Here is a 243,135-nt window from a genome sequence, read left to right on the forward strand (position 1 = left end):
CATAGATCTTGTTCCTAGAAAGCCCAATGTAGAAAGTCCAGAACTGGGCTAGAAATGAGCTCTCTTTTCGAGCTCCAACATCCTACCATTGAAATAGGTGTTTAGTCTGAAACTTGTCGTCAAAAAGCAAACTAAACAGATCCCAATCAATATTCCTTACCATGGGCTCTGTCAACAATGCAATCTATTAAGGTCTTGCTGTAGTCAACCTTTTTTAGGGGGAGGGGAGGTGTTGAAATGCTTGCTACACAGGTCTGCCTGGCCTCAAACTCAACACAAACTTCTTTTTTTTTTTTTTAAAGACTTATTTATTTATTTATTATGTATACAGAAGAGGGCGCCAGATCTCATTATAGATGGTTGTGAGCCACCATGTGGGTGCTGGGAATTGAACTCAGGACCTCTGGAAGTGCAGCCGGTGTTCTTAACCTCTGAGCCATCTCTCCAGCCCAACACAAACTTCTTATCTCAGCTTCTCAAGTGATTCTCAAGCTTCTCAAGTGGGATTCCAGGTGTGCACCGACACACCCACTTTTTAAAAACACTTTATATGCTTTCGAAGTTCTCAAGGTCACGGTGAAAATCTATTACTTGAAATGGTTAAAGGACTGGAGGGAAGCAGGGGAGGACGCAATTGTGGCAGCTGAGTTCCAGTTTAACACTGAGCTCCCAACAACTAATACAAAAAGTTAGGAGACCAAGCAAACCATTCGACTGAGATTTCCAAACACCAGACATTGAAGCAGTCCCAAACTGGCTTGAAACGCTCCCTGGTTCTCTTACAAACCTGGAGGCCAAAATGAAGATTTTTACTATTATTATATTTATTTTTGTTTGTTTGTTTTGTTTTTCGAGACAGGGTTTTTCTGTGTAGCTGACTGTCCTGGAACTCAGATCTGCCTGCCTCTGCCTCCCGAATGCTGGGATTGAAGGAGTGTTTCATCACCACCCGGCAAAAAAAATAATTTTTAAAACTAGATTATTGGCCCGCCAGTGGTGGCACACCTTTAATCCCAGCACTTGGGAGGCAGAGGCAGGCGGATCTCTGTGAGTTCGAGGCCAGCCTGGTCTACAGAGTAAGTTCCAGGAAAGGCACCAAAATAACCCAGAGAAACCCTGTCTCGGAGGAAAAAAAAAAAAAAAAACCCACTAGATTATTAAGTATAGAATCCAGTAGGATGTGGTAGCTCATGCTTATAATCCTAGCACTTGGGATATGAGGCAGGAAGACTAGGAGTTCAAGGTCATTCTCAGCTACATGGCAGTTCAAAGTCAGCCTGGGCTACCTGAGACCCTGACCCAGACAACAAATAAATAGAATGAGTAAATTATTGCAATTTATTTTTTGCTTTTTTATGTTTAGCTGGCTTTTCATTAGTAAAATGCTGAGGGCTATAAAATCACCCTGGTAAAAATAAAAGGTTGTTATCTCTTAAAAAAAAAAAGCCAGGCGGGCAGTGGTGGCGCATGCCTTTAATCCCAGCACTCAGGAGGCAGAGCCAGGCGGATCTCTGTGAGTTCGAGGCCAGCTTGGTCTACAGAGTGAGATCCAGGAAAGGTGCAAAGCTACACAGAGAAACCCTGTCTCGAAAAACCAAAATAAATAAATAAATAAAATAAAATCCAATAAGGCCTGTGAGATGTCTCAGTGAGTAAAGGTGCCTTCCACCAAGACTAAATACCTGAGTTTGATTCCCAGGACCCACATACTAGAGGTAGAGAACCGACTCCCTCAAGTTGTGCTCCACATACACACACTGAATAAATTTAAATGTAATAAAAATACAATATTCAGTCTATAACCCCCCAAAATGAAGCAGGCATTACTGTAAAGAAATCCAGAGCGGTATTAAGTCTATTCTGTCTTTCTGTCATATGGCTACAGAATTTGCAGAATTGATTGAGAATAGGTATAAATGCCAGATTTAGCAACTGTTCCAAGCATCTGTCCCACACACCACATGGGGCATACCTGCACTAAAAAGAGTTCTTAGCCATTTGAAATTCAAAGTTAGCTCCATGTCACATATTTCATTAAAAGCAACCCACTTCCCTATTAACATTATTTCAGGACGGAGTTAAGTGCCAAATAAATAGCCACTGATAAACAGATGATTCATAGATAAATAAATATATACCTTGCATTTTAGAGCTAGAAGGCACTAGGTCCCATACCTAGCTGGTTCTCTCTCTCTCTCTCTCTCTCTCTCTCTCTCTCTCTCTCTCTCTCTCTCTCTCCTCCTCCTCCTCCTCCTCCTCCTCCTCCTCTCTCTCCTCCCTCTCCCTCTCTCCATCCCCTGCCCGTCCACCCCAAACCCTGAAATCAGGCCATGGCCCCCCCTGCAGCCCTCTGGAACAAAAAGCTGGTCAGAAGGCATGCTGTGGCTTGCGGAGAGGGGGGGGGAGGACTCCTCCTTGCAGCTGCAAGTTTTTGGTCCTACCTAGTACCTGGCTCCTTGGTAGGCTAGGCCAAGCTAAACCACATGTCGGGGAACTTCCTATCACCCTCTGGAAACTTAAGAGAAGTCAGAATGCCCTCAGTTCCAGAGATGTAAAGGTTTCGCTTTCACCCCATGCCCACCCTATCACGCTGTACTGTGGTAGCTATCTCTCCCTACGCAGTTCTTCACGATTTTCAAGGGAAGGCAGACTTCTCCCCGCCAAGGCTCTCTCAGAAACGATGCTGTAAATGTTCTGATTACTTTCTCGATTAAGCAGAAGTCAAGCCCCACCTCCATGGCCACCAGGCTCTCCCAGTAAAGCTCATTCTGAAGGGTGACTTCAGGGTTAGCTCCTTTCCCGAAGTTGTCATTCTGAGTCTCAGCAGAAGAGACTTTTGTTTTTAATTTATTTATTTGTATTTTATGTGCATTGGTGTTTTTGCCATGGGTGTCTGGTCCTGTGAGCTGTCATGTGGGTGCTGGGAATTGAACCCGGGTCCTCTGGAAGGGCAGTCAGTGCTCTTTTTTTTTTTTAAATAATTTATTTTTATTTTATGTTCATTGGTGTTTCACCTGCATGTATGTCTGTGTGAGGGTGTCAGAAGGCCTGGAACTGGAGGCATGACGAGGAGGTTAGAGATGGCACAGCTGCTTTTTGGACAGAGGAGAGTGCTGGAGGAGGAGTCACAGGCCATGGTTACCTTTTAAGAGCTTTATTGGGAGGGGGCGGGAGAGAGAGAGAGAGAGAGAGAGAGAACAGATGGAAAGAAGGAGCAGAAAGGAAAAAGAGAGACACACAGAGGGCCCGCCCACTTTTTAGGCTGGGATGCCGAATCCTTACAGTTACAGACAGTTGTGAGCTGCCATGTGGGTGCTGGGAATTGAACCCAGGTCTTCTGGAAGAGCAGTCACTGCTCTCAACCACTGAGCTTTTCAGCCATCATCATGCTCAACAGATCTCTCTAGCCCTGGACTTTGGTTTTGGTGTTGGGGATAGGACCCTGGGCCTTGCACACTTGCTAGGCAAATATTTAATCATTGAGCTTCCTCCTCAGTCTAGGTCACTTCTTTTGTTGTTGTTGTTATTGTTGTTTTGTTTTGTTTTTGAGATAGGGTTTTAGTGTAGCCCTGGCTGCCCTGGAACTAGCTCTGTAGACCAGGCTGGCCTTGAACTTAGAGATCTGCCTGCCTCTGCCTCCCCCTCCATTTCAGTGATAGGATTAAAGGTGTGTACCACCACCACAGCCCAGCCCCGGAGGCCACTTCTTACATAGACTCTAGTACTCTTAAATTGCCCTTATGACCTCACTTAGCTTTAAAGTCTCTTTCTAGGTTTAATCTCCAAGTACCATCATATTGAGGCCAAACCTTGGACATGTGAATTTTGAAGGGACACAAATCATCCTATAATAGCTACCTGTGTGTGTGGGACACACTCCACCCACCCACAAGGAGCCTTGTTCCAAACCTTAAAGCAGAGCATCGGATTTTCCAGCTCGTGTTTGCCAGCCCCCAGCAGCCTGACTTTGTAGAGGGCACAGCATAGTGGACTGTTAATGTAGTCTCATTGCCACCGAAGAGAGTGTTGCTTGATCCTAATGACTCCCTCAGGGAGAGGGGTGAGAAGGTGTGGAATCAATGATACAGACACCGGGAGTCAGTTGAAGGCAAACAGCAGACTCGTTTATTCAATAACAGGAAAGGCCTTTTATACCCTCTTTCCAGCACCCAGGCTATGTCCCAATCTGGTAGCTTTGCATGGTTGTCCCTCATTGGCTGGGTGTGATCAGGAACTCTGACAGCGCCTGTTGCTAGGCCCTCAGACAGATCCAGGTTGGCTCATAAGGAAGTACATTTTGTGCATGCCTTGGCAACTGGTTTGAGCTAATTTCCTCTACCCTATGGGCCTGTCCTACTACAAGAGAGAAAACGTGATTTTGTTCCAAATGAGGGTGTGGCCCACCATGTGGGTGTTGGGAATCCAATCTGGGTCCTCTGCAATAGCAGCAAGTGTTTTTAGCGAGAGTCATCCCTCCAGCCCCTGTGTTTTTGTGTGTGTGTGTGTGTGTGTGTGTGTGTGTGTGTAGGGGGTATGTGAGTTCTGGGAACTGAACTTGGATCCTCTGCAACAGCAGCATGCACTCTGAACCACTGCACCATCTCTCCAGCTCAAACATTTACTCTTGAGGGATCCATACAGGAGAAGAGGATGCAGGGGATGGGACCAATGTGCGGCCCAGTGTCATCTTTAACAATAGACTATTCTTTGGCTTCTGCCACTTCTAGTGTTGACTCTACTGTTTTTTGAATGTCAGAGGGTGATTGCTGTGGATGGTCTGTATGTCAATGCTCTAATGGTCTATACTGATTGACAGTCAGGCAGAAGTTGTCCTTGGGAAGCTTCTGCCAGCCGCGCCATGACAGCAGATGTGAGCACTCGGTGCCACTGACGTGCAAGGTATAGATTTATGGAAATGATTAATTTAACTATAGAAGTTAGTAGAAGCTGCACGGCCATACGTTGTGTGCATGTAAGTTCTGTGTTTACTTGGTTGGGTCTGACACTGTACTGGCGGGTGACAGATTTGTCCTGACTGTGGGCAAGGCAGGAAATCTAGCTACAGGTGATGTTCGAGTGCTCATTCCTCACGGATGTTGATATTTTGAGAAGCTGTGGAGGTGGGACCTGGCTGGCAGAACTGGATCACTAAGGGAGGGATTTGAAGGTTATAGGAGGCTCTTGGTGGTTCCTGTCACACTCTCTTTGCTTCCTGGCCTGCTGTGATGTGAACATCCTCTACTATATATTCTTGCCACCGTGATGAGCTGATGTGCCGAACCCTCCCCACACCCCACACCCCACTATGATGTACTGAACCCTCTGAAACTGTGATCTAAGATACGTCCTTCCTCCCTGAATTGTTCCTGCTGGGGATTGTGTTCCCCATGACATGCGCCCATTTGGCAGAATGTGGGAATCGAAACCAGGACCTCATACGTGCTAGATAAGTGCTCTACCACTGAGCTATATTCCCGGTCTTGTTATTCTCAAATCTTCATTCTGCTACCCTTATGAATGGCACTTAGCTCTCTAGTGCGTTGTTTATTTTGGAGCCAAGGTTTGTTAATTACTTTCATCATCGCTGTGACAAGATGCCTCACAAAGGTGACCTAAGGAAAGCATGGTTTATTTTGTCTCCTAGCTGAGGGTGGAGTCCACCACGGTGGGAAAGTGTGGTTGCAGGAGCTTGAGACAGCAGGTCCCGTCGCATCTGCAGCCAGGAAGCAGGGCGGTGAATTCGGATGCTCAGGCCACTTTCTCCTTTTCATTCAGTCCAGGATCAATGCCTAGAACGGCGGCGCTACCCACATTTAGGGGGAGTCTTCCCACCTCATTTCACCGAATATAGAAACTCCCTCGCAGACTTGCCCTGCGATTTGTTTCCATGGTGATCCTAAATTCCAGCAAGTTGGCAATCAAGATTAACCATCACAGAAGGAGAGGGGCATAAATTAACCAAACTCAGTCTGGTGTTTACGTGCAGAGAGCAGTGGTCCCTGCCTCTCTTGCTGGCCTTCTCCCCCTGCCCTCTGCCCCTTCTGTCCACTGTCCCTACCTTCCTCCCTCCCTTTCTTCCCTCCGTTGACTAGTGAAACACTTGCTTACTATGAAAACCAGGCACAAAAAAAAAAAAACGGCATTAATCACAAAAGGATCCGAGGACGTGTTTGTCATTCTGAGGTTTAATCCAAGTCCTTTGGGATTCTATATCCTCTCCAGGTTGTCCTGGACTCTGGGTCCCTAGAGGGCACCGGCTGTGTCTACTCCGCGTTCTTTGCAGTCTGTAATTACTAATTTCTCCCCTGTATACTCCAGGGACCTGAAAAACCTAGGAGTGGTATTACAGATACGTTTCCAGAGAATCTCTGTAATTTTTGTGTCTTGACCCTTAAGGTGAAATCAGAAGGGACCTTAGGAGGGATCCGTCTCCTCCCTTAGGGGTGAAGACACAGAAGCCCAGAGAGGTCAGCCGGGCCTGATTAACCAGGCCAGAGGCAGGTGCCTTAGCAGGGCTCTTTCTAGGACTTAATTAGATGTACAAATGGTCACTGCATGCCTTCCCTTGCCTAATGGCCTGTGTCTGGACACCTAAACGAGATTAAAGTCTCCCTGGGGAGCCTCCTGCTGGTGATGTAAATGCTGGGCTTCCCTCCCCCCACCTCCAGTGCCCTAGAACAGGGCTTGGCAGTCTTCGGGGAGGATTTTTTTTTTGACAGCCGCCTCAAGGGCACGCCACCACTCAGGCTGATCACACCAAGAGCACTGCTATGAGATGCAGGCGCAGACGCAAGGGTTTGGGGTCTGTGAGGCGGCCGCTTGCTCGTTCCTAGGGCGCTGCGGGTTGGCAAAGGCATTTGCATATCCAAAGCACAGAGGAGCCCTGGGAAGGTTTATAAGGCAAGAAATTCACCTTCCTTAGCGGTGGTTCCGTTCTGGTGGACTTAATTACCGAGGCTGGCAGGTCCGCTCCTGTTTGCCTCCCCCAGCCCCCTCCCCCCCGGAACTCGAAAGTGGAATACTGTCAGGACCTGCTGCAGGCTCTTTTGTACAGTGCTCCTTCCAGGGGCTGCTGTTCTTCATCGCTCTGGCTGTTTGGGCTTCCTAGCTGGGATTACTTCACAAGCCTCCCTCTCAAATCTGGCACTCTCCCCCCCCCCTTTTCTGGGACAACGTTACACATCGTTTGCCAAAAAGCAACCCCCTCGACACCCTGCTCCAATTTTCTTCCACTTGTAAAATGTCACTTTCTCTGTTCCTCCAATATTGCCACTTTCACTTTAAAAAAAAAAATCCATTCATTCACATCTTCACTGGAGGAAAACTCCAGGGCTACACCATGGGTGAAGCATCAGGGACCGCAGCCGTAAGAGCCAAAGGATGAGACACTCGCCTCATAAAATTCCAGGCGCACGCCTTTAATCCCAGCACTCGGGAGGCAGAGCAGAGCAGGTGGATCTCTGTGAGTGCGAGGCCAGCCTGGGCTACCAAGTGAGTTCCAGGAAGGCTCAAAGCTACACAGAGAAACCCTGTCTCGAAACACACACCACCCACACAACACAACACACAACACAACACACACCCAAAAAAAAAAAAATAAAATTCCAGGTCTTGCGGAGGGGCGGAGCAGAAAGAAAGAGGAGGAGAGGAGGAGGAAACTGAAGACTGAGAATCATGGAGGACCTGAGCAGGCCGGGGAGAGACGCCGGAGAGGACCAGTTCAGGGTGGCTGGGAAAGATGGTATGGCCCCCGAAGGAGGACAGCAGGCAAGCAATGTGGCCCAGAAGCAGAGGCAGGCTGCTGCCTTACTTCTCCGGAGGAGATGTGAACGAACCTTATCCACCTAAGACGGGGCAAAGGCCAAAGGAAAGAGGTCTACTTACAGGAATATGCGTGGTGCCTAAACACCTGCCTAACCTGAAAGCCTCGCTCCACAGTGCGTGGTTGACTTCCCCAAAAATGCAGAGATGGAGCCCTCTCCCTTCACTTAGCCTTCTACTTCCTGGCTATTGTAGCCTCCCTGGAACAGGATTATATACAGTTGGGAGCGGGATGCAGAAGGGGTGACTGAAATCTCAGGAGCAAGTCTAATGCCTCTCCCTATTCTCCCCTTCTTCTACGAGGGAGCATCAACAGACTAGAACTTGTGTGGGTCTCTCATGCGTGATCATGGCTGCTTTGGTAAAGACAGTAATGGCTGGAGAGATGGCTCAATGGTTAAGAGCACTGGCTGCTCTTCCAGAGGACCCAGGTTCAATTCCCAGCACCCACATGGCCGCTCACAACTGTCTGTAAGTTCAGATCTCCAGGATCTGACACCTTCACATCAATGCATATAATATAAAGTTTTTTTTTTTTTTTTTTTTTTAAAAAAAAAAAAAGATAGTAACAGCTGTGCTATGCTCAGAGGATGGCATTACACAGTACAAGCTCACCACTAGTGAGGGCCTTCCGGGTGACAGATTGCTGAGGTGACGGGGGGACAGGCTGTGAACAGGGGTCAGAATTCCTCCTTGGAGACAGGTAGATGTCAAGAGAAACCCAGACCAAATGGCTTTTACAGCAGATCTGCCCTCCAGGTAACCTGCTAGCCCATTAATCCCATGAATGGGTGATTCTACCCGGGAGGGGAGAGCCCTGTTCTCCTCTTGACAATCCTACCTCTTGACATCTCATAACGGGGATTGAATGAGAGACTCAATCAAGCACCATTGCTCCATCCCAGAAAGTCTGACTGTACGCCTGGATCCTAGGGCACTGGCCCTGGGCTGCAAGCTCTCCTCCAAGTATGTATATCTCTCCTGTTGACGGCAATAGATGTGAGATTGCCTTAGGAAGTTGAGGTAGCGCGCTAACTTTCTTACGGAATGTTCTTCTTCCTAACATTAGGAAAGCAGCTTCTTTACAGACATAGAAATCAGGAAAACGATGCCCTTCTCAGGGCTCTTCAGCAAAAATGAAGACAGAATGGAGGTAAGTAGCTTGCTCAAGCATAGAGAGAACAGTGGAGTCTAAACGAGATCGTAGATATCCCAGTTCCTCCTGCGGACCTAATATCCTGCTCTGTGGATGCTACAACAGAGGTGAGTCCCAGCATTTGATAGGCTCATCCCTTACTTCTGTAAGAAATTCCCTAAGAGATTTCCCAGTTTGTATCTGATGTGAACTGAAAATATAACATGACACTAGAAATCATTGGCTGATTACAACATCCCTGGAGACCACAAGGGGGCCCATGGATGCCCACCTGTGTCCTTCTGTGGTGCCCCACCCCCATCCCACCCCACACACAAAGTGCTCCTCTCAGGGTCCCTCTCTCCTTGGCCCTTTACGCTTTGCCTCTTTTTTACATGTATGGACGTTTTCTCCTTCCCCTTTTCTCTGTTCATCTACATCTCACATGCCTGTAGCGTAGACTAAAGCATATTATAAATTATTTGCTCTGTGTTGAAGTGCTCCCCATTCTGACCTCAACTCTTTCTGTTGCTATTTGAGACAAGGCATCACTGTGTATACCTGCCTGGCCTGGAACTCACCAAGTAGACCAGGCAGGTCTTGAACTCACAGAACTTTGCCTGCGTCTGCCTGCTGGGATTAAGGGCTTGTGCCACCACACCAGCTTAGAGCTCAGTTCTCAATAGCTATAAACAAGAGGCCAGTCTGTTGAGAAATTTCAAGAGCAAGGGAGGTTTTAGGACCTGCACCCTGTCTCCACTGTAACTCAGACATCGTCTAACCCCCACCCAAATGTGGGATTCTACGGATCTTGGGGGAAGGTAACTCCTTTCCTTCCTAACACCAGCATTTCATTTCTCCCTCTCAGAAGATTCTGTTTAGTGAGGGTCCACTCCGGATGCTCTGCAAGCTCAGATCTGTTCTGTCCACTGAAGAAAGATCCATGGAGGAAGCCACCAGAGGCAGCTCCAAGCGGCAGGTTCAGATGTCAGGGCGGTAATGGTCCAAGCCTGCTTTCTGCAGCAAACAGAACTGTTCACATCTGCACTTGATGGAGCCACTCAGACTAATTCGGGAAGGAATGGTTCCATTCATCATGAATGTAAATTATCCTAATAGAGCAGTGAAGAGCAGAAATGCTTTCTAGGTAGCTTACAGGAAAGGACCTCCCACTCCTGGATGCAATAATAGAAAACCACTGGCTCTCAGCTCCATTTGGGAAAGAGTGTTAGCATCCCTTCTGATCACTTCCTTGGTCCTTAGCACTGGCTTCCAGGAAATCAGCCCCCTCTTCGCAATCAGTTCGATATTATTTGAGTTTTAATTTTATTTTTTCTTCTGTAAGCTTTAGAAAAAAAAAAATGGGCTTACTCTTCCCTAACCCTATGTGAATAATGATACACATTCCAGCAAATACCCAAAGCCTTTTAGATTTCTGGCACCAGTCTCTATTTCTGGATTATGGAAGTAAACACCCACCTATCCCTACCCTGTTCCCATTTAAATAGGCAACCCCACGCTTCTCTCTCAGGGACCTCACCAACTTGCTATAGGCCCCATCCTCCTCTATTTGTATATAAGTGAAAGTGTTGTCTCAAAAAAAACCCCACAAGGAACGATGGAAAAATTGCTATGGGGATTTGAGGAGCTCTGATCATGAGTACACAGGGACCGTGGAACAAGTTTAAGCTGATGAAATACTATCTTAGCTGGACTTTGAAGCTTAAGAGGGGATTTGACACCCAAAAACAGTAGGGAGAATGGTGGTTATACAAGAATATTCAATCTGATACAAGTGCAAATGCTGAGGAAAACTTGCTTAAGTGAATGAAATAATATTTAAAACAGGGTTATTATCACTATTATTTCCTGGCTCTAAGGATGAACCCTGAGCTGCACACTAAGCAAGCACTCTGACCCCTGAGCCACACCTTTAGTTTGAGAGCATACTGTTTGTCAGAACTTGGTTGACTGGCAGGCTGTTTTCCTAGATGACAAGATCTTTGGCACCCTTTGAACAAGGCTGAGCTAGTGAAGGAGAGCCGGACAAGTCTCTCGATAAAATGTGATGGAAGCTGGGCAGTGGTGGTGCACGTCCTTAATCCCAGCTCTTGGGAGGCAGAGCCACGCTGATCTCTGTGAGTTCGAGGCCAGCCAGGTCTACAGAGAGAGAGAGAGAGAGTTCCAGGACAGCCAGGACTGTTTTGCAAAGAAACCTTGTCTCAAAAAACAAACAAACAAATACATAGATAAATAGATAAATAAAATAACACAAAATGTGATGGAATTGGGTATCTCTGTGTAACTCTCAGCTGCAGTGAAGGAGAGTCTCCATATTAACACAACCAGTCCCCCATGAGTCACCTCAAACTCTGTGTCCTCGGCTAGCACTTTGTCAATAGTGTGCCCTAATTACATCTGAGACTTTGAAAATATGCCCCAGTATGATCGTTTCTGCCAAGTAGATTTTAGTCACGGGGACTGATACATTGCAGCTGGTTCAGGAGAAATGGGCAGCTTATCAAATAGTGTCATTTGATTATAACTGCAGATATTGATAACACCATGTTTGGAGTAATGGTTCCCTAACCAAATCTCCCACTGCCTTCCCATATATCAAGTGATGTATCACACATTCAAAATGGTTCAAAGGCCATCTGAAAACTCCCAAAGGTCAATTGGGTCTTTACAGCAATTGAGTGCAAAGCCACAATAATATTGATAGCTTGATCTCGGGAATTAAAAAAAGCCAGTGACTGAGTGAGGTTTCAGACAAAGTCGGGCTCCAGAAAAGAGTCACTTTCTCAAGGATCCAACTCATCAGCTGTGCAGAGGTCCTGGCGTGCACAGGGTGGGCATGGTCTCACCATCTGATACCCCTTTATCCAGCTTCTCCCAGGCTAGATTTCCCTGGGCCTCTGGGCCTCACCCAATCAGTGTGTGCTCTTTGTGTGATCAGCAAATCATTTAAAGGAGAGCCTTTTAATTAAGAGGAGAGCGACAAATTATTACATCAGAGCCATTGATTACCCTGTCATCTGGCCAGAGCTCTTTCTGGCCCCCTTCTTTCCCAAGTCTTCACAGACATTTAAAAAAAAAAAAAAAAAAAAAAAATTGAGAACGGAAACAGGATACCTGCCTGGACTTAGAAAGGACCCTGTAGCCTTTAATAGAAGCCGAGTGGAGATTCTAGGATGATCTCTTAGTGTCTGACCTTCTCATAGACTGCTTTGACACCTGCAAGATGGAGATGCTGGGGTGCAGCCGGAAGCTCTGAAATGCCTTAAACAACCGCTGGCTTAGAGGAGGTGCTCAGGAGACAAATTGCAATGGAAAACTGCAAGTGAAAAGCTTCCCCATGGATGACAGTGGCAGCCATGACCGCCACAGTGACCCTTCTGTGAGGCCACTAGACGGTTCCTCCTAGGCCCCATTTGGCTGTGACCCACAGGGACAGTCCTCATGCTTTTTTTTCTAACTCTTTGGGCTGCCCAGGGAACCTATAGTCACCTCTTGGCCAGGATATTAAGGGACAGGCAGCTAGAGTTTGGGGTGTTTGGGCGTGATCCAACAAAGAGCTGAGAGAGGCAGAGACTAAGAAGAGGCTAGGGGATCAAACTTTGGGGGTATATTTAAATATGTAGCAACCCAGGGAGGGCCTCACTGCATGACATAACAGTCAGATACGATGTCCTACCAGTGAAATCACTATGAACAAGACAGCTACAAATAAGCACATTGGAGACTCAACTGCCGTGAGCAGCAAAGATGTCGGAAATGTGATTTTCCAGAATGGTGAACAGCTCAGACAAAGAGCTGAGCGAAAACAACTTACTAAGAACTTTCAGTTTTATACATTTGAGCATATAATAAAAATCACATTTAAAAAGCTCTGCTTACGAGGCCATGGAGACGGCTCAGTGGCTAGGTACTTTCCAAATAAGCGCAAACACCAGAGTTCGGATCCCCAGAACCCAAGTAAAAAGCCGGGCAGGCATGGTAGCTCGCCTGTAACCCCAATGCTCTCGGGGCAAAACTAGGGTGTCCTGAGGGCCAACTGGCTAAGCTAGAGTAGCAAGCTCCGCTAGCTGCTCTGTTTCAGTAACTAAAATAGACAAAAATGAAGTGGAGTGTGCGAATAGAGGACACTCGAGCCAAGCAAGGGTGCCGCACGCCTTTAATCCCAGCATTCAGGAGGCAGAGGCAGGCAGATCTCTGTGAATTTGAGGCTGGTCTATAAAGTGAGTTCTAGGACAGCCAGAGCTGTTACACAGAGAAAACCTGTCTCAGAAGGCAAAAAAAAAAAAAAAAAAAAAAAAAAAAAAAAAAAAAAGACATTCAATGTCAACCTCTAGATTTAACATGTCCAAGCAAACATGTACATGTACACACATATGCCCACATGCATATGAATATGCATACATTCACGTATATGGGTCTCAGCCAACATATATATATATATACATACATATATATACATATAAAGTCCTATTTACATACAAAATGAAGACATTATTTTTTATTTTTTTAAATTGTATTATTTTTTTTTTTTTTTTTTTTTTTTTTTTTTTTGTTTTTTGTGTAGCTTTGCATTTGGAACTATTGTAGCCAGCTGGCTCGACTCACAGAGATCCGCCTGCCTCTGCCTCCGAGTGCTAGACTAAAGGCGTGCGCCACCACCGCCCGGCTAAATTGTATTATTGTTGTGTGCATAGATGATGTATGTGTATGGGCACATGCTATGGTGGCTGTGAGAGAACAGCCTTGTGGGATCAGTAGTCTTCTTCCACCTAGATGTGGGTTCCAGGGTTGAGCTCAGGTTGTCAGACTGGTGGGTAAGGGCCTCACCCACTCAGCATTTCTGCCATCCCAGAAATGAAGAGACATCCTAAAGCTCTGAGGAAGGAGTTTTTCACCTTTGCGAGTATCGGATGGGACGTTTCAAAGCTGTGTAGAGTAAATCACCTGTAAGACTGTCTCATAGATGGCTAAAGATCCAGGTGTCTGGGGTCCCATCTTCTTGCCAAGAAGTGAGTCCCCTGCACATCATTTGAGACAAAATGCCTCCTAGGGAGTGATCTGGTGTTAGGTGAAATTGAAAATGGGAATGAAGCTAAATTAAATTAAAAATATGCTGTGACATAATCAGGAAATCTTAAATTTGAATGGATAACAAAGGATATGACGCTTTTGTTCATTTGTGTTAGGTATGATAATAAAATAGTTTTATGTAAAATTAAATACACGCACGTACATGTTAATACAAAGGGCAAAGCTATCTCATAACAAAGCTTAACAATGATCATTTAAGCACAATATGCCTGTGAGCTTTATAGAAGACATTTCTTGGCTGGCCGCTCAGGCCCCGACTCTCTTCTGTCTGGGAACTTCCTTAATATAACCCTTAAAGGAGAGTATGAGTCACCTCCTCTCCACCCATAGGTCACTGATCTAGGTCGAGTGGGGCCTCAATTACACCCTCTCACACAGAACTTTGACATTTTTGAAAGGAATGATGGATGGTATCTTAGTCTGTTGTTGCTTTCAGAAAGCACCCAAGACCAGAGATTTTATTTTTGTTTGTTAGTTTGTTTTGTTCTTCAAGACAGGGCTTCTCTGTATAGCCCTGGCTGTCCTGGAACTCATTCTGTAGACCAGGCTGGCTTTTAACTCACAGAGATCTGAGATCTACCTGCCTCTGCCTCCTGAGTGCTAGGCTTGAAGGTGTGTGGCACCACCATCTGGCTAGGGAGGTTACTAAAATAGAATACATAGAAGTTTCCTTTAAGAGCATAACACCAGTATTAGTTTCTGATGAGGGTCTCATGGTGAATGGTGTCACTAGCTTGGGCTAAGGGTGTATTAGGGACACTCTGTCTTGGAAGAGAAGGCAGGGCAGATGGTCACATTGAATCCACCATCAGAAACAGAGAGGAATGGATGCCTAAGCTCATTCGCATTTCTCCTTTTTACTAATTCCAGAACTCCAGCTCATGAAACGATATTTCCTATGTTTAGGGTGAGTTTCTGCCTCAGCTAACCTAATTTAGATAATCTCACACAGACCTGTCCAGAAATCTGTTTCTATGATGATTCTAAATCCTCTCAAGCTGCCATTCAAGATTAACTATCACGAGTGGAGAGACAGACAGACGACAGACAGACAGGAAAAGGAGGAGGGTGGTACCACGTGACAGGAGAGGAAACCAAGACAATGGAACTTTTTTTTATGGCAGTCTGTGCTCCACCACCCCCCTCCCGGAACCAATCCAGTTCTTTGAATATTAATTCCCTCCCATGATAGAAGCCTGGTCCCTTCTGAAGGTCACGCCCCCAATGACCTATTTGGTTCCCACTGGAACCTCCCCCTTCGAAGTTCTAAGTCTCAATACTATTACCTCAGGCACCATGACTCCAGCATACGAGCCTGTGGGGGACAAACCTATGTAAACCACGGCAGGAGGAAGGGTGGGTGGTAACAGAGTCCCAAGAATGGTACCTAGAGAGAGCCTCAGGATCTGAAGTCTCTAGAGACAGCCTGTTTCCTGCCTTTCTTGAGGTTGGGTAAATTCAGTCTTTCCATGGTTTCTGTGACACATCATAGACACCTTCCAGAAAATTCTATTGATTTGATCTCAGACCAACTAAAATTGGTGTGTGTTACTTATAAGATCCTCAACAAGAGTCTCTCGTTCTGGGAGCAAACCATACATCAGAAGCAGGTCTGTGTGGCCTAAAGACAACCACCATAGGTTAGGCTCCTTAGAAGTCAAAGTTGGAGAAATGCTGAGCTTCCGAAATTTGGTTGTATTTAGATAAACTCTATAAAGGGAAGCAATTGAACTCAGCGAATTCTCTCCCTTGACCTACATGAAATCTATCACCTTACCAGAATAACTGTGATGCTCATACTCCTAAGGGGCCCCTAATGACTCTGGCTGCTTGGAAGCCATATGCTTGTCTGTCTACTTATTCTGAGTAGCTCTGGCTTTGGTCACCAATCAAATATGCAAAACAGCCTGCGTCACATATGACTTCTAAGTCGAGGTCATGAAAGGTGTTGAGGCTTCCATTTTATTCTCTCTCGGATCACTCACTAAAGAGGGAACTTGGTCTGCTGGTGAAATCTCTTATATTACCTGCTGGGAGGGCCATGTGGTGAGGGCTGTCTCCTGCCAATGCCCAGCACCGGCTTGCCAGGCAGAGGAGTTGAGTGTGCCATCTTGGAAGCAGGTCCTCTGGCCCTAGCCAAGAGCTCTCAGATGAATAAAGCTCCTGCTGACATCTTGGTTACCATCTGAGAGACTCTGAACCGCCAAAGCCATGAGGTAATAAACATCCACCATGTTTTGAAATTTTTTGTTATACTCCAACAGATAAATAATCAAAAAAACCAAAGTCCTCAAAATGACCTTCAAGCCTCCAGATGATCAGCTTGTCACACTCCTCTCCCTACATCTTGCATGCTTGTTTCTTTTCTCTCATTGTGCTTAGAGTCCCCCACCACCCTGCCTTTTCTGGAATATGCTAGCCACGCTCTTGCCTCAGATGCTCTGCAGCTGTGGGCCTCTTTCCTGGACCACTCTCCTCCCACATCTTCAAATGACTTGCTGCCTTCATCTCCTCCATTTCTTAGTTCAAATTACATTCCCCCCCACTCCCCTTGACAGAGTTTCTCTGTGTAGCTTTGGTGCCTGTCTTGGATCTGGCTCTGTAGACCAGGCTGGCCTTGAACTCACAGAGTTCCACCTGGCTCTGCCTCCCAAGTGCTGGGATTAAAGGAGTGTGCCACCACCATCTGGTTCAAATTCCAACTTAACAAAGCCTTCTTGATGTCTCTCTCTTAAAAGGGAAGCTATCTCCCTGACCTGGAAATCCCATCCACCCCCTTGCTTTGGTTTTCCCATGACCTTTCACGCTAATTAACATACTTTGTAGTTTACTTGGTCTTCCTTATCATTGCCCCCGGGACAAAGTTCTTAAGCGTTTTCTTCATTGCTTTCTTAGGGTCCAGACAGCACCAAACATATAGGAAACTCTCAAAAACTATTTCTGGCACAGTGGAGACCCTGGCAGCAAAAGTAGCTACCACAGTTAGTTAATCTTTCATTCTATTGGGCATGGTAAATTTAATTCAATAGTTATATACATTTCGATTGGCTTTGAAAATTATAAATTTATAAACTCAAGTTCCATTTGCTTTTTGGATACCATCTCACAAGGACTCCAATTTGCAATAAGGCTCGTTAAGGAAGGGAATGGCTCAGTTGCCTTTAGCCTACTGGCTAGGGGTGGGATAGGACCTCTGTTGATCTTTTCTGTGTCGAACACACAGATTGCAAGCCCAGAGCCACTTTGAGATCTTTGGCAGCAGTTAACTCTGAAGCTCACACATGATTGAGCCTGTATGATAATGAGTATTCGGAGACAGGTAATACCTAGGGGGTGCTCACCAACCTAAGACAGAGCACCTGTGTGGCCTGGGCAGGCATCTCCATGACGGGTAAGGTGACCTGCTGACGTCCCCTGCAACCTAAGTCAGAAGCTCATTTTTTAGTAAAAGGGGGACCTGTAGGGCCCTGGCCCCTGTTTTGGGTAACTGTTACCTTGCTTGCTGACCTTGACCTTGATATCCTCCCCATGCTAATTCCCTCCCAGGTTCCACTCTCCTGAATGCTTAAGGGAAGTTCCTTGTCTGTGTATCCTGCATAATGGGTGTTAACAGCCCAGATGCAAGTTTGTAAAACATCTGTAGTGAACTTCTGCCCTTCAGGGTTCTCCCATTGTGCTGTAAGCTTGTATTTAAGACCTCTTCCCTCCTTCAATAAACAGCATTCGGCATTAAATTTAAAAAAAAAAAGAAAGAAAGAAAGAAAGAAAAGGAAAGAAGGAAGGAAGAAAGAAAAAACTATTTCTGAAAAAAAAAAAAAGAATATGAACTAGTCTAGTTAGCTTACTCCATTGAATGCCTCATTGGTTTCCTTGTAAGACTAGTAGAACCTAGGAAAAAGTTTAGCATGAAATAAGAACTGTTACCTGGAAAGATCCAATGTTACTTTCGCTATCTCCTTCCTCTCTGCCCTAATTAATCCTTTTTGAGTTGTAAGGCATGGAAATGACTCTGGCTGACCCAGACAAAGTGGGTGTTTATCAAAGGCTGCAGCAGACTCTAGAGAGAATTGCAAAGCACAGAGTGCCTCTGGGCATTAAGGAAGCTGAACTCCAAGAGACTGGAAGTCTAAAGCTTCTCTCTGGCTCTGGGCTGAGGATCTCCTTGCTGCAGCTGGGCTTTGGCTCTGCTCCAGCCCGCTTCCTGAAGATGTCTCCAGCTCTCTCAGTTCAGAGGGCTCATGGCTGCCTTGGGACCACCTTGATTTTTCAGTCTTGCTGGTCCAGTCTTTTCATGCCCAGTTCCAAGAAGACTGATTATACAAGGTGTGGGCCAGGCATCCTTATCTGGTGACCAAAGTCATAAATCTGTTTTAGTCTGCGGGATCTTTCCAGAAAGTGAGTGTGGCTCAAATGTCAAAAATGTATTGTTTCAGGATTTAGAGCCCAGAAATACGAGGCAGGGCTGGTTCCTTCTCAGGAACTGGAAGAAGAATGTGTTTCCTGCCTTTTCCCCAGCTTCCTACAATCTTTGTCCTTCCAATGGCATTCCTTGGTGTCTAAGTTATTTCATCCATTGCTATAATAAAAATACCCTGACAGAAGTAACTTAAAGAGTTTATTTTGCTCACAATTTAAGGTTAGTCCACCATGGTGAGGAAATCACAGTAGCAGGAACCCAAGGAAGCTAATCACACCATATCTACTCCACAGTCAAGAGACAGAGAGTGATGAATACTTGTGCTCACCTCACTTTCTCCTTTTCATACAACCCACCTAGAGGATGGTGCTACCCACAATGGGTGGATTTTCCCACTTTAATTAACTTAATCAAGATAATCCCCATGGGCATGTCCAGAGGCTCATCTCCCAGGTGATTCTAGATCTCATCAAATCAATAAATCAGAAAGAGCATCACCCTTTGCTTCTACTTCATCTGCACATCTCTGTCTTCATTTTCCTAAGACATTCCTCCTACCTCTGGTCCATTTTCCCTTTTATTAGAAGGACAATGGATTAGAACCCACCCTCATGACCCCCTTTTTCATTTAATCATCCATAAAGAGCCTGTTTCTAAATAAGTCAACATTCATAAGAAACTACAGATTGGACTCCAGCCTCTTTTGGAGGAACACAATTCAGGCAGTCACATTGAAATAATTGGCACATTTATTTATTTACATTCAAGTAGCAATGAATAAAGTTATGATATTTGTCCAGCGCCAATGTTGCTTCCTAGGTAAATCTATACTTTTTCTTGACAAATGGCATCACATTACACACTTTTCCTTTGATGATACATTGTAAAATTTTCCATGACAAGAAAGATGTTTTCCTTATTTTTAACGGCTGTATAATATTTTCTATATGAAGATTTATAACTTATTCAAGAAGTCTTTGCTTAAGTTGCTAGATTTACTTTTGGTTGTCATTAGGTTGCATAATACTAAAATAAATATCTTTATGTTTAAATATATGTGTATATCAATACCATCTCCTTGAGATAGATTTCCTCAAGTAGGATTAAAGAATATGACCTTTTGAACCGTGCATGGTGGTGTACACCTTTAATTTCAGCACTTAGGAGGCAAAGGCAGGAGGATCTCTGTAAGTTCAAGGCCAGGCTGGTCTACATAGTTAGTTCCAGGACAATCAGGGCTGTGAGGACAGATCCTTTCTCACAAGAAAAAAAGAAAAAAAGGACAAGGATATGACTTTTAAAAGGTTTGAAGTCGGACAGTGGTGGCACACGCCTTTAATCCCAGCACTCGGGAGGCAGAGGCAGGCAGATCTCTGTAAATTCGAGGCCAGCCTGGGCTACAGAGTGAGTTCCAGGAAAGGCGCCAAAACGACACAGAGAAACCCTGTCTTGGAAAAAAGAAGTTTTTGATAAACATTATCAAGCTGATTTTCTGGATGTTAATTGAGAATGCCTACCCCCCAGCACTCTGTGTCAGTATTTAGTAGAGTATTTTTTTATTAGCCTAATATGAAGGAATTGAAATGTATCTTCAGGTATTTTTAGTTTCTAGTTTTGGAGAAATTTTCAATTTTTCTACATATTTATAAGTCAGTAAATTTCTTGTTCAGGGAGTTGTTTCTTCAACTAATTTGTTGAATTTTCCTATGGAATTTTTCTTATTGATTTGTACTAATTCTCTAGTTTATGTATATATATATATATGTATATATGTATATATATATATATGTGTATATATATATATATATCACCTCTAATATGCTGTAGCTGTTTATATCCTGATGAGAGTGTCAGAAAATAATTCATCATCTTTGTCAGATCCTGACTAAACATAACCAGGAGGACAGGAAGATCTTCAAGCAAGGTTTTCTTTTCTTATTTTTATTATATTCATTTATTTTTATATCTGAGTGTTTTGCCTGCATGTATGTATGGATACCATGTCCATGCAGTACCCAAAGAGGCCAGAATAGGATGTTGTGCCCTCTAGAACTGGAGTTACAGATGGTTGTGAGTAGGTGCTGAACCCAGGTCCACGCAAGAGCAGCAGGTGCTCTTGACCTCTGAGTCATCTCTCCAGTCCTATCATACAAGACTTTCTTGACCACAGGAATGGTCCTAATATCATCCATCAAAATGCAGTTTCAGCGTGAGTCACAAGGACAGCTAGCCAGATATGTGGAAACAGTTGACTGTCTCAGCTGGGGAAATGATGTCAGCTCCTGTGATCAGCCCCTATGGGTAACTGATGTCCTCCCACTATCAAAACAAAACAAGGACCTTTGTTTTTAGAAAACTATGGCTTGCTGGGTGGTGGTAGCAGCATTGGCACAGGCCTTTGATCTCAGCCCTCCGGAGGCAGAGGCAGGTGGATCTCTATGAGTTCGAGGCCACCCTGGTCTACAGAGGGAGTTCTAGGGCCACATAGTGAAACCGTGTCATGAAAAGCCACCCCCCCCCAAAGAAAAAGAAAAGGGAAGAAAAGAAAACCATGGCTTCTCTTTATCCCCAAGGGTTCTTCTAGAAACCCCTTCTGTGGTTGTCCAAACTGCACCTTACCGTAATGTTTCTCATCAAAGGGTCTATCTCTCTGAACCTCCTTTTAAGTTGAGAGTTTTTTTTTTTTTTTTTTTTTTGGTTGCTTGTTTCTATTTTAGGAAATGGATTGAGCCCAGGATCTTGTACACAGTAGATAAGCTCACCATCACTGTTTTATTTCCATTTTTTTAACAGTAATTTTTGAAATACAAAGATTAATCTTAACATTTGCCTTTCTGGTTTCTTTCAAGAACTTATTTTTATTTGTAAGTTTTTAATAATAAGGTTTATGTGCTTATTTTTTTTAAAGATTTATTTATTTTTTTACTTTATGTGTTTTAGTGTTTTGCCAGCCTGAATGTATATGCACTACATGCATGCTTGTTTCCAGCAGATGTCAAAAGAGGGCATAAAATCCCCTGGAACAAGAGTTACAGGTGGGGCTGGAGAGATGGCTCAGAGGTTAAGAGCACTGGCTGTTCTTCCAAAGGTCCTGAGTTCAATTCCCAGCACTCACATGGTGGCTCACAACCATCTGTAACGAGATCTGGTGCCCTCTTCTGGTATGCAGGCAGAACACTGTATATATAAAATAAATAAACCTTTAAAAAAAAGAGTTGTAGATGGTTGTGAACCACTATATGGGTGCTGGGAACCGAACCCAGGTCCTCTGCAAGAACAGCAAGTGCTCTTAACTGCCAAGCCACCCTGTTAGTCAAATAAAGTTCATCTTTAAAAAAAAAAAAAAGAATTTCTGCATTTGTAAAGGATATAAACACATGAATCTTTCCTACCCCTCCACTCCCATAGTTATAGTTAAGTTACATCAAAAGTATTGGCCTGTATGTTCCTGTTACCACTGGCAGATTAACCAATAGCTTCAAATTCTTTGTTGTTCTTTGAGAGTCTCATGTTCTTTCTCTTAAAATCTGTGTGGCTTTAGTGACTTTAGTGATTGACCAGAGGCATATGGTAGGACTGATGTCCTGGATCCTGAAGCTGAGTAACACTCTTACTGCACAGGCTCATGAAGTTCCAGGTCTTCATGTAAGCAACCTGACTACCTTAAACTACCATGTTGGACATGTGTAAATACTTGATGATGCTAGCTGAGCCCTGAATCCCAGCCATTTGTACCAAGGAATTAAACATGTGAATGAAGCCACCTTGGATTCTCTCTCACAGTGTATCAACTGAAGAACACTACCTAACCTCTGTCAACAGGAAGTGGAGCAGAAGGATCAGCCAGATGAGCCCTTTACAAATCTGTGACCCATAAACTCACGAGATGGATTGTTTGCAATTGTTGGCTTAAGCTATTAGATTTTAGGGGTAATTTGTCATATGACAACAGAAAACCGGATCATCACATGTTTCCTAGAGTATCATAACAGAATCATATCACTCTTTGAGATGTGGATAAAGGCACTAGCGTTCAGAGAAATGGGAGAACCAGAACACTGACCCAGCATATTCCCATTCCTTGGTGTCTTAGTTAGGGTTCTTATTCCTGTGAAGAGACACCATGACCATGGCAACTCTTGTAAAGGAAAAAAAGTATTGGGGTGGCTCCCTTACAGTTCAGAGCTTCAGTCCATTATTATCATGGTGGGGTGCAGGCAGACATGGTGCTGGAGAAGTAGCTGAGAGTCCTACATCTTGCAGGAGACAGGAAATCAGCTGAGACACTGGGCAGTGTCCTGAACACAGGAAACCTCAAAGCCTGACCATGCTTCCTCCAACAAGGCCATACCCACTTCAACAAAGCCACACCTCCTAATAGTGCCACTTCCTATGAGATTATGAGGGCCAGTTACATTCAAACTACCACAGTTGGTGATCACGGACACTATTAAATCTTGCCATGCATGGTGCCTAATGTCTCTAATCCAAGCACTTGGAGGCTGAGACAAGTGAGTCTCTCTGAGTTTGAGGTTAACCAGCACTACAGAGAATCAATCCAACAGGGTGTGCATATACTTTGAGGCAGAAGAAGAGGCAAACCAACCCTTACTCCAAAAGTTTTGAGATAAAAAGTTTTCTTCTTCTAATGGTAATTCATGGAGCATTTTAAAGGTACCATATAGAAAGCTAAGCCTTGGACACTGACTCTCCTAATTTAATCCTGGCTCCCTGTGAACACATGCCATCAATGTCTTCATTTTAGAGACAAGTCAATAGAATTTCGAGAGGTTCGGCAATGTGCCTGTGTCCACAGGGCTAGAACCCGGGCTTGGATCTTGGTGTTTAGTATGAGTCTCAGCCACAAGATCATTTCCTTTTTCTCAGATTTTGTTGGTCATCATTCCTGTAACTGAGACAGAACACCTGAGAAAATCAGCTTAAGGAAAGGCTTTTTTCTGGCTCACAGCTTGAGAGGGCATAGTTCATGAAACTTGGCTCCATTGCCTCTGGGCTCATGAATGGTGAGGAGGAACCTCATGGAGGGGAACTCTGTGGAAGACCAAAGTGATTCACCTTGTGGCAGTCAGAAAACAGAGAAGGTGTGTATGAAAGGTCTAGAAATAAGATAAACTCTTTAAGGCACAGTCTAGTGGCCTGCTTCTTCCAACTAGGCATTGCCTCCTAAAAGCCCATTTACTATGGATTAATACACTGATAACATTAAAGTCCCCATTATTCAATAACCTCTGGAGACAAAGCCTTCAAGGTTTTATCTTGAAGCCTTCAGGGGACATTTTTAGACTCAATGTGTAATAGCCTCTGAATGTTGGTGATGCTCTGCTATCAACTTTCAGGAAGTACTCCCTTCACCAAGAGACACATCTGATCCCCCTCCTCCCCAGCAGATCCTGTCACTTAAGTATCTCGGAGTCTGTGAGATCAGAGTGTTGATCCAAATAGTCTGGAACCTTTACAAAGCACTCAGCCCTGGGCTTGGCAACACCAACAACACACAGGAAAGCAGGCAGTCCCTCTGAGCCCAAGACTCAGGGGCTCCTGGTTTCAGACCCCTGGGGGGACAGAGCCAAGTCACTCTATGAAGGGAAAGGATCGAGAATGAGGACTAATCCATCATCTTCTCACTAAGCTCAATATAATGCCAGGTTACTCCAGACATGCTTGATGTATAGGAAAGGGGAACTCCAACCACAGTGACCTAAGACCCTTGCCTCCTGAGACCTTCCTGCCATTTTCAGAGAGCTCTCTAGAGCTCTGCCTCACACTTGTCTAGGAAGAAGTTTGTGAGGTTGCTTCACTGTTTTTCCTCCCAGTCACTACCTCATCCGTCAACCCTCAGGGCTGTGCCCCTGGGCACAGCTGCCCTACAATTGCTACTGACTGTACTTCAGTGTCCTCGGGGAATGGACAACTGCTCACTGCTCTGTTACTTGATCCCAAGTAGGTCTCTTCCCTCAGCCACCTCAGTGTCACTGTGGCCCAGTTGTAGACAGCAGGGGAACTTTTCTCTAAGCCTGGGTTAATAAAAAATGATGGAAACTACAAATTGCCAAAACTACCATCCCACATCAGATCAGGCTCAACCTCGGGATCAGATTCCTTGCCTCGCTCCCAACCTGCCTTCTCTTGACAAAGGACAGCCCTCCTGGTGCCTCAACGTACTCAAGCTGGATGCATCCCAGGCCTGTCTTGGCCTTGGGGCATTAGCTGAAGAGATGACCTACATATCTCCTTTACATCCTTAGAGCCAGCATACAATTAAATTTTTGCCAGAGCAATTGACAATGAGAGCATCCATTTGCTTCAAGGGCAAGCTTTTCTCCCTCCCCTCACGACTGAGGTATGTCTGGCTCAGATAAGACAATCACAGAACTGCTTGACATTAATCAATCTCTTCAGTTGGGTTCTGCAATCTTGTCCGTGCATACCTGGCTAATAAATGAGTGGATGACTTGGTTCAAAATCAAGGTACTCACCCTGATCCCAGTCCACGGTCTTCTTGAGTATTCAGACAGGCTCCCCTTCACACCAGAGGGTACAAATCCTTAACACAATTCCCAATCCCATCAACACTATCCTCCTCTCCTCTGGCCATTGCCTGCTCTTGAAGTCTGAGATCATTAATCACTCTGCCACTCCTCAGGACTTTTTCGTCAGTGAATGCTCCCCTCTCACCCACTCTGTCCATCTCTCTCCTCCGTTCCAGCCTCTTACACAGAACTAAAGAAGCTCACGCCTGCTGGAACATGGTGGACAGAACGAATCAACAGGGTTATGATTCTTCTCTGTTACCTTCCCACATCCCCCAATATTTCATCCCTTCCGTTTTTTTTTTTTTTTCTTTCAAGACAGGGTTTCTTTGTGTTATAGCTCTGGCTGTCCTGGAACTCACTTTGTAGACCAGGCTGGCCTTGAACTCACAGAGATCCACCTGCCTCTGCCTCCCAAGTGCTGGAATTAAAGGTTTGCGCCGCCATTGCCGCCGCCACCACCATCATCATCATCACCCGGCCCCTCTACTTCTTAGTCGCATGGCAGACCCTGACAAATCTGGTTTTTGTATTTCCTTCTGGAATTTGCCAAGGGGTGAGAGGAGGAAGTGGAGAAAATCCTGGGAAAGAACAACACTTAGCATGGCCAGCCACGCTTGGGGATCACTCTGACTCCACGCTGTCCCGTGCATTGGAACAGCTCTCTCTCTCTCTCTCTCTCTCTCTCTCTCTCTCTCTCTCTCTCTCTCTCTCTCTTGCACTCAGATTCCCCCCAGGGAAGAGTCAAACCTAAACAGGACTGACTACAGAGCAGAGGCAAAATCTGGTGCTTTTCTTGTAGTCCTGCTACTTTTTCTTCGAAGTCTACTACCTAATTGCTGCAAGCCCCTGGTCACAGAAGCATGAATGAATTGAGTGACTGGTGTCTCAGTAGGAAGCAAAATTGCAAAGCAGGCCACTCCTGTTTGCTCTGAGCTTCTTGCAGAACTAGCTCTTTGTGCTAAAAGAGGCCCCACTCATGGGCCTCTTGCTCACTCCCAGGAAATCTCCTTTAATGGTGACCTGCTGGGAACTATGCCCCATTCTTTGTCCTCTGAGACCTTAGCAACTCAAATGGTAGGCACTGGAGGCCTGGTAGGAAGGGAAGGATGTCCTAGGTAGGTGGGTAGTGTGGATATTTTTAGGTTGGCAGAGCCTCAGAGAACCCATCAGACCTCAGAAGTCTTCCCCTCCACCTGGGTGTCAGCTTTAAATTTGGATTCGATTTCGGTGCCACAAAAGATACTGTGTCTCCTGCCAGTGGGAGGCCCATTCTCCTCCCATGCCATCTCTGGCTTTTCTACCCTTCTGGCATCCAAATGGCTGGACTCAGTCTAACAGAAAGCAGGCTGCTGGTCCAACCTATTGAGACTGGCCTTCTGTCCCAGAGGAGGGTTGTGGTCTTGCTTAATCCAGGGCCTCCCCAGGCTGCAGATATAGCTACTCTGGGAAGAATTCGAAGCTTGCATTCACCTCAGTGCCAGTCCTTAGTAAGATCTGAGTTCTAGAATAGTAACTTCAGGAATCTAGGACAATTTCTCAGCTTCGTTATGGCCTCTTTAGAAAACGGGATCTAGTATTATGCAGGGGATGTGAAGCATCATGGGCAAAGGCAGACTAGTTAGGAGATGTGGCTTCTGGTCCTGGATCTGTCACTCGGCAACTACAGGGCTTTAGGAATCAGTCTTTCCGGGCTTCAGTTTCCTCTGTAGAACGAGACATTTGGGAAAGATGTATTTCAATTTCTTTTTGCTCTTTACCTTTGTGGGTGCAATCTGATTCAACATGAAAACATGGTTGACTCAGGCAATCTCTACCATGGTGTAGTAGAATTTGAAATCATACTATGTGTCCAAACTCAAGGTATATATTTTATTCTAGGCAGAAGTAATTTGTTATATTTGGGGAAAGTATGGGGTGGGGAGGACTAAGGAATGCTTATTTATTTTATGTATATGAGAGCTCTGTCTGCATGTACGACTTTATGCCAGAATCAGATTCCACTAGAGATGGTTGTGAGCCACCATGTCGGTGCTGGAAATCGAACTTGAGACCTCTAGAAGAGCAGCTGGTGCTCTTAACCACTGAGCCATCTCTTCAGCCCCTAAATGTTTTTTTTTTTAAATAAGTTTCCATGGTCATAGTATTTTGTCACAGCAATAGAAAAGTCACCAAGGCAGAATTGCTAGGAGATTTCACGTTCCATATGGGATAGAATTGTATTTCACGACCATTTCTCAACCAACCATTGAAGTAAGATAACATTTTCATGGTCAGCTTAGGCTTAGACCAGCAGTGGTGTTTGGTTGTTTGGGTTTTTTGTTTGTTTAATGAGACACTGCCCCAATGGGGCTAAGAACACAAGAGACATATTTATTCTCAACTGTAGAGCTAAATGCTATTGGCATCTAGTGGACAGAGGGCAAGGCTGTTTCTCAACATCTCACAGTGTAAGACCATCTCCCCCACTCGACTCCAAAGAACTACCTTGTCAAAAGTGTCAGTGGTGCTAAGTTTGAGAAATCTTGGCTTAGACAGTTACCTAGGGAAAAAATGGCTGATGCAGAGACAATCAGTCAGAATGTCTTCCAGTTTAGAGGGAAACCAATCCCTGTACCAGCATTTCTGGTATCACAGTCTCGTGATACGTTTGTGATATAAAAATCTAACAATGTGGTTGCCTTGGTCACACATCCACCTCTGAACTCACTGTAACAGCTGATGAGATACGATGTTTGGTATAAGCCTGGCTTATATGTCGGAGCAAGGCATGAGTCAACTCGACCTACAGCACGTGAGCTATAAAGGATAGGTGAACACTGGAGGGAGAACAAGACTAGCAAGCAACATGAGGACAGGCACTGGGCAGAAAACAGCAGCAAAACCTCGGCACCTTCAGTCACAGAGCCAGTGGGAAACAGCGCTTTGCACTTGGGTTCAAAGTAGCAGGAGAAGCAGCGGAAGGGGGGTGTGTCACTCCAGGAACACCCAAGGCTGGCGGGTATGAGTTGCTTACTCCACAGGGTGAGCAGAAGTGCTATGACTTTCGCTTGCTCCATTTGGGCAGCAATTTATGTCTTCAGAGATGCTCAGTTGATCTAGGAGAAGAAAAACCAGGGAAAGAAAAGGAGGAGAGAGGGGAGGAGACAGCTGAGAAGGTCGAAGTGGGAAGCTGGGATACAAGGATATCACTTGTTCCCAACTTGGATGACCTCTTTGCCTTGGAAGTTGATCTCTGGGATCCAGAACCTCCAGAGTCCCCTGGTCTTGTAGCTTCAGCTGGGTTTGCCCCGTAGAGATAAAAAGGAGGGAGAAAAGAGATTGAATTATTTATTTCTGCTTTTCTCTGCCTGACTTGTCAGATTCTGGCAGTGGCTACATTCCACTGACTATTACTTCTGTTGGACACTTCCCCTAAGACATCACTTCCTCCTTTTGTTTCTACAGGTCTAAAGATTATCAGCTCCCTTGGACCTTTTTGGGTGACTCAAAACTTCCTATCAGTTCTCTTTTTCCTACCTACATATCTGTAAATAGTGTATTAGAAACTACTGAGTATATATGTCACCTGGCTTCTATAAGTTTCTTGAGTGATATAATAGGCAGTTAACAAAGAATCATTCATACTAAATTGTCATAAGAGGGTACCATGTGATTTGCTCATACCCAGTGCTTAATGAGTCTAAAGACTAGCCACTCATACCCAATCTTTAGGACCTAGCCCTTTGTGGATGCCTAGTAGTTAAAAGATGGATTTAAGGATGGTTCTTTTGTCTTTCCTTTCAATCCCTTATATCCTCATCTCCCTAGTTTCCAAGCAAGCAAAAAGTGTGTATATTTTGTCTTGTTTTTTTTTTTTTTTCAGAGCTGAGGACTGAACCCAGGGCCTTGTGCTTGCTAGGCAAGTAAGTGCTCTACCACTGAGGTAAATCCCCTACCCCATCATTCTGTATTTGATAATGGTACTTACTTCTTCTTGTGTGCATACAGTGTGCTAGGTACAATGCCAAGCACTCCATGTTCTTGATCTCATTTAATTTCAACTATTGTGGAGATATTACTGCTTTTCCTATCTTATAGACAGGCGCTAAGCAACTTGTCCAAGATCAAACAGCTTGTAAGTACTCATGGTAATCAAACCAGTAATCACCAATGTTTTCTATTCTCTTTCCATCTCTCTTTGGAATTAGTGTCTTGTGACTGCTTTTGTCAATGTATTGTGACGTCAAGTGATAAGGTAATTCTGGGATGACACATTTAAGAGCCGACATATGATGTTTAATGCCTGATTCTTGTGCCACAGAAAGAATGGCTGTATGTGCTACCATGGAGGTGCTGTGGGTTGAGAGCGAGTTGGATTGCTGAGCCACCACATGAGGACTTCAGCCCTGAAGTCACTGAACTTTCACTAACTCAATGTAAAGCCTAATGAATGTCATTGTGATTTTTTTTTTAAAAAGGGAAATGCAGTGCTATTTGTTACTACAGCAAAACACGACCTATCCTGACCAAAACAATGACTGAGATAAATATCAAGTCTTTCTGAATCATCAATCTGTCTTTAACCGTTGGGCATGTTGCTTTCCTTATTTGTTCATCAAGAGTTGTCTTAGAAGTGATAATCTTGGAAGAATGAGAGAAGGGTAGAAGAGAAAAGGATACTCATGAGGACATTCTCAGAGGAAGAGTTAGAAAAGGGTGAGTGGGTAATCATGCCTGTTGTTACTAGCAAGAACAGTTTTAAAAAATAAGAAAATTAAAGAGAGTAATCTTTAGAAAAATATTTATAGACAGGGCCTGAAGGGTTTTTGATCTTGGCCAGGGAATTAACTGTGGCTGCTATTGGCTGGACATAGTTTTGTAGTCTTCTCCTGGGAAGTGTAAGTGGGAATGGTGTGTGCTTTGGAAGGTAAGCACCAAGCCTCAGTCCTGGAAACAGGACACAGCTTCATCTGGGTCACCGTCTCCCCGTGTGGTTTTCCTCTTTCTTAGCTCTGCAAGGACAACCTGTTGGTTTAAGGCTGTTTATTAATCTTAGCTGCCTCCTTTCTTCCAGATCTCTACAGCCACTCTCCAATCCCAAGGATGGACAGAGCAAGCCCTAGTATCTAAGTTTCAAAATAACTAGATAATGAGGTCAATACATCATGTTAGCTCAAGGTATTTTGGGTAATAAATCACACGTTACTATGAAACTTAAGTTCAGACAGATTACATAAGAGACAGGAGAAGCTGAAATGACTTACTTTTCTCAAGTGAAAAAAACGCTACTTTCTATTTAAGAAACAAAAGTCTTGATGATGAAGATGGCCCCATTACTCACGTAAGTATTGCTCAGAACAGAACCACTCTGCATTTTGCACTAGCCCGTGCTTTTCTTTATGTACTATGCAAGGTAACTGTGATACACATGTTCTTGTGTCCATTCTCATACAACCCTCTAGCATGAGAATGAACAGTCCCACTTTTCTACATAAAGAAAGTAAGACTCTGAGAGGCCAAGAGCATGCCTGAGCATATGTTATGCATGTATGCACACCCAGGCACACATACACACACACTCCCTGTTCATACCTCAAGTTAGTTCATTGGAGAACATTGGCTAGGCTACTTTTCCCAGCATACATAAATTCAAGAGGTTATGTGAAAGGGGGTGATTTCTAAAAGGACCAGGAAGTAGGGTCTCTACAATACAAAGGGTGAGGCAGCTGGTAATGAAAAGAGGCCATAGTGTTTGCTGAGAAAGTTTGAAAACAATGCCTTGCTGGGGAGTTGAAAAACCAAAATGTAGCTGGTTGGTGGTGGTGCTCGCCTTTAATCCCAGCACCCAGGAGGCAGAGGCAGGCGGATCTCTGTGAGTTTGAGGCCAGCCTGGGCTACAGTGAGTTCCAGAAAGAAAAAAAAAAGAAAAAAGAAAAGAAAGAAAGAAAGAAAGAAAAGAAAGACCGATCAAAATGTATGGTCTGGATGTTGCAGATGAAATCGGCCAAGTTAGGACATTAAAGATTGTTAGTTAGGTCTCTGAGTATCTGTAATCATTCTGTTTTTGCAGATTTCTGGGGTGCAGAGGTTGTGACCCATAATTGATGCTGGGCATCAAGTGGTCTCTGGCTGTGTTGGTGCTTGGGGTCAGGGTCGCTGTAGTCATAATGGAAAAAGCCGACTGTGAGTGAGTGCCGTGTGCCAGACACCATGCGAAGTAATCTGCATTCATTTTCTCCTTTACTCTTTATCAAGCTCTATGGGGTTGGCTCATTTTGTTTGCAAATGAGGAAACAACACAGAGACATTAAGTACAGTGACCAAAACGAAAAATTCAGAATTACCAGAATCAGGGCTCAACTCTCCCCTCCCTGTGAACCAACAGAGTTTGGAGATGGGTCTCATACACTATGCACTCTCTACCACTCTGGACTACTTTATAAGACCATATCCTGAATTTGAATCAGCAACTTTGTTACACTGGGGTATTTACTTATATGCAGTACATGAATCCGAAGTGGATAGCTTAATGAATTTTTAACCAATATCCATGTAATAGCTTTCTATTTCAGTAATTAGCTAATCTGAACAGGTAAAATGCTAAATATACAGAACTACTGTTGCAATAAAAATTAAAAAACCTCCAAGTAATGTTATTTAGATCACAATCACAGAGCATGCATTGGTATAACACACACTCTTGTTACAAATGATAGAACCCCAAAGTCTTCATGGCCTAGATTGTGAAATCAGATGCTCAAAATATGTAAAGTGTCTAAGTTAGCATGTGATAGGTCATTATTTGTGTTTTTGTTAATTATTTCCAATCTCTTGCACAGATAAACTTTTGTGCTCTCCATATAGGGAAGACCAACACAGCCTGTGAATTTCCCACAAGGAGAGGGTATATAATTTCAAGATTTTATTATTGTTATGTAAGTATCTAACAAAAATCAATACTTCTGTCTTGCTATCGATCCACATGTGCACATTGGGTAGTCATTTAAGAAGGCTCTTTTTAAAGCAATGCTGTGTTAAGTGGGCTGTTTGTTAAAATGGGTTATATGTACATGCCTAAAGTTTATAGCATGTGGGTATGTATCACTGTTCATCTGTGAGCTGGGGCCAGGGTGGGGGAGGGGGGACTGAAGTAAATACAGAATATAGTCTGATTAAAGGCTACAAACACACACGTATATGTTCTTCTCAGACACCTGTGATTCCATGCATAGTCCACACGTGACTCAAACAAGTTGATAGGCCATTAGTGAGGTAGGGTCTGTGGAGGGCTCCTCCCCAGGCAGAACTGAAGCCCGCAGGTTCCGGGACCACTTGTGAAGTGGACAAGTCAGAAGAAGAGCCCTGAGAAGCGTCAGCCAACTTTTTCATAGGAGCCTGACTGAGCACTCAGGCAGCTATTCCCTGAGCACAGTTGGGAAGCAGGTTCCCTCTGGCATGTCCACTGGCTCATTGCAGGCTCACTGAATATTTAATGATACCATTCGCCTTCCCAGAAGGAGCTCAGGAAGGCGTGCGCTGCAGGGCTGGGGTGGATTGGAAGCAGGCTGGCCGGCGTCGTCATCCCAGAAGCACCTCCAAACTGGAAACCCTGAGAGAGAGTTCGAAGCTGGGGAGACAGCAGGGCAGGGACAAGAGACCAGGTCCCAGGGAGGAGCCTTAGAGAGGAAGAAAAAAATGCTGAGCTGGTATCAGATGGCATCAGGTGACCATGCTATGCTGTGAGATGGATACTGAACACTTATTTTCTGCTCCCATGGAAGAATTCAGCTCAGATGCAGGGCCACACAAGGCCCGTGGAATGGTGAAGCGGAGGAGAACCATATTTCTTCATTTTTTATTCTCAAATAAGTATTTTACAGACTGAGGAACTGGAGCATTGGTTACAGCCAACCTCTGGAGTCACATAGACATGTAGTGGTTATTCCCTAGTCAGCAACCCAAGTGATCTCTCAGATGGGTTCTCTACCCCTGAACTACATCCTCTAGACATCCAAGTGATCTTTGAAAGGCTCAGCTCCATTGCTTTAAAGCCTTGATGGTTTCCATGCTCCCGTGGAATGAAATGTGGATTCACTCGCCATTACTAAATGTCGTTACGTAGGGTTCTTGCATTGCACTCTCATTTCATCCTTTTCCCTCCCAAATCACCTGACCTCCAACTAACCCTCTTTCCATTGCTCTAAAGTGCCACCATTCCCACCTTTGCGTGGGGACTGCCCTATTGGAACTCTCTGACTCAGGTCTTCTTTGGAGGGTGGGGGCAGTTCGAGACAAGGTTCTCTGTGTGACCCTGGCTGTCCTGGAATTCGCTCTGTAGACCAGGCTGGCCTTGAACGCACAGAGATCCGCCTGCCTCTTCCTCCCGAGAGCTGGGACTAAAGCTGTGCACCACCGCCGTGTGGCTCAGATCATCTTTTCATTGGTTTCTTCTCCCTCTTTGCATCTAAACTCAGGGATTGTTTCTATTTCCCCCCCATCAACACACATACCACTGAATCATTCCCTCTCACATTTCTCTGTTTATATTCTTCATGGCGCTTGTCACTAGAGGAAATTAATGTATTCTACTTATTTTGCTTACTTGTCTCTTTTTCACACTGGGCTTTAAACTACATGAGGTCACAGACAGAATTCTGTCTTGCTCTCTGTTGTATTCCTATCCCTGGGAATAGCATAGACTTCCAGTTGCAAACAAGCAGATCTCTATTTAACACCTTCTGCACTTCACTACATCGCCTCTGGCTGATGATGATTTGAACATCACTCTGTCCTTGTGTCTGGAGATAATGTGAACTCATGCAGAAGAGTAGCTAGCCCTCAGCGTGGTGGTTGATAACTGGAGGGTGAGAGCTCGGCTCTGTGCTTGTCGTTCAGAGTTGTGGTTTTGAAAATTAGAGAAAGGCCACCTGTCTGAGATTTGTCCAAGGTCAGGGTAGAAAACCTGGGCACAGTGACTGATGCTGAATGTCTTTATGTATAAGTTATCACTTGTGGTATAATAAATTATTCCCACACTCAGTGCGGTCCTCTCATTTAGGGACACTTTTTCGGTTCACTAGAAATTCATCGAGAAATATGAGATAGGGTGGCATGAATGAAGAGCAGAAAAAGGACCAGGAATTAACATCCATTTCAAATTACTCCTTGTCAGTGGCTAGGGCTATTGGTTAAGATGAGGCCTGAATATAGCTGGGGACCCTTATGATCCATAAGTAAAAGAGATCCATGCTTATAGTGATGATGAATGTGGTGCTGGCGGGAGCAGGGCATTCCACAAATATTTACTGAGACCTACTGTGAGCCACCATTGACTAATGCACACGGCGGCGTCAAAATAAGGACAACCCAAACCCTGCCCTCGAAGTCTGAATCCCAAAAGGAGGTATGGAGAAAATGACACAATGTTCCCTTCTCATGAGCTCTTAGTCATTTGAGACTTAATCTCTGCCATCAGCTTCAACAAGAGATTTTCAAAACTTCCTTTTGTTCCCAGATGTTCAGTCTGGTGCCTGTTCAAAGATGGCGTCGGATGGAGAGGGAGTCCTCTGCACGTCTCCCTTCACCTGTCCTGCACCCCTTCCCTCCTTCCTGCCCCGCCTCCCATGCTATATAAGCCTTGCTGAGGAGAATAAAATTTGCAGCTTGATCAGAACCCTGTCTTGCTGTCTTCCTTCATGTCTCCCCGTCCCTTTCATTTTCTCCCACAGGTGGGTCGCCCCCATTGACACCCCGCTGGCCGGGGCAGCAGTCCTCTGTGTGTGTTGGGGATGGTGGTGGGTGGAGAGGGAGTCCTCTGTGTGTGTTGGGGGTGGTGGTAGGTGGAGAGGGAGTCCTCTGTGTGTGTTGGGGATGGTGGTGGGTGGAGAGGGAGTCCTCTGTGTGTGTTGGGGGTGGTGGTGGGTGGAGAGGGAGTCCTCTGTGTGTGTTGGGGGGGGTGGTGGGTGGAGAGGGAGTCCTCTGCGTGTGTTAGAGGTGGGCAGTGACAGAGTTCAGAGAGTTTGAAACAGTTCTGATGCTTTAAGGATATCTACAAGTTTGGGATTCAGGCTCAGCTAAGCTGGGCCCTCTGGTTCAGGCACTTACGTGAATGTTTATAAAGAGGTAAGCCAATTCCGACATCATATCAAAGCTCAGCTGAGGAAGGATCCATTTCCAAGTTCACTTACATGGTGGCTGTCTGGAGTCAGTCCATGGACTGTCAGCTGATGACCTTGGTTTCTCTGGCTGTTGAAGAGCAGATACTTTCTGTTTCTTTTTCTTTCTTTTTTGGGGGTTGGGGGTGAAGGGTTGGTTTTTCTTTTTCTTTTCTTTTCTTTTTTTTCAGAGCTGAGGACTAAATCCAGGGCCTTGCACTTGCCAGGCAAGCATTCTACCACTGAGCTAAATCCCCAACCCCAAGGGGTTGGTTTTTCAAGACAAGCTTTCTCCTATATCAGTTCTGGCTCTCCTGGTATTGCTTTGTAGACCAGGCTGGCCTTGAACTCACAGAGATCCACCTGCCTCTGCCTCCCGAGTGCTGGAATTAAAGTCATGTGTACCACCACCTGGCTTACTTTCTGTATCTTATCATGAGACTCCTCTGTAGCTCACAAGAGACAGAGAATAAGTGCAACTATAGGAATGTCTTTGCATGCTGACCTCTGAAGTAATACTCCATCTCTGTTTACATGTAGTAAAAACCAGTCACCAGGCCCATCCACACACCAGGCCATGAATCTTAGGAGGTGGGGCTCAATGGGGACGGTTAGACATTCTCTGCCCTAAGTTAGCTTGGATTTTGAACTGTCTCTTGACTTGATCAACTACAGTGTAACAGACAAATAACTATGTAAGGATTCTACATGGCACCTGGGAATTTAATTAAAAGCTGCACTCTATTGCAAGAGTCCAGGTTCAGGGTAACTCCTTGTAGGATCTCAGTTCTGTAGCTCGCCAACTGCACGAGCTTTGATTGGCTTCTTCAAGCCAAAATGTGAAAATAAAGGCTACTACCTAAGAAATAGTGAGAGTTAAAAAAAAAAAAATCAAGTCTACCAAGCTACCATGGTTCAAATCTGTCATCCCAACATTTGAAAGCTGAGGCAGGAAGATAAAGAGTTTGCAGAAGTTCTAGCTTACAATAGTGGGTTCAAGGTCAGCCTGGGCTACAGTGGAAACCCTTTCATTAAAAAAAAAAAAAATCACTTTAGAGACACTTGTCCAAATATATGTTCCTAGGTTGCTCTGCAAGAAATTCTTTTTCAGTAGATTTGGAAGTAGTCTCTATGAATTTTTTCTTCCTCACTTCCTCCCTCTCTCCTATCTCTCTTTTTCCATCCCTCCCTTTCCTCCCCACTTCCTCCCTTACTCACCTCCCCCCATTTCTTCCTGACACTATGTACTATGTAGCCCTGGATGGTCATGAACTCACAGGCCTGCCTCCGCTTTTCAGGTACTGGGATCACAAACGTGTGCCTCCATGCCCAGGGAGAGTTCATCTGTTTTTCTTTAATTTTTTTTTTTTTTAGATCCGTTTATTTTATGCACACGAGTGTTGTGCTGCACGTATATATGTGTGTATTTCATGTGCATGCATGGTGTCTGGGGAGGCCAGAAGAAGGTATTGAATCCCTTGGAACTGGAGTTATGGATGGTTGTAAGCCACCGTGTGGGTGCAGGGAACTGAGTCCAAGTCTTCTGCACGAACAAAAAGTGCTCTAAATCTCTCCCGGATCCTTTTCTCCAGCTCCAAGAGTTTCTGTGTTTTTATTTCTTAAATTATTCTTTCTCTCTCCCCTCTGTGTGCATGTGTGATGCGTGGGTACATATGTGAACGGTACATGCATGCGTATCAGACGACACCTTTACATGGATTCCAGGGATTGAACTCATGTTGTCAGGCTTATGCAGTAAACACTTTACCTCCTAGGCCATCTTGCTGGTCCCAAGAATTCCTATTTTTAAATGAGTATTCTAAGTACCTATGAAGAGGGTGTCTGGTCCTGTATAGAATAGATGTTAATAATTTGCATATTAATAGAAATTCTGCCAATTATTATGCATTTGAAGACAGTCAATGAAGATATTGCAAAATTTGGAAAACAAATTATAGGAAAGATTAGAATACAGATGAATTATGTATAATACTCATTTGCTGTGTGATCCAGTGCTCAGAGCGCTCCAATTCCTGTAAAACCTCCTCTGTCTTTGGCACACTCTGTCTAGGCAAATAAGAAACAACAGCCGGGCTGGAGGCCCTTGGAGCTTCCCTGTTCAGAAAATTAAGCACAGCAGCCTCTCAAATGAGTCATTTTGGATCTCTGGGGGTCCTAATATTTCTTCCTAGACTATTCCACGGACCTCTCATTCCTTCACTCTTCTTGAAATTCATATGACCCCAGCATCTTCGTGTGCATTGAAATATATCTGAAAACAACCTCATTTAAAAGAATAAATCCATTAAGGAGCTGAGAACTTTCTGGCGTGAAATGAAAAATATTGATTGCTTCCTACCTGTTAGCAATGAAATCCCATCCAGTTAATTAACCTGCTCAGCGATAAAGTTTATTTTTGCCCTTCACCTTCGGTTCCAAATCTTTAAAGCCATTAAAACAAGTACCTGGTCAATGAGTAAATCTTCTCACAGTGAGGCATTTAGAACCTTCTGGAATCTGGCGCCATTCACCTTTGTACCTTTACGTTTAGCTGCTTCCAGCTCAGCCGAATGAAAGGGCTGACGTAGTGTGTTCCTGTTGCCAAGAATTACTTTCTTCTTCTGAATTCCACATCTTTTAACTCAGTTTGGATGCCATTTCTTGAAAAAGGTTTTCCCAGAACTCTGACACCCATCCCCACCTCCCCCAGCCTCTTCCCACCTCTTCTAATTGCTGCTAAACTGTAGGTATTACCTCCCTATCCTGAACACTCCTGAAACTTTTTATATTTGGGTAGCACTTATTGTATGCCTTACATTATGATTATGCATGTATTTCTAGTATGGGACTCCCGGGGATGCCATTCTAACCAATTCATTTTTGTGTTCCTGTGTCTTCCAACACCATTCCTTACCTATGATTGGTGTTCAGTAAATGTTTTCTGAATGTTTAAATGGAGACCCATTGATTTAACATTTTCTTTATGGTTGTTTTTCCTCTCGAGGCTCATGATTCAGCAGTAACATAGAGGGAGTCTAATTCAGTGAGATGTTCTTCAGGATTTGTATTACATTCTAAACAGAATTCACAAGGATCTGTCTTTCTATAGACAATCCAGTTGTGTCCCCGCCCCCATCATTAGCAGCTTTCTATTTACAGATATCTTTCACGTGCAGGGGCAGGGTGGAGCAAAACAGTCTGAACATAGAGGCTCCAAATCTCCCTGAGGGGCGGCTTTTCCACCTCCCGCCGCATTTTACTACACAACACGATTGGAATGAGCATTTCATGGGGATAAAACCTTAAATTGATAAAACCTCAATTTTAGGTTCGACGGGTACTCAGTCGTGTTCACACTGACGGGGAGAAAGACGTAGCTTCACTGAAAAAGGGCCATCGATCTGCTCAGTCCTTCCCCTGGTCACCAGCTGGACTTCAGGCACTGCTGATAAAAATACAAACACTGGTCCATTCAAGGAGCTCTAAGTCAGATGAAGGGAGACAAACACGTGATGAGGTCAGTTTTATAGAGAGTGACCTCCACAGTGCCAGAGGCAGATCCAGGGTGGTATAGAGTATAGATGCTTTCAAAGAGTTCATTTCGCAGCAGCGTTCATGCACGTATCAATAATCCAAGCATTATTTTATAGTTATTAAAACAGTGGCATTCTTTTTATTACATATATTTGTTTAGTGTGTGGGGGCATGTGTGTGCCATGGTATACTTGTAAGAGCTACGTCTCTTCTTTCACTAGGGATCCCTGGGATCGAACTCAGGTAGGTCAGGCTTGGTGGTAGGAGTCAGTTCTCTCCTTCCACCAGGGATCCCAGGAATCAAACTCAGGTAGGTCAGGCTTGGTGGTGAACACTTTCACCTGCTGAACCATCTTGCTGGCCTGGCATCAATTTCAAATCCTGACTTTGAGCAGGATCTCGGCAATCACGTCAGCTGCTGGGACATGATTTAGCTAAGCAGCCACGCTTGGTTGACCAAGACCTAGATATAGGCCTTTGCTCCCTAGGGCTCAAGGGAATGAATCATTCATGGAGACACCAACAAAAGGGGCAATTTTCTTATGATTCATTGAGCTGAACTTCATGCCAATGATATTCTGGTGTGGTGATTTTACATTCTACTCTGTCTATAGCTTCGGAATTTCTAAATGCATTAGCATAATTAGCTCAGCTGTGTTGATGACTCACTGGAATGTGTTCTCTTAAGTCTGTGACCCTATAGGAGTGACGGGGGTGGGGTGGGGGGGCAAAGAGAAATTCTAAATTATAAATGTCCGAAGTCTGCAGATGTAAACACTGAGTATTTATGCAGCCTTTTTAAAATTTCCTTCTCTTTTGGGTTCTTTGCATTTAGAGATACTCTTCTGCTCATTAGAAATTCCACCAGAAGGATGGGCAGGGCAATACAAGTCAGAAGAGGAAAAGGTAGAGGAAATTCAAATCAATTTCAAAGTTCTCCTTGCTGGTGGCTCTGTGGGAGACATAGATGGGGGAAATTAGGGATATAGGTTAGCATGAGGCTATATCATTGCCCTGGTTTCTTATGACTCACAGCTGAAAGAACATGGTGGCTTGGAGTGAAGTTGATTGTGATAATGGTGGCTATAAGTCATTAACAAATATGTACCTCTCCTCAAGCCATCAGCTTAGGCATATGGGATCAAAAGGAACCCAAAACACAACAGAGAGAGAGGGAGGGGAGGGAGGGAAGAAGGGAGAGAGAGAGAGAGAGAGAGAGAGAGAGAGAGAGAGAGAGAGAGAGAGAGAGAGAGATCCTTCCCCGTTGCAGTTTAAATTCTAGGAGGTGAAGTTGCTTGCAGGTTTAAATCCCTTTTCTCATGAGGTCTGAGTCATGAGAGATTTAATCTCCAGCAGGTCCCAGCTTCGATATGGAAGTCACAAAACTTTATCTTTTCCAAAGCTTCCAACGTGGCATCTCCTTTAAGGGCTTGTAGTGAAGAGCACCACGGATTCTGGTTAAGAGGCAACTGTATCGGGTGTCTATGTGCTGAGGTTAAGTGGTGAGAAGGTACAGTGAGCAGGGAGCCTATGAATAGTACTGTCCACCCGGATCCTTTCCAGCTGAGGGAAGATGTGGGAGTTAGTACGCGCATCACTCCACCGTCCAAGTTCCCATTCCGCCTCTTTTACTCTTCACTGCCTCCTCCCTCCTCTTCTAAATCCCTCCTTCTCTTCGTTACCTCCCTTTCCCCTGGTTCCTCCCCGATCCTCTTCCATCAAACAGTTCCCTCTCCTCCTCTGGCTCGGTCTCTCCTCGTCTCTTTCGCTCTCATCTCCTTTTCCCTCCTCCATCCCTCCGCGGCGTCTGCGTCAGGCCCCCACTAGCGTGACGCGCGCGGGGTCTGGGTGGGAGCTGTCCACTCACCCAGGTGCTGAACGCAGCCGCGGCTTCCCCGGCCGCGCGGGTGGAAGTCGCCGGGTGCCTTCTCCGCTCCGAGAAGCTTGTTTGCAGTCCTCGGACCGTCAGCCTACCGCCCCGGCACCTCCCTTCCAGCACCACCCCTTTGGGAACTGAGCCAGGGGGGCAGCAGTCGCGGCGGCGGGTGCTGAGCAACGGCGGAAGACAACACCTGGCAGCAGGCTGGAATCTGATTTTTGCTTCCTTTTCGGCTTTTCTAAGAGATATATTTATATACGGTTCTGGGGAGTCTCCGGGACCAAGCTGGAGCCAAGTGCCGCCTGCCTGACCATCTCGGCCACACCGTCTCTATTCCCCCTCCCCACCTTCGGCTGACACCGCCAACCAGCCTTACCTCCGTGCATCTGCATCTGCGAGGAGAGGTAGCAACAGCAGCGAGCCCAGCCAGCCAGAGGCAGCCGGAGGAGGGAGGGGCGGCGTGGGGGTGGGAGCAGAGAGCCGGCCAAGGCCGCCCTAGGTGGGGGAGCGGGGGCAGAGCTGCCGACAGGACCTGGCAGTCGCCCTCCTCCGCCCCCACCCGCCAGAAGCACTCTTTCCTGATTATCTGAGAACTGAATTGTTCCATTAGTATTATTATTATTTTTTTAATTCTCCCCCATCACTTCCCCACCGCCCCTACCCCCACGCGCCTGCCTTGTCTCTGGTTGCATGGCAGCACTGCCCGGGAGCGGGGGCCCAGGGCCGGCCCCCCGGGAAGGAAGAGGAGGAGGATCATGAAGCCTGGAGTCGCGACCACGCTGGACCGCGGGCAGCAGCAGCCAGAGGACCAGCCGGAGCAGCCCCCGCCGGGGAGACACCAGGACGCCGATCAGCGGTCGCTTCTGCCGCCACAGCAGCAGCGCCGGTCGCGTGCAGACCCACAGCAGGAGGAGGAGGACGACGACAGCGACCCCGAAGAGGACGAGGAGGAGAAAGCGAGGCCACTTTCCAGCCCGGACCTGCCTGTCTTCCAGCCCTGGAACCTCGCCCGAAGGGACCTTTGATGGAACCAAGGGGAGGGGCCTCCAATTTACAGACTGCAGCTGGGGTGGGCTGGGGGCTGAGATCATGTAACTATTCCTTTCTCCTGTCCCCTCCCCACGCCCCTCTTCTCCACCTCCTTTCTCTGTTCCATCACCTTCCCTCTCCCAAATACACCCTCCCTCTATTCAGGACCTTAGGCTCTGGAAGGAAACAGCCCTTCGAGGGTTAAGGATCTTTTTTTCCTACATCCTTTTCTGGTCCACCGCCCTATACCCAACCTCTTCTGGGTAGCCTTTTGGCTGCATAGGCCAAGCACAAGCTCTTTGCCCAATTTCACCTGCAACCAGTCTCCCAATCCCTTTCTTAAAAGCTACTCTGGTGCTACTGGGGGTTAATTGCCCCAGTTTTCTGCCCAAGAGAATCAGAACTTCTCCTAACCTTCTCTGCCCCCTCCCCCATCTTGCCTTCCCCCAACCACTTCTTACTACCTGAGGAAGCCTATCTTTTCTCTCTCTCACGTGCAATCTTCACTGAGCTGGTTTCCCTAAGCCCAGATCTAGCTGCTCCAAATTTGCGTTATAATCTTCTCCACCCTTTTATGTAAAGGAGATTTACCACAGCCTAGAGATTTGAGAAGACTCTCTCAATCTTTTCCTTGGGAACTTTTAACAATTAGACATTGGTCAGACATCCACGCTTCTTCTATTGCTCTGCTTCTAGTAGTCCTCTGGGGTCAAAGACAGAAAAGAGACAACAGCCAGAATTAAGTCTGAGGTTGGGGTGGGGCTGCCAGGGCAAGAAAAACTTTTCTTTTTTTTTTTTAAACTTTGCATTTTCTTAGGAGCGTTCAGAATCATTGACTCACAGTTGTCAGTCGAGGAGGTAATTTATTTGCTGCGTGGAGGGGTTATAAGAAGAGCCAATAAGAAAGGAGATTCTTCCACAACACAGAAACACTGTGGACCCCAAAGCCCCACCCTATCCACCTCTTCAAAGACTCCAGCTGCCCCTCTCCAGTCCTCTGTTTCCCCATCACATGCTCATGCCCCTGGGTGGGCTGCTGTGGTGCTGCTGCTGTGGATTGTGCACCCCAGCTCCCCAGATGTTGCGCCACCAGGGTCTCCTCAAGTGCCGCTGCCGAATGCTCTTCAATGACCTGAAGGTTTTCCTGCTGAGGCGCCCCCCTCCAGCGCCCCTGCCCATGCACGGTGACCCCCAGCTCCCTGGTGTGGCGGCCAACAACAACACCCTTCCGGCTCTGGGTGCCGGGGGGTGGGCAGGCTGGAGGGGCCCTCGAGAAGCGGTGGGAAGGGAGACCCCTCCTCTGCCGCCTCCACCACCTTTGCCTCCTTCTGTGGAAGATGACTGGGATGGCCCAGCCACAGGGCCACCTGCCTGCCTGCTCAGCAGTACTTCCTCTGAGGAATTCTGTAAGGAGAAAGCTGAGGACTGCTACTCTCTAGGAAGTAGCTTGGACAGTGGTATGAGGACTCCCCTCTGCCGCATCTGTTTCCAGGGACCAGAACAGGTGAGTGCTTTCCATTTCCCCTGCTCTGGTGTGTGGTATCTCCTGGCCATGCAGATGGCCACTTAACTGTTTGCCCCAGGGAACTATTATGCTGTTTCTAGTGTCAGCGATGGTGTTTAGAGTTTCTCAGTGATGTTTCTTGTGGTGAAGCTTGACCAATAGGTGCCTGAGGGAGCTTGTTTGGTAACTAGCTCAGTTGCGCTTTGATTTTGCACCTCCCCCTCAATGCAAGTCTCTTTAATTCCATGCCCAAACTTCCAGAAGCACTCAGAACAGAAGATCCAGAAGCAATGAAGTGACTCAGAGGGACCTTCATGGTTGTTGCTAAAAAACACTTTCAGTTGGTGTCTTGCTGGTAAATCCTCACCCCAGCCCATATTCAGCTCTACCTTCAAATTTCTTCCTTTTCTGAAATTGTGCTAAGATTGTGTCCTCCCTTCCTATTCTCGTAGAGTGGAGTACAAAAGTCTTGTTTGTTTGTTTTTCTTTCTTTCTTCTTTTTTTTTTTTTTTTCTTTGCGGCTACCTCAGTTTGCCAAGACACTTCTTGGCGATCTTGCATTTTCCTGTGTTGGAAGCAGATACTCTAAGCCAGAGTGAGTTTAAGGGACATTAGGAAAGAATCTTGCCAGATCTAGTCTCCTTCCCTTCTCTTCCCTTCTACTTTCCCCATCCATGCCATGGGATGGAGAAAAAAAAATTTTTTTTTTCCAAGTCAGGCAGGTTCTCCCTTCCTTATCTATTCAGATTTCCACAGACAACCCTCTTATTACTCCACCAACTGTCTTGTGTTCACAACACTGGGTAGATGTGCTAACTCACAACAGCCCTGAATTGTGAAAACACATAAGGAACAGTCCCAGGGCTCACCTGGAAATCGGGTCTCCTTAGTGATGCGGGAGAGGGAACGTTTGATAGGGATGTGGGCGGGGTACTGTTCACCTCTGTGACCTCTTCAGCGGAGAGAGATTCTGGGTGTTCTTGAATAGGTGTCAATGAAGTAGGATGCCACGTTGGTGCTCCTGGCAAGCCCCCCCCCCTTGCTTACTCAGTGAGATGCAGGCTTAGCTGACATTTTCATTCATTTTTTCTTCTCTTGTCTCTGAATGGGCAAAGCCCTTAAGGACCGGGGATGCCTGGGGCTACAGCCTAGGCATTATGAAAGGAAGAAGTGACTAAGGATCTCTGAGAGACCGAGGGTTGGGCTCCTCCTTCATATCACTATGATTACCTGAAGCCACAAATGATATGCTGGTGGGTGAGCAGGTCCAGGTTGCCCACTCGGTGCCTTTCTTCTAGCACATTGCTCCAGTGCCAATTCTGAACTTCTGTAGAAGACATGTGGGTCTGTGGCTAAGAGCAAAGATGAGCCTGACTTTGGGTCAGGATTTGTCTCATTCAAGGACCTCAGCTTTTCCAAAACATAGAGTGATTTTGCTTATTAACTTCCTAAAGTATTTCTTCCTTCTCCCATATGGGCTGGCACATGTGTGCATATCACAGGGGCTGTTGGAAGTGTGCCTTCTGGCAAGAGCTCTCTTGTCTCTAGAAAACAGCAAGTCTTGGAACATGTGCTGAGATAATATTTCACCTGCTGTGAAATATTCTTCAAATAACTTTATGCCTCTGGGCCGCAATTCCAGTTTCCACGAGATAGCACTTGCTTTCCATATCCTTTCTTTGTAGGAGAGCCCAGAAGTGTAAAAATACCTTGTAAGGGATTAACATATTATTAACATGTTTTTCGATCATGGAAAAGCTGCATTTTATTAGAAAAGGGAAAATAGGGGGCGGGGTCATTAGTCATATTCTAAAATGCCCTCTCGTGGCACAAGATCTGCTCAAGGATTGGGAACTTTTATTGTTGTTCGTCATCTTTACTATGTGTTATAAATGGAGTGCTGAATAAAAAAAAAGCTAACATCACTAGAGGAATGGGATCTCTTATTATGTGTGAGGGGCTGTGTCTTCATTGAGATGGGACCAAATAAAACACTTCTTAAAAATGATTATCATGGGTCAGGCGGTGGTGGCCCATGCTTTTAATCCCAGCATTTGGCAGGCAGAGGCAGGCGGATCTCTGTGAGTTCAAGGCCTGCCTGGTCTACAGAGTGAGTTCCAGGACAGCCAAGGCTACACAGGGAAACTTTGTGTCGAAGAAAGGGGGAAAAAAATGATTATTGTGTTTAGAAGGGTTTCCTTGTAGGAGCCAAGGGGTTTTACTGGGATCGTGTTATCGTGGTAACAGAACTATGGGTGTTGTGCTAGATGTGGGGGCCTGGTTTCCCACTTTCTTCTCACCCTTTGTTACAGAATTTCATTGAGGAAGGGAGACAAAGGAGGGAGCTGGGGGAAGTCTGGAGAAAGAGAAAAGAGGAGAGGTGGGGATAGAGAAGGAGAGAGGGAGATGGAGAAGTGGTCAGGTGGAGATTTCTGTATTTCAGTTCTGTTGAGAGAGAGAGACAGAGAGAGCACACTGTCAATCAGTGGTCTCTCCCTGGTCTAGGAGAGCAGTGATCTGAATAGCTGAATGGCTTGGTTTTTTTTTTCCCTGTCCAGACAAAGGAACCAAAAACTTACCCTCCCACATACCATGCTCTCATTTGTCAGTACCCTAGGATCCAAAAGATTGACAAAAATAAAGATTTGGTCTCTTCTTGCAAAGTGCTTGGAGTGGCGTAGTGAAGGGTTCTGGGGGGGATTCAAACCGGTTAGGTTCACATTTGCAGGTTTCCACAAAGGACTTTCACGCATTCACTCATGCACTAATGTGACAAATGGTTAAAAGCCACAGGGTGCTATGGCTCCAGTACTAAGCATCCGTGAGTAAACAAAAGCAGGGGAGATCTCTGCTGTTTTGAAGCTGGCCTTCCAGTGGGGACACAGCAAAGGGCAAGTGAACTAGCAGATGAGCAAGGTGATTCCAGATGGAGAACCATAGTGAAGACGAGGCAGACAAGGTCCTACACAAAAATGAAAATGAGTTAACCATGAATGAAATGGAAGGGATGAGACAAGGACATCCACATCCGATTGGGTGAACAGGAAGAGCCTTCCTAAGAATGTCCCATCCAAGCTGGCACCTAAGCGATGAGGAGCGGGTACAGATCTGGGGAAAACAGTCTGGCTGCATGAAACAACTAACTTAATCATGCAAGTGTGAGCAGACAGAATGTTTGAGAAACAGAGGAGGGGTTCTGGGAGGAGAAGGAAGGGTGAGGTGTGAACAAATGCTTTGAGAACCTGTTGGCTCCATGCTAGAAAGTTCCTGAATAGCCATTCTCTTCTCTTCTCAGCCATTCCTTTATATAAGACCATGTTCAAAGACCCCTGAGAGTGTATGGCAGGGCTTTTGCATATCCCCTCACTCTCTACTTGTGGCTAATGCCGTCCAATCCTCCTAGAAGGACAGTGCACCATGGTTGGTTAAGCTGAGGCTGCCTGAAGCCAGAAGGCCCTAGTTGGAGTGATGAACTAGTTACATGACCTAACGGTGCCTCAGATTCCTCATTTGTAAAATAATGGCAGCCCCTGCTTTGTAGGATGACTCTGAACACCAAGTCGGTCAATACTACATGAGCAGCTGTGACAATTTTCTGTTATTGTTATTATCGCGCTCACTTGCTTTTGTTAAAGCGTGCTCCAGCTCATAGGCTAGCAGGAGGGCTGGGACAGTCGTGGATGGCTTCTCCTGCACACACAATGCTCTAGGCACAGAGTGCTGTTCCTCTGTTTCCAACACCAAAGTCTTTATTAAGAGCCAACTAGGCCTGCTGCTTTGCTGAGCAGGGGCTACAGACACACGTTAGATGTGGCCCTGTCTTCTGGGATGTCACAATCTAACCCAGACATCACAGGACCTGACAGAGATCAAGAACACACAGCAGATGAACCTGAGTGAATTTCGTTATTATCCGAACAAGAAAGAGGCAGATTTAAAAACAGCCAGTGGGCTGGATACCTATTCAGAAAGACAGGTATGGAGGACGGTAGGTGGGTGGGGGGTTTGCTACTTTTCCCCCAATTAGTCAGGAAGGCTTCTCTGTTGCTGCTGAAGACCAAGTGAGAGGAAACAGATTCAGGCTGAAAGGTGGAAGCTAGATAGAAAGCAGCAGAAGAGATGTGAGAAGAGTGTGCCTTCACAGAGATGCAACCACCTGCTAGGCTGGGAAGCCGCGGAATGCCTGGAGGCGGGGCTAAGGGCTAAGGATGCAGTCCGGAGCAGGGTAGGGAGGAGGTGCATGTTTTGGATTTAATGAAAAGCAGGAAACAGGTCTAGAGGAATTTAACAGACTTGGGTGCCTTTCTTGTTCTTTGGGGGCTGGCTTCCTGAGATCTTTGTTCACAGGGAGCAAGAATAACGAGGAAGGTCTTAGCCAGTGTGGTGGGTTTTTGAACCATAGAATAAAGGGTTTTACAAGGTTCAGGGGGAACCTGCAAGGTACACTGAGAACTCTGGGAAATGGAGATCCAGAAGAGCAGTTTAGGCCCAGAGGATGTATCTGCACTAGGAAGTGCAATTTGGTTTTATGTCTCTTTGTGTATTTGCTTCATTAATACCTCTTTGCACAGTGAACAAACCCACACCTATTAACTCATGGATCTTAGGCAAAGACAGTAATAGAAGCTCGAATACTGTAGGCTAGAATATTTACAAGTCATAAAGCCAGCTGACAAACTGTTAAATATAGCTCTACCCTCTCAGCCTGACTACTGTGCCTTCAACGCAAGCGAGAGCAAGAATTTGAATGTGTAACTTTCAGATTTGTCTGAATTCTGCATTAGCCGATGGAGATGTCCACAGACCACTCTGATTCTCTTGTCCAAGTTCTGTCCATACCATTCCCGGAACAGTGGCTTCTCGCCCTAGTTCTCTAGCCTGGGACTGAAGTTTATAGACCTGAAGAAAGTCTTCCAGGTCCTAGGATCAGGCTCGATTCTATCTTGGCAAGAACTCCAGGGTCCCAGGAGCACATTCCAGAAGAGGGACATGGTTCCTCAACTTTGCAGACTCCTTCTCTGTGGATGGGTGTTATTGAAGAGGGAATAGCTATAAACCTTCTAAAGCCAGAGACGACTTGCCTGGGTCCAAGGGAGGCGTTATGAAAGGACTATAAGATCCCAGGAGGAAGCAACCAGTGTGTGCTTTTTCCTCGGCACCCTGAGGCCATTAGATCTCAGCTCAGTACATGGCACTCGCTTCATGCTCAAAATTAAGTGATGAAACGTTTGCTTAAGTGGACATATCCATAGTCTAAATCATTGGGGAAAAAAAAGAGAATGTTTAGGAGGAAAAAAAATCAACACTACCACCCAATGTTGAAAGGATGTGGTACAAAAGAAGGGCCATAAAGGGCAGTGCCTTGGCCAGTGGGGGATCTCCAGGGAAGTCAGTTTGAGTTTTGACCCCTATCAAGTGCATTCTGTCAAAGCTAGGCTGCTTTAGAGAGAAAATTCATAGATGCTTGGAGCTAGAGGACTCATGATCCCTTCTCGGTTTGCGAGTTTCAGTTCGCAAATGACATTGTTTGGGAGGGTCCAGAGGGATTTCTTAAATCCAAGCAGAAATAAATGACACCCCCATCCTTCTTCAAGGCTTATCTAATGTTGGGACATCTTGTTTCAGTAAACAGAGTATAAGGAGTATTCAAACATGTCCTTGAGAAGCGAATGGACTTTGTCATGTGTTTCTAGGAACCCCAAGATGTTGGTAGTCATATGATTGGTGCGGTCGTGAATTTTCACCATGCACATACCAGGATAAGGGAGCAAACCCTTCACAGCCGATAGGCAAGGCACCACTGTGGACTGAAGACTACAGGTTCCCACCAGAAAAGCTGGCCACTACTTTCAGCGTTTCCATTGCTGCCTTTTCATTTCTACCTCCATTTGAAGTTCCTACTTAAACGGGAAGGTCCAAGGACCCTTTCTCCCTCCTAATGTTCTTCTGAGTCTTCATTACTAATGCTCTAATGATCTGTTGGGCATAAAGATGTTCAAACTCACAGCTAGGTCCCTGGACATTTTGCCAATTTGTGTATCATTGACATGTACATCCTATACTTGTGAAAATATCAGAATATGTCTCTGTCTCTTTCTCTCTATCTCTATCTGTCTCTGTCTCTTACACACACACACACACACACACACACACACACACACACACACAGGGTGGGGGGATGGGTTGGGGGAAGACAATTGGTGTCTTGACAGATGTGTAGTACAATTCTGAAATCAAATATCTGTTGATCCTCCACATCAGTGGTTCTCAACATTTCTAACGCTGTGACTCTTTAATACCATCCCTCATGTTGTGGTGACCCCCAACATAAAATTATCTTCGTTGCTATTTCGTAGCTGTAATTCTGCTGCTGTTATGAATCATAATGTCAATATGCAGGATATCTGATATGCAATCCCTGTGAAAGGGTCATTCGACCCCCAGAGGGATTGTGCCCCAGAGGTTGAGAACCGCTGCTCTGCATGATGCCCAGTAATCTTATACTTGCCAGTCAGCATCAGTTTGGGAAGGACTGGCTCATTTATTGGGTGTGGCTTCAAGCTCAGCCATTCACACAGAGAGTTACTTAATACAGCTGTGGGGGGGGGGGTGGCAGGAAGTTGTGGAATATGGATTCCAAGGGAGCCTGAGAGAAGATAAACGTAGGGAACAGCTGAGAACATGGTATGTTGGAGAAGCCCAGCTGTGTCCCATGAGTGTGGGGGAGGGAAGGAAGCCGAAGGAAGGGGGCATTCTAGAAGGACTGTGGAAATAAGCGAGCACTTCTGGTTTGATGGGAAGAAAGCCAAGTTGGAGGGGAGCCTGGATGTGAAGGGGCTGGCCAGTGACTATTGTGTGGCCCAAGCTGCACAGCACTCCCCCCCCCCACACCTACAATGAACTGTATGCAAGACAGGCTTTGTATGTGTGTATGGCGTACAGTGCACATTTGACCCCTCCTTGTTTGGATGTGCAAAGCAGAAGTGGACATAGACAGGGGAGCTAACCGTGTGACAACATGGGATTAATTACATTTTCCAGAATATCTTTTATTTATTCTTTGACGATTTCATATAGACAGAGTATATATTGATGTCATCTACCCGATAGCCCTTCCCATTCCCCCTGACTGTCCCCCAGAATACCCCCCTCCACTTCATATCTTCTCCTTTTATAGCTCACTGAGTACAATTTGTGTTGCCTGTTGGAATTCTGACTGATCCTGTTGGCTTGATCTTGGGTGGGCAACCACAGCAGCCGTGGAGTTCATGAAGGCAATGACCACATCATGTCCAGAAGGCAGCGTCTCAGAGCATGCTCCAGTTTTTACATCCTCCCCATCTCCTTTTCTGCAGGGTTCCCCGGGTCTTGAGTTGGATGGGGTGATCCAGGTGTCCCAGTGGGGACAGGCACTCACTCAGCAGTCATTTGTCCTCAGTGCTTTGATCCGTTAAGAGTTGCTGCGTTAACTGCTGCCCATTGTAGAGGGCAGCCTCTTTGGCCAAGGTTGAGAACAACGCTAGCCTACGGTATAAACGTAAACATTTAGAAGGCAATTGAACAGCATGTCCATGTAGTGAAAGACCGGCAGAGGTTTCCCACTAGAGGCCTGGGGCTCCCGGGCTGTGGGTCTTTGACCAGGGTTATAGTGCCAACCGTGACTTTCCTCATGAGGCCAAGGCCTCAAACCCAGCCAGAAAGTGGTTGATGATCCCTATAACTTGCATATCACTGTTGTACTAGTGGGCGCATCTCGCACGGCAGGTTGGTATTGTAGCATTCAGGTTCAGCACTGGGTCATAGCACTAATGACTTGTCCCTCCTCATGGCCTTCTTCTGGCTCCACCAAAGGGAGCTAACCAGAATGGAGGAAGTTTTCTGGTCAGTTCCAGCTTGGTTTTTTCTGTCCTGCAACCCACGTGTGTTATGTCTTCAGCAAAAGGTCTTACTATCAGTTATGGTAAGAGCAATAGCAATAACTTGTGTTGTTTGGGGCATCCCTGGAGTCTCCCTGACTGATAACTTGTAAGGAGATATCCCAGTCTTGGCACTGGGCATTTTCATTTGATAGCCCATGTCTTCTGGGGGAAAGTATTGCCAACCCATGCAGTGTACCTGTGTTCAAACTTTCTTAATACTTTATTCATCAATTTACTTATTTGTTTATTCATTTATCTATCTATCTATCTATTTATTTATGTATTTATGTATTTATTTATTTATTTATTTATTTATTTAGAGACATGGTCTCACTATGTAGCTTTGGCTGTCCTGAAACTCACTCTGTACACCAGGCTGGCCTCGAACTCACAGAGATTCACCTGTCTCTGCCTCCCAAGTGTTGGGATTAAAGGCATGCCCCACTACGCCTGGCTTTAATAAAATTTTTAAAGATTCATCTTTTTTTAAATCACATGTATGTGCGTGTTCATGTGTGGGTATGTGAACATGAGTGCGGACACCTGAGGAGCCCAGAGGCATTGGAACACCCTGGAGCTGGAGTTACAGATGGTTATGATCCACCTGGCACGGATCTGCATCTTCTGTGAGAACAATGCACGATCTTAACTACAGATCCATCTCTGCGGCAATTCCCCAATTGCATTTTTATAATCAGCTTAACAGACTAGTGGGGTTCCAAAAGTGTTTTTCTACATTCTTAGACTCGGTCGACCCACTCTCCACCATCTCCTCTCCCTGTCCCACTGCCCCAGTTCCCACTTAAACCTTGAATCCCCAGGATCTCTTCTCTAGTTTCACATCACGTGTGTACTATTAGACCTCACAACTGAAAGCCTCTTCCCTAACCTCCCTCACAAGCCCTTTCCAGCTTCCCGACCTCTATAGACTCCAAGTAAACATGCAAATCTAAAATTTCAAAGCTAGCATCCACATATGACAGAACATGTGGCATTTGTCTTACCTGGGTATGAATTACATTTTGAGTACCAGGTAGATGCCATCAGGAAAAAAGATGGAGGATCTAAAAATATAGTCTCTACCTAACTCTAGAATCCAAGGAGTTACCTTTTGCCCCATAAAAGGATACCCAGGTCCTAGTTTTTAACTCAACTAACTGCTCTCATGAGGATTTCTTTTCTTTCTCTTTCTTTTTTTGGGGAAGGGGGCAGGTGGAGAAATGGGTGAAGTCTCTCTACATAGCCCTGGCTGTGCTGGGACTCACTCTGTAGACCAGGCTGGCCTCAAACTCACAGAGATCCGCCTGGCTCTGCCTCCCGAGTGCTGGGGTTAAAGGCATGTGCCACGAAGCCTGGACTCATAAACATTTCTCTAGGCTGTGTGAAGTTGGCAGCTAAAGGTAACTAGGATAGATACTAAATTCCTTACTTGTTGTACCGGATTAAGAGAAATAGTAAAAACAGCAGTACTGGGTTACACGACCGGCCAAATACTCAACACTAATCTACGAAATTTCAAGTCATCTACAAAATTACTGTGGAAGACAGACCAAATTATTTTCCTCATTTATAGAGAGGTTAATTTGAATGTGATAGAAGAGAATCAACATCTACAAAACCCTCTTGAAGCTACCATCATTGTGGCTAAGACATGACTCTGCACATAGTAGGAACTTAGTGATTGCTGATTCTTTCTCCTTCTTCCTGGAGCACATTCATTCCATGTTAATAATGCTATCTGTGGTCCCTAGTACACGCCTGGTAGAAAATACATTTGTGAGTGTCTGTGTATCTGTTCACTCACATGCATAAATTAAAATTCCAAACATGGAGCTTGTAGATAATTTCTTCAGAGGCCCAACCAATTTAATTTTCTGATATTGTAAGGACAAATACTGATGATTATTGTCTTAGCAATCATAGTAATCATTACCCTGGCTGGAGGCCACATGGCCAGAAACACATTTTTCTCATTCCTTTTTTTTAACCACCCCACTAGACAGGATAGATTTTGTGTCAACCCCCACCCACGTCTCAGGGGACATTGTGACCTAGGCTGTGACATCAGAAGGACGTGAATTCATTCCCTTCAGGGCTCTCCCCAGGTTGGCTATTTATTCCTCTGCACTTGGGTGTCACTGTTTATAAGACAAAGGTGCAATGCTCAATTTGAACACTGGTAAGAAGTTGACCCTACACGCTAAAGATGTAAGCGCATGACAGCCTCTCATGAGTTGGGGTACAGCTCCCTTTCCATCAGTGGGACTCAGACAGTTAAGGCCATGTTTGGACCACAGCGAACCCCAGTGTGGACAGTACAGATGGGGAGCCTGTGCTCAGGAACTCCCATTGCTGTGTTACCTGACTCAGCTGAACTCTGTCCTCTCCCCGGGGTCGGAAATGCTCTCCCTCAGTCATCCTTCTCCATTTCCACCATCATCGTGTTGTGAGCTGATTTTATCAAGCACTGCTCTATGCTTGGCAGCACCTGTTTAAAATAAAAAATAGACGCTTTAGCTGGCCTCTGAGTCTCCAGAAGCTGGGAGCAGACTAAGTCTGCAGAGGAGTAAGCAGAGAAAGGCAGAGGAAATCCTTACCCAGCGCACATCAGCAGGGTGCTCGAATTCCAGCCATCCTGGACTAGTGTTCTGGAATATCTGGGATAGGATAGATACGCTTCTAGATAACATTGACTCATATACGAGAATACTATTCCTGTCCAGTTTGATCTTGTGCCTTAGGATTGTGTCTAGGACAGAAATTTCATTGTAGTAACAGTCCGTCTTTAATACTTCTCGAACGTTGTTCATCTCCCTTGTAAACAAAAAGAGAAGGCATCAGACTTTGGATTCACTCCAGTATCTAAATAGAACTTTTGATTATTTTCTCCCTATTTGTGTCTATTATTTTTAATAGTCTTTTCATTAGCACGATGTTAACAGTAAAATAGAGCAGGAAGTTCAGAGAGCTCCCACGCCTTCCCAGTCTTCCCACCGTCAATGTCTCCCACACAAGAGGTATGTTTGTTACAACTGATTAACCAGTGCTAACCTCATGATTACCCAGAATCCACTAGGGTTTGCTGTTAGCTCCCCACCACGCTGCCCATGTTCGTATCCACCATTATAGTATCAGGTAGGATGGTTTTACTGCCCTAAAACTCTCTGTTCCAGCTCCCAGTCATTCACCAATTCCACCCACATAGTTTGACTTTTTCCAGAACGTCAGATAGTCAGGGTTATAGAGCATATAGACCTTTTAGTTTAACTTTTCCACTTAGTAATATGCATCTCCATTTCCATCTGCATGTCCTTTTAGGTGTGTGTGTGTGTGTGTGTGTGTGTGTGTGTGTGTGTAAACAGCATTTTTTTAGTGCTCGAAAATATTTCTTTGAATGGAAGTCCCACAGTTTGTCTACTTTGTGTGTGTGTGTGTGTGTGTGTGTGTGTGTGTGTGTGTGTGTGTGTGTGTGTATGTGGCAAATGACACTAATTTTTATTTATGGTAGCAGCAAAAAAATCCCCTTTAGAGTAAATGTACTGAAATAAAGATGTGAGACAACTAAAAATAGATGATAACTTTGAAGAAAGTAGTATAGGTGGAATACATATAAAATATCCATGACTGAAGTCTGAATAATGCTTACCTGGGCTTCACACCTTACAGTCGTGACTTTTTATCATTTCTGTGACTGGACATCTGACAAGAAGCAACCTAAGAAAGAAAGATTTGGAGAGATGGCTTCTCCAGTAAGAGTGCTTGTTGCGCTTCCAGGGGACACAGGTTCGATTCCCAGCACCCACAGGGTGGCTCGCAACCGTCTGTACCTCCGGTTCTGAAGAATACAATGCCCTCTTCTGGCCTCCATGTGCACTGCATGCATATGCTGTGTTCACACACAGGCCCATGACACACCAATATGCGTCAAAAATACAAATAAGGGTTGGGGATTTAGCTCAGTGGTAGAGCGCTTGCCTAGCAAGCGCAAGGCCCTGGGTTCAATCCTCAGTTCCAGGAAAATAAGTAAATAAATAAATAAATCTTTAAAAGAGAGAGAGAGAGAGAGAGAGAGAGAGAGAGAGAGAGAGAGAGAAGGGTTTACCTTGGCTCACAATTTGAGGTTGCAACCCATCCCAAAGGGGAAGGTATGGTGGCTGAGCTTGCTTTCCCCTGTGTCAATCAGGAAGCAGGCTCTGTTGCTCGGGGGCTTTCTCTTTCCTGCCTTTCTTCCATTGCTCATGAAATGGTGATACCCACAGTTAGGGTGGTTCTTTCTTCCCCGGTTCAACCTCTCTAGACACAGCTTCATAGGTACACCCAGAGGGGTGCCTCTTGGGATCCTAAATCCAGTCAAGTTGACAATGACCATCAATCACCATACACTTTAAGAATGGTTCACAATCTTTCATGGGCATCAAAAGGACTCCAGGAAGGGGATGAAATGCAGAGCTGGAGGCCATGATCTGCATATGGTGCCATAGAGTCTGCATTTTATTATTTTATTTTATTTATTTTTTTAAAGATTTATTTATTATTATGTATACAATGTTCTGCCTGCGTGTACACCTGCAGGCCAGAAGAGGGCACCAGATCTCATTATTGATGGTTATGAGAAACCATGTGGTTGCTGGGAATTGAACTCAGGACCTCAGGAAGAACAGCCAGTGCTCTTAACCTCTGAGCCATCTCTCCAGCCCCACAGATTCTACATTTTAAACCTTAAGATTTTTGCTTTTGGTGCTTCTTTTTCTTAAGTCGTCCCCCCCCCGTTTCTATTCAATTCCAAGGTGGCTGGCTGATTGTGCTAAGAATACTGTATATTAGGAGACAGCTATATGGGAAAAAGAAACATAGCCACAGACTCAAAATTCTAGGACAGATAAGGACTAGATATTTGGACACTATATCAGGAGGATGGGACTCTTTGGGAAGACACAGGACCATGTGTCTGGAAAGGAAGTGCCATGTCACCCAGGACAAAGGCAGGAAGAAATGCCTCGTGCATTTCCCTCTTCCCTGCTTCAGGAACCGGGAAGCTTCCTGTTCCAGACAGGGAGACTGCTAGATGGAAAAGTTCGTCCATGTGGGATACTGACACAAGAGGGCGCTACTTTTTATGTGTTGCATTAAGATTTGTGGGGGTTGTTTTGTTTTTCCTGTTACTCAGTTAATGTAAGTTTCCTGAATACAATCATTGGTTCCACTCCTGGGTTGGTGTTCTGCATAGTTTTATGTCAATTAGACACAGGCTAGAGTCATCTGAGAGGAGGGAACCTCAGTTAAGAAAACTCCTCCGTGAGATCAGGCTGTAGACAAGCCTGTAGGGCATTTTCTTAATTAGTGATTGATGGGGGAGGACTCAGCCCATTGCAGGTGGTGTCATCCCTGGGCTGGTGGTGCTGGGTTCCAAAAGAAAGCAGGCTGAGCAAGCCATGGGGAACAAGGCAGTAAGTAGCACCTCTCCATGGCCTCTGCATCAGTTCCTGTCTTCAGGTTCCTGCCCTGTTTAAGTTCCTGTCCTGATAACCTTTGGCGATGAGCAGCGCTGTGGAAATGTAAGCTGAATAAACCCTTTCCTCCCCAAGTTGCTTTGGTCCTGGTGTTTCATCACAGCAAATAGACACCCTAAGACGGCTGTGTTCAGAGAGTATTTGAATGCAGTCAAATTAGGAGCTTCCCTGGGAAAGCCCAGGAATCCCAAAACAGAGCAACAGATAGTGAACAGACCCATGCCTCACAATTCATTAAGTGCTTCAGCTCAGAGTGACACATTGATTTCTTCCACAACTCAATGGCTGCATCCTGAAACATGGTTTTGTCTAACAGCAATTCTCCGGATGCCTAAGGAGAAGATGCTCAGAGGAGATGAGTGAGTTCTCGAAGCCTCTTCTGCAATAGTGGTTGTCTTGGTAGTTGTGAGTGTTGACTGATACACTCTGTGGCAAACATTGACAACACAGCCCGCCCCTCACTACACACTCTGTAAATACTAGTTAGCGTCATCATTTCCTCCTTTATAAAAGGAGGCAGAACTTGAGCATACTCAGACTGCTTCTAGTTCTGCTGCTTTTGTTTGTGACATGTTAGATCAGTGGTTCTCAACCTTCCTAATGCTGAGACCCTTTAATACAGTTCCTCATGGTGTGGTGACCCCCAATCCTAACATTATTTCATTGCTACTTCATAGCTGTAACTTTGTTACTGTTATGAATCATGATGTAAATATCTAATATGCAGGAGATCTGGTATTCAACACACCTGTTGAGAGCTACTGCATTCGAGGGAAGAAGAGTGGTACCCAGGGCTGGTAGAAACCCAGGTTCTCCTTCCACCACTAGAATGAATGGCTTTAGGAAAGGGGGATGTACAGTACTTGCTTAGCATGTGCAGCACCTGGGGTTTGATCCCCAACATGAGGAGGGTTGGAGGAGGGGAAGGGAGGATAGAAGGAGAAAGGGAAAACACCTTTAGAACTGAGCATTAAAGATCAAGTTGGTGGTCGGGTGGTGGTGGCGCATAGCTTTAATCCCAGCACTCGGAGGCAGAGGCAGGCAGATCTCTGTGAGTTCGAGGCCAGCCTGAGCTACCGAGTGAGTCCCAGGACAGGCCCCAAAGCTACACAGAGAAACCCTGTCTCGAAAAACAAAAACAAACAAACAAACAAAAAAGATCAAGATGGGGAAACAATTTAGAACACAAGCTGTGAAAACTGTCTCACAAATGAGTTCAATGGGAACACAGAGTCAAATGATGTGCTTTTGACAAAATTACCATGGTGCACGAGACCATAGGACTATGAACTTGACCTTAGACAAAGGGCTGAAAAGCTAGACCATGACGCTTTCAGAATTGGGATCATAAATCCCAATGCTACTGTGCAAAATGTGTGACATTGGCTGAGTCAGACTCCGAATCTTAATTTCCTCCACCATAGAATAAGAAAGATAATAACGGCATTGTGTGCAAAAACTCTCAGCAGAGTGCGTCATGCCAGAATACAATAAAGTTACAGGCACACAATAAACATCCTCTGGATGTTGTTATCCGACCTTGTCAGTCTCCATCGTTTCCCGCAAGATTTCCTGGAGAATTTCTGCCTTGGACGGTGTGTGACTGTGGGCTGATGACTTCAGGAAGAGGTGCATATGTATGGATGGGTGCGTGAAACCAAATTTACCCCACCTGTCAACTACATAAAAATTACCTTAGATATATAAAACATGTTTCAAATGTATAGGGAAGCCATCACGGTGAGCAAAATCAAAATTGTCCTTCCATGTAGAATCACCTCTTGTCAATAACTATCGCAATAAATATTTTCAAAGCATGGCTATGATCGTTTGAGGGTGCATGAAACTTTTTTTCTCAGCATAACACTAGTTCATTACTTTGAAAAAGCTTGTTATTGGGGGCTGGAGAGATGGCTCAGTGGTTACAAGCACCTGCCGCTGCTCTTTTAGAGGACCCGGGTTTGATTCCCACCACCCACATGGTGGTTCACCACTGTCTGTAACTCCAGACCCAGGAGATTAGATCCCTTCTTCTGACTGTCTTAGACAACCAGGTGAGCATGTGGTGCACATACATGCAGGCAAAACAACCATACATGTAAGTTGAAAAATAAACTTTTTTTTTAAAAAGCTTATTATTGCAATTTACTATAAAGGATACAAAAGAAAAGGCAGACCAAGAAGCTCATAGGGTGATTTGTGAAACTTTATGAGCACGCTATTTTTTATTTTTTACTTGAAAATTTCACACATGTATGTGGTGTAGTTTGGTCGTATCTACCCTGTTCCAACTTCTCCAACTGCCCCCCATGATCCGCCACACCTCACTCCCAAGTTCATGTCATCTTTTATTGTTTTAAATAAGTCACTAAGTCCAACTGGTGTTGCCTCACATATGTAGGGTTATGGGGTCATCCATTGGAAGATGGGCAATCTACCAGTGACCGTACCTCAAAGAAAAATGATGCTATCCACCCACCCACCCCCATTAGCCATCAGCTGCCAATAGCTCCTCAGTTAGGGGTGAAAACCTCGTGATCTCCTCTCCCATCCGTGCTAGAAATTTGACTGGCTCGGGTTGTTCAAGTCTGGTCGAGGTAGCCATGGTTACTAGGAGTGCATGAGTGTCCGGAAGACAGGCTCTCACAGCACTCCTCGTCTTCTGGGTCTCACATTCTTCCTGTCCCTACTGTCACAGTGTTCCCTGAGAGGTAGCAGGTGGTTGACGGAGCTCTCCCACTCAGGGGCTTCCTAAAACTTTTCAAATACTTAAAAAGGCCTGAACTAAATGATATTCTAAAATAAATAGCTGGCTTGTACTTTCCCAAAGTGTCAAGGTCATTAAAGATGAAGAAGGATGGGGGAATTGTCGGAGACTGACAGAATCTATGTAGGCCAGGCTGGCTTTGAACTCACAGAGATCCACCTGCCTCTGCCTCCCGAGTAATGGCTAGCACAATCTAAAGAAATATGAGAATGAAACACAGTGTGCTATCTGGTTTGGACTCTGGACAGTAGAGGTGGCTGGTAAAATTAGGATAAAGCACACAGGTTCAACAATAGCCCTATATCAAGGTTAAATTCTTGATTTTGATTATTGTAATATGTTCATTGGAGACAGCAACTTTGGAGAAGTTGGGTGAATGGTGCGTGGGAATACTTTGTTCTGCTATTGTGTTTTTACAATAATATTGATTTGTTTTTGAGACAGAGTTTCTCTGTGTAACAGCCCTAACTGTCCTAGAACTAGCTCTGTAGATCAGGCTGGACTCAAACTCACAGAGAGCTGCCTACCTCTGCCTCCAGAGTGCTGGGATTAAAGGTGTGTGCCACCACTGCCCAACTTACAATGAGATTATTTAAAAATTAAAGGTTAAAAAATAAAAATTATTTAAATAAGGGAAATGTGTCTCACATGAAAATCATGGGGATTTCCAGTGTAGAGGGACCGATTGGGTGGCTGTGACATTGACCAGCTCTGTAGCTTTTGGGGAAAAAAAAATCATCGAATTCCTCCGAATCCCAGTGTCCTGTGTCTGCAAGATGGAGCTCATGTAAATAAACAATAAAACTGTTTTTGTCAAGTTAAGGGGCTGGAGGGATGGCTCAGCTTTGACGGACACTTCCTGCTCCTCCTGAGGACCCGAATTTGGCTCCCAGCATCCATGTCTGGTGTTCACAAGTGCCTGTAACTCCAGCTCCAGGGGATCACACACCCTCTTCTGGTCTTCACAGGTACCACTCCCCTAAACCCCACACATAGTGGACACTCACACAGACCCCTACACATACATGTACATTAAAATGAATCATCAAAAGAAATGAAGTAGCCGGACCTGAGACAGTGGGAAAAGAAGGCCCACGAAAGCTGTTAGGTTTCCGTCTGGTCTGTCCTTCAGGATGACGATGTATTTCACTCACTCCTTAGGTGTAAGTACCGTGTGTTAAGTGCTTCGAGATTGACAGGATGGCATCAGAGCGAGGCAAAGTGTTGTGTGGGCAGGAGTTTCCCCACTGTGGGATCTTAAGTACATAAACAGAGCTAATAGCTCCCCGTACAAACAACACTGGCTGTTATGTGGTGTTCGTCACCAGTTTTTAGCCTGATACCCCAAAAGGAGCACTTTGGTACACAGAGTGAACGTGGGTTGTATGTTTTGATCCATCCCGTGGTGATCCCTCTAGGAGCCACAGATCTGAGCCTCTGTGGAACAATGTTCTGCTTGAGAAAGAAAAGCTTTCCAGGCCGTAGGCTCTGGTTTTCTCCAAAGTGTTTGGAAAACAACGGATGGGAGCAGAGTGTGTGGGTGGATAGAGGTGTCTCTCCTGTTATGTGCCTGCTTGTGGGAGTGGGTGCGTGTGTGTATCTGGGTGTGGGGTACAGTATCTGATGCAGAACGAAAAGGCCCTGGAGTGGGTTTGTCCATTTGGCTGCTCCTAACTCGGTGCGTCTTTGTTCTAAAGAGAGCCCAGAGGCTCTGGTCTTTGCAAGGTCAGCGCTGGCTTTGTACACAGTGCCCCGCTTCTCTCTCTGGAGGAATATATATCTTGATTTCAAAGGATTTTCATACTTCCCCCATTCCATTTATTGGGAAGTAACTCTACAAAGGGCTTTCTCAAGATTTAAAATTTTTAGACCTTGTATGAATCAAAAAGCATTTGTTCACCATGATGCCTGGAATTTGCTTCAAAATCGTCCAGCAAATGCAGGTGAAACAAGACTGGACACAGGCCGGGGCTTGGTGATGGGTATGTGAGATTTATTACAGTTTTTCTACTTTTACGTGTACTTAATTTTTTTATAATAAAAGTATATCCTATTGTTTGGTTAATAAAATGTTATAAAAAGATACACATAAAAATTTTTCTTTATAAAAATTCAGGTTGAGGTAGCAAAGGGTACGTTGGCTGCCTTTGGGCACAATAATCTTGAGGATCAGATCAAAACTAGACAAGACCCAAGCAAGTCCCACTGGTGTTTCGTCTGTTTTGTTCCACGAGTGGACTAAAGTTGATGTCCTCTTAAGGGCATTTTACCCTTAGGGTCGCTATTAAATCTGAAAATATCTTGCCACTCATTTCCTTTCTGACCACCGGGTCTGGTCGTGAAGGAAACAGGGCAAGCATCGATTCTGAAGACACAGAGTGACCACACCTGGGTGTCAGACCCTAGGCATGCCGACATGAGATGCAGGTTGAGAGTCTAGGACAAAAGGCTGGTATCCTAAGATGCAGTCACCAGACAATACAATGAGCGTCTCAGGCCAGGGAGGGTTCGATGCGTTGTGATCTGCACTAACACTGCCTACAGAGCTGGCAAGGATCCCGGAGCAGCTAACTGGTTGAAGAGCAGAGCAGGCTAACAGGTAGAAAGGCTGCTGAGGACAGTGGATGTGTGTTCCAATGTACAGGTGTGAGCGAGTGAGCCCGCCACCCCTCACCAGAAACGTAATCTCTCACAGTTGGTCAATCCTGTATGCTTCCCACTGCTTTCCCATCCCTCTGTTAGGCTTTAAGACACAGTGTAGTTTCCTCCAGAGCTGGATGATTGAATGGGCAGGGTGCAGATAAGAAAAGGTGTTAAGTCCTTGTTAGTACTAACTAGTTAATACTAAGTAGTCTTCTCAATGCCTGTTTTTGTAGGCTTGGTCCTAGTAGCCTTATAATAGGAAGGAGTGATATTTTGGGCCACCTATCTTAGAATAATAACTCCATTCAATGGTTCATTGAATGGTATTTTTAATCTAGACTTCTCCAAAGAGTCTGGAAGAACCCCCGTGAGTCCAAAAGCTCCCTTATTCCCTAACACAGGGAGAACCACCAGTTTGTATGTCTGTGGATGGGAAGGGAGAAGAAATTATTTTCTCAACTTTTACAAGCAAGAAACCAGGGTCCAGAGAAGTGAGGTGATATGCTCAGTGTGGTGGTTTGAAAGAAATGGCGCCCAAAGGGGGCGGCACTATTAGGAAGTGTGACCTTGTTGGAGTAGGTGTGGTCTTATGGGAGGAAGTGTGTCACTGTGGAGGTGAGCTTTGAGGTTTAATACATGCTCAAGCCACGCCCAGTGTCTCAGACTACTTCCTGTTGCCTGAGGGATCAAGGTGGAGCAGCTCCTTCTCTAGCACCATGTCTGCCTGCACGCCACCATGATGATAATGGACTAAACCTCTGACAATGTGTTCCTTTATAAGAGCTGCCATGGTCATGGTGTCTCTTCACAGCAATAGAAACTCTAAGACACTCAGGAAAGATGGCAAGCAGGATAGCCAGGGTTTCCTCATCCCACCCCAAGAAATGCCAGGGGACACATGTGCAGGGGGGAGATTCCTCCTGCTGCATCCTTTTTCTAGCCTCAGATCTAGTCATCCTTCATATATCACCGCAAAGCCTAGCGCATGGAATGAATGGAATACACCATGGATGTCTATAGAATCAGCAGAACATATGGTTAATTTTATTTTCTAATTAGTCTGAGGCTACCCTATAATTCTTATTAGACATTGATCAAAATTTCTTTCATTTGGAGGATTATTGATTAAACTCAATCTATGCAGTTACAGAAGACACAAGAAGTGAAATTCTCACTTTACAGGCCATAGGTATCTTGGAGATGCTGGTGGGTGGATTTTACTTAAATCACATTATCAACCTGTTTGGGCCTTTCCCTGTGTCTGTAGAGTAAGATGTTTACAGTAAGAATTTATTGAGCAGACACTTTGTGTTAGAATGACACAGAGAACTCAGGAGCTCACACTGAAGCAGAGCACAGCTCCTGTCCTCTTGGGATTTCTCCAGTCACGCGTCTGCTAGTGGGGCAGTTACAGAATGAAGGCCCGAGGACTATGTACTATGGGAGTGTGGACTATAGGACACAGGACGGCTTCTCTTTAGAAGAGATGCTTAGCATGGACCTGGTATTGGCTGAGATAGAGGATCTAGGCAGGAGGAGGCATAATGGAAGAGTCAGGGATGCCTTAGCACACCAGGTCTTGCTCATCCTCCTTTCCTGACATGCTCTGGTTGATACTGGTCCATGCACTCCTCTGAGCATCATCTGCAGCAGATGTGGCCTTTGTTCTACTTGGGAACTTCTCTGTGGCAGTGGGACACCAGGGTCCCACTGTTGGAGGTGATTGTCATGGTAACAAGAACGTTGTATCCTTGAGGAGTACAACATATTGACAGAATTGAGTCCAGAAGCTCAAGAACTCCAAATGTGCCAATGTCCCAGCAGGGCTGATAAACAGTGCTTCATTCAAGACTCAGTCATACTTCCTCTAGATCCCTTACCTACGGGCATTTTTTTTTTTTTTTTTTTTTTTAAATGAAAACCAAAAGAAACTGTGGCATCAGCTCTGTGGTTTTCCAGACTTTTTTAAAAAATCAGTTTCTCCTTATCTCTCTTGCTCATACCCATGGGGATCTGGTAGATGAAGAGCCAAAATGCCATGTTTGTCTTGATTTTTGTAACCTTTTGATACTATTGTTCCCGGCTGGCTTCAGCATGATCACTATCCACCCTGACACTCAAAGAAATCAAAGGTTTGGTGAAGAAAAGGGAGCTCACATTGAGAATGAAATCTTCCTTGATTTTCTAAAATAAAGGGATTTAAGGCCCCCAAAGGGTGAGTGACGTGTCCGTGTTACCACTCTGAACAGACACTGGGCTAGCAGGACACAGTCAGGGAGGAGCAGTTAGACTGATAACCTCAGGGAGCAGAAATGAAATTGGGCAGGATCGTATGTCCTCAGACTCCCACAGTGGTCCCAATAGAGTTCTGGTAGCATTAGGCAATGGGTGACTTTCTCCAGCTTCTTGGAGGTCTATGTAACTCTTGCCAGCTCTCTGCTGACCAACCGTCATCCTCTTGGGAAACGTGACCAGTTGACGAACATTCAACTCCACTGTGTTTCTGCTTCCAGTACTCAGAGGTGTCATTTAAATTGTGCTCGATGATGTCTGGCACACGGTGGCCTCACAATGGTGGCTGTGTCTGTTCTATCTTGTCCCTCTACAAACTTTGTGGACCCTGAATGAATAATTATGGGTGAGGTAAGTGTGCCAGGCAGAAGGGCAGCCACTATGCTCTGAGATATACTGGGGTCTTCTGGGACAAATCTATGAAATATTGTCATCCATTATCCCTATGTGGAGAAGAGGTATTTTCTGAGGAGTCAGATCATTTGTCGGTTGGTTGTAGGGTTTAGACTTGGGGCTCCTGAATCCAAGTCTAGTGCTCTTTCTACTGTCTCATTAAATAGAATTTAGTTCAACGGTTATTTTTCAACTATCTGTGATATGTCAAGCATGATATTAGCTTAAGCAATGTAGGGAAATAAATATGGTTACCTCTCTCACTGATATTTCAATCTAATAAGAGGGTCGCAATAACTCTGCCATAAAGATCATGATGGAGAGATGTCCTTGTTGAAGCATGAACAGAAAGGAAGGATGGCTTAGTCTTGAATGAGTCACAGGCAGGTGGCTTCACAGAAAAACCAGAACCTCCAGCCAATAGCCAGAAAGAGCTCACCAGAGACAGGGTGTGCTCTGGCACAAAGATGAGATAATACGTCATAGCACGGTGGTATATTAGAGCAGGTGGGTATGCCATGACTTGGTGATATGGGATAACTGAGTAGTATGGGATAACATGGTGCTTTGTTACAGCATGCTGACATGGCATGACATGATAGTAGTGTGGTGGTATCGTGGTGTGGTATGATGGTGTAACACAGCATGGTGGTATCTTATAGCATGGTGGCATGGCATGGTGTGATGTTGTGTTACAGGATGGTGATATATTGCAGTGTTGTGGTGTAACATAGCATGATGGCGAGGCAGAGCATGGTAATATTTTATGACATGGTATGATAGGATGTCACAACATGATGTGATGTCGCAGTATGAAAGTGTGTCACGGCATATATCCTGGTGCAGTATTGTGCCACGGTGTGGTGGCAGGAGGAATGCCTGAGACGTGTCGGGAGATAGTCGCATCATAACCAGAACCCACCTCCATCACATCCATTTTCTTGCATTTACTGAATACTCGGCAGTGAAGAGGCTGGAGAGAGTATCTGCTGTCCTTCTGTCCCCCATCCCAAGTGCTCTGAGCAACCCACCCTCACGCTTGTCACTGCCATGGAGGAAAATTTCACTCCCCTCCGAATAATGACAGTCAGGGACTGCTGGGATTTGGAACTGACTTCTTGGTTCGGCCTGTCATCTCAACTTCCCAGAAGACATTCCAGCAAGACTCCACTGCCTGTCACTCTCCACACGTACCCGAGGGCACCCAGCTTTTGAATTTTCATTCGAAGGCCTCTTTCTTAGTCAGTGTTTTGTTGCTGTGAAGAGACACCATGACCACGGTAACTCCTATACAGGAAAACATTTCACTGAGGCTGGCTTACAGTTTCAGAGGTTTAGTTCATCATCGTCATAGTGGGAAGAATGGAGGCATGCAGGCAGACATGGTCCTGGAGACCTCTCCAGCTGAGAGTTCTACATCCACATCCTTAGGCAGCAGGAAGAGAGAGAGAGAGAGACGCTGGGCCCAGCTTGAGCAGTTGAAACCCCAAATCCCACCCGCAATGTCACACTTCCTCCAACAAGGCCACACCTCCTCCAACAAGGCCACACCTCCTCCAACAAGGCCACACCTCCTCCAACAAGGCCACACCCCTCCCACAAGGCCACACCTCCTCCACAAGGCCACACCCCTCCCACAAGCCACACCTCCTCCCACAAGCCACCCCCTCCCACAAGGCCACACCTCCTCCAACAAGGCCACACCCCCTCCCACAAGGCCACACCTCCTCCCACAAGGCCACACCTCCCAAACCCTGTTGAGCAGTGCCACTCTCTAATGTCCAAGCACTCAAATCTATGAGCCTATGGGGACCATTCTTATGCAAACCACCACAGCCTCCTCCCTCCTGAGACTTCCTTGCCCTCTTATAGTCTAGGTCCAAATCCTAAACTCCTCCAGCCCTGCGTCAGGCATCACCTCTTCCACGAAGCCTAGTTTCCATGCTCTGCATTCTCCTCCCTGCCTGCAATGCATACCCAATGCAGGCTGCCTGCCTTGTCATCACCATGAACCTCCATTTCCTTTTTCCTGTAGGCAGGCTTCAGGGAGCATCTTCTAGATCTCCAATTTCACCTACACACTGCCCACCGCCATGCCCGGCCGTTGTAGAGATTCAAAGACCTAATGCAATGGATCCAAGCGACTTTTGTTGATCCATTTAAGGAAAGCATTCTTCTTTATTCCAACTCAAACTTCCCCCTTTCTTGCAAGGCAGAGGAAGGGGTGGTGTAGATCTTTGAAACATTCCACTTACAGCTGACTGGCCCATCAGGGTCCCCATCATTACCTTGGTACAGTGAGCTGTACAATCTGCCAGGGACCAATCCCCCAAGTCCCTGTCCTCAGGGAGCAGTTCTTCTCTGTAACCACTGTCAGAAACCGGAAAATGGCTGATAAGCCCAAATTTGAGTCCTGTTTCTCAAAAAAGCTGACCAACAGTCTCAGGACACTGAAGTCCTAAAGATAAGAAAGGCCAAGTGACTCTTGCTGAATGCTGGTAGCCGGGGGTACATAGCAGTGAAATGCTAGGTGGGATAGGTAGGATTATGAACACACACACACACATACACACACACACACACACACACACACACACACACACGCCTAATAGTGGAAAGGGGTAGGAAAGTCTAGTAATCATCACTGTACCCTGAATGTGTATAGTGGTAACCGTGGGTAGGGCATGGGCAAACAGAAGGAAACTGTACTTTTTTTTTTTTTTTTTTTTGTTTTTCGAGACAGGGTTTCTCTGTGTAGCTTTGCTCCTTTCCTGGAACTCACTTGTAGCCCAGGCTGGCCTCGAACTCACAGAGATCCGCCTGGCTCTGCCTTCCGAGTGCTGGGATTAAAGGCGTGCGCCACCACCGGCCGGCGAAACTGTACTTTCTTTGTGGACCTTTTCCATAAATCTAGAAACTGTTACAGAAAAAAAAAAAAAAAACGAAAACAAAAAACCTGTTCAGAGTCCTTTATCTTTTTCTTTGCCCCTTCCGTTGGAGGCAGTCACCAAAGAATACGCCCACCTGAGGCGTTTACTTCCCTGATTCTCCAGCCCATACATCTCATATCGAAACTGACACCAGCTCAAACCCAGCTGCCCTCATTCCCTTCTGGGACCACTGAGCCTCTCCTGACTCTCCTCTACCACTTCTGTTTTCTCCACTGTGTTCCCTACAGAACTGTGGAACGGTTCGATGACGACGCTTCTTCACTTCCTCTCCTTCCCAGGATTCCCGCTCCTCTGGGGACCCACTCACCTCCCTGACTTGTTTTCCAAAGTCCCTCCTGCATCAGCTCTTGTCTAGCCCCAGGCTCCATCTTCCATTGCTCTTTCCTCAAAGGTGTTGACCTGCCCTCAGGCTCAAAGTGGCTATGCTCTTCCGTTACAGTAGATCCCTATTCTCTGTGCTAAGAAAGTCTCTGTTTCTCATAACATGCCTGCCATTGCTCACATGGCTGACATCTTGCGTGTTTCAGAGGTTCCTGGGCCCCACGGTGTGTTGGGACCTCTGCCCGTGTCTCTTTCTACTGATCACAGAGCTTGCTCATTGCATACTACCAATTCTGTAACCCCGTCTAGACGATATCCTCCTGAAATTCCTCGGGACTGTTGCTTCCTGGCATGTCGCATGAAGGATAAGGACATTCAGTGAGTTTTTTGTTTCTTCATTTTTAGGTTTTTTTTTTTAACACTTATTCTGAATTAATTGTTTATTTTATTTTATGTGTATGAGTGTTTTACTTGCATATATGTCTGGGTACTACATGCATGCCTGGTGATCCTCTGGTAATGAAGTAAGGGCAGTAGTGAGCCACCATGTGAGTACTAGGAATTGAACCTGCGTCCTCTGCAAGAGCAACAAGTGCTCTTAAGCATTGAGCCACCTCTCCAGCCCTCAATGTGTTTTTTTTAATGAATTAACTGACATGTCTAATCATAGCATTACACAGAAAACACCAATGTTCCTAGCTATGTGTGTTCCCAAGAGGGTAGGAATACAATAAAGCAGATCTTACCTTCGATGGTGTGTGTGTGTGTGTGTGTGTGTGTGTGTGTGTGTGTGTGTATGTGTATATTGGGTAACACATAAACATAACGATTCCAAGTGTTAGTTCACGTGGTGACCACCCACCCACTCCAGTTTGCCAAGAACCAACACATATTTACTTTTCTATTTTTTTTTAAAAGATTTATTTATTTATTTTGTATACAGTATTCTGCCTGCATGCCAGAAGAGGGCACCACGTCTCATTATAGATGGTTGTGAGCCACCATGTGGTTGCTGGGAATTGAACTCAGGACCTCTGGAAAAGCAGCTCTTAACCTCTAAGCCATCTCTCCAGCCCCACTTACTTTTCTAAAAAATGGGAAAATATCAGAGAAATTTAAGCTGTTGGTCACCCTGTAAGAATGTCCCGACTCTAAGGTAGACTGTTAATCCCAAGAGTCAGCACTCAAGTGTGCAATGTCTGCTTGCCTGAAGCCAGGAAACACTTGTGGCTTGGCTTATGGGTGCCTATTTGACATTCCGCACAGCAGCTATAAGCTCTTTGCCAGGCTGCTTAGAGATCAGGAGTTGGGATCTCTCTATTTGATCATACACAGATCAGACAAGAATGCTTAAATGGTTAGACCTCCGTCACAGAGCTCCTCTGACCTTGGCATACATACAAATGGCCCGCTTTCTTTGCTTGGCTGTACATTACAACTTTTCAGGCATGATGGGAGCCTGAGATTCTGAATTCTCCAAGTACCCAGGCCAAGGTGAATGCTCCTGGTCCTGAGGACACACTTGGAGTTGCAAAGGGGCTAATAGTTCACATCCTTAGACTGTAGAGTTGTCTGGGAAATTCACTGGTAACCAGCCACAGAGCAAGATCAGTCAAGTCAATCTCTAAAGATGGGGCAAGGCATCAGGATATTTAACTTTCCTTGGACATTTCCAGTGTACAATCAGGACTGGAAGCGGAGAAAAACCTCACTTGGTAAAATCTGATTAATTGGCCCAGATGGGCTAGGCTGTGCTGTTAAGTCCTGTTGGAAGTGGAATCAGCGACCTCAACACGGGAACTTGTTTTTGAAGGCCTAGAGGCAGGATTCTAAAAACAAAAACAAAAATGACCCAGGGTAGAATGGTGTATATATATATATTGGTCATTTAGCAGAGACTCAACATTTCCTGAGTCCTTAAAGTGATGGAGCTCAATGAGAAGTCTTGGAGGACAAAACGGGCCACAGGCTGACAACAGACAACAAGAGAGAGAGAGAAAACCCCTCCGAATCAAGCCAACCTCAGCTTCTGCAGCTCGCTACCTCCAAGCTGGTGCCAGATGGTCCAGCCTTTCTTTTGTTTCCTTGTGTGCTGAGGCTTATTAACAGCCAGCTAACAAGTGATCTAAACACACACACACACACACACACACACACACACACACACACACACACACACACACTGACCTCCGTCCTGCTTCTCAGCACTCCCTCTTCACCTCTGCAAATGTCTGTCTTTACTTAGCCCTTCCCCTTCCCTATTTGAGAAGGAATACCGTGCCTCCTTCCCTAGATGACCCCATATTTGTGTTCTACCCAGTTCACCCAGTACCTTCTAGAAGTCTCCACATGAGCCTGGCTTCTTTCCGTTATCACCTACAGTCAGTCACCTCTCTCAGGCATCCTCAATTCCTTTCCCTTCCCGGGCTCTGTCTCTTCCGCAGATGCGTGTGTTCAGGTCTGTCTTCCCTCAGCTATTTTATCTTTCTATTTATCATCTTTTCTATCTTTCATCAACACACACACCTCCTTGTTCAGTCTGCTTGTCTTCACCACCGACTGAAATTATTCTTGGAAGGTCTCTGATGACCTAACTCAAATGTCTTTTGGGGACATCACCTGCCTGCTACCTCTCTGTGTCAGGTGTTTCTGATCCCCTCCCCCCTTCTCTGAAACATCGGTGACAGTGGCTAAGGGGACTGGTTGTTCCACTCACACTGCTTTTGGTTGAGGCTTGTGCAAACTACAGGCCGATGGGTGGTGGTGAATCAGCCACTGCAAACATCGGCTTCCTTCTCTATCCATCAACTTACATGAAGCAGAGTAGACCAGAACAGGGAATGAAACATAACATGTTGCATGTAAGAAGGATGAGTATAACCATGCAGCATACATGTCAGGGACACAACACAGGGGCAGTTGAGTTCCAAATTAGATTTTATTGCCTAGTAATGGCGTCACCATCTTGGTTTGTGCAAATACACTCTATGGGACCTCCCACTGGTGAATCTGTCTAGTGACATCTTACTCAGGACATGTCCCTACGGTCAGGCAATACAGGACTGTGCTGTTAAATGTATATTTTGGCAGTGAATCTTGAAAATTTTCTCTTTTAGTTTGACTGTGCTGCCATACTAGGAGGTCAAAAGGACTCTTTCTAGACCTCTGAACTAACATACTGTTCCAAAAGATCGAAGTCAAGTTATACATGGCGGCTCACATCTATAATCCCAGCACTTGGTGAATGGAAGCAAGGGGGATCAGGAGGGTAAGGTCATCCTTGGCTGACTAGCAAGTTAGAGGTCAGCCTGGGTCACATGTGGTCTCAAAATCACAAAATAGGGTGGGCGGGAGGGGGGAGAACAAGGGGATCCGTGGCTGATATGTAAAATTAAATTAAATTATAAAATAAAAAAGTCACAAAATAAATAAATAAAATAAAGGGAAGACTGTCTTCTGAAAATTGTGCCTTCTTCTAAATTCCCTATATGGCTAATGTTCCCTTAATTGCTCTGTGATCCCTCCCATTCTCGATGTCCGTCCTCCCTCTTCTGTCCACCAGCCATCCTAAAGCAGTTATCTAGAGGCCCAGTCTTTGGATCAGGCAGGCTACCTGCCTTTCTGCCTGCCTGCTTCCTTCCTGCCTGCCTGTCTGCCTGCCTGCCTATCTGCTTTCTGCCTGCTTTCTGCCTGCTTCCTGCCTGCCTTTCTGCCTGCCTGCTTCCTGCCTGCCTGCCTGCCTTCCCTTCTCCCTTCCCTCCTTCCTCTATCATTTGTCTTGTCCCACTGTAGTTCCAGACATTACTAATCTGACCCAGATAGTGCTTCTAGCTCCTTTTCTGGGTCTCTAGTTTCTTAAAGTCCCCAGGCTTCACTTAGGATCCATTTTGTCAATCACTAGCTGCTGTATGATGCCATGAATGTTGTTGGACATTTCAAAACTCAGTATCGTTGCCTGCAAAATAGAAATATCCTCACAAAGCTGTTCTCAGAACTGGAGATACGCAGAGAGATGGGAAGAATAGGTATATAAATAGATACATAAAGCTGGATAAAGGATCTACGAAGAGGCTGGAACGTGGATGTTAGCTTCCTGACTCCCAGTTCCTGAGACACTGCTATGGACTGGATGTGTGTGTGTGTCCTTTGCCAAATTCAGTCTTCAGTTGGTGGTATTACATCGGTGGGGGGGGGGTGCTGAGAGGGAGCTGGGCTTAGATGAGTTCTTGAGGGTGCAGCTCCTGTGATAGGGATGGAGGAGAGGAGGAGGAGGATGCAGCAGGAAGGCAGTCAGCTGAAAGCCAGGCAGAGAGGCCTTCCAGATCCCGACCACACTGGTACCCTGGCCTCAGAGTTCTCAGCCCTCAGAACTGTGAGAAAGAAATGACTGTGTCGAAGTCACTTAATTTATGCTCTTCTGTTAAAGCAGTCTGAACTAAAGCAGATACTTTGTTAAGAAAATTTCCATGGCTCCCTATTGTCAACTGAATAAGATGTCTCAGCTCTTGTCTTAGTCCATTATCTTAGTCCCTTAGTCTGGTGCCGTCTTTCATTTAAGCCTGCACTTTCCACTGGCCTCTGCTTTTTCAGTGAGACAATGTATCATTCCTGCGCTTTCCTGCCTCCTCAGTCACCTCTCTAGTTGTCACTAAGGAACAACCTCACAGGAGGTGATTGCAAGAGCCCGCCTACTGGTGGTGGCCCCATCAGGGACCTGGGGAACAGTCTGGTTTGGAAGGGAAATGGACTGTCACACGTGGTGATCACTTCCTGGAGCCCAGTGCAGACAAGACCCAGAGAAGAGAGCCTGTAGATGTTTCTGCAGGCGTGAGGGAAGAAACAGCCCACTCCTAATTCTCTTGAAGCAGTGGCTGGTTCTCAACCTCCCTAATGCTGCAGCCCTTTAATACAGTTCCTCATGTTGTGGTGACCCTCGCCCCAACCAAAAATTATTTCATTGCTACTTCATAACTGTAATTTTTTACTACCGTTATGAATCATAACGTAAATATCTGATTGGCAGGATATCTGATATGCAACCCCTGAGGGGTCGCAACCCATGGGTTGAGAACCACTGTCCTGAAGGGAAGTATGACTTCTCCACTACGACCCAAATTCATTTATATTTCCAGAGAGAATAAACTCCAGAGCCCCTCAGACACCCTGCCCCTTCCCTCGACTACATAGGGACCTCTTCCCGCTTCTCCACCATGCTCCTGGGCTTGTCACAAGTCACCCCCGGCAGCCTTACCAGTCCCTCTGAGGGTCTGTCCTCGTCCTGGCCCATCCATCAGCAGCAGAGATACCAAAGCGAAAGAGCATGGGGGCCCTTTTACACCAGAAAGGCCATTTCTCTTCGGAGACAGGGGGATGTAGTGTGAAAGGCTGCCCTCCCTGTGCCAGATGGGTGTCCTTGTGGGTTCCAGTTACATCCAAAGATGATCAGTCTTGGTTTTGTCATCTTTGGAGACATCGCAGGCACCTGTGGGTGAGTATGTAATTTTTTTTTTTTTTTTAGTCAGGTAACACACATACACACACATGCACACACACACACGCACGCACACACACACGAACGAACGATTCGATTCTTCTTGAACATTAGAAGATGAGAAGTAAATGGGCTTCCTTTCCCCTGAAGACAGCTGTGGGCTGATGCTGAGAAGTGGCTGTCCCTAAGACAAGCAGTTGGCTGCAGCCCTGTCCAGAATCTCCATGTATATAGTTGATATGGAAGGTCTCTGGCATTGCCATTCTGTGCTGGCTGATGAGTAGCTGTTGTCCGGAGCTCCATCATTCTAGCCCTTCAGTTCCTTCCTGGGGATGAACTCCATCAAGACCAACAACCAAAAGGTTAATGCATGCACTACAGGTGGTCTCTGGAACCTTCTTCCAGCCATGCAGCGACTGATTGATCGGTTGTCTGTTCAGGTCAAGTTGTTAAATACTTTGAATAACACCACTATGGTCATGCATTGAGGTCACCCCCCCTCCCCTGGGTTCACAGCTCTGTCACCTCTATTGAAAATGGGGTCCCCATACCGAAAGTTGAGTCCTGCTTGAACCCTCATAATACCAGCTTTTCTCCGTGTCTCTTTCACCTTTGATGCTAACAGAACACCCACTATGTCCTGCCCTTAGGATGCCCTTAGGATGCCCTGCTCTCTGTTCAGGCCCCTTGCACGCCCCAGCCGTGAACTGAGGTGGCCCCTCAGCCTAAACCCCTCAGCTACAAGCAGACACGAGGCAGGATACAGATGGCTGTCTTTTGCATGTGGGCAGTCAGAACAGAGACGACGCTCATGAGAGACCGTGGGTGTAATCAAACCCATGTCGTTTCTCAGACAATGGAAACAAACAGAAGCACCATCTCAGTCGGGGTGGAGCGCACCAGCGGGGAGCGGGCCCGCTGGAGAAGCCGCAAAATGGTATAAATTAATGAAAATGACTCCGGCTGAGCCTTACCGCCTGCCTCCTCCTCAGAATGGTTCTAGCAACTGTCTTCCTGGGGCTTTCACACCTGGGGGCCCCCGGCAGACAAAATGACTATCAGGGGAGAAAAGGAACGGGAAGGTAGAGGAAGTGACTGACACTGGGGAGCAGTACACACCTTGGACAGAAGCCAGAAACAATGAGTGTCTTGCCTGATCCCCGCACTGCCTGGGCTGTCCATGTCACCTTCAACAAGGTGTGTCACCTCTTAGGACCTCAGGGTGGATATTACTGAGTAGCTTAGGCTAATAGAGTATCCAAATTTGCGAGAGTCCCGTATTCTGCCCCGCCTCCCCCCCAAATACGTATCCGTATGTCCCCAAAGCACTGTTAATACTGTTGAAATTCTTCATCTCATCCTTTCTCCCTCCCCACCCCTTCTGCGAGCCGAGGGATGCTCAAAAGGCGTTGAGTGCTAAGGTTGGCTGCACATAGTAGCTGTGTGGGCAGACCCAGCTGAAATCACCGTCTCCCTCGGATTCCCGTGGGTCCACTGAGTCCACTATGCGACTCAAGCCTAGCAGTGTTCTTCCTCGACCTCCTCCAAGGACAGTCTAGGGGTGTGGGGGCTTCTAGAGGCAGAGCTGGAGAGAGCTGTAAGTTAACTCTTGGCAGAACAGAACTGCTACCACTTCCAAGTCATTCGGGGTTTATATTCACGTGTGGCCTTAAATCAAACTACAATCGGGTGGGAAAGTTTCCCCTCCAACTCATCCATAGGTGCCTTGTTTGGGCCAGGAGACCTAAGCAGGGCTGCAAGGTCCAGGCTGTCTCACAAGGCTGGCAGCAGCTTTGGAGGACTCTGCACTCTGGCCTTTTCCTGTTTCTTTTCTTCAGGGCCAGGATGGGTAGGAAAAAGAGAGAGAGGCCTCTGCCTGGAGATGGCTGGTTTCCCCACCCCTGTGACTTAGAGGGGCAGGGAGGAGCAGCCCAGCAGGGAAGGAGCTAGCTGCTGCTTCATTTAAGAAATTGTTTTTAAATCTCCCAGCAGGGGCCCCAAAAGATGGTGGAAATTAAGAATGTGACTCCCCTGGGGCTCTGTGGTTCGGTATTGCCCTGGCTGGGCCCTGGGTGATAATGGAGTCTCCTGGAGTGACTTGATGGGATCCTTAGTAATACTGTTTTATAGTTTAGAGACCCCAGTCAAACCCAGAACCCTAAGTCTGCCATGACCTCATAGTGGGCAAATCGATGATCATGTGAACAGACGGATGATGACCAAGAGGGTAGATGAGGAGTTTAAAAGGATCGTTGAACTACCAGGCTTCTCCTGTGAACACTACCTTCTCTCTTGCTGAAGGAAAACACTTCTCGGCTGAGCAGCTAAGAGAGAGAGAGAGAGAGAGAGAGAGAAGAGAGAGAGAGAGAGAGAGAGAGAAGCATGTTTCACAAAAGGAGGGGGAGGGCGGGTGGAGAGGAATGAGTGGATTTTGTGTTTTGACATATTTACTAAGAAATGTGGAAACTGCTTAGCACCTGCTAATTAGAGTCAGAGCAACCTGAATTCCCTGCGATGTGCAGATGCCAAGGGAGCCGGAGCCTGAAGGACGGGGTGGATTTTCTAAAGAGGATTATGGGCTTTTCCTGACTGGGGATGGAGGACCCTGGGAAGGAGAAAAGGGAAGACAGGCGCTGAGGGCTGGGAGAAGGGCAGAGTCCTTTCAGAGTGCAACCTGGATTTCTCCGAACCTTTTCTCCCACCAGAAACCAGGCGCTTCGTTCTCTCACTGATGCCCTGAACGAAGTGACTGCTGCTGGGGGCCTTTGGGAAGAACGCGTTTGGAGACCAGGTTATTGAGACCAGCTGTGATTGAAGACCTGCAGCACCGAGGACAAAGGGCTAGTCCAATGTCCTGCGGTCCCTTCTCTGTGCGTTGTCTCATTTCGAGACTCTTCCCCCATCTCCTTCCTTTCTTCGATCCAACCAGAAGACAGCCTCATGGTCCTGAGCATGGCTGGTGTCCCACTTTCCATTCCCGCCTCTTGTTATTAGGGAACATTTCTGGGCCTGGGAGATGCTAACGGCACTGGATTCATAGGGTCATTGTGAGGATGACATGTGATGACCCATCTAAAGACCGTGACCCTTGGTTAAGTGCTCAGCGACTCTTGGAAATCACCCTTGAGGATTCTCGAGTCCAAAAGCCCTGACGAGTATATCAGTACAGACAATCAATAGGTATGTGTCTAGCTGGGTCAGGGTGTGTTCCAGGAGGTTGTTAATACAGGGACCTAGTTACAAAGATGTTCATGGTTCTGTAAGTAAAAGCAGAAATGGGATACAACGCAAGAAGCTGACACCCTAAAGCTGGAGGGACAAGAGGAAGAAGCAAATGAATAGGGTCTGGGAATTCACACTTCCTGGTGAAAACTGAGATCTCCCAGTGGATGGGATACTATGGGTGCTGAAACCAAGGGGACAAGAGCCACTGCCGAAGCTGCTGCCCACAGTTGGAAGGTGTGGGCGGAGTTTTCCTGTCCTGACTGCCTGCTTCAAAATAAACACACAGAGGCTTGTATCAATTACAAATGTTCGGCCGTTAGCTCAGGCTTGTACTAGCTAACTCTTACATTTAAATTAACCCATTTCTATTAATCTATGTATTGCCACATGGCTTGTGGTTTTATCTGTCTCTAGCATGCCTTGCCTTGTGGGTGGCTGGCTGGCGTCTCTCCCTGACTCCACCCTCCTTTTTCCCATCATTCTCAGTTTGGCCTTCCTGCCTAACTTCTCGCCCACCACTCTCGACCTGTCAGCTTTTTATTAACCCACGAGAGTAATACATACTCACAGTGTGCGGAAGGATTGTTCCACAGCTGGAAGGAGCCTCTGCGATTGTCTCTAACCGCCGTCTTTCCATTTGGCAACCCCATGGAGGAACTATAGGTTGCAGGAGTCACTGTCCTGCTCTCTTCAGCAGAAAGAGTAAGACAGTGACAATCACACTCTTGCATAGACTACGTGTGCTCCTTTTGTGTTCTAAAGTTCATAAGAAAATGTGAGGAGAGGAAAACGAGGCTGGCAGGGCTGCTGGGAGGGTTGGAGGAGATAAGCCTGCAAAGCTCAAATCACAGATCTCCTGGTCCTCCGGGTGTGGGTTCCTGCTGTTCCTGCTTTCCTGTGCAACCCTGCCAATCCCTTCTCGGGAAATCTTCACTGACCTCACTGATCCGACACCGTGTGACACTGTTGGTTCTGATCCAGGAGCGGTCTCTTCCACTGGAGGGCATGCTCCTAGGGTTGCTTTTCTCCTCTTGGTATCCCTCCCTCCTTGAATGCTGGCCATACGATATTTAAGAAAACCCCCATATGGCAACCTGCAACATGTGACTGTTTGGAACAGTCTCCAGGAGATGCTGGTGTTTATGGGATATGGTTTCACTAACAGGATTTTAAAGGAGGGAAGGGAAGAGCAGGAAAGAGAAGGGAAGCTTAAGGATGATGAGAAGGATTAGCTAGTCCAGATCAGGAACTCAGGGCTGCCAGATCCTCTGGCTTCTAGAAAAGCTAATGGGCAATTAAAAATGTGTTCATTGTTGTTTGGAAAAAAAAAAAAAAAACCAGGACATACTCAATGTGGAAATTTTAGAAACACCAGGTAAATAAAAAGTATTCATAATGCCAATCCCCAAAATAACGGTAAATATTTTGGTGCCTATTCACACAGTCTTACACATATGGCATTTCTTCTTACTATAGAAGTGTCAGTCGGCTTCCCAGTCTGTTCCTTTTAACTTAATAACAATGTCTGGCATCATGTCTTCACAGCACTGATTCCAAAGCTCCACACCTGCACAGCTACCCTTTGACTCGCTGCATTCAGCAGCACCCTGTTGTTGAAAACTTAGTGCATGTTTGAGAATCCTATTCAGTAGACAATTCTGTCAAGAAATCCATGCAGCCTGATCTGTTTGCATACTGCATACTGTCCTTATTTCTTTATGATAATTTCTTCCTTCCTCCCTTTCTTTCTTTCTTTCTTTCTTTCTTTCTTTCTTTCTTTCTTTCTTTCTCTTCTTTTCTCCTCTCTCCTCTCTTCTTTCCTCTTTCCTCTCCTCCCTCCCTCCCTCCATTCCTTCTTTCCTTCCTTCCTTCGTTTTTGTTTTTCAAGGCAGGGTTTCTCTGTGTAGCCCCAGCTGTCCTGGAACTCACTCTGTAGACCAGGCTGGCCTCAAACTCACAGAGATCCGCCTGCCTCTGCCTCCCAAGTGCTGGGATTAAAGGTGTGCGCCACCACACCTGACTAGGATAATTTCTTACAAGTGGCTTGTGGGTCAGGGAACATGTATATCTTTACAGTTCAGGCTTAACAGGGATTACCAAATTGCTTTCCAGAAAGCTTTTAAAATTATCTGTGTGTGCTTTACTTGTGACAGCGGAAATGATTCTGCATAAACGTATCAACACTGAATTGATCTGAAACTATTTTCCAAAATTAACTTATCAAATGACCATAAAATAGTCAATGAGGAAAATAGATGAAAGAGATAAAACAGATGTTAGATGATTGATAGATAAATGATGTTAAATAGATAGAAGATAGGTAGACAGACAGAGGATAGGTGAGATATGATAGATTAATAGAAAGATAAATGATTGATAGATGATAGATAGTAGACAGATGATAGATAGATAGATGATAGATAGATAGATAGATAGATAGATGATAGATAGATAGATGATAGATAATAGATAGATAGATAGATAGATAGATAGATAGATGATAGATAGATAGATGATAGATAGATAGATGATAGATAGATAGATGATAGATAGATAGATAGATAGATAGATAGATAGATAGATAGATAGATGATAGATAGATAGATGATAGATAGATAGATGATAGATAGATAGATGATAGATAAATAGATGATAGATAGATAGATAGATAGATAGATAGATAGATAGATAGATGATAGATAGATAGATAGATAGATAGATGATAGATAGATAGATAGATAGATAGATAGATAGATAGATAGATAGATGATAGATATAAAACTGCTCTTTAATAACCAGTTAACAGAATAAGTACTTTAACAAATGCACTGACAAAATCAGAGCAATTTCTCCTGCGTAGGAAGACATTCGTGTGGTTTTTGGAAACTGCCATCCAGCTTGAATGGACCAGTTTTCATTTGGTTCTTATGGCAACAGTTCAAGGATTGCTCACTTTGTTGAAGTAATGGGGATGCGGGTGTGAGCATCTTCAACATCTAAAAAGTGAGTTTCCTCATTAGATTCTAGAACGATGTTATTTTAAACAGTACCATTCAGTGTTTACAGATTTCTCTTGGGTTTTTTTTTTTTTGTTTTTGCTTTTCGTTTTGTTTTGTTGTTTTGTTTGTTTGTTTGTTTTGTTTTGTTTTGTTTTTTTTGTTTTTTTCTGTGTATCATTTCCTGTCACCATACTGTTATGAGTCATCAGCTAATTTCGTAATGGCTCCTCAGTTTCTAACAGTATGGGGTGTGGGTGCTGCTGACCTTTTTGTTTTGTTTTGTTTTTGTTTTTTGTTCTTCTTTTAGCTGCTATTGTTTCTAAAGCAGGGTCCTATGGTAGCCTTGGCTAGCTTGCGACTCCCTAGTTTCAGGTTCACAGAGATTAGCTCCTCTGCCTCCCTGGTGCTGGGACAACAGGTTTGCACCACCCCACCCGGCCCTTTAGTATGTTTATTAACCCATTTGCTTGTATTCTGTCCTCAACAATACCACATTGATTACTGATGTCCACCCCGGGAGCTATTCATTAAGCCACGCCTTCTTATGTTCCCTTCCCACTGCTTTGACTGGTACCCTCTTTCATGTGGATGCTTCTCCAGGATCATGCCTCACTAGAATCCCAAACGCCAGGCTTTCCCCTTAGATGGGATTATATTATGTGATTTCTTTAGTATATGGTCAAATGTCTGGTCATTTTTCCCCATCGGATTCATGTTTAACATTCCCTTGCTAATTCCACAAGTGCACGTCAGCCTGGAGGGTTTCTTCTTTCTGAGAATCCCTGTTGGGGTACTCTCACATGGTTTCCTGGTTTCCTGTCTTTGGGTACTTGCACATGGTTTCCTGGTTTCCTGTCTTCTGTCATCTCCAGCATTCTTCCATCAGCTGCTCAACCAACAATGGCTTCAATTCTGAATTCCTGGAATCCCATGGATGCGGTTCTTTCTGCCTTTTTCTCACCTTAACTTATCACCTGAAGTTGATGATGAGTATACGAGGCCAATTAATGTTAGGCTCTGTGGTAGTTTGAATGCAATTGGCCCTATAAGCTCACAGGGAGTGTCACTATTAGGAGGTGTATGGCCTTGTTGGAGGAAGTGTGTCACTGTGGAGGTGGGCTTTGAGGTCTCATATATGCTCAAGCCACACACAGTGACACTCAGACCACTTCCTGTTGCCGGCATATCAAGATGTAGGACGCTCAGCTCTAGTATCATGTCTGCCTACACACTGCCATGTCCCCCCATGATAATGGACTAAATCTCTGAACTGTAAGCCCCCCATTAAATGTTTTCCTTTATCAGAGTTGCCGTGGCCATGGTGTCTCTTCACAGCAATAGAAACCCTAACTAAGACAGACTTCTTCCTCAATGCCCATACTTATAATGAATCCATGCCCAGCCCAGTGGTTCAGTTCTGCCCCGGGACCTTCCTTTTCATGTGTTGGCCAGTTCTAGCCCAAACTGTGAACTGCACAGATGTTATGCAAATCATTACCAGGTTGATCTTTTTTTTCTTTTTTCTTTCTTTTTTTTTGCGGGGGGGGGGATTTCAAGACAGGGTTTCTCTGTGTAGCTTTGGTGCCTGTCCTGGATCTCACTCTGTAGCCCAGGCTGGCCTCAAACTCATAGTGATCCACCTGGCTCTGCCTCCCGGGTGCTGGGATTAAAGGCGAACGCCACCACCGTCCATCCTTATTGTTGTTTTTACAGCACAGACACCATTCAGATTACCAGAACCAGCAGATAGCCGTCAGGACAGTGGGGGTCACCTCTCATGCTGTCTCCTAGCACCCCAGGGTGACAGTTCTTCCAGCTTCATGTATTTGATATGTTTCCTGACTTCTTCAACCATCTGACTACTGATTCTTCAACCGAATGACTTTCTGATTACTCAGGCTACTGTTTCGGGAACGTCCTTTGTCCTTGCCTCTCTGCTGACTGGATCAGTTTCCTCTCATGGCTGTACCAACCTGCTGTGAACAAAGCAGGGTTGAAGCCAGATGCTTATTTTCTGATAGTTCTGCAGATCCCAAGCCCGGTGTGGGCTGCGGGGGAACTAGAATCAAGACGTTGACACACTGAACTCCTTTCTGGAGGCATGGAGGTGGGAGGGCATTTATTCTTGGATCACTTGGGTTGTTGGCAGAACTCAGTTCCTTGTGAGAGAAGATATGGTCCCTGCTTCCTTGCTCTCTAGATGCTGAGGGCCATTCCATTTCCCAGCGGCCACCAGAGTCCCTGACTCCTGGATCTCCTTTTCCTTCTTCATGCCTACCAGCCCTGTCATTTCTCATACTAAGTGAGTCCCAAGTCTCTCCCTCTCTCTCCCCCTTCCTCCCTCCCTCCCTCCCAAGTGATGGGATTATAGTTGTGTGACACTGTGCCTTTTGACTCACTCTTCTGCCATTTTCCACTTTTAAGAATTTGTGAGATTAGATCCTGCCCACCTGGATAATCTAAATGATTTTATTTTCAGCTGGATGGTGGTGGTGGTGCATTCCTTTAATCCTAGCACTAGGGAGGCAGAGACAAGTGAATCTCTATGAGTTCAAGGCCAGCCTGGTTCTACAGAGCGAATTCCAGGATAGCCATGGCTACACAGAGAAACCCTGTCTCAAAAAACAAAACTAAAATTTTCTTATTTTCAGGTCAACCAGTTGGCTGCTTTATATCTCTTTTCTTATACATTCACAGGTTACATGGTTTGGGATATGGCCACATTTAAAGATCATATTCTGGGGTTGGGGATTTAGCTCAGTGGTAGAGCGCTTGCCTAGCAAGCACAAGGCCCTGGGTTCGGGCCTCAGCTCTGGAAAAAAAAAATCATATTCTATTCTGTCTATCAAGCCAGCATTAAGTATTGGCTCTAAGGGGAGGGAGATCACTTCTACAGGTCTATACAATGTCTTGATCTGAGGGGGTGATAAGAAAGCCCAACAGCTGCTTTCATGTTATGTTACAGAATTTCTCCCCCAAATCACAGGTGGGAGTGTTTGCAGCTGTGACTCCTTTCCGGGGATGTCAAAGGGATGTATCCCACAGCCAGGCATCCCTTCACGGGCTGTATCAGCTAAATATGGAAGGAAGGCTCCTGCCATGACCCTGAGGGAGAACAGGTGAGGAAAAGAACTTGGACAATCTTAAAGAAACTAGGTCAGAAGACATTATTTGAGAGCAGAGAGAAAACAAGTAAAGCAGGAGTAACCAAGGGACTGATATCATGATTCGTATGCCCAGCTAGTCCCCGGGCAGGTGTCCTGTGTGTGGACCGTCAGTAAAGACTGTCTGCAAACCAGTTTATACCAGTCATATGTGCCCGCATAGTTGCTTCAAACCATGGCATCTTTGATGGGTTTAATTTGCCCTGATCTGATGGGGTTACCTGGAAGCTCACTCTGGCTTTGTGTGTATTCTTTTAGTTACCGTTTGTGCTGAGCCTGCCTCCATAATGGTGCTGGCCTTTGGGCATCTCCTTTCATAACATGTACACTGCTGTCTCTGTGAGCTTCGTGGGCTCATTATATATTCTGAGTTTTCGTTTCTGTCACATATGTGTTTTACAAATGTCGCCTGTTCAGAAACTTGACCTTTCATCTAAATATTTGAATGATCTAAAGTCCTTAATTTTATGCACCCCAACCTGTGTGTGGTTAATGCTATTTTTATGCTATATGGAAAGTTTTACCCATCCCAAAGATCATAAAAATTCTTTTTTCCTTTATAGATTTTCTTTTCACATTTAATCAATCTAGAATTGATCATTGCGGATAGGGTGGGGGAGATTCACCCTTTTTTTTCCACATGAAATCATGAGTGTGATTTCATTAACGTTTTCCTCAGGAGACATGAACAAACGTCCATTTACCCCAAATAGAGCATTAATAACAAATCAAAGAAACCAGCCCAGCCAAGTCTAGTTTAATTGGGGTTACTTATAGGAGTGTGGGTGTGGGGTCAACTACAGGAACATGGTTCCATTATAGGGAAGAAGAGTCCCCCCTCTCTCCAGCAACTGATTATATCCCCTGCAGATTATATCCTCCTGTGGGCTTGTGGGCATCTTCGTAAGCCCCTGTGGCTCTGACTCATGGGCCCCGTGAATCCATGAAAGCCTTGTGAGCCCTCTCTCTCCTTCATGACAGAATGTTAGGGGGCCCAGTCTTGTGACAGTGGTCACGATCACTCTGATTTCAAAGCAGCAGCAAGCACGTCACACCCACGGGGCTTCACTCAGCACTGTGCAGTTGACATCACACTATTTATTCTTGCTGGCCTGCACTTTCACACTGGTCATGACCGAGTCCTCATGTGTCTGTCTGTGGACCTGCGTCTGGACACTGCTTGATTCTGGGAATCTCTCTGTCCACCCCAGTCCAGCTGTGTTAACTGTGTTAGCGTGGCTCTACGGTGTAGGTCTTGATCCGTGGCATTCCACACAGCTCACGTCTTCAAGACTGCATTGCTCACTCTCAGCCGCTGCTTTCCCTCATAGAACGGAGGCCAGTTTCCAAAGGAAAGGTGGAATTCTGATCATGATTGCCTTGAAATCCCAGATGCGCTGGGTGGAGGTGAGGGATGAGTATCTTATTAAATTTCTCTCACCAAAGTTTTGTCATTAAAATTTCTGATGCTTTTGTAAACAATTTTTTTTTAAACTTTTCCTCTGATCATATCAATTAATTTCCCTAGTGGCTTTAAACCTTTTTTTTAAAAAAATGCTAAAAATGGCTTTAAAATCATAATTTGTAGATTCTTTTTTTCCTATATACCCAACAGATTAGCTATAAAGGATATTTTGTCTCTTTTTAGTTTTGATGACACTCTATTGACATATCTCCAACTTCCAGGTGATGGTGAACATATCAGTGTCATTTCTGACCACAGGGCAGGTGAAATCTTTAATAATTTCTCAGGATCACTATTTTTTTAGGATTGTTTTATTTGTTCTTTAAGAGACATAGAAACTCTCTTTGGGTTCACTACACAATGTTTATCATAAGGATTAAATAGTTTTTTGTTGTTTTGTTTTTTGTTTTCTTCATCTATTGTGTGATCTTAGGAGCCTGGCAGTGGTGGTGCTTGCCTTTAATCCTAGCACTTGGGAGACAGAGGCAGGCCAGCCTGGTCTACAGAGCTAGTTCCAGTACAGCCAGGGCTACAAGAGAAACCCTGCCTCGGAAAAACAAAACAAAACAAAAACAGAGAGAGAGAGAGAGAGGAGAGAGAGAGAGAGAGAGAGAGAGAGATCATGTGACTTTTCTACTGTATTCTGTTTCTGACATGAACGAAGCTGATTGGTTTTCATTTGTTCATAACCTTCCTTCCACAAGAACTCACTTGGCCCTAAGTGCTGCTGATGTTATGTGTGACTGACTCAACTCACTGCATTGAGTTGTTGGCTGTGCTTAGGATTTTTGTGTCATGGAAGACAAGGGCCAGCCATTCTACTTTTGTTTAAAGTTCGTGTCGGGTCTAGCATCACAGAATGTAGTATTCCATTTGGTTTGGTTTTTTTTTTTTTTTTTTTCCAGTGTTCATAATATCAATGCCATTTGTTTCTCAAATATTTAGAGTAATTTAGTAGTGAAGCCCTGAGGTTTACAATTATCTTTCAAAATTGCAAGCAGAGATAACTGATTGTTTAGTGGATATAGAGACAGTCAGACTTTTTCTTCCTTTTATGGTGGTTGAGTAAGTTGTGCTTTTATTTTCTTAAGTTGTATTTACATGTTACCCACAAAAGCTAGAAGACATTGAATACCCTTGAGCGAGAGTTACAGGTGGTTGTGAGCTGCCCAATATGGGTGCTGGGGACAGAACTGGGGTCCTCTGGAGGAGCATTACCACTCCTAACTGCTGAGCCCTCTCTCCAGCCCTTATCAGTTAAAAAAAACTTCATTTATTTAATTATTAATTAATTATTTATTTACATAGAAAATTCATGCAGTGTTTCTGATCATGGTTTCTCCTCCCCCATCTCCTCCCAGATCCTTCCCATGTCCCCACCCATCCAACTCCACGCCTTCTTTCTTTTTAGAAAATAGGCAAATAAAAGAGCAAACCAGATTTTTTTTTAAAAAAGGCACAAGAAACACACACACACAAAAGCAAAACCCATAAAATTACAAAATCAAAACCATACTATATGAGCAAAGGACCAGTAAGATTTAAAAAAAAAAAAAAAAAAAAAAAGGCTCAAACAAACAAACAAAATCCATGAAAACACCATTGAGTTCATTTTGTGTTAGCCGTCTACTGCTGGTCATGGTGTCTGCCCCCAAGTGTGGTTAATACATCCAGTGAGACTCCATAGGAGAAAACTGATTTTCCCTTTGTAAGCAATTGTCAGTTGGAGATAGCCTCTTGGTTAGGGATGGGAGCTCATGCTCACTTCCCTCTCTCAGGGCTGGGCTCCCTTCTGGCTGGAACCTGTATATGATGCCACAGCATCTGGGAGTTCATGTTCGCATCTGTCCTGTCGTGTCTGGAAGATACTGTTTCCTTGACCCTTTTCTCTTTCTATCTTGATGAGTCTTGCTAGAGATATATCTGTTTCATTTAACATTTGTTTGTTTGTTCACTCACTGTGTAGCCTGGGCTAGCCTGGAACATGCTATTTAGCCTTTCTAGCCTCAAAACTCATGATCCACCTGCCTCTGCCCTGAACCCCAGTGAGGGGATTATAGGTATGTACGTCCACACGCAGCTCTCTCTTTCTTTGTTTTTTCAAGAAAACAGTTTTTGGCTGTGCTGTTTTTTCCTTCTGAGCATTTGTTTTCCATTTCATTCATTTCCATTCTCACTTATTTCCATTCATTCATTCATTTCCATTCTCATTCATTCCATTTCCATTCATTCATTTCTTATTTTTAGGACTCTCTTCTCTCTACTTTGGGTTTAGTTCGCCATTCTTCTTAATTATTCAGATGAATATCTAGAATTTTGGCTTTCAGCCTTTCTTCTTTCTTATGTGAATGTAAACAGAAGTAAAATTTATTGCAGCCATGTCTTTGATATGTCTTATTTTTATTTCTAATGAGTGAAATTTCCATTTTATTTCTTCTTTGACAAAGGATCATTCAGGGGCTTGTGTGTGTCATTTTCTGTTACTATAACAAAACACTTGAGATAATTGATTTAAAAACAAGGAAAGGTTTGCACTGGCTCAGGATTTCCATTTGTGGGCATTGGACCCTGTTGCTTTTGGGCCGTGGCATTGTCTTGTTCTTCTAGGGACCACCATTGCTTCCTAGGGTCTAATATATAACCTGGTATCTTTCCCATTTCTGAGATGATGGGGGTCCTTAGGTTGTAAGAGTCTGCCACCTTTGTCATAATGGATTTTAATGCCGCAAATCTTTAAAACCCGTCACTGTTACCGTCTTCTGCAGTCAATACTGCATCTGCCCACGCATCTGCTCTGACTCACCCCTTATTCCTTCACAAACACGTGGTGAGAGATGAGCAGGGGCTCTAATGACCCCATAGGATGGGATGTAGCAGGAGGCATAGTGAAACAGATCCACAAGGTGTGAGCCTGCTGTCTGCGTGGGTCACTGGGAGTGCTGAAGCCTTGGCTTTCTCCCCTCCTGAAGTCAGGATTGTGTGTTTGCTTGCCTGGCCTGTTGTGCAGGTATCCTCAACATTAAAGGAGACAGAAGCAGACAGAGACTCTGCAAACACTAAAGCAGGGATTTCAAACCCCGCATGGGCTGGGTTTAGGCAGTCAAGTATTCTTTGGGCTTACAGAACCCTTCCTTGTTTAAACCAAGCCACTGTTTAGAAATCTTATTATCTCTACCTTTCTCCTTGGGGGAAAGAAAATAACCTGAAACTCTGACAACTGCAGACGTGGCTTCTCCCCAGTTGTGGACCTGGGTAGGAGCCCTCCCCGGTCCCCATCAAGAACTTGGTATTTGGAAGGGATGATGTCAATGTGCACGGATCTCAGCGCCTACACATCTGCATTCCTGGTGCCAAGCTTCCTTTGCTGTCTCGTTATCTGAGCTGTGGCCCTGGTAACACACTGCCTCCACGTTAGTTGTTACTACTCATTTAAAGCCGGGGACACATGGGGACAGGGCTTTCTAGTGTTCAGGGTTGCTAAGCGCTGAGACAGGTGACTGAGGGAGGTTGTAGAAACACTTTCCCTGGGGACCTAAAAATAAAACAGATCCATCCCCAGTCTCTCCAGGATGCAGAGAAGGGAGGGCAAGCTGACTGCACCACATTGCTTCTAGGTTTTAAGTCTGTCTGGGGATGGGGAGGAGCTGTTTTAGAGTCTGTCTGCCGGAGGGAGGTAGAAATATAATCATAGATAGATTACATATCATAACATAATCCAGCATTTGGAAAACAAAAAATGTCTCATAATCCAGGCAACAGAAAACATGAGGACTTTATAAAAACAGGCATGGCTTAGTGAAACGTATTGAACTTCAAACCTGTGACTATCACTGTATGTAAATTATATCTCAATTTGTTGAGAGAGGGTCTTACTATGTAGCCCAGGCTGGCCTCAAACTTGTGGTTCTTCTGTCTCCCAAGTGCCAAGGTTACAGGTGTACATCACCATGTCAGCTATGTCTGAATTCTTTTTTATATCTAAAAAAATTTATGCCAAAGTATACATAAAAACTAAGGAGGAGGCAGGGGATAAATTCTGAGGGTAGGCTGTGCCAGTCACTAAGTAGACCACTGGACATTGCTTACAATAGTAGATCCTCACAATATCTTATAAGGTAGGTATAATTATTACTCTAATCTTTCAGGTGTTGAAACTGAAATTCAGGTGGTAAAATCCATAGCAGTTTTCACAGTTGGGAGAGCCACACCTTACAGTCCAGATGGAGTGATTCACCCAGGGACTCTCTCCGTCTGCTCTGTGAGCTAATCATTTGGATGGTTAGGAAAACTGAGAAAATGTACCGCTGTATGCTTGAAGAGGGAAAGATGACGCCGTTGTACCTTACTGTGGTGTCTGCTGAGACATCTACTGAAGACCTCACTTCTTCATTCAGTACTAGAAACATTCATTCACAAACTCCAGCAGCTCCAGGCGTCGGCCCGCTGTTGTTAGAGCAGGATCATCAGCCTGTGTGAGAGAGAAAGAGAGAGAGGCCTTTTGTGAGTCACTGGCCTCTCCTTCCCAAGAGACGCTATGGTTCCTCAGGCCTTTGTAGTCACTGGTTCTGGTCTAGGATAGGGTATTTCATGACAAGATGTTTCCGTCCTCACAAAACACACTCTGACCCACCCAACCAGGTCTGTGGATCTTCAGACTAGTTCTAAGACTCCTTATAAATGTTGACACCTCTCTCACAGGAAAAATGAGCGTGGATATACATGCGAACTAACATTACAATTTCAGGAGGGTGTGAGTTCTCCTAATGATTACTGAACTACCCAGCATATATGAACAGGAAGGTGGCTCCCTAGACAGGAGTTGTTGAGTTTGAAGAGCTAGTTGTTGGAGGAGGAGAAATCTAGCCTGTGCTTTCATCCTCAGCCTTCCTGGCTCAAGGATTGAATTGTTAAGACTATATGCAAATGTAGCATATGGGATTGTGACCGTCCTGCCTGATTAACATTGTCACCAAGCGGTCCAGAAGACTGACATATCAGAAGATAAAATCCAGTGTCTCTGTGCTGGTTTTGTGTCACCAATTAGTTGCCTTGTCTCTTTTCTCTTGGCAGTGAATAAAGCTTTCAATGTTTCCAGGGTTGGCTTGAAAGCTAAAAGCTGCAGGACCCACGTCTTGCGTCCACCTCATCGCTACACACTAGGATGCCGCCAGTGTCTACTGTGGCAAGATGAGAGGGATTCTGAACAGTCTTCCTCTTGTCTTCGAACACTCAGTTCCTAGTCATCACTTAGACCTTCACTTCAGTACCACGCCCTCAAGGACACACCAAGGACCTTTAGATGTCCTTATAGCACCTCGTTTTTTCTTTTGCTGGGGACTTCCCATCACTGCATGTAATATCAATTTTACATAAAATCCATCTATGTCCACATCTCAAATATCTGTCTGTCTGTCTACCTATCTATCTCAAAAAAACCATAAACTTCCTGAGAGTAGGAAGCATTCTTTCATTTTCCATGCATCCCTGTTGTCTGGCACAAAGTTGGTGTTTAATTAAATGTTTGTTTGAATGAGTGGATAGAAGAGAGGTGATGAGTCCTGGTTGCAGGAAGCCTCGGAGTTGTATCTGGAAAGCTAATACCCGCCGACGGATAGTAGGAAGCCTGTATCCTCGGCTACACGACCTCATCTCACCATGGGTTGTGTCTTATAACTCTGGCGTTTCAGGGCAGTTATCTTCATACCTACCTTACTTCATGGGAATTTATTGAAACCTTAAGTAGTTACTATTCTGCATCACATAGTAGTTCCAAATGGGTATGGAATCATAAACCTGGATTGCCTACTGGTTAGCTCTGTTACTGCTTTTTTTCTTTTGGTGAGACAGTGTCTCATTATGTAGTCCAGGCTGGCCTCAAATATGAGATCTTGCTCTGGCTTCCTGAGTGCTAGGATTCCAGATGTATGCCATGATGCCTGGGTGACTCTGTGATTTTGGGAAAATGGTATAATCACTCTGATCTTCAGTTACTTGATTCTATAAAATGAAGGTCAATTAAATCTTCTTATAGGATTAAATAAAATAATCTGTGTGAAATCAGAAAGCCTGTTCATAGCAGTTGCTTAATCAGTAAGCATTTTATTATTATCTAAATTGAATTCTTATGAAAGAGGAGGAGAATTAACCATCCTTAAGAATAGTTCCCCAAAGAGTTAATATAAAACACTTTTCTTTTTGGTTTCCCAGAAAGTCTGCCAATAAGGTGCCTTCAGAGTCGATACACTCTGCAGATTTGTTTAACATCAAATCCTTTGTGCTCCCTGAATATGGTTTTGGGTCTTAGAGTGATGTGGCAGTGAACAAGGATGTCCCCCCATAAGCTCATATGTTTGAATACTTAGTCCCCACTTGGTGGAACTGTTTGGGAAGGATTAGGAGGCGTGGCCTTGTTGGAGGAGGAGTGTCACAGAGGGTGAGCTTTGAGGTTTCAAAAGCCTCCTGCTATCTCCAGTGCACTCTCTGCCTCTTGCCTGAAGATGAAGATGCAAGCTCTGAACTGTGGCTGCTGCCATGCCTTTGCCCTACCATCGTAGACCTTTACCCTCTGGAATAGACGCCGAGTTAATTAAACGCTTTCCTTTTATAAGTTGCCTTGATCACGGTGTTTTATCACAGCCACAGAAAAGTCACTAAGACAAATGGCTCCAGGTCTCTAGCAGCTTTTACAGCCTCCTTTCAACACCACCTCGCACACTGGGGAAATGAGCAGACTTTTGTCAGAGACTGACTGATGGTGGTGGCTTTTAAACGCATAGAAGGTTCCAGACCAGAGAAGCATGTCGGCACAGGCTGGCGTAAGAAGCATGTGTTTCCACATCGCTATGGCATGGTGCTTGTCAGGTTAGGTCAAGTAGCTGAGGGTGATAGCTGCAATAAGTGAGTCTGGGAGGGGGGTGGTGTCTCTCAGCGCCCGAGGAAGGAAGCAATGTGGTGGACTGAGCCTTAAATTCCAGTATCAAGTTGTGGTGATTTGACTGAGAATGGCCCCCTAGGCTCATATATTTGAATGCCTGGTCTACAGTTGGTGGAACTGTTTGAGAAGGATTAGGAGGCGTGGCCTTTTCGGAGGAGGTGTGTCACGGGGAGTAGGCTTTGAAGTTTCAAAAGCCCATGCCTTTCCCAGTTAGCTCTCTCTCTCTCTCTCTTCTCTTCTCTCTTCTCTTCTCTCTCTCTCTCTCTCTCTCTCTCTCTCTCTCTCTCTCTAACTGTCAGATCAGATGTAAGCCCTCAGCTACTGTCACAGGACCATGCTTCACTGCCTGCTGCCATGCTCTGTACTGTGATGGTCACGGGCTCTAATGCTCTGGAACCACGATGAACTGCTTTCTTTTATACATTGCCTTGGTCATGGTGTTTCATCATGGCATTAGAAAAGTAACCAAGACGCAAGTGGAAGCCTCCTGCTCCAATCCTGTTTCTCCCATCACCCACTCTTAGCAGAAAGTCTGGTTTCTTCCACTGGTCTTTTCAGCATAAACCCTGGTATCCTGAAGTCACTCACACCGAGACTTCCTGTGCTCCTCGAGAGGTTAACAGAAGGCCGAAAGCCTCATTGCTCAGAATCATAGCGTTTCTCAAGTCATCAGATTCTCTGTAGAGCATGGATAACTTGAAAAGAGCCAAACTCTGAGGCCGAGGTAAAGAAGCTAGGATGATACCTCCTCGTTCCAGCTACAGCTTAGGCCATTTTTCATCCTTTCGCCCCAGAAAGAACACGTAACGCATCTCAACAGTCTCATTTCACTGCCCCCAAAGCAGCTACCAACACCGCACTTGCTTCAGGTACAACTCCAAGCTCTTGGAGAATAGAAACACCACCCTGACCTGTGGACAGTCGGTTTCCTTTAAAGAAAATATGTTTTATATTCTAGAAGCATTCCAACAACAAATTCATTAAAAAAAAAAAGAAAAGAAAAGAAAAGAAAAGAAACCAATTGCACAACCCCACTTCCCTAATGCAAACAACTTTCATTTTCATGTGATCCTCTTCGACCATCTTTGTTGGGAAAAGCCCCTAAAGAAGCCTTTTTTTTTTTTTAATGATTTTTTGTTGTTGTTGTCACATCATGAAAGTTTGGAGAAGAAAATCTCCCAAACCTGAAGTGCTTCCCATCAGTTAGCATGAAGTTTCTTTCATGACCAAAGGCAATGAGAGACAATCTCGTGGTGTCTCTGCCTCTCATTTCCTGCCTTCTCCTCACCCATGGCAGCCGATCCTGCTCCTGGGGGCCTGTGAATGTGCACCCCGCTGTCAGGAGCAGGAAGCTCCCCCCAACAGTCACCACCCATTCCTGTCTCTGCTCAAATTTTCTCCTTAGAGAGGCTTTCTTTGATTACCTTTTAGTATCTTCCATTGATCTCTATCTGAATTTAATTATCTTCATAGAACCTATAACCCCACACACACACATACTGCCCCAGCCCCTAGAGCAGTAGCTGGCCCAAGAGAGAGGCTCATCTGCCAGCTGAATGATGTGTCTGCCTGTTTCAGCAGAGATGGTGGGGAACCGGCTGCCTCCAGTTAGGAGAGGGGATTTAATGACCAATGGGGAAATTGGATTTGATGTTTCAGAGTCCAGTTTCTCTGCTGTACTTCCCCAATAACACATGATAAATCAACAACAACAGCAAAAAATCCCAATTTCCCCAGAAAGCCTCTATACAAATAAGAAAATATGAGGCTAGGGAGATCATTGTGTTGGTAAAGGGTTTGCCATGCATGCCCAGGATCCTGAGTTGGGATCCCCAGCACTCATGTTAAAAGCTATGTACGGCAGTACGTGTCTACAGTCCCAGTGCCAGTGAGGCAGAGGCAGGTGGATCCCTGGAACTTGCTGGATAGCTGGCCTAGTCAAATTGGTGAGCTCTAGGTTCAGTAAGAGACTGTCTCCAAAAAATATATATATATGTGTATATATAATATATATGTATATAATATATATACATATATATAGTAGAGGGACTATGAAGACGGCTCAGGATTAAGGGTGCTCACTGCTCTTGCAGAGGACTCAGACTTGGTTCCCAGCATCCATGTCAAGCGATTCACAATTGCCTTCATTTCCAGGGAATCTGATGCCCTCTAGTCTCTGAGGGCACTTGTACACATATGATACATAAACTCACACAGGCATGCACACATAAATAAAATGAACACATAAATTTAAAACATATGGTAGAAAGTAAGAAGAGGAGATATCAGATGTCAGTCTCTGGCCTCTACATGCACATATACATATGTGTTTGTGTCCCTGTGCACACGTACGTACACACATGCATCATACGCAGAAACACACACACACACACACACACACATACACACACACACACTAACATTGTCAAACAATTAATTCTCTGTAAGGTAGTTGTCCAGCTAACATATCAATGTATCACCAGAGGGCAAGTCTTCTATAAGAACATTAATTAGAGGATATGGCTTAGTATGTGATATGGTTTGATTATCGTTTGTCCTTTGAAATTCACGATGGAGTTTGATCTTCACTGTGAAGCTTAAGCTGATTGTTTAAAGAGGGAGCCTTGGGAGATGAGTTGGGTTGGGATATGGCAAGTTGGATAGAACTCTAGGGATTGGATCCCAGTGGCTTTATAAGAAGTCGGCATGGGGGTGGGGTGGCTGCCTGTTGCCTCAAGATGCCCTGTGCTACCTTGGGACTCCGCCAGAAAGGAGGCCATCAGCAAATAATGGCTCCTCCGACTTTTACCTCCAGAACTCTGAACCAAGAGAAATCTCTCTCCTTTACAAAGTAGCGGTCCTCAGATGTTTCACCACAGTAACGAAAGCGCTGAGGGACTCAGGGAGGCACCCACAGCAGGCTGGTTCTGACAGACTCCGGAGTCCTCCCCGGCTGCCCTGTAGTCCGGAAGCTCTCCTCTCTCCCCCCTCTCCTTCCACCCAGGCAAAGGTCCTCTGCTTAGATTCCTCTAATATGGCCAGGCTCTTAAACACGCCCATTCTCTACCCTTAGGGTAGGATTCTGAAATAAGATGCCCAGACCACCTGCTTCCAAGTCACACTGGGCACTTCATTTTCCGTGCTTCCTCGGCATCCCTCATCTGCAGCCTGGGAGTTTCTGGGGTGGGGCAGGGGGCGCCGCGCCTTTGAGAGACCATCTGCCTCCAGTTCTGTGTGCTCATCTTGGCGGCTTGCCTCCCCCCCGCCCCCCCCCCCCCCCATTATGTGTTCGGACCCAACTACCTCTCCCACCCCAGGAGAGTGGTCACCTTTCCTTCACAGACGTTTCCTTTTTCTGCCGCAAACACTATTCCTAGAAATAAATCCCCCTGACACTCCCGTTGTCTGAGAACTGCCTCGGTCCCCGCCCCACTTCCTGCCCCCCAAGGTTTTGTGATCTTTGGCTCCCCCCCCCCCCCTCTCTCTCCCTGGAGGATGGGTGGAAGGTGGGGCTTCCGTCATCCTAAGGAATTGAGCAGGCTGACACCCACCACGGGGAACACAATTAAGAATGTTCACAGCAGGAAGGCTGCTCTCCGGGAAGCACAGAGAGCTGTCAGGACAAGTGACCTTTCTAATCACGCCTGACATTTCACAGCCTTGAAGGCGGAAGAGCTGCCCTTATTCCGGAGGCGTGATGTCGCTCTGTGTCACCCCAGACACCTGCGTCTGAGGCTGCGGTGACTTGACCTCCAGCCGCGCAATGAACCAGAGCATGCAAAGGGCTTTGTTTCCCCCCGGGGAAAGAGAATACGCTGAGCCAGAGACTTAGGTGGATGGCAACCGCGTCTCAACCTGGGACAGAGAGGTGCTGGAGAAGAATATTCCTTCCCCGGAGTAATACCCTGCTCTCAAGGGTTCAGAAGGCCAGGCTGATCAAACAACGCCCCTGGGGAGGAAACCAAAGAGGATTACCTGCCAGCCCCAAAGTGCTGGCTGCTGTGACTCATGTTTGACCCATCTCAGAATGAAAACAGCTTTGACTTATTTTCATATATATATTTTATACATATATGTAATTTTATACATATATACATACACATATATATTTATACATACATATATATTCTGGAAAAAACACAGAACGTATATAAAATATAAAATATAAAGAAGTAAAATTACATTTAATCTTATCAGCCAGATAACCATTGTTAATATTTTGAGGACAGCTGTTGAGAGTGGTAGTGTAAGTCTGTAATCCCTGCGGGGGCCAAGGTAGCTCTCAGGTTTAAGGCCAGCCTGGACTCCTGAGCAACACTGTGTCTCAAACAAAAAGCAAGAAAGAAGAGAAAGACTGTTTTGAGGAATACACACACACACACACACACACACACACACACACACACACACACACACACGATATTTTTTAGAAGAATTTTTTATGTGCACAAATGATTTGCCTGCGGGTATGTAAGAGTTCTACATAGATGTCTGGTGCCCACAGCGGCCAGAAGAAGGTGTGAAATCCCACCCCCCATCTTAAGTGACAGAGAGTTATCAGCTGCCACGTGGGTGCTGGGAATTGAATCTGGCTCCTCTACAAGAGCAAATGGTTCAACTCTCCAGCCTTTGAGTGGGTATTTCTGTGTGTCAGAATTTAAAAGGTTTCCTGTGTTTATTGGCCATTTGAGTTGTTTGTCTTGTGAATTCTCCTGACCTTCAATCCCCTTTTGGGAATGCCAAAACTTTCTGAAATTTAGTTTTAAGTAGTTTCTGTATAGTAATGAGAACTATTCATTATTATTATTATTGTTATTAAAACATTTTATCAATAATATTATTTACTATTAATAATATTGATACTATTTATCAATAATTAATAACTGTTATTGTTAGAAAAAATTACATTTTTTCCTCCTTAGTTTACCAGTACCTTCATTTTCATGGGGGTTCAACCATGAAGACATTAAAACCTTCTGATGTTATTTATCTGAATAGCATAAGGTTTTAGCTTAAGAAAAAAGAATCACGTTTATAAATGCCTTCTTCACTCTGTGACACTCTGTCTTTTTGTTCAGTATTTGCTTCTCCAGCTAGACTGTAAACTGTATGGAGGGCAGGAAGAAATCTTGACTGTGTTTTCTTCTTGTGTGTTGTCCTTCTCTCAACTCCCGGGCTCTTTTGGCCACTCTTCCTGCTGTCTGCGATGGTCTTTGCTCCTTCTCATCTCACGAGTCGATGGCATCTCTGCAGAGAACTCTTTCCTGGTTAGCCTCTAGGGAAGCTTCCACCAAGCCCGATCTTCTCTCTTCCGGCACTCTCGTTTCCTCTGTGACCTTTGTTTTAAGAAGAAGCATGGTCTAGTTCGTCTGTTCAATATTTGCTTCCCCAGCTAGACTATAAACTCCACGGAGGGCAGAAGTCATGGCTATTTTGCATTCTAAGCGCCTAAACTAACATCTGGCATACGGCATAAACACAAAAGGAATTTGTTAAAGGTCATTGAATGTTAAGTCCGTCTAAAATTTATTTTGGTATAAGGTATGCACTAAAGATTTGGCTTAAATTTTTTTCCAGATGGTATCTTGTGATCACAGGGCACAGCAACAAAGCAGACCAGCCTTCTGCTAATCCTCACTTCATTTGACCCCCAAGAAATGAAATCCAGGATGCAGGAGGGGGATGGAGTTATTGGACCTCGCTCCCTCCAGCCCCAGCACTTCCTGTCTTGGCAATGACTTTCCCTCCTCCGTTATTGTCTTAGCCTACGCGCTTCCCCGCGGGCTTATTTCGGGGCTTAGCCTAGAGAGGATCCTTAATTAATGATATTTACTTGCTGATTCAAGTCACGGATGGGGGGGGGGGGAATCCGAGGCTCTCTGGTGTGTTTCATCACAGTAGCCTCCGGAAACCCCGAGGAACCTCTTCTCTCCCCACCACGCTGCAACACTAGATTGTTCTGGGAGCTGCAGCAGCCTGGTTTCAGTTCTCACAGTTGTGAACGTGGCGACAGACCCGGGAGGTGGTCAGAGGCAAAAGGGGGAAGATGGCCGTGCCCACACATTGTGAGATTTGGAAGTTTCAGGAGCCATATCGTGTCCCATCCATTTACTCCTTCAAAGCTCACCCGTGGGGCTCATGAGGTGGCTCAGTAGATAAGGGTGCCTACTCCCAAACCTGACCACCTGAGTTCTGTCTCCAGAAATAGTGTAAAGGTGGAAGAAGAGAACCATGTCCACAAAGTTGCCCTCTGACCTCCACACACGTTTTGTGGCACATACCCCCCCCTCCACTTCCTGCACACACACAGTAATAAAATAAAACTTACCTGTGAGATAGCTCCAGCAGCTTTACAATCAAGCCTCAGGAGGTGATAGCTTTAAAATTTTATTATCAGTAAGTTCCTTTCCCAATTTATTAAAATGCTAACACTGGATATAAAAGAGCCTGTTTCTCACCATTTAAAACTTTTTTGTTTTGTTTTGGTTTGTTTTGGTTTTTCGAGACAGGGTTTCTCTGTGTAGCCCTGGCTGTCCTGGAACTCACTCTATAGACCAGGCTGGCCTTGAACTCAGAGATCAGCCTGCCTCTGCCTCCCAAGTGCTGGGATTAAAGGCATGGACCACCGCCACTTGGTCCATTTAAAACTTTTAATGAACTCCTAGTACTCAAAGAAGTCCAACTAACTATTAATACTAATCCTTTTTAAGGAGAAAAAAAATCAAATATCATTTACCTTGAAACAAGGACCTCACAGAGAAGATTCAATTGTACACTTAAAACTTATTAAATATGGAGGCCAAAGAGACCGACCGCTCAGTGGGTGGGATGCTTGCTGCCAAGCCTGATGGCCCGAGTTCGATCCTCAGAGCACACAACAGGAGAAGGAGAGAACTGACTACTAAAAAGTTGTCCTCTGACCCCTACTTGCAAGCTGTGGTTTCTGTTCCCATACTCACGTATGAAATTAATAAGTAAAATTGTACCGCTATTTAACACTTTACCTTTAATCCTTCTAAAACCATTTAGAGTGGCTTCCTTCGTAGCAGTTGTTTTGTTTTCATTTATCTGTGGTAGAGGCAGAGAGGGCATATCCTTGCTAACCAGCAGCCATCAGGCAAAGCGCACTTACTCTTCTTCAATGCTGAGTGAGAGGTCAACTCCTCCACACCCGAGTTTTTTTGGGACAGTGCCTCAAGTAGTCCAACCTAACTTCAAACCCACCATGTAGACGAGGATGGTCCTGGTCTTGTCCTCCCGCCTCCTCCTCCAGATATCAACTTCCTTGTTCTTTATAATTGTATAATTCACATTGGAGGAGAGTTGTAGCATTAGGGTAGACATCGGGAAATGTTGATTGAGCAGTCGTAGAAATCATTTCCCTAAAAATGAACATGAACACTAGATGGGAATGATGACAGAGTAACGTGTTTTATTTCAGTGAACTTTTTGCACATGGAAAACTTTGTTTAAATTCCACTTTGGGAATTTGCTTTTGTCTTATCTCGGGAAACAAAGTCTCTTGCAGACACTAGTAATTTCAAGATGACAGAGGATCAAAGGATGCTTCCATTGGTTTAAATAACAGCCAAACATTCTTCACGTAGGGGCCTAGGATGTGACTGTTGTTAATACGGAGTCTTCAGTGATAGAAACATTATTCAACTAAAGATATAAAAATTTTCACCCAACTTATTAAACCCAAGAACATCCAATTTTGTAAATAATGAAAAGATACAACTTAACTCATCAAGCAATTCTGGGTGCCCCTAATCCATCCATTATAAAATAAGAATCTAAAATGATGCTGAATGGAAGGTTGCAAAACAAGCGTTTCACAGTCTGGGTGGGAGAATAAAGAAATACATGTCTAGACTAGGATTTCCCAGGAACCTTCCAAATGCTCATACCCCAGGGACTCAGTCTTCCTTCTGCAGATCTCAACTGGAAACGCTTACCTTACGGTTCTTTGGTAATGTGTTAAAAGGTGACAAACCCAAGTGTCGATAACAGGATGTGACTTTAAAGTTTAGGATTCTAGCCAAGGTGGGCGATCTGCAGCAATGCCTCCGTGGGTCATTTCACTACAAAGAATATTCTCCCAAATCTCAAAAGGATCCGGACTTTGACTCCAGTTTTTATTTTTAAATATTTCATAAGAAAAAAGATCATGAAAGAAATATCCAAGTGTTAACACTGCTTATCTCTAGTTAGTAGGGATATATGTAAAAAGTTACAGTTACAATTTTCACCGACCAGAAATCAAAGGTGAGGGACTTTCCTTGTGTGCTCCGTCATTGTCCACCGATTTACAATGCAAGCCTTTCAGTCCAACCAATCAGATTCATTTGTTCCTTCTGTGGTTAGGAACAGCCGTAATGTTTCTAAAGAACCAAAGAGGCATCACGAGTCTTTCTATGGTTTAGGGAGGAGGTTGGTCAGCCATTGGAAAGTTCTCAGCTCCCCTAGGGCTTGGGCAGCTGAATCTTATTTCAGCCTGCAGGTACAATGGAGTCTGAAGTCAAAATGGCAGTCCTCAGGCCAAGGTGCTTTTGCCTGCTCCCTTCATTCCCCGCTTGGCTTGTGACTAACGAGATGAATTTTGGTGTAGGGGTGCAAATAAGGGGTTGTACTGTACCCTTAGAATCATGAGCTTGGTTAAGAACACTGGCTGTTCTTACAGAGGTCCTGAGTTCAATTCCCAGCACTTACATTGTGGCTCATAACCATCTGTAATGAGATCTGGCTCCCTCTTCTGGCCTGCAGGGATGCGTGCAGGCAGAACACTGTATACATAATAAATAAATAGATCTTAAAAAGAAAAGAAAAGAAAAGAATCATGAGCTTAACAGCGCCTATACAATCTTGAACAAAGTGTGCAATGGCATTGATAACATGGGGGGAGGGGCAAACAGTAGAACAAGGAAGAGCAGGGTTAGGAGACCTATCAGACTTGTGATGAGGGTTCTCAACCAGGGGGACCAGTGAACAAGTGATTCGTATCAGTTGGAACTTTTTCCTCTTCCCTAGTGAGGAGATTTTCTTTAACTTTTCTTGGGGTCTTTCTATAACACCTGAAGGGTTGGCATAAATGCAACATGCTTCTCCCAGGGTCATGCATAAACCTCCTTCCTTAAAGAAAAGTAGGTCCAGACCACGGTGGTTTTGCAAGACCATTTCAGCCAGTGTGTGAACTTGATTTTCTAGGGAAGAGATGGAGGGATGGAGGTGGGAAATATCTCTGTCAGTTTGCTCACCTAGGAGCCCTCAGCTGTGGTCCCCAGTGATTAAGGCTGCTTTCCCAAGGGCTGCTGACCCAGCAATCCCTGCTCCTATCAGGAGAGGGACAAGGATAGGAGTTGCATAGTAAGCCTGTAATCCCCATATGTGTTCTCCTTGCCTCCCCTCCATAGTATAGCACTTGAGGCACAATATGAACCAATCACAAAGTTCAGGCTTGTCTTTTTCAGTGAAATGTCCTAGGGAGAGGCAGGTTGTCAAGCCAAAGGTACAGGCAAACCCAGCTGAGGTAAGAGCCACCAGGAGGGTATTTTGGTTTAGGGCAGCTTATTCATAAACTGTAGGTTGATAATAGTTTGGGGCCAGCCAAGAGGGGGTTAAAACCAACAGATAGAAAAAAAAAAAAAAAAAAAGAACAAGACAGGGATCAGTCTGGCATCAGTCTTATCTTTAGTGGGTTGCACTGGTCCTGTTAAACTGTCCATCTCCTAGCATCAGTGTTGGGTCTTTTGTCAGGAACAGGTTTCAGGTGGGTGTGATGTATCCAGGAACAAATGTCGTTGACTTTGACAGTAGGAGGAGTAGTCAGAATCACAAAGTGAGGACCTTTCCAGTGGGGACCGAGAGTCTCCTTTTGATGATGTTTCATCCAGGCTAGGTCTTCCAGTTGGTGGTCATGAGGTTTAACAGGTGGCAGATCGTATAGTGGCAGAGCAATGGGAACAGTCCATCACGAGTCCTTTGTAACCCCTGCATTGACTGGAGTAAGGCAAAATTAGATACCTCAGAAATTAAATAAGACCTAAGTTTTGGGCAGATTGGAGGGGGCCTCCCAAACATTATTTAGTGGGGTTAGGCCCTCCATGTAACAGGTATTTCTGACCTGGAGGCAAAGGGAAGGCATGCCATCTGGTTATCACCAGTCTCCAGGATTAATTTAATTAAGATATTTATTTCTCCTTATCCTACTTTTGGACTATCCCAGAATGATTGACATATAAACAACAGATTGCCCCCAAAAAGGAATTTGCCTTTGACCTAGTACTTTTAGCCTGTTAAGGGGAGAGGGACAATGTACTCTCTTCTGTAACTGCTTACAACTGAAATTGGGGCATCAGTTGTCAGGGCCCAGGAAGGCTGAAAGGCTGGGTAAAGGCTGGGCAAAGGCTGGGCATTTATCAGAAACATCTGATTAGCTGATCCAGGTGAAGGGGCAGGAGCAATAACATGGGTTGGACTGATTCACATCAGCTTTCAGCAAGTCCAGAGCTCAGCAGTTTGCAGTCCATCGCAGATGTCTGTTAAATATGCTGAGACAAATATAGACTAAGGGCAGGAGTTAAAATTTAGGAGCTTAGAAGAAAACCTTGTATTTTTTGGAACTTTTACTTATCTGGAGTCCTTTTGACCTGTGACAGGTAGATTCAAGCCTTATGACCTTTTTGACTCCCTGAAGCTTACATGAACTTTTAGTTTACCAAAGGAGATAGAGTTCTAGGCATATTAGCATTTTCATTGTACTGAAATCCACATTGCAGAAAAAGAGCAGTCAACAAATATCTGTGAAACAGCTGGGACAGACTCACACCTTGGAGATGTAGCAAAAGCTGTGGCTTTGGGTTGGCCTGATGAAATGCACCTTTCAGTTTACACTTAGAAGATAACCAAAGGATTTAAAATCTTGAGCTTATGACTGAATAGTGAGTAGCCAGTGCTCTGTATTATCCGAACTTCATTTTTTTAATGTTAAAACTCTGAACCTCTAGAATCTCAGTAAAACAATATACTTTCAGTGAAGTTTGCAAGCCATACAAGGGTGCATAAAATTACTGTCTAAGACCAACTGTTCTGTCAAGCTTTCATGTTTCCTTGATGACTAAGGAAACATACAGAGAAATATAACCAGAAAAACCTAGGATGCATGCTTCTCAAGGTAGCTAGACTAAGCCAATCCCATGATTCTCTGCAAATTTCTTTTCTATTGTACTTAATAGCATCTGAAATTTTATATATGAACTAATATGATTATTATTATCTTTTCTCCCAATATCATTAGAAAGTATACTTTACCAGAGACAAGAGTGATTATTATTGACAACAATCATGGCAAGGTGTGTTCCTCTAGTGAAAAGTTCCATCTGAAACTGGCTTATTCTTTAATGTGAAGCTTGTGAACAAAGCAAACCTGTCTGCCTTTTCTTAACAATAGATTTAACTAACTAGTGAACTGACTAATGAACCAACAAGGTGGCTGTAGCCTCGAGAGAAGAAGCTGATTGTCCGTTATTGCCCAGCTGAGAAAGCTACAGTTCTCTTAGCTGTCAACGTCAGAGATCTGACATTGGTCTGAGCCAAATTTGTTTTCAGTTATTTGTTTTAGGCTATACTTTGAAAACATGTAAGAGGCTAGATACAAATTTTCCTGTACTTGATTACATTAGTACTTAGTATGACTCATATAAGTGTAGTTTGGAACATCTCAAGGCTTAAGCGTCTTTAACAGTTTACAATAAGTTAGTCTTAAAAATGATAATTTCTGAATTGAAGCTCTTTCGGTATCAAAATAAGACTTTTGGCTTATAAACATAGTCCACAAAGGGACTTGGAACTTTCCTGATCCTTACATAGTGTACCATTACAGAATATAATAGTTTTGGGTTTTTTTTGTTTTTATTTCTTATTTTTTTTTTTTTTTTTTTTTTGGTTTTTCGAGACAGGGTTTCTCTGTGAAACTTTGCGCCTTTCCTGGAACTCACGTGGTAGCCCAGGCTGACCTCGAACTCACAGAGATCCGCCTGGCTCTGCCTCCCGAGTGCTGGGATTAAAGGCGTATGCCACCACTGCCCGGCTTAATAGTTTACCAGAATATCTATAGCTTAACAATGCTAACAAAAACAAGGAAGTTAGACATATATCTTTAAACCACTTTTTCTAAGCTTAAATAAACCTTAGCCAGGCAGTGGTAGCACATGCCTTTAATCCCAGCACTAGGGAGGCAGAGTGTGATCTCTGTGAGTTCGAGGCCAGCCTGGTCTACAGAGTGAGATCCAGGACAGGCTCCAAAGCTACACAGAGAAACCCTGTCTCAAAAAACCAAACCAAACAAATATATATATATATATATATATATATATATATATATATATATATATAAAGGAAAATAAACCGTAAGGAGAAACATTTTCTAAGACAATAGTTTTTTCATCTTTTTGATGGGGGGGGGTATGGTGCATTGTTATGCAAATGTCCGACATGCAGGCAACCCTGGACTGCTCCTGTAAAAAGGTCTTTAGAGCCCAAAGGTTGAGAAACTGCTGCAAGTTCTTTGCCAGACTGTTTAAGATCACTGTCTTACTACCTCATAAGATAGAAACAGCTCAGTTTCTGTTGCTTAGCAGCTGTGACCCTGACTTTAGTTGGCCAGTGACTACATCGGGTGTTTGGGATCCCAGTGTAGTCTTGAGCCTTTCTCAGGGTGAGCCTTTAAGCATAAGAACCATGTTTTGAGGTGACATATTTCCCTTGGCAGAAACAGTTAGTCAGAAGCGGAACTGAAGAGGTTAAAAAGCAAGGTTAGCACATTTGAGCATTTGCCCAGAACCACAGACATTGATGGATTAGGTCTTTGTTTTAAGATTATACACGTAGCCTTCTGATTATCATTAACCTGTGTTAAAGTTATAAGTTAACTCTTTTTGCTACAGGTTTTTAACCATACCTAGTAATGTGTAAGCCAGTGCTTTCTTAGCTGTTCTGATCTTGTTCTTTCTGATCTCCAGTTTTATTATTTTTTATTTCCCGAGACAGAGTTTCTCTGTGTAGTTTTGGTGCCTGTCCTGGATCTCACTCTGTAGACCAGGCTGGCCTCGAACCCACAGAGATCCGCCTGGCTCTGCCTCCCGAGTGCTGGGATTAAAGGCGTGGGCCACCACCACTGGCCCTGACCTCCACTTTTTTAACCCAGACATAAAGACTTTGAAAGCAAGTCTGGGTCTGAAAAAGCGTGGGCCATCATTCAACTCCAGAGTCAGCACTTTAATAAAGCAGAAGAGCATAAAACCATTTTAATATTGCTCGTCCCCAATTGACATTTGAATCCCTCTCACATTAGTTCCAATGGCCAGAACTCCTAGAGATAAATTCTGAGCCCCCGGTGGCTGGCTGCAACAGTAACAGCTGAGCTGTAATTTCAAAGGGGGTGAGGGGCAGGGAATTCAGTTCCCAAGGTGTTGTAATGGGAGGGGCTCCCTACTTCCCTGCCGGAGACTGTGGGTCTTTAAGCTACCCACTGATCCCAAATCACAGGCTCCAGCCTCGGCTTAAGGGAGCCAAGGTGTAGTCCTCCAAGAACAGCAATTTTTTTTGTAAAGGTTTTGAAGCATTATAGTATGAGATCTAGGGGCATGAGAAGATGAGATCGTTTGCCCCATAATCTCAAAGTATAAAACAAGACAGAGACCCACACAGAAAAGCATCATCGAAAAACAGAGCTGGCAGTTGTAAAGAGACACTGGATGCAGACCACTGAGATGAAAACGGATGCATAAGACAGATGAGACAGGAAGACAAGCGGGCAGGAGGGACAAATAAGACGGACAAAACCTCGGCCAATCAAGACACCGTCCCGGTCTCATGGCCTGGGACCCAGATCCGAGCTGGGGAATCCTCGTGATCCTGTCCCATGTGGGTCACTGATTCTTGGATACTGCCCCACCTGGGACAGATCCGGGTCTGGGACCCCCTGGGACAAGAGAGGCGTGCCTTCTCTTCCCAGACTCAAGGAGGCTTCAGGACAAGGAGTTGGGAGCCTTTTCCCCCCTCCTGACAGTCCCAGGGGCAGAAGTGGGGATTATAAGCACAAAAATGATAAACATTTGTTGCCAAGTTACAGTTACAATTTTCACCGACCAGAAATCAAAGGTGAGGGACTTTCCTTGTGTGTTCCGTCATTGTCCACCGATTTACAATGCAAGCCTTTCAGTCCAACCAATCAGAGTCATTTGTTCCTTCCGTGGTTAGGAACAGTCGTAATGTTTCTAAAGAACCAAAGAGGCATCACGACTCTTTCTAAGGTTTAGGGAGGAGGTTGGTCAGCCATTGGAAAGTTCTCAGCTCCCCTAGGGCTTGGGCAGCTGAATCTCATTTCAGCCTGCAGGTACAATGGAGTCTGAAGTCAAAATGGCAGTCCTCAGGCCAAGGTGCTTTTGCCTGCTCCCGTCACTGCAGCTGACTAAATTACACTTGTCTTGTTAATTTTTTTTCAAGTTCTTTACAATCACATATGATTTTTTTTTTTTTTTAAAGGAATAGATAAAGAACTACAGGCAGTAACTAAGGCATGCCAAGAGAGGGAGAATTAGTTGTCCTGGGCACGAGCCCCTTAATAGGTTATCCAGCTCCAAGTGGTCATCCTGAAATCACATCCATATACGGAAACACTAAATGGACATGGCACGTTTTATTTATGTGTTTCTACATTTCTACATGTATGTAACAATAAAGAAAAAGAAGCCATGAATTTGAGAGGGAGTGGAGGGACATGGGAGTGGCGGCAGGGAGGAAAGGGGAGGTGGGAACTGATGGAATTATATTTTAATTTTAGAAATACGCCTGAAAATAAAAACAACAGTGAAAACCTAATTTCCTGCTCATCTCCCATATCCTACCTTAGTAATGTTAACATAATCATGGGCTATAGCGAGTCTTTCTCTGTCCTGTCAGCCAGCTTCCAAATAATGATTTGGAAACTCCTTATTAATTATGAAAGCTCAGCCTATCACTTAGGCTTATTCTAACTAGTTCTTATAACTTAAATGAACCCATTATATCAGTCTACGTTCTATCGTGTACCGCCTACTCTGCTTCCTTCCTGTCTTCTTGAGTCTGTCTCGCGTGCCTAGATTTCTCCTCCTGCCTCCTCTCTCTGCCCAGAAGTCCCGACTATATCTCCTGCCTAGCTATTGGTCATTCCACTTTTTATTAAACCAGTCACAGCAATACACCTTCACACAGTGGACAAGTATCCCACAACAGTGGATCACAGTCACTAAAATCCAGAAATGTTTCTGTGACTCTCATGTCAGCCAAATGCCTGCCATGTGCAAGGTGAAGCCCTTAGGGAGATGCACGTCCAGAGACGTATAAAGGGAGGTTCGTGTTGAATAGACTCAAAACCAATGACGTGGGGAAATCTAAAATCCATATTTAAGCTCTGGAAGCCAGACTGGCTGCCTTGAAGCAGAGCAAACCCGCTCTGTGTTGTCCTAGAAGACAGGAGCAAAGGCTGAGGATAACAGAGAGCACAGATTTCTGTCCAGAATAAGAATCAGCTGCCTAGTGACTGGCAACTTCCCTCAGTGAAAGAGGGACACCCATGCCTGGGGCCAAAGCTAGATAAGCACTCGGTGGCAAGGCTAAGAGACACCATTTCATCACAGTGATCGGGTGGGTAAGTGCCTCCCTTCTCAGCAGACCCATCATTTATCTATCATAAAATGGAGAGTCCTGGACATGCCACTCTCCTGTCCCCGTCTCCCAGCCTCCTCTTCTGTTTTCAAGAAGGGACCAATGCCATTTGACATAGGTGATACTTGTTTGTGGCAGAGACAAGATGGGCTAATCCCCTGGGGTTAGGAAACAGTTACAGCAGTTGGTGCTTTGTTGGTGGCAAGTGACAGAAAACCAACAGAAACTATGTCACGCAAACCAGAAAGGAATTGGCCAACACTCGGGGGAGCCAAAGGGAACCAACTGTGTACTGCATGGGAGGAACCAAGGGCGGTGTTTCTATTTCCAGCCCTTGGTCTGTGGAGCAGAGTTTGGCTACAGGAGAAATCAGGCCTGTTGGTGTGGAAACAAGATGGTCTCTGACAGCCTGGAGTTTATGTCGCACTTCTGACTCATTACCTTCAGCCCTGATTGAGAGGGTTCTGCCCATCCAACTTAGGAAATGGCCTTGAGAAGACCAGCTTCTAGATTTTGGTCATGTGACCCTTTCCTAACTCAATCAATGTATCCCAGGAACAGGGGTCCTTGTATTAGTTAAGGTTCTTTCTGTGTACACACTCAGGACCAGGATGTCCTGGGACAGATTTGCCTTCTGTGGACACCACGTGGGTTGAGCCAGCTATGGAAAGGATGTGTCTATATGCACTGTAAAGAGAGCTTTTCATTGTTAAAAACATTTAGAAAAAAGAGATGCAACCACGATCGTAGAAATGCATTTCGTGTCCACATCACGTGGTAATCCCGCCTCTTTTCTATCCTGAAATCCTCCTGTTGGAGTTTCTGCCCATGGTGTTCCGTTCTGTCTTCAAGATAGATTTCAATCAAAACCTCTTCCTCGGCAGACACACTGTGAGGGTTAATTAGGTTTTCCAGAAACCGTCTGTAGAGTGCCATGGGATCTTCAGGACCAGATGCTGTATGAAGAAAGCTATCATTAGAGGCAACTCTTCATTTTTATGCTTATGAGGAGTGGGGGTGGGGTGGGGATCAAAGGTCAAGGAAAAGGAAATCTACCAATGACTCCAAACATCATTTTGACCGTGACAAGCATTCTCTTCCCCTTCCCATTGTTCGTAGCTGCCATCCACAAGGAGCAAACATGAAATCCATGAATGGGTTTGCATCTCCACACCCTTCTCAGAGAGGAAGGCTAAACTTGGGGCCTCGGAGCCAGGAGTAGCTAAATGGGCTGTGAGCTCAACCAGGATCGGCACCCTGGTGGATTAGCAGCTGGCTGTGTTGAAAGGCTTTCCTTTTTTAGCTCAGGTTAACGAGCTATGAATGATACATAACTGTCTGGGCAGTGTGAGATCGTCACAGTCTAGGCTTCTCTGTCAGCCTGAAAGATGCCTTTCTGGGGACTGTCAGAGACCAATGCTGGGAAGCCTAGTGAGTGCGAGAGAGGCACATCTCAAGGTTCAGGAAGTAAAGCACAAGCAGGCGCACAGGCCATCCCTTAGGCATGATGGGGCACAGAGCAGGGGGCTCTTCTGTGCCATCTGCTCACGTAGGTCACGTGCATCCATCAGCAGCATTCACGGTGACTCAGGAAATAAGTTTCTACAACTGGTCTGGCAAGGCCGGAAGTCCAGGCTGAAACTGTGTGTGCCCAACTTAAAAATAATTTTTAAAATATTCCCCCAACTTTTAATTTTAAAGGCATTCAGAACATTAAAATTCATCATTATATTGTACGATGGTGTTTTACCTTATTGCATGGTATGATGGTACACATTTGTAATCCTCCACCCTCCACCTCCCCATCCCCACAACATTGGGACAGTGGAAACGAATGGATCTCTGGTCAGCCAGCCATGCCTCATCAGTCAGTTTCAGGCCAGTGTGACTATTTATTTTAAAAAACGGGGCAGGGGGTGAGGTGACTAGCATTTGAGAAATGACGTTGGAGGTTGACCTCTGGTTTGCGTACCTGCACACACACGCATATACACACTGCGATGGTTTGAAAAAAAAATGGCCTCCATGGACTCAGGGAGTGGCACTATTAGGAGGTGTGGCCTTGGTGGAGCAGGTGTGGCTTTGTCGGAGGAAGTGTGTCACTGAGGGTGGGATCTGAGGTCTCAGATGGTCAAGCCAGGCCCCATGGGGCATTCTCTTCCTGCTGCCTACCAGTCTGCATGTAGAACTCTGGGCTCCTTCTCCAGCACCATGTCTGCCTGTGAGCTGCTGTGCTTCCTCCCTATGATGATAACAGACTAAACCTCTGAACCTGTGAGCCAGGCCCAGTTAAATACTTTCCTTTATAAAAGTTGCCATGGTCAGGGGGTCTCTTCACAGAAACAACAGAAACTCTAACTAAGACACACACATCAAAAAAAATGAAAAAGGTAAAATCTACAACATGCTTTTGTGTTTTGACATGGAAGTAAGAAGAAAGACACGTTACACACAGCTTGAACTCCCCCTTCTTAATCCAGCCCGAAACAAAGGCTGATCTTATACAACTGGATGTGAGTAGAGCAGGTTCTCTAGGAATCCCTTTCTCCAGAGGATTGAACCCTCACGTGACAAGGAGAGCATTGTATTCTGAAACTTCAAGATGAATACAATAAAAAGTAATGGAGCAGAAAAGTAAAAAAAATTTTTAAAAAAAAACATTCAAAGGCAGAACAGTTGGTTGGATGACCTTCATTTTGATACATGCTACTCTCTCTGTCCCCTCTTCCAATGTATGTACCTATGTATGTGTGCACATGGATACACATATATGTCTATATATCTGCAATGACATATATGTTTCCCTGAGCCACTTGAGAAAAAAATTATACACTTTATGGCATTTTACCTTTAAATACTTCTCCCCGGTCCTCTGGAGAACAAGCATGTGAGGCTGGTGAGATGGTTTAGCGGGTAAGGACACTTGCTGCAAAGTTTGGTGACCTGAGTTCCATCCCATTATAATCAATGCTAAAAACGAATATAAAATCTCTATAGTCGATGATTTGATTATCTCCATAATGTCCTCTAAGCTGATTTTCTTCCTCCCGTCTCTTCCACTGCCTTTTCTCTCTCCCTCTCCACCTTCGTCCAGCCCTCAGGATGTTGGGAGGTGTTGTTTGGGAGGCAACAGTTCAATTGGGCTGTGTGTGTTCATTCCGTCATGGTCCCATCTAAGTTAAATGAATGAATTCTTCGCTGTGTGACCTTGAAAGAGTCACTGGATGAGGCAGTGCCTCATTTAGCCATAATGTTACATATCTCCCGAGGTGGCTGTGACAAGCGACAGCTGTAATAACTGGAGTTCTCAGCATGGGGACAGGCAAAAATCAGCACTGGGAAATTGCTTGTTTTGCCGTTAGCTTTATAATTGTTGGTGCCATCCAGAGCCTGAGGGACCTTGATCCCAAACAGGCTCATCTTCCCGGAAATTTCCACACTCCCTAACTGCAGTCTCCTCCCCGGCAAGCCAGGGATCATCCCTAAATATCTGCCAGGGTGGTGAGGAGATTCAAATCAGAACAACCGTGATCCATGGCACAGTACAAACTGCAACGTTATGATTTCCCAAGCCTGCATCCTTTACATTATTCTCTGTGACAAAAAAATTCAAAGTGAGACAAAAATGAAATCAGCACCCACCCAAAACAACAACAACAAAAACCTCATTTCAACTGTGTTTAACTAGTGTAGTCGTTTTCAGACTTTAATTACCTTATTTTCAAGTGAAAGTCATAGAACCTCCAAATACTAAATTAAAATAGAGGCACCCAGAATGAAGTTTAGGGTCAGGCCTCCCCTCTAGGGGCCCAATAGAAGAGGACACAGAAAATGTAAGAGCTGGGGGGGATGGAGGATGCCAAGAAAACAAGACCCTCCTAATCATCATGAGCAGAGCTCCTATGAACTCACAGAGACTGAAGCAGCAAGCACAGGGCCCGCACAGGTCTGCACCAGGTCCTCTGTGCTTAGATTATGGCGTCCAGTTTAGTGTTTATGGAATTCCTGAGTGTGTAAAGGAGTGGGCCTCTGATTCTTGTGCCTTTTCTTGGGTCCTTTTCCTTCTGTTTTTTTGCCTTGTCCAACTTCAATTTGTTTTTTTATTGTTTTTGTTTTATCTTCGTATATTTTAAAAAATGAATGAATGAAAAAAAATGAATGAAGGAAGGAACAAATGAATGAATGAATGAATGAATGAATGAATGAAAACCTAGCCACTAGGGTAAAGGTTAACAACTAAACTGTCACTTATACCTGCTGAGAAATGAATAATCAGTTTTCTCCAATAGAGTGACACTGGGTATATCAACCACTCCAGGACAGGCCTCAAGTTCAGGAGTAGTTGACCAACATATAATGGACTCCAGAGTTTCTTTGTGTGTGCTTTTATTTGGCTACAGTTTGGTGGGTTTTGTTTTGTTTTGTTTTGTTTCTTTTTGGGTGTGGATTTATTTTGTTTTCTTGGTTTTGTTGGGGGTTGTTGTTGTATTGGGGTTTTGTTTATTTTTTGAGAAAGAACCTAAAGTTAGGTGGGTAGGGAAGGAGAGGGGATCTGGAAGGACTTGTGGGAGGGGAAGAATATGACCAAAATACATTTCAATTTAAAATTGCTTTAAATAATATAACACACACACACACACACACACACACACACACACACACACACACACATCACCCCTGAAGGCTTTCAGGGCAGACCCCACGTGCTGTGGTGGTAAAGCCTCCCCTCGGCACCTTCTCGGAGCTAAACCATCATTTATATCACTTATTTTGTGCTTCTCCTTCCTGGCCCATTTCTGATGAGAAGCGATAATAACTGTAAACCCCAACGATAGCTTGCTCAGTTCATTATTAATCATTATTAATTGCCTATGAAGATCTTTCCTGGAAACAATATTAAATGACTTACACAGCAAGGCTGACTTGCCAGGTCACATAATGAGACAAACAAAGGTTGTCTTTGGCAGAGCAGTTCCTGCTGAGAGCCCTCATACCTGGATGGCACACATCCCAAGCAGAGGCTGAGTATTCCTGAAAGCCCTCCACCAACACACACCCTGCCCCAATTGGCAAGCATCCAGCTTTACTCTTGGCCGGCAGGCGGGCAGGGCTTTATCTAACAATTCTATGTAAAGCAGTAGAAAATAAGGAGAACCCAGTTCCTACGGTGTGCCAGGTGGGTCGCCTGCCTCTCCCTAACAGTCACACTTACACCAACAGGCTGAAGAAAATCCCTATTTAGGAGGTAACTTCTTCAAGGTCTGCCAGCCTCAGCCAAGGGGGATTCCGAGCAAGATCTTTTTAGGTTCTGAAGACTACCCGTGCTCAAATGAGCTTCCAATGCCTCCACTCATGCTACCTGGCACCCATGGATCATTGCCATAGTCATGTGCTGTGGTCTTGCCAATAATCTTGTGACCCAGAGCACTAGTAATATCAGCCAGAGCTTCTAGGTTACCGTATGTCTAGTGCCATCCCAACTACTGGCATTACATTAACGCCTGTAGTATTGACCATGACCATGTAATATAAGCGCTGTTCCTATGACTGCTAGGGATGAAGAAGAACAGAGAAGTTCAGTGGCACAGACAGAAGAAATGCTGTATAGCCTATCATTGGCAGCGCTGGGACCTGAACCCAGGGAATCCAGCTCTAAGATTAGGCTCTTACTGATGGCTAAAGCTAAGTGAGGATTAGCTACTAGCTCTGGTTTACAGACAAGGGGGACTAAAAGGTTCAGAGGGTAGGTGACCTGCCAGGATCACATGGTATTCATTATAAGAAAACATACTAGAGGGATAAGGTCACTAAATTGTCTGGACAAGAAGCCAAAAATTGGTCTACAAATAATAGTCTTGTTCTACTGGTTGGATGAGGCATGGTGGATGGTTGAATTCTGGAAGCAAATCTAAGGGTAAAATTAAGAAACACTGATGAACTAAAGGCACAGACATACTGTGGGGGAGGGGGTATATTTATGTGTGCATATATTCATGGAGGTACACATATGGAGGTCAGAGGTCAACACTGGGTATCTTCCTCAACCATTTTTTACTTATTCTTTTGAGACTGGGTCTCTCCCTAAACCTGGGGCTCACTGATTTGGCTAGAATGGCTCGCCAGTGAGCTCCAGGGATCTTCCTGTATCCACTCCCCAGCTCTGGAGTTACAGTTTGACACTGCCATGGTTGGCTTTTTATGTGAGTACTGGGGATCCGAACTCGGGTCCTCGAGTTTGAATGGCGAGTCACCCACAGCCCCAGACACATTTGATGCAGGTAATAAACTTCTAGGATTAGGAGAGAGAAGGGAAAATCCTGGTGGGGCTCCTTAGAGGCCTGTAACCCCAGCTTTAGATCAACCCGAAAGTCCCAACTGTCAAGTGTTAGAATTTCCAAATGTAAGAGCTGGGCCATACTTGGAACACAATAAGTTTCATTGAAAGGTTGGTGTGTAAGATGCCGGGGCGTTCCTAAAGGGAGAGAGACAGCTGGCCAAGAGGATGGGTTCAGAGAGGTTCAGCACTTTCATCCGCAGTGAGGGCAGCCTTGGCTCCTTTCTCTAGGTATCATCTCTCTCTACACCCCAGCAAGCCTTCCTGTTTCTGTCAACAGTGAAGTTGAGTTAGTTATATAATCCTGGTCCTTGGGAAGCTAAGGGAGGAAGAAAGCAAATTGGATGCCAGTCTAAGCTACTTAGTAAGTTCCAGACCAGCCTGTGCTAGCCACATAGCAAGATCCCGTTTCAAACAACAACAAAATAGTAGCGGGCACTACACAAGGATGTTGGAGTTCTACATCAGTGATGGTGTCCACATGACTTCTGCATACAACAACCAGAGTCCACTCACAGCCATGTTCTGCTAAGTCTCCAACGAAGGCATAGCCGGATGGTAACAGGCCAAACCTGAGTCAGGCTGGAGTCAGGCAAGAAGAGCAAATGTAATTCTTGAGGCCGAAAGGGAAAATCAACAGGAGGAACCTGACCAGTCCCAAGAGTCAAGTTGGAGTCAGAAGTATGTATGCAATGGTAAGTCCAGTAGATAACTGGGGACAGACAAGAAAAGCCATGACAGCTGGAAGGTACTCCAGAGTAGCCAAGACCTGGTGGCTTTGCCATTGGCCAGACAGAATATTTGGAGAAGATAAGGCCTTGGCCCAGAGTTTCTGTCTGGGAGAGGGAAGGGACTTGTCTACTTTTACAATGGAGTAACAGACCTTTGACTCTAGCTCTAGGTAGACTCTTCTAAGTTGCCATGACCCACACTCTAAACTTTAAACCAAGCACTGTTTCAAGTAGCAAGTTGCGTGCCTGCTGTAAATATGGGACAAAGAAGCCTTGCTATGAGCAAAGTCTTTTGGCTCTCATGGTTTCTGGGGTTCACATGGACACTCACAGTTGAGGTACTGTGTAACCGAAGGGTCTCATTCTCATAGCCTACAAGGGCACAGCACTGCCTGGACTTGCGTTGTGCATAACCCACACGGATATGTGTGCAGGTCCTGTATGGATAATAAAGCACTGTGTGGCCCGAGGTCCGGTCTTAGCCTTTCTTTAGCATCTTCAACACTGTTCTCTCTCACTGTCTGCTCCAGCTACACTGGCCTTCTCTCAACCCCCTGTCGCCCGAGATAGATTAGAGATGCCTCTGTCTTCGAGAGAGAGGTCCATGTTCCCTCTTCTTGAATGTAGTGGAGCGCCATGACTACATGAGCAGTAGAGCGCAGTACAAATGATGCTGTGATGATTTCTTGGCTCACATTCTCTGAGCACGGTCCTTAGGAGCCTTGAGTCACCACCTAGGGTATGCAGCTCCTGTGAGTACCATGGGACAGCCAGGTAAGGGCCAAAGCCTCAGCTGAGCCCAGCCCTCCTGCCATCCTTATCAAGACCCCAGGTGTATGAACTAAGCCAGCTTGAACCTTCCAGGTCAGCTCACCTGTCAACTGAATGCTGCCCAGTGACCTTAGCCAATGTCCTGAGGAATAGGTGCTCAGGCAATGGCTGCCCGCCTGTCTAACCCACAAAATGGCCAGATGAAAGAGAGTGCTGTTTTTAGCCACCAAACTTTAGAGGGGTTGTTAGGAGGTAGGGGGTCGGCTCAGTCAGTAAAGTACTTCCCACACAAGCATGAAGACTTGAGTTCAGATCCCCACACCCATGTAAAAAGCTGGGCATGGGACATAAACCTATAACCCCAGTGTGTGGTTACATCACAAACATTGATTTCCCTTTCTAGATGGTAGCAGGGACCACAGTACTCCAGGCACATAGCTGGCACCTGGCACACCGTATATACTAAGTCCTTCAAGAATGAATGAGCCAGGCAGTGGTGGCACATGCCTTTAATCCCAGCACTCAGGAGGCAGAGGCAGGCGGATCTCTGTGAGTTCGAGGCCAGCCTGGTCTACAAAGCGAGTTCCAGGAAAGGCGCAAAGCTACACAGAGAAACCCTGTCTCGAACAAAACCAAAAAAAAAAAAAAAAAAAGAATGAATGGATGAGTAGTTGCATGGATGCACGCAGGCATGGGCATATGATCCTAGCCTTCCAACCTGTTTCAGAGTGACGCTATCCCAGGGGCTGCTCAATGTGCTGGGGAGAAGTCGAGTGAGTGGGATCTAGAAGCTGCCCACCTTCACACACAAAGCAGCTTTCTTCCTATTGAGTCGTAGGTTGCTAGTCCTTCATAAGATGCACAGGAGGAAAAGAAATCTCGCAGACACCTTACCCTCTTCCCATCTCTCTCGCTCTTTCTTTTCCTCCTTCCTTCCTTGTAGAAACTTCCACAAAACTAAGGCCTGGCAAGAGTTTATAAATAGAAACTCCTACCCCCCCTCTTCCTTCAGTTCCTTTCCTTCCCACTACCCTGCAATTTGTTGTAAAAAAGGAAACCGTCTGGGTGTGCTTCATTGAAAAGACATACTTTTCCTGACTAATCCAGGCCGAGGATGCATTCTCCTTCCTGGGCCTGGCCAAGCCACTGGGGGTCAGCAGGGCTGGGCCTGGGCTCCTAAGAGGTAGCTACTCCCCTGCCCCGGGTGGGGGCAGAATCTTGTGCATACTGGCAGGCACACATGCAAGTCTACACACACACACACACTACATCACATACATCACATCAAATATATAACACACACACATACCCCCCCACATACACACACACACACACACACACACACACACACACACACAAACATACCATAGCAGATCGCATACCTACCTCCTTCAGACTTCTCAGGTGGAACTCAGAGTACACGTGAGTGTGAAGCTGTGAGGACCACCTAAGGACTGGCCATAGGAGCTGCAGCAGAATCCATCTACCAGGGATGGAGGAGAGGGAGCCATTCTGTTCCTGAAGATCAGGTCTTGGTGGAGGTAAGGGCCCAGGGGTGTGTGTGTGTGTGTGTGTGTGTGTGTGTGTGTGTGTGTGTGTGTATGTGTGGTGTGTATATGTGTGGTGTGTATGTGTGGTGTGTATGTGTGTGTATGTATGTATGTGTGGTGTGTGTGGTGTGTGTGGTATGTGTGTGTTTGTGTGTGTTTGTTTGTGGTGTGTGTGTTTGTGTGTGGTGTGTGTGTGGTGGTGTAGTGTGTGTGTGGTGTGGTGTGGTGTGTGTGTTTGTGTTGGTGTGTGTGTATGTGTGTGGTGTGTGTGTTTGTGTTGGTGTGTGTGTATGTGTGTGGTGTGTGTGTTTGTGTATGGTGTGTGTGTATGTGTGTGGTGTGTGTGGTGTAGTATGTATGTGGTGTGGTGTGTGTGTTTGTGTATGGTGTGTGTGTATGTGTGTGGTGTGTGTGGTGTAGTATGTATGTATGTGGTGTGGTGTGTGTGTTGTGTGTATGTGTATTGTGCTGTTGTGTGTGTGATGTATGTGTGTGTATGAGTATGTGTGTGGTGTATGTGTATGTTGTGTGGTGTGTGTGTGTGTGTGTGTTTGTGTGTGTATGTTTGTAGTGTGTGAATGGTGTGTGGTGTAGTGTGTGTGTGTGTGGTGTGTGTGTGTGTGTGTTAGAGGGGGTAGGAGAGCAAGAGAGAGAGAAAACAGGAGTTAGTCAAGAGCCAAGGATGTTTAAAAAATGTGTTCGAGATGTCAGAGATGTGTGAGAAGCCAGTAAACACAGCGTATTTATGAATGAAGCCAGAGCTGCCGAGGTATGGGAAAACACCAACTATTCACACTCAGAGACCTAGTTTTCAGTTCCCATCGATCTCGTAGCTGCTGCGTGGCACCGGGCAGATGACCCCGCTTCTCCCCTCAGTTCGTTATCTATGAAATGGGGATAATGAGGTTTCTCCTCTCAACACTGTCACAGAAGTCAGTCAAGTGCTCTCGGCAGTTAATGATGGGCCCTCGCTATGAAGCGGCAGACATCTGCACTTCGCGTTTAGAAGTGTTTAATACACTATTCAACTAAATAGCTAAGGCTGCCCTCAGCAGAAGTTACGACTTATTAACAATCTGACAGATTACAACCACTTTGCAAAACTCATATCTGTAAACTCTGACATAGAAAAATATTAAATATGTAAGAATAACAAAATGATAGAACAAAGTATTCCACGATCAAGCTATAAATAGTGTATTTAATGTGGATCAAAAAGAGAGGGACCTATCCAATATATTAGTCAATGCTTATTTTGCTGGTAAAATGAAGCTTTATGAATTTATCTCAGTGAAAAAGTTTAGGAAACATGGGAACAGTTATTTTTTCACACTTTTTATTTCCCTATTTTGTGTTCATGTGTGCAGACCTAAGTGTGTTATAATGTATATGTGCATGTGTGTGGGCTGAGTGTGTTATAATGTGTCTGTGTGTATACGTGTGTGGGCCTGAGTGTGTTATAATGTGTCTGTGTGAGTTGGAGTACAACTTTTGGGAACCAGTTTTCTGCTTCTACCATGTAGGTCCCAGGGATTGAACTCAGGCTGTTAGGCTTGGCAACAATCACCTTTTCCTCTGAGCCATCTTGCCATCCCTGGAAATAATTTAAACCACTCCATACTTTAAAAGAGGAGGAGGGTGGAGGGAGGGAGGGAGAGAGAGGGAGAGAGAGAGAGAGACAGAGACAGAGAGAGACAGAGAGAGAGACAGAGAGACAGAGAGAGACTGATCACAAATTAAATTGACTTTAGAAAAGTCCTTTTGGAAAATACAGTCTCAATGAGAATTTTCAAACGTAGCTATACTTCTGATTAAAACTGTCCACATGTAAATACAAAACCTAAAGACACTGAAATGGGCTGGCAAGATGGCTCAGCTTGCTTCCCAGACCCAGAACTGACTGACTCCACAATGCTGTCCTCTGAACTCCATGTGCACACTGTGGCACATACAGCCACGTACATACCATGCGCTCACATATACACAAGGTAATATTCCCAAACTTTTAAATGGAAACAAAGTGCCTTGGGAATCAAGCGGCTGTGTGTGTGCCAGTATGGCTGGGACACCATGGGACCTCTCCACCCCTTCCGTCAGCTTTCTCGGTGAGTCTTTTGAGAGTTCCTGAGAGTTCCTAAGCACATCAGTTTGGATAGCCAAATGATGAGAACGGAGAGTTTGTTCAGTGATAAGGGGGGTGACAGCAAGAACCATGATCACTATGAAACACGCTTTGATAAAAGAGCAGTGTGGTGCGGTCAGGTAGATGTGTTGGGATATCCTGGTAAGAATGGAGAGATGCTTAGATGGTGGAAGCCGTGATAAGATATTGAGGGCCCTCCATCTTGCTGTTCTTTGGGGGTCTGTACTGCGTCACTTCTCCGTATGACTCAGACACAAAGAAAATGGAAGTGACTGGAAATGCCACTCACCCCTGGATGGGTGAGTGAGGTCAGAACCACGTAAGACAGCCTCCAGCGCGAGCTGCTCAGTTTCTTCATGGTCATGATGACTTCACTGCAGCCTGAGAGATGGAAGGTTGAAGGGACACACATCCCGGGTTCTTTGTCTTGCAGTCTACCTGTATGTGTGTGTGGTGGTTTGAAAGAAAATGGCCCCCAAAGGGAGTGGCACTATCAGGAGATGTGGCTTTGTTGGAGTAGGTATGGCCTTGTTCAAGGAAGTGTGTCACTGTGGAAGTGGGCTTTGAGGTCTCCTATGTGCTCAAGATACTGCCCAGTGTTTCAGCTGACCTCCTGTTGCCGGGAAGATGTAGAATTCTCCAGCACCATGTTTGCCTGCATGCTGCCATACTCCCAGCTGTTCTTCCAGTTTGTTTGTTTTTTGTTTGTTTGTTTGTTTGTGGCTTAGAGTAAGTACAGGATGATGTTCATGGCAAACATGAATGTGATGATGTGTTTGTTTGTTTGGGAGTTGTTTTTCATTTTGTTTTTTTTGTTAAGATTTTTTTTTTTTTTTTTTTTTTTTTTTTTTATTTTTCATATCAGACTGATTTGTTCTGTGTCTAGCTGCTGTTGTTCTGTTTCCTCAGTTTATTCTGTGGTATTAAAGGCATGCGTGGTGTGTTGGTGTGCCACCATGCCTGGCTCTGTTTCCAGTGTGGCCTTGAACTCACAGAGATCCCAAAGGATCTCTGCCTCCCAAGTTAGGATTAAGGGTGTGTGCCACCACTGTCTGGCCTCTGTGTCTAATCTAGTGGCTGGCTCTGTCCTCTGATCCTCAGGCAAGCTTTATTAGGCTACACAATATATCACCACAAATACTTGTCCATCCCTCCAGCAAGTGTCGGATAGCTAGAACTAGTTTTTTTTTTTTTTTTTTTTTAAATGCAATGGGTAGCCTTGTGAGGTATAGGCTCCCCACCACTGAGAGGTTAGTTAATGACCATGAATGCTATACATGAGGTGCTTGGATACTGAGCTGAGTACTTGCGTGGAGTCCATAGGTGTTTTCTACTGTCTTAGGGGCTAAGACATAATTAGTTGTTGGAGGTTTGTAGAGTGAAGACCAACACAGAATCAAAACAAAAATACCTAGCCACACAACACATACATCTTTAAAGTAACACCTCTCCATTGGCAGAGGAGGGTGTGGGGGAGGATTAGGGGGAGAAAGAGGCAACCACTATAATAGGAGTTTTGTCTCCATCTCTCTGCCGCTGCTCTCCTCTGGGAGATACAGGTATAAATTTAACACGCCTAGAATCCCATTCAATAACCTCTTACTCTAGGTGATGATATTCAGGCCAAGAAACCTCCTGAGAAGCTGATTGTGTTTACAGTAGAGCGGCTTCCTTTCAATATCTACAGTGCCGATGTTTCCATGTCAAGGGAGCTCAGTCTAGGATCTTTCACAGCAGAAACGCCAAACAAAAGCTGAGGTGCCTGCTTAGTGACCTTGGGCATGACCCAGTGAGTCGGGTGCTTTGAAAAGGGATTTTGAGTAAGCAATAAAAACACACTAGAAAACACACCTTTGCAATCTGGGGAACGGTTCTTTCCAGTGCCCTGAATATAATATTCTTCCATCCCCTTCTGTTCCTATGTTTTTTTCCTCCCCCTCCCTCCCCTCCTCTCCATTGCTATGTTATAGTTACACAACTCTCTCTCTCTCTTCTCTCTCTCTCTCTCTCTCTCTCTCTCTCTCTCTCTCGCCCCCTATTTCAGTATTCTGGGATGGGTACAAGTGGCTGCTGGTACCACTTCCAGGTGACCTCTTGAGCTGCCCAGCAACTTGCTCACTTCAATTACAAAGCACTCCTGCCTCTCTGCCTCTGGCCTAGTTAATCTGCAAGCAATTCCTGGCGTCTGCCGTTAGGCCGTTTTTTTTCATCTGTGAACCTTTTTGTATAATTTATAGATTCTTAAAAAGTCAGAAACTGCCAGAGACTAGTAGAGATGATTAATCCAACACTCCCTTTTGACCAATAAATAGATGGCGCTTTAGAAAGAGAAATGGTCTTTCCCGTGCAGCAGGTGGAGGGGGCTGGACTGAAAGCCAAGCCTTTGTCCACAGCTCTGTATCAGCTACCTAGCTTGTTGCTGTCACCCAAATACCAGCGAAAGAGTCAACATAAGGGCAGAAAGGTCTATGTAAAGGGAATACAGTTCATCGTGGCAGGTAAGCTGCAGAGGCAGGAGCATGAGGCAGCTGGCCAAGTCATGTGACAGTCAGGAAGTAGAGAGATGCGTGCCGGCAATCAGCTTGCTGACTCCTGGGATGCTGCTGCCCATATCCAAAGTGGGTCTTCCCTCTTCAGTTAAATCTTTCAGGAAACACCCTCAGACAGACTCCGCGGTGTGTTTCCATGGTGATTCTAAATGCAGTCAAGCTGACAATGAAGAGGAACCATCATCACATGCTCCCAGAGGATCCTCATCCCTTATGCCGTCAGGGATGTGCCCCCTTAGGGCATCAGCACCCTTGAGGCCTTCATGTCACCCATAGCCTCACTCCCAGCCAACCAAGGATCACAGATCTATTTCGTTTCAGTGCCTTGGACAGCAGGAAAGCTGGAGGCTCTTCACAGACACGCTCCTCCTAAACCTATTACCCAAGGAGCAAGGGTGAGAAAATTCATTCCTTGAGGTGGTGAGCTGCTTTGTGTGGCACACGACTTCTTTAAGTGGCCATCCTGCTCAGTTCTCCAGCACCGGTGGCCTGCAGGAGCCAGATCACAGAAGTGTGGTCTGAGGACTGGGTTTAGAAAAGGAACGGCTCGTTCTTTTCCTCTCTTATCCTATCCTTCCCTTCCTCTGTCTTCACGGGTCTGAGGGGGCATGTGTGTGTGCGTGAGAGTGAGTGGAAGCCAGAGTGTGACATCAAGTCTTCTCCTTTACTGTTCGTCGTGTTATTTTTTTGATGCAGAGTCTCGCACCAAACTCCGAGTTCCTCAAGTTGGCTGTAACAGCTGGCCAGTAGGCCCCCAGGATCTGCCTGTCTCCACCTCCGCCCAGGGCTAGGGTTACAGGCATGCCACTCTGTGCCTGGCTTTTATGCGAGTCCTCGGGATCCACATCACATCCTTCTTATGCTTGCACAACCAGCTCTCTACCCACGGAACCCTCTCCCCAGCCCCGCTGCTTTTAAGTTTAGAGTCAAGATCTCAGTACATAGCCCAGACTGGCCTTGAACTTGTGCTCCTCCTGCCTCAGCTTTCCAGTCGCTGGTATTACAGGTGTATGGCACCACTCCTAACTTGTAAAAGTTTGGTTCTACTCCTGAAAGGTCTGTTTTGTTTACAGAGGACAGGACTCAATGCCCACTTCCTTGGGCTCTTCCTAAAGCTACAGAGATGCCACTCTACTTCTGGGGGGGATTTGAAGTCATCACCACTGCAGAGAGGGTACACTGCCTGGTCATTCATATCTTCTATTCTGACCATTCTATTTTCATTGGTACGTTCTGAGCTGATACCAGAGAGATGTCTTATTCCTCATGAAGTATAAATGGGGACAAGGAGATTGAGAAGGGAAAATGGAACTAAATGTGCTTTCCTTCACTTTTTATTTTTTTTTTGTTACAAATTAGAAGCCTGTCGTGCCTTCATAAGTTATAAAATGCCATTTCAACGGTCCCCTTAAAGGAAATGCTCCCCTTCCTAACTGAATTTATGATGAATTTTCAATAAAAGTTTGACAGTAAAAGTCCAAATGCACAATAAACATAAAACTGCTTAGCAGTTATAAACCATGGTTCATTGCTTGGAGTTTTAAAGGATCAATCAATGAAGGTTTCCTCGAAAATTCTGAATTTTCATCTCATTAAAAAGAGTTTTCTGAAAGCGCCACCTGAACCTGTGTATTTTTCACAGCTCGGCCTTGGTTTTTGCCAAGGTTCACTACACGACGAAGTCAACAGATTCCAGGCGGGTCGATCGTTAGTTCGTTAGTTCCATTTCCTCGTACCTATATTCACTCCGAGTGGCTGAGAAGCACAGTTGAGTCTCTGCTCTGTCCTAAGCACTTTCCATCACATTATTCTTTTTTTCCATCCCATTATTCTTTACAGTTTTATCAGATAAGTACATTGTCACTCTCATCCTGTTGGGGAGGAAATACGGCACAAAGACATTAACCAACCTGCCTAACTGTCCCTGAAAACCATATGGACATTCATGAGAGAAAGCTTGAATTGCCATGCTTGTCACGGACACATGTATTGACCTTCACTTGTCATCCTTTGTTACATGCGTTCCGGGAATTGCAATAAGAGAACACACACACCACCCAGAACAAGTCTTTCCCCGGTCACCATCACATTCATTTATTTGAGTGGGAAAATATTAATGTCTCTCTGAGACAGTCGTGGAGGAATGTGGGACCACTGCTTCAAACCACAGAAACACACAAATGAACCACACATCATGGTAGCACACAGGCATGCTAGCACACAGGCATGCTAGCCCACAGGCATGCTAGCACACAGGCATGCTAACACACAGGCATGGTTACACACAGATATGCTAGCACACAGGCATGCTAACACACAGGCATGCTAACACACAGATATGCTAGCACACAGGCATGCTAGCCCACAGGCATGCTAACACACAGGCATGCTAGCCCACAGGCATGCTAACACACAGGCATGCTAGCCCACAGGCATGCTAACACACAGGCATGCTAGCCCACAGGCATGCTAGCACACAGGCATGCTAGCCCACAGGCATGCTAACCCACAGGCATGTGCGCACACACTCTGAGGTGAAGCCTGTGATTGGAGCGCTCTCTGAAGTAGAAGACTGGTAACATTGGTGACAGTTGCTATGTATCCTTTCTTCCAGGGGAAGTCAGGAGCAAGGAGGAGGAGGTTTAGAAGCTTGGTGTTCTTGTGGTGAGCACCCTGAGTGTGCTGTATGAGAAGGTCCTTCACCTTGGCTATAGTCCAGGGACAAGATGACCTCTAAGTGTGGCAGGTGCTTGCTACCATGTGCCTCCTTGGGGCCTTCCCTCAAAGCCTTTCTCACCTGCTTTGGGGGTGAGGACCAACCCTTCCCTGCACCTCCTACCATGATGCTTTCACAGCCAATTACAGTTCCTATTTCATTCCCAGCAAGGGAGCTGGCAGCTTTGGGTCCCCTCAGCAGGACTGGCTGGCTGCAATTAGTCTCTCGTAGAGCATGATCAGCTAAGGGGAGGCCAGAATATTTATTCTACCCCCAAGCCCACATTTAAATTCAGAAATGGAAGGTTTCCTCTCTTGTTGCCTATACTCAGAGTCCCAAGCATGTCCAACTGTGTTAACCCTTCATATCTCACTCTTAGTGGCAGAGTTGGATCAGAGAACCAAGAGACCATCCCTGGACCGGACATTCCCAGGAGTGAAAGAGGAGAGACTTCTTGACTCTTCTTTTTAATACCCCCAGGCAAGATCAATAGGATGAGCCGGGGAGCCGTTAGCTCTCAGGTAGAGCTGAGGATTCAACCGAAGCCATAGACCTAACGTTTAGTGTTCTGTTGGACCTCTGAATGCAGAAAGTAATGTATCAAGATCATTTGCTGGCCGGGCGGTGGTGGCGCACGCCTTTAATCCCAGCACTCGGGAGGCAGAGCCAGGTGGATCTTTGTGAGTTCGAGGCCAGCCTGGGCTACCAAGTGAGTTCCAGGAAAGGCGCAAAGCTACACAGAGAAACCCTGTCTCGAAAAAACCAAAAAAAAAAAAAAAAAAAAAAAGATCATTTGCTTAAGGAAAGAAAGTTCAAATGATGGAAAATGAAGAGAGAAGGAAATGAATAAAGTGTAATTTTTATCATGTGGCACACATTTTACATATAGTAGAATGAGAAATTGCTACAAAACTGCACTTTTACAGATAATGGGACTGAGACGCAAGTGAAGGAAATTGTCCAAGGCCATCTAACTAACGTGGTGGAGCGACTGTATTAATGGCCTCCCTGTTGTCACTTCCTTCTGGCTATGGCCATTCACATCCATTCTCAAAGAGCTACCTGACTTGCTTTGGGCAGTGGACCCTCGGCACAGTTGATGCAAGCAGAGATGACCAAGGCCTGCCCTCTCTTGCCAGTGGAAACTCTCTCCATCACGCCAACAAGCTGGGCAGTATTACTAGATGATATAAGACACATGGATCAGAGTGGGGTCGTCCCATCCTGGGTCAGCCAATATCTAGCCCATTCAGAGACCTTGAAATACATCCAGTCAAGATCAGCCAAACCATATCAGGTGAACCGTTCAGCTACTTTGTCGATTTGTGAAGAATTGTGAGTGGCTGTTTAAGTTTTTGATTTGGGGGTGCTAATGCAGAAGCATAGTTAGCAGTTGACTGATAGAGCTTATAAATGGCAGAGTTTAGGCGTTGTCCATTCATAAGGAAAAAAAAAAAGAAAAGGCTGGAATTGTCGCAGGGGAAGACACAGGTCCATTAAAATACCTTTTAACCACAGGTTCTCAGTCACATGAGGCTTTTTACTGGGAAGACTGTAATAATCTCTGAATCTGGGTATTGTAAAGGGCAATTGTGGGCACTTATCTGGCTGGCAGGTCTTCCATATTCCAAATGCTTTCATCTCAAATGCTTACCCCTATAGCTGCCATCTTGGAATCTGGGTAGCGCAGGGATTCTTGACAGGCATTCTCAAATCAGCTCTGCCTTCTGTCTGTTCCTCTGAGAAGGCAATTCCCTCAGCCTGAGATCCTGCCTTGTTTTCCCTGCCTAGGTATGTTGTGCTTCCTTCGTGGATGAAATAGTCCCTCCTTTCCTAGACTTCCTTCACTCGCATTGCTCACTGCCCGAGTCTTACAGCTGAAATCTGCCCCTTGCCAAAGAAAGGTACAGAGACAGAGCGTCTGCATTTCCTGAGGCTTCTTTCTGGAGTCATGGCTATAGTATCCTCAACAGATAGCTCTGAGACTAAGGAGATGGGCACAGCCTTGAGTATGGAGTAACAGCAGCAAACGCTGACTCTGGTGTTAATGAACAGCAGTATCGTTGTTTTTTTTTAAGACTAGCATGGCAACCTGTGTCCACGGCCTTAGAAATGCCCATGCCCTTTGATGGAGTGGTTCCATTCCAGGATTCTCTCCTAAGGACACCTGGACATGATTTGTGACATCAGAAAATCACTGGGGGGAATTCTTATAGAGCAGGTATATGACTGGAAAATACAAGTTAAACATAGGCTGTATATTATGTCCCTGTTTGGGGGGGCAGGGATGGGGGAGCTGTAGTTACAGGAAATTTTAATTTGTAATCAATCATTACACGGTTTTAAGATACCGCTTTCCTCTCCCATCCCAGCCTCTGAGCAGGAACATAGACGCAGTTGGAAAACTTGCCTTCAAAACCTAAAGACCAGCAAGGATCTATAAAAAGTGGCTGAAATGATCAATGATGTGAGAATGGGATCTAAATATAGGGGCCTCTCAGCCTAGATGGATGGTGGCTGAGGGGAAAGTGAATGAACTGTCAGGCAATCACGAAGTCCACGAAGAAGCAGGTGGGCTGGCTCACCACGTCTCAGAACCGTCTGAGAAGAGCCAGTCACAAGGGCTCGCCGAACCGCCTGGTCATCTGACAGAGACTGGAAGCCTGTAAAAGGGAGCTATGCTTTATTTATCAGCCCCCAATGAAGTGAGACACAGGCAGAAAATACCATGCCAAGAGCTGAGACACTGGCTGGGTTTGGAGTGTGTCTCATCACTCGAGAATGCCTCTTGGGCTGGGGCTACCTTGCATTTTCTTTTTTAAAAAAAATAATTTATTTGTATTTTATGTACTTTGATGTTTGCCTACATATATGTCTGGGTGGGGGTGTCAGATCTCCTGGAACAGAAATCACAGACAGTTGTGAGCTGCCATGTGGGTGCTGGGGATTGAACCTGGGCCCTCTGGAAGATCAGCCAGTGCTCTTAACTTTTGAGCCATCTCTTCAGCCCCCATCTTGCATTTTCAACACGAGGACTAAGAGGTGGGGTTCTACCCAAGGCTACTCTATGTGCATGAAAGGTGACTGTCCTCAGTCCTTAGAGGGTAACAGTGCTGATCTGTAAATGTCCCCCCACACCTCCACACCCCCACACTGCTACACCCCTACACCCCCATACCCCTACACCCCCACACTGCTACACCCCTACACCCCCACACTGCTACACCCCTACACCCCCACACCCCTACACCCCCACACCTGGTCCTCTATCACCTTTGCCCCATACAAATTTCTATGCCTGAGCTCAAAGAGGACATTGGGAGATGCTGGTAAGCAAGAGAGGCTCTTGGATTCCTTCTATTTGTTGGGATTAGGGGCAGTCTAACCAGAGACCGGGGTAGGAAAGAATACCTTTAAGTCACCTCCCCCCAACACACACACACACACACACACACACACACACGCACGCACGCACGCGTAAGGACTATGGGATTCTTTGAAACAGAAAATAAAATTGCCATGATAACAACAGCCCCAGCGACTTGGAGCTACTTCACAGAAGCATGGAGCCAGCAGCCTGGAGTCTCTTCACATGCCAGAGTCATTCAAATTCGCTTAGCATGCTTTCTGCTGACAGGGAGCTGCAGCCAAGATTTCAGGAATAGTACGCTTTCCTGAGAGGTGTGAAAAGAGCCTAGCTGGGTTTGCAGCAGACGCTGGCATGGGCATCCCAGTCCCGCCGGGATGTGGGACTTGCTCTTGGGAGCATAGAATCTGGACAAGGCTTAGGGCAGAATCTTTTCTGTCTCACTGCAGCATCCTAGGGGAGGCCAACACCTCTCCTGGGTTTCAGGTTGATCTGTCTAAGTCAGTGGTTCTCAACCTCAGGGTCACATATCAGATATCCTGCGTATCAAGTATTTACACTACAATTTGCAACAGTAGCAAAATTACAGTTACGAAGAAGCAATGAAAATAATGTTATGGCTGGGGGTCACCACCACAGGAGGAACTGTAGTAAACGGTTGCAGCCTTAGGAAGGTCGAGAACCATTGACCTCAGTGCAGTATGATTGTGAGGCTGGTTTGAGGAGGAAGTCAGGTATATAGGAAGAATGGACAAAAAATAGTCAGGCTCACTGTAATCTCTTTAAAAAGCATGCGAAAGATTACAAGGCAAAAGTCTTTCTTCCTCTGAATCCTCTTTTGTTGATAAATTCCTTTTTTAATTATAATTATTAATGCATATTAATTATACACACTAGTGTCTTTCGCTACCATTTTCATGCGTGAATAGAGCACACTTTTTGATCATGGCCACTCTCCTTCCTTTTTTTTAAAGCCCTTTGCCTTGCCCTTGCTTCCTCTATCCTCCAGTTTTCCCATGAACACAGAAGATCGAAACTGAACCCACACCAGGAAAGGGAAAGAATCGTGACTGTGACCAATCATAACTTAGTACTTACCCCAAGCCACCAGCACAACAGGTGGAATTCATGAATATCAAAGGAAGACTTGGGTGGGGAAGCGTGGGTCCTGAAAGAGGAGGGCCATGGAGGGTGAAGAAGGACTTGGGACCCTGGCTTGGTTCTTCTCTCCTCTCAGAATGCCAGGGTGGGTATCCAACACCTGCGAACTCCAAGCTTCCGGCAAGTTACCGCCTAATCTCATATTCCTGGCTAACAGCTACTTCGGGTTCACAGGTTCCAGGCTGGTGAAGTCTACTTTCAAGACAGAGTGCTCTCCTTTGCAGAGCTGGTGACTGCCTCCTTCAGGGAGGGTGTGGCAAGTTTCGGTACAGGTCGCTATACTGCTGGTTTACAGTGGCTGTGCTTTAAACTACTAGCCGCCGACCCCCCGTAAAGCTGTAGCCTGGCGGGGTGGGGAATTCTGTTCTCCCAGACAATGGCTCTGTAGCTGCCGCTAAAGGTAGTTCTCACTAAATAGCTGTAATTCTGATAAAACTTGAGATTCAAAGGCGAGGGTGAAAACCTGCGAGCTTAGAGAGTTATGAGAGCTAACTTTCTCTCTTTGCTGGCGACCAGGAAGCCACGCCTTTCCACACCTTCCCAACTTTCCCCGCCCCCCAGCAAGCTCCGCCCTGCTACTTTCCTGTCAACCAGTTGCTAAGCCCACCTCTCCGAGCCCAGGTTATTTTTACTTAATGAACGCAAATGCAACACATCTTTGTATAGTTAACGAATGCAGCGTGAACAGATGTAACACATCTTTGCCTGGATAAACCAATGTTCCACAACAGTGTACATGGAAGAGCATGGTTATGGTGCCACCATGAACACTCCCTACGTGGTCCCTGGGTTCTAAGCAGTTCTCATAATGTCTTACCCCATTAAATCCTGCTAAGAAACCTAGGAATATAGGAAGTATCTTCACCCCTAAGAAAACCTGCCTACGGTCACGTAAGTAACACATGGCAGAGTCAAGGGCCTCACCAACCATGCCATGCCACCTCATTCATGGCAGATGCTCAGGACAATGCTTGGCTGCTGACACATATTCAAAGGCAGGGGCTAGGAAAAGAGACGACAAGAGCAGAAACTAGTATGATAGCGTAGACAAGATGGGGGCTTGGAGAGGAATAACTTGTCCAATGTCTCTCACCCAGCAAGTGAGAGAACTGGTATTTGAACCCAGATTTCAAAGCTTGTGACAGGGATTGGCACACAATGAGTCCTCAGTAAGTTTTAATTCTTGGTGCTTATTTTTAATCTTTGTGTACATAAAAGTCTCAAAGTAGTGTAGGAGGCAGAAGGTTTGTTAATGAGTATCTCGTCCAACGCTTTGGAAAGTGAGTCTTTCTTAGCCAATTTTGCTCTAAGTGGGTCTTCGTGGAGTTGGAGTCTTTGGGCTGCAGCCAGCATGGGGGTACTGAACAAGCTTCTCGAGTGATTTTGATGCAGCCTCAACTCGCAGAAAACAGTGGATTGAGGTAGAGACCACTTAAATCCAAAGGCACCAGCCCGAGAGTGAGAAAGCTGAGATTGCACTGGGAAAGGTCTTTTGCTCTTTGAAGGAGTCAGGGGTGACCCTAAGAACCCAGGGCCCTGATCAGAAACATCAGAAAGTAACGCATGATTCTGGTCCGTTTGCACCTGCAACCTCCACTGGCTCCCCTCAACACTCCAAATGATGCGTTAATCACAGAGAATGAAAATTAATTTTAGGAGAATGTCACCACAGTGCCTCCAAGGAGCATCGTAAGAGTTTTGCACAGTTGAGGCTACACACCCTTCTGCTAGTGTGTAAGGATCATGGAGGACTGATTCAGGGTGCACGGGCGGGCATGGGGGTGAGGGGGTGGACGGACAATTTTGTACTTCCCCCCTAACCTGTCAGGTGATTTGGCCTGGTTTCTGGAACAAAAAGAGAACACAGTGACCTGGCATCTCTGAAACTTCCTGAGAAGTGTAATGGCCTGGAACCTTGGACATGGGCCCAGCCCACCGGATGCAATAGCCCAGTTCTAGCTATTCAAGGTTTATCTAAATTAGGCTTTTCTATTGAGTCAGGCAGAGAGGAACGCGCCAGATCAGCCTTTCATTTTGGCCCTTTGGTAACGATAGTGATGGCAAGATGAGTGAGACAGAAAGACAAACAGACACTAGAGTACACATTCAGGCTGTTGGGAATCTGGATACAGTTATGAACATGCACATTAAGGATGACCTTCTTTCTTCCCGTCAGCCCTTCAGTCCTGTGGTTTGTGTACTATGCAGATCATGTTTGACTTCACAGAATTGGATGTTATTTAAATTCAATTATTGGGAGGTGAAGTTCTTCTCTCTAGTAGCAGTTGAGTAAATTTAGAAGCTGTTAGAGGGAATAGGTGCATTTGTCTTATACCGGTTAGATTACAGGGAGAGGAGCAGGACAGCGGTGAAATAATTACCAGGATAATGAATGTTGCCATTTGGACGGGTTGGGCTCGTCCGCTCAGGTTCGTCTGCTTCCCTTCTTTGTCCCTTTGAGCATCCCTTTCGTTTTGTTTTTGAGATGATGAGCAGCTAGAGTAGGACACTTACCATGAAGCTAGAAGTAGATTATATGTGTGAGGCTTTGTGTGTTGGCGTCTGTGTGTTTCTGAGGGTAAGTGGCTGGGATGAGAATAGAAATTGAAATAATTTTGTAGGTTAATTGGATTTCATATAGATAACTCCGGCTCAATGGGCTTTAACTCTCCTTTTCTCTCTTTGTTAGATCAAATTATCTCACAACAATTCATAATTCCTCTCTGCTATTATTGGCATGCTGTTGGTCCCTTGAAGCCAAGATTTGGCCTTAGATCCATTGAGAAAAGTATGGTCTGTCTGGGAAGGGAGAATGGATGGGTGGTGGAGCTAACAGACCCTCTTCAGAAAGCAGAGCTGTGCATACATACACTGTCTCCTACAGAACGCACAGAATTCAGAATGGCTTGTCTGTGAACCATGATGGATTTTCAGGTCTTGGGGTATCTTTGGAGGTCATCACCCTCCCTCCCTTCATCCTTCACAGTCTACTGGCAAGGAGGCCATCATGAAGAGTCATTTTTGTCTTGCTTCCGATGCCAGAATACATTGACTCCCACAGTCTGGAGAATGAGGAAATGATTGCCTGCTGTCCTGATGGAAGAAGACACTGGGATTTTCCAGGTTACCCTAGCTTTGTTCTTCTGTTCATTAACCCTATTTGGGTTCTGTCTCTTCCTCTCTCAGTCTTTTTCCACAAACCTGGAAGACGGCGATACGAACAACTGATCGATGTTGTAGGCCCATGATGTTGTTTGTTACGCCTATAGTCAGAGGTGTATATGTGAGTGTGTGTGTGTGAGTGAGTGTATGTGTGTGTGTGTGTGTGTGTGAGTGAGTGTGTGTGTGTGTGTGTGTTATTGATAGTCCTCACTTTGCTGGTCCCAGAATTGAGGGCTTCAAAGAGTGACAGAAAACAGTGCCTGACTTTCCCTGTCAGCTACCTGTCATCAGAAACGCTACCTAGATCAGACACTAGGAAGTCTCCAACTTCTTTGGCATCTCCATGTCCCCCCCCCCCACACACGCACCAAAAAAACCCCCACAAACTGTGACCTAATTCTTACCCCTAAAGTTTAGGTCCTGTGGTTTTTCATAGCAGAACAGCTACAAGACCACCGGACTTTCCTTTACTAATATAGACTCTCAGAGCAAGCTTTAGTGGGCTCTTCTGCTTGTGAAAATCTTTGTCTCTTAACTCTTTCTCAACAAATGTCTCCTCCCTACTACCGGTGGAAGCATGAGGGAGGAGTGGAGAGGAAGTGAGACTCTGTTTTGGCCTGTCCCCTACCACAAATACATCAATGCATAGCCAATGACTGTGGCCCAGAACTGACTTCAGAGATGGAGATGCAGGAGAGAGGACCAGGGTGCATGTCCTTGTGCTTAGGTGTCAATGGGGACCCATCAAGTTCATCTCTCACATCAGGGCAGGAGAGTTAAGGGTCTTCAAGACAGGCTGCTGTGGGTGGGAGACGAGACAAAGTACCAGTGTGGAAGAAGATGATTTGGGTAACTGAGGCAGTCTGATGAACAGAACTAGTTCAGAGCTCAGCTCTTCCATTCTCATGGGCACATAACAAACTCTCTTCATTGGTTATCTTCACTCGTGAAGTGGGAGCAATCATTACTAACCTCACTGTGCTGAGGTGGCAGACGGCATCACATCTACAGACCTGCTCAACAGACAGTAAAGAGAGCAAGATAGAAAAGAAGAAGAAATGAAGGAAGGAAATTCATATTTGAAGGAGGTGGGAAAATGGTGTGATAAGCAAGTTTGCTAAGCCCCCCCCTCCTTGTAACCCTTCCACATTGGCCTCCAGTTAAGCTGAGTGAGTGCCGACTTGCTCCCTAGCTCCCCTGGTTCCACGGACGAGGCAATTTGTTTTGATAAAAATCTCCCTGAAGCTCTCCTGGTGTTTTATCCGGATCTCAGCCCTTCGATAACTCTCCCTTCACCTTCACGCTCAGCTCACAACTGTTTTTGTTTGTTTGTTTGTTTTTGTTTTTTGTATTTCACCTAGAAAATGGGGATGGGGAATCAGAAGTGAAGTTTGCAAGATTCGCAGATAAGTCTTGGTCCTCGCCTAACTTGGTCCATCAACATTCGACAAGGCTGATGACTCCCCTTGTCTTAGCACACTGTGTATTCTTCCTCAGCTTTCAGAATGCCACGTTCTCTGACCTGGCTAGCCTTCTCGCCTCAGCCTCTTCTGCTGGTTCCCAACATCTTCTGACTTCTAAACATGGTTGTTCACCGGGATCAGACCTGGTGCCCCTCCTTTTCTGACATATGCTGACCACCTTAGTTATCTCATCTGAGTGGTGAATTTGAACACCACCTCACTGCTGATGGGTCTCATGCTCCTACCTGGTCTCAGCCCGGATGTCAGGCTAATGCACATTGCAGTTCTTCTTGTGCGTTTCTACTCCATAGCCGATGGCCTCTCATGGTTGATCCTTTCAAAAGCGGGCCCCCACCCTTCACTCCAAAACCCACTCTTTTCAGTCTCAATTCCACTGGAAGCAACTCTCCCATTCCTCCCAGTGCTCAAGTCAAAATTAGCATCGGCCTCTACTTTCCTGTCTTGCTCACATGCCACATCTAATCCACCCACTGACATCAACATGTATTTCCCCAAAAATGCATCCAGGTTTTGTATTTCTTCGGTTTTGTATTGTTACCATGTGGTCTGAAACACATTCCTCCTCTACCTGGATTATGGCAGTGCCCTTCTATCTCCAGCTTCTGCTTTATTCCCCTCTAGTCTGTCTCCAGTAGAGAAGACAGTTAGATCATGTCCTTTGAAGGAGACAAGAAGAAGGGCTTAGAGACTAAGAAAGTCTCCATAATCTCTCGCTCAAAACATGCAAGACTACCCATCTCATCCATGAATGCCAAGCCCTTACAGTGGTCCATAACCCTTGCCTCACCCCTCTCCCCACTGTTCACCTCTATTTTGACCTCTTCTATTCTCCTTCCTCTCACTTACGCAATCCTAACACACCCACATCTTTGGTTCTCTCGAAATATGTCCGTCACTTTTCTGCCTCGGAACCTTTGCACCTAATCTTCCTGGTGCCCAGATTGCTCGGTCCCATCTACCCACATGGCTTATTCCTTTGCCTGCCTCACATCTTAAATACCCTTCTTCAGAGGGCTTCTGTAGCCATTGGTTATGGAATACAGTGACTTTCGTAGTCCCTCTGACAAAATACAAGACTTTTACTTGATTCTAGATCCACTCAAGTGGGTGATCAAGATGAGCCACCAGGGAGTTCCAGGGAATCCGGTCCATTACGGCAGGGATGGCAGAGCAGTGAGAACATGAAGCATCTGGTCACACTGCTTCCAAAGCAGTAAGCAGAGAGAGATAAATGCTCACACTCAGCTCCTTTCTCAGACACTCTGGGTCCCAAGCTGTTGGGGTACCGCCACCAACACTCAGGATGGGTCTTCCCTCAAGTTAAGCATTTCTGGAAACGACTTCATAAACACACCCAGAGGTGTGTTTCCATAGTGATTCTAAAAGCAGTCAACTTGACAATGAAGATTACCGCCACACCATCCTTTTTAGAGTTTCAGTCTGCCTTGTCCTCCTCCATAGTCCCTTTTCCCTTTCCGTGACTATTTTTTTTCCCCAGCACATGACAGCATATCTTAGGCAGACACAATGGACTTGTTTATCGGATTTATTGTCTTTCTCTACTGGGGAACTTTATGCCTACCGTCTAGAAGATGGAACATAGTACATAAATACTGAATGGGCAAAGGAATGGGCATTCGCAGCTTAGAGGGGTCGACAAGTTTATCAAGGTCACACAGACTGCCAGAGCTTAGATAAAGCCAAGACTGTCTAGGAGGAGAGCCAAGCTCTTAATCACCATGAGTCTCGATAAAGGAAAATAACTATAAACTGTGCCCTCAGGCTGGCGTTTCACTGTTTCCTTGTTTTGGCAATCCAGATCAGCAAACTCCAGCCCAGCATGGGGCTGTCTTTGCCCCAAGATGCTGTATATATTTCTTCCTGCTCCGTGGCAGGGATGCCTGGTTATGGGTGAGTGGGGAAAAAAGGCAGTCTTAGGCTTACCTGGCGTTGCCATAGCAACTGGGTAACCTAAGGACTCTTGAAGCCAGACCTTCAGACTGAAAGAGGCAAAAAATGAAACCCGCTCAAGAATAAACACAAAAATCTGTGAATGGAGAAACAACCGTGGCTACCAAGTGTCCCATTGGTAGAAGAATCTTCGTCCTTTTCTTGGTCCCTCCCGCCAAGTTAGTCACAGCCGCAGCTAGAAAACTACCTTGTCCTGATTCCTGCCTGTGCCACAGTGTCAACCTAAGAGACCTGGGTTCTTCCCTTCTCTAGCATCTTCAAACTAAACGTCCCCCAAATATTCCCAGTGTCCTGTAGTAACACCAGGACATTTCTGGAATGGAAATCTAGAACACCGCATCCTGATTCCTGTCCCAGAAGGACAGACTCCCCTAGAACGTTCTTTAATCTTAACTTCTCTCTGTGACCCAGCTGAGCCTTTTCTTAAGGCTCTTGTCCTGTCTTACCCATTTGACTGATCTTAACATGACAGTAGGAAAACGGAATTGTAACAGAAAAAAAAAAAAACCTGAAGTCTTAAAGAAATATGAGTTAAAGCTAATTAGCAAGAGGGCTTACTTAAGCATGCTGGGGACTGTCAAGCACTTAGCATGCTTCATCTCATTTGGTCCTTTAAGGAGGTAAGAGTCGTCTGTACTTGGAAGGTAAATGCACAGAGCATCACAAAGGTTGCCTCCATTTGCCTGGCTAGTAATGGGTGAAGAGGCATCCCAAACCAAAGTGCTTGATTTCTAAAATACATTTTCTTAGCCACTCCCAAACACTCCACCCCTTGGAGGACCAGTTTCTTCTTGTCCCAGAACCCTGAGATCGCTGAGGAAGTATCTGGTCCCTTTGCGTTTAGTGAGCCTCTTTGATCATTGGAGTTTGCTCCACTCTGAAGGGAAGTTGATTATAATCTTCCCCACCAAAGGGGGGCGCGTGCTCAGAAGCTGAGCTAGAGGGGTTTTGTTCTTCCCCCACACCCTGGAGGCTGTCCACACCTTAGAGTACGCCTTTCCTGGGCATCTCCAGTTTGCCTAGTTGCTGGCGTATTGGTCTAAATCTCAGAGGATAGGAGAATGATGCAGTACCAGACTGTGCGTGATGAAGCAGGAGAGGAGACATTGGCTGCAACTGGCCGCCATGGGAGATTTGGCTGAGGAACCAGAAATACCCTCCCTCCTCCATGGAAGGAGACAGAGAGAGACTCACAGCACAGACTTCAGCGGCTGATGCTGGTCAGAAAGCCATGGCCTCTCATGTTCCCCATGTCACTGACTGGCTCTGCGACGTTGCATTCTTCTTCTTCTTCTTCTTCTTCTTCTTCTTCTTCTTTCTTCTTCTTCTTCTTCTTCTTCTTCTTCTCTTCTTCTTCTTCTCTTCTTCTCCTTCTTCTTCTCCTCCTCCTTCTCCTCCTCCTTCTCTTATTCTTATTCTTCTTCAAGACAGGATTTCTCTGTGTAGCCATGGCTGTCCTGAAATGTCACACTCTGTAGACCAGGCTGGCCTGGAACTCACAGAGATCCGGTGGCTCTGCCTCCTGAATACTGGGATTAAAGGCGTGCACCACTGCCTCCATCCACCACCACCACCACCACCACCACCCCAGCAATCTACCTTACTTTTGAGACATCTCTCAGTAAGACCTGGAGCTTGCCATTGTTAAGCTAGGTCACCTAACCAGTGAGCCTCAAGGACACCCACCCCCACCCCCACTCCCCACCCCCTCATTCTCCCACCCCCCCCCCCACCCCCCACCCCCCGCCTCCCGAGTTCGGGATTCTGCTTAGGCACAGCTAAGCTCAACCTTCTATGTGAGTGTTGAGGAGCAAACCTCAGGTCCTCATCCTTGGGCACCAACGCACTTTACCAACTGAACTGAGATATTCCTCTAGCCCCCACACCCCTCCCCCTTCGTTTTAGCTTTTAATGGAGCTTACTGTGAAGAGCATCTTCCTTAAGTTTAACATGATCCCGTTTGGGCTGCCAGTTATTTCTTTCTTACTGTTCCTGAAGACACGTGGGTATAACCAGAAGGACCCAGGCTAAGTTGGCGTTTTACCCTGATCAGCAAAAGGACTGTGGTCTTCGTCCTGAGGTACATAAAATATATACATGCATGCATATATACATACGTGTATATATATACATATATATACATACATATATAGTAAACAATCAGCATAGCACTTGCACAAATGCTAAGTTTGAAAGAGCTATGTGGATTTTTTTTTTAAATCTAGCATTACTTTATTCATCAGATAAATATTTTTTAAAAGGCGTTCTGGTACCTTGCTTACTAATATCCAGTCTGCCTTTGGGGTTGTCTAGTGTACATGTGGGGGAATTAATGAGTTGCTTCAGGGGAAACACCTCAGCTCTGGCCTCTTGGCCCCCGAGCCAGGCGCTGGAGCCAGGCTGGGCCAAACACCCTTCCTCTATGGATAGGTATGAGACTGTTCGAAGGACTCCCGTGAGATCCAGAGGTCCCCGTACAGAGCCAAGGTGGAGAGCGGAGATTGCGCGTTATCAGCTGCTTCCAGCCGGTAGCTTCTTCAGACCTCTTCTCCTAGCTGCTGCTCGGGAAACAAGGGGTGCGGGCTGCTGTCACTTCGCTTCCTTGCCAGCGACCGGAAGTAATGTCTTTTACCTGATCGGCGACTTGACATGGCTGCTTAACAACCCGATTAATCAAGCCTAGCTCATCCTGTTAGAATTAATGAGCCTAGGAAATGCTGCCATGAATAATGAGGGCTTTGCCCCTCCCCCAGCACCTCGCTCCACTCACCCCCTCCCATTTCCTTCTCGTAGCCACAGCACAGACACTCAGCACCTCAGGGAGTTGGCTGGGTGCACTGTGGGGCCAGTAACACGCACAACTCCTGCCTCCTCTTCACAGACAGGCATCACAGAATCCGAGACCGGCTATGTCCCGGAGAAATAAAACCTCTTGTTCATCACACAAATAAGCCCAGGATCAGCGGCCAAAGTCAGATAGATTATTGTCTCATGGTACTGAGTGCTAAGGATGCGAAGTTGTGCAAAATTCTGCCCTATGAGGGAGTCACAGTGCAATGACCTGGAGACTAATTGGGAAGTGCCGTGAAATGGGACTGGGAAAGGCCACAGCCCAGAGAAGCGGTCGGTTCCTGAGGAGCAGCATGGGGAACTAGGTGATGATGGTTTGTGGTGCTGGGTACCCAAGTTTCTCTGCTACCCAGGAAAGTCATTGCACACAGGTGCGTGGGGTTCCAGGTACTGCAAAAATTACTAGGTTAATAAGATAAATATGGTTAGCCTGGTGGTGGTGGCACACTTTTAATCTCAGCGCTTGGGAGACAGAGTCAGACAGATCTCTGTGAGTCTGAAGCCAGCCTGGTCTAAAGAGCTAGTCCCAGGAAACCAGAGCTACATAAAGAAACCCTGTCTCGGGAAAAAAAAAAAAAATTAACATAGTTCCTATTCTCATAGAGTGGACAATGCAGGAGCCTAGGATGACATTTGGTTTATTTATTTATTTTTTCATTTAGTCATTCAAAAGGTTGCCAAGCGCCTTTTACTGTAGGGCTTGGCACAAGGGAGAAGATGTACAAGGATGTAAGCCTCACCCCTGCCTCCCTTTGGAGGGCAGATAGGTACGTGACTAGATCCTTGTGGGCATGTGTGAGTGACGTGCTAAATTCACCAGCGGAAAGTCCTGTTGGTTAGAGTACCGATCTCCACCTGGAGAAGGAAGGATGACTTCCTGCGGGAAATGGCATCAGAGCCGTCTGAAAAACAAAATTAACCATTTGAGTAGACTGAGAACAAAAGGACTTCTCACAAGCCAAGACTAAGGCTTTGTGTATAGGAGTTGAAATGAAAGGGAAAGATGACCCCAGAAATCCTAAGAAGGAGATGGCTGGTCCTGGAGTCAACAGTGACGAATGTGACTAAATGTGCAGACAGATACACTCAGAGGCCAGGAGATCCGGGGCTTGTTCGTTCACAGTTGAGAATAAGGCACCGTTTCGGAAATGACGGAACATTCAAAGAAACAGGGAAGTGGTTGAGCAGCCTTATCCCAAACTTCGTATCTCAGGGCTCAGGGCTGGGCACGGGTCCTTGAATAGGACTCAGGCAGAGGAGCTGGATCCAAAATAAGTGACCTGGCCCGGAAGCATGGACAGCAAAGGAAGAGTAAGAAGTAACAAGAGTAAAGCCCCCGAGTAAGGTCAGAGGGAATGCAGAGCCCAGATGTTAAGGTCCCTAGGAAGGTGAGTGTAAGACCTGAGTCAATGGGGATTTAATGAACAAAGAGGGTGGATGGGGAGCTGGGAAGGAGAAAGAGGGTGAGAAAGAGAGAACAAAAAAAAGGGAAATGGAAGCGGGGCAGCGGTGGTGGTGAATGAATGCTTTTAATTCCAGCACTCAGGAGGCAAAGCCAGGCAGATCTCTGTGAGTTCAAGGCCAGCCTGAGTTCCAGAACAGGCTCCAAAACTACACAGAGAAACCCTGTCTTGAAAACAAAACAAAACAATGCTGGGCGGCGGCACACGCCTTTAATTCCAGCACTCGAGAGGCAGAGCCAGGTGGATCTCTATGAGTTCGAAGCCAGCCTGGTCTACGGACGAGATCCAGGAGAGGTACCAAAACTACACAGAGAAACCCTATCTTGAAAAAAAAAAAAAGAGAAAGAGAAAGGAAAAAGAAAGGGAGAGGGAGGGAAGACTAACTGGTGAGGTACACAGAGGCACTTTGGGGCCACCATATCAGGTGACAAGAGACAGAGGTTCCAACTGTGGCTCTCTGAAGTGTCACAGGCAGCTCTAGAGAATGAGCCACACTCTGCAGTTCAGTGACAAGGGGTTTCCCATCCTGACACCATCTAGCTTGGCCAGATTTGTTTCCCAGCTTCCGATGCTCCTAAACTGGTCTCTTGTCCTTAGCCCCAAAGTCGGCTGGAACAACCCAGGCCTTCGGCAAGGACACTGGCCAGCCTCCCAGATCCCCAGGATTCAGGCCTGACCTACATTCCTTTTCCACTCAGGGGCCCAGCATGGAAAGCATCGCTGAGAGGACCAGTGTCTTTGCCGGAGAACGCAAAGGCTCAAGTTCCGAGTCCCATGGCCTATAGGCATCTCTCTGCACTCGGTCAAAGTGACCTGTGTGACATACTTTTAAACTGTGACAATCAGGCTACCGAGAAGTTTTAGAGAAAGATTCCCTGTAGAGCTGGGAATAGTCTGTATGGGGCCCTGGGTTCAGTCACTAGCACTACCAAAAATACAAAGGCTATCATATTCCCTCGTCTGTAGCTAGCTGGTGATGGAGGTGGCTGTCCTGTTCTCAGTCTGTGTTCTCCAAATCACTCCTGTCTCCACCAGCAGATGTCTGTCATTTGTGTCTCCCTCTAGCCCTGTGGGTATTTTGGTTTGGTTGAGTTTCTAAAGAGAAACTTGAGGCGCCTACCACCCACCACTGGACTACAGAAGGCGTCCATGGACATCCTAGGTCTTAAGCAGCTTAGGAAGCATTGGTTTGTGCCGTACCACGAAGGAGGGACGGCTCAGGACTGGTAGTTTAGCTGACTATTGCTGCTTGGCTTCTAGGGTAGGAACGGCGGAGCCCAGGCCTCTTCAGCAGACTCCGGTGCCTCCAGACAGAGCTTGTGGCTTGGATGGAGCAGCCTTATCCTGTCAGAGCGGACCGGATCAGGATTTCGGTATCCATCCGCCTATCCATCACCGGCCGGACTGGGGCTCCAGGCTCACCAGAGTCCCTCTTTTTCCCCCCACAGGGAGAGCTGCTAAGCCCATGCCGCTGTGACGGTTCAGTGAAATGTACCCACCAGCCGTGTCTCATCAAGTGGATCAGTGAGAGGGGTTGCTGGAGCTGTGAGCTGTGTTACTACAAGTACCATGTCATCGCCATAAGCACAAAGAATCCTCTACAGGTAAATCCAGGGCTTCCCAGCCTGAGGCTCCCCCGTTACCTGCTTCGTGGAAGGGAAACTGCTGAACCTCAGGTTCAGGGCAGCTTGCTGATGAGCAGGCACAGTCAGGAGAGGACGAAAGATGTTCTTTTCCCTTAAGTCTAGAGAAGAAGGGGAGGGCTGGGCAGAGAGAGACATATACAATATATGAGGAAAGAGGTCAGGGGAGATGGATGGAAGAGACAGAATAAGATAACAGATGGGTTGATGAGAAGAGGAAAGGAGGAAGGAAGGAATGGGAGAGGAGGAAAGAGGAAGGACCAGAAAGACAGGAAGGGAGGGAGGGAGGGAAGAAAAGAGAAAATCAAAGACAAAGAGAACAGGTAGTTGGGGGTACATGGCGGGAAAGGTGAGGTTCGAGTTAAAGCCAAGGGCTTGAGAGGAAGCTGAGCAGACGAGACGGCTCAGTGGTGTTTTTCAGGCTTTGACGTGCTTGTGATTTACTTAGAGTCTTACGGACCGACAGTGAGGATGGAGCTCACAGATGCCCGACATGTTCCCTCTTCTGTGAGTGGGGCAGAGGCAGCCGCAAGTCCAGGAGGGTTGGGAGTGGATGATTGTAGTAGTGTCTCTGCACTGAGGAGCACCCCAAAATGTAGAGTTGCCCCGTGGCCTTCCCCATGGAGGAACTCTCAGGAGTGCGTGGGAGGGAAGCGTCAAATTCCCAGGCATCTCAGCCCCTCCCAACTGCTGGTTCCATCTTCAGTTCGTTTGTCTCAGATCCTGAAACGTCTTAAAATAGCAGCGCCAAGCAACAGCTGATTCCACGTCCTCAGGGTGCAGTGGAGGTCTGAGTGCATTAACCCGCCCCTCGCTTTACAGCTGACTCAGGCCTCAGGAAAGGTCAGATCCAAAAATCTATGAACTCACCCCAAGACACCCACCATCTTGGTTCCACCTTTGACTCATATAATGAAAAAATCACTCAGGTATAGCTTTCTTCTTGGCGTAAAGAAAGGTTATTTTGAGTCTGCATCGGGTAAGCAAATGGCAGCGCTGGCAATATTGGCCTGTTCATCTATTTCTGAGTTACTCCGCTGACTTCAATTATGAGTTTCTAGGCACAGGGGACCCCTCTGATTCTGTTGATCCTGGAAATGCTGTAATGCACGCTCAGTAAATGCCCGTTCATTTTTCTGTCTAGAAACAGTTGGGACTCGAAGGTGTGCTGTATGGTTGTGTCCTAAAGTGTTCCAAGCGTGTGTCCTGGGCTTCTCTAAGTGTGACATGACTGCCTGCCCTGCCACAAGTGGCCACTGTCTGTGCAAAAAGCCCAGCTGGACTCTCTGCAGTAGAGGTTGGAGCAGGCAGACCTGACTAGAAGCCAACAGAGCTATGGATAGGGTTCTGCCATCCTAGCTGGGAGGTACCTTTCCATGTATCTTGGCTCTCTCAGCTCCTGGTTTGTGTCCCAGGCAAAGATGTAAGAAATAGCTCAAGTCTCACTATAGGAATGATATTAGTGACATTCTCAAAGCAAGGCTTGTATCTAGAATACCTACTAAGAAAGGGGTCATAGCCTAGTGAGTCTCGAGGCCCTATTGACTGCTCCCCACATTGCTGTTGATACCTCTGAATGGCAACTTCATTAATTCTATCTTCCTGTGGTTTTACTTAACTGTGGCCAGCTGCCACCAAAAAATATTAAAAGGAAAACTCTAGAAAAAAATTAAAACGTTTAATTGCATATTGTTTGGAGTAGGGTGAGAAGATGTCATGACTTCCTGCTCCATCCTACCCAGGACATGAGTCATCCCTTTGATCATCCATTCAAGCTGTCTGCGCTGTTTACCCATTGGTTACTTAGGAGCCATCATGGCTACAGATCAGCAGGCATGAGTCACGACATATTTGGATATAGGGTCCACTACTGTCCGAGGCTTCAGGTATCTACTGGGGGCCTTGGAATGCATTCCCCTTGAATGAAGGAAGACTATGATATATTAATAAACATGTAATTACTGCTTGTTAAGTGTCAGTTCATATGCATTATCAGATTTTACCCTGGAAACAAGTCAAGGAAGTGAGGGCTATTATTACCGGATGCACAGGTTTAGACAATGGAGGCACAGAGGGACTTGGGAACCTACTGGAGCCTGTGCAGCTCTGAAGCAGAGGAGCAGATTGCTGTCTGCAACAGGAATTCCTGAGGCCAGGCAACTATCTCCTAATATAATACCCAGGCACACGTACACACCTATATACTCATCCCTGCCTTGACAAGTTTATTTGTGTCTTTACTGAAACAGTAAAGAATGCCCTTTATGCCTTTAAGACTCTGGGATGTAGAACGGACCAATTAACTGCATCTCTACAGAAGGAAAAATTGACAGTCATTGTGATTTACTAACTTCTTACTCACACCCAACAAGTCTGGGGACACAGCTCGACCAGAATTGGGTCCTCTGACCCCTTCCTTGCTGCCCCTTCCTGGCACCCTGACTTTGTCCCTTCACTCTCAGGTGCTGCAGGACTAGAGTTCCCAGGGGGAAGAATTCTAGGATTTGGGGATCAGAACCTCATTGAGAATGAGATTCCGGTGTTCCAGGTGTTTAGTGGCAGCAGAACTTGGTACCACTGATGCCCTTCCCCCTCCAAGCCTTCCTGTCAGGTCTCAGAGCTCTCTGCTCCTCAGCTCTCTCCCTGAGGTCCCTCCCATGCACTTCCATGGAGCCTCTCACAAGACAAGAAAGAGTTCTTGTACACAGCACCTCATCATCCCCCCCAACTCTTCTTCATCACGCTCACTCTGGTCAGGGGCCCCATTAGGTGGCTTAGGAATGGAAGGAAGATTATTGGGATGAAGAGGACTTTTCTACGCCTCTGTATCTTTGGGATGATGAGGGAGCAGGAGAAGGAGGGGACGACGCCTAAATGGTAGAAACAAAAATCTCATTAGAAACTCTCTTCTAGACAGCGCGGGGTTGGCCATGGAAAAGGCATTTATTGTACATGAGGGATGTCCATATGATAGGACTGTCTTCTGGAAAATGCCTTTGTTATGTGTAACCCTAGGCTGGAAAGTACTGGAAAATTGAACGGGCCAAGTCTCTGTAATGGGATGCTGTGTAATTAAATGTTAAGGCCCATGTCCTACATCTGGACTAAAAGTGAAGTGTTTTCCAATACTTACTGTCCCTTGGAAGTGAAGGGACGCTAGCCCACCAGGACATGTGGCTCTGGCAGGCCTCACCTTTCTCTCCGCGTCCCTTCGTCTCGATAAAAGCATTAGATGACATTCCTAAAGCTAGCTCCCACGGTCTAGTCCCTTATTTGGCCTCTTCCTCCTCCTGAGGCCAACTACCAAGGTCCAGCTATCAAAGTATTGAAGTCCAGCAATCAGAAGCCCCCTTTGGATCACCTAATTAACATGCCCAGTTAAAATGAAACGCCTCATCCTAACATGGGGTTTCCCCTTGTACGTTTAAAATCTGCCGTTTTCCTATGTGCCGTGTCTGTCTCCTCTCTATCCCGAGGCAGTCCTTTGTCCTCTGGGACAAAGGCCCCTGCCCCTTTCCTCTTGTGCCCTCCTCCCTCATCCTCTGTCTCCTTTACCACCTCATCCCAGCCCGTCCTAACACAGACCTCCCCCTTTTTCCTCTTAAAAATCACACCTGCAAGGTCATTTGCTGCTGTTTTCTGCCCGAGACAGAAAGCAGCCCCTTTAACCCCCCTTAATAAAGGATCTCTCTGTGAAAACAGGTGTTTGGGTGTGGTTTGTGCCTAATCTGGGGTCCAGGAAGGAGCCTCAACTGGGGGGACTCCTTCAGGAGACCACTGGCCTACCCCATCCAAGCCAATGAGGGCAGAGGGTGGGGTCCCTGTTGGCAGGTGGAAGGCACTGTGCCTCTCCTTTGTGTTTAGGCCACAGCGATTCTTGGGAATGCTCCCTGAAGGATATTATGCAGATCCATGACATATTGCATATTTAAATTCTTAGTTATGTGCCCCCAGGGCTGTGGGTACCACAGGGCAAGGGTCTTGTTCAGTCTTATCTAGTGCTTTAGCTCCAGGGCCTAGCATAGTGGCCTGGCACATAGAAATAGTCAATACTTAATTTGTTGAGTGAAACAAGCCGAAACTAAAATCCTACTCAAGGCTGCTGGATGGTGGTGGTGGTGGTGGTGGTGGCGCATGCCTTTAATCCCAGCACTCGGGAGGCAGAGGCAGTCAGATCTCTGTGAGTTGGAGGCCAGCCTGGGCTACCTCGGAGTTCCAGGAAAGGCTACACAGAGCAACCCTGTCTCAAAACAAAAAACAAAAACAAAACAACAACAACAAAATCCTACTCAAGGCTAATTTAGGACATTGCTCCATAGATGAAACATATAATCATAAAATTCCATAGCCAAAACTCACCCACACTTCAGCTCCAACTCAACACTGCCATAAGTACACTGTTTTTTCTTTCAAAAAGAAAGAGTTAAAATGCAATCAGTATAGTGTGAGCTGGGTTTTTTTTTTTCCTTACGCCCACATCCCATGTCCTCTCCTCTGTCAAACTGTTGATCTCTGACATGCACATTAAATGGCGTGCAAGGCGAAACAAAACAAAACAGTCAAAGAGAGACCCATGCCCTCTTGGCACCTATTAGTGAGAAAATCAACCGTGTTGCTGAAAGAAATACTCCTGCGCCGGAACAACACCCACACCAGCGTTGTTTGCCTTCTTGCCTTCGGATTTCCATGTCTGTGAAAGTCAAGTGTAAGGGTCTCCTCCTCAGCCATGCCTGCCCAGAGCCCCCTCCTGACAATGATGTCTGATCCTTTTCTATGACACGGGTTCCCTCTGCATCAAAAACAGAATATGAAACTGTAAAGTTGTTCTCCAAGTGGAGAAGCGCCCCGGTTTAAGCTCTTCTAGAGAGCTGCTGGAGCAGAAGTAGAGTGTGGGAACCAGGATCCAGACGCTCAAGCAGCTAATCTGCCGCTCTCTCTCCTCCCCAGTGGCAGGCCATATCCCTGACAGTCATCGAGAAGGTTCAGATTGCCGCCGCCATCTTGGGTTCTCTCTTCCTCATCGCCAGTATCTCTTGGCTCATCTGGTCGACCTTCAGTCCCTCAGCAAAATGGCAGCGCCAAGACCTCCTCTTCCAGATCTGCTATGGGATGTATGGCTTCATGGACGTGGTGTGCGTAGGTGGGTCTGGGGTCTTGGCTCCATGAGGAGAAATTAGCTACATGGTAAGGAAATGGGATGATCCCTCAGGATCCCTTCTACTTGGAGGCCAAGCAGAGAAGCACTGGGCAAGACCCGTGATCTAGGGTGAGACTATAGCTTAGTCATAAGAGATGGGTGGGAAAGGGGAGGGGGGCTGGACAAAGAAGATCAAGTAAAATCATTTCCAAACAAATCTATCTTGCCCAGTTGAAGACAAGGATGAGGCTTGCCTCTGGGGTAAAGAAGGTCATTTGGTGAATTCATCTGCCTTAGGCAGGGAGTGGAAGGCTTCTCAGTTCCACACCCTATAAGCCATGACGTGCATGTCTATATAGTAAAAAAAATACCCAGAAGCAACCATTCTGAGAACTGTCTTTCTGTTTTGATTTTATGTATGTACATACATGTGGGTGGATCACATGTGAATGAAGGTTCATGCATACATGCTCATATAAGTGTGCAAGCGCACAGCACATGTGTTTGTGGAAAGGGAGGCCAAAAGACAACTTGGGGTGTTGTCCTCTGGTACTTCCCACCTTTAATTTGAGGTCTCTCATTGTCCTGGAACTTGCCCGTGTAGGCTAGATGAGGTGGCCAGTGGGCTCCAAGGATCTACCTGTGTCCGCCTCCCTTCTCACCGGTTCTGGAATCACGGGCATGCTACCACACCTGGCTCTTCACAGGGACTCTGGGAGTCAGAACTTAGTTCCCCACACTTGTACAGTAAGCCTAAGTCATCTCTCTGGCCCCGGCCTTTTTCTTCTTCTAGAAGCCTATGCCCCAGATTTCTCCAATCTAGTGGTTTGTACTGTATGTGTAGGGCTGGGGTTCCACGCAGCTCCAGGAGCCACATTTGGGAGCGGGAAATAGAACACTGTTCTGAAGCCTCCTTCACCATGGACTTTGGGGCTTTTTATTCATCCAGGTAAGAGTGTGTTTAAAAAGCGTCAGTGTTTTAGGAAAAAATTAGGACCCACTATTTCAGTTCCCACTTCTTTCCTATCCAATCCTCAAGTCAGTGGTGCGCCTCTTTTCCATCACAGTTGGTGGAGGGTTGGGTTCCTTTTGTTTCAACAGATGGTTGTGGCTGTTGACTGCAAAGGTCTTCTGTTGTGTGATATTTTATTTGTGTTCTGACAAATAAAGCTTGCTTGGAGTCAGAGGCAGAGCTAGCCGCTAGTTAACCATAGAGGTCTGGAGGTCTGTACAGAGAGGAAACGGGAAGTGATAAGGCAGGGTGGAAACAGAATCTCGGATCTTTTGGTCAGAGGAATGGAAGAGGTAGGAACTGATTGTGACTGCTCCCCTGCTTCTCTGATCTCTCGGGGTTTTACCCCGATTTTATTGGTAAGATTAATTAGGTTTATGCTTCAGTTTGCTCCATGCAAATGAGGACGTGGAAATGGCTCTGGTTGTTCTGAATGAAGCATGCTGAAACACTGGCTATATATACATCCTCATCTGGGACTCCCATAGACCCGGTCACCGTACAGGGGCATGAAAGGAGCGCACCATTCTTCTCCAACAGTGGTGTGTCACGTCAAATATGCATCCCCGCTCTGGGTGACAGGATAATATCTCCTTGTTATAATTTGGCTGAGATGATGGTGATGCGAATTTCTTTGGGGTCATTTAATATTAGAAACTGAAAAGACCCAGAGACTACCCTACTGATCACAGAAGTCATGGCTGATCACAGGAATGCCAGACCTTGTGGGTTTATCTAAGCCAATGTATTCCGTCTCTCTGTGCTAACTAATTCGGTAGGATCAACCCTGGGGACAAAGGTTATTTTTTTTTATTTTTTCAGATTGTGAAATCTTGAAAGGTGCCTCGTCGGCTAACTCAGCAGGAAAGTAGGACCTTTGGTTGGTTCAATGCTTTCCCAGGACAGGCTGCCTGGCCATAGAGAATGCTGGGAAGTGAAATAAAGCAGAGAGTGCCCTATGACCTAGACGAGGAAACGGGAGGTGGGGGGTGATGGACAGCGTGGGGAGCCATAAGCGGATCCCTGTGGTAGTTGTGATGCTGGTGGCTGTGAAGGGGACATTTGGTATCAGTTGCTCTTCCTCTGCAGCGCTGTCCCTAACATGGGGTGGGTGTAAAAATATAGGGCTTTCCAAAGGGAGGATCAAACAGAAGCTGCAATATTCACCAGAGATGTTTTTATTTTTGGTCTCTGCTAGTCACTCAGCTTCACTAGAAAGCAAACTTGGCATCTGTCTAAGAAATGTGAGATGGCAAGTCAGACTCACTTCTGTCGGAGAATCCTCGCCACGTCCCACTACCACACGCTTCTGAGTCCAGGCTCATCCCTGGGCTCAAAAGCAAAGTGAGATCCACAATGTCATCGCAGGGTTGACCTGAGCATAGTTTTCAGATCCCCTGTAAGTACTGATTAGAAAAAAAAAAATGTCGAGTAAAATGATCCATATCCAACAGGTCCAAACGACTTGTATTAAGCAATGCAGAACCTAGATAAAATATATATTTCCAGGAGAAAAGAAAATAATCCAGGACAGGGTTGGCTCAAAGGGGCTAAGGCAGAGAGTCTAACCATCAGCTGCTGTAAGCTTCTGGATTTTCTGTTTCTCAGACCCAGAGACAATTTGTACCCTAACACTGCTAAATAGCCATGGACAGTAAAGATGGGTGTGAGCATTGAATGGGTAGTTCTTTATGTATGGATCTTTAAAAATATATTTACTTAAGGCGGGCGGTGGTGGCGCACGTCTTTAATCCCAGCACTCGGGGCAAGCGGCGGATCTTGTGAGTTGAAGCCTGGCTACCAAGTGAGTCAGGAAAGGCGCAAAGCTACGCAGAGAAACTGTTCGAAAAACCAATATATATATATATATATTTACTTCTCTATTGGAATAGTGTGATGAGGGCAGTGTAACAGTTCAGGATGGTGGGGGCACTCTGGAGAGATTCCGCTGGAAGCCAAGAGCAAACACTGTCTGTTTACTGCTGGTGAAACCAAGTCTGTCTCATTCGTAGCTACAGCCATCCATCTGGCTTTTAGGAGCATCGGTAATCACTGGGAAAACCCAGAATAATGATTCTTTCCAAGAATGGTCTTTAGTTCTCATCAAAAGATTTTGCCTGAAGTGGCTGCCAGGGTCTCCAGGGTCCCCATCGGATGCAGCATCTCTCCAGGGTTGAGGTCAATGACAGTGGATGTGAGCATATCAATGGGTGATGTATTATTTCCTGATACAAACTGTCCCCAAAGATCAGGCACCTCTCGGTTTAGAGTCTTACGGTCCTAGACTAGCGGTTCTCAACGTGTGGGTTGCGACCCCCTTGACAAGCCTCTATCACCAATTCATAATGGTAGCAAAATTAAAGTTATGAAGTAACAGTGAAAATAATTTTATGGTTGAGAGGTCACCACAGCATGGGGAACTGCGTTAAAGGGTCACAGCATTAGGGAGGTTGAGAACCACTGGCCTAGATCAGTGCATGCTATGAAAATCAAATGGAAGTTTATGAGAACACAACAAACCACCTTGCTCTTCGATGATCAGAGGGGTGAGCACTGTGGTCCCCATTTCGCAGGTTCATGAAGGCCCAGGACAGCTGTGCTCCACGTCACATAGGTGGAATTGAGGGTGGAACCAAGAACATCTGGTTCCCATTCCAGGGCACTTTCTATGGCCTGGTTTTTTTTTTTTCTAAAGGTTTATTTAGTCATGTAATTTATGTGTATGGGTACTCTGTCTGTATGTACATCTGCACACCAGAAGGTGACATCAGACAGTTGGGAGCTGCCATTTGGGTGCTGGGAATTGAACTCAGGACCCTTGGAAGAGCAGTGAGTGCTCTTAACCACTGAGCCACCTCTTCAGCTCCTTTATGGCCTATTTTATCTCTGGTTGCTCTATATGGAATTATACTTACCAGTTAGGGATGACCCCTCACCTCAAAATACTGTAACATGGCAGATGTCAAGGGAGGCAGAAATTAGCCCAGCCATAACCATTGCAACCATCAGAAGTTTGCTGGGCCACATCTGATCCAGTCTTGTGTTTGGAATTCAGGTGGTCAGCCATTGATGTATCTTTTTAAAAAGTCAGTGCTGTTTTTATGCCAATGGAGAAAGGGGATTTAGAAATTAGGATGAAATTTGGATAGTCTGTCTGCCTGTGAGATCCTCTGGAGAAGGGTATTTTAGGTTAGGTAAATCTAATTCTACTGACCGACATGGACTTGGGAAATCTATTCATTCATACATAAACATTATTGAGAGAGCACTGAACATACACACTCAAACACAAGAGGCACCAGTTCTGGTGGATCTTACATCTCATGGAGGGAAGTGATTGTTGACACTCAGAAATCGGAGTTTGTGCTGGGGTCTGAATACGGACGTGAGTCCCTGGAAGGGGGACTGGGTCAAAGGGCTTGGAATGGCTGTATCTGTTAATTCAATAGCATCTACTGGCTGCCTTGTTCTTCCCCAAAGTCAAAAACCATAAGAGAGAGATGAATGAGACATATCTGTCCAAGAGTTCAGTCTCCAAGCACAGGATAACTTATTATGGAATGGTGCCTATCAGAGGCAAAGAGGAAGACAGAGCAAAGAGCAAGGACTCTCTTGAAGACCCCAAGACACTTGTTGAAAGAACCTTACCTTTAAGCTGGTTATAAAAGAGAAGTCAAAGCTTGTTCAAAAGAGGGAGAAGAATATTCTAGGCAAAGGGACTCATCTGTGTGGAAACACAGAGTGAACAAGGTATGCTTATGAAACTGAGTGGGTTTATATGGTTCAATGGCAGAGAATCAGAGCAGGAGGTTGACGATGAGCAATAAGTCTGGGGAAGTTGGCAGAGGCCAAATCCCACAGGGCCATAAGTCATCTGCTGAGAACTGTGACACTTCTCCACTGAGGACGGGAAGCAATGGCAGAGTTTTACATAGCAAAGTCTGATTAGACATACATTTTTAAACCTATAAATCTAACACCTATGGGAAGCACAGGTCAGAGCTGGGCCGACTGGAAGCAGAAGAGATTGCCTGAGATAATGCTTTAATAACCAGGGCAGCAAACAGAGATGCAAGCACAGGCATGGCAGGAAAGAGGTAGAGAGATGACCTGGGGAGTCACACAGCCTGTGGGATGGATGCGATGAGTGGTTAGGAGCACTCATTGCTCTTCTAAAGGTCCTGAGTTCAATTCCCAGCAAAACAAAAGGGGACCCAAGGGTATGCTTTGGCAAAGATATCCAAAACAAAAAGACCATCGCAAGCTGAAAGTCTCAGCAGAGGGGCAAAGGCTGTCTCTAAAGCAAGGGCTTGTATCAAGAGAAACAAGTCATTGTATACCACAGAGATGAGGAGTGCCAGCGAAGGTTGATCAGGGTCTTAGGGGGGGGGGGGAGATCTTTCATAGCACACAGGTGGTTCCTCTGAACTGTGACATAGAGGAAGATGTTGAAGGCATTGGGCCAGTCCTGCAAGGGTTGGTGGCTGATTGGAAGAAGGGAGATGATAAGGAAAGGTAAGAAGCTTTAGTCCATGCCCAGGATTCTGCTGAAAGTTGGGTCAGATTTGAAGCAGATTTGGAGGTCCATAGGAAGAGCTGAAGCTGTGGGGTTTCCCGTGTTAATGTGGGAGGGATGCTCAGAGAAGAGGTGGCTTAGGGACATAGGACAGGTGACATTAAACATTTAAGGAACCAATGGAGACAAAATGGGAAGAACAGGAGAAACTGAGTCTCTGATGTCAGAGTGGTGGCATCTGGACTGACAGGAGTGACAAGATGGAATGGTCTGGGACCCACGGCCACATCTCTCTGTTTCTTACTAACTTTGCATTCTTACATGAACTTCCCCCCATCCCTGTTCATCCTCTGTGAAGAACAACATCACTGGAGGCTGGTTGAGAGGACCCAGAGGGCGCATGTCGATGGTAGCTCCTCAGAACTATCAGTGCCCAGGATAGGAGACACTTGATCAGAGTGCAGTCCCCTTCAAGTGGGCAGTGAGCAAAGGTTGGCCAGCTGTTCCACAATCAGAATTCACGGCTGAGACAGAGACGGAGCCTGAACCCGGCTTCCTTGTACGATCTGCTCTTATTTTGAGCAGCATCTTTTCTTGGAGGTTCATGGTTCCCTTTGCCAAGATCTGATTATACCTGACTTCCACCTGTCTCCTCTTCAGTCCTCTCTCTAATGACGCTGTCTTCCGTTGCTGAAGTTGACAGAACCTCCCAGCAAACAAATGGGGCATTCTCTGCTCCAGTGGGTCACGTTATTAGGACTTAATAAGAGAAAATTAATTAAGAGCTTTGGCACCAAACATAATTTTTAATCATTCCACAGACCTAAGAGACTGACCATCAAGAAGTCAATTCTAAAGTCAACACTGCAAAAATGAGGATGTCACCCTTGTCGCGTGTATTTGTCACTTGTGAGTGGAGTGCTGTAGCTAGAGTTTTCCTGCCTTGCCCACAGTCAGGACAAATCTTTGTCACCCGCCAGTCCCACAGCCGCTCAGACCCAACCAAGTAAACACAGAGACTTATATTGCATACAAACTGTATGGCCGTGGCAGGCTTCTTGCTAACTGTGCTTATAGCTTAAATTAATCCATTTCCATAAATCTATACCTTGCCACGTGGCTGGTGGCTTACCGGTGTCTTCACATGCTACTGGTCATGGCGGCGTCTGGCAGTGTCTCTCTGCCTCAGCCTTCTACTTCCCAGAATTCTCCTCCCTCCTTGTCCCACCTACTTCCTGCCTGGCCACTGGCCAATCAGTGTTTTATTTATTGACCAATCAGAACAATTTGACATACAGACCATCCCACAGCAGAGTGTGGTCAGGGAAAGAAGAAGAGAGGTCACTTCCAAACCTTTAACAATAGAAGATCAGAGCAGCTGTTAGGTGTAGAAACAGCTGTTGTCATAGTTTCTTCTCGGTGCGGTCCCCTGAGGTTCCATCTTGTACTGTGTAGCTATCTAGCCCCCAGCCTTAAAACATACAGAGATTTCAATGGGAATAGGAGAAGGACAAAAAGACTGTGAAACATTTGTAGTTTTGAATCTAACTTTAGAGCCAGTGAAATGGTTCAGTGGATAAAGGCAGCCTGGGATCCACATGATGGAAGGAGAGAACTGACTCCAACAAGATGTCCTCTGACCTCCACACACATGCCTTAGCATGCACACACACACACACACACACCACACACACACACACACACACACACACACAAATAAATTTAAATCTTAACTTTAGTTCAGATTAACTCATTCTTGGTAGAAATGATTCCACCTGTCAAGCCTGTTCATTCCCTGTTTAGGAAACTGAATGGAAAACAGAGGCAGCCTGGTCCAAGAGAGCCTAGAAACACCAGATTAGTCGCCTAATTAGTATCTGGCCTTAGGCACACTTCCTCTCAACAAACGGTTTCCTCATCTATAAGACATGAGTGTTGAACCTACTAATCTCTGAGTTCCTCCCACCTAGGATTTAGAACTTACATAGAGAGTAAAATAATGGTAAAGTTCTCAAAGGCCAACAACTGGCTGTAAGGCATCCCCAGGAATGTTGGGCTGGGCATGAGAAGTATCAGCTTCATAAATGGATGAGAGGGTGGGTGGTCTGTATTCTGTAATCTGCAGGGAGTTTGTCCAGTGTCTGGATTAATGTTGACTCATATCTTACCACCCAAAGCTTCCTGTACACGGTCATCTCTCTCCACAGCTAGGTTGCTGGATGGCACTGAGATTGAGGATGATGGAACTAGAAGAAAATTTGCCATGTGAGCACCATCCACTCCAAAGGATACCCCACAAAGAGGCACTTCACTCTTCCAGATGTACCCACAAGCCCAAAATACTTTAGGAACACATCTTAGGGACTGTTCTCAGCATCAGACAGATCCAGGAATGCTGCGTCTGTCTATTAGTGGGCTTGTGATAAAGAACAGACCCAGCTGAATAAATAACATGGATGCTCAAACCAGTTAATACATTTTGGGGATGCCATGGTACGTGGCATCAAGCCACAAACTGCTCTTCGATGAAGGTGTATTTGTTAGGAAACTTCAGCAACCAACTTCGTCCCATCATCAGCGGTTTTAATCCAGCGAGGTTCCAGAGCAGCAAGAGACTCCCCTCCACACAATCACCCCGGGAGCTAAGCCCCTCCCACTCTGTAGCCTCATGGTCTTTAGGCTTTTCAGCTTGTTGCTTCTATCCAGTAGAAAAGGGACCTTGAAGGAAGCAGGCCCTCCTCTAACGTGTCCATTCAATGCCTATTTCTTAAATGTTGGCCCGAGTCTGTTCACACTCCCACCAGAGATCTGGCCTCTCCTAGTTCAGAAAGGGGACAGGAAATGCCATCCCGTCCCAGTGGCAGCTGTATGTGGAGGGGTGACCATGGTGGACTGCTAGCCATCTCTCATCACCGAAAGCCCATCCCAGTGAGAAATTTCTAGAAAGGTTCTGAGCTATGATAGTCTGACATAAGATAAACACCCCAGCTCCCGAGTATCACCTGTTTTAAGTCTCAAGGATTCGAAGAGCCCAAATTCTCCAAGGATACAGACTATGTTGGTTATTTTTGCGTTACTGTAACCACAATGCCTGACAGAAACAACTTAAACCAGAGATGCTTGTTCTGGCATTGGGTTTTAGAGGCTGCTGTCCATGCTGGCAGGAAAGACACTGAGGTGGGGGTGACTATCCACCATAGTGGGAGTATGTTTGTTCATATGATGGCAGACAGGGAGCAGCAGAGAAAGCAGGCTGGGAACGGGGGCGCATATAACCTTCAAAGCCCTCTCCACCATGACCTACTTCTGCCAGCCAGGCCCCACCTCCTAATGGCTCCACAGCCTTCAAAACAGCCCCCCAAGCAGGGATCTGAGAACCTGCGGGGGACATTTCAGATTCAAACAATAACCCAGAGTTTGGGTATGTCTGCCTACACAAACAACTTTTTAAATTTATAATAACATATGTGAAGCACAGCCCGGCTGTGCCTGAGACGCATGAAGATATCTCTCCAGAGAGCATGAGGTGGCCTTGCCAATCTGGCGTCCCCAGACACGCCAAAAATAGCTGGTTATATTTACTTATCCATTATTTATGTAAGATGAAATCATGTGATATTTATTTAGTAATGATGATAAAATAATAACTAGCATCCATTATGCATTGTGTTCTAAGTACTCTGAAAAATGCTTCACATGCTGTAGGGTTCTTTTTCTTTTTAATCTTCTTTACCCCATGCAACTCCATGGCACGGCTGCTTTTACAGTCCCCGTCTCCCTGACAGGAAAACCAAGAACGAGGGGCAGCTCTCACAGAGTCTGCTCTAGAGCACAAGTTCCTGGTGGCCACGGTTAAAACAATGCATCACACATTCAAACACACATCGCACACGAGATCTTATTAGTGACGCTAATAGAAATTGTATATAAACATATACAATTAAAAGGAGAGTTACCTTCTCCGTACTTGTTTGAGAGGTGTGCACATGACCTGGAACATGGAGAAGGAAGGAGCATCAGGTACATGGCGCTGCTCTGATCTAGATACTCTAGAGTGATGCCCCACTTCATAGACAAACTGTGTGTCCTTGGACAAGATGCTTAGCCTCCCTGAGCTCAGTCTCCTCTTCTACGAAACAGAGCTGAGATGGCTCACCTCATAGGTAAGTTTCTGTGATAAACAGCTCCTTTTGAAAAGCCCTTTTAGAGTGGCAGGACATTGTAAGCTTCCAAGACACACAACCATCCCTGTGACTTTCACCGTCACCACGGCCTTCATCAACACCTCTAAGCGTTGATACCACCCAGTGTGGCTGAAGAATGCCATGGCTATAGAGTAAGAGCTCTCAGCTTCAGAAAGGAACCCTGCAGAAAACTCCCCAGTTGCACAGATCCGTACAGAAATGGTCCCTTCAGTGATACCAGTGCATATCGGAGACTCCAGATTTTCCCTCCCTTCTCCAGTCCTATTGTGTAACGCTTACTCCACTCCCAGGCATTTCACCCTTCTATTCCTCTCCTCAGAAGAGGCTTCTCATAGGTCTGTGTTGCCCGGGGTAAGCAGAGGGGAGGCAATGGTTCTGACTCCGAAGCCTCAAGACACACTCTGTGCGTTGACCAAAGGCAATCAGCCCCATCAGGAGCCCGCTAGGGTGAGCGCTCTGGAAGAAGTCATGTAAAGGAGACACTGCCCTTCAGTGCCCAGGCACCAAGCTAACACGGAAACAATGGCTTCCCTCGACCCTCATCCAACACTCTTGGCATCTTTTGTCTTTTGATTCTGGATTGCTGGGGTCCTTCAAGTCAACGTGAGTCTGCCCAAGGGAGGGACCTGGCTCCCACGGTCCCCACTTCTCCGGGCAGGCCCTCAGCAGGGCGTTGTGGCCACACAGTGAGAAGCATGAAGACAGGCCCTGGAGAGTCTGTCCTCAGCAGATAGACAACAATCTGATCTCTGCCAGAAGCAACCCTCTGAGGCCTCCAAAGTATTTCCTGTTTCCCCTACATTGCATATTTCTTCTCTACTTGCCTGCTACTGTCTTTAGTGTGAGTTCCAGGGCTGGGTCTTTGAGGGGTGCAGTCTAGAAAGTGAGTGTTTGACCACTGTGGGTGGGGCTTCAGGGAGAGACACAAAGTCAGACCTCACTGTCTGGCAGAGGGAAAATATTGTGGTTTGAACGTGACTACCCCCATAGGCTCATGTGTTTGAACTTGTTTGTTTATTTTTGTTTTTTCAAGACAGGGTTTCTCTGTGTAGTTTTAGAGCCTGTCCTGGAACTTGCTCTGTAGACCAGGCTGGCCTCGAACTCACAGAGATCCACCTGGCTCTGCCTCCCGAGTGCTGGGATTAAAAGCATGTGCCGCCGCTGCCGCCGCCGCCGCCGCGGCTGCCACCACCGCCCAGCCTGTGTTTGAACTTTTGATCCCTAACTGGTGGCACTGTATGGAAAGGTTGTGGAGCCTTTAGAAGGTGCAGCCTGGAGCGTTATAGCCTGGCCCCACTTTCGGCTGCATCCACTTACTCCTTTGGATGCAGTGTGCCATCGCCCCTTCCTCTCTTAAACTGCTTCTTGCCTGGTATTTGGTCCCAGTAATGAGAACATAATATAGGAAGCCTTCGAGGGAACTGATGGGGAAGGGAGGCCCCGAAGGGAGAGCTGACTCCACGCCCGTAGAACCAGTCGGTGTCCAGAGCACCTTTCCCACCTCTGTGTTATTATTCTCCATACACGATGGCTCCTCCTGACCACGGAGGGGAGGCATTCCACAGAAGAGCAGATGCTCATGGGGACAGGTTGGCAGTGAAGGAGAAAGAAGACAGACAAGTGTCCTGTGGTCTTCCTCCAATGACCGATCCCTTTCATGTAGCCTCGATGGTCGTGCCAGCCAAGTCAGCACTCAGGATTCCTCACCTCATCGGGTCTCATAAAGACTCAAGGAAGGGAACACCAGTTCCAACTTGCTGATGAGAAACTGAGGCCCGCAATGAGCAAGTCCCTTGCTGAAGGCTTGCAAGGGGCAGATGTACCTACTACTCTATATACGCTCGCTAGCAGGCGAATTGACTCTCAGTCGTGGGGACCGAGGGTCTTTGGGTTTGGAAGTGGCCATTTCTACCATTGCCCTACGTTTTAACATCTGTCACATCTGGAGAGAGCATTTTTTTTTCAAATTTACATGTAAGTGTGTGTGTGTGTGTGTGTGTGTGTGTGTGTGTGTGTGTGTGTACAGTGTCAGAGCTGAGATTATAGGCATCTGCCACACATCTTTTACATGAATGTTGAGGATCCAGAATCAGTTCTCCATGCATGCACAGCAAACACTTTACTGTCTAGGTCTCTTCCTCCTCTTCCTTCTCTTTTTTTTTTTTTAAAAATAAAACTCTAGCCAGGAGGTGGTCATTCGTGCCTTTAAGACCAGCACTCAGGAAGCAAAGACAGGAGGATCTCTGAGTTCAAGGTCAGCCTGGTCTATAGAGCAAGTTCTAGGACAGCCAGGGATACACAGAGAGACCCTGTCTGGGGAAAAAGAAAAGAAAAGAGGAAAAATAAAATGTAGTGTTTTCTGTGCAGTAGCGGGCAAGGACAAGCGCTGTGTCTAGGCAGGGACAAGCGCTGTGTCTAGGCAGGGACAAGCATTCTGTCTAGGCAGTCTTGCTCATTATAGCCCACCATGGCCACTATCAGTATCACCTGAGGCTTCTTTGAGATGCAGATTCTCAGGCCTGGCCCCAGACCTACTGAGTCAGGCTTTCTGGGGATTCAGCCGGGAACCTGTGAGTTACCATGCTCTCTGAAGATTCTGATACACACCCAACAACTTTTATACCACTTAAGTCAGGCAAGAGATGAGGGTCTGAAGGTGAATTCTGGGTCACCGAGGGGGTTAGAGGCTTCCCTGTAGACTTACTCCTCAACTTGGCTTGACCTGTTATTGGACACATGGTGGGAAGCAGGGCTGCGCCCCAACCCCACCCCGCAATGGCAGGGGCTCGGAGACCTGCAGAGTGGACACTCAGAAAAGACAACGTTGGGTCAAGTTGTGTCTCTCTGCTCACAGGAAAAATCCAATGGTCAGAACGCACCAAGGAAAGGCCGGGATGCTTTTTAGAGAACGCCTGGTTGTTGCTATGGTGATAGGGTGTGGAGGAGCTAGCCAAGCGGGACTGCCCACTGGTGGTGGTGAGCAGCCTTCTTCCCATTCCTCGGAGTCTGAGAGAAAGGCCGTTTCAGCTGAAGAGAAGCATAAGGGGAGAGAGAGACGATGAAAGAAGCGTCTAACAACCCATAGAACCTATAACCCTGCGAGGAGGAGGAGGAGCCCAAAAGTTGGAGACCCTTTAGAGAGGCGAAATGTCTATTCTTCCGAAAGACCACAAATACAGCCAAGATCCGGGTACATTGCAAGTAATTACTCAGTAGCTGTTAAAGTGCATAGAAAATCCCGGGGAAGGACTCAGTTAAAATTCACATTTCTTGCCTCCCTCCTCCCTCCCTCCCTCCCTCCCTCCCTCACTCCCTTGTGCTATTTTTTTTTTTCTTCTTTTCTTGTTTGTTTTTGAGTCAGGGTCGCATGAAGCGCATGCTGGTTCCAAACTCTCTCTCTGTGGTCAGCGATGACCTTAAGCTCCCCGACCTCCCGCCTCTTCCTGTCACATGCCGGGATTGCAGGTCTGCACCACCACAGTGGTTCATTCAGTCAGGACTGGGGATTAAACCCGGGGCCTGACCAAGGCCTGGCGAGTAGAGCTGCATCCGGGTCCTCTCTTTCTCCTCTATCTCAAGCTCTTCACCCTTTGCTCGCCTGAATTTCCACTCCTTTTTCAGGCCACCGCTCTCTTCCGACTCTCAGGCTTCTTGGCCCACCTGGGTGGATGCCCTCCTAAGCCTGGTCATCTTCCTTGTTTTTAAAAACCACGTCCTCCATGCAAGGACTCAATCATTATTTCGGCGAAGCAGGAGTGGGTGGAGGCGCGGGACGGGGGGGGGTGGGGGCGGTGGCGGTGGTGGTTGCTAAGGGGAGTGAATGGAAATGAGGCAGTTTATGTTTCTCCAACTTTTCCCAAATAAGTGTTATCTAGAAAAACAGGTGCACTCCTCCCTGCTCAGCCACTTATCCGTTAAAACGGTTTAATTACTGCCTGAACACGAGACAGGCAATTAAAAGGCAGGATTCAAACCAAAAACTTAAGGCACCCTCTTCAATCAGAGTAAAATTGTCTGATCGAGAGGCTAATTAAGAATGGAGTGTAGCGATGCCAGCCAGAAATTTTGTCTGGGGCCATAAAAGCCCCCGGTTCTCTGTACCCGGGGCCCAGGCTCCTCCCTAGTGAGTCCCTGTCATGTTCCTGGTGCTGCATTGGCTGTGGAGACTCAGCCGGAGCCTGTAGCCTGGACAACGGCGCTAGGCCACACGCGAACAAGGCACGTGGGACAAACAGATGAACGAGTAGCTTCAGTACCGATGGCGTACAGGTACACGTTTAAGGGTACACAGACGTAATGGGCACCCTTGGGAACAGAGGGGAAGCCTCTTTGTCCAGCACCCATCACTACCACCATACAGATCCCCATGCCAGCCCTGGGACCTGGGGTGTCAGCAAATGGCGCCCTCATCACCCACCTATGACAGCCAGAACCTTCACAGTCGTTCAGAGGCTTCTCTGTGCTCACAGCTCGTCTGTCTGCAAGTCTGTCAGCTCTACCTGTGACGCACATCCTGCGTCTAAAGACGTCTCATCACTCCATGTGTCCCCAGCACCGGTCACCGGTTCCCACCTTCAATGCTGTGTCATTTCCTGCTTCGTTGGAGATTTCTATTCTCGCCCCTTTGGGGGCACCAGTGAATTTTCTTAAGAGCAGATCTGTCCATGTCCTTCCCTCTTCTAAATCCACTCAGGCCATTCCCACTATACTGGAGAAATGTAAGACATGATCATATCTGGGGTTCTGCCCGCCACCTCCTCCCCTCTCCACACCCAAATGTTTGCGCTGTGTTAGCCATGCTGACCTCAACTCCATGGCCTTTCTCTTCCTTCTTTCTAAAACAAGACCCCAGATGCCTACAGCCAAGGGCTGTTTAACCCTATTTCATCTTCCTCCCAGCATGTGCCAGTACAGGAAAAGGGTCTAGTTGGTTTATTTGCATGTCTCCTACGTGCCTTCTCACTTAAATCTAAGTTCTCCAACAGCAAGACTTCCTGTCTCAGGCACCTCAGGATCCCAAGTGCTTTGCACACAATAGGCCTTCAATTGCTATCCATTTGCCTTGTCGCCTTGTATGTGGTTTGTTTGTGTGTGGCTTGCTAGATGTGGCTCCCACTTTATTTGACCAATATAACTGCAAGAACGTTCACTCTGCCAGGGGGATTTGTATTTCAGTAGCAGAGGCTATGCAAAGAGCTAAGAAAAGGAGTTTCAGATGTCTGTCATTCAGCAGGATTGGAATGACCACAGGATCCCATTGATGTTGCCTTTTAAAGGTGCAAGATTCATTCAACACCTGCTAAGCACAGGGCGTCATGAATATGCAATACAGGGAGGGAAAAAATATTTACATTATGACTTAATTGGGGACTTTGAATTGTGTCAAGTCAGGAAGGGGGCAGGATGGAGCAGAAGCAGACAAAGGCGTTTCATGCAGATCTCCACGATTTCATGATCTTCTTCCTTCTGGTGACTCACGGAGCCCGGGGAACCTGGAGTTGCCCTGGCGTCAAGTGGCTGAGAGCTGGAAGGTAGATTTGGCTTTCTTCCACAGTTACTTGCCTTCTTTGCTCAGTCTTTGTTTTCTTCTCTTCCTGCCAGGTCTCATCATCCACGAAGGACCCTCCGTATACCGCATCTTTAAACGATGGCAGGCCGTCAACCAGCAGTGGAAAGTGCTGAACTATGACAAGACAAAAGACTTAGAGGATCAAAAATCAGGAGGCAGGACAAACCTGCGGACTTCCTCATCAACCCAAGCCAATATCCCCTCCACGGAAGAGGAGGCAGCCAGCCCTCCTGCCCGTGAAGAGGGCCCCACCAGGGCTGCCAGCCACCCCTCAGGCCCTGGATCCCAACACCACTGTGCTTACACCATCCTGCACATCCTGAGTCACTTGAGACCTCACGAACAGCGGAGCACGCAGGGCGGCAGCCGAGAACTCGTCATGAGAGTCACCACGGTGTGAAAGGAGGCCGGGGAGGAAGGCTGAGACCACACACACACACACACCCCAGGAAAGCGGCTGGGCCAGGAGGGGCCCAGGAAGCAGGAATGGGAGGCAGAAGTCCGGCCGTGGGTGGGGGGCCTCGAGGGAGCCTGGAGCAGAGGGGAGCCACGGGGAGGCTGCCTGCTGGAGAGCGCCTGTGATTTCCAGTCTGTTGGGTTTCACAGACTGCACAACGGTGGGCGGGACAAATGGAACCCGCCCCCAGAAAACGCTCCTCCCTGCAGAATGACAAGTAGCAAGGCACCCAGAAAGGGCTGGGCAGAAAACGGCGGCGGCGGCGGCGGCGGCCGGTACCCGAGGTACCTGCTGCCCCTGTGGGTTGTGAGGGCAGCAAAAAGAACAAGCCAAGGCCACCCGTGGCGTGGACCAGCTTTTGTAACCCGCACCTCTCTCTCTCAGTCTGGGGTTTGCTCCTCCCTGGGTGCTGCTTCCCAGCCCTGGGTGCCCCAGGGAGAGAGTGGGACCTTGTGAGCTGGTACCCCTACCATGCTTGGGGGTGGGGGTGGGGGGTGGGAGGCTGCACTCTGCAAAGTTCCAGTGACTCAGATGGCTTCACGGACCCCCCGGAGACCGCTCCAGAAGGGAGCTGCGGATATGCCAGAGAGATGGGGCTGTGTCCCCCAGAGAGAACTCTCCTAGCTGTAACTACGAGTATCACGTGAGCTCAAAGAAGGCTGAGGTTTGGGGATGGGCATCTATCTTTCTGTTCCCTTGTTTATTTTATGGTGATATGGGCTCAAAGATGTTTACAGGATGGGGGACTCTTCACACACATACCTGTGTGCGTGTGTGTGTGTGTGTGTGTGTGTGTGTGTGTGTGTGTGTGTGTGTAGAGTGAAGTATGGATTTCTCATGAGTATCTCAAGCACACAACTGCTGCTGCGGCGTCAACCTTCAAATGCCAGGCCAGGGATAATTCGCCCCACTACTGAGCCTCACCCACACCCAGGATAATGTAGTGCCATGTCCTTTGGGCCTTGGCATTCGAAAGGGTAGGCACACACACACACACACACATGCACATGCACACATGCACACACATGCACACACACATACACACACACACACACCCAGACCCTCCCACCTGGGTCTGCTGCAGTGTGGGGTGACGCTGGCCCGTGTATCTCAAGGAAGGAGTGAACACCGATCTAAGTATTCCTGGCCTCCTGGCACCGGCACCCTCCCTGAAGAGGCAGTTCGCTCGCCTTGTGCTCAGTGCGGTGCCGTGCGCACCTTGGTCCTCCCTGTGCGGCCGAGCACTCCAAGGAGCCAGTGGGGAGCACTGTCTCAGGAGCCGGCCCGTGTGTTCCGGGACCTGCCAGGGAAGGCCGCTGGGTGGTCACCCGCAGTTTCTTACCATCATGGCACAATGGACGCGCCTTCCTTGGGTATTAAAAGGACACTGTCGAGTACTTTTTTAAACTAGTTTTTAGGGTTTTTTAAAACTCTCTGTTATTTGTAATATTCTCTTAAAAGCTTGGAAATAAAATGTCTTTCCCTACCACGTGTGTCCCTTCCCCGAGGTTTCTTCCTTTTCCTCCCGTGACAGCCACTGTGGAAGAATTCAGTGTTTTTATTTCTTCTTTGAGAGTCCAGACACTAGGGCGGACAGGTGTGCTGCCCTCAGTATGTGTCATGTGTGTATTGACACATGGGTACTCGTGGTGTGTGTGCGTGTGCGTGTGCGTGTGCGTGTGCGTGTGCGTGTGCGTGTGTGTGTGTGTGTGTGTGTGTGTGTATCAGAGGTTGGGGCAGACAGGCATGCTGCCCTCAGAATGCATCCATGTGTGTGTTGATACATAGGTACACATGATGCATGTATATACATGGTGTGTGTGTGTATGTGTGTGTGTGTGTGTGTGTGTGTGTAAACCTGCATCAAAACAATGAGGTTCCTGGCTTTTTTTTTTCTTCTTCTTCTTCTTCTTCTTCTTCTTCTTCTTCTTCTTCTTCTTCTTCTTCTTCTTCTTTTTAGCAAATGGATTCCATCAGGCCCAAACAGAAACCACTCTCAAACTCTCCCAGATTACATACAGTCCAAGAACCCTGGAAGTATTAGTACGAGAAAGATCTCTAGGGAGCTCCACCCCTTGGGTCCATTTCAGAGAAGCTGAGAGACTCTGGGAGGTGGGGCCATATTCCCCTGAATACTTCCCTTTGAGCATCAGAGAACAGTCCCCAAATCAGCGTCCAGGGAAGGTGTGGGCAGAACTCAAGTAACAGAGATGGTTCCTCCCTTCACCCTGACCGGTCCCTCCTTCCTGACAGATGGTCAGGTAGCATCATCAGTGGGACATGCATCATGCATCAGCCATGGTCAGTGGGACATGCATCATCGTGCATTAGCCATTGGTAACTGTAGTTGGATGAGTAGTTAGTTGCTAGAAGGAGATCTCCTGATGGGTGAATTCTTTGCAAAGATTACTTCCCAAAGAAGCTTGCAATCCAGAGACTTAGAAAAGACACACTGAAACATAGAAAACTAAATGAAAGCTAACACTACAACTGAGCTGTCTTCTTTGAAGGGTCTGAAGGGCTGGAGCTTGGCTGGTTGGATGCATGCTTGGATGCGCAGAGCCCTGGGTTCGATCCCCACTGGGTGGTATACACTAGGTGGAGCATCACGCTTGTATTCCCAGCACTCAGGAGATAGAGATGCAAGGATCAGAAGTTCAAGGACAGTGAGTTCAAGGCCCACCTGGGATACATGGGACATTATCTAAAAACAACAACAACAAAAAATGAAGACAAAAAAAAAAAATAAGAGTTTGGGGTCTCAGTCATTTAACTTAAATACTTAAGGAGACTGTGGCTTATTGTTATGTGGATTTGCTTCTTTCAAAATAGTGTTCAAATACAGTGGAGTCTGCACACCATCAGAACTATGGTGGCTACCATGCTCTCTCTCTCTCTCTCTCTCTGGTGGGTCACAAGTCACTTCAGTATCTTATGGTTATTAAGAGATTTAAGAATCATTGTTCTGAATGTGTTGTACTGAAAGAGACTCAATTGATGAGAAATTCTCATAGAATACTGGGCTTGTGGTATCTAGATGATACAAGCTCAAGAGTGAAAAGTCCTGCTTTGTCTCGTTGATTGTTATATAATCAGGGTGTGTATATTGTTATATACAGCAGGGTCTGGTCCATCGTGATGCACAGTAAATTCTTCTAAATGAGTAAGACACCTGCTGGAGGAGTAGAGGTACCCCCTCCTTCAGTACCCAGGCGTCATGGCCCCTCTTCTCTCCACATACACTCTGCCTGTCAGGTCATTCGCAGTGTAGAAAGGAAAAGCCAGATTTTACTTTGCCCAACAGGATGGTAAGGTCCTCATCCCTCGGGGAGTAGGGCTTAGAGGTACCACGAATGGGATAAGATATTACCTAACATCCAAAGTTCTTACTCCATGCGAGGTAGTGAATTAAATGTCTGACATTTATCGATCAGTATTACAACAACCTGATCAAGTAGATGTCATGGCTGTCTTTATTCTACAGATGTGGACACTGAGGCAAAGAGAAGCAGCCTGCCCATGGCCACCAGCTAGTATGCCTGCCTGGGTAGTCTGGCTGAAACCATAACTACTTCATCATGCTTCCTTCGGACAGCTGGGGGCACCGGAAGGGAAACTTGCACCCAACAGGTGCCAAGATGCTGCCACAGTAGACGTCTGCAAGGGAAAATCTGGAGATGGTTGAAATTGGGGCTAAATAATAATAATAGTAATAATAATAATAATAATATTTTGTCTCTTCTAGGGGAAAATGCAGAATTTATCTAAAAACCAATTCCCAATGTTATCTAGATAATATCATTGTTGAATGGGAGCTTGTACATATTAGGGAATTAATTATGTCTGGGAATTGGGGGATTTTGAAAGGCCAGTGGATATAGTTAAAACACGCTTCCATGAGCAAATGGCTAGGTTTTATGAGGGTCCTAGAAAAAAAAAATCACCTATCTGGACCTAGATTTTTGGCTTTGGCTCCCAATGACTGACAGAGTGGCAGGCGGAGGCTCCTAGCCACAGTCACAACACGTTGGAGGGAGCTGCTTTTATGAGAGGTTGCTAATCAGTGTCCAAAAACTCCAATTATTATTGGTATAACTATAAAAATAATTCTCTGGGAGAGTCAGATCTGTTGCCATCTTGGAGCACAGAAACTCTAAAATCATACACGTTTTTGACTAAAATAACCAGACTACCTCATAGACCTAAGTTCCTGCTATTTCTTTGTTCTGTTCTCTGCTCCAGATAGGTTGCTGGGGCCAGGAGAATGATTCGATATGACAGCAACCAACCCCTCAGGATACCGATGTCCTCTGTAAACAGGATTCATTCTATCGTTCAGGAGAGACGGGAAGGAGAAAAAAAAACATATTCTGCATTTCCCCCTTATCTTCTCATCTCAAATTACTCTAATTATTAGTATCAAATGGTCAAGGAGTATTTTAAGCGTGAGGGTCTGACCCAAGAGCAGAGATATAGCCCTAAACCTTTACCCACATGCTCATCTCTCACTCTTACAGGCAGAACGACATCCAGGGATTTGAAAAGGCTCGTGTGCTGTGCACAGTTGAGGGAAGGTCTAGGACGGCTCACACGTAGTGAGGATCTAGGACTGGCCTCAGCGTGGTTCTGAGCCCCGAGTCTGAGCTGCACTGTCGGGTGCCAGCATACACCTCCACCCTGCTTCGTCTGTCTGACCTCATACACACGCCTATGCCCTCCGAATGCAGGCCACCCTGGAAGGAGAAGCCGCTGGTTTCCTCTGTGCCAGAACTTCAGAAAGTGGCAAGCTAGAGACTTGACTTGGTTCTTGAACCCAGCCCATTGAGATGTGTCCCCTCCCCTTCAGTGTGCCACTTATAACCACATGCACCAGCAGGCACCACTGTCACATTCCAAGCCAGTGCTCAGTAACTGTTTAGGGGATGGGGTGGGGAGGAGGAGGGCTCAGAGGTGTAGAAGGAAGCAGGCACGCCTGTGCCCGTCGTCGTCGTCTTTAAACTTCGTAGGCAAAAGTCCTAAACTCAAGGGACTCTTCAATGCCCTCGGTGTTGGTCTCAACCTGGTGCTCTGCTGCCCCAGCTAGGGAGGAAAGGGTAGAACCTGGTCCTTGGCATCCAGGCACAGACAGAACACTGCCATGGGTCTACGATCCCGAGGGCTCTCACTACAAAAAGGGGACAATCTGTCTTTGCATCTATTAACCAAGAAAGTCATATGCTCAGGATCTGTCTCCATCGACAGTGCCCTTTCTCGATAGGGAAATAATAGAAGTACCTAACTATACAGTGTTTTCCATCTGCCAAGCTCTGTCGCCAATGTCTTAAGTAATGTGGTGGCCAAAACTGGCCGCAAAAGTTGGAGATTCTAGTATCTCCAGTTCTCAGGTGGGGAAAGGCAGGCGTGGAGAGGTGGGGCACGGTGCTCACTGGAATTTACATCTCAGCTATGTGGTACCTTACACTGGGCTATGAAAACTGTATTACACCGCCCTTGGAGAAGTGGAAAGGAATTAAAAAAGCTCCAAATTCAAGGGGCATTGGAGGAGAATGAATGAGCTCTCCAGCAGCTGGATGCATCCAGATGCTGTTTACATGTATTCCTTCTGGGTGAGCTCAGCTCAGTTCCAACCTCTGCATCCCTCATCCCATGGAAGGACTGACATCTTCACTGGGATTTCTACCATCCAAACCCTAAATAGCTTCCCAGGCAACCCCTTCTCCTAATCTAGAATCTCCTAAGCTCAGGATTTCTACTATTCATCGTGTAGTACTTCCTTTCTTTGGACCTTATGTTAAGCCTGGATGTTAGCCATGCTTCCTCCACCTTGAATCTCCTGCCTACCCTAAATATTGCCACTTACAGTTATGTTTAACAGTTTTCCTGGAAACTGGAAGGCAACTTAAAGTTTATTCATATGAGAACCCGTGGTGAGAAACAGCTATGTGCAGTTTCTGCCAGATGCGTATCTCAGATATAAAGGAGATACAACCACCTTCCAGAGTCCCAGTGCCTCATTATTAGACACCAGGAAGAGGCTCAGAAGTTCTCATCAAAAGCTCTTCTCACAAAAGAGCCTGCCCCACAAGCTGACTCTTACTAACTAACCGTAAGCAGGGAAGCCAACAGGGCTCCTCTCCCTAGGAGTTTGCATGTTTAAAGGGAAATAACACTTGAGCAAGAAGAGCAATTGTGTTAAGTGATAGAGTTTCAGTTATCTTCTTTCGCCCTGAGGATTACAGCCATGAGTGTGAGTGTAGCACACAGACACATATCCAGGAAGAAACATGGGTTAACGACAAAGGCATCCCCCGAAACAGTGCACTGAGGCAAGGCCTGTGGCTGGACAGCCTGGCGGTGTTACACAGGACACCAAGACATTCAGGTAACCATGGAGAGGGCCAGAACATTCCTGAGGTCTCTAATGTCACTAGGCTTAAAGAGCCACCTTGTCTAAAAGCTGGATTTGGGACATTGCCACCTTTGTCCCATCCAGTGGTTATTCCAAAGGGTGACTTTGGAGCGGGAATTCCCTGCATCCTACAATAAAGGATGCTGTGCCTTTTCCAAGCAAAGGTGTGGTGAGTCCAGGGCTGCCATTGTGGTTCATGTTCATACCAAGCATGCCAAGTCTCTACCTGCCTGGTGAACCATGGTGACAATATTGTAAGGCCTAGTCCTTCTCTCAAAAGGCTCAGGACTGAGGGACTATCTTCAAATCATTTCATGGGCACCTGCTGTTCATGTCTACCCCTTTCTCAAAAACTTTCCCTCAGCAAATCTACATCATGTGATTTTGATAAAGGTGAACTCCTATAAGCAAGTCAACCATGGAAGTGAAACTGTGATCTGAGCTTAAATAGTTAAAAAAAAAAATATCTTAGATAAATCAATGAATTTACTTATCTTTGCGGATTGGTTCAGAAGTGAGCATATGATCAAAGCTAACCCAAGTCTTCCCCAGGATTATTCTATCAAAGTTGGGGAAAACACTGTTTCCCTCTGGAAGGGTTGCTGGCAGTGAGTCATAACTCCAGGAACATGGAAATCACCATTTCATGCCAAGTGGAAAATACTTCTCTCCAAAATAAAGGCATATAGAGGCACACGGAGCGAACAGTAAGGAGATGGTCCTGACTCTCCTGGACCTCCATAACTCCAATGGCATTAGCCATGAATACCATTCTGCTTACAGTTGTCTGAAGTGGGTTGATGTTACAGCTGAAAACCCCATTTTGCAATACAACGGTTTCCAACAATTCCACTACAAAGCTTTGGTTCAAACTCATGGGATGTTTGTTCAGAGGGAGGCCATAGGAACAGGAAGGATCTGCCTCCCTCTCCTGTGGTGTAAGGACTCAAGCTGGCTTTGGACAGCATTTACAACCAGGGTTAGTCTTCATTCTCTTTATGAATCTGCTCAAAGTTAACAATCTTAAAATAGGAAGACAATATACAGAAACATAATCACATATTTCAAGAGTGTCTTTTTAAAAAAAATTTTAGACACAAAAATTAAAGGCAAAGCTCAAATTAAGACCTTGGTCTACTCTTCAAAGACAAAGGAGTCTCTGCTACTCCTGATACTGACCATGAGATGTTCTTACACACAGGCCTTGAGTCACTTTGCTTATTCAAAAATATAACCTGTGGAACAATATTCACAGTGCTCATGTTCGCAGGGAAACAAAAACCAAACCTAACACTCACATTGTGCATTTGAAAACACCACGGGCTACTTGACCATTGACCACATTGTTCTTATTAAATTGAGCAGGAACCACAACACTCTGGCATGAAGGAGGAAGACCCGTGGAAGCAACTGGAACTCAGTTCAGAATCCTTTGCATTTTGATGTCTGGTTTTCTCATCTTTAAAATAAAGATTTGCTGCTAGAACTTTTGTAAATCTCATAGATAATGCATATAAAGTTGACAGAAAATAATGGCTGCCATTATCATTTTATTATATCATTACCGCAGCATATAAAAAACAAGGTTAAACCAAAGCAGACATGGACACCCAGTACTAAAATCCAACTAACTTTAAGTTTTCATTCAGCCACATGTTACAGATGCCCAACCAGGAGGAGCTGAACAGTAAGGGCTTATTTTTTTCCTGTTATAATGCGCTGTCCTGAGTAAGTATCTGCTGATATCAGTCTTGCTGCCACTAATAATAGGTTTTGCTACTGATAATCTAAACTTTTTCTCTCTGTCTGCTCTGTCATCCTTAGCATGCCGGTCTGTCACCTGTGACTGTAACCTCACAGCACCAAGTGGTCTAGTAAGGCCCAAAGCAGGGAAGAAAGAAGGGGACCCCGCTATGATCACTTCCCTCCTTTACATCAGGAAATGCTGGGGCTTTTGCAGAGCCATGCTTCAATGCCTAGATGTTTCCCTCTGTATCAGAAACGCATCACAAAGCCTCTGTTAGAGACCGGTGATTGTTTACCCTGCTTGGCTCCTGCTACAGATTCCATCCAGAGAGAAACAGATGGGCTGGGATTCGGGTAGGCCAGCTGGGGGCATCTTCTCCATACTGTGAGTAGGAGGATAAATCAGTGTGCTAATTTTGAGGGCCATTCGTTAGTATTCTATAAACTTAAAATGCACATACCCTTCAAGCCAGGAATTTCATTCCTTTGGAACACCACTGAGAGACAGCAGCAGGTGTTGCATTTGCAAACAGTTTGGGAAATAAGGATGGGTGGAACATCACGGTAACGATGCCACAAATTGGAAAGGACCCAAACGTCTGTGCCCATAGACGTGAGGAAGTATGAGCCACTGAAACCCTGTGACATCATCAGCATCTGAGGAAATGTCACAAACCCAAAGGGACTGACAGACAAAGACGTCAGAATTATATTGACGGGATCATGTAACATATGGGACAATATGCACCATGGTTACGTATTTGTGAATCAAGAACAAAATACTGACACCTGCTGTCTTACTTTTCTATTCCTGTGATAAAACACCATGACCAAAGCAACTTATAAAAGGAAGCGTCTATTTATGGCTTACAGTTCAAGAGGGATAGGAATCCATCACCATCATGGCAGGGAGCATGGCAGCAGGCAGGCAGGCATGGTGTTGGGGCAGCAGCTAAGAGCTCACATTCAGATCCACAAAGTGGGGATGGTTTGAGTCTTTTGGAACCTCCAATCCCGTGCCCTGTGACACACCTTCTCTGATAAAGCCATACTTCCCAATCCTTCCCACACAGTTCCACCAAACTGGGGACCAAGTATTCAGGCATAGGAGTCTACGAGGGACATTCTCATTCAATCCACCACACATATTATACATATATATATAAAATATATATTTAAATATATATATATATATATATTTCAACATGGCGTACTCCAAAAGAGTATAAAAAGATAACCGAACTGATAGGAGCTATTCATTTTTGAGAGAGTATAAGTCTGAGGACCATGAAAGGCGAACTTTATGCTGGTGTGGTTTGTATTTTTGCCGACATTTTGATAACAGAAATGAGGTTGTGCGGTGTTTTAATGATATTATATACTACAGTTCACCAGTGGGGTAAGAGGCAACCACTGAAAACTGTGGGTAGGGGCTGGAGAGATGGCTCGAGAGTTAAGAATACAGAAGGCCCTCCCAGGGGACCTAAGTTCTGTTCCCAGCAACTTGGTGACTTTGGAGCCAGCCACCTGGAACTCCAGCTCCAGGGGATCTACGACCTCTGTCCTTTGGGGGCACATACACTCTCATGCACACAATTAAAAATAAAATATATATTAAAAAATAATTTTTAGAAAGTAGTATCAAATGAGGCATGATGGTGCACATCTACAATCCCACCACTCAGAAGGGTGCCAGTCTGTGGGCAGTCTGAGATCCATATAGAGACCTTGTTTATACACACACACACACACACACACACACACACACAATTCATACATGCACACTCACACATATACACACATACCACAGAGTACCTGTTTTTCCGTATTTTGAGACTCCTAGCTAACCTTTCTGAGCAATTGCTTCAGTAGTCACTGGCTCAGAAGGTTTTAGCAGGAAGATCACCATGAGCTTGCAACCAGCCTGGGCTACATGGTGAGCTCCAGGAAAGCCTGTGCTAAAGACACTGTGTCTCAAAACAGACCAAAATCAGGGCTGGAGAGATGGCTCCAATGGCTAAGAACACTGGCTGCTCTTCCAAAGGACCTGGATTTGGTTCCCTGCATCCACATAGAGACCCATAACCATCTACAACTGCAGTTCCAGGGAAGCTAGATGTCCTTATCTGGTCTCCATGGTACACACAGGATAATAACAACACATTGTTTTAAAAAGACCAAAGTTTAAAACTAAAAATAAATTGCTTTTGAGGAAAGGCTGTCCAATTGTGGTTAGAGGATGCCAAGGACATCTACATTTCTGATGCTCTGATGTGAGGAAAGTTTGAGAGCAAGGAGATTTGCAGTTGGGAGTTTATCTATGGACCAATGGAGGGCTGGGGCAGGAAAGCAGATCTCGGGTGACAGGAGAGGCAATCCCATCTTCTGCTAATCCTTGGGCCTCCAGCTAGAGTTTTCTAGATCAGCCTCTGGAGCCACCAGGGATCTGTCCTTTGTGCTGCAGCCTGTCTGCTCAGGAGACCCTGAGTGCCTCTGCAGCCAGGCACCTGGGACTAGCTGCCCACTAGCCCCACTCTGTGCATCCAGAAGAAGCCACGGGCACACACTGGCTGGGTTCCGGGCTGCCTGCGTTGGTTCTTTGCCCTTCTCTCCGCCCACCTTCCAGTCCTTCCAGGCCATGGTTCTCTTTCAGTCACTGAGGGCACATGGCTGTCTGATGCCAATGCCTCATCCTACACCCACTCCCACTCCAGCCCACAGTCTGCAGGACCCTCTGGGCCCTGATAATAGGCGCCAATCCGTCCTCTGCCCAGAGACATGTCAGCTGCAGTCAGTCGCTGAAGACTCGACTGGTCCAGCCAAATGCTTGCAGTCTCCCAGGCGCCATCCTAGCCTCGGAGCCTGCCAGATGTGACTTGGGAAAGTCAATCAAGGAGACTGACAGCCAAGAGAGGCTGAAAACAAACAAGGCCAAGTCTCTTCTGATGGAGCCAGATGGAGACCCTAGGGAATCGGGCAGAGTAAACAAACATCAAGTAAACAAAGTCTTCTTCAGATAAAACAACAGAGAAGGAACCTCTGTGTGTGTGTGTGTGTGTGTGTGTGTGTGTGTGTGTGTGTGTGTGTGTGTGTGTGTGTACATGGAAATTTTCATAACAGAAGTAACATAAAGCCTGAATCACATTGCCCTTTTGTGCCCTTGTAGGCGCAATCTCTAGCTGAAGAGAAGACCCTTTCTCTTCCCCTCTACAGATCCCCCAAGGTCCAGTTCAAAGGCAATGTTTTCTAGGGAGCCTTCCTTATCCCATCTCTCTCTGACTCCACCCAGCACAAACAAACATACTTCCTCCGAGTTTTTATTTCATATTTCTTGGACCATATTGTCGGATAGAATGGAGTTATCTGCATGCTAACCCTACAGGCCAGCCTTTGAGTACATTCAAGAGACTGATTCACTATCCCTCTGTTCTCAGTACCTAACACATGGTGTAGGCCAGTGAGAGGTAATAAATGAATAAAGAGATCAATCATTCATTCACTCATTCCATATGCAGTCATTGTACATATGGGTATGACAGACATTAACAAGATGAACAAGACAGTAAATTCTTCAACTTCATGGAATCTACAGTCTGAGAGATCAAGACAGTCATAAAGACAGACAACTATCGTAAAGAGTGGGCCATGGAAATGGGTCAGCAAGTAAACATGCTTACCACACACACCCGGTGAGTCCAGTTAGGTCTCTAAAGCCATGTGAAAGGCAGATACGGTGTGGTAGGCTGATATAGAAGACAGAGACAAGAGAATCATCCAGAAGCTCCCAGGCCAGCTAGCATGAAAAAAAAAAAATCAAATAGAAAGTGACAGACGACTCCCGAAAGTTGTCCTCTGACCTCTACACACACTCTAGGCATGTGTGCATACACGCTCTTTTTTTGTTTGTTTGTTTGTTTTTTGTTTTTCGAGACAGGGTTTCTCTGTGTAGCTTTGCGCCTTTCCTGGATCTCACTCTGTAGACCAGGCTGGCCTTGTACTCACAGAGATCCGCCTGCCTCTGCCTCCTGAGTGCTAGGATTAAAGGCTTGTACCACCACCGCCCGGGTCTTTTTAATTTTTATGTTTAGAAGGATGCAAGGTCAGCAAGCTGGCTTAGTGGATAAAGGCATTCGCTACCATGCTGCCAACCCTGATAGCAGCCTGAGTTCAGTCCCCAGAACCCACATCGTGGAAGGAGAGTTCCAGAAGTTGTTTTCTCATCTCTATATGTATGCTGTGACACATGCACACACACACACACACACACACACACACACACACACACACACACAAAACAAATAAATAAATAAATGTAAAAATAGCGATGCTCTCATGAAATACAGACAAGGCAGGCAGGCGGTATGAAGGAGAGAAGGTCCAGTTTCACCCAAGAAAGGAAACGCATCAAGAACAAGGTGATGCTGACTTGGCGTGTTAGCTTAGAAAGGCATCCTAGGAGCAGGTGATGGGTTGAACGTGTGTCCCAAAGTTCAAGGGCTGGGAACCAAACTCCAAGAGCAGCAGTGTTGGATGATGGTCGGGTCCCAAAAGGACCTCCCCTCAGATGCCAGGGACATTGTCACTATAGTAGAAATGAGTTCCCTTGAGGAGGACACATATTAATTTACTTTCTCTATAAATTAATCATAATTTATAAACCATAAGCAGGTGATAATCTGTTAGAAAAGCAGAAAGCCAACTAAACAGAAGGTGAGGCAAGAGTTTCATGGAGGAGATGGGGACAAAAAAGGCAGGAAGAGCCTTCATGCCTCAAGCAGGCTGACATATATGGAAAGGGGGGCCGGAGCAGGAAAACCTCAGATCACAGAACATTTCCAAGAGAGTTTGGGGGTGTCATTGAACTAGTGCTGTCCGTTAGGTGAGGTTTCCTTAATACCCAGCGGTGCTCAGTCATTGGTGGAACGTTTGAATCATGGGCATACACAAAACCAGAAAGGGCCGCGCTGGGGCCATTGCCGGTGAATGGTCCCCCGCTCCCCTCAGCCTGAGGCTCGGGTGGCACATACTCACTGCTGACCCGCTTGCCTTCGACTGAAGTATCCGTCAGCAGGTAGGCGAGAGACGGCTGCAGGAGACAAAAGGAAAAATATCCCGGGATGAGGGCCCTTCATCAGCAGGGACACCGACGCATAGAACCATGCGGCCAAATCACTTCACACGAAGGAAGGGAAAGCCGGGGCAGGCACGGAACTGGCTGGTCGGCAGGGGCATGATGACGGTGGGTACAGCATGCGAGCCATGGGAGACAGAGGTCGTGTTGACAACAAGGAGTGTCAGAGCAGATTCCGCTGTGGGAAGGGGCCCTGGCAAGAAGGCTCACAGCAGGGCAGGTGAGGTGACTAGGAGATCTCAGCAAATATTCAGGAGTAAGGTAAGGCTGTCACGGGAAAGGAAGGGAAGAGGGGGACTAATGGAAGGATGGAGTGTGGGAATGGATGAATGAATGAATGAATGAATGAATGAATGAATGAATGAATGCAAGGGGCAAAAAGAAAGCTAGCTTTACCTCCCTCTTAGAGAGCTCTGCAGATGAGTATCGCCACCTGCCCCCATCCAGGATGGTCTCGGGCAGATAGGAAAGCGAGTCTGTGCCCAGTCGGAGCCCAGATTCCCAGGAGATGCAGCCATCCTCTCGGGCGCGTTCCTATTTCGGGGCCAGATGGTGTTTGCCTCATTGACTTTCATTGCTGATGTCGTCTTGTACTCGGGGTTTTCACGGGTTGTTTTATTTCCCTTTTCTCCCTCCACCCCACCCCATTCATTCTCTTCTTGCCCCACTTTTGTGCTTTACCCTGTGTTCATCGCTCTGGCAGAGAGACAACTGGATCTCTCAGCAGGTGGAGTTTACAGGGAGCCAAGAAAACCTAGTTCCCACAGCTGAGCCCCTCCGCTCCGGGAAAACACTGCAGTGGGATCCCTGAGAACAAATAGTAAACACAGATTCAGTGGAAACCACCACTGAATGAGCAAGACGGCAAGGCCACCAAGCACAGCCATGGCTGGAAGGGGAACCTCTGGTCTAAAGGACTTCCTTCTTCCCAGCCTCCTTCCCGTCTTGCATGGAACCAAGTCTAAAGATCAAGTTCAAGGATGGTTGACATCCAGGTGCCGTCTGATGTGATTGTTTCCCTGTTTTAGCTGCCAGAACGGACAATAAACTTAGCCATCTGCTCATCACCATGCTCAGACCCCAAACACCAATCATAGTCAAAGATTCCTTCTTTCCTTCCTAACCAAACAACATTCTACTCAAATCCAGTTCTAGCTGCTTCCAGAAATAGTGGCCCAGCATTCTCTGGTGCTTCCTCCATAGCCTTGTCCAGTTTGTCTCGGTCTGAGTCTCCCGGACATTAGGTATTTCTGTTTTAGCTCCTTTAGACCCTTAGACCCTTGGGAATGAGAGTGGGGCCTTCTGTCTCCTTTTAGGACCTTTGGGGACGGCCTGTGCCCTGGTAAAGCTGAACGACACTTGTGTCTGTGGCCTGCTTTGACATCCTGTAAAGCCTGGGCCAGCACCTGTCCATCAACTACTCAATGTGGCTCCTGCTCCCCCACCTGCTCCATCAGCGTCTGTCTACAAGGAGCACGATCTGTACCATGTTCTGAGGCCATACGAAGAAATAAGGCAAGGCAACCCACGCCCATTCCTGACATCTTTCCTGCTCGTGTGCACACTGGCTCTTCCTTTTTGGTTGCTATTTCCCACTCCCCTTGCTTGTATTTAGGGTATTATGTAACTGTCTCGCATTTGGATCTAACTGACTCTAAGGATATTGATCGGCCCTTTTCTGACTGGCACATGGTTCCCTGGGCCCAGATTCTACACTTGTGTGGAGGTGGTGGTGATGGTGTCCTGTGTGGCAGCGGAACAGCAAGAACGGAAGCAGCATGGCAGATGCCAATGGGCAGCCTCTCTGGATCAATAATATTAATGACTTCAGAGTCTTCCAAAGAGCTCCTGCCAACACTTTTGGCTTTTTCCAATACTATTATCACGATTACAAGAGCACCCCATGGTCCTTTTACTTAAAGAAATGACAGAATGCCCCAAATGAGAGTACTCTTGATTCTTGTCTACGAGGATGACATCCCTAACGTTTGCTACAGAAGTGGATGGTGGGGTTGGGCTTGACCTTCATTTGGAGATCAGGGTACCAGAAGGGGAGATGGCATCATCTTTTGAGAGCTCATTTTTGTCACTGGTATCCACATGGCCACTTCTGCATTGCCCTGAGGATTTCCAGCCTTGACATTAGGCCATGGGTTAACAAGAAATAACCTGAGGAGTTTCCACCTGCTTTCATGGAGATGTGTTATATGCTTAGTTGGCAAGACAAGGTTTTGGGATAGACACTCTAGCTCCACTCTGCTGTGTTGTTAGCCAAGAATATATTCTTAAAGCCCCCTCACACACACCTCTCTGAATCTTCGCCATCTGTGGTAGATTGAATGTAATTAGCCCCATAAGCTCATAGGAAGTGGCAATATCAGGAGGTGTGGCCTTGTTGAAGTAGGTGTGGCTTTGTTGGAGGAGGTGTGTCACTGTGAAGGTGACTTTTGAGGTCTCCTATGCTCAAGCTATGCCCAGTGACACAGTTCACTTCCTGTTGCCAGCTGGTCATGTCTGTTTGCATGCCATAATGTCATACCATGATGATAATGTACTAAACCTCTGAAACTATAAGCCACCCTAATTAAATGTTTTCCCTTTATAAGAGCTGCCGTGGTCATGGATTGTCTTCACAGCAATGAAAACCCTAACTAAGACACCACCCATTGTATAGGGAGTGTGGTACTCAACAAGATCTCAACTGATGGTGAATGGCAGTCAAGAGTCTATGGTCATCACTCATTGTAGGGGAAGGGCTTTGGGAGCAAGAAAACACAGTTAGAGAAAGAAAAAAAAGGCCTAGAATCTGTGGAAGTCATTTATTCATTTACTCACTCAGCATTTGTATCTTGAGGGCCTACTCTATGTTAGAATAAGTGATGAATAGAAATGTAATTCAAGCTACATATGCAACTTTGAATTTTATATTTACCATAATTTTTAAAAAGTAAGGGGATAGAGAGATGGCTCAGTGGTTTAAAGCATTAGCTGCTCTCCCAAAGGATGCAGATTCGATTCCTAGCATCCATTCAGTAGCTCATAGCGCTCTATAATTCCATGCCCAGGGGATCCAATACACTCTTCTGGCTTCTGTGGGCATAAGTCATGCATGTGGTGCACAGACACATGTGCAGGTAAAACATTCGTACATATAAAAAATAAAAGGGTAAAAAAATTAAAATGAAAAGTAAATGGAAATAGGTGAAAATAATTATAAAAAGTAGCAGAGTTTTTTTAAATAACATTTTCATACATACTTAGTATATCCAAGAAATCATCACTTCAGCAGATAATCAATGCTTCCCTAGCATGCACAAAGCCCTGGATTCAGTCCCCAGCATAAAACCAGGTATAATGGTATATGCCTGTGATCCTTGCACTTGGGGGGTGGAGGCAGAAGAACCAGAATTTAAGGATATTTTTGGCTACATGAGTTCAAGTCCAGTCTAGGCTACATGAGAGTCTATCTGTCTGTCTGCCTGTCTGTCTGCCTGCCTGTCTATTTATCTATCATCTATCTATCTATCTATCTATCTATCTATCTATCTATCTATCTATCATCTATCCATCTATTTCTATATAATCAATATGTAGAGGACTAAAGAGACATGTTATGTTCTGGCTTTCACACAAAAACACTGAAGCCCAGGGTGCATTTTATATTTTTGGCACATTTCAACTCTAGTCAAACACCAAGTGTCCATCAGACACCTGTGAACACCAGTAATGGCCCTGGACAAGTGGGTTCCATATCACTTTCTAGTGGGAACAATCCAGACAGGAAAGCCTATTAAGAAAGTTACGATGTTATGATGAGGATAGAGTTATGCACAACCAAGATCTCAATGTGGAGATCAAGGAACAGCTCCCTGAGCTTGCGTCTCTGCTGGCGGGGCCTACAATGTCACAGCTGTTGCTGATGTACTCATTAGGGGCAAGGCGGTGCGCTGTGCACATTCCATACCTTCAACAATCCCAGCCTCTGGCACATCTACTAGGTGTTGCTCTTACCCTTATGTGGTGAGGAGACAGAGGCCTAGAAACTCTAAGTTGCTTCAAGACCATATGGCTGCTGAGAGTGAGCCAAGAAACCCAGTCTGGCTGATTCCTTACACTTGGGCATGTGTTTACTATTCCGCTTACTGTGTTCCTTTGGGGGAGTTGGTCCATCTGAATCTGCTAACAACATGTGGTTGGTTCTTAGCGGTTAGGGTGGTTGCAGGGGATAAGAGGCAACTGTCATGAATGGTGTGAATTGGGTACTCTACCTCACTAGGATGTCAACTGTCATGAGTGGTGTGAATTGGGTACTCTACCTCACTGGGATGTCAACTGTCATGAGTGGTATGAATTGGGTACTCTACCTCACTAGGATGTCAACTGTCATGAGTGGTGTGAATTGGGATCTCTACCTCACTAGGATGTCAAAGACAGGCACAGTCCTTTGTTTCTTCTTATTTAGATTACAGCCATCCATATACTGGTTAACAAGAGTCTGACTGGAGGTTGGGGCTCTTGTCCCTAGGACTAACGAAGTCCTTAAGGAGGTCTGCCTGGCGTCATGACCACCTCCCACTATCCCTGTGGGCACTAGGTCTCTCTCAACTAGAACCGATGGCTCCCACTGAAGTTGACTGGAGGGAACACTATAAGATGCCACCTTCTCATGGTAGGTTCCTCAAGGCCCAGCAGAACAAACTCAAAATGTCCACATTAGAGAAAAATGACATTTCGAACAAAAATAAGACTTACAGTATCTGTTAAAGTTCATATTCCTACATGGCTGCCAATAGCTGGGACTCAGTAATAGCTGTTTCCCTTAGAGGGGTATACATACTTCCGTTGGCCATGGCTCTCCCCACTCCCCACTGTATCCCAGGCAACTGAGACTATAGCTTTGATCTATCATCTGTCATTGCTGTCTGTCATAGAGACCCATCTCCCGGTAGGCACATCTCTACAAGATAGAGCCCACAGTCTGGCCATGTGGTCCTTAAGGCCAATAGGTATACTCTTTGCTTACCTGTGCCTTGTAACATGGTCTGGTCCTTCAGATCCTCCAATCAGCCATTCTGCTCTGCAGACCCACCCTGGTCAAAGGCACCACCCATACCCAGGCAGGTGCTGGAACTATCTTCAGACCCTTCCCGCCCTGAAGAGATTCTGAAACACTAATGTCTGTTTCAGTGTGTGCTGTGCTTCTGAGGAGGCCAACCTTAAGAGGCCCTGGGGTCCACTTTACCTTTGTCAGGGTTGAGGGAAGTGTCACACTGTCCTCCTAGGGAGACCACATAGTGAAACGGCTAAGAGCCCAGACTTGGAAGCCAGGTACCTTGGTTTGAATGGCTTCCGCCACTCACTATTTGTGTGAACTTGGAAAATGCACTTCCCCTCCCCTGCTTGTTTTCCTAGCTGAGAATGCTAGCAGAATAGGAGGCCCTCATATGGGTTCTGTGGCACAGCCAGTGTTGTGCAAGTTGGTATTATTATTATTACAAAAGCACAAGTCACACTTGCAGCATGAAAGCTACTGTGCTGCTTAATCTGACCAGCATATAATTGTAGTTGTTTGGGTTTTGTTGTTGCTGTTGTTGTTTGTTGTTTTGTTTTTTTGCTCTTTACTCTTTTGGCACTTTGGGGGGGGGAGCCTGCCACTCAGCTCTCAATAATCACACGTGGAGACTTTTTCTTACTTATAAATACCTGGCCCTAGCTTGGCTTGTTTCTAGACAGCTTTTCTTAACTTAAATGATCCCATCTACCTTTTGCCTCAGGGCTTCTATCTTTCTCTCTTCCATATACCTTTCTTTACTTCTTACTCCACGGCTTGCTGTGTAGCTGGGTGACTGCCCATGATGTCCTTCTGCCCTCCTTTTTTTTTTCTCTCCTTGATCGTCTCCTTTTTTCATTCTATCTATTCTCTCCACATAGCAGCCCCACCTATTTCTCTCTCCTTCCTTGCTATTGGCCGTTCAGCTCTTTATTAGGCCAATCAGATGTTTTAGACAGGCAAAGTAACACAGCTTCACAGAGTTTAACAAATGTAACATAAAAGAATGCAACACATCTTTGCATCATTAGACAAATATTCCACAACACAAACAAATATAACACATCTTTAACTATATTCCACAACACATAGTAGGCACAGAAAAGTTAATAGCTGTTTTTTTTCTCAATACTATCACCACAGAGTTCAAACTCTAGAAGACCCTTGCTTCTTTTCGAAAGTTTCTGAGTCAGCCAGACATGATGGCATAGCCTATTATCTTAACACTTAGGAGATAGAGGCAGGGGGATCAGGAGTTTGAGTCAACTCTAGCAAGTTGGAGGCCAACCTGGTCTACATAACACCAGGCCAGAAAAAGAAAATAGAAAGCTGTGACTTCCTAGCAGGGATTTAAGGGTATAGTGCCACATCTCATGATGATATGCTGCCAAGAAACAGGTCTTGTTTATGCTTCTTACTCTCTGCAAAGAGGTGATGTATCTCACAGAGAATAGCTGGCTCCCAGACCATCTCATAACCAAGATTCCACAGGTCCGTTCCACGGTGACCGGGAGCCAGGCACGAGGTTCGAGTACAGCCTCATGACGCAGCTGCAGTGTGAGATGAAGGTACTAAACAGAGGGTTTTCCCATCACCAACAAACGGCTGGAGGAAAGCGGGGATCTACTCTGCAGAACACTCGCGTGCCAACTCCAGAGAGTGGGATTGGCACAGAAGGGATGAGGTCGGGGGCCCAGAGGAGGCTGCTGTGGGTGACCTGGATGAACAGGTTGGGGCTGGGGTTCTTGAAAGCCTGGAAACAGAAGAAAGAGGGTGCAGAAGCCAGACACCTGCACTTTAGGTTTGCCTGCGCCATAGCAGGGCTTCTAAAACTTTCTCCACTTGTGACTTCTCACCAGTCAAGTAACTTTTACATGACCCCAAGTATATAGGTATATAAAATAGGTATACAAATGAAATATTTACTGATAATAAACCATAAAGAAACATTTAAAAATTACTTGATATGTATATACATAAAACTTAAAGATTAAAGAGAATTGGCATACTAATGAGATGAATGTCTTTGATTTTTTTTTTTTTTTACACAAATAATCAAGTCTCGCCTGAATATTTGATGCTGCAGGATATGGAGTGTCCTCAGTGTCTTTCAAAGTTGATCCATATTTTTATTTTACAGTGGTCAATGCTGAAAACACCACTTCACATAAATATATGGGACAAAATGGCAGACGTGTGTTTAGGGTTTTTCAGAAATTGTTGGATATTCTGTCCTAACTTAAAGTCAACATTTATTTTTATGATTTTCTTGTCTGAGTATGAAACCCAAGTCAGTGACTCAAACTGCAATTTTTAAAAGCAAATATTTAAACACAATACAATCAAAAGACATGCCAATTTGATACTTACAGACTAAGGAATGATGGAAAGAAAATATTAAAATTCTGCTTTCCATAATTAAGTCATTAAGTTTCTATAAGAGAAGAAAATTTTGCATGCACAGTAAAAACACAGACAAGAATCTTGATTCTAAGTAGAGATATCTGGGGTAGTGTTTGTTAGCACTGAATAGCATGAAGGCATGTGTGCAGTACAAAATACATGTGAGGTACAAAATATGCACGCTGCTTGTAAACTATGAAGGCTGCAGTGAGACCATGCCATGCGACACAGGCAAGTGCTTCCAGAAATACTTCAGATTCATTATGTGTTTGATTTTGAATTGGGATGCAGTGGCTGCACATTTAGACACTTTTCCCTGTAACTAAATTTTCCTCATTTGGTCACACAACCCCATACTGGAGTTGTGACCTGCAGTTTAAAAAGCTTGTCTATAGACCAGGAGAGTCGCTTTCATTCTTCTAGACCCCAGACTGCGCACGCAAGGAGACTGGATGGCGTGTATCCCGCAATCCCTGATAAGGAGGACCCCATGCGGCTATTCCTCCCCTGCTTCTTATCCTCAAATGGCTGTGGTCATTGCTCCTGTCTGCCCAGAGCTTTCAGAGGCACGCGATAATTCTCCAGAGGGAGAGCGCTACCTACAAAAAGACTCAAGTTGCTGTGTTTGAAGATGCTTAGACCCTCAGAACCAAAGAGGGCTAAGCATCTTCCAACACAGCGGCTTTTGGTTTCACAGAGACAGTGTCTGCACCGGGTACTCCTCCCTCACACACTGTCTTTCAGGAAGTCAACAATGTGTATACCTGATTATAAATTATAAAAATATACGTTTATAACACAGTGCTGGCATGGGGGAGAAAAGACAAAACAACCGAGAAATACAAAACCCAGCAAACTCAGGCAGAGGGCCTGACCTCTGAATTAAGAATTAGCGGATCGAGGCATCCCATCAGGCCTACATGCAACAATTTACTCTGTATCGCCGTAACTTCATCATCCAGGTAGGTGTAAGGGACATCAGTGAATTAGGCTACTGTCTAAGATGCTATCAAGACATCTTCCTTCAAGGGCTGGGGATGCAGTCAGGGGTAGGATGCTTACCTAATATATAATAAGGCCCTGGAATGATCCTCAGCAGAGGGGTGGGGGGGCATGAAGGTACATGCCTGTAATACTGGCATTTCAAGTGCTGAGACAAGGCTATGAGTTTGTTATCAGTCTGGACTATGTAGTAACGCTATGTCTTTAAAAATTGAGGCTAGCCGGGCGGTGGTGGCGCACGCCTTTAATCCCAGCACTCGGGAGGCAGAGCCAGGCGGATCTCTGTGAGTTCGAGGCCAGCCTGGGCTACCAAGTGAGTTCCAGGAAAGGCGCAAAGCTACACAGAGAAACCCTGTCTCGAAAAACCAAAAAAAAAAAAAAAAAAAAATTTGAGGCTAGGGAGGCCTTTTCCTCCAACCTAAGTCATAACCTCATTCTATACCATAAGTTAATAAGAGGTCTGAAATCAAGAGGTACTTCCAGAGATTTCCCCCAAACTTCACAGAGATTTCCCCAAACTTCACAGAGATTTCCCCCAAACTTCACAGATCCTGGGCTCTGGTGTCAGGAGTGTCTCTTCCTTTCCCAGAATCCTAGATGCCTCCCACTGATGGAGCCGGATAATAAATGAGTTCATTACCCTGGCTGCTGGGGCCGGTGACAGCCCATCTGCTGGCATGATTAATTAAAACTTTGACTGGCGATAGAGGTGCCATCTCAGGGCTGGAAAGCAATTAATCGGAGTGTCTTCCAGACCATCATTTCTGCTGGATCATAAAGAGATCCACGGCAGTGGGAGTGGGGTCCTCAGGGGTCAACCCCATTGCCCCACTGTTCTGTATATTCCCTACAAGTACTCCTTCCCAAAGCAGGTTCATCCGCACTTAAAGTGGAGGCAGAGTGGATGAACCAGACCTTTGAAGTCTCTAAGTGGAGCAGAGGAACACACATGTCGGGAAGGCTTGTTCCTCTGCTGTTCAAGGAGCTGGGATGTTGAGGTTCGAAACAGAGTTTCAACCTTGTAGGAGATCAGCCCCCACACTTATTTACCTCAGGGACTCTTGAGGAATGAGGAATAAGAGGCTTAGTTAGAAATAGAGAGGAGAGAAACAGAAAACACAGGATAGACTCGGGTGGGCCTGGATCCTTATCCACCCACCCAGGACTTTATTCCAAAGGTCTATTTATAACAATGCCAAGGGGTGGAGCAAAAGACCTCCCCTTGGTAGTTACAATCACCTGGTACCCAGGCTCATGGTCCAATCAACTTCTTACGCAGTCCTGCTGGGTACAGCCACTAGGAAACCTAATGACCTCCAACATAACCTCTTTTCTGGACCTTGGGCTCTGGCTCAGGGAACTACCACTTTATATATCTGTAAAGCAGACAAGTGAGATATATGTTCTTGGTTTTTGTGATGGGGTTAGGTCCTGATAAATCCATCATCAGTTGACAATGTCCTGGGCTGAAAATACATTTAGGAACTATTGAATAGTTTAGAAAACTGTCTCCCAAAGGTCTTGTTCATCAGCCTGTGGCTCTATCTAAAGATGCTAGAACTCAAAGCAGCGGGAGGAAACTAAGTCACTGGGAACGTGCTCTTGAAGGGATGGAACCCCAGCCCATTCCCCTTTTCGCTTCCTGGCTGCCATGGGGTGAGATGTTTCCTTTGCCACACAATCGCATGATGTAGTGCCTCATTACAGACCCCAGAGCAATGGACCAACCAAATGACCCTGCCAGACTTGTGAACCAAAATAAAATGCCTTCTCCTTTTACGCTGACTTCCTCGGGGATTTCATTACAGCAATGCAAAGATGACTGGCATTCCTGATGAACTGATCAGCTGTGCATGATCAGTTGTTTCCCTCTGCCATCTCATGCTGACTAGGAGATGCAGCTCGCTGCCACTGCCCAGAATGGAGAAGGAATATCATGTTGCTGTAGATCCCCAACCTGGGCAGAAAAATAAATAAATAAAATTCCAAGTACAATGGCTACTGAATAGGCATGCTTTCACAGCGTTGTAGAGCTGAAAAATTACAGGGTGAGCCATTCATTCTAAGTCAGGGATTCACTTACTAATGTGAAGAGATTCATTGCAGAAATCAGGTACTGACATACTGATGGAGGGCAGGAAGTCCCATGCTCTGTTATCGGCAAAGCTGGAGAATCAAGTAACCCAACGGTGTGCTTTCTAAGGGCCTGGGAAGAAGAATCCTGACATTCAAAGGTAAGAGAACATGTGAATTGCAGTTCCAATTCCCCATCCCTCCCTGACTTTTTTCTTCTGATGATGTAACCACCACATTCTTCTATCTAAGCTCTCAATGAGTTAGACGATGCCTATCCACACTGAAGAGAGAGAATCTTTATTTAATCCGCCAACTCAGATGCCAACCAATTCTAGAAACACAGCTGTTTGTTGCCAAAAGTGGATAGAAAACATTACAGTGATTCCCGAAAGTGGCTGTACATGGAACCAGCTGAGGATGTCTTAGATACTTTCTTGTTACCATAATAAAATACCCTAACAAAAGCATCTCAAGGAGAAAGGGATCATTTCAGCACACAGTTCAAGGCTCTAGTCATGGCAGGGAGATCAAAGCAACAGGAACTTGAAGCAACTGGTCACATCACATCCATAGTCAGGAAACAGAAATGAACGCATGCTCAGCTTGCTTTCTCCTTTTTATACAATCCAGGATCCGATGCCCACCCACAGTAAAGATGGCTCTTCCCATATCAATTAATATAAATCAAGATAATCCTCCATCTCCCAGAAGATTCTAGAGTCCATCAAGTTGACCATCAATACTATCACAGGATCCTTTTTGTTTGATTGGCTGGTTGACTGGTTGAATTTTTTGAGTTACTGTCTGATCCTGTAGCCCAGGATGGCCTTGAACTTGTTGTAATCCTCTTGCATCAGCCTCCTGAGTACCGGTAATTACAAGTGTGAGCCTCCACGCTGGCCAGCTGGGGAGTCCTTAAACATGACTTCTGCCAGCTCCTTTGCTGTGATTTAAACAGCTGGGCCCGGGATGTACGTCTTGAGAGGCCCCGGAGCTCTCTGGGTGGTTCAAATGTGCAGCAGAGCTGGGACAGTCTGAAGCCTCCACCCTACCCCCAGTGCCCTTGAAGAGCCAACCTCTGTGAAAAGTCCGGCACCAGGGAGATCCTGACAGGAGAGAGCTAGGAGGGGGCTCAGTAACTGTTCCTTGAGGTCGGAAGGATGAGAGGGCCTGCTCACTTTGCAGCCCCATGAAGACAGCACTTAAAATGGTTTCCTCTTCCCCAGGGCAGAGCCAATGGTGACAGAGGTGGGAACTTCACGCAGGAAGCAGCAGACAGCAGCTGGCGGCAGAGTATAAGGACTTTTCTAGAAAAGAGAGAAAGGTCGGGGAGAAACGTGGCTGAGGCAGAAATGGGACAGGCGAGACCGGGAGCAGTGACCAGGTGGGTGGCTTGTTCTCAGAGAAGAGGGGAGAAGCTGGAAGCACGTTAAGCCAGCCTGACGATATGTTGAAGGGTCTTCCTTGCACATGTCCTTGACTCTGGACCACATTCTCCCCAAGATTCTCAGGACCCAGGAAGAGGGTGAAGGAGATGGCGTCCCATACCCCTCGACTCCGAGGCTACCTGGCATCTCTACGCCTTGGTTTGGCCCCTCATCACTTCTCTTTGAGGCTACTATAGCAGCCTCTACATGGCTCGCCTGCGTCCTGCCCCAAGGACCTCCCTCATCCCACTGCATACTGTGACCTGCATAGCCTTGCTGAAGTGCCCACCTGATCCCTTTCTCTCTTCAGAATCAAGGGTCTCCAGAGATAATTGTTCTTTCCTGTCTTTATAGTGGGACTCATTCCCATTTCCCATCATGCACTTGTACCTCCAGGCCAACCACTTACCCTTCCGTGAGCCCGTTCTGACCTCTGCTGAGTCCTCTATTTGCACAGCCTGCCCCTCTCTCTTGATTAAATTCTGTACCATCAATGTTCATCTTAAGTGCTGCCAATTCCAGAAAGCATCCCCCGTAATGAAGACGAAAGCCAATTGCTTTTCAGTGCCTCTGCCGCTCTTCCCACGCCTCTTTCCTGGCTTTGTGAACTCATCACCCTACCGATCCACGGACTTGCCAAGCACAAGCCATGTGCATTCTTCAAGTCCACTCTTCTTGAGTGCCCAGGAGTGTAGATACAGCAGGTGTCCAGTGCACATTTATTAACTTGAATCTGTAGAGTGGGAGTGAGTACGCACACATACCTGCTTGTGGGCAGCGGGAAGATCAATAGAACCCTTCCTTCCCACCAACCTTTGCATGGGATAAGAATCTTGCAGCCTACATATACCCATAGGGAGAAACATAAGAGGATGGGGCCACATCCTGGGACCAGGAAAAGTGGGGACTAGTGGTCTCTTTCCTCATAACAAGAACTCATGAAGACAAGAACACAAAAGCACATGATGTAAACAAGAACCAACATTTACACAACACAACACACTGGTCCCATGATCACATTCTCAGTAAATGCAGACATGCTGATTACTTCCTTGGTTTAGCAGTTTGGCCTTTTCTGCCTAGTCAGGATGGACAATAGTCCCTCCTCTTACCAAGCAAGCTAAGACACATGTGTAAGCATGAGCCTTATCAGAACCTCAGATTTCAGCTTGTTAACAGATACAAATGCATATTCCCCAAACAAGTCCTCCTTCTCCTCTCTCTCTCTCTCTCTCTCTCTCTCTCTCTCTCTCTCTCTCTCTCTCTCTCTCTCTCTCTGTGTGTGTGTGTGTGTGTGTGTATGGATGGAGCAGCATTCCTTCCCCTCATACATAACACACAATCTTTTTTTTTTTTTTTTTTTTTTTTTACTGCATTTTGTCTTTGCAGTCAAGGTAAAGTTTTGGTGGTTGCATTGTATTCTCCTCAAAAGCTATGTTGAGGTCTTAACACCCAGGACCTTAGAGTGTGACTTTACTAAGAATTAGAGTATTTGCTGATGCAATTAGTTAAAATTGGGGTCACTGGAATAGATTGGGCTCTAAATACAATGTGAGTGACTTCCTAGGAAACAAATAGTGGGTCAGGAAGGGAATATGAAAAACATATGTCAGGCAGGCAAAGAGATTATAACTTGTGTGTGGGATAGATTGTAATTTGCATGTGGAAAGACAGTGTACACGTGTGCCACAGAGGTTTGAATTTCAGACATCACATATTCTCTCTCTCTCTCTCTCTCTCTCTCTCTCTTCTCTCTCTCTCTCACACACACACACACACACACACACACACACACACACACACACACACACACGTTCTCAGTCCTGAAACTCCGAATGCCCTCTCTGCTTCAACTATTAATTAGAATCATACTTCCCATCTTCCAGTGCCAGTGGGCGGAGAGCAGTTTATGAGTGGTGATTAAGCCTCGATCAGGACACTAATAAAAATGGCCCATAAAAGGCATCCAACCCTGACACCGTTGGAGAATCCAGGGCTAGGGGGGGGGGCGCTCTGGGGAGGAGATGTCTTTAAACAAAGAAGCCAGGGAAAGGATACACTGTGGTTGGCCTGCTGAGATTCAAGCACTAGAAACACGCATACGAGGTTCCTCCTATTGAGGAACCAAGCTATCTTTGTTCTTTTTCTCTTATTCTAGTGTTGTTACTAACTCACGTGAGGCTAGGCAGAGCCGGGCACTTCCGTCAAACAGGTGCTAGTGGAGTGAAAGAAGACACAGAACTTGAGGGACCAGTAACGGGAACTGTCCCTGGGTGCTCCCTCTGTATCGAACATTCTATGCCGTTCACCTTCATTTTTTTCCCTGCAACCCTGGATGTCAGGTTAACATGGATCGCGTCTGACAGCGGCAGAAACTGGGGTTGGCAATGGTTGAGTGATTTATCCAAGGTCAAACAGCTGGGATTTCACAGAGGATGGAAAACACCGTACCCTTATATCACGGTTCTGCAGTTGTAAGGTGTGGGAGCCTTGCTGGCAGAGCCCCAAGATGACATCGGATCTTGCAGAGACAGGGAGCGTGTGTGGCTATGATCTTGTCTCTGTCCTTATTCTTCTAAAGCCACCAGGACTCGGTGATAGTGTCCATTTTGATGGACACTTAAAAAGCAGGCATTTAGGGAAAAAGAAAAGTGGTGATATTATTAAGTGGCTTTGAAGACTTGAATTCCAGAACTGATGCTCACTGCTCCTCTAACCACCATGACCGCCAAGGGTAGGCTTTTCCTAAGCCACTGGTGGTAGCAGGAAGGGCCACGCTACCTCCTGAAAGCACTCCCTTCAACTGTGGCAGCAGGAGAAAGTGTGGAAGGGACCTAGTATGCCTTCCCAACCCCTTCTGGAGTCCCATGCCTCACAGCAGATGGTGGGAATTGCTCCAGCTCCTTCAGGTAGACTCTCTTGGCAGGAAGACTGGGGAGGGCCTGGAGTTGCTGCTGCAGCTGACTCCAGGGGAAGTGTTACTTCAATAAATAGGGTTTAGGCCTCAAATGAACAACCAGTTACCATGTGTGCAGCAAGTCTAGAAAGCTAGACAACTTCTGAGATCCACAGTGCATGATTTGAATGCATCACCCAAAGTCCGTGCTGGAAACCTAATCCTCACTGCATCGAGTTAAGAGGTGGACTGACCAGAGATGTGACCTCTCAGGAACTGGCTCTGATGAACAGAAGAGGCTGGCCCTTTCACTTGTCTCTCTCACTGGTAAAGGAGTTTAACCTCCTTTCCTCTGCCTTGCCCTTCTGCCTCCAGTCACATGGTGACATAAGAAGGCTCTTGCCAGAGGCAGGTTCCTCTGCCGTGGACTTCCTACCTCCACAAGCTATAAGAAATAAATCTGATCTTTAGAAATTATTCAATCTCAGGTATTCTGTTACAGCAGTATAAAATTTACTTAAGATACACAGTGAGTGAGTTGCCTGCTGGCACCCGGGCATCCTCTCATTTCTTCTTGGACTGTCTCAACTAGAGTGGTTTAAATAATGTGATCTTTCCACCTCCCCAGCCTCTCTTACTGCTAGATGGTCTTCCCACTTCCCCAGCCTCCCTTACTGCTAGATGGTCTTCCCACTTGCCCAGCCTCCCTTACTGCTAGATGGTCTTCCCACTTGCCCAGCCTCCCTTACTGCTAGATGGTCTTCCCACTTCCCCAGCCTCCCCTACTGCTAGATGGTCTTCCCACTTCCCCAGCCTCCCTTAGTGCTAGGATTAGACATGAGGCAAACTTCTGCCCAAAAAGGTCTGCTGAATAAGGACCACTAACATCACCAGTGTTTTAATATTTTTGCATTTTCTCACTTTTCTCTGCTTTAAAACAAAACAAAAACAAACAAAAAACCAGAGAGAGAGAGAGAGAGAGAGAGAGAGAGAGAGAGAGAGAGAGGAGAGAGAGAGAGATTAGATTAGACTGGAGGGAACTGCCAAGAGAATCACAGCATTTCATTCCGGCCATTGCTCACTGCCATGAGTTTACTGGCAGCCACCTAAGCCAGACTTCCTGTAATGAGGGAAAACTAGGCCTGATTTACTTAAGGCAATGTTAGTTGGCAGTATTATTATCTACAGCCAAAGCACTTTTGACTCATCTGTCTACAACGGTAACATCTCTGCCATGACACCAGCACCACCTAGACACTGCATTCCTTCCTTTCTCAGGACAAATTTCATCCCTGTTATTTTATGTAACATTGTAACATTTTAAAAGTTGGGATGTAGGCTGGTGAGATGGCTCAGTAGTAAAAGAACTTACCACTAAGCCCGGTAACTTGAGTCTGATCTCCAGGACCCACGTGGGAGGTGAGAATTAACTCCCTCAAGTGGTCCTCTGACCTCCCTCCATTGCATGTGTGGAGAGAGGGGTGGGGTAATGGAAGTGTAAATAATTACTTTAAATTGGAATGCCAAGTAAAATGGCCACTAGCTTTTTTTCTCTTAACACCATCGACAGTATTTTGGAGCTGAAGAAATACTATATTTAAAAACATTCTTTGAAATGGGTCGTTGGATCTGCTGAAGTTTTGGTTTTTCCAAAGGTCATATTGTCCCTCTCGTTGCTTCATGGTGGCCAGATCCATCAGAGACAGAGATAGAGGGGTGACAGCAGCCCACAGACTGCCCTAAATCAACAGAAGCCCTGGGAAGCCTCTGCTACCAAAGAACAAGGACCCTTTGAAATGAAAATATGTCATTTGCACCAAAATACATTTATGCTAGCATTAAGTTTCTTTCAAATTGTCTTTGGAGCATGTGACATACCCTTCTGCTTATCTGCAATCATCTTTTGACTTCTAAGAGTACGTTTGATGTGTGAAACCTGTGAAAAGTCACCTCTGGCCAATATGACGCCCAATCAAAACATCAATACGTTCTGCTAAGATGACTAAAGCAAGCATGTGGCCACCTCAGATTACTCTGAAGAACATCAAGAATCCAAAGTTCAAGTCCTGTACCTCTCTTTAGCTTTGGATGACCTATGAATGTGACATTCCCATTCCAGCTTTTTGTCTGCTCAGGACTGATGCTGACCTCCAGAGGGAGTCCATGACTCACCACTCATCTTCTCTGGCCAATACTGGGGCACTTGTCACAGGAACTCAGTGCTGACAAAGAGTGTTGCTGAAGCTTCAGAAATGACAGACTCAGAGGGCTTGGGTAGTCTACCATCTGGCTTCTAAAATGTCCTATGAGGGCCTTCTGCACCCAACCCCAATCCTCTGTCACTACAAATAAGAAATTGAACACATTTTTCAACCTTTTATTCTTACTAGAGATAATAAAATTCATGCCTATATCATATACTCTGGCCAGGGATTAACTATGCCTGTCTTTATGTCTCTGGGCAAGACTGTTTCTAGTCTGTGTGTAGATACTACCAGAAAAGGGTCAGAAAATCTCTTTCTTGTTTCCAAAATCACCAGAGGAGATCCCTCAAAGGGAAGAGTATTAACACCAGTAATAGACTCAACATTCTTGAAACAACAAACCATGTGGCCATATGGAAGAGATACAATTCATTGATGATGATTTTGATCTTGCCCCAGTGTGTGCTAATTTAAACATCTTCAAACCAACGGCTTGGGATGCAGTTTGAAAACTGAGCTGTAACAAACCCAGGCGGGCTTTCTTTGGTGCATTTCTGGATCAGATCTTACTGGCAGATCCTTCTTTTTGTTCTTGTGAATGGAGAACTGCAGAGGTTTGGTCTGCTCACAAGCATGAGGATTCTGACTGTTAAGGAGAATACAGTTTGTTGGGCTCCTACAGCTGACTGTTCAGACAGCAAGGCATCCACATAATCCAAACATGACTCCCTCAGGCAGCCTCTCATCCTTGCCCACAGTTCGTATCACTCATCTGTAACAGATAATAACTGCAAATACGTGAGCAAGAAACAGATGTACTGTATATTTGATGGGACTTCCCCATAACCACCCACAACAAAGGAAGACTGGAATCCTACTGAGGATGTAACACTATCCTCTTCACCTGCCTCCATCTTCACAGCTCTGCCCTAGTTTATGATAGAACCTAAGATGAAGGCTGGAACCAGCCAGAACTCCTGGCTGCTGCCTTGCCCCTCCAGAATGCGGCATTCTTCCCACATGGCTCTCTTTACCCCGCCACCCCCATACTCTCAAGTAGGCCATCAAAACATTTACCCAACAAGTCAGACCTGTTTCTAAATGGAGAGTTCTGCTCCAAAGTAAGTTTCCTTGGTTTGTCAAAGACTATCTATCTTCTATTAACAGTATGCATTCATGAACCCTACCAATAAACCAAGAATGCCATTTTTAGCATGCTGAGTAGTAATAATCGCCACTAACTCCATCCTAGGTCTGTCAGAGTCCCCCTCAGTTGCCTTACCCATCCCATATCACATTGCAAAGGCACGTGGGCCTGAAGAATGTGTGTGTGTGTGTGTTGAAGTGGGGCATGGATCTGGGGCTGCTTCCTCTACACAGCTGGCCACACCTGTTCCCATTATTCACACAGCTCCTGCATAGCCCCCGCTGAACCCTTTCCACTTGGAAGAGTCGGTCTTCTCCAGGCACTGTGGCCACCGCTGAAATGCAGAGATTGCTTTTACTCGTTGCTCACAGAGGTGAAGAGACCTGCTGTGCCTTGCAGCTGTTCAGCGCCCATGGCATTGAGATGCAGCAGGCATATCTCAGCACCTGAGTCACAGTCGGGAACACTACGCCTTTGCTGTCTCTCAAGTGATTAGTTCTGATTTATGCGTAAATGGAGAAAGGGGGCACTTTCTTTCCAAAACGATTTCAAGACCCCAACACTGAACAGGGATTGCAACGCCACACTTCTGAGAGGTGGACAGAGCCACATGACGGTCAAAAGGTGAAGAACATGAAGCTTGCTTGCTATGGGGAAGAATCCCAAATGTGACTAGGAGTTGGGCTATTTAGATCATCTGTGAGTTAAACACTGTATTATTTCTACTTTGTGCTCCATTCTAGAAATCAGGAAAGAAAGCCAGGTCCCCTCCTAAGCAGGCTCAACGATGTGTCTTTGCTCTGTCCAGCTTAGAAGCATACTTCAAATTTTAGTCACAAGCTACAGTCTAAGTGCTCCAAAGTTTGGTGTCTGGAAAACAGCATGCTGACTCCCATTTTGCTGCTGGCTCCTTGTGCACTTTGCTCCATGGGAGAGGGGCAAGGCAACAAGTGCCCACTTCTTGGGTCCTGGTTGCGATACTGATAAAAATCAAAACCTAGAGTACCATCTAGAGTCCACACTAGGACACTTCTGAGAGTTTAAGAGGACACATTATGCCAAGACAACTCACTGGTCACCTTGTCAAAACTACCAAAGCACATTCTATGTCCTACTTTTGATCACACAGACTCTAATTTTTCATGTAATAACTAGGGAGTGGTCCCATGTCAAATAGCCACAGGTAGTTCTGAAGGTCAACACTGAAAGATTCAGACTCCAAAAGAAATATGATCGACATAACCAAGAGTCAGACCTATTAAAAAGTCTGTCAGGCCAGAGAGATGGCTCAGCAGGTCAAGGCGCTTTGCTACCAAGCCTGATGACCTGAACTCAGTCTGCAGGACCCATATGATGGAAGGAGAGAACAGACATGAATTTGTCCTCTGACCTCCTTAATGTATACACATACAAATAAATGTAATTAACATTTTGATGTAAGGAGAGTTCATGTGTTCTGTCTGCCTATGCTTTCTAGCTGGAACATTCGTGAAAGCACCTGGTCTGTGGAAAGCACTTTGGCCCTCCCAGAGTACTTCCGAGGGCACACTCCCACTCAGTGAGCCTGCGAGGCAGCTGTTTCTGTAACATGGCAGAGGCTATGGCAGCAAGCAGCGCCCCCCGGCTCCTGAACCCCCACTGTGTGCCCTCACAACACCGAAGCTGATAAGCCAGAAAGCCAGTGTTCTGGACCCAGAATGCTTGGGGGCAGAAAGCGAGGTCAATGTGAAATGAGCGCGAAAGGAAGAAGGGCCCCAAACAGGCTACCTGCTGCTGCTCATCCAAACCGGCCGCGGTCCAGTCACTGCACACCTCAAGGCACAAGCACACGTGTTAGTTCATTGCCTTGAAAAACCATCCTGGTCATGGTTGGAAAAACAAGACAGAACAAGGGCTGGTGAGATGACGTTACAGCTGAGAACACTGGGCCGCCGCTCTTCCAGAGGACCCGGGTTAGACTCCCAGCACTCACACGGCAGCTTACAACTCTTCCTAACTCAGTCCCAGGGAACCCAAGCCCCTCTTCTGTCCTTCTTGGGCAATCCATTCCTGTGATGCACAGATGCACATGTCGAAAAAACACTCACACATGTTAAAAAAAAAAAAACTTTAAAAAAACAAAACAAAAATGCTCAGTCCCTAACACACTTTCTAAGATTAAAAATTCTGTCAAAGATTCATAAGCATCATTTAAAATAGTGATCTTAGCCGGGCGGTGGTGGCGCACGCCTTTAATCAGCACTGGGAGCAGAGGCAGGCGATCTCTGTGAGTGAGCAGCTGGCTACAATGAGTTCAGAAAGCGAAAGCTACACAGAGAAACCTGTCTGAAAAAAAAAAAAAAAAAAAAAAAAAAAAAATAGTGATCTTAATGGGGCTTGGGGTGAGACACATAACTCTTATAAGGGCATATGGAAATGCATGGGAGTTTGTCTCCTTTTTTCGAGACCTCCTCTCAAAGCCAAGAAACTTCAGTGGCATGGGAGACCAGAGGCGGCAGAGACTCTGTTCCATGACTTCCGGTGCACGGTCAAGCCTGGCATGTGTGAAAACGCCGAGCTTCTGAGGACTAGTCTATGACTGGTGGATGGCAGCTCAGTGCCTACTGCTTCCAAGGCAAGATGTCAGCAGGAATCCTGGGAGTTCGTAGACCTGCATATCTCATTTCACGGAAATGAAATTGATCCAAAACACAGCTTCCCTACTCACAATAGGCTCCATCAAGTCAACAAGCACTGTTGTATGAAGTGGATTTGGAAATGACGTGTAATTTAGTCCTTCCTCATTTCTCCCTGCTACATGTAACCTCAGTCAAAAAGCATCAGGAGGAGGGGATGGAGAGATGGTTCAGCAGGTCAGAGCATAGAGCACTTTTGCAGAGGACCTGAGTTCGGTTCCCAGCACCCATACTAAGTGGCTCACAACAACCTGTAACTCCAGTTCCAGGGGATCCATTGCCCTCCTTCTAGTCTGCAGGCTCCTGGATTCACATGCACCTACCCACATACAGACAAGCACAAATTAAAAAGAAAGAAAAATGACCACAAAATCTATAAGGCTAAAGTGACTCAAACCTTTTTTTCCGGTTTGATGGGACAGAATTCTCCACACTGCCAAAGACAGGAGGTACTTACTGGGTCACACTTACCAAGTCATGGTCCAGGAGGAGGTGGAAACAGTGTATTACAGTCTCCAAGGACCCAAGCCCTCACTCTGTGACTCCCAAGACTGACTCAGCAAGTCACATGCATCCCCTGGGCGTTGGCTGTCCTTGCTGGGAATGCTTTAAAAGGGCACCTGAGCTGGGTGTGGTGAATCCCAGCACTCAGGAGGCAGAGGCAGGCTGATCTCTGAGTCTGAGGCCAGCTTGGTCTACAGAGTGAGTTCCACGACAGTCAGAGCTACATAGTGAGACTTTGTCTCAAAGGGGCGTGTGTGAGTGCGTGTGTGTGTGTGTGTGTGTGTGTGTGTGTGTGTGTGTGTGTGGCACCTAGACATCAAGTCTGATGCTAGTGTTCAGATTATCAAGGAAAAGATCCCAAGGGCCCAACATGAACCTCACTGCCATCTCCTCAGCAGTATGGCACTCACTTTGGGAGTACCATCCTCAGCTCATGCATGGACCAAATTTCATTTTCAGTTTTTGTTTTCATTTTCATTGCACTGGACACTTTTTTTGCATACACTCAGCAGTGATCCACAGGGGACTGATTCATCCATAGCTCCAGCATGCCACCCACAAATGAAGTCCACTCATGACCGTCTACAGGCTGTTGAGGACACACGATGCTTGAGGTTATCAAGGAAGGGGAGTAAGAACCTGGGAAAGGCCTGAGGGCAGAAGGAAGGAAAGCAGCACTTTGCTAGTTTCCTACTTGGGGGAGCGAAATATCTAGATGTATAAAAGTTGACAGAGAAGAGATGGACTGTGAAATTACGGAAAAAGCATTTCAGCCACGCTCCCTTTTTGAAACACCTCTAAGTCAGGACCAATGGAACGACACAATTCTAACTACTGATGGGAATTTCTCAAGCCTTGCTTTTTCCCAGTTTGCCAACATGGCAGAGACCAGACTGAGCAAAGGCCTTCTCTTCATGAGAACACCGTTAGTCTGAGCTCACGTGCTCGCTCGTACAGAGCGACTGTGTGCCCCGTCCCAGCCTGTCAAAGGTCAGTCACCAGCATATGAGCTAACGTGGTGGTGGAAATCTTAAGAGAAAGACAACTGGGTCAGTCATTACTTGTGACTTTTCTAACTCCCTTACTTGGTAAAAACTAAACCCTACTGCTCCCTTTACATAAGTTGTTGTTGTTGCTGCTAGCAGACCTGGTGAATGACCCCTGAGCAGGCCTGAGACTCCATGCCATGGCTCCATGAGTATCTAATAGCCTCACAAGGACTGCGTTTCTCCCCAACACACCAAGACAGAATGAAGTCTCCTTTCCAGAAACTTCAGTGTACGTGTGTAATACACCAAAAAGAGTAAAACTTCACACAAGAAATAATATGCCAAACAGAAAATAGTCACTCTTTATAAATTTGGATAGGGTCTAAGTTATTCCTTGTAATATATGTGTATGTGGTCACTCTGTAGAGACTTGGGGTGATTCGCTCCCAAGTTGTCCACTGGGATGATCGCCAGAGCTTCGGGTCCCCCTGAATGGCTTCCAGGATGCTCTCTGTCAGAGCTCTCAGCAACATGGAGATGGCACTCTTGGATTCTCGACACATCCATGGTCTATATCATGTCCAGCTGAAAACGAGAAAAGCATATTTAGAAGGGAACCAGCTGCGCACACACACGTGTACACACACACACACACACACACACACACACACACACACACACACACAAACCCTGTACAGGTATTCTCTGCCAACTATTTTAGGACTTAAACACCAACTATTTCCTTGTTCCAGCCCTAAAAACTTTCCCACAGAAAGGCTGACAGCGTAGTACGTGGTCATCACTGCGGGTTCCCTGAGAGGCTGAAGGGCACCCATGGTCCTTCCACACATGAACGACGGCTGTGAAAGCCCACATTTGCACAGCTTCCCAGGCACCCACAGTACGGTGTGGCGAGTCCAGGAAACTGCAAATGTCTATCAGTTGGCTTTGTTTCTATTAAGCTAATTGAGAACATTGAAGAAGTGGGCTTTTAAAGGATGTTTGTATTCGTCAACCCACACAAACTGCATGTTACACTGCTTATTTTTGGTTAAGAACAATTTCAGTGAATTATAACATTTTTCTACTCAGGAAATAGCTTCCCTGGCTCCCTTTTAGTTCTTCAGAGGGAAGGATTAATCTGAATGAACGCTATAATTGAAACCGCAGAACTCAGGAATCCCCATTATGAAATTACCTATACAATTAAATTTATAATAGTAATAATTAATTGTAATGGTAATAATTAACAGTGCAAGGTGCATCTGGTGTGTGTGAAATTACACACACACATACACACACACACACACACACAAGTCTACAATGACAGGTTTTGTGGCTGTATTTACAGCTCAGACAATGGGGTCTTTACACACCTGGTACATATTAAAAGTACTTACTAAATCATCCACATCACCACCTTCTTCAAGCTCTGCTGCGTCTTCTTTTGCTTTGTCTTTGGGGGCCAGAAACTATAAACAGGAAAGTGACCATGACAACAGAATGATTACTTTTGTCTGTTTTGACAAAAAGACCACGCAAACGCAGGAAGGCTCTGAGACACAGGGGCTCGGCCTGTGCTCTCTCGTCTCTAAACAAGAAGGCTAGTTTTGAGGTTTGATAGTCCACACTAACGTGTCACCAGAGAGAGAGTTCTGTGAGAGGGGGAAACATCAGTGTTTGGCAAAGAGGTGACTGATGGTGCACACCTGATATTTGTTTCTTCCAGAGGGTGTGCTGGCATGTTCAGGTTAAGAAAAATAATGAAGTCCCCACCCACCGACCCACCCACCCAGTAAAACCAGCACCTCTTGGTTTCCTTTGAGAGGAGCAGAGGAATTAAGCAAGATTATAGTCATCTATTCCTGAACCTAGGTGAGGACAAATGTCCTCAGAGAACAAAATGGGTGAGCTTGGGAGGCTGTTTATCTTCCCTAGAAATCCTTCTGTTTGTGTTAGAAATGTTTGAAAACAGGCAGATGAGAACAATCTGTATCAGTGTACTTAGAGCTGGAGCTTCTAAAAGGCAGAGACACTGAAAAGTCTGTAAGGATCCAGGAGTGATACCAGGTTTCTCAAAGTACTAAGTGGAAATGATCTGAACACCATTTCCCACCCTGCCCCTCAAGACAGAAAAGCAAGAACTTTCTCAGACTTCGAGGCATATAGCACCTGCGTGTGAGGGGTAGGTCTGACTAAGGCCTACCTGTCCCAGCACAGAAGATGACCTGTCCAGGTAAGCGAGACGAGCTGTAGAAGTGTTTTAAATGGGGCAGTGGAGGTGGGCATGGCTTTCTGCTGTTATTCTGTGTGGTAAGCAAGCCTTCCAGGTCAACCCTGCCTCCATGCATCAAGGAAATCATGGCCTTGCAGTCTTCTCCCTTTCCTAACATGAAAGCTGTTTTCCCTATGAATCCCGGTTATTTTTATGAATGGTGGGTATGACCACGACCTCTGAAACTCAAGATATAAAGGTATCTCCTTATCAAGCCGTAAGTCGGAGCCTCCCACTAAACACGAGGCTTTGCACAGCACGTTCCTGGAAGCATGTTCCGCTCACACGCATGTCACAGAGCTGTAAGTGTGAGGCTGGTGTGCCTCACTGGCTCTGCTCTCCCCTGGGCCAGAGGCGACGGCAGTCTGTGGACCACATCTCTCCCCTGGGCTTCCTTCCTCACTTCCTCACTTGTTGTTGCTGTCCATTTTGACTGAGATTCTTGAGGACATTATGCATCTTCCCATAGCCCTTGGGTGACCCTCCACTAGACCCTGTGCGGAGTTGGGATCAACACCACCAGAGACAGACAATCTGGGGCAGACAGTGTGAACACAACTGTAACGTGGTTTAGGTCTCACTGAGTCTATGTATTTATTCTGGGTGATGTTAATAAAGATACCTGAGGGCCAAGTGCCATAAATGAAGTTTTGCACTTGGTTTACTATGTCAAAGGTTAGAAATAAGCTACACTCGCCCCTTGATTCTTACTCTTTATAGTTGTCCTGATTATTATACTAAAATGATTGTTTCCTGCCTTGACTCTTCCACTCATCATTAACCAACACAGACAATTTTCCACAGATCAGAAACATATAGTGAGACTTACCTAGTTAGGGTAAAAAGGATAAAGGTAGAGCTAGTTCTCACTATATACCCCTGTGGGGCCACAAATAACCAGCACCTCCCAAAGAAATGACAAATTCCATAGCTCGATGGCAATAGCCCACTACATACGGCACCTCAGCAACCTGAAACGTGGTAGGTACTCCTTGATAACTCTAGAAAAACCCTAATGCATCCTGGCATTCATCCTCTAAGCTCCAATTCCCACTGCCCTACCTCCTGCAAGGCCTCTTCATATTGCAGTTAAAGGATGAATTAAGATAGGATGGTCTGTACAGTATGGCCTCGGTATATATAATTAAACATGAACGGCACATCTCTGAGATGTGGCCAAATTCCTAGGAAGGACAGAACAGCAGAAAAAAGCAAGAAAGAAAAAAAGCCCTGAGCTTCCACCAATTTCAGAGCATCAGCAGCTGAGTTTCTGACCAATCTCCACATTCCTAAGCATAAGCAGATTACGGCTAAGGGCTGGGCTGCCTCCTTATCCTCGCCAAAGCCCCAGGCTGATCTCGTCTGCAGATCGCTCCTCATCAGTTTCAACGGCAAGTCATTTCTAGACCACGCAGTGACCGGGAAGCTAGAGAGTGAGCACTCAAGGACTGGCCTGCTTTCTCAACCAAAGAACCAAATTCTCAGGTCACAGCAGAAAGGGGTAAGAGTCACTCCCATCTTTTGTCATTCTTTTCCTTTGCAATATGCCTAAGTGAAGCAAAAACAGAATGGACACTGGGGTGACATGCTTCCCCTTCCCCTAACCACCATCATTTACTTGGGGTTACCACAAAGAGCCTCCTTACCTACAGATCGTTATACAAGGAATCAACAGTACTATCTCTAAGTACACGAGATTCAACGCTGGCCACATTCAGAAAAATGGAATCAATAACCTCTGCATAGGAACGGCCAGCCTTATCCCTCCATTAAGACTAAAAGCTAACAGTCAGACCCTTACCAACACCCATGCTAAAAACACAGGGCTAGGGATGGTGGCACTCCCAGCACTTAGAGCCGAGGCAAGTGGATTGCTGTAGAGTTCCAGGCCAGCCTGGTCTACACAGGCAGTTCCAGGCCAGCCTGGTCTACACAGGCAGTTCCAGGCCAGCCAGGTCTACACAGGCAGTTCCAGGCCAGCCAGGTCTACACAGGCAGTTCCAGGCCAGCCTGGAACATAGAGTAAGACTTTTGTCTCCAAAACAAAACAAAATCCCAAGGGTTTTTCACTGGGCTGACTCCAGCACCATCAGATAACTATAGATAATTCGAAAACATCAGGTTGGGACAGTAGTGGTAAGCAGATTGTCTAGCATGGGCAAAGCCCTGATCCAGTGCCTGATACTATAGCAGCAAAAATTAAGAAAACAAACAAACCAACCAAAGCCAGATATGGTGGTTCAATCATGAGGTGCAGGTGGGGATGGGGTGGATGCGGGGGTTGGTTAAACAGTTCAAGGTCACCCTCCACTACAAAGTCAGTTCAAGTCACTATGGGTTACATGAGCTCTGGCCTAAAACAAACAAACAAACAAAAACCAGTCAATAGGAACAGAAGGTTGCCTAACATGAAATAATCTGGGGTTTCACTAATGCTATACACAGCTTATTTCACTCATAAAGACAAGAGCGTGCAGCGGAGAAACCCTCAGCTCTGCTGGTTTCGGAGGAGCCCTGGGGCAAGGACCTGACCGTCCTACAGCTGATTATTCCCAAATGCCCCCTCTAGCTCATGGGCTGGTGTTTAGTCTCGGATGAACTAAGGGAGGCAACAATGTTTATATAAGTGTGAGTGCTCTAACTAGAGGGGTTACATCCAACGTCTAGACAAGTTTGTCCAAGAACACCTACCATGTCTTCATTTACAAACGTCCAGCTTCCCAGACAAACCAAAGGCCTGTCGGCAGGAGGAAGGATGGACGCTGCAGTAGAATCCTAACAGGGACGCTACACAGCTCGACCACAGAAAAGAGCAGCAGTGGAAAGTCACAAAAGCTCTGACTCCAAGTACACGAGCGCCAGGAACAGACGCAAAGGCTCTCAAGGGACAGAGTCGGTAGTGGGTGTGCAGGAGACAGGAGGTTCTGAATGGGAAGGGCGCGCATGTCTGACTCTGACCTCTGGGCAGCAAACACTCAGGTACATCACATGGAGGAATCCATCAAATTGTATACACATGATGTTATTACATTATGTTCTGCCTTAGTAAAAGTTTAAATGTAAAATTTACCAAGCTTGCAGGGGGGTGGGGGGTGGGGTGCACACCTTTAACCCCAGCACTTTGGAGGCAGAGGCAGGTGAATCTCTGTGAGTTCAAGGCCAGCCTGGTCTACAGAGTTCGTTCTGGGACAGTCAGGGCTACCCAGAGAGCCCCTGTCTCAGAAAAAAAAAAAAAAAATTACCAAGCTTGCCATGCATGGTAACACATGCCTTTATCCCACAGGAAGGCAGATCTCTGTGAGTTCAAGGCCAGTCTGGTCTACAAAGTGAGTTCCAGGACAGCCAGGGCTACATAGTGAGACTTAGAAAAACAAAACAAAAAGTACTAAGCTTTAAATAACCATTAAGTAATACTGTGAGATCACATCACACACACACACACACACACACACACACACACACACACACACACACTTATTTCCCTAACATCCAGAAAAACTACATCAGTAATTTAAAGCAGAAATAAACAAAGGAAATGGTCATGGTCCAACAGAGACCACCAACCAGTTAGAAAGATGATTCTTTTCTTTTTTTTAGACAGGGTCTTGCTGCACATCTCGGGCTGGTCTTGAGCTCAGGACCCTCCTACCTCAGCCTCATGAGGACTGAGGTTACAGGCATGTGTCACCGTGCCTAGAAAGAAACAGTTCTTTGGAGCCAGGCTCACAGGTTAAGAGCACTTGCTGCCCTTCTAGAGGACCTGGGTTAGTTTCACAGCTGTCTGTAGCTCCCGTTCCAGGGGATCTGACACCGTCTTCTGACTCTGAGGGCACTTGGCATGCACATGGTACGCATACATACATACATACATACATACATACAACACAAACACACACACACACACACACACACACACACAAACACCCAAAAAACAATTCTTTGTTTTTTGCTTGTTTTGTGTTTTGACAACCAAACCAAGGACCCTTGGCATGCTGGTCAAGTGCACTGCCATTGAGCTACACAGAACCCAAAGAAGTGATTCCTAGACGTTGTCTTAGAATCCTTCATCAGGATTCTAGGTCCTAGAACAGGATTCCCAGCCAGTGATTTCCTATGGAAAGACTCTATTAACTACTAATGACAGGCATAACACTCCCAGCTAAGAATAGAACAAGTTCAGCAAAAATATCAATGGGTCACAGTGACATTAAATGAATTACAGAGAGTAGTATTTGCACCTAGATTTCAAAATGGAACAGAGATGCCAGGCAACTTGAAAGTGCCTATCTAAATTTATGAATGATTTTTCTTTTTGACATGGGCAATCCAGTTGGTCTTGGCCTTGGCTCCACAAGCCTTCTTCTCCCAAGTTGCAGGATTATAGCCACGAAACACCAAAGTTATCTCTGTGAAATACATTTCCATGTCCGTAGCAGGACAGACGTACCTCCATTTCTCAAAGAATCATAAAATCCACATACTTCTAAAACATACTGGAGAGCAGTGACTCTCCTTAAGGTGTTGCATAAAGTTATCATTTAATTTTCACTTCAAAGTGAACATCCCTGGATAGTTATTTCCTTTCAAATGTCAACATTTCATAGCAAGGATTTGACAGCTTGCTCATTTTAAAAAGCTTATGGTAAACATCTTGAAAGAACGTGGATGAACAACAGGGCTGGCTCTTCCATCTTTCTGATTAGTCGGGGTTCCCTAACTGATTATCTGGGAAGGGGCGAAGCTAACCCTGGACCACCGTGTAAACGAATACTCAGCGCCTGTGCAAAGGGTTCGCATTTCACCAATAGCTGCAGCACGTCACTCCTACCAACACCACACAGGGCTGGGGAGACGGCTCGGCTGATGAAGGCGCTGATGCACAAGCATCAGAACCCGAACCAAGCCAGATGTGTCAGCAGCAGGCTCGGCGAGAGACCCTGCCTCAAAAAAAAAATCTGTGAAGGACGATCGAGGAAACCATCTAACATTGATCTCTGACCTCCATGCACACAACCCCACATGCTCACATATATAAACACAGGCCCATACACCAACAAAAGCCAAACACACACACACAACTCGGGGGGGGGGGGGGGGGGAAGGCCATGAGGAACCCGTTTCCCTGAGCCAGAGTCTAAATCTGCATTTCTCACTAGCATCTACAGGCGCATTTTTCTCTCACAAAACCAACAGATGCCATTTTTAAATTTTTTTTAAATCTTTGTAAGTATGCATATGGTGTGTACACATGCACGCACGCACGGGAGTGTGCAGGCAGGTGCACACATGCCACACTGTGCATGAGGAGGTCAGAGGGCAACTCTGAGTGTTAGTCCTGCCTTCCTTCCACAGAGTCCCTTTTAGTTCATTGTGTCCTAAGCTTTCCTGCTAAGCATTCCCCTGGCCATATAAACACATTTAATAGAAAAACCAAAATAGATAGATAGATAGATAGATAGATAGATAGATAGATAGATAGATCGGTAGAAGCATTGAAAATGTGAAAGAAAAGAAAGAAAGAAAATTATGTTTTCTAGATGCAAAAGGGAGTCTGCAAAGTTGATGTGCAATATACTTTTGCAGAGGCTATAAGGTAATGCATACCAAAGTGCGTCTCACAGAACGGGTACTCCAAGCATTCCGCTGCATCCCCTGGTTCTCATCTGCCATAAAGTGGCGTTTTGCTGGTAGAGAAACACTGTCCACCAAGCAAGGCGGCACCAGGTACCCAGTGACAGAGGCAGATCTTCTCCCACCTGTTACCCACTGCGCTACCTCTACTCAAAGATGGCGACATCCCCCTCCCCCCAGCTGTCTTACACTACACCCGGAGTCGGTCCTGGTGATGTTAGAATCGTCTAAGGACTCCACCTGATTCCTAGAAACTAGCTGAACTTTCTCTAAAGCTTAATTCTCAGACATTAAAACTCCTGATGCACAGGCTCGGTGCTCTTTAATGTGAAAGAAGATCTCACACGTACAATACAGAGTGAGTCTCACACAATCTGAAGGTATTCTCTCTTGTTAGACCCCTTCCCTTACTAACTCTGTATTCACTGAGGTGTGATATTTTTGGCTAAGACGTGCTGCGGGGAGGAAAGCCTGCCTTTTGAAGACCAGCATTCCCTACTTCCTGTGAAAACTAGTATATGTAGTCAGTCTCACCTAGATGACAGATTTTTCATAATGCATAATGATTAAAATTAAATTATACATGGACTTGCTGTATCTAGCAAGGGCTGGCTGGCACAGTTTACTCCAACTTCTCCAGGCCTGACGGCCAGCTGTTCCATCAAGCGCTATCTGGATGTCACTGTGACTGTGTTGTAGGTAAGATACACATTTAAAAAAGCTGACTTTAAGGACACCCTTGATAACGTTAGTAAACCTCATCCAATCAGGTGAAGGCCTTGAACAACACAGCAGGTTGTGTCCACAAACACAAGAATTCCTGGGGGAATTCTTCAAAGACGGCGACACAGAAACCAATCAGCCAGTCTACGGTGTGCTGGACAACAGACTCGTCACAGTGATGAGAGGCAGGACCCCAGGCATCCATCCTCCATATGATCTGCGTGGATTTGCCCAGATGAGTCTGAGCATCTACTGAACCGAAACTGACAAGAGATTTTTTTTTTTTCCCATTAAGGATGCTACCTTGAGAGAACTTTTGATTTTGAAGGGTTACCCTCTGGTATCGTTAAACTTTATAAGGTCATGTTAAACTTTATAAGGTCATGGGTCAGTGGCAGCCAGCACCCATCATCAAGGAGGATGAAGGCAATCAAAGTATCTGTCTTTACCAGTGTCTAACTTGAGGTCCTCCATCACTACATTTGGGGTAAAAGCCTGTACCCACAATCAGCTTGTGTGTGCCTGCAAGTGGAGGAAGACAACCTGAAAATAGAGTACTCTTCCTTCTATAAGAAGATCACGTTGTGGATAATACAATATGATGATTGGCATTTTCCCATTACAGGTCACTTTTTTATTCTCTAGTCTAACTTTAAGGCAAGCTTAAATGCAGAAAAAAATCTGGAATTTCCTTTTCTTTAAAGGTCTAGGTTAAACAGATTCTCTCTCTCTCTCTCTCTCCTCTCTCTCTCTCTCTCTCTCTCTCTCTCTGTGTGTGTGTGTGTGTGTGTGTGTGTTTCTTTGAAGACCCTTGATCGACACAGTTTGGTTTAGGGGAGAAATGTTAAGCATAGTACAAAGTGACAAACAGAAATAAAACCAAACATCTGAGTGACATTCTCAAGCCCGTGGCACTCGGTACTGACTGTGGCTGAAGTGGCTACAGGCATTTGTAGGGCACTGAGACGATAATCAGTACCACAGAGCATTCTTCTAAGCACTGCGATCTTACTTCTCCAGGGGAGGCCCATACCTGTTCTTTAACAAAAACTTTTGCAGAGTGTGAGGTGGGGGTGGGGCGTGGCTCAGTTGGTGGAATATGCTTCCTTTGCAAGCGAAGGCCCTGGGTTCAATTCCCAGCATTATATGCACTGGTGTGATGATGTAATCTCAGCAGTTCAGAGATGGAGGCAGCAAGATCAGAATTCAAAGCCATGCTGAGGAGATGCCCAGTGAATAAAGTATTTGCTGCACAAATGAAGACCTGAGCTTGGAACTTAAGAACCCATGTGAACGCTGGAGACTGTGGTGCACATCTGTAATCCAACACTGGAGACTGTGGTGCACATCTGTAATCTAGTGTCCACGTGAACGCTGGAGACTACGGTGCACATCTGTAAACCCAGTGTACCTACAGTAAGATGGGAAGTAGAAACAGCCGAAGCCCCAGACACTTGTGGTCAGCTACCCTGTCACAGGCCATGGCAAGAAGAGGTCCTCCCTCGAACAAGATGGGAGGCAAGGGTGACACCCAAGGTTGTCCTCTAACTGTCACATCCATGTCATAGCACGAGTGTGTCTGCACTCACATTAACATATACTTCAACAGGTATACACACACACACACACACACACACACACACACACACACACACACACAAAGGTTTTGTTTTTAAGTTCAAGGTCTTCCTTAGCTATACAGGGAGATCAAAGCCAGCCTAGGTATAGACCCTGTCTCAAGAAAAAAAAAAATCAAATAAAAAATGAACGAGAAAAAAAAAAACTTTGAAAATCAAAATACTTAGTAAAAATTCTTGATTCTTGCTGGCTAACTTCTTGCCCAGATGATTCTCTAATGTCCGTGTCTAATTCCTTTTCTGAGTTGCAAGTTCACAGCATTTTCCATGTGACCTGAAGTTAGACAAACAGTAAACGTTCCCACTCTTGTCCCCGCCATTCCCTTCCCAGCCCCAGGCTGAGCTCTCCTTTACACCCGTGGTTATGTCCAGTCTCATCCCAGCCCTGTGCTCCCGGAACTGACCATTTTAGCTCCCAGGGGTCAAGGCACCATCATTATCCAAGCCCAGTGACTGGCACACAGCAGCTGAGTCAACCGCCGGCTGCCAGGTACTGTCCTGGTGGGACGAGGTCAGCCAGTGACTGGGACTGACGCAGAAGGTTATAAACTATGGACTCTGAGCTGTTCAATTTAATTTCATACAAATTTCATCACAACCTTGAGGTACAAAGAAGAATTACTTAACTAAATAATAGCTACATATATTTGACTGACAGCTGAGTCAGATTTAATACTCAATACATCAAACAAGGAAGCCTTAGCCTAACAAATGCGCCAATCAAAAGCTCATGGCTTCTGTATACGTGGGGTCTTTCACAAAAACACCTGGCTATTCCCAATGCTAGACTAGCGTTTCTCTACCAGTTCAACATTATAGTCACAAAATAGCTTTAAAACCTCAAACACACCACTGCTGAGACCTGTCTGAACCAGCAGAACCTCTGGAGTGGTTCCTCTCTTAGTTTCGTGTTTAGTGCTGGGGGACAGACCCAGTACCTCGTGCACGCTGGTTTAGCCATTATTCTACCACTGAGCTATGTCCCCAGGCCCCGCTGTTTAACCAGTGTTTCCAAGGAGACAGGGAAGGTGCAGCTAGATGGCCCAGTGGGCAAGTGTGTCGGCCATCAGGTCTGACAGCCTGAGTTCAAGCCTGGAACCCACGCGGTGCTACGTAGGAGAAAACTGATTCCTGCAGTTGTTTCTAACGTCCACACGTGCGCCATGTGCCACAAGTCATGTGCCATGGCGTGCAGACCACTCCACCACACACACACACCCCAAATACATTTAAAATGTAATTTCAAAAAATTTAAGGTGGGGCTACATGCCTTTAATCCCAGCACTCTGGAGGCAGAGCCAGGCGGATCTCTGTGAGTTCGAGGCCAGCCTGGTCTGCAGAGTGAGTTCCAGGACAGGCACCAAATCTACGCAGAGAAACCCTATCTGGGGGGCGGGGAGGAGGGGCGGAATTTAAGGTGGGGAAGAGTAGGGTTGGAGAGTTGTACTCCACAGCCTTCATCAGGACCTGGGCTAAGCAGGAAACACATTGGGGTTCAACAACTCTGCAGCTACTAAAGCTAGGACCACAGGGATTCTAGAAACAACCATGGGAAAAGGAATGGACTGAACGTCTCTTCTGATGCTGCAGCTGAGCAGCTGGCGTGGCTGGTGAGGAATAGGCACATGGTGTTAGCAGCTTCCTCGTGGTGTAACTCATCTACAGACAGCGAGGGAAGGAGCTTTCAATACCTTTGCGGCTTCCTCGGTTGTGACAGAGCTTCCAGGGCCTTCATCCTTGGTGATCAGAGTAACTCCATCTAAAAAGTAAGGTGAAGAACAGTGGAGATGCTTCTCTACATCCACCATGGGATTCCCCATGTGTGTGCACACGTACATAGGCGCGCGCTCACACACAAGCAAAATATGCCCCATGCGTACAAACCCTAGGAAGGAGGCATGGATCGCCCAGCGAAGGAGAAATAGATAAGATCTACATGAGCAAACTGGAGAGGGAGGTGATGGAAGGCAAGGGATGGGGGATGAGAACATAGGGGAATGGGAGGTTTGAGGTGGAACAAGGACAGAGTGGGAGAGCAAGGAAAGAGATACCATGATAAATGAAGACACCATGGGATAGGGAGAAGCAGAGTGCTAGGGAGGTTCCCAGGAATCCACAAGGATGATCCCACCATAGACTACTGGCAATAGTCGAGAGGGTGCCTGAACTGGCCTACTCTGGTGATCGGATGGCCAAACACCCTAACTGTCCTCATAGAGCCCTCATCCAGTGACTGACGGAAGCAGGTGCAGAGAGCCACAGCCGGATGCCAGGCTGAGCTCTAGGATTCCAACTGATGAGAGAGAGGAGGGATTCTATGAGCAAGAGACATTGAGACCATGATGGGAAAAAGTACAGAGACAACTAGCCAAACTAGTGGAAATGCATGTGGACCAATAGCTGAGGAGCCTCCATGGTACTGGACTAGGCCCTCTGGATGGGTGAGACAGTTGTTTAGCTTGAACTGTTTAGGGGGCCCCCAGGCAATAGGATTGGGATCCGTCCCTGGTGCATGAGCCGGCTTTTTGGAGCCCAGTGCCTATGGTGAGACACCTTGCACAGCCTTGGTGCAGGGAGGAGGGGCTTGGACCTGCCTCAACTGAATGTACCGGGCTCTGCTGACTCCCCATGGGAGAGCTTGCTTTGGAGGAGGTGGGAATGGGGGGTGGGTTGGGGAGGAAGGCTGGGGGGGTGGAAGGAGGGAGGACAAGGGAATCTGTGGTTGGTATGTAAAATGAATACAAAATCTCTTAATAATTAAAAAAAAAAAAAAGAAACCCTGCATTTGCACATACAGGTACACCACACACATGAAAATGAAAACGTAAAAAGGAAAGTTTTATGTATATTTTTAAGTAGCATAAATATTTGAAGAAAACACCACCACCTTACCCTGAACAACAATTTCCCAGAAGTGATTTAATTGTTTAATTTCCACTTTCTCTCGAAGGGCTTCCAGGAAACGGTTGAAGCGCTGCTCTTCTGAAAACTGGGGGTGGGCAAGGGGAGAAGAGGCAAGTCAGGGCAAACACGAAGCCAAGTTCAGCTCCAGACCAATGGACTTGAATCCATCAGAAACAAAATGCACTTCGGCAACCGGAAACCAGCAACTCAGACTGCTCTGGTGTCTGTGAACCAGAAAGACGGCTATCCCTGGAAGGCACAGAGCTGCTCGAAGCCACACAGATTTTGGCAGCTTAGAACTTTGTTTTTTTGTTTTGGTTTTTTTTTTGTTTGTTTGTTTGTTTTTGTTTTGTTTTGTTTTGTTTTTTGAGACAGGGTTTCTCTGCGTAGCTTTGCGCCTTTCCTGGAGCTCACTCTGTAGCCCAGGCTGGCCTCGAACTCACAGAGATCCGCCTGGCTCTGCCTCCCGAGTGCTGGGATTAGTGCAGACAATTTCAAACAAAACAGCACTTTATAAATGCTCGTGCAGCTCAATACACTGACCATCTGATGTCAAGAACTGTCAATTTATCCAATCTGTGTTTCTTTTCGTGACTACCAGAGACTGATCACAGAACCTTGTGCACACTGGTCCAGTGCTCTCCCACTGAGCTACCTACAGTACTCCAGCAGCAACCCAACCAATCTCGTTTTGTTTACACCTCTATCTCACACAGCTCTGAGAGTAATTTTAAAGTAAATTTCATCATATTTCAATTATAAATATTTCTGTATGTCATATCTAATATATAAATAATATCTAATACATATATATATATATATTAAATTAAGAAACATACTCATCTTCGCTCCTTGGAACATGCCTATAATCCTAGCACTGGGGAAATGGAGGCAAGGCAGTGAGAAGTTCAAGGCCAGCCTCAGCTGTACTGTGAGCTGTTTAAGCCAGTATGGACAGCTGAGACCATGTCAGTAGCCAGAGAGACTACCGAGAAAGGGAGGAAAGGAAAACACATCCATTGTACATCAGGAGATTTAAGAGGGCTGAGGGAGCAAAGAGCCACTTGATACTTTCTTTATATGAATTTCAGGTTCCTTAAAAACCTAATTTTCCTGCTTAAAGCAGGTCTGCATGAGCTGGACCGATCTGATCCGTCCACAGTCTCTCCTGCTCCTCTTCCATCTTGCTCCCACCTCTGCTGTGGTGATGTGGGTGGACACGGGGCCTCATCCACACCAGGTGACTGAGACAGACACCCAAGTCCTACCCAGCACTGATCCTGCTTAGCTTGCGAGATCAGAAGAGACTGGTTGCCCTCGAGGCGGCACAGCCAGAGTCTGGCTCTGTCTCTTCTCTAAGGCCCACGCTGCTGGCCGACATTCTTCCGGAGCTGTGGTGGCAATAAATACCGGAGTCGGAAGCTCCGTGAAGCCCGGGGGAGGGATCTGAAAAGCAACACATCTTCTCCCCATTTAGCCAATTCTTTCCCCACTCCTCTGAGGCATCCTCAGTCTTCTCTGGCTTCCACTTTTCCAAATTGTTGTTGTTGTTGTTTTTAATTTCTAGGGTTTTTGGATCATCTACTTCTGATGACATTTTCTCATTTTCTTGTCATTCTTTGTATGAATCTACATTATTCAAGTATTAATTTGTTCATTCAGCAAATATTTAATCAGCACCCACAAAGAAACACACTCTACGACTATGTCTACTTTAAAAATACACTTTCTATTTCAAATTGGCTCACTTCTTGCTTAGAGGAATAAAGGCCCATAAATTATCTGGAAGAGGTTTATAAGCATTTTCTTTCTCTCTTTCTCTCTTTCTTTTTTTTTTTTTTTTTTTTTTTGTTGTTGTTGTTGTTGAGACAGGGTTTCTCTGTGTAGCCCTGGCTGTCCCGGAACTTGCTCTGTAGAGCAGGCTGGCCTCCAATTTGGAGATCCATCTGCCTCTGCCTCCTAAATGCTGGGATTAAAGGCGTGAGCCACCACCACTCAGCATAAGCATTTTCTAAAAGTTCCTAATGAAACGAAGAAACCCCACTTAAAACACTGGGAAATTATTATGGTCTGTCAGGTTCTTTGTTTCTTCTGGTATTCATACACCTACTCGTCTTTGTAAAACCCCCTCAACAGTCACACTAATATGTATTTCCTAACAATCGTCCTGAAAGAGTTAGCTTATCCTTTATAATGGCAGAGCCACCAGAGGTTACAATGGGACTTTCCTCCCTTCTCTAAGTAGGAGCATGAAGCCTGGACACTGGTGTCACAAAGAGCTTAGCTAACTCTGAGGGATGAATCTGCGCCCTGCCCCCAACTGCCTCCATCCCTCCTGAGGGATGATAATGAGAGCTGCAGTGAATTCAGTCATTCCTCTGGGCACACCGCCCTGTTCACAGTGTGGACGGCACTCCCGAAACCCAGGCTTATTTGGGGGTGCTGCTTGCTCGCTCTGCCCTTTGACAGCTATCGGGGCAGAAGATGGGTGAGTGCAGTTACCTGAATGGCCTCCTCCCGGAAAGCTTTGATGCACTCCATACTCTTCATGAAATACAGTGTCTCGTTGGTATCCAAAAACTGCTCGATGAGACTTATTAGCTGGAGACTAGCTGGAACGTAAGACAATAAATGTATTCTCTTAGATGGGAGGGACGCTAGTGAGAACACAGCACAGTTCTTACCACACAACTGTAAGGGTGACCTCGTGTTCAAGAGACTCGGAATCTGGATGCACAGCCACGTTTCTGTGCGGAGGGGTAAGATGCAATATTCTACCTCAGAAGTCTATATTTAGGAACTTTGGTGCTGGGCACGGTGGCGCACACCTTTAGTCCCAAAATCCAGGAGGAATTAGCAGGTGGATTTATGTGAGTTTGAGGCCAGCCTGGTCTACAAAGTGAGTTCCAGGACAGCCAAGGCTACACAAAGAAACTGTCTTGAAAACCAAGGAGAGAGACAGAGAAGAGAGGGGGGGGGAGGGAGGGAGGGAGGGAGGGAATGAATTAACAGAATGGCCCCCATACTGCTCTTCCAGAGGCCGGGAGTTCTGTTCTCAACACCCACATAGGGTAGTTCACAACAGTCTTTAACTCTAGATCCAGGGAAAGCTGATGCCCTCTTCTGGATGCTTGTGGGCACTGCACTCACATGCGCATACTCTCACACAGCCACATACATACACATAATTAAAAACAATAAATCTTTTTTTTTTTTTTTTTTTGGTTTTTCGAGACAGGGTTTCTCTGTGTAGCTTTGCGCCTTTCCTGGAACTCGCTTTGGAGACCAGGCTGGCCTCGAACTCACAGAGATCCACCTGCCTCTGCCTCCCGAGTGCTGGGATTAAAGGCGTGCGCCACCACCGCCCGGCAAAAACAATAAATCTTTTGAAAAAAGAAATTTGGCAATACTTGTTATTTGTCAAGAAATAAAATTAAATTTCTAGAGTGCTTAGAATTATAGCTAAGTATTCATTCTGGGGTGTCAAACACTAGGTTGTAGTGGGATGTTGTGTTTTGTGGTTTTGCTTGTTTTTTTTTTATTTTGAACAATTCAAAACTACCTTTCATAATATATTCACAGGGAATTGATCCTCCAGTTCTTCCCCTAACTCTGAGACTCAGAGTAACTCAAACAGTACCAGGCAATGAAAAGTAATGAGCTAGGGGCAACCTACCTGGTACCAATCCCAGATCACATTAGGGAAGAGCAGGCCACATTCATCATCAGAATGAGCAATCATTACTGTATCTGTGCCCTTCCTGGACCTGGATATTTCCCGGGCTTCTCAGTGTTGCACTAGCTCTGGACACTTAATGAGCAATAACTGTTAGCAGGCAACATGTGCATGCCTCAGAACGCAGAAAGACATTACTAATGGTATCATTTTCAAGGCAGGCTGCAACTTGTGGCTGCCTCACAAACAAAGAAAAAAGGAATTCTTCAGTATGAAAAATGCAGAGGAGAAGAGAAACCTGCCCCGACCTAAGCTGAAGTAGAAACCATCGAAACATGAATGTCATGGCCTCAAGGTGCACTCTCCTTCGTCCCTGAAACCACGCACTGCCTAGCTGCTTGACAATTTAATGTGGTATGGCCACGATATTAAGTCTGCCATTTCCCAAAATCATGACCTCATTTGAACAGTCTGTTTAAAATGTACGTGAGAGTGCAATACTAAAGCAAACCGCTTTTAAGAGTCACCTGTGAGGGCTCGAGGCCACTAACTGTGAATCAGAGACCCGGAGCATTGTTCAGTGTCTTACAAAAGACCTGAATCAACGCCATCTACTCATTTCCTGAGGACCTTAAAGCATGTGGAAAGGATTTAAAATAAAAAAAAAAAACCCTGAATAAAGCATTTTTCTAAAATAGCCATTTCTCAGGAAAAAATATCCCCAGGAACCATTCCGTCTCTCCTACCAACCCGGAGATTATGATCTCCATTACTATAAAGCATTTGACAAATTTGAGGATTAAAGAAACACTTCCCTATGCAATTTCAGAAACCTCCCCCAATGTGTCCTCCAGCAATAAATTAATATCCAAGTACAATGCAAAGGACAGACGGCACGGTCCGATAGCCTTTCTGAGGTAAATAATACAACTGTGATTATCAGCAGGACAAAGCCATCTACAAGAGGCTCAAAGCAAACAAAAGCGTTTTCTCTTTTCAGCGTGCAAAGGTAAAGCCTGGTGTTTCTAACACAGCTCACAACGGCTTCCTTTCGCAGACAGTCTGATATAGAGTTCACCTGGCATTATATATCTTATATATACTATATAGATCTTACATATATTATATGTATTATATATCTAGGCACAAATAAACCCCTTGAGAGGTCAATGACACTAATCCCAAACATTCTAATTCCTCCGTTTCTTCTGAGATGAGAATGAAGAATCTTAGGAAGCTGTAACCTAACTCTTTCTCTTTGCTTCATTTAACGACTGCATTAGCTTGTCCCAGTTAGTATTTATTGTGCAACTACTGTGTACAGGACGTGATGCTATGTTCCTTAGGATTCAATTAAGTTGAAGGTAAACACCTTCCATTTGGGGACTGTACTGTCTACTGGGGAAAATAATATATACAATAATAATAATAGTAATAGTAATAATGGGGTGTAAATATGAAGAGGACTATGAATGTTGTGAAAATGTTAACTTACCTGAAAACTTGTGTATGAGGCTGAATTTTTTCAAATTCTTGGTGATTACAGAAGGTATCATCAGTGAACATGGTTCTTAACTGAGCGATGAAAAGCAGAAGTTGGCTTTCTTCCAACAGAGCCCAGGGAGATGCCTCAGTCAGAGTACTTACCACGTGAGCACAAAGACGTGAGTTCAGCTCCCCAGCACCCCAGTAAATAGAGGATCCTCAGGGCATCCTGGGTAGCTACTCTAGCCTAATTAGACTGGCAGGTTCCGGGCTCAGTGAGAGACACTATCTCAGAACATAAGGTGAAAAGTGATGGAGAACGACACCCAAAGCTAACCTCTGGCCTCTATACACACATGTCCACATGTGTAACACACACACATCCACAGGTATACACACCCCTATGTCCATATGTATACACACACACATCTACATGTATACACACACACACACATCCACAGGTATACACACCCATATGTCCATATGTATACACACACATCTACATGTATACACACACACACACACCACACACACACACACACACACACCACGGAGGGAGGGGGAAGAGAGATGGAATAACCCTAAGTCTGAAGAATTGAGGTGGGGAATGCCCAGAGTGAGTGGACAAGGGTAAGGGGAGAGAAAGGACTTAGACAGAGGAACAGGAGGGAGGAAGTCTGTTCAAGAGTCTGCACGTGTGAGGAGGGTGGGGCTTGACTCCTGAGAGAGAGCAGAAGAAGGAAGGGTCCAAGGCCTTGGAAATGACAATATTTAAAGATGGACGGAGGAATGAGAGCTGCAGCTGCCAAGAAGGAATAGTCAGGAGGAACATAAAAACCAGGACTTGGATCGTAGACATTAACAGAAGAAATAAAGAAGAAAGATGTCCGTGTCTAAACTACTACATAAAGGCTATGAAAGGGCCAGCGAGATGGCTCAGTGGGTAAGGGTGCTTGCCACCAAGCCGGATGAGCCGAGTTCAATCCCTGGAGTCCAAGTGATGAAAAGACAGAGTCCATTTCTCCAAGTTGTTCCTACATGAGCACCACAGTGTGCTGCCCCAGAATGCCACACACAAAACGAAGGGGGGGGTGGAACTACAAAGAAACACATGTTAAAACACCAAGGACTGGGGGATAAGACTTATGGCATCTAGTTCACGAGTAAACAATGCAGACAGGTACTGAAGCGTTTCACAAAAACCACAGCCTCCCTACCCGTTTTATCCTGAAATATGAAAGAATTCACCATACACAGAGAGAGACAGACAGAGACAGAGAGACAGAGACAGAGAGACAGAGACAGAGAGAGACACTCTGAGAGAGACAAAGAGAGAGAGAGAAAGAGGAGAGAGAGAGAGAGAGAGAGAGCAGTTTAGAGAAAATACTCAAACTAAGCGAATATCAAAGCCGACTCTCCACTTGTAATGGTGGCATGGTGAAGAAGATGAAGACGTCTCAACACCCAGTTTCTAGTTGAGATTGAAGTCCTCAGGATCTGTGAACATATGCAGATCTAGTCTTTCACGTGTACCTGTCTGACTGCCTTTTCCTTTCCACAGGACTCAGGAACTCGGGCAAATAAACCCAGCAGCCTTCCAACAAACCCGGTGAACACAGGGAGCTGCATTCTGTCCTTCTGGAAGCAGGCAGTCACAAGCCAGTGCCTCTGGCCCCATTCTGAATTCTGCCCCTTTACCTAGACCATTTTGTGGTTCACTGACTATAACGAATCATTTAGCACCAGGGCATAGGTGGGATTGATAATGCCTTACATACTGAATATTAGGGAGAGCTGAGAACCAGATCTGGGGCTTGTCCCATTTCCCTGCCATCTTTTTAAACAGTAAAATCAAGAAATGACAAACTTTCCTTCCTAGCTGGTTGACGCTTTGGCTCCTCTGTCCTGCTGTATGAAAGAAATGGCTGATCACCAGGTGCTTTTCTCTGCTTCTCCAGCAGCTACAGAGCTAAGAGACAGTCTTCATACTCAGTAAGTCACAGACCCAACTATAAACGCACTAAAATGTTCAGAATTAGACAATGACTCAGTAATACTTATTAGTAGCTAATATAAAAAATGGCCATTGGAAGGACCATCCATTTTAGGAGACTACAGATGGCGAAGGGCCTTCATTATCTTAGGGAGGCTTCAAAGATATCTATTCTTGATTCAGGTTGTATATGGGCTTAATATAGTGTCATAGCTGGGGCTTCTATTGCTACAATGAAACATCACAACCAAAAAGCAAATTGGGGGAGAAAGGGTTTATTTGGCTTACAATTCAGCATTGCTGTTCATCACTGAAGGAAGTCAGGACAGGAACTCAAACAGCACAGGATCCTAGAGGCAGGAGCTGATGCAGAGGTCATGGAGGGGTGCTGCTTACTGGCTTACTTCCCATGGTTTGCTCAGCCTGCTTTCTTATAGATCCCAGGACCATCTGCCCAGGGATAGCACCATCCACCATGGGCTGGGCCCTCCCCCATGGATCACTAAATGAGAAAACACCTTACAGCTGGATCTCATGGCGGCATTTGCTCAACAGAGGCTCCTTCCTCTGATGACTCCAGCTTGTGTCAAGTTGATACACACAATCAGCCAGTACATATTGCAATACAGAATCTTGTTCATATGTGAAATGAGCCTCAATATTATCATGCATTTATGTCATATTCAAAGGATACCCAGACTCAGAAGTGTTCCATCAGAGGAAAACAGCAGACTTTTCTTGTTTTATCTGAAATCCATGCCCTCCCTCTAAAGAAAACATTGGACACCAGCCCAAGTCCTACAAGACAGACTAGACTACCTTCCTTCTCAGTGCGTGGTATCAAGGGCCAAGACACGTGGGGCCATAACATACTCTGTCTCTTCCATTTACTCACTACCTATGATCTACGAAGGCGTTTTCACTTCAAATGAAAGAAGGTAACTATGGGTTTTTCCTCTTACCTAACAGAGAAAAAAAGGCAACAGACTCATTCACCTGTCAAATATCACATATAACAAATGCTGAAGGCATCCTGAATGACTTCATTGAGCCCAAGCATCATTCAGGATGTCTCCCGATTGAATTCTCTTTACTGCTTCAATGCCGTATGGGAAGTTTACTTATTGCTCATTTTGCAGTTATCAGTGGTTAAGTCTTTTTTTTTTTTTTTTTTTTTTTTTGAGACAGGGTTTCTCTGTGTAGTTTTGGTGCCTGTCCTGAATCTTGCTCTGTAGACCAGGCTGGCCTCAAACTCACAGAGATCCGCCTGCCTCTGCCTCCAGTGCTGGATTAAAGGCCTGTGCCACTGCCACCTGGCTGGTTAAGTCATTTTTAAATGGTAAGAACAGATTTATATTCCTAATGATAATTGTATCTTAGTTTTTAAAACTTACAAGGCAACAATAAAAATTTTAGTGTTTAAATCAAATAAACATAATGTTGGGCCACTCATTTTTAGCAGAATAAAAAGGAGTAATGCTCATCAGTAGACAAAACTCCAGGCAAGGAGTCAGTCACCAATTAAACCCACACGTAAATTACAACCCCGCTTTCAGCCAGACAGTTGGACGGGATATGTGCTTGGTAACAAAAGGGAGTCCATGGTGCCGGTTTAAACACAGGCAGCTAAAATGAGTCGGATCACAAAAGGGCTCCCCTTTTTGTCTCTCTTTAGGGTGTGAATCGGCTGCCGTGGGTAGAGCTTGTGAGTCTATCAGCCGGGGGAAAGAAGTCCCTGGAAACGTTTAACACAGGACATGGAAACGCAAGCAGTCGTTACTCTCATGATGAAGAGCTATGCCGTCAACTGAGAATGTCCTGTAAGGCAGCACACAGCGTCGGCGGCAGGAGAACTTCAGCACCTTGTGCCTTGTGACAAGAAGAACAGAGCATGGGAGGGAACCAGAGCCGGGGACCTGCCCTGCAGGAGGCCAAGTCACAAAGGACCAGAGATGCGGATGAACACAGAAGAGGACATCCTCTCCCACTGCTCCTTCCTTTCCCTCGACATACCTTCCGCCAGCTTCCTGCCAGAATCTCCCTCTGACTGAACCCCGCACCAGTCTGTAGACCTGGGGAAACGGCAGGGCCACCCCAGCCTTCCCCGTCCCTTAACCACCCAGTGCACACGGGGTAGAGTGAGGTGGTATGGAAGGGTCACCTGCTACACACCTCATCATGCATTCACCAAAAAGACCCCTCATTGTTTGAACTGGACATTTCCAGGAGAACCAGATGTCAACAAGACATTGTTTGACATACATAACAAAGGAAGAACAGCATTTGCTGCATTTTCTCTTGGCTTCCTAGTGAAGTGGGACACAAGAAAACCCAATTAAGGGACTGAAAAGATTCCCCAGCATATCTGAAGCTTTTTTTGTAAACTTCACTCTACAAAAACAGAGCCACGTAAAAACAGCTCGTTTTACTAATTGTAACACCTTTAGCTAAGTGGCATACATTTCCTTTTTCTCCAGGTTTAACACGGGAAACAGCAGCAGTCACCCACCACACCACCTCATGGCCCTGGAAACAGACAGAAGAGCCTAGAAGCAGCTGACTGACTTCCCACTGGACCCAGACAAAGCACAAAAAGGAGGTATTTCAAGTATTTCTTTTTAAATGACAAAAGACAGGCTGATTTGTTTCTTAACCTGAGATTCCAAGAAGCTTTCCTTGGATGTCTGTGCACCTGGCTCTCATACTCCTGTGAGAGTTTGTATAATCTCCAGGGAATATTCTTATTGGAGAAAGAGAAATCAGATGACACCGAACTACAAAAAGCATCAATTTTATGAGCCTGAAAATGGCCTTTCAAATTGCCTGTTCAAGCAGCAGAAGACAGAGCTTGCCCTTTGCCTCTTGTGTCCTTTGTCCCTGAGGAACTGCTCTTCGGGACTCAGCCTCATCATCCTTCAGTTAGCACAGGGGCGTGGCTTCCTTGTAGGAAGACTAAAAAGGCCAACAGGTACGCCAGGCTCTCCACCGCCATCACACTATGTGTGCCGGGTAGCAGGGGAAGCTGAACTAAGAATACGAAGTGCTGACCACCTCAAGAGAAGAGGTGCAGCCCTGGATTATATTATTATTATCATTATCATCATCATCCTCACTATTATCATCATCCTCATCCTCATCCTCATCCCCATCTCTTTCCAATAAGTGAAAAACTCAATTACGATCTCCCATCTAAGCTCCACAAGTTCCATCACAGCCCATTTTTTCATGCTTAACGATTTTCTCATTAAATGCAGTAATTTCTTACAAATTACACTAATAAAAGCAAGTCCTGCTGGGTGTTTCCTCCCTTTTTAAATGCTGTCTTTTCATTGATGTGTTAAATTAAAACCCCAGGCACAAGGAGCAAAGTAAATCCAAAGTCTTCATTGTCGGGGTCTATTCCTAAGGACTATAAGATCTCTCTTGTTTTTTTGTTTTTATTTGTGCTAACTGTCGGTCCTACTTCTGTAGCTGCAAGAAAGGAGGATACTGAAGGCTTCTTGACTTTAGTTTACTGTAGAATTAAAAAAAAAATAGCGTGAGCTAAGTAAAAACTAGAAAAATGGCATCTAGTTGGGTCACTGGCTGTAAACTCACCACATGTGAAAAAGCATGACAATATATCATTTTAAAACCTGGGAGGATAATATTTATCTTAAACAGTTTGGTTATAAGACCAGATCTCTTCCCAGGGCAGGTGGCAAATTTTAAATTTCATGATCAATGGATTAACTCCACAGAATTTTATGATCTTGCAATTTTTTTTTCATTAAAAACACATATGTTAAACATTAAAAGCCCATTAACATTTCCCACAGAGCCTAAAGGTCATCAATTAATACAAGAAACACAGCAGTGAAATACAGAACAAAGAACATCCTCTCTCTAAAATGATTCATTTTCTCTAGCTCTAGAAAAAAAGAAGGAATATATTTGAAGCAAAAAAAGTCACATCATGCTAACATATGAAAGAGACCAAAGGAGGGACTTTCTCATTAAAGAAGGAAGAGATTTCTTTGGCTCGTTTATGTAAAGTATACGCCATATGTTTATGTACTGTATATGCCATCCTCCTGAAGGATGGACTGGGCTTGGGGTGAGAGGCAGGAAGGGAAGAGAAAGATGGGTTCCACAAGATGCCAAGGTCCTAGAACTCTAACACTTGGCAAAAGTTACTGAAGTAAGAGATATGGAGGAACTAAGAGCCTTGCCATCTTGATTTGACCCTATTCCAGACGGGCAGTAAGAAGAGAGAGGATGCAAGATGGCAGTGTTTTGTAGTAACTGCGTCATACCTGAGTACGATGCTGATGTCACCACCTAGTGCAGGGATTAAACTGAAGGAACCAAGCAGCCATAGTAAGAGCACAGCCAAGAGGAAACAGTCTGAACACAAGAGCCCAATCTGGCAATGGGATCCAATTGAAACTCGGTGATTGAATGAAAGTGAAATTCCTGTATCAGTTGAGGATGTACAGTGAGTGATGAGTCACACTCCACACAGGCAGGCACCAGCTGAAGATGCTTCTGTGCACACTAGAGGCAGAGGCAGCACCCTGTTTACACAATGCATCAAGAATTTGAGTCGTTCTTGAAATATCAGTACTAGACATTTTAGAACAACCAAACTCTGCATAAATCCTCTACGACTCCACATTAACACCCTTGGTTAATGCAGCACCTCTCCTTAAGAACCTTCGGATCTCCTTTTTCTCCCATTTACATTTTTCCTCTCTTGTTTAATGAAGAAAGTTTAAAATTTAGAGTTCAAATGCTAGAAATGCTATATTTCTCTATGTGGTAGCTAATCTCCTTTGCCAATTCTTCTAGACTTGGAATCACCTAGAAGACAGATATCTGGGTGTGTGGTTGAGGGAGTTTCAAGAGTTTAACTGAGAAAGGAAGAGCCACCTTCAGTGTAGGTTGTTGTTGTAGTGGTTTGGGTATGGATGGCCCCCATCGCTTCGTACATGTGAATGCTTGGTAACGAGGAAGTGGCACTATCAGGAGGGTGGCCTTTGTGGAGGAAGTGCGTGACTAGGGGTGGGCTTTGAGGTTTTCAATGCTCAAGCCAGACCCAGTGTCTGTCTGTCTGTCTGTCGTCGTCGCCCCCCCCCCCCCCCGTGCTGATCAGGATGTAGGACTCTCAGTTCCCTCTCCAGCACCAGGTCTGCCTGTGTGTAGCCACGCTTCCCGCCATGACTACAATGGACTGAACCTCCGAACTGTAAGCCAGTCCCAATGAAACGTTTTCCTTTATGAAAGTTGCCTGGTCATGGTGTCTCTTCACAGCAATAGAACACTGACTAAGACAAGCCCCGTGGACTGGGTCCTAGACTGAAAACAAGCCGAGCCCCAGCATTCACCTCTCCCTGATTCCTGGCTGTGGCTGCGGCGTGGGCAGCGGCCTCACACCCTGTCACCGTGTTTTCCCTGCTACTCTGGACGGCCTCCCTGCAAACCGTGCGCCAGAATAAAGATGCTGTTGTCAGGGACTGTGTCCCAGCCACGAGGAAAGGAACTCGGTTATTACAGTTCTTCTTTCATAGGTCTTGGATTTCATAGGGAATTGATGGAAAGAACCAAAGGAAAAAATTGCATTGCAACTCAAAGATTCAAATTCCTGTTACCTCCAAGCTCTCTCTGGTCTATTAAAGTTAACAACAGAAACAAAGTGACTCACCACGAGCTGGCAATATGCAGAGAACATAAGAAAATACAGAAGACACTCTGTCTCACCAATGGTGGACTAATTATATTACCGTGAAAATAAAGTATACTATAAGAAAATGATGACTAGGCATTGCTTCCTACAGGTTCTTAATTCACAGGCATTTTCTGAGTAAGTCTGGGGAAGAGCAAAGATAACTTTTTTTTTTTTTTTTTTCTAGAATAGCATGAGCAAAGCATAGAGAGGGAAGGAATCCACGGGATACTGTTTGGTTTGAGGTCAGGGTTCACAGAAGAGACCACGAGAACGATGGGCCAGGAGCGGCAGCCTGGGACCAGACCGCAGCAAGTCTTAGATGGCGGACTGATTTCAAAGACACGAGGCGTGATTAAAAAGGGCTGACCCACATACTCTAAGCTAAATCTGCACAAACACATGGGCCAGACTGAAAATAAGAACTCTATGGATAATTAATATAGGATGCTGGAACTGACCAGTGGTGGAATAATGACGGCTTGAAATAGCACCGTGGTTGTCAGGATGGAAAGGGAGCTGTGAGAACGAATTTAGAAATGAAGGGAATTGAGAACGGCTACAAAGTGGTCTGAAACGGTCGTCGGCAATAGAGGGACAAAAATAACAGACACAGCAATAGATGATTGGGGGGAACCTGGAGCGGGTCACCCCTAGGCTGCAGTGTCACGGGGGACACTTCTTTGCCCTCTTCACTACCTTTTAGGACCTAACCTTCGATTCTTCCTCAAACTGCTGTTCTCGGGCGCCTGGACTCATCCAGTCCGTCTTCCCTCCTACCACTCAAAGGCTCGCCTGCACTCCCCCACTACTGAAGGACGGCACCGTCTCAAGCCTTTATAGGTCATTTCTGTTGGGGACTCCCTCAGAAGTACTTAAGTCAAGCTCTGGGTCGCCAACTTAATACGCGGCTCCCTTCTCATCAACAGCAATTCCTTCTAGATCCTCAAGTCAAAAATCTTGAGAGTCACTCTTGATCTCTTTCGTTCCCCCAGACCCGACCAGCATTACTGTCCGCTGTACTTGCGTGTGACTCGTCTCACGAAGCCTTGCTCCCTCCGCCCTGAGGTTTAACCCAGTAACCTTCTAGTTATCTGCCTGTCATGTCTACCCTGCTCACTGAGGCAGAAGACAGAAGCCAATCAGATTGCCTTCTCCTCATCACCTTTCAGTGGTTTCCCATTTCACAGAGAGTACACGATCTGAAGATCCAGTGCTCTCTGATGTGTGCCCAGCTACTGCTCTGATCCCTTCTCCTACTCCTGTCCTCCAGGAACCATGACGGCTTCCCCGGAGGGGAGCCATGCAAATCCTGCTTCAAAGGAACATGGGGCTCCTGCCTGCAAACTCACACCACAGATACTCGCTGGACTCTTTTTCCCACAACAGCGAGGCCTTCTCTGGTCCTTCAGATAAAAGCACAAGTCTCTTACCCCAGAACAACCAGGCCTACCGCTCTGTTTAATTTCTCTTTATAGTGCTGTAATCAATTGTGTAGTGTTCTCCCAAAATTCATGTCCTTTTTAGAATCTTACAATGTGACTTACTTGGAAATAAGACCCTTGCAGACATAATCAATATGAGGACACTAGAATGGGTTTGAATCTATGACTGGCCTCCTTATAAAGCAACAGCAAATTTAGACACAAATACATATGGAGAACTCCGTATGAGGAGGAGGCAGAGATCTCACTCATACACCACAAGCCAAGAACACCAAGGATTGCCAGATGTCACCAAAAGCGACACAGGAGCCACTAAAACACATTCTCCCTCAAACGAAACCAGATCTGCCAAACTTTGACTTTAGGCTCCCAGTCTCCAGAATGAGGAGATCAATCTTATTGCTTTTTTTTTTTTTTTATCAGTACATTATTTACAACACTCGAGTATCCAAGAATGGATCTACAACACAACTCCTGTGCCTAAGGCTCAGGGATCATTCCTGAAGAGGAGACAGAAAGGCTGTAAGGGCCAGAGGGACAGGAAGTTTGCTGTGAGATGTGTCCCCTAAAAATAGAGAAACTATACAAGGACAAACAGTCTTCCCCAGGGAAGAGCACACAACTCATTATCCAATACTAAATGATCAACCCTAAAAACACACATATGAGTCACAGCAAACAGGCTGAGCAGGTTGTATTTATACATGCATATGCATGCACAACAACAATGAAAGAAAAAAAGGCCATTGATTTGAAACAAACTTCTGCCACTCAGTTGGCCCTATTCTGCTCCGGGGGCCCTAGGAAACTACTAAGTACTTATCACTACTGGGCATGTGTAGTACTTTATTTGCTATCTGTATATGTCTGGCTATCATAACTGGCTCACAGAAGACATTCAACAAACCTTTGCTAGATTCACAAACAAATGATCCAAGTCTCATTGTTTGATCCTCTGAAGCCACATGGGATGAAGATGCCTTCTTGGAGTTCCTTTCATTTAAAATAGCACACTGTGTATTTGGTGCTTGCCATTCACTTAAGGAAATGGAGAGCCGAGAATTCTTTTACCACGTCTCCTTTAATTTACAGAAATGGAAACAGTTTCAATGAAACTCTATGGAATAGGAAAATCCACCAAGAATAAGCTACATAAGAGACTATATGGAAATACAGGTGAGGAGACATGACCAATATGATCACAATTACATATACACACACTGTCTTTGTTCCTTTTCCTGTTGCTGTGATGAATTACCCCGGCAAAACCAAGTTGAGGGGAAAAGGATCTATTTTGCTCACAGTTCAGGTTACAATCCTTCACAGTATGGAAGTCAAGGCTATAAGAACTTGAAGCAGTAAGTGACATCACATCCACACTCAAGAGCATTCGTACTTGTCTTTGGCCAGCTTGCTTCACTCTTACACAGTCCAGAACTCTCAGTATAGGGAATGGTGCCACCCACAGTGGGCAAGTCTTCCCGCCTAGTTAACATAGTCAAGATAATCCTCACAGACTTACCAACAGACCAACCTAAGCTAAACAATCTCTTATTGAGACTCCTCTCACAACTAACTCCAGACTGTCTCACAGTTATCTAGACCTCCAAACCAGGGAATCCAATACCCTCTTCTGACCTCCACAGGTACCAGGCACACTTGTGGTAATACAGCCTAAATTATTCCATACGTCTTTTCTCACACACATACAGGAAAAACATTTATACAAATGAAATTTTAAAAATATTTTTAAATTTTAACATATATTACCTCATTAATATGACCAATTTTTATTTTATATGTCAATTCAAAAATCATTTTTAATTTTATTTATTTATGGTTGTCCTTTGTTTTCTTTTTTTTTTTTCTTTTGGCCTCCATGTATGTATGTGTACCTTGTGCCTGCCTGATGCCCACGAAGACCAGACGAGTGCCCAGCTCTAGGGGATCTGACGCTCTTTTCTGGTCTCTGCGGGGATCTACTTTTACACGCATGGGATTCACACAGAGACACATACATATTAAGTAAAAAAAAAAAAAAATTTCAATGAATTTTTAAAAATAGATTGAAGAGAAATGGAACAAATTATGGGATAATACAGCCTAGATTATTCTATATTTTCTTTTCAGTACATAAGACGAATAAATTGAAAATAAACATGAGCTTGATAGGAATGGCACAAGAGAAGAAACAAATGAGAGGCACAGCAAACCTACACATTTTGCCAATCTCTAAACACTGGCTAAGACCCGACACACTGAAGTATCTACCATCGCCACTTCTCTGTCCATTTCCCACAAGTAATGACCTTTATGCGCAGACAGATTCTGAAATCTGTGTGATGTCTGCTACCCTAAGTGACCTCATCCCTTAACAATATGAATGAATGAATTCTCGTGAAGTAGAGAGTTCTAAAAACAAGAATAACCTTGTAACATGTCTATCTAAGTTTATTTTTCTACAAACACCCTGTCTTACCTGAGCTGACCATGTTTTCTTTTTTGTACCGCGAAGAAACCCACTTCAGCCTCTTAGTAAGTGAGGCGAGACAGAGATTACAAAGGCCTCACTAGCTCGAAAGCTCTCGAGGTGAATAACTTTCAATACCCAACACTTCACGGAAAGCACTAGACAGAAAATCAACCAAGACATGCATCTGCACAAATGATCAGCCAAACGGCCACTTCTGGGGCCCTTCAGCTCTCAGCAGCAGAATGCACAATGCACACTCCTTGTAGGCCAAAGGGAACGTGTCAGGACAGGCTATATGTTAGTCCATAAGGCATCTCCACAAAAGGCCTAGCACCATTCCAAACGCTTTCTAATCATGTCAGAATTCAATTCAAAATGAACAGAAAGTTGGCAAGTTCTCGACATTTGAAAGTTTTAAAATATATTTCTTGCTTGGCAGAGTGGCAAGTGCCTGTAATCCCAGAACTTGGGAGGCTGAAGGAAAAGGAATGTGAGTTCAAGGCCAGACTAGTACATAGGATGTAGTAGGTTCAAGGTCAGCCTGAACTACATAGTGAGACCTTGATTCAAAAAGCAAAACCAAACAAATAAAACATACAGTTTTAGATAACCCAAGGGTCAAAAAAGATCATGAAAGATACTAGAAATGTTTGAATTGAATAAAAATAAGTACACAACACAGGACAATTTAGGATGTGCAACTAAAGAACTGTCTGGATAGTATGAATGTATAGGTGTAAATGCCTATATTTAAAAAAAAAAAAAAAAGAGGTTTTAGGGGCTGGGCAAATTGCTTAGTAAGTTGATGGTGTTTGCTGTGCAAACCTAAGTGTGACTCCCAGAATCCACGTGAACAGGGCAGGAAGGATGTCATGTTATGCACTTGGGATCCCTGCTCAGGGAGGTAGTCTGGTGGGTCACTAGAGCTTGCTGACCAGCCAGCCCAGGGAACTTAGGGAACTCCAAACCACTGAGAGGTCCAGTCTTCAAAACCAAGATGGATACTGCCATGGCCCTCGGCTGCCATGGCCCTCGGCTGCCTCCCAGAGGTTAAAGGTAAGTCCCTATTGCTGAAGACACCATCACTTAGGACACAGGACCAGAGATCTGAGATGGATCTGATCTGAAAGCCTACTCCCTGAGCATACTGCTCTTCCAAAGGACCTGAGTTCAGTCACATCAGGTGGCTCACATCTTCCTATAACTCTAGCTCCAGGGGTTCCAAAGCCATCTTCTGGCCTCTGTGGGCACCCACACACATCACACACACACACACACACACACACACACACACACACACACACACTTAAAAATAAAAAATAGCTTTTTAAAAAGACAAGCCACAGACAATATATTTGCAAACCATATGTGGTGAAGAACTGGACCGGAACATACACATCTTACTGCATCTCAGTAAAACAAACCAGTTAAAAGTCATCCAAAAACTGGAATGCAAGTTCACCCACAAAAGAGAGACAAGTAGTTTACAAACAGACACATTCAAACCATAAGGAAAGACCCCAACAGAAGACAACATTGGTTATCAAATATCTAAAGAAACTGAAATACGTTTTTGCATGTGGGGATGGTATGATAGGCTTCTTTTCACGAGTCTGGCTGCTTCTGGAAAATTAAAATGGGGGTCAGTGAGATGGCTCATTGGGTAGAACTGCCTGACAACTTGGGTTCAATCCCTGGAGGCCACAGTGGAAGGAAAAGAACAGCCTCTTCTGACCTCCATACATGGCATGTGGCCAGTATGCACACACTCATGCACACACATGTACACACACTATAATGATAACAACAACAATAATAATAATACATTTTAATTTTTTTGCCAAAAAGTTAAACATGCACAAACCACACTTCCATACAGACACCAGCACAGCACTATCTGAAACAGCCCCAACTGGAAACAATCCAAGTGTCCATCATCTTGGCGAACGGATAAATAAAACGTGGTATTACTGAACAGGTAAGCAGGTAAAAGATAAGGTTCTGGATTCATTGTTTTACCCAGGAATAAGCAGTCTGCTGAAACACAGGAGATCAACTCCTGCTATACATTGCAATGTGGACAACCTCAAAACATGACCAGTGAAAAGCTGAATGCCAAAGACTGCACTGGATGGTTCCATTTAGATTTTTCTAGAAAAAGCAAACCTGCAGTGACAAGAAGTAGTTGCTCACAGTGGGATGAGAAGCAAGAACTGACTACAGGCAGACAGGAGGACGTTCTGGGGACACAGAAATGTTCTTTCACTGGACTGCAGGGTCACAACACTGCTCTGTGACAAGTAAAAGCTCCCCAAAAACGTACTTACAAGGAAACTTCACACCAGAAACACTTACTTCGATAAAGCAGTGTGAGTAAGGACAACTTGTGAGGAGACTTCTAGAGCTCTACCTCAGTGGGGAAACACTACACATCTCCACTATGGAATGGCTACCGAAGCTCGGCTGGAAAATCAGCCCCGACGTACACAAAAGACTGCAGGCAACGACAGCACACAGCTCTCCAGGAAGAACGGCTCGTTCCATAAGAGTCTGTTTTTCTGCTGTATTCCACAGCCATCTCCGCTGACAACATTCCTAATCCCTGCTGAAACGCTTCTCTGTGTGAATCAAACCCCCTTCCCACTACCCGGCCAAAGAAGCGAGTGTGCCATTTTTAGTTTTAAGCTCTACGTGGCCACGCGCGCGGACCTCAGGGGGACTCACTGTACCAATTACACTTGCCTTTTCTTCCTGCGTCAGCGTATTTTTGGCCTTGGGCTTGCAATCTGAGAGGAGAGGACCACACATTTTTATTACATTTAAGTGAGACTCCAAGCTGTTTCTCGGCGCCTCTCCACACATTTCAGCTGATTAGTGCCTATTTCAACAAAAGTCTGACATCCTTTCCTAAACATCTTAATTGGTTAAGAGCTTCTGTCGTTTGCCACCAGCAGTCCCTTTAAGTCATTGATTAGAGCAGTTTGCACATCAGCACAATCCGAAGTCAGTTCCTTTTTCAGGCGCCTGGGCCTGAGAAGCCATCTTTAAGACGGCCCAATTCAAGCACCCAGCACAGTGCTCTGCATGACAATGATCTATCACGCAAGGAAGGTTCAGGATCTATAGACGGCAGAGGGGAGAAACCAAACTGCCATGAGTAAGTACCTCACTGCTTCCTGTCTTGTAAATCGTATCACATGCATTTACTGCAAGTGCAAGCTGACTGACACATCCTTCCTCCTACAAAGTCTGCGTGTCCTCGGGGCCACCCGTGAGCACTGTGCCCTGTCTTGCTGGTGGCAGAGGTCACCAGTGCTAGCTGGTGGTTCAGCGTGTAAAAGGAATGTCTGAGGGGACTCTGGCCTCTTCTAGTTATCTGTGCAGGGAAGTCAAGAATAAGATCCACGCTTGGGGAACTGGAGAGATGGCTCAGCTGTTAAGAGCACTGATTCTTCTTCCAAAAGACCTAGGTTCCATTCCCAGCACCCATGTGGCAGCTCACCACTGCCTGTGACTCCAGTTCCAGGGGATCTCATGGCCTCTCCTGACCTTCACAGGCACTACACACAAGGTGCACAGACACACATGCACATAAAATATGCATATACATTAAAAAAAAAAATTGTTACATTTTCAGCCAGAGGAAAGGGTGTCTTTCTCACTTCCAATGTAAAATGGAAACAACAACATCAGAACAAACCTATTCAGGGAGTTCTAGGTAAGTCACTTTACAGCACTGCGTGAGGAAACAGAACCATCAGAGACAGGATCGCTGCGGGACGTTACATACAAACTTCCTGTAATGCTCTGAAGCGAAAGCTACGTGCTCACTTTGAATGCAGGCATCAGAGTGCCTGGTCATTTTTATGCTACGGGCATCTCTCTTTCTTAAGGGACAGCCAGGACATTCTCCAAGAGCCATACGCTCTACTTAGAGATTTTCTCATTCACAGAGTAGCAGGGACGAATTTAAGAATTTTAGAAGCCGAGAATGTGTGGAAGCCTTTTAGGAGTTGTTGAAATGTGAAAATGCATTCAGACATACACACATACACACACACACACATATATGGGGAGTGTGTGTGTGTGCACATGTTCATGGGTGGAAGTGTAGGCATGTGTGTTGTGTTGTATATGTGTATACGTGTGTGTACACTAATACATAGAGGCCAGAGGTCAACATTAGTGTCTTCTTCATTCACTCTCCACCTTACTTTTAATTTATTTTTAGTATTAGTGTGCATGTGTATGTGTGTGTGCATATATGTGTGTGTGTGTGTGTGTGTATGTGTGTGTGTGTGTGTGTGTGTGTACACACTAACACATAGAGGCCAGAGGTCAACATTAGTGTCTTCTTCATTCACTCTCCACCTTACTTTTAATTTATTTTTTAATATTAGTGTGCAGGTATATGTGTGTGTGCATATGTGTGTGTGTGTGTGTGTGTGTGTGTGTGTGTGTGTGCGTGCGCGCACACACGCGCGCACAAGACCACACATGCATATAGAGGTCAGAGGACAACTTAGTGTGGTTCCCTTCTCCCACCTTTATGCGGGTTCCAGAGATCAAACTCAGACCATGAGGTTTGCATGTAGGTACTTACCACTGAACCATCTTGCCAGGCCTTCTCTCCTAGAACCTGGAGCTCACCAATTTGCTGAGGTTGGCTAGCCAATGAACTCCAAGCATCACTCGTCTATACCCCCCAGGGGGTTACAAGCATGCCTGGCTGGTAACCACGGCTGGCTGGTTTTTTACATGAGTGCCAGGCATCTGGACTCCGGTCCTATCGCTTGCCTGGCAGGCACTTCCCAGCTAAGCCGTGAGTCCAGCCCCTGAAAACACTCTCACGACGGTCACATGCGCACGATGGTCTTTAGTTCCCATATAATGTCATTTCTAGTTTCTCTTTTCATCTTTATTTCACATTTCATTTTAATTATCTGGCTGATAAGTTTTATTACACTAAAATGTACACTTCAGGGTAGTGGTGTGTGCCAGTTTAAGCTACCGAGGGCCTAAACTGACTCTCGGGAACTGGGTACAGTGTCTTCCACACATTTGCAGTCATCTGCAGAAAGCCATCCTAACAATTCTGGGCCTCTCTCCACCAATGTGGAAGACGACTCCAAGGGCCACTGATGTGTAATTACTGTGTCAAATAGTAACACATCTCTTCCGCGGGTCCTTCAGGTTCCAAATAGCCTTTTATGTTCGAGTAAGATGACATGTCCTGATAAATGATGCATGAAATAAGCCTGATACTCAAGTTCTGACTTAACAATTTAAATCAAGTCAAAAAAGAAGCGAGTGAAAATATTTAATAAAAAACATAAATTATAGTCTACACCCCAAGAGTTGGCAATTATGTGTTCTCTTCCTCATGACTATATGCATCAGTGCTACTTTGGGAAAGGAATAAAAAAGTATGTCAAACTTTTTTTAAAAAAAAAATTTATGGATCTGAAGATGTTTACAAGCTAATCAGTGTATTTAATATATATATATAAAGATGTTCAAATATTTGGCAGAATTTTTTTCTTAAATTGACAAGTTCTGTGTTGATAAAGGCCACATTTTTTGGATGTTTTGGTTTTTTTGTTTGTTTTGTTTTGTTTTTCAAGACAGAGGTTCTCTGTGTAACAGTCCTGGCTGTCCTGGAACTCACTGAGATCCGCCTGCCTCTACCGCCTGAGTGCTGGGATTAAAAGCATACCCCACCACCACTGCCAGCATCCACATTTTAATCTAATCTTTATCTGGACAAACTCTGACAGATTATCTAATTCATACTCAGAATTATATATATCAGGGCAAACTACAAAAGAAACACAGAGAGACAGAGGCAGAGAAAGAGACAGATAGAGAGAGACAGGGAGAGAGAGGGGGGGAGAGGGAGAGGGAGGAGAGGAAGGGAGGGAGAGACTCTTCTAAATGACAAGGCTCAAAACTCTACATTTCAGAATTGACTCATGGCAGAAGAGTCACATATTTATATCATAGGTTTCTGTGAAAATGGGACAGAGCTCTATCATCTGAAAACAGAATGGGAAAACACACCTACTGGGCTTTGACGAATAATATAATTTCATTACCATTTAATTACAGCCGGTTTTACCTAGCGCTGGAAGAACTTGGAAAAACGAATTTTAAAAAACATCTCTTAAAATTTAAAAAAAAAATGTTTTTGAAGAAAAAGGAACAGAGGGAGGGGGAGGGGAAGCCTCTGGAGCCACAGAACAGACTGAGCGCCCTCTACCCAGTGGACACGGCGTATTGCTCCTCACTTGCACATAAAGCCAACGTCCAACAAACACGGAGGACGGGTCTGCACCCTTCCCACCGGGGACGGCCTGACACTTTTTTTTTTTTTTTAAGCCGTCACATTCACGAAAATTCAAATTGGTAGACCGGAGTTCCAGTTCCCTGTCACTATGCACAAGTCTAATATAAAACAGACCCTATAATCTACGTGGCAAAAACAAGACCCATGACTAAGGACGTCACCTCATTATAAAGTAACTTATGTTCCATCCGATCAGCTGCTTCCACATGTCCATCTTGTCCAGCGGGAGCAGCCTAGCTCTTTTACGTAATGCCCCATGCCCAGATGGAATTATCAGTTCCAACGTCTCTCCATCACACAGGCATGGGAGGAATGACTAAAGCTGTGTGGCTATTCTTCCTCCTCTGTCTTGCTGTCCACCCTTAGACCGTGTTAGCGTTCTTAAGTAAGTAGCGAAAGTATTAGAAGTCCGTGGTGCTCTTCAGGAGCCCTACTAATGGCCGGGTAGAGAAAGACATTCAAACAAGAGGACAGATTTGGTTTGGGGAACCTCGGAGAACTCTGTGAAACCACAGTCACAGGTAATAGACCACAGGTGCTGACAACAGTCCCCTCATGAACGGCATGAATGAACAGGGAAGTGAGCTGACTTTCACAACGGAAGGATGTTATTATGCATGTGGTCCCAGTCCAGAACTTCTACCCTGTAACTGTGGTGACAGACTGCCAGGGCTGGCAGGAAGAAGGGACTTACTAGAAAGCTCCCTGGGAGAGTATCAACAACAGCCCCCGGAAGGCCCAGCAGCCTGGAGTGCTTCTATCTCCTCTCTGCCAATGTGATTAAAACAGGAGTCCCCGTCCCCTCCCGCTGAACACCGAGGACAGGGAAATGTGCCGCTGCCCACTGCGGACTGCTCATCTCAGGAGATGGTAATATTTAAGGACTCCGTGCACCTATGCCTCTTAATACCAGTGGGTGATACGGTCAGTTCTACCTAAGTGATATTACCAACGATCTGCTGTTGGTCAAACTTCTGTCCAGTCCCTCAGAAAAACAGACGAGAAAAAGGGGAAAGACTTCATCCTCCCTTCCCCAGACAGAGGTCTCTCGCAGGGATAAAGCAGATCGCTACCTAGGAGGGTGCTTAAACTCTGGAGAGGAGAGTACGCTTTGCTTCCACAGACAAGGCCATGTGAGCTTGGGATCATAAGGGCTTTGGTAGAGAGACGCCCAGGCAGAAGAACAAAAGCAAGACCAGAAATGAGCAGACGAAACTTGCGCAGTGGAAAGCCGGAGTGGGAGGAACAGAAGGGAAGCAGGAGAGAGGCACAGAGCCCTCGTGTTAACAAGCCGGGTCCTCCTCCGCCGACAGCGCGATGCCAAGTCTAGGTTGGTGACAGCCCGTGGGGAGCTGTGACTCACCCAACCCTAAGTGGAAGCACAGAGGACATCCACTACCACAAGAGTGGCAGTGTCACGTTCAAAGTACAACAGCAGTCTGCCCATCAAAAGGCCGTCACTGGGCACCAGGCTGGAGAGCTGGGACACAGTACGGCGGCGGGAAAGGGGCCATCGAAACGGCTTAGCAGGGAAAACCGCTTGCCACCAAACCTGATGACCTGGGCGGGACCCTGGAGCCCCACGTGGTAGAAGGAGAAAACTGCTGCAAATTGTCTTCACACACACACACACACAACCACACACATATACACACATCGCACACACACAAAACATACACACACACCACACATATACACACACACATACACATACCACACATACACACACACACACACACACACACACACACACACACACACACACACCACAAGTGCACACACACAATTTAAAAATTAAATGTGGGGAAAGAGGTTGTTAGGAAACAGGGAAACCATCTGCTAAATAGAAAAATTCAGAATGTGAATGAGGCTTATGTTCAAATCCCCGTGTGGTTTTTAGAGAAGTCTATCTCTTCCAGTTTTACATTGTTTTTCATCAGCAAAATGGATATAACCACACCTCTTATGACCTAGATGCCATGTGGTCTATTTGCCTTGTTATTTTTAAAAGACGGATTCAAACCCCTAATTCTGTGGCTCGGGGGAACCATGTTTTCCTAAGGCTGGATGAATTCTCAGGAAGGTTCTCTCTTGTGTTCTCATCAGACTTTGGTCTCTTACACTCTCAGAAGACCTCTGCCGGGTGGAAGTAATTCCAGACACCTGACTGCCTCTTCTCAAGCATCCCCCAGTACAGTACCAACCCAGCATGGCCAGAGTTTTTACCATGTGGGTTTTGTGGTTATCACTTGGGGACTCATGGGGAAAAACGTAGGTGTGCCCAGGGATTAATTCACTCCCTTTCCTGTCCCTCTTCCCTTTCCTCACCCTCCTCCCCTGAACCAGCTCTGGGTTTCCTATCTTCTAAGGGGCCATGATGTTTCCTTCTTCTCAAGCCTTAGCAATGACTGATGACCAAGCCTAGGACAAGGATTCACTCTCTGCCCTGAACACCTGCCCAAGTGTTTCCTGAATGAAAACAACCCTCTCAGAGACTCACAATTAAAGCTCTAACATTTCTCCACTTCCTCACTGTGACTTTGCAGGATTGCTATGCGGGGTAACGGAAGCACTAGAGTAACTTGCTAGCATGATGCGCTGCACACAGCAGACGCCAAGGAACTGGAAGGTGTCACATGGTGCTGTTCATACCAACGTTTAGTCCCTGTGGAGACCATCCTACATGAATCCGGAAGACCAACCACTTCCAGAGGAGGCCACTGGCCACAGACTGGCCACAGTAATTGACAACAAGCCAGTAAAAGCTAAGATCTCCATCTTTCTCTACAGAGACAATAAAATGCCAGGAATGTTGGCATACTTCTTTAATAGCGACACCTGGGAGGCAGAGGCAGGCGCATCTCTGTGAGTCAGAGGCCAGCCTGGTCTAGAGAGTGACTTCCAGGCCAGAGAGGGTTACACAGTGAGATACTGTCTCAAAAGACAAAGAAACTATATATGTGACTGCCGGCAGGGTCCTTTGATTTCTCTGCCCTCTTCCAAACACGAAGTCACTATAAAAGTCTCCAGTGCTGATGTCAATTCATGAAAGAAACCATTTCAAACAAGCAAGCAAGCAAGCAAACAGTCTAGCAATCTCTCTGCCTCGGCCTGCCAGGCCCTGGGATTCCAGGCTCAGGGACAGACGAAGCCTGAGTCACTGCTTCCGCCTGATATCCTCCTGAAACTGTCATCTAGAGTTCCAGACTTCCTTCTGTTTAGATGAAGGGTGTGGGGGTTTGAATGGAATTGGCCCCCATAATCTCATAGGGAGTGGCACTACTAGGAGGTGTGGCCTCTTGGAGGAAGTGTGTGACTGTGGAGGCCAGCTTGGGGTTTCCTATGCTCAGGATACCGCCCAATGTCTCAGTCGACTTCCTGTTGCCTGCAAGATGTAGGACTCTCAGCTACATCTGCCTGCACACTGCCATGCTCCCTGCAATGACGATAATAGACTGAGCCTCCGAAACTGTAAGCGAGTCACCCCAATTAAATGTTTTCTTTGTAAGAGTTTCCATGGTCATGGTGTCTCTTCACAGCAATAAAAACCCTAAGTCAGAGGGTTTTGTGTTTTGTTTGTTTGTTGTTTTTGAGACAGGGTTTCTCTGTGTGGCCCTGGCTGTCCTGGATCTCACTCTGTAGACCAGGCTGGCCTCGAACTCACAGAGATCCACCTGCCTCTGCCTCCAGAGTTCTTGGATTAAAGGTGTGAGGCACCAGGCCCAGTTAGGTAAAGTTTTCTTTTGTCTTACAACTCAAAGGCTCTTCCTATATAGTAACACTTAACAGAACAAAAGCCTCTTCCTCCATCTCAAACATGGAACATACACAGGCAATTTCTGTCTGCAGATTATCATGACCACAAAGCTGGTCTCTGTCAGGAAATGACCATGAACTTGGCCTTTGCTGTTCCTGCCAATAGGATGTGACCTGGTGACAGGTCATGCTCTCTGAGCCTTCATACATTAAGCTTGTTTCTGGGCGAGTGCACAGCAAGTCCAGGCATCTTGTCAGACCCCAGGTTATCCACCTACGCTTGGGAGCAGTGTTCAGTGGTATCTAAGGGTCAGTTTTCCACTGCAAAGCCGCACACTGGAAGGGAAATTTCTACACATACACGAAGATAAACACACAGAGAAAAGGCACCAGAAACAGCCTGACTCTGGGTAGCAAAAATGAATGTCCACAGAGAATGTAAAAACAGGCTTCCCAACTCCATCTGCTGTTGCCTTTCAAAGTGTAAGTTATGGTGATATTTTATTTGTACTGAAATGTGATTTTATTTGTATGTTAATAAATAAACTTGCCTGGGGGTCAGAGCTAATAGCAAGCCATAGCAGAAGCTGGGCGGTGATGGCGCACGCCTTTAATCCCAGCACTTGGGAGGCAGACCAGGTGGATCTCTGTGAGTTCAAGGATACAGCCAGCATGGAGACACACAACTTTAATCTCAATACCAACCTGGAAAACCTGGAGGTCTGTATAGATGGGCAGTGACAAAGAGGTCATGTGGTTGGGTTTTCAACCAATGAGAAGACAGAATAGAAAGTCAATATAAAGGACAAACACACAGGATGTAGGTCTCTTGCTGAGAAGGACAGCAGCGGCAGTGAAGGGTAAGGATTTTAGCTCTTAGTTACTGCTCTGACCTCTTGGGCTTTCATCTCTGCATTGGCTCTGTATTTCTTATTTAACAAGACGGTTACATCTACAGTAAGTGACCCTGAATAGGAGTGTAATCAAGTGACTATCACTGGTCACTGACCCGCCACCCACCTCTGTAAACAATTTTGATATTAGACACAACCTAAATGGAATTATAGGTTCTCTACAACAAGGAAAGGGAGAACAAGGTCACGTGAGAAGGATCTAGTCTAGAAACACCAGCAGAGGCCTTCTAAGAATACACAGATGGGTCCTATATATATTCTTGGGAGTGGAGCAAGAATTGTGTCTCAGAAAACAAGATGGGATCAATCTCACTCACAGGACACCAAGAACTTTAAGGTGGAAATAAAAGTCCCACGGTTCTGAGCCCGGCACCACAGTTCCATCTTCGCTTGGGCGGATCTGTGCTGTGCTGACCACCCCAGCCTCCGACCCCAGTGTGCTCATAATGCCAACTCAGGAAGCCCTGTCAAGCAGCACAGATCTGTCAGAGAAGATGGGTGCTGAGAAAACACTGCAAGGAGACACCAGCGCTCCTAATGCAGACTTGAAACCACTTTCTCTTGGACACCAAGTGAGCGGCATGCCACTTACCTTCCTCAAAGCTGGCAATCTTCTGTCTCACTAGAACACGGAAGTTTTCAACAGGATTCACACTTCCGACCTAGAGCAGACCAGAGACAACACACCCGCAGGTCACTTCTCATTTTTGGCAATATTCCACATCTTAGTTTCGCTCCGGTTGCGGTGATCAAACACCCCGACAAGGACAACTTCCGGGAGGAAGTGTTGACTTTACTCAGGTTCCAGGTTCCAGTCCATCACATCCGGGAAGTCACAGGGGGAGAACCCAAGGGAGTCTGGTCATAGCATTCCATAACAGAAGAGAGAGCAGTGGATGGATGCACAGTAGTGCTCAGCTGGCTCTTCCAACCTATCAAGTTCAGAATCCCCTTCCTAGGAAATGGTGCCGCTACTGCGGGCAGGTCTTCCCACCTCGAGTAAGCAGGATACTTCCCACAGACAGGCCACAGGTCAACCTCATCTAGACAACTTCTCTGCGCTCAATTCCCAGACGATTCTAATTATGTCAAGCTGACAGTTAGAACTAACCACCACACCTCAGGTAAGACAGTTGACTTAATGTAGTAAGTGAGCTCTTAAAACAAAAAGGAGGCCTTTCTGTCATCATGACATATTTCCAGGGTTCTGTTAGAAGCTACAAGATTCAGGGTGTGCAAAATGGCTCATTAGGTAAAGGTGCTTTGCTGCCAAGCTGATGCCTGAGTTCAATCCCCAGGATCCACATGATAGAAAGAGAAAACCAACTCCTGCAAAGTTTGTCTTACTTTTCTACATTCAACACACTCGTGGCAATGCAACTAGTGTGGCATGCATGCAAATATGTACACATACCAAAAAAAAAATAATGTTTAAAAAAAAGCCAGAAAATTCAAGCAGTCACACAGCTCCTGTCTATTTTCACTTGACTTTCTTTGTTCAAGGATAGACTATCTCCAGAGAGGCCAGGAGTAGTATAATCCATGCCACTAGCCAGCCCATTGAAGGCTTTAGTGCTAAAGACACCTGCACATTCTGATAACCAATTAGGAAAGGGAGGGTGTTGTCACGTGAGGTCGTGCTAAATAATTTTCCCATAATGATGACATGAGAAACAACAGCCAAATGATTGATCACTCAACTACTGGGGGGGGGGGGGGAAGCTACTACTGACCCTTTGACATTGAAGTTTAGTAGAATACATAAATATGCCATACTGACATATCTTTAAAAAAACCAGATCATATGTACAGAATGTACTGCAGTGCAACTCTTCTCCCTCTGTATGACACTTTCTGATCATGCTCTGTCTGCATTACATCTCACCCTAACGAGGCCTCTGTAGCACTTAGCTCCAAGAAGAGAAAACAAGGGTTCTGTGAATGCTGGGGGAAAAAAGTTCCTGTAACCTTACAAGAAAATGTATTATTTACTTTGCTTGGAATAGTATGTAGGAAAGTGCTCAGAGCATGAGATCATGACTTCTTAATACTCAAAAGATTCCCACAAGTCCAACACATGTTCAGACATCTGATTTTTCTGGCACCTTTCTGTTTTGAACTTTGCTAACTGGGGAATGCTAAGATCTGTCGACTCAAAACAAAGGCTGCATCTATGAAGGTATACGCATCAAGTTCCAAAACCTTCTCATTCAAATGAAGCTCTCAGTATCAAAGGGATTTGATTTGCAAAGTCCTAACTTGCAAATTCTGTTTTTGGAGAGTATTTCTGTGGGGTTTGTTAGGCTTGTTTTTATTATTTTTTAAATCATTATGTATCTGTATGTGGGTCTGTGCACACGAGTGCAGGTGCAGTGAAGGTCAGAGGGTTTGGCTCCTGAGCTGGAGATACAGGGGTTATGAGCCATCCCATGTGAGTATTAGGAACAGAATGTGGGGCCAGGGTGGTGGTGGTGCACGCTTTATCCCAGCACTCGGAGGAGAGGCAGGCAGATCTCTGTGAGTTCGAGCCAGCCTGGTCTCCAAAGCGAGTTCCAGGAAAGGCGCAAAGCGACAAAGAGAAACCCTGTCTCAAAAAAAACAAAAACAAAAAAAAAAAGAAATGTGGTATTCTTAACCCTCAGAGCAGCTCTCCAGCCTCTGATGTTTGGAAACAGGACACTAACTTCAGTTTTATGTATTTAGGGGATAAGAGCCAAGATCATTAACCATCTCTTCCTTATTCTGCATATTTACTAAGTGGAAAACTGCAAATGAAGCCAGTAAGAAAATTGTGCCAAAGTGCTACCACTGAGGCACTCTGTGATGGACATCTCATTCAGAGAGAGCTCTGTTTACTATGATCGGAACAGACAGTATGTATGTCATTCACTATTATTAACTACTTTCCAGGAGAAAGGAAGAACATGGGGTGGGTGTATACGGTTGTATGCAGAGAGGACCAGAGCAGTGGTATGTCAGCAGCTCATAAGCCCAAGCTTGGCCTTCCTGAAGGGGGAGGGAGGGACACTGGAAAGCTCAGTTTACCTTGGTGACATTCCCTTCAGCCAGGCTGGAGACACTGATGTGAATTTCTTCTTTCTCAGTCTTACATTTTTAGCAGCAGGCCCTTCTTCGTGAACTAGAAAGGAAGGAAACGGATAAGTTTTTCCCCCTATAGCAAAATAAACAAAACAAAATACGTGCAGTAGTTTGGTTTGCTCTTTGTGGGGCCACACCAGCTGCCAAAAAAAAAAAAAAAAAAAAAAAAATCAACAAGAGGCTCTATTCTCTAATTATGCATGCCCAGCCTTAGCTTGGCTTAGTTTCCTGCCAGCTTTCTTACTTTAAATTATTCCATCTATCTTTTGCCTCTGGGCTCTTCAATTTTCTATCCTGTTCTTACCTTTCCTTTGTTTCTTACTCCGTGGCTTGCTTGTTAGCGTGGGTTGTGGCCCTGGAGTTCCTCCTCCTCTCTGGCTCCTAGATCTCCTCCATCTCGTTCTCTTTTCTTCTCTCTCCACCACAATTTTCATCCTCTTACATATATTTCTTCTTGCCTGCCGAGCCCCGCCTATCCTTTCTCCTTGCCTTGCTATTTTGGCCATCCACGTTCGTTTTTATTAAACCATCAGGTTTTACGACAGCCCACAAGTAACACGCTTTCACGAAGTTAAACAAATGCCCCAACATTAAACGAAAGTAACACACCTACTAAAATAAATATACCTACTCATGATACAGTCCTTAACGATATTTTATGTTGGAAAGTATAAAGTTGCTTTTCAAGCACCTAACGTAACAAGCACAACATTCAGACAGTCCATCTGAACAGCAGGCCTCCTCTCCCAGTCCTGGCCCTCGAAGAGTGGCAAGACCATACATAGAGTATACGCACGGCAACCCTTTACTACGGCACGTGGGGCTGTAATGTTGCCACAGAGGTATCCAGGGGCCGCGATATGGCTCAGGCCGCCCCGCTGCATCAACAATAGTGCGAAGCATACTAAGTACGAACATTCCCCAGCCATTGTGTAAGAAATTCTCTCGCAGGAAACTCAAATAAACCAATGCCTAATTGTAAAAGAAGCCGTGAGTACATAGTGGCCAACACAGGTACGGGAAGCTGAGAGAGGTACACATGGATGCTAGAAGACACTACCATCTGCTCTTGGCATATGACGTATGACATCCTAACAGAGTTTACCACAAGTAACACTTAATAAAGACAAACACATTTCGCATAACTTGTTATTCTCCTAGAATGTAACGAGTACGACAGACACGAAATTAGGTCTTTAGGAAAGAGACTCTCATGGCGCTGGTTCTGGAGGCTGGTAGACACAGTGCAGGATGGTGAGCTATAAATTACAAACACCAAAAATCTGGCATCCCCAGAAGTTCTCTCTCCCTTGTACTAACCGATGGGTACAGTACTTTGAAGACTAGTAGATGTGCACCAATTCATATTTTACGAATCGTGTCAACCAAACCTTAGACAATCCAACAAGTTACATACCTCCAAGATCAAAAGACAAGCGAGTTTTCGTATAATGGAGTCTTAGAGTTGAATTGCATTTATATTGTTGCTATATTATTGGACAAGAGACAGAGAAGATGAAAGCGCATTGTAGCAAATGTAGCAGTAAATCTTTGGCGGCCAGATCTGTTACAAACAATCGGAATACCCATAATAAGAATTCCTACACTTTCAGAAAGGAACTTATAATTTCTCGACCATGCTTACTCCTTTTCTTAAGGGGCCTAATGAGGATATATTTATGACTATTGCTATTTGGGCCAAAAGGTGCTTACGACAAAGTCCAACA

The 243,135-nt window shown here is 45.8% G+C and overlaps 2 protein-coding genes across 2 annotated transcripts; one reads left to right on the plus strand and one right to left on the minus strand.

Annotated features, from left to right (window-relative positions):
* Positions 1-42,609: 42,609 nt before the first annotated feature.
* On the plus strand, positions 42,610-163,174 carry Marchf4 (membrane associated ring-CH-type finger 4). The gene is made up of 4 exons (XM_028870024.2): positions 42,610-43,118; positions 140,598-140,753; positions 145,740-145,932; positions 161,264-163,174. Exons 1-4 carry the CDS (start codon positions 42,627-42,629, stop codon positions 161,629-161,631), a joined length of 1,209 nt encoding a protein of 402 aa, XP_028725857.2. The 5' UTR covers positions 42,610-42,626; the 3' UTR covers positions 161,632-163,174.
* Positions 163,175-197,681: 34,507 nt separating this feature from the next.
* Positions 197,682-241,440, minus strand: LOC114693601 (X-ray repair cross-complementing protein 5-like). Its single transcript, XM_028870025.2, has 7 exons — positions 241,355-241,440; positions 238,902-238,971; positions 213,020-213,129; positions 210,506-210,602; positions 209,305-209,372; positions 198,748-198,819; positions 197,682-197,932 (listed from the first exon to the last, which is right to left on the minus strand). The coding sequence occupies exons 3-7, from the start codon at positions 213,065-213,067 to the stop codon at positions 197,918-197,920; spliced, it is 300 nt and encodes a 99-aa protein (XP_028725858.1). The 5' UTR covers positions 213,068-213,129; positions 238,902-238,971; positions 241,355-241,440; the 3' UTR covers positions 197,682-197,917.
* Positions 241,441-243,135: the final 1,695 nt, after the last annotated feature.

This window comes from Peromyscus leucopus, chromosome 13, assembly GCF_004664715.2.
Source record: "Peromyscus leucopus breed LL Stock chromosome 13, UCI_PerLeu_2.1, whole genome shotgun sequence".
Classification (NCBI taxonomy): Eukaryota; Metazoa; Chordata; class Mammalia; order Rodentia; family Cricetidae; genus Peromyscus; species Peromyscus leucopus.

Bases quoted from the DNA above. Each gene is read 5' to 3' on its own strand.
- LOC114693601 (XM_028870025.2), bottom strand. From the start codon at position 213,067: ATGAAGAGTATGGAGTGCATCAAAGCTTTCCGGGAGGAGGCCATTCAG. The intron at 210,603-213,019 runs GTAACTGCACTC...GCCCACCCCCAG, and splicing joins TCCGGGAGGAGGCCATTCAG to TTTTCAGAAGAGCAGCGCTT. The intron at 198,820-209,304 runs GTATTGAAAGCT...TCCTGTTTATAG, and splicing joins CAACCGAGGAAGCCGCAAAG to TTTCTGGCCCCCAAAGACAA.
- Marchf4 (XM_028870024.2), top strand. From the start codon at position 42,627: ATGCTCATGCCCCTGGGTGGGCTGCTGTGGTGCTGCTGCTGTGGATTG. The intron at 140,754-145,739 runs GTAAATCCAGGG...TCTCCTCCCCAG, and splicing joins GCACAAAGAATCCTCTACAG to TGGCAGGCCATATCCCTGAC. The intron at 145,933-161,263 runs GTGGGTCTGGGG...TCTTCCTGCCAG, and splicing joins CATGGACGTGGTGTGCGTAG to GTCTCATCATCCACGAAGGA.